Genomic DNA, 249,391 nt, shown 5'->3' with positions numbered 1-249,391 from the left:
GATTGGACACTGCATGCTAGAATGTGCAGTTGAGATGTGGCTACTTGCATGCTTGTATTGAGCCTCAGAATCTAATTGAATCTTAATAGAATGTGACTATGGTCAGACGAATCAGAGTTGGCCTTGTAATTGATCCTTTCTCGTAAACATTTTTGCAATGCCATTTGTAAATGTGAGTAGTTAAAGGACGTAGTACATATGCTTCATAGCATATTGAGAAGTGTAGGATTATGTACCGTATGCTACCTGTAGGCTCAGCTTTTATGTTGAATTGAATCGGTTCAAGTGACATGAATCCCTGATATGGCTAAAGCTTCCAATGTCAACACAATGATAAGCAGGTAGATGCTTATTGTCGGGAATCTTGACCTGGAGGCAGAACTGAGCAATTTCCACTAGATGGTACCTACACACTGAAGAAGGCTGCGATGCCAAAACCTCTGCGTTCGCTATCCCTGATGCAGTGAAAACATTAAAAATAAATAAAAAATGAAGTCTGCTTTATGCAACATCTTTTTGAGTGAAGACAGATTACACCTTTTGTTTGTCTGAATTCACAGGTTTTACGCACCAGCCAAGCTTCTGGGAGAGCACATGGTCCGCTTTTGACCAGCTGCAATGTGAAAATGTCTATATGGTCTTATTTAAGGTTAGGGTTAGGCTTTAAGGTTAGTTTTAAAATCATATTTTATGACTTTGTAGCTGTGTCAGATAGTGACCACTCTGCAAACTGCCACCAGGGCCAGATTCATGACAATAAATGCCAACCTGACCCATTATAATCGAGGCTACAGCCATATCATGGGTAGATTAAGTGGCACGGTAACATTGTCATATTCTCCTCATCCTCCAGGTGTGTAAGGGCCCCCAGCCACGAGGAGGTGTGTCTGGGACTCTTCGCTCTGCTGCTCACCGAGCCTCCACAGGCACAGAGGGTAGGCATTGTTATTACGTTATCCTTATCAGCATTATCATACCTCACATCTTTATTATACACATTATCATTTCATATGATTATTGGGGTTGCCAATTCAGTCTAAGATCTGTACCTTCAGTATTGCATTTTCAAAATACCCTAGAATAGCTTTATTGTTCGCCGGCAGTCAAAAGACAATTCTGGGAGACTCCGGGTCAACCAAGAGGGTCGGAAAGCCCTCATGATCATAGCACCATTGATTGCATTCATTATACAGACACCAAACGTTTGAATTAGCTTACATAGTGATTCTTGTGAGTGCACTAAAAATAGTGTGCGTTATCCACACTTATGCCCAGCATGTAATTCCAACCCTAATACCTCAAATATTTTAGGCTCCCTGATATGAATGGGATTATACACTCTACATACTCCACAACCCAATATGTACATCACATACGCTGCAAACACTTCACAAAGTTCATGCTATACTCTGAAGCTTCACTGTTCTTGTCAATATTGACACATTTTACATTTGTGGCTGTCATGCGAACAGAACACACACACACAGTACAGACACTCATATTTATTACACACACAACACTATACGGCACACACTGCAGCCTCCAAAACCACTGTGTGTGACCACCTGCATCACACACACTTGATACACATTTCATTTCCTAACCCCCTAACACCGGTATTATAAACACACACCTTCAGACTGTATATGATCAGTATACCTTATGATGACACATCAACATTTCCACCATAAGGTACTATAGAATGGGACAGTTTGGGCTTTTATGAATTACGACTTGGGAAAATCGATAAGAATAATTTCACCATTCTTGAAATAATGTGCCCGAGTCTGGTGTAGTGTTTAGCTCTACATACTCCGGAGCACACATACCCCTGGAGCTTGGGTATGAATCCTCTCGCCCCTTCTTGTCTCTCTTCCTCTGTATCCGTCTCCCCTCTGCATTCTGACTTTCACTGTCCATTAAACAATAAAATAAAAGAATGGTAAACTTCTATAGTATTCCTGTGGCCTCTCTAAATCCTTGTCACCTGAACATGCTTGTCTGGGTGCTCAGTTTAATTGAATCCACATTACACTATTTATGCAGTAGGCCCTATTGAGGCACAAACCTGTTAATTATCACACTATGTTGTATGGACACTGTACAGTATGTCCATATGCTGCAAAGCAAATTAGCCTTTGGTATATAAAGACATATTCTCTACTTTACTATATTCTACTTAAGCAATAAGTCCAGAGGAGGTGTAGTATATGGCCATATATCACAAACCCCCAAGGTGCCTTATTGCTATTATAACCTGGTTACCAACATAATTAGAGCTGTAAAAATAAATGTTTTGTCATAACCTTGGTATACGGTCTGATATACCACGGCTGTCAGACAATCAGCATTCAGGGCTCAACCCACCCAGTTTCTAATCTACTGTATTTGACTCTACTCTCCACAGTGCTACAGAGACCTGACCCTGGTGAATAGGGACGGCATGAACGTGATCCTGATCAAGATCAACCAGATCCTCATGGAGAAGTTCCTCAAGCTGCAGGATGTGTGCCGCACACAGGTCAACAGTTTGTCTCCATGTAGAAAAGGCAGAAACCGTTTTCGTGCTCTCAATACAGTTAGCTTTATTGACACAATACACATGTGGATGTTTTCTAATGAGTAAGTGATTGACTAATGATCTCGCCCTTCAGTTGGTGTGGTTGGTGAGGGAGCTGTGAAGAGTGGCGTGATCGGCGCGGACGGCGTCCTCATGACCCTTATGAAGCAGATCGCAGGTCAGTCCATTCACTGTGTACTGTTGGTTTCACTGCTTTGAGTAGCGTCTTGTTTCACCGTTCCTCTCGCGTCTAAATTGTGTCAAGACAAAATGGCTTCCTCACCTTTTGTCTGTAGTCTCTGTGTTGTTTTGCTTGATTGAGCATCTCTGGATTTTTGTTTTCCTGTGTCCAGGAGGAGACATCACCAGTAAGAACCTGTGGCTGGCTGAGAATGTTCTGGACATACTGCTGGATCAAAGGTGTGTTGGAGAGCGATCAACAGGAAACACTCTTTCGCTCCATTATTGTCATGCAATAAAAGTCAAACTGGTTCATAAGGCAAAAAACGTATCACACACTATTATTATATATATTTTTTAAATATGTCATGCTTTGAAGTAGGCTCACAATACATGAGAAGGGCTTAGCAATAAAAACTGCCAGAAGAAGTGATTTCTGTTGAGTGCTCCAACTCCTTTCTGGCTCATATTAGTACTGTGGGAGTTTTACTTTGTGTGCTCTTCTCGGAAATTTGTCATTGTTGTTAAGCACCCCTCCTTTCCTTGGTTCGCTGAAGCGTGAAGGACCGCCTGAACTCTAGGTTTATAACACACTCACACTTTGGACTTGTTTGGTTTAGCGCACAACAGTCTCTCTACAAGAACTACAATCGTCTCTTGTCTCTTCGTCGTCTCTCAGGGAGTGGGTGCTGAAGAGTGGCATGCTGATAGCCATGTCCGTGTACACCTACCTGCGCCTCATCGTGGACCACGGCACCCCGGCACTGCTGGTCCTCAGACAGAAGGAGGTTGACTTGTGTATCGGCCTGCTCCGAGAGAAGGTGAGGGAGGAGAGGAATGAAGGAGGGAATGATGTAATGGCATACGCAAGGTAAGGAGAAGAGCGATATAGTGAGTAAGGGAATGAGGGCGGAGTAGATTTGGAGCGAAGATGCGTATGGAGTCTTGAGGACAGATGAGAAAGAGGATTTGTGTCATATCGTATATGCCCAAGAACACAGACAAACTTATTATACTGTATCTAGGTTTGACAATGGGGAATTTCCACACAGCAATTCAATAATTGAATGTAATGACATATTCCCCTCTTTCTCTCTCCTCCCCTCATCCCTGTCTAGTTTATGGAGTGTTTTATCATTGGGAGAGACCTGGTGCGTCTGCTGCAGATCGTGGCCCGGATCCCAGAGATGGAGCTACTGTGGAAAGACCTGCTCCACAACCCCCAGGCCCTCAGCCCTCAGTTCACTGGTAAGGGTAAGAGAGTGTCGTTAAGCAGGGGTGGGTCTGTGTGTTTCTGTGTGTGAGACCCGTGGCTCAGTTCTAACTCTCTCTCTCTCTCTCTCGTTCTATAGGTTTGCTGCAGCTCTTGACCGCTCGCACATCCCGCAAGTTCCTGGCTTGTCGCCTCACACCAGACATGGAGACCAAACTGCTCTTCATGACCTCCAGGGTAAACACATACACACACACACACACTACAACACATCTCAGGACAGTACACACAAACACACACGCACTACAACACATCTCAGGGCAGTACACACACACTACAACACAGTACACACACTACAACACGGTACACACACACACACACACACTACAACACATCTCAGAACGGTACACACACACACACTACAACACGGTACACACACACTCTACAACACATCTCAGGACGGTACACACACACACACACACACACTACAACACATCTCATGATGGTACACACACACACTACAACACATCTCAGGACGGTACACACACACACACACACACACACACACACACTACAACAACACATCTCATGATGGTACACACACACACTACAACACATCTCATGATGGTACACACACACACTACAACACATCTCATGATGGTACACACACACACTACAACACATCTCAGGACGGTACACACACACACACTACAACACATCTCAGGACGGTACACACACACACACTACAACACATCTCATGATGGTACACACACACACTACAACACATCTCAGGACGGTACACACACACACACTGCAACACATCTCAGGACGGTACACACACACACACTACAACACATCTCAGGACAGTACACACACACTACAACACATCTCAGGACAGTACACTCACACACACTACAACACATCTCAGGACGGTACACACACACACTACAACACATCTCATGATGGTACACACACACACACTACAACACATCTCAGGATGGTACACACACACACACTGCAACACATCTCATGACGGTACACACACAAAGTACATGCACATACACATTCCTTTATGCCTATCCTCTCCCTGTAGGTGCGATTTGGCCAGCAGAAGCGCTACCAGGACTGGTTCCAGAGACAGTACCTGTCCACGGCAGAGAGCCAGTCGCTGCGCTGTGACCTGATTCGCTACATCTGCGGCGTGGTGCACCCATCCAATGAGGTGCTAAGCTCTGACATCCTGCCCCGCTGGGCTATCATTGGCTGGCTGCTCACCACCTGCACGGTAAGGGGCAGGGCAAAGATTGGTTATAACTTTAAGGCACATTAATGCAAAGATGAGTAATGATTTATTTTATAGTATGCCCAAGATTATTTTCTGTCTAATGTTAATCTAGTAAACAATAAAGCTTTTTGAATTTACCTCGTATTTACAACTATTTACCTGGATTTTACCCATACAGATAATTGTAAAATAGTAATTACATTGAAATATTTAAATGTTTTATTACTTGCGTCTTTAGTCTAACGTGGCGGCCTCGAATGCCAAGCTTGCCCTGTTCTACGACTGGCTCTTCTTCAGCCCAGAGAAGGACAGCATCATGAACATAGGTAAGACGGGGGAACAGAAACCACTACCTGTATCTCTTCGTGTGTAGAGTAAGGGGCCAATGTGCTCAGCTAAATGTTTAGAAGTAGGGAAAACATGCGGGTGTTGGGTTAGTGGTATATTAGAATAACGAGTAAACTGGAACAGAGGTTACAGGATGGACGCATTTCTGCTATCACCTTCTCTATCCGCCACAGAATGCACTTTTGTCTCTTTCTCTTTTCATGGTTGACCCATCCGTTCTCTCTTCCCCCTCCCTCTTTCAGAGCCGGCCATCTTAGTGATGCACCACTCCATGAAGCCTCATCCAGCCATCACTGCCACTCTCCTGGACTTCATGTGTCGGGTGAGTGGGTGCACACATTACACAACGGAGCTCATTCAGATCACTTAACTGTGGTGAATGTACCACTTTTTTAGCTATTCAAAGTGGAATAGACTTTATTGACATGTGCTTCATGCTCAGTGTGTTAGCGAAGCATTAGAGAGCGAAGAGATGTTTTGACATTTCCTGCCGTATTCACTAGAGGTCGACCGATTTAATCGGAATGGCCAATTTAATTAGGGCTGATTTCAAGTTTTCATAGAAATCAGTAATGAGCATTTTTGGACACCGATCATGGCCGATTACATTGCACTCCACGAGGAGACTGCGTGGCAGGCTGACTACCTGTTATGCGAGTGCAGCAAGGAGCCAAGGTAAGGTGCTAGCTAGCATTCAACTTATCTTATGAAAAACAATCAATCTTAATAACATAATCACTAATTAACTACACATGGTTGATGATATTACTAGTTTATCTAGCTTGTCCTGCGTTGCATATAATCGACGCGGTGCCTGTTAATTTATCATTGAATCACAGCCTACTTCGCTGTTTTCGAAATGATAGTTTCCGGATTTGACCATATTAATGACCTACGGCTCGTATTTCTGTGTGTTTATTATATTATAATTAAGTATAAGATTTGATAGAGCAGTCTGACTGAGCGGTAGTAGGCAGCAGCAGGCTCGTAAGCATTCATTCAAACAGCACTTTCCTGCGTTTGACAGCAGCTCTTCGCAATGCTTCAAGCATTGTGCTGTTTATGACTTCAAGCCTATCAACTCACGAGATTAGGCTGGCAATACTAAAGTACCTATTAGAACATCCAATAGTCAAAGGTATAGGAATTACAAATGGTATAGAGAGAAATAGTCCTATAATAACTACAACCTAAAAGGAACCACCAGCTTTCATATGTTCTCATGTTCTGAGCAAGGAACTTAAACATTAGCTTTTTTACATGGCACATATTGCACTTTTACTTTCTTCACTTTGTTTTTGCATTATTTATACCATATTGAACATGTTTCATTTTTTATTTGAGACTAAATTGATTTTATTGATGTATTATATTAAGTTAAAATAAAAGTGTTCATTGTTCATTCAGTATTGTTGTAATTGTCATTATTACAAATATATATGTAAAAATCGTCCGTTTAATCGGTATCGTCCTTTTTTGGTCCTCTAATAATCGGTATCGGCGTTGAAAAATCATAATCGGTTGACCTCTAGTATTCACCCGTTTTGTCTGACTTGGGAAGCGAATGGTACATTTACAGCAGTGAGGAAGTTTAATGATACCTTGCATTGGTGTTAGTTGTGCCATGCTTTAGAGAAGTTGTGGTATTTTGGCGTTTGCGCAGATGCTTGACTCATCAAAAAAAAAAAAACTCTCTCTCTTTCCTTCAACTGATCCTACTCTGTTTTGCTCTCTTCCCCCCCTCTTTCTCCCTCACAGATCATCCCTCACTTTTTCCCCCCTCTGGAGGGGCAGGTGCGGCAGGGTGTCTTCAACTCTCTCACCTTCATCATGGAGAAAAGAGTGCTGGCGTGAGTCATTCTCTCTCACTCGCACACATTCATGCACCCACCACCACCAGCCATCATGGGATATATTTGACATTGGACACAGTTGTACATAAAAAAACATATAACATTTAAATTGAACCTCTGCAGATTTTACATTTTTGATCAAGTGATTTTGGTATCATGAGTGATTTGATTTTATTACATTTTATGTCAGTGAATCTTTATCGCCCTTATTTTAACCCCCTAATCGGTCTGTATTTTCCTCCCTCAGTCATCTAGCTCCTCTGTTTGACAACCCCAAACTGGATCGGGAGCTGCGCTCCATGCTGAGGGAACGCTTCGCAGAGTTCTGCAGTTCTCCCTCACCTCCTACTGAGGGAAGGGATGAAGGTGCAAATGAAAGTAATTCAACTTTTATTTGTTAACATGAATGAATGAATGAACACTGTTGGTGGTCCTTGAAGATGAATTTCTTTACAAGGCTCACTACAGTTACTCACATGCAAAAGAAACATCCCTTCTCTTCAACCATCCTTCCCCAGACATGCACAATAACACCCAAAGACATTTGATGGAGGGATTTGGAAAGAAGCAACCTTTTTCAATCATGCTTCATGGTATAATGTGTAGAGTTGAAACTAGCCTATTTCGAGTAACAGTAGGGAAACTAGGGAAGCCCTAGTCCAAGAGCAGAGGCTGTTATGTGTCAACTGGAAGTGGCTTGGGATAAACGTGTCGGCTGAATGTTCTACCTAGAAAAGTTCCATGAATGTTGAATGTTCCACCGTTTTCAATTCAATACGACTTTATTGAATTGCGTTGAGGTGCAACTAACAGTTAACTTAAATTGTCCCCACTAAATATTGGATGATTAAATTTTGATTTTGAATTAGGTTATCCAGGAAAATAATATGCAGGTGTTTTAAATGTGTATGCATTACACTGTTATTCCAGTGTTGCCTTTATTTGAGAACCTCCTGTGTTTGCTTGCCTCTACTTTACAATGTCGTCTGATCACCCTTTGCTCCTCAGTGAAAATGGAGGAGTCTGTTTCCTTGGAGATGGACAATCATGTTCTGCTTGACAAGGAGGATGGTTGCTACGACAACACGGAGGCTGCCTTCAGCGACGATGAGGAGGAGGTTAACAACAAGGGTGAGGGTAAGGAAGGACAGATTTTATTACTCCACTCAACACAGATACCAGATAATATGTTAGAACCATGTTAACGTTGAACTACACCAGACTCAACACTTAAATGGGTACAATATATTCTGCTGCATTTTACACCAAATGAGCATTATCTAGCTTGCTCCCAAATCTGTCTGTCCTTGCCAACTCCTATGGGTGACAATGACCATAGGAGTTGGATAGACGACACAAACAGATCTAGGACCAGGCCTATCACTAGCATCATCTCAACTCAGATTATCACCCCGTTAGATTTGTTTTGCCTTCGATAGATGAAGCCCTCTTTTAACATAGATGAACCATAATGCCTTAACACTGAGTTTTATCTTAGATGAAGCCAAATCAGAAACTTGCATTTGAAAAACAATTTCGAAACTCATAATCGAATTCAAAAGACTGGAAACATATTAGGGCCTCACTCTGCTTCGTATTCATCCACATCAAGTCATTGGCTGACCTCTCATTTGGGTTATTACAGGCAATAAAAAGCGGGAGTTCAGATTCCACCCAATCAAAGAGGCCGTTATTGAGGAGCCCGCTGACATCACTCCCTTCGTGGATCAGTTGGACGACACAATGAAGGAGAAGGTGTTGCAGTTACAGAAAGGAAGGTTAGTAGAGTGGATGTGACTGGACTCTCACATCGGGACGTGTATTTGTCTAACAAACACACTCACTCAGTTAAATTCAATTAGCCTTATTGGCATAAGACATTGCCAAAGCCAACATCAGTGAACGTGACAAGAGTTGGAGAAGGCCCTAAAAATTGTCAAAGACCCCAGCCACCCCAGTCGTAGACTGTTCTCTCTACTACCGCATGGCAAGCGGTACCGGAGTACCAAGTCTAGAACAAAAAGCCTTCTCAACAGTTTTTGCCCCCAAGCCATAAGACTCCTGAACAGGTAATCAAATGGCTACCCACAGTATTTGCATTGTGTGCCCCCCCCCCCCCCCACACCCTTCTTTTTACGCTGCTGCTACTCTGTTTATCATATATGCATAGTCACTTTAACTATACATTCATGTACATACTACCCCAATTGGTCCGACCAACCAGTGCTCCCTCACATTGGCTAACCGGGCTATCTGCATTGTGTCTCACCCACCATTCGCCAACCCCTCTTTTACGTTACTGCTACTCTGTTCATCATATATGCATAGTCACTTTAACCATAACTACATGTACATACTACCTCAATCAGCTCGACTAACCGGTGTCTGTATGTAGCCTCGCTACTGTTATAGTCTTTTTACTGTTGTTTTATTTCTTTACTTACCTATTGTTCACCTAATACCTTTTTTGCACTATTGGTTAGAGCCTGTAAGTAAGCATTTCACTGTAAGGTCTACCTACACCTGTTGTATTCGGCGCACGTGACAAATAAACTTTGATTTGATTTGATCCCTGCTTTACCCTTTTCTCAGTGGTAACGTGTAGATCTGTATGGATTGGAGAGATGTTGACAATAATGCCATTAGCTCCACTCCTCTGCCTAGCTCACGAGTAGGTTGGCTGCTTTCGGCCATTTTGCTTCCTTTGATTTGGAGAGCCACTTTCATACTTCATCTCTCAGCCATTCACTCCCGTTGCTGTCAATTGTTCTCATTGCTGATTGCAACAACATTGCTGATTGCAGCAGTGGAAATCTTAATCGAAATGGGGTCTTCAATCATTATTTCCTTTCCCCATCTCTCCAACAGTGACACAGAGGCACATTGTGAAGTCATGCAGGAGATAGTGGACCTGGTCCTGGAGGTGAGTCAGCAAGAAAATATACAACAGTGGTTAAATACAGATATTTATTTGGGTAATCGTATATCTTGTGGGGGAAATGGGAATTCTCTGTGGTTTATTGATGTCCCCTTTCTGTCTCTCCTCCCTCATCTCGCTTGCTCTCTCTCTCTCTCAGGAGGACTTTGACTCAGAGCAGATGTCCACTCTGGCCTCCTGTCTGGCTGAGCTCTTCAAGGGCCACTTCAGAGGAGACGTACTGCCTGACGACATCACAGAAGAGTAAGTTAATGTGCGCCTTCTGATGGCGTCAACATGGCCTGGTTAGGGGGTAAGACATGCATTTGTGTATACATGCGAAAAAAGACGAAGTCTATAGAATATTAACTTTGTTTTGTGTTCCCAGGTCGCTGGAGGAGTCTGTGTGTAAACCGGTGTGCCTGGTGTTCAGGAACCTGTGTCAGATGCAGGAGGACAACAGTGGCTTCTCAGTGCTGCTGGAGATGCTGGCGGAGCTCTACCAGAAACAGCCCAAGATCGGCTATCACCTGCTTTACTACCTCAGGGCCAGGTGAAGGGACTGGGTCCACCACACTGCTTAGCATTGGCAAGGAATGGGAGCTCTTAGTTTCAGGGAGGCTGATGGAGTAGTGTGTTAGACATTTTGCTGTCCGCTAGAAATGATTGTTAAAACCGTCCACTGTTTTTTGTTTCTCTAATGCTGCTGGTAATGTTCTTTCTACATTGATAAAGCAGTCAATGGAGACATGTGCCTGGACACATTTTTGCCCTCGCACTGCTCTATTGGTTTAACATCACTTGATCTAATGTTGTTGTAACATTGTTGCAGCATAGCTGTAACCTAGTTCTAACGTTGTTGTAACATTGTCTCCCACCACAGTAAAGCAGCGATGGGGAAGATGAGTCTGTACGAGTCGTTTGCCCAGGCCACAGCGCTGGGAGACCTGCACACCTGTCTCATGATGGACATGAAGGCCTGCCAGGAGGACGACATCAGGCTGCTCTGCTATCTCACACCATCCATCTACACCGAGGTACACACAAACTTCTTCTACGCCGAGGTACACACAAACTTCTACCACGCAGAGGTACACACAAACTTCTTCTACACCGAGGTACACACAAACTTCTTCTACGCCGAGGTACACACAAACTTCTTCTACACCGAGGTACACACAAACTTCTTCTACGCCGGGGTACACACACTTCATCTATGCCGAGGTACACACAAACACACCATCTACGCTGAGGTGTGTACACACAAACATACCATCTATGCAGAGGTACACACAAACCTCTTCTACGCCGAGGTACACACAAACTTCTTCTACGCCGAGGTACACACAAACTTCTACCGCGCAGAGGTACACACAAACTTCTTCTACACCGAGGTACACACAAACTTCTTCTACGCAGAGGTACACACAAACTTCTTCTACGCCGAGGTACACACAAACCTCTTCTACGCCGAGGTACACACAAACTCCTTCTACGCCGAGGTACACACAAACTTCTACCACGCAGAGGTACACACAAACTTCTTCTACACCGAGGTACACACAAACTTTTTCTACGCCGAGGTACACACAAACTTCTTCTACGCCGAGGTATACACAAACTTCTTCTACGCCGAGGTACACACAAACTTCTACCACGCAGAGGTACACACAAACTTCTTCTACACCGAGGTACACACAAACTTCTTCTACGCCGAGGTACACACAAACTTCTTCTACGCCGAGGTACACACACTTCATCTATGCCGAGGTACACACAAACACACCATCTATGCAGAGGTACACACAAACCTCTTCTACGCCGAGGTACACACAAACTTCTTCTACGCCGAGGTACACACAAACTTCTACCACGCAGAGGTACACACAAACTTCTTCTACACCGAGGTACACACAAACTTCTTCTACGCCGAGGTACACACAAACCTCTTCTACGCCGAGGTACACACAAACTTATTCTACGCCGAGGTACACACAAACTTCTACCACGCAGAGGTACACACAAACTTCTTCTACACCGAGGTACACACAAACGTCTTCTACGCCGAGGTACACACAAACCTCTTCTACGCCGAGGTACACACAAACTTATTATACGCCGAGGTACACACAAACTTCTACCACGCAGAGGTACACACAAACTTCTTCTACGCCGAGGTACACACAAACTTCTACCGCGCAGAGGTACACACAAACTTCTACCGCGCAGAGGTACACACAAACTTCTTCTACGCCGAGGTACACACAAACTTCTTCTACGCCGAGGTACACACAAACTTCTACCGCGCAGAGGTACACACAAACTTCTTCTACACCGAGGTACACACAAACTTCTTCTACGCAGAGGTACACACAAACTTCTTCTACGCCGAGGTACACACAAACCTCTTCTACGCCGAGGTACACACAAACTCCTTCTACGCCGAGGTACACACAAACTTCTACCACGCAGAGGTACACACAAACTTCTTCTACACCGAGGTACACACAAACTTCTTCTATGCCGAGGTACACACAAACTTCTTCTACGCCGAGGTACACACAAACTTCTTCTACGCCGAGGTACACACAAACTTCTTCTACGCCGAGGTACACACAAACTTCTTCTACGCCGAGGTACACACAAACTTCTACCACGCAGAGGTACACACAAACTTCTTCTACACCGAGGTACACACAAACGTCTTCTACGCCGAGGTACACACAAACTTCTTCTACGCCGAGGTACACACACTTCATCTATGCCGGGGTACACACAAACACACCATCTACGCCGAGGTGCGTACACACACAGAGACAACATCTACAGTGCCTTGAGAAAGTATTCACACCCCTTGACTTTTTCCACATTTTGTTGTTAGATTGAATTTTAAATGGATTAAATTGAGATGTTGTGTCACCTACACACAATACCCCATAATGTCAAAGTGGAATCATGGTTTTAAAAATGTTTACAAATGAAGAGTTGAAATGTCTTGACCCAATAAGTATTCAACCCTTTTGTTATGGCAAGCCTAAATAAGTTCAGGTGTAAAAAATATTGTACAATCCAGGTGTGCAACGCTCTTAGAGACTTGTAATCGCTGCCAAAGGTGATTTTAACATGTATTGACTCTGGGTTGAATACCTATCTAATCACGATATAGTAGTGTTTTTTTTATTTTTTTTTAGGATTTTTTTTCCACTTTATGTAGATTGTTGACAAAAAATGACATTCATTTTAGTCCTACTTTGTAACACAACAAAATGTGGAAAAGGTCAAGGGGTGTAAGTACTGAAGGCACTGTTACACTATATCTCCCTCCTCTCTCTGTAGTTCCCAGATGAGACATTGCGCAGTGGAGAGCTACTCAACATGATTGTAGCAGTCATCGATTCAACACAGGTAATTTAACCACACACACACACAAAAATATACAATACTGCATAGTATTTTTCTCCTTCAACCCTCCCATTCCACCCCCCCAACTCTTTTTGTCTCTTTCAGCTTCAGGAGCTGATGTGTCACGTGATGATTGGCAATCTGGTGATGTTCCGCAAGGACTCTGTCCTCAATATCCTCAGTGAGTCACATATAATGTCAGACACACACACACACACACACCAAAAACACACACAGATAGAGAAAAACAGATTCATAGTGCATGTGTATGAACTGTGTGCTTGTCTCACTGTAAGAAATATTGTCTCTGCCCTACAGTCCAGTCTCTGGAATGGGAGACGTTTGAGCAGTACAGTGCCTGGCAGCTCTTCCTGGCCCACAGCATTCCACTGGAGACTATTATCCCCATCCTGCAGCACCTCAAGTACAAAGGTGAGATACACACAATGGCCTAGATAGACACTGCTCTCCGCTATTAGCTAAATCGCTAAGACCGTTGACCCCTTCAACAGTGCCCTTGTCGTCTTTTGTTTGGTACACATCCCTGCGTCCCCACCATCACACAATTACTGTTTATGCAATCCAAAAATGTTCCATTATTAGTTGCAATCTGTGTCAGGTGGGTGTCATTTGAAAGCCTATTCTATTGCTAACGTGGCTATCAAAGTTATAAAATATGGTCTTACAGTGTTAGGCTTTCAAAAGGCAGAGTGTAATTAAGACAGAGTGTAATTCTGGTGCGCATAGAATTAAGTCGTGACTGCATTCAAGTGCATGTTCCGTGGCTAATTTTCTTCACAAATACAACAAAGGCTCATTCTGTTCAGGACAACCCAGGGTAGAACACATGTCATCCTGTGAATCAAACATAGCGATTGTAAATGTTGATACTGTAAATTACATTCGTTTTCAAATATGGAAATGTGAAGTGCCCATTTGGACTCACAGGTGCATTTCCCTCACTCAGACAACACATAGCGAAAAGTAGCCCATTTAGGGGCTGGAGGGCGCATCTTTTGTACTCAAGTTTACAACGGTTGTCAGTCAAAACACACAGCGCTGGGAAGTGGAGAACCTGTGTTCTGACATCCATGTATAGCATGTTGACTGTACAGCTTCTGCATTATAAATTAGGCTCTCTCAATGACAAAATGTGAATATTTGGGCTGGGTATGCTATTGACCTTCACTAAAATGAGTTAATGGTTCTACACTGTACTTTCCTGGTATTACCACTGGCATAATATTCTTACGTTGTACCTCTTCCTGTCCAGAACACCCAGAAGCACTCTCCTGTTTGCTGTTGCAACTACGCAGGGAAAAGTAAGCTATATTTACAGGTACATACTGTATCTCTGCAAATGAATACAGTGGCATCGGTAATGATCCCTGTGGTGCTCCTTCCCCCTTTAGACCCAGTGGTGAGATGGTGAAGATGGTGCTGAGTCGGCCCTGCCACCCGGAGGACCAGTTCACCACCAGTATCCTGCGCCACTGGGCGGCCAAGCACGACGACGTCCTGGGGGAACATATCAAGGCCCTGCTCATCAAGAACAACAACATGCCACGCAAACGCCAGAGGTGACTACGAGTCCACCACTTTCACTTTTTAAGGAGATGGAGTTTTTACCTTAATCTTAATAGTTTTCTTTACCTCCAGAGAAGGTCTTTGATGACTTGTTACATCAATCCACTGTTTGGATATTGCTAATGTCGGCATCCAATTGGTTCACGCTTCATAAACGCATAGCTCACACACATACTTCAATTCAACTTATAGCACAACAATATCAGTCCAGAAGATCTGTGTTCGACTCAGTTCTGTCTAAAGATTTTTCATTCTGTTTCCAACGAAGTTTTCATACTCGCATTCCATGCATTGTTTACTTCACAGTGCTTTCTGTATCTCTCGGGGGTAAGAAAAACCATTGATTGGTGTGAAAGTCCAGAAATCTGTAACTGAAGAGACACACGTGGGTTTAAAGGCTTCAGTGTTATGTTCTAATGGTCCTGTTCATTGAGCTTTTGTTGGTTTTGACTGCACTGCAGATAGCCTGTCTGGTCTTGGTTATTAGTTGAATCGGTCTTTAAATGCTGGGCTTGAACAAAAGCCTGCACACTGTGTTTGTGACTGATAGGTTAAAGCCTGGTAACAAGAGTAAGAGGAAAGACTGTTATTGTCTGTGTGTGTGTCTCCCAGTCTGCGCAGCTCCAGCAGTAAACTGGCCCAGCTGACCCTGGAACAGATCCTGGAGCACATGGACAACCTGAGGCTGAACCTCAGCAACACCAAGAACAGCTGTGAGACACACACACACTGTTTTACTATTCTAAAACACACACATCTGTCCTGCAATAGCAGCAAACTAACACCACATTATACACCAACCTCAGTGTCCCCCAAACTCGCCTCTAACCCAGTGAACTCTGACCCTACTCTGTCTGTGGGTCCCCAGTCTTCACACAGACTCCCATCCTGCAGGCACTGCAGCATGTCCAGGCCAGCTGTGACGAGGCCCACAAGATGAGGTGAGACCCCAGACTCTCTCACTGTCCTCGGGGGATCATTTCAAGCTACTATGACTGCGCTGAGATACTCTGTATTTTTATTACACACAGTTTCCTATGTGTCTTATAGTGGCTTAACAGTATGACAGGATTCTGAATGTGTCCCTCCTTTCTGTCTCCGCCTCAGATTCAGCGACCTCTTTTCATTGGCCGAGGAGTACGAAGAGCCCTCCTCCAAGCCTCCCAAGTCACGGCGCAAGGCCCCCGCCTCCTCCCCGCGGTCGCGTAAGGGAGCGGTCACCCCTGTGAGCAACGAGGAAGAGAGCGCGTCTAGCAGTGCCTCGGTAGGTCTTCCAAAGGCAACTTCCTTTTTAAATCCTGTTTAGAAGCTGCGTTAAGATGAGCCTTACATAGCCCCATACCCTTGTACACTCCAGAACCAGGATTAGATTTAGGTTTTGTTAATTGCTAATTAACAGAATAACTATTTTGTGCCTCCCTCAGCTGTCACTATAATTTGTTTTATTTTAAGCTTTCCTGGTTTCAGAAGCTATTTCTGTCTCCACTTGTTCCTCCAACCTCCTTTTTATTTCCACCCCTACTCCAGGAGGAAGAGGACTCCAAACCCAAAGCCCCCAAGAGGAAGAGGAAAGGCTCATCTGCGGTGGCCTCGGACAGCGACTGACAGCCCCACAACCAACCCGCTCCCACCTGTCATAGTGACATCCCTGTAGACAGGACCATCAGCCAACCAGCTTCTCCAAACCACTGAGGAAACCCCGCCCCCAGAGACACTCAACAAGAGGGGTCGGAGCTCCTCCGCGTGGACTCTAGTGCTACTGGCCGGAGCCATGGAGACACTCGACCTCACCTCTCACTGGTCATTGGCTGCTTTGTCAGTTGGTCTGGCTGGATTGGTCAGGGGGAGCATTCCGAGGGGAAATGCCAGTCGCTGTGGCACAGACTGACAGAAGTACTGTTACGAGAGGGATATCTATATCCTTGAGGAAAGGATTACATGACTAGACTGGATGTTTGGGGGGTAAATGTGTTGCTCTATTGTCACTTAGTTGTCCGCCTATCACACTGCACTTAGAGACATCAGACAAAGCATTTTATAAGCCATGACCATGATGACCGACCAACCAGCAAGAGCATCCAGTCCAGGCGATTTTAACAGAGGCACGTGTCAAAGATTTAAGTGATTCCTACCGTTTTGGGGGAAGGGGGGGGGGGGGGGGGTGCGAGAGTTGAAGTGGGGAGAAAGTCACCTTTGTCCCAATCCCATAGAGAAAAATGTTCCTACCCACATCTGAAAAACTCAACATGCCTGTTCACCCTTCATTTCTGATTGGCAAGAAGGGAGACCATGGACACGCTCTCATTGGATCATTTTAACCAGATGGTTGGACTGTATGCGAGGTCAGAAATAAAAGACTGTATGAATGGAGGAGCCGGATGTAGTTGCTGAACTTTTTAATGGAAATGTCTTTCTACTGAACTATTTTCATAAAAGATCATAACAATTAAAAAAAAAGGGCTACAAAAAAATAGAACCAAGTGGTGGAAACAGTCTTATGTTATGTGTTTGAATGTTTTCACTACCCAGAACAGAATGACTGTCAGAGTGCTGCAATGAATGAGTAGCCAAGTGTATCGATAGCTATAGCGTTTTATTCTTCTTAGCAGCTCGTCTATTTTAATTTAGTAATATTTCGCTTTCTGGTCATAGTAACATGAATTTGTGCATGTGGGGACTCGACTTTCGCCAGCAGGTGGGGGGGGGGCATCCAACTCGGAAATCTTTCTGGAACTTTGACTTTCCAACCTGAATGACGTCATGATTAGACCGTTCTCTTTCGAATGCACGGTAACAGATGCAGGTACCATCAGTCCAGTCAATTTATGCTCAGCTGTGCCTCGCAAGTGCTGCACCAACGAAGCTATTTCGTTAAAGGTCGAGTTTTGAAATACATTGGCAGACATGGCATTTAGCCAATATGTTTTGACTGCGAAAGTGATGTTGACTCAAGGTTGGTTACCACTGCTTTAACAGATTCAAATCCAAAGATAACTAGGTATACGTGTTTCCACTGATAGACTTAATTTATTAAAAATCATTTTTTTAGTCAAGTAAGAACATTATTATTTACAAGTTTCTATCAAGTTGTTATTCCTTACGTACATCAAAGCACACGTTGAGATGAATGTGAATGTACAAGATTGAAACATTTACTTAAGTGATAATGCCCGAGAAGCCGGTGTTGAGGATATATTGGCACGGGCGTTGTAAGGCCCAGTGAGTCAAAGTCGAGACTGAGAAATGCTGCCTGCCTCATCCCAACTCCTACACATTCATTACTATGGGACAGTTGGAGATAGTTACGCACGCCTCTGAAGAGGGAACGCAACACCCTGCTACAACTCAACTCTCAACTCTCCGTGAAGCGAAAGAGGTATGGACTGTAGGTGTGAGTAAGGATGACAAGGCAGAGAATTTAACATTTACTGGGAATTTATTCCGTCACACGGTAATATGGGGAAAAGGGGCTGGACGGAACCAAAGCAAAGAAAGTAAATATCAAAGCCCCCTCGCCTACTTGCCACTAATGGTCCACCCAGGTCTTACCTAGTGTGCCTAGACAGTGAATATACTATGGGTATATGTATGCCTTCCCCTTACCCCCTGGGAACAAATGAAACAGAATATTATTAACAATGTCACAAACACACTGAGAAACACATCAAATAGGCTCCGACTGAGCAACAAACTCACACAGAACATACCAATGCTGCGCCCATCTACAACTAACCATCTACAACTGCCTTAGGGCGGCAGGGTAGCCTAGTGGTTAGAGCGTTGGACTAGTAACCGAAAGGTTGCAAGTTCAAATCCCCGAGCTGACAAGGTACAAATCTGTCGTTCTGCCCCTGAACAGGCAGTTAACCCACAGTTCCTAGGCCGTCATTGATAATAAGAATGTGTTCTTAACTAGTAAAATAAAGGTTTAAAAAAATTAAATACTGGCTTTTATATAGCTTCAGAAGGAATGGGTAATTGGCGACGAGGGGGCGGGTCAGCTCCAATTAGCCATGGAGTCGACCAATCAGCTGCTTGGGGGATTTCAGGAAGCCATCCTGAAACACACATAAACCACAACCCAGAAACTGGGGAACGTAGCAGAGATCGAATTTGAATATTGAAACAATGTGGCAAATGTCAGAGAGACAGACAGCAATGTTTATACAGATCTCTGCTGTTGAAAACTAAATGTTAGTCTTAAAGAAATATGAGATGCCTAGATGCTTCTTAGAGCGGAGATCAAGATTATATCTTCCCTGCCTGGGCGGATGAGACAGTGGATTGCGCAGTCAGATGGAACAGAGTAAATAGGCACTTTAACATCGTACATTTAGCTGGTGGATACTTGTGAAATATACTGTACACCGGCTGTGATGCGCGTATAACCAATTAGCATTCAGGATTGGACCCACCCGTTATATGATATACTAAAGATCACATCTTAAATCACAAAATGCAATAATTGCACAGGCTTAAAATAACATAATGAAGAATATCTCTAGTAAGGCAACATCAATCACAATTTACACAGAGTAGAGCTATCTTTATATTTCCAAAACCCAGGACAGAGGGCATTAGTGAATGTTGTCTGGCCTCTGGAGGAGAGGCATTGTGTCAGAGATTCAGAGAACAGAGAACCTGCTATGTGATCGGGTCCTAATGTAGAGGACCGAGGGCCATGATACTTTCATCTCAACAGTCTGTCTGAAACAATAACCACCTTGATGACAGTGGAAACTCCAGGACGTGTCATTGCATCCTATTACTGAGTCATTACCACCTGTTTTTCTGATGCCTTCATATGAGACTGCTATATACATTCGGCCCACTCTTCTCTACCTCCCTGTAACAGCTTCCACCTTTCTGTCACCAGAGAGCGGTTTTCATATGCTGTGGAATATGAAGACCTGGGAGAAGAGCCGAGCGCAACGAGGGGAGTTAAAACAATCTGTTCAGTCAGTTACTGTGTCAACCCCGTCTTTAATTATAGCAGAGATCAAATGGGAGACATAGCAGGAGGCAGATAGCAACCCAGTATTTGACTACACCTGCTATTGCACCTGCCAATGCAATATTAGGGTTTGTAAGATACTGCGATACAGTAAAAGATACTGTTAGTTACAGAAGAATAAAGAGACATTTTAATAACTGTGCTATGGTCCTGGGCTCTGTAGGCAGAACATCCACTATATTAACTACAGACACAGAAATACAACAGAGAGAGGAGGAATTTTATCATCCTATTATAATACAGTACACATGTATAAAGTGATGTCTGTAACTGGGACCTGTGGTCTTAAAGCTGATGTTCTTACATGCATTAACCCGCCTGTGCTGAAGATCTTAGTCCATTCTCCTTTAAGGAAGTCCTCTAGTTTCTCAAAGTACTGATGAGGACAGACAACGGTAGCAGGTTTGTGTCACACTTGTTGATATGAGTGGACCAAGGCGCAGCGTGCGTAGAGTTCCACATTATATTTCATCGTGAAACTTACAAAAAAAAAAAATTTGAATATAACAAACGCGCAGTCACGGAGCACACTAAGCACTAACCAAAACAATATCCCACAACCCAGGTGGGAACAATGGAGAACTTAAGTATGATCCCCAATTAGAGACAACGATAATCAGGAACCATACCAAGCACACCAACATAGAAATAGGAAAGCTAGAACACCCCCCCTAGTCACGCCCTGACCTACAACACCATAGAGGGCTCTCTATGATTAGAGAGTGACAATACACCCCCCCCCCCCCCCCCCAAAGGTGCGGACTCCGGCCGCAAAACCTGAAACCAAATGGGGAGGGCAGTGTCTGACTAGTGTCTGTGGCGGCTCCGGTACGGGTCGTAGCCGCCGCCCAGACCCCGGATCCGGCCATGGCGCCGGGCTGAACGCCGTGCCTGGACTGGGCATCGGCGCAGAAGGCCCCGGCCATGGAGCTGGGTTGGAAGCCGCACCCGGACACCGGCGCTGAGGAAGGCTCCAGCCATGGAGCTGGGTTGGTCGCCGTGCCTGGACTGGGCATCGGCGCAGAGGAAGGCTCCGGCCATGGAGCGGGACAGGGGAGGCGCACTGGAGGCCGGGTGCGGGGAGCTGGCACGGGTGGCACGCACTTCAGAGAGGGTGCGGAGATCTGGCACAGGACGTACCGGACTGGGGAGGCACATTGGAGAACTGGTGTGTGGAGCCGGCACAGGTTGTACCAGACTGGTAACACACTCTTCAGGGCCAATGCGGTGCTGAACACACCAAACTCTCTCTCAACTTTTCAATTGCCTCCCTGACGGTCTCTGGCTCTTCAGGGCGAGTGCGGGGAACCGGCACAGGATGTACCGAGCTGGGGAGGCGCACTGGAGATCTGGTGCGTGGAGCCGGCACAGATGGCACCAGACTGATGACCCGCTCTTCAACCCGCCTGCGCTGCAGCCTACTCCTAGCTAACCCCTCTCTCCGGTATCCTTCCTCACATTATTCCATCAACTCCCAGGTGGGCTCTGGCACTCCCCTCGGCCCAACCAACCACCCCTCGTGCCCCCCTCCCAAAATATCTTGGGGTTTCTGTGGCCGTCCCCGGTGTCGTCGCTGTCCCCCTATGCTCCTTGGCGACTCCCGCCAAGGAAGAGTCTCGTGTCCTCCCATTATCTCCTCCCAAGTCCAACTCACTTTATTCTCCACCGCACGCTGCTTGGTCCTTTCTTGGTGGGATATTCTGTCACGCTTGTTGAAATGAGTGGACCAAGGCTCAGCGTGCGTAGAGTTCCACATTATATTTAATAGTTAAACTTACACCAAAACAACAACAACTATAACAAACGTGCAGTCACAGCACACACTAACCAAAACAATATCCCACAACCAAGGTGGGAACAATGGAGAACTTAAGTATGATCCCCAATTAGAGAAAACGATAATCAGCTGCCTCTAATTGGGAACCATACCAAGCACACCAACATAGAAATAGGAAAACTAGAACACCCTCCTAGTAACGCTCTGACCGACAACACCATAGAGAACCAAGGGCTCTGTCAGGGCATGACAGTTAGTCTGAAGAGAGAGAGAGAGAGAGTGTCTAATTGTTTTTTGTTGATATTGTTTTCTGTCTTATCACTTTTATTTATTGTTTATTTAACTTGCTTTGGGAATGTAAACACGTTTCTCATGCCAATAAAGCCTCTTTAAATTGAGAGAGAATTATATTTACTATTATTATTGCGACTGAATTTCATCATGTCCCTGAAGCAATCTGAGAGACAATCAGAGAGACTTGTCTATGCATGTAGCTGCATTTATGACAAATAGGCAAGCCCAGAGGGCCTGTCAGATTTCTCCTGGGCTTGGATCAGCTTCGCTCTGGATGGGAGAGGGCCTTTTCTCAATGGAGCAGATCAGCTCAGTAAAGATCCTCTCACTGTCCGCTACTGCTGCTGGTGATGAGCGCTGTTAGGACACACAGACAGAGAAGAGAAGCCTCTGTGTTAAGCAGTCTATTCCCAACTGGGGACCAAGACAGCATGTTTCCTACGTTGGAGCTCAGCAGGATTGTAGAGGGGCCTTTCTCTCTCTGTCTGACAGATAATCCTGAAGGAATAGTGAATAATGATGAGTGAGAAAGTCACAGAGGGTCAAAGATCATACCCCCGAGACATGCTAACCTCTCTGATTGGTAATGGTGCGAGGTTAGCATGTCTTGGGGGTATGATCTTTGCAGATGTTAATCATTTTGAAGAATCCAATACTTGTATGTAGTACAAATCACGTTATTGTGGGAGCACCTCCTCTAAGAGTATGAAGTAGGCTGTTTGAGAAGGTTTGAATCCTAAGCAACTTGCCTACAGATTGTTTGAAGTACTAGAAGCACAAGCATTTCGCTACACTCACATTAACATCTGCTAACCATGTGTATGTGACAAATAAAATTTGATTTGATTTGATTTGAATAGACCAACATAAGTACTGCTGTAGTTTTTTTTCCCACCTTTATTTAACCAGTTAGGCTAGTTGAGAACAAGTTTTCATTTGCAACTGCGACCTGGCCAAGATAAAGCGTAGCAATTCGACACATACAACAACACAGAGTTACACATGGAATAAACAAAACATAGTCAATAATACAGTAGAACAAAAGAAAACAAAAAGTCTACATACAGTGAGTGCAAATGAGGTAAGTTAAGGAAATAAATAGGCCATGGTGGCGACGTAATTACAATATAGCAATTAAACACTGGAATGATAGATGTGCCGAAGATGAATGTGCAAGTAGAGATACTGGGGTGCAAATGAGCAAGATAAATAAATAAACACAGTATGGGGATGAGGTAGGTAGATAGATGGGCTGTTTACAGATGGGCTATGTACAGGTGCAGTGATCTGTGAGCTGCTCTGACAGCTGGTGCTTAAAGCTAGTGAGGGAGATATGAGTCTCCAGCTTCAGAGATTTTTGCAGTTCTTTCCAGTCATTGGCAGCAGAGAAATGGAAGGAAAGATGACCAAAGGAGGAATTGGCTTTGAGGGTGACCAGTGAGATATACCTGCTGGAGAGCGTGCTACGAGTGGGTGCTGCTATGGTGACCAGTGAGCTGAGATAAGACGGGGCTTTACCTAGCAGGGTCTTGTAGATGACCTGGAGCCAGTGGTTTTGGCGATGAGTATGAAGCGAGGGCCAGCCAACGAGAGCATACAGGTCGCAGTGGTGGGTAGTATATGGGGCTTTGGTGACAAAACGGATGGCACTGGGATAGATTGCATCCAATTTGTTGAGTAGAGTGTTGGAGGCTATTTTGTAAATGACATCACCAAAGTCGAGGATCGGTAGGATGGTTAGTTTTACGAGGGTATGTTTGGCAGCATGAGTGAAGGATGCTTTGTTGCGGAATAGGAAGCCGATTCTAGATTTAATTTTGGATTGGAGATGTTTAATGTGATTCTGGAAGGAGAGTTTACAGTCTAACCAGACACCTAGGTTTTTTTTAGTTGTCCACATATTCTTTGTCAGAACCGTCCAGAGTAGTGATGCTGGACGGGTGGGCAGTTGTGGGCAGTGATTGGTTGAAGAACATGCATTTAGTTTTACTTGCATTTAAGAGCAGTTGGAAGCCACGGAAGAAGAGTTGTATGGCATTGAAGCTCATCTGGAGGTTAGTTAACACAGTGTATTAAGAAGGGTCAGAGGTATACAGAATGGTGTCGTCTGCGTAGAGGTGCATCAAAGAATCACCAGCAGCAAGAGCGACATCATTGATGTATACAGAGAAGAGAGTCGGCCCGAGGATTGAACCCTGTGGTACCCCCATAGAGACTGCCAGAGGTCTGGACAACAGGTCCTCCGATTTTACACACTGAACTCTATCGAAAATAAGGAGTTGGTGAACCAAGCGAGGCAATCATTTGAGAAACCAAGGCTGTTGAGTCTGCCAATAAGAATGTTGTGATTGAAAGAGTCGAAAGCCTTAGCCAGGTCGATGAATACGGCTGCACAGTAATGTCTCTTATCGATGGAGGTTATGATATCGTTTAGGACCTTGAGTGTGGCTGAGGTGCACCCATGACCAGCTCTGAAACCAGATTGCACAGTGGAGAAGGTACGGTGAGATTCGAAATGGTCGGTAATCTGTTTGTTAACTTGGCAAATGTCTTATTTTGGATATATACAGTGTTGTAACGATGTGTAGTTAGTTAAAGTACAAAAGGGAAAATAAATAAACATAAATATGGGTTGTATTTACAATGGTGTTTGTTCTTCACTGTTTGCCCTTTTCTTCTGGCAACAGGTCACAAATCTTGCTGCTGTGATGGCACACTGTGGTATTTCACCCAGTAGATATGGGAGTTTATCCAAATTGGGTTTGTTTTCAAATTCTTTGTGGATCTGTGTAATCTGAGGGAAATATTTGTCTAATATGGTCATACATTTGACAGGAGGTTAGGAAGTGCAGCTCAGTTTCCACCTCATTTTGTGGGCAGTGTGCACATAGGCAGACCTGGCTCTCAATAAAAGACAGGCTATGGCGGCCTTTCTCAATAGCAAGGCTATGCTCACTGAGTCTGTACATAGTCAAAGTTTTCCTTAAGTTTGGGTCAGTCACAGTGGTCAGGTATACTGCCACTGTGTACTCTGTTCAGGGCCAAATAGCGTTCGAATTTGCTCAGTTTTTTGGTTCATTCTTTCCATTGTGTCAAGTAATTATCTTTTTGTTTTCTCATGATTTGGTTGGATCGAATTCTCTCTCTCTCTCTCTCTCGCTCGCTAGTATCTATGAGCAGTGGTTGAGGAGACATGCTCCAGAGCAGACCCAATACCCAGAGTTCAATGCTCCCATCGGCCACAACAGGCAGTACCACATGATGCCCTTCATACCTCTACACAGGAACATAGAATACTTCACCTCCAGCAAAGACCTGGGGTACGAATACTCCTACATGCTCGACTCAGGTACGTACCGTGTGTGTTGTTGGTAATAGGAATGTTTTAATTGTGAATTCCTGAAGGATTGTAAAGGACTCCTCCTCTCCTCTCCCCTCCCCTTCAGACAAGAGGATATCGGAGGTTCTCAGTCCTTACCTGGAACTGATGATGGAGGCGTGGCCCTGGTTGCTAGGGGCATTGGTCCTGGGGGCCCTGGTAGCTATGACTGTGGCTGTGGTAGCTGTGACAATGACCCGGGTGTGTTGGGGTGTGTGGCCATGGCAACGTGGGGAGAAGAGTTCAGCATTTCACCTACCAGAATGGGAACCTCTCATCATCAGCAGTGATAGTGATACCCCCAACTACCACACTGTTTAGCCCCAACAACCACACTGTTTAGCCCCAACTACCCCACTGTTTATCCCCAACTACCCCACTGTTTAGCCCCAACTACCCCACTGTTTAGCCCCAACTACCACACTGTTTAGCCCCAACTACCACACTGTTTAGCCCCAACTACCACACTGTTTAGCCCCAACTACCCCACTGTTTAGCCCCAACTACCACACTGTTTAGCCCCAACAACCACACTGTTTATTCCCAACTACCACACTGTTTATTCCCAACTACCCCACTTTTTAGCCCCAACAACCACACTGTTTAGCCCCAACAACCACACTGTTTATTCCCAACTACCACACTGTTTAGCCCCAACTACCCCACAGTTTAGCCCCAACTACCCCACTCTTTAGCCCCAACTACCCCACTGTTTAGCCCCAACTACCCCACTGTTTAGCCCCAACTACCCCACTGTTTAGCCCCAACTACCCCACTGTTTAGCCCCAACTACCACACTGTTTAGCCCCAACAACCACACAGTTTATCCCCAACTACCACACTGTTTAGCCCCAACTACCCCACTATTTACCCCCAACTACCACACTGTTTAGCCCAAACTACCCCAAATGCCACACTGTTTATCCCCAACTTCCACAATGTTTAGCCCCAACAACCGCTGTTTATCCCCAACTACCACACTGTTTAGCCCCAACAACCACTGTTTATCCCCAACTACCACACTGTTTAGCCCCAACAACCGCTGTTTATCCCCAACTAGCACGCTGTTTAGCCCCAACGACCACGTTGTTTATCCCCAACTAACACACTGTTTAGCCCCAACTACCACACTGTTTAGCCCCAACTCTCACACTGTTTAGCCCCAACTACCACACTGTTTAGCCCCAACTACCACACTGTGTAGCCCCAACAATCACATTGTTTAGCCCCAGCAACTATACAGCCAACTCCTAGCCCTGCAACCCTAGCCTACAGCCAAGCCGTAACCTTTTAATTACCACCCAGACAATTCCTTGCCTATCTGTCACACCTGCCAACATGTAAAGGTGCCCTATGTACAGTTGATGTTGGAAGTTAACATACACTTTAGACAAATACATTTAAACTAAGTTTTTCACAATTTCTGAAATGTAATCCTAGTAAAAAGTCCCTGTCTTAGGTCAGTTAGGATCACCACTTCATTTTAGGAATGTGAAGTGTCAGAATAATATTAGAGAGAGTGATTTATTTCAGCTTTTCTTTCTTTCATCACATTCCCAGTGGGTCAGAAGTTTACATACACTCAATTAGTATTCGGTAGCATTGCCTTTAAATGGTTTAACTTGGGTCAAAGGTTTCGGGCAGCCTTCCACAAGCTTCCCACAATAAGTTGGGTGAATGTTGGCCCATTCCTCCTGACAGAGCTGGTGTAACTGAATCAGGTTTGTAGGCCTCCTTGCTCGCACACGCTTTTCAGTTCTGCCCACAAATGTTTGATAGGATTGAGGTCAGGGCTTTGTGAAGGCCACTCCAATACCTTGAGTTTGTTGTCCTTAATCCATTTTGACACAACTTTTGAAGTATGCTTGGGGTCATTGTCCATTTGGAAGTCCCATTTGTGACCAAGCTTTAGTCAGTATCTGGTGTGGCCACCAGCTGCATTAAGTACTGCAGTGCATCTCCTCCTCATGGACTGCACCAGATTTGCCAGTTCTTGCTGTGAGATGTTACCCCACTCTTCCACCAAGGCACCTGCAAGTTCCCGGACATTTCTGGGGGGAATGGCCCTAGCCCTCACCCTCCGATTCAACAGGTCTCGGATGTGCTCAATGGGATTGAGATCCGGGTTCTTCGCTGGCCATGGCAGAACACTCACATTCTTGTCTTGCAGGAAATCATGCACAGAACGAGCAGTATGGCTGGTGGCATTGTCATGCTGGAGGGTCATGTCAGGATGAGCCTGCAGGAGGGTACCACATGAAGGAGGAGGGTGTCTTCCCTGTAACGCACAGCGTTGAGATTGCCTGCAATGACGACAAGCTCAATCCGATGATGCTGTGACACACCGCCCCAGACCATGACGGACCCTCCACCTCCAAATCGTTGCCGCTCCATTTTACAGGCCTCGGTGTAACGCTCATTCCTTCGACGATAAACGCGTATCCAACAATCACCCCTGGTGAGACAAAACCGCGACTCGTCAGTGAAGAGCACTTTTTGCCAGTTCTGTCTGGTCCAGCGACGGTGGGTTTGTGCCCATAGACAACGTTGTTGCCGGTGATGTCTGATGAGGACCTGCCTTACAACAGGCCTACAAGCCCTCAGTCCAGCCTCTCTCAGCCTATTGCGGACAGTCTGAGCACTGATGGAGGGATTGTGCGTTCCTGGTGTAACTCGGGCAGTTGTTGTTGCCATCCTGTACTTGTCCCGCAGGTGTGATGTTCGGATGTACCGATCCTGTGCAGGTGTTGTTACACGTCTCCTGTCTCCCTGTAGCACTGTCTGAGGCGTCTCACAGTACGGACATTGCAATTTATTGCCCTGGCCACATCTACAGTCCTCATGCCTCCTTGCAGCATGCCTAAGGCACGTTCACGCAGATGAGCAGGGACCCTGGGCATCTTTCTTTTGGTGTTTTTCAGAGTCAGTAGAAAGGCCTCTTTAGTGTCCTAAGTTTTCATAACTGTGACCTTAATGGCCTACCATTTTTGAGCTGTTAGTGTCTTAACGACCATTCCACAGGTGTATGTTCATTCATTGTTCATGGTTCATTGAACAAGCATGGTAAACAGTGTTTAAACCCTTTACAATGAAGATCTATGATGTTATTTGGATTTTTACGAATTATCTTTGAAAGACAGGGTCCTGAAAAAAGGATGTTTCTTTTTTTGCTGAGTTTATAAATGCAACATGTAAAGTTTTGGTCCCATGTGTCATGAACTGAAATAAAAGATACCGAAAATGTTCTATATGCACAAAAAGCTTATTTCTCTCAAATGTGTGCACAAATTTGTATACATCCCTGTTAGTGAGCATTTCTCATCCACCTGACAGGTGTGGCATATCAAGAAGCTGATTAAACAGCATGATCACCTTCTGCTGGGGATAATAAGAGGCCACTCTAAAATGTGTAGTTTTGTCACACAACACAATGCCACAGATGTCTCAAGTGTCTCAAGCAATTGGCATGCTGACTGCAGGAATGTCCACCAGAGCTGTTGCCAGAGAATTGTTATGTTATTTATTCTTCACCTGCGGGATCATCTGAGACCAGCCACCCGGACAGCTGATGAAAATGGGGATTTTCACAACCAAAGAATTTCTGCATAAACTGACAGAAACCGTCTCAGGGAAGCTCATCGGCATGCTTGTCAGTCCTCATAAGGCGTTGTAACTGACTTAAGTGGTCAAATGCTCACCTTCGATGGCCACTGGCACGCTGGAGGAGTGTGCTCTTCACGGATGAATCCTGGTTTCAACTGTACTAGGCAGATGGCAGACCACGTGTATGGTGTTGTGTGGGCAAGCGATTTGCTGACGTCAACGTTGTGAACAGAGTGCCCCATGGTGGCAGTGGGTTATGGTATGGGCAGGCCTAAGCTACGGACAACAAACACAATTGCATTTTATCAATGGAAATTTGAATACACAGATACTGTGACGAGATCATTGTTGCGCCATTCATCAACCGCCATCACCCCATGTTTCAGCATGGTAATGCATGGCTCCATGTCGCAAGGATCTGTCCACAATTCCTGGATGCTGACAGTTTCCAAGTTCTTCCATGGCCTGCATACACACCAGAGATGTCACCCATAGAGCATGTTTAGGATGCTCTGGATCGACGTGTACGACAGTGTGTTCCAGTTCCTGCCAATATCCAGCAACTTTGCACGGACATTGAAGAGGAGTGGGACATCATTCCACAGGCCACAATCAACAGCTTGATCAACTCTTTGCAAAGGAGATATCGTGCTGCATGAGGCAAACGGTGGTCACAGCAGATACAGACAATTTTTCTGATCCACACCTCTACCTTTTTTTAAGGTATCTGTGACCAACAGATGCATATCTGTAGTCCCAGTTATATAAAATCCATAGTTTAGGGCCTAATGTATTTATTTAAATTGACTGATTTACTTATACGTACAGTCAGGTCCATAAATATTTGGACATTGACCAAGTTATTATTAATTTAGCTGTCTACCACAGCATATTGGAGTTGAAACTGAATATGAATATTGAGGGTATTTACATCCAAATTGGGTGACAGGTGTGGGAATTACAGCACTTTTATATGTGGTCCCCCCCCTTTTTAAGGGACCAAAAGTAATTGGACAATTGGCTGCTCAGCTGTTCCATGGCCAGGTGTGTGTTATTCCCTCATTAGTTCATTTGCAAGTAAGCAGATAAAAGGTCTAGAGTTGAAGTCCAAAGAGCTGTCACTGCCATTGAATCAAGCCATCATTAGGCTGAAAAAGAAAGAATACACTGGTGAGCGCAAGAACACCGAAAGGCCCGGAAGACCACAGAACACAACTGTGGGGGATGACAGAAGATTCATGTGTAGATTGATGAGGAAAAACAAAACAATACATTTTAGAATAAGGCTGTAAGGTAACAACATGTGGAAAAATTCCAGGGGCTGAATACTTTCCAAAGGCACTGTATATCACTAACTTGCCTATCCCTCTGTTCTGGCACATATCTACACTGAACAAAAATATAAATGCAACATACAACAATTTCAAAGATTTTACTGAGTTACAGTTCATACAGTCAGATCCATAAGTATTTGGACAGTGATACAATTTGCATAATTTTGTCTCTATACGCCACCACAATGGATTTGAAAGGAAACAATCAAGGTGTGCTTTAAGTGTAGACTTTCATCTTTAATTTCAGGGTTTTGTCAATTATTGTGTGAACCGTGTAGGAATAACAACCAATTTTATACATAGCCCCCCTATTTTAGGGGCTCAAAAATACATTTTTTCCCCCCTCATCAATCTACACACAATACCCTAGAATGACAAAGCAACAACAGGTTTACATTTTTTTGCTAATTTATAAAAAATACAAAACTGAAATCACATTTGCATAAGTATTCAGACCCTTTATTCAGTACTTTGTTGAAGTACCTTTTGGCAGCGATTACAGCATTGAGTCTTCTTGGATATGACGCTACAAGTTTGGCACACCTGTATTTTGGGAGTTTCTTGCATTCTTCTCTGCAGATCCTCTCAAGCTCTGTCAAGTTGAATAGGGAGCATCACTGCACTGCTATTTTCAGGTCTCTCCAGAGATGTTCGATCGGGTTCAAGTCCGGGCTCTGGCTGGGCCACTCAAGGACATTCAGAGACTTGTCTCGAAGCCAATCCTGTGTTGTTTTGGCTGTGCTTAGGGCCGTTGTCCTGTTGGAAGGTAAACCTTCACCCCGGTTGGAGGTCCTGAGTGCTCTGGACATGCACTGTCAACTGTGGGACCTTATATAGACAGGTGTGTGCCTTTCCAAATCATGTCCAATCAATTGAATTTACAATAGGTGGACTCCAATCAAGTTGTAGAAACATCTCAAGGATGATCAATGAATACAGGATGCACCTGAGCTCAATTTTGAGTTATAGCAAAGTGCCTGAATACTTGTGTAAATACGGAATTTCTGTTTTTATATTGTATAAATTTGCTAAAATAAAAAAGAAAACTGTTTTCGCTTTGTCATTATGGTGAATTGTGTGTAGATTACTGAGGATTTATTTATATTTAATCAATTTTAGAAAAATGATGTAACGTAACAAAATGTGGAATAAGTCAAATCAAATCAAATCAAATCAAATTTATTTATATAGCCCTTCGTACATCAGCTGATATCTCAAAGTGCTGTACAGAAACCCAGCCTAAAACCCCAAACAGCAAGCAATGCAGGTGGAGAAGCAAGAAGCAAGTCAAGGGGTCTGAATCATTTCCGAAGGCACTGTATGTTTCAGTAAGGTTGGCTTCTTACCGTTCATAGCAATGGTTATCAACTGTACCACAGAGATGGAATGTAAGTCACAGAAATATATGTTGTTGGTGTCATCTGCAGAGAACTACCTGGGTGTACGAGATTTGACTTCAGAAGTTACAGGGTGTGTGGAGTGGTAGTGTCCCGTCCTCTCAGGACTTTAGCCTGGGGTAGGATCAGATGGGGTTAAAGTAGTGGAATAAGGGGGTAGATTTTAATGAGTGTAGGGTTAGTTGGTAGCGTAATTAAAATTATATTTGTATTTTATATTTCCCGTTTCCCCATTTATACTATAGTACAGTTGGGGGCTTTAATGCAACATATTGAATGCCAACTGCCGTTAAACTCCAATGAAGAAGAAGAAGAAGATGAAGATGAAGAAGAGTTACACGCGCGAGGGTCAAGGATCGGAAGGGTTGGTAGTAGAAAGACAGGAAGAAGAGAGGTCATGATACAGAACGCAGTGGAGCGCCTTCTAAACAAAGCATGAAGAGGTCCAAGGTAGGAAGCAAGAGGTATGATGTGTTGGAGTGGAAAGTGGTGATATTTCTTTACTTTTTTTATTTCACCTTTATTTAACCAGGTAGGCCAGTTGCGAACAAGTTCTCATTTACAACTGTGACCTGGCCAAGATAAAGCAAAGCAGTGCGACACAAACAACACAGAGTTACACATGGGATAAACAAACATACTGTCAATAACACAATAGAAATGATGAGACCACAGGGCCTCATTTACACCCTATCTGAATAACTAATCCCATAGAGAAAGAGGTGAAGTCAAATTAGCTGGGTTCCTTGGAAATGTTATATTGTTAATATGTTGTGGTAGCCAGGCTTAGCAATAGAAGATTGTGAAATTGGAAAAGCTTAATGGGAAGAAAATTAAAAGCCATGTCCCTGGTGTTTACACTAGATTGAGGGGAGTCATCACTGGGGTCCCAATATCTATGTCCACAGATGATATTAAAGAACATGTGAAGGGAGGAAGAGTGATTGAGACCAAAAGGTTGATCAGTAGGAAAGAGGGTCAAAGAAGTGGAAGCCTATTAAGCCTGCTGTTGAGGGTTGAGAAGGTTATGCCTGGGAAAGTACAGATAGGATTCCTTAGTTTCAATGTCAGAGAATTGGTCTCCATCTCCATTGCAGTGTTTTCAATGCCAAAGAATGGGACATGTAGCTGTCCAATGTAAAAGAAGGAAAATATGTGCCAAGTGTGGAAGGGAACATGATTATGGTGAATGTGTGTGTGTGGGGGGGGGGGGGGGGGGGGGGGGGGCATGGTGCAGAATTTGGTGGCTGCCAGGTGCAGAGAGCAGCTAGATAGGCTCAGACATATAGAATTAGTCATGATGTATCGTATGCAGAGGCTGTAAGGCAGATTTGTGTAACTACAATGTGGAATGATGGAGCTTCCATGGCTGCTCCTGTACTATGTGGACCTACTGTCAGACTGATGAAGCTTCCATGACTGCTCCTGTACTAGGTGGACCTACTGTCCGGGTAGGTGCTTCTGATGGTCCTGGCGTGGTTTCGAGGCCTGTTCAGAAATCTTGTTATGAATGTGTGGTGTCAAATGGCACTTTGATAATAAATAAAGTTGACTTCATAGCTTTTATTGGTAAGGTTATCAATACGACTCGGGTTGTGGAAAGCAGAAATGCCAGTTTGAAGGTTATTGTGGAAACAGCAAAAGAGATATTGGGGGTAACAATGTTACTGTTGAAATGGTTGTTGACATGCTGAACAATCCTATGGGTGGAATGTTTCAGTATGATATAGATAAATGTTGGTGAGGGGAAGAAGTTAGTAGGGATTTATTTGTATTTTATTTTCATGGAAGTACAGAATTGGACAGGTCATGATTGATCGTACATTCCAGCACAGTAGGTGGCAGCATGTACTTACACGATGATATCATAGAAGAAGAAGAAGAAGAAGAAGAAGAAGAAAATGATTGTGTTACACCTGGAAACATAATGTTGTGCGCAGAAGGGCATGAGACAAAGGAATGTGTGGCATTGGGGAAAGTAGTGGTATGTGTTAATTGTAAGGATGCCCATTGGCCTGAGAATCAGAAATGTCCTGTGTGAGAGAGGCAGGTTGAGTTGGGTCAAGGGGAGGGATCCTGTGAGGAGTGGTGTGAATAGTAGATCTCTACCAGTACAGAGAGATAGGCCAACAAGTGATATATGTAAGATTGGATTTTTAGCATTCATAGCAATGGTTATCAACTGTACTGCAGGGATGGAACGTAAGTCGCAGAAAATTGAGATTGTGGTGGCAGCTGCAGAGAGGTATTTGAGTGTGCGAGACTTGACATCAGAAGAGTTACAGGTTGTTGATCTGAGATAGGACTAAATAGATTAAAAGTGTTTTTATTAATTAAAGTTATTTTTATGAGTGTAGTGTTAAATGGTAGGGTATTTGGTTAATTATTTATTTTTCAAGCAAAATATAAGGGCAGTCTAGTAGGTGGCGGTAATGCAATATTTTTGGGACGCCAACCACAGTTAAACCTTATCGATGACGAAGAAGAAGAAGAAGAAGAAGAAGAAGGAAGGAAACAGGACGTTTGTTGCAGGTTTCATCGTTTACCGCTGATGGAGCTAGCAGTGTTGTGGCGGGTAAGATAATGTTTTGTAAATTCATATCCACCAATTAATTTCAACATAGTATTCGCTATGTGTAAAATGAGTTTGTTGACGTGTTGTCCTGTTGAGAATAATTGCCAGGCTATTAGCGAGGGTAGTTTGTTAGCTACTTAGCTAGCTAGCTTAGCTTGCTTGCCTTCACACCACAACAACAAGCGTGATGATGATTGATGCCACTGACAGTGCCATGGCCAACACCACTCACTCAGTAACAGCTAACATCTTTCAACTAAAGCTAACGGTATGCAAACGTCTTCATACATACTACCTCTAACTAGCTATGTTTCATAGCGAGGTCTGATAGTTAACGTAAGTGCTTCACAAAAGGAGCTGAGCAGATAAGTATTGACATGTTAGCTTTGAGTGTTAGCTAATATTAGTAGGAGTAGTGTCCATATGTGTATGAAAACAGTGTGCATCTCATTCCTCTCCCTCGTCCAATCTGAGCTGACAACTGAACAGGTAAAATCTAATAATCTTATACTGACTAGCAAGGATATTCTATTTTGCCGTATGGCTTCCCCCACTAATTGTCAGACCAGTGCCAATCAAAGGGTCCATATGACACAAGGATAGGAAGACACTTTAGACTAGTAATACATGCCCAACCATAAACCCTTATCATGCTTGTTCTCAATTAATCTCACAGGTGGTACTACATGATGAATCTGGTCCGCAAACGTAACTCCAGCTCTCTCAAAGGTGGCCCTGACAAATCTATTAGGACAGAGAAACCACAGTCTATAAGACCACCAGCATCCCACAATGCGTCATCATCACCACTCACAACAGAGGCCAGTGGCATTGTTACCACTTCCAAGGAGGAGAGAGGCCTGGAGGTCCATGGGACATCGTCGCCATGGAGACGGTCTCCCAGGTTCAAGAGTCAAAGCCTGCTTGGCCAGGTTCCCAGCGTGGACCTTCTTGTTCCTGAGGGTAAGTAGGGGGCAAAGGAGAGTAGATCTCGCATCACACTTAGCTTTCATGATATGTTTTGTGTGTCCTACCTAAGCAATTGATATATAGGTAAATTAGGGAGTCTCTTGTCTTTGCAGGATCTCCAGGTCAGGTAGCGAATGAAGAGGAGGCTGTCCAGTGCAGCCCTGCACAGTGCATCCCTCAGACAGAAGAGGATACAGACACTAACCTGGTCATCACTATGGGTGAGGAAAACCTATATCTATTAACTGGCCACCCTTAGCAACTGATCCTGAAACGGTACTCACATCTTGTATACAACATGAACAAGGTTAGGAACAGTGTACAAAATTACCCCTCAGCTAACTATTTTCCTTGGATTTTTAAAAAACCTTTATTTAACTAGGCAAGTCAGTAAAGAACAAATTCTTATTTACAATGACAGCCTAGGAACAGTGGGTTAACTGCCTTGTTCAGGGGCAGAACGGCAGCTCGGGGATTCGATCCACCAACCTTTCGGTTACTGGCCCAATGCTCTAACCACTAGGCTGCCTGCCGCCCCAGGTAGGGGGCGTGAGTAAAGCATACTGTTGGAGTTCAAGACTGATTGACTCTCTCTTTCTGTCAGATGAAAGGCATGGCGGGGGACACAAGGGCAGCAGGAAGAAGGGAGCGGTTAAGCGGAAGAAGAGAGCTGCGGACAGAGAGGTGGGAGAAAGACTGCAAGAAGTGGCCGATCCCGAGGTGGAGATTGACAGAGAGCTGGACCGTGAGCTGGAGAACAAGTCCAGACAACATAACCTGACCACCGCCAATGTCCGCAACATCATTCACGTGAGTGCAGAGGGGAGCCAATAGCTGCAACCTAGCCAATGTTTCTTACACAGTTAGTGTGGACTGTGGACGCGTCAATTTCCTACAATAGCAATTTGCCTACAACCTCGCATGTAGTGCACATAGACTGACAGAAACATACAGACAGGCTGATTGTATGCCTGGTTTGAAACCTTTTTTACCTTTTGAACCACAGGAAGTGATCACCAATGAGCATGTGGTGGCCATGATGAAAGCTGCCATCAATGAGACGGAGGCTGTGCCTGTCTTTGTGAGTGTCAACCATTGCATATCCATGTCCTAATGAAGACTTTTCCAGTTGAGAATTGACACGTTCAAGTCTCTGTGTGCACTTTCATTCAACATCTTTCTCATCTACCTCTTAGGAGCCCAAGATGACACGTTCCAAATTCAAGGAGGTGGTAGAAAAAGGAGTGGTGAGTTCACTGCATTTTAGTGTGTGTGTTTTTTAACCTACATTTAGATTTATGTTTTGCTATTGAGTCTCTTGTAATTCAGTCTTTGTTATTTCAGGTCATTCCCACTTGGAACATGTCCCCCATCAAAAAGGTCAATAAAGAGAAGGTACCACCATCGTACTGCTATGAAAGTAGTATTAAACACTCATTACCTGACTGAAAAGTGTGGCTCCCAACTAGAAAGGGCTGAAGTGCTTGTCTGTTTCTTTTTTTTTCTCCGTTTTCAGGCACCACAGTTTGTGGACATTCAATTAGCGGAGGAAGACTCCTCTGATGAAGAGTACTGCCCCGATGAAGAGGAGGAGGATGAGACAGCGGAAGATGTAAGAGATTCATAGGATTGGGCTCTGTGTTAGCTTGTGGACTGAACATGTTTTATTTTATTGTTGCATACATTGGGAGGCGTTCATCATGCGGACAGAATTGTGTGGTTAAAAAAGCAAAGCAAAGTAGATCAGCTTTATCAACTTTAGAATGGCAACAGTAAATGATTGTAAGTGGTCATACATACATTATGATTGGATGTGCCAATACTTTAAATAAATACAAAATCATTCGTGTTTCTCTGTATCTCTATATATTGAAATGACTGTATTGGACTTTGTATGTGTAGACATTTCAGGAAAGTGACATGGAGAGCACGGCCTCGTCTCCAAGGGGAATCAGAGGAGGCTTCAACAGGAAAATACACACAGAGTGGGACGACGACAGGAGCTGCAGCCCCATGCAGGTGACACACTTCAATACAATTTTAAATATTTGTATTTTTGCCTCAAGCAATAACATATGTATAAGCATTTTGTTTTTCATGTAAAAATGAATAATATACAGAATATTGCCTTTTGTAAGTAGCATAATATGCTCTTGTTATTGTTATATTCTTGTGAGATACATTTCAATGTTTATCTCATGAAACTCATTTCCTCCCAGGTCAATCATAGCAGGTCCAGACACCTAAAGGTGGAGGTTGTCCCCATGGGCCCTCCCCCTCCCCCCCAGCCCTCCTCCTCCTCTGGCCCACAGGGATTCTGTACCACCAGGGCCCCTCCAGAATTCAGCTTCCTGGAGAAGCTTCATGCTGTGGAGGAGGAGCTGGCCATCGGCACAGTCTGCCTGGAGCCCTACCAGGTACCAGGGCCATATCTCAGATTGTTCTGGCAATTCTCACATAGAAACTTAATTGGGAGGAATGATGTTTGACATGTTTTTTTTATTTTTTTTAAAACATTTGTATCACAAACTTTTTTGTTGTTGAAAATCATGATTAAAGTGGCTATTTTTAGGCTATTTTTAGGCCTATACTGTACATACTTTCTGTAAGACCTTATAATCCGTGAACCGTACATGATACAGACAACATCGGTATCATTAAACTCATTGTGTGCTCTACAATATGAAGTGTCTAGATTCTGAAATAAACATTTTCACATACATTAAACATTTGAATATTAAGCTCTAAAGTACCCATTTTGATTCTGTAATTTTAAAACATATTCATTGGAACAATATACTGTACAAGTACATCACATTTCCAGAGTGGGCTTGTGCTAGCATAATTTTGAAGTTATGATTTAATTTTATGAGCACCCCCAACAGTGAATGGGAAAATCGATTCAAAGGGAACTCCCTCTACTGGTGATTTGCTGAATGTGCAGTGGGCTGTAATTGGTTAATGACCTGTCAATTTCTATGTATGAAATGTTTCAGCCCTTCGAAAGTACCGGAGAGCCCACTCTGGAAATATGACATGTTAGAGGAGTATATTGTTACAAACAGTATGTCTAAAAATAAGCAAAATCAAAAAGGTACTTTTGAACATTAATTCAACACAAACTATTTTGAACATAAATATTTTTCAGAATATAGACATAATCCATATTTTAGAGCACACTATAAGGAGTATAATGACACCAAGATGTCTGTGTCATGTATGGTTCACGCATCATAGGGTCCATGCATAGATCTAAAAAGTGCATTGATACCAAGGTAAAAAATAATGTCTAAATCAAATGTATTTATATAGCCCTTCGTACATCAGCTGATATCTCAAAGTGCTGTACAGAAACCCAGCCTAAAACCCCAAACAGCAAGCAATGCAGGTGTAGAAGCACGGTGTCTAGGAAAAACTCCCTAGAAAGGCCAAAACCTAGGAAGAAACCTAGAGAGGAACTAGGCTATGTGGGGTGGCCAGTCCTCTTCTGGCTGTGGAGATTATAACGGAACATGGCCAAGATGTTCAAATGTTCATAAATGACCAGCATGGTCAAATAATAATAATCACAGGCAGAACAGTTGAAACTGGAGCAGCAGCACGGCCAGGTGGACTGGGGACAGCAAGGAGTCATCATGTCAGGTAGTCTTGAGGCATGGTCCTAGGGCTCAGGTCCTCCGAAAGAGAGAATTAGAGAGAGCATACTTAAATTCACACAGGACACCGGATAGGACAAGAGAAGTACTCCAGATATAACAAACTGACCCTAGCCCCCCCGACACATAAACTACTGCAGCATAAATACTGGAGGCTGAGACAGGAGGGGTCAGGAGACACTATGGCCCCATCCGAGGACACCCCCGGACAGGGCCAAACAGGAAGGATATAACCCCACCCACTTTGCCAAAGCACAGCCCCCACACCACTAGAGGGATATCTTCAACCACCAACTTACCATCCTGAGACAGGGCCGAGTATAGCCCACAAAGATCTCCGCCACGGCACAACCCAAGGGGGATGAACATCTAACATCTTTCCTCCCAATGACGTTTCTATTTGAGAATTGCCAGAACAATCTGAAATATTTTCGGCCTATCCTGGCGTGGAATCGCCCACCACCCATTCCAGATAATGGCTCCTGCTAGATGCAACCCATCAATGCAGTGCTCATAGATTTAGAATGGAATGCGATAGAGATTTCTGCTTTCCGGGTCCTGTTCAGTAGGCTTGAAACAGGGAAAACATTTTGAAACGTGAAACCGGAGGTGCTACCTGAACTACCTGTCCAAAGACATGCTTGGAGATTTACCTGACTTTGCACTGCTAACCTCAAGCTTTCGCTCTCTGTTCCCCCTCTTCCTTCATCCCCGTTGTCTCCCTACCACTCTCACAGCCACCCCTGGCGGACGGTCTGATGGCGTGTCGTACACGCTCCAAGAGGCCCCTCCGGGACGTCCCCATGGGCCAGCTGGAGGCAGAGCTCTGTGCCCCTGACATCACGCCCGACATGTACGGGTGTGACTCCGCCCCCGAGGACCCCGAGTGGACCCACTGGCTGCAGGGCATCATGACCTCTGACATGTACAACGATGGTGAGGGGGTGGTGCGTGTGTGTGTGCGCGGCTCAAATCCACGCCTAGCAACTACCCTCGGCCGTTAGAGTAATAATCACCTATCCCTGGTCTTTAGTTTGTGTTAGATATACAGTGGGCCAAAAAACGATTTAGTCAGACACCAATTGTGCAAGTTCTCCCACTTAAAAAGATGAGGCCTGTCATTTTCATCATAGGTACACTTCAACTATGAAAGACAAATGAGAGAAAAAAAATCCAGAAAATCACATTGTAGGATTTTTTATGAATTGATTTGCAAATTATGGTGGAAAATTAAGTATTTGGTCAAAAACAAAAGTTTATCTCAATACTTTTTTATATACCCTTTGTTGGCAATGACAGAGGTCAAACGTTTTCTGTAAGTCTTCACAAGGTTTTCACACACTGTTGCTGGTGTTTTGGCCCATTCCTCCATGCAGATCTCCTATAGAGCAGTGATGTTTTGGGGCTGTTGCTGGGCAACACGGACTTTCAACTCCCTCCAAAGATTTTCTATGGGGTTGAGATCTGGAGACTGGCTAGGCCACTCCAGGACCTTGAAATGCTTCTTACGAAGCCACTCCTTCGTTGCCCAGGCGATGTGTTTGGGATCATTGTCATGCTGAAAGACCCAGCCACGTTTCATCTTCAATGCCCTTGCTGATTGATGGAAGGAGGTTTTCACTCAATCTCACGATACATGGCCCCATTCATTCTTTCCTTTACACGGATCAGTCGTCCTGGTCCCTTTGCAGAAAAACAGCCCCAAAGCATGATGTTTCCACCCCCATGCTTCACAGTAGGTATGGTGTTCTTGGATGCAACTCAGCATTCTTTGTCCTCCAAACACGACGAGTTGAGTTTTTACCAAAAAGTTATATTTTGGTTTCATCTGACCATATGACATTCTCCCTCATCTTCTTCTGGATCATCCAAATGCTCTCTAGAAAACTTCAGACGGGCCTGGACATGTACTGGCTTAAGCAGGGGGACACATCTGGCACTGCAGGATTTGAGTCCCTGGCGGCGTAGTGTGTTACCAATGGTAGGCTTTGTTACTTTGGTCCCAGCTCTCTGCAGGACATTCACTAGGTCCCCCCGTGTGGTTCTCGGATTTTTGCTCACCGTTCTTGTGATCATTTTGATCCCACGGGATGAGATCTTGCGTGGAGCCCCAGATCGAGGGAGATTATCAGTGGTCTTGTATGTCTTCCATTTCCTAATAATTGCTCCCACAGTTGATTTCTTCAAACCAAGCTGCTTACCTATTGCAGATTCAGTCTTCCCAGCCTGGTGCAGGTCTACAATTTTTTGTTTCTGGTGTCCTTTGACAGATCTTTGGTCTTGGCCATAGTGGAGTCTGGAGTGTGACTGTTTGAGGTTGTGGACAGGTGTCTTTTATACTGATAACAAGTTCAAACAGGTGCCATTAATACAGGTAACGAGTGGACAGAGGGGCCTCTTAAAGAAGAAGTTACAGGTCTGTGAGAGCCAGAAATCTTGCTTGTTTGTAGGTGACCAAATACTTATTTTCCACCATCATTTGCAAATAAATTCATAAAAAAATCCTACAATGTGATTTTCTGGAAAATGTTTTTCTCATTTTGTCTGTCATAGTTGAAGTGTACCTATGATGAAAATTACAGGCCTCTCTCATATTTTTAAGTGGGAGAACTTGCACAATTGGTGGCTGACTAAATACTTTTTTTGCCCCACTGTAGGGCTGAGGGAAAAGTGATGCCAACCAGACCCCTGAGGGCTGGAGTTGTCCATCCCTGATCTAGACTGAGTGTACAAAACGTTAAGGGCACCTTCCTAATATTGAGTTGCTTCTTCTCACTTACTCTCACTCTTGCACTCTGATCTTCTTTCTCGATGTTCTCTCCTTCTTTTTTACTTGTTTTTTTTAGAGGAAGGCGATGATGATGATGACGATCCTGAGTATAACTTCCTGGCGGAGATCGACGAACCCGACGTGGAGGATTACCGTAATGACCGAGCCGTCCGCATCACCAGTGAGTTACCATGGTGATGAGATGGAGTCAATTTATCTAGGCTGTGACTGTCAGGTATTGACCCTCATCTCCCTTTTTTTTTCCCACAGAAAAGGAAGTGAACCAGTTGATGGAGGAGTTGTTTGAGACCGTAAGAGAGGATCTGTGTTTGTCTGTTTCTTTTGTCTCCCCTCTCTCTTTCCCTCCAAACACCCCTTCTATGTGTCCTTTCTTTACCCCTCTGTGTTTGGTATGTTGTGTGGTTGTCTATGTATCGTTTATCTCTGTGTGTGTGTGCTCCAGTTCCAGGATGAGCTGACTGCTCAGGAGCAAGATGGGGAGGGACACGAGGAAGAGGAGGAGAGGGAGGAAGAGGCACCTGTCCTGGGGACACCCACATTCAACACCCCGCCAGATATCCCGTAGGTGTATCCACTTCCTATACACACTGTTCGGATGTTGTTTGTTACACTGGCATCTTCCCAAGTAAATAATTCCATTTATCAAATACTGTTTTAATTGTAACATGCTTTGTAAACGACAGGTGTGTAGACTAACAGTGAAATGCTTACTTACGGGTCCTTTTTCAACAATGCAGAGATAAAGGTACAAAAATAGAAATGGTGACACGAGGAATACATAGTGAATAACATTCTATCAGTACAGTTGCGAAACTGAATTCTGTATATTGATTTCAACCTCTAATCACAACCTTTATACCGTCTACTCACCCACACAGTGACAACTTTCAACCTCTTCTGATTTGACCTATGTATAGCTGACCCAGTTTGACCTTTGATCCCTAGGTTGGAGGACCCCATGGCGGAGGTGACGGCAGGGCGCTACCGTACGGTGAAGGAGCAGCTGGACGCCATCCGGCGTCGCCGGGCCCTGCTGGAGAGCCAGGGCCTGTTGGTCCCCAGGGCCCTCATCACCAAGCCCCGGGAGTCCCCGCCTCCATTCACCCCCACCCTCTCCCACCACCAGAGACTCCAGCTGCAGCAGCAAGTCCAGCAGGTCTGGGGTCCTTGGCTTTGTGTTAGGGTTAATTCCACAAATTAAATTCCCTCTCCCTGTAAATTCATTCAATTCAAATTCCAGATCAGTCTTTGAATTCAGAGAATTCAATTCCAATGCTGGGTAAATTCTAAGAATTCTATTCCCAATTCAATATTATCCCCAACAATTCCACAAATTCAAATTAAATTCCCTCAGGCTTTCAGGCTGATCATGTGACTGTTCAGACAGCCTAGCTGGAAATATAGGAATGCACGTTTAACTAATTAAAAACAAATACTGCAGTACATTTCATATACTAAGTGCATTAATTCCATTATCTGGGAAATGTACAATTATTCAATTCCAAAGGTTAAACTATTTTACAAATTAAATTCTAACCCAAAATTGAATTCAATGCAAATTCTCCACTCCATGAGTGAATTCAAGAATTAAATTGGAATTTCAAATGAAATTGGAATTAATCCGGACCCTGCTTTATGCTCAATATTTTGTAATTGAGCTTTTATCTTGCTGAGCCAAACCTGGTCAAAACAAACATCTAAATCAAAACCTAGGTAGTGAGATCCTGGTCAAGGATCCACAATGAAGACAACCTTTGTTTGTCTTTCGGTCGGTAGTTACTGTATTTTTCTCCGTCTGCAGCACGTCCAGCTCCTGACCCAGGTCCATATGTTAACCAGCCCGGTGGCTGCACTGCAGAGTGAAGCAGCCACCACCAAGCAGTTCCTGGTGAGAGAGAAACATACTGACACTTTCACTAGTGCCTTTAGCTGCACCAACTTCTAAATATACTTTCGTTCTCTCTCTCTCTGATACTCCCACCATATCTCTGTCTCTCTCGCTAACTCTCCATCACTCTCTACATCAAACTCTCATCACTCACAGATGGAGTTACAGATGTTTGCCCAGCGTGGGGAGTTGACCCAGCGTGGGGAGTTGACCCAGCGTGGGGAGTTGACCCAGCGTGGGGAGTTGACCCAGCGTGGGGAGTTGACCCAGCGTGGGGAGTTGACCCAGCGTGGGGAGTTGACCCAGCGTGGGGAGTTGACCCAGCGTGGGGAGTTGACCCAGCGTGGGGAGTTGACCCAGCGTGGGGAGTTGACCCAGCGTGGGGAGTTGACCCAGGGCCCAGTGGAGACATGCTTTACCAGTGTGTTCAGAGCCTGTAACCTACAGGGGGCACTGTCACTACTGGAGGAGCTCAGACTGTCCCCAATCCCTTACCAGGAAGCCCCTAACGAGCCACGAACATGCAGGAGAGGTAAGCATGAGAGCCATGATGATAGTCAAATCGATGAGGTAAAGATGATTTCTAATTTACTAAATTGAATTACAATGTACCCTTTTCAGTTGAAAATGTTTGAACTCATTCAGGATGTAGGCCTAATTCATGTTTAATTAATCTCTCTCACTCTAACTGGTTTGTTGTGTGTTACCACTTTGCCAGTCCGGAAGCACCCGTCGATGCCACCCCAGCTGGCATGGCTGTTTGCCACACGGCCGGTGTTCCTGTACCCTGAGCTACTGCCCCATGTCAGCCTGGACCCAGCCCTGCACTCCGCCCGCTCAGTCAGCATGTTCACTGCAGGAGAGGACTGGTAAGAAGGACCTTTTTAGAATTCCAATATAATGCCCAAACGTTATAACCTCCTTTTAATGCCCATATTGTATCTGATTCCTCATAGAATACCCATATTATACTGGACAAAAATATGAACACAACATGCAAAAAATTCTAATAATTTACTGAGTTACACTTAATGTAAGTAAATCAGTCAATTGAAATAAATGCATTAGGCCCTAATCTATGGATTTCACATGACTTGGAATACAGATATGCATCTGTTGGTCAAAGATGCCATTAAAAAAAGGTAGCGGTGTGGATCAGAAAACCAGTCAGTATCTGGTGTTGCCTCATGCAGCGTCACACATCTCTTTCACATAGAAGTTGATCAGGTTGTTGATTGTGGCCTGTGGAATGTTGTACCACTCCTCTTCAATGGCTATGCGAAGTTGCTGGATATTGGTCGGGAACTGGAACATGTTGTCGATCCAGAGCATCACAAACATGATCAATGTGTGACATTTCTGGTGAGTATGCAGTCCATGGAAGAACTGGGACATTTTCAGCTTCCAGGAATAGTTTACAGATCCTTGCGACATGGGGCTGTGCATTTTCATCCTGAAACATGAGGTCATGGCAGTGGATGAATGGCACGACAATGCGCATTCAAATTTACATAAAAAAATATGCAGTTTTTGTTAGTAGCTTATGCCTGCCCAAACCATAACCCCATCGCCACCATAGGGCACTCTGTTCATAAGGTTAACATCAGCAAACCGCTGACCCACACAACGCCATACACGTGGTCTGCGGTTGTGAGGCCGTTTGAACATACTTCCAAATTCTCTAAAATGACATTGGAGGCAGCATATGGTAGAGAAATGAACATTACATTCTCTGGCAACGGCTCTGGTAGACATTTCTGCAGTCAGCAAGCCAATTACACACTCCCTCAACTTCTTACATCTTTGACATTGTGTTGTGACAAAAATGCACATTTTAGTGGCCTTTTTATTGTCCCCAGCACAAGGTGCACCTGTGTAATGAACATGCTGTTTAATCAGCTTCTTGATATGCCACACCTGTCAGCTGGATAAATTATCTTGGCAAAGGAGAAATGTTCAATAAAGGGGATGTAAACAAATTTGTGCACACCATTTTTGAGAAATTAGAATTTTCTGGGATAATTTATTTCAGCTCATGAAACATGGGACCAACACTTAAATGTTGCGGTTATATTTTTATTCAGTGTACTGTGTATGCTCTTTTAAATGCGCACCTTGTCCTAAACACTTTTTTTGTTTCCGTAGTACGTAAACTTGAAATCTAAAATTAATTTGATTTCTGCATGCTTTTTATATGTGTTAATAACTCGCTGACAAATGAACTAAGTCCGTATGCTGAGTCCTTTACTCTCTGCCATCTTGTTTTCCCAGCCTGATCGTCCTGGGCCTGAGAAACCTGGGGGAGACCCTCCAGCCCAAGGAACTGCTGTGTCACTACCTGCTCCGCGCCAAGAGGGTCTCTCAGCTCCGTGACCACATTATGGAGAAGTGTAAACACACCCATCCCAACAACGTCATCAAGGTAGGACCCGGATATACAAATTATATACACTATTACTAAAGTAAATGTATTAGGGCGACTGTTTATAGTTTGGGTTAGTTGTAAATTAGTAGTTTCTAGTTAGTTGTTTCCTTAACTGGGACCTGTTCTTTTATCCAGGAGAGGGAGTGATCCACATATCCACTAACATGAACTAATACTCAACTAACATTAGCGTTGACCATAAACAATATGAACGAATGGACCTCAAAAAGCGCCTCTCCCCACGTCTTTTTTAAACAATTATTATAATAATTTTTTACTAAAAGGCCTACCAGCTCCAGAAAGTGGTCCTTCCCATGCCGGTGGCCTGTGACCGAGTGAAGCCGGGTGACCTGCGCCCTTCAGTGGAGAGAGAGGAGAGAGCCATGCCCGGATGGCTGAGGGTACCAACTACATATAGAATACTACTGCCTGATCCCAATCCCAAATCAACACCTATGATAGTTAGTACGTACAGTGGCAAGAAAAAGTATGTGAACCCTTTGGAATTACCTGGATTTCTGCATAAATTGGTCATAAAATGTGTTCTCATCACCTAAGTCACATCAATAGACAAACACAGTCTGCTTAAACTAATAACACACAAACTATACGTGTTCATGTCTTTATTGAACACACCGTGTAAACATTCACAGTGCAGGGTGGGAAAAGTATGTGAACCCTTGGATTTAATAACTGGTTGACCCTGCTTTGGCAGCAATAACCTCAACCAAATCTTTTCTGTAGTTACGGATCAGACCTGCACAACGGTCAGGAGGAATTTTGTACTATTCCTCTATACAAACCTTTTTCAGTTCAGCAATATTCTTGGGATGTCTGGTGTGAACTCTCTTGAGGTCATGCCACAGCATCTCAATCGGGTTGAGGTCAGGACTCTGACTGGGCCACTCCAGAAGGCGTACTTTCTTCTGTTGAAGCCATTCCGTTGTTGATTTTCTTCTGTGTTTTGGGTCCTTGTCCTGTTACATCACCCAACTTCTGTTGAGTTTCAATTCGCAGACAGCCTAACATTCCATTGAAAAATGTCTTGATAAACTTGGGAAATAATTTTCCCGTCAATGATACCAAGCTGTCCAGGCCCTGAGGCAGCAAATTAGCCCCAAACCATGATGCTCCCTCCACCATACTTTACAGTTGGGATGATGTTTTGATGTTGGTGTGCTGTGCCTTTTTTTTTCTCCACACATAGTATTGTGTGTTCCTTCTAAACAACTCAACTGTAGTTTCATCTGTCCAAATAATATTTTGCCAGTAGCGCTGTGGAACATTCAGGTGTCCTTTTGCGAACTTCAGACGTGCAGCAGTGTTTTTTTTTTGGTACAGCAGTGGCTTCTTCCGTGGTGTCCTCCCATGAACACCATTCTTGTTCAGTGTTTTACGTATCGTAGACTCGTCAACAGAGATGTTTGCATGTTTTAGAGATTTCTGTAAGTCATTAGCTGACACTAGGATTCTTCTTAACCTCATTGAGCATTCTGCACTGTGCTCTTGCAGTCATCTTTGCAGGACGGCCACTCCTAGGGAGAGTAGCAACAGTGCTGATGCTGATGAACATCAAGCCTTTTAGAGATACTTTTGTAACCCTTTCCAGCTTTATCAAAGTCAACAATTCTTAATCTTAGGTCTTCTGATATCTCCTTTGTTCAAGGCATGGTTCACATCAGGCAATGCTTTTTGTGCAAACTCAAATTTTGTGAGGTGTTTTAAAAAATAAATAAAAAATGTATGGGGCAGGGCAGTTCTAATCAACATCTCCAATCTTGTCTCTTTGATTGGACTTCAGGTTAGCGGACTCCCGACTCCAATTAGCTTTTGAAGAAGTAATTAGCCAAGGGTTTCACATACTTTTCCCGACCTACACTTAATGTTTAAATTATGTATTCAATATAGGCAAGAAAAATACAATAATTTGTGTGTTATTAGTTTAACCTCTTAAGCAGACTCTGTCTATTGTTGTGACTTAAATGAAGATCAGATCAAATGTTATGACCAATTTATGCAGAAATGCAGGTAATTCCAAAGGGTTCACTTTTTCTTGCCACTGTATATTGTTGGCCACCGAGCCTTCCATTTGTCCTAGGAGAGATTCCACCATATTGCCTATGCTTATTATTGTCAGATATTCTAACAATAAAGGTTGTTTTGGACTGGAAGTTTCTTTATTTCAGTGAAGATGAAAGTACATTTATTTTGGATAAAGGATAACATTTCAGGAACCAGCTAAATAGTTCATATTGATTTAAATAAATGTTCTGTTCCTACAGAGAAGTTTGCCTTATATCTACGAGGCAATCAGGGAACTCAACAGCTCGCTGGATACAGAAGCCATGTCGGCCTGTCAATCAAAGAAAGCCCCACTCGTCACTCTTCTCTTCAGTTCCTCCAGAACTTTGGACTACAGCTTCCCTCCCGGGACTCGCTACCCGCCCCAACTCCCCGACAGCCTTTCATTCCAGCGCTGCGGCTTCAGGCGCTGGCACCGTCCACCACCCTGTGACCTCTCACTGTCCCTGGCTGTATCGCACAACGCCACCCAGAGTCTGGGAAGTGGAACTACATGCTCTGAAAATAATTCCCAGACAGGTGCTGTGATTCAACAGTGCATGGCCCACCACAAACTGCGGCCCATCCAGCCTGCAACATCCAAACCTCCTTCTCTTCAGCATCCCACCAAGCCTCATCTGAAACGTCCCCTCAAGCCTCAACCCAAACCTTCCCAGAAGCCCCTGCACGTCATCCTCAATTTGCCTGCCCCAGTGCCCGCAGCTGTCCTTTGTCCTGCCCCATCCGCCAGGGTGTTGGTCCCCCGGTTGTCACACTTCGCTCCATTGGCCAAAGACCTAGTTGCTCGGAAGTTCAGCACATTCGCCAACCTCCGCAGGCTGCCCAGGCTGCTGCCAGCCCCTCCACCCAACAACAAGATCCCTCCCCAAACAAACCTGAATACCGTGGCCCCCAACAGTGGCGCAAACCTCCTTTTGTTGCCCCACATGAGTAGTAGAACAGCATCCACTGTTACCGAAACCCAAACCTCGGTCTCTACTACGACTCCTATCGAACAATTCAAGAGAAAATCCTCCAGGATGAGCCTGCGGCGGGTGACAAAGAAACCTAAAAGCAGCCTGAAGAGTGAGGGGAAGCCCCAGCCTTCAGCCTCCACGGAACCACCTGCCCTGGACCAGGCTCTGACCCCATACGACTACGTCACAGTTGTAACGGAGGAAGAGGGGGTGGATGAGAGGGATGTGGATGAGAGGGATGAGGATGGAGGTGATTATGATATGCCCCTCCTGGCCCTGTCGGAGTCCTCTGCCAGCCCCTTGGGGAGCGTTGACTCCGTTGACCCCGCTGAGGAGTCCGAGGGGCAGGCGATAACGCTGAACCTATCGCCCGGGCCGTCGGACATGGGGGACGGAGAGTGGGAGGGTAAAGAGGGCAGGGGAGACAGAGATCAGGAGGTAGAGGAAGTGATGTCACCAGCTTCTGAGGAGTCCACGTTGTCCGTGCCAGAGCTGCAGGTGAGTGAGGTCATGCGAGACGTTGATATTACATGAACATATGAATAAATTTTATTTACCAAGTTAACATGTCACATGTTTGTGTGTTATCTTTCCTTGTAGGAGACGATGGAGAAACTGTCATGGCTGGCGTCAGGGGGGAGGTCAGAGGACTTGGAAGAGGGTGAACAATCAGGCACATCCTCAGGTTAGCTTCCCACCAATCTTTAAACGCCACAACATGGATGGACACAGTTCTTTTTTTCCCCCTTGTTTTTTTTTTCAGCAGCAGTGGCAGAGTTAGGAAGGGTGGGGTCTTCCTATGCGGGGTGGCCGATTTTGGGTCTTCCAGGGGCATACATCTATATATCTACATTGTAAATAAAACTTTATTACATTTCTTGCAGCGGCCATGATTTGGCGGTGGTGCTCCGCTGCTAAATGCATAAGGGGGAAACCCTGCACATAGGTTCATGAAATATGTCAATGCTATTAAATCCTTTCAGATTTCTACAAAGTCCTAGGGGTCTATTTGGAATTGGGGAGTCCTCCTCTTTTCCCATCTAACCACACCTGCTGGATTTGATTTGTACTTCCCAGAATGCCATAGTAGTAGCCCCAACCCTCCTAGCTCGAGGCACGAGCAGCATCACACTGGAGTAGTCGGCAGCAAGGGGTTATCCAAAAGCCCACCGATCATCTACGACCATGACAACCTACTCGACAGCGACCCCCTGAGGGAGAAGAAGGAAATAGGCTTCGCTCAGCATTATCTCAACAGGGTAAATAATCATAATGATGATTCATTTTATTTATAAAGCGCATTTCTCGCACCCAAGTTTCTGTCTGATGAACAGCCCTCTAATTGGGTGAAGTTGGCCCAAAAAATGAGTTGAATTGTACTGGGTGGCATTCATTGCGAAACTACATCGGAATAAGGCAGCTTCCGATTGCATGCAGTGCATCAACATGCAATACATTGTGGCGCTATTCACAGTTATAGCCACCCTCTCGTCAACATAATTTATATTTCTGCCTAAATAGACATACCCAAACTTCATTATTTTCATGGGTTGGTCATAAACAATAACTGTTGTGTGGTTTTAGAAAGGTCTGGAACATCTTTCTGGTACATGTTGTTTTATAAATTGCTGAGCTGGAGTCACTTTGAGGACCCATACTCAAATATTATGAAAGAAATCAAGATTTACCCCCCTATTCAACAAAAGTGAGGCAATAGGGCTTGAAATGACTCACATGCTTTCTAAATATAATAGCAAATTAGAAACAACTTGCTATAAGATGTTGCTTTTTTTACAACAGTCAAATAAATATGGCCATACTTAGTGACAGGACAATCTTGCCACAATTTCATATAACTGACGACGGATACATTTCTCCCAAACGTTCACTGAGTGGCGCAGAGACGCCGTTCAAATGTGTGCAGATTCATTACAACTTCGGCTTTAAAACAGTAATTTCGTCCTCCTGTGACCAAGAGAATGCGGTCTTGTTTCAATTCTCTGAAATGAGTTAGTACATGTATGCGAGCTCTAAATCCGGCTGAGAATATCAGTTACTTAGAGGAAGAGCAAATCAGTTCTTTGTCTGGATAGGCCCGAAGATGTGACGTGTCACTCCCTATGCAAATGTGGGGTCTGAAACCTGACACTTCAAGTCCGCTCCGCTGAGAGAGTGGCAACACGGAGCAGACAGATGGGGGGGGTTCTGGCACTGTAAGGAACGGGACCCTACGACATTCACAGAGTGCTTTGTATACCAAAATGTCAGTTGGAACGGGTCCAGAACCGCCCCGCATCCCCTATATAGGGAATTTAACCACCTAAGAGGATTTAAGATGAATTAATCCTACTGCAAATATAACTCTCTGCATATCCTACTATATAACTCTCTCCTGCTCTATGACCAGGTGTGCCATGCCCTGCAGGAGGTGCCGGGGCGCGTGGAGGAGTTTCTGGAGGTACTCTATGAGTTTGAGCAGGACAGAGATGGGCACACCTCCGTGGAACTCTTCATGAGGCTTAAACCTGTTCTGAACGAGTGGCCGGAGCTTCTCCGAGACTTTGCTGCCTTCCTCCATCCCGAACAAGCCCAGGAGTGTGGACTGGTATGTGCTGGCTTGGCCTCCTATACACTTTGAAAATATACACTTTGAAACTCGTCCATTACCTGTGTTTGGCTGTGATTACATCAAAACTAACTCTTATTTGTGTGTGACAGACAGAGGTCAGGGTGTTAATATTCCTTCTCCTCCCCCTGCGGTAGCTGTCAGAGCAGCAGGCGTTTGAGCGTAGCCGGCACTTCCTGCGACAACTGGAGCTGAGCTTTGGGGAAAACTCCTCCCACTACCGCAAGATAGTGAGCGTCCTTCAAGGAGGCCCTACTCTCAGTCCTGCTGGAATCAAGGAGGTGTGCTAGGAAGTGCTACATTGATTTCACACTCACATGAGCAGACTGTTCTAACTGTTGTGGAAAACAGCAGTATAACATAATTATTATCAAATCTAGCCAAGCAGAAAGGAGGGAAATAGCGTAGTTATTTTTCAGATTCGAGAGATGGTAGATTAGAACATTAAATGTCTCTCTTTATCTTTCAGGTGAAGGCCCAGATAGCCAACCTTCTCCGAGGTCACACCCACCTGCAGGGTGAATTCTGGGTGTTTTTCAACGAGCTCCACTTACGGTCCTCGCTGCAGTGTCAGACTGAGAACAGAGGCCGTGGTGATGTGACCAACACAATCTCCACTTCCCAGAAGTCATCAGCAGCAAATAAACCTAGGAGATGCAAAGGCACTAAAACCCCAAAAGCCACACAAGTGAAGGAGAAAGAGGGGGATCACTGCACCCACCCGGAGTCCTCAGTCTGTGCCAAAAACATCTCACTTACACCCAGTGGAGAGAAAGTCATCCTCTGGACCAGGTTAGAGCCACTGTCCTTCTGTTGTATGCTCATTTAAAGGGGCAATCTGCAGTTGCTACATCAACTTTTTTGACTTGTAAATGAATATGTACCCATTTGATTCTTGAAGACTATAACTTAGAAATGCCACATGAGCTGAGTTCAACGGTCATCCATCCTCAGAACCCAAAATAGAAACTTGTTTACGCCAATGTTTGTAAACAAAGTAAATGTAAACAAACACGGTATAGCCTCAAAACATTACAACTACTATGTTCTCATTGATTTTTGGTTCTTGCATCCATAGCTTTGTCAATGAATTTGAGTGGTTACATTCCTCCAGGTCCATCCTGTAGCTTTTTCACAAAACAGTGGCATGGAAAACACTTAGTTATTGTTTTGACTTCTGCTTACCACTTTAAGGAGTGGGATGCAAAGTGTATTGTATCATTCTGGTATATTGCCAAATAGATATTTCACAATTTAAATTTGTTGTGTTCAATCTTGCTTTGTTTTCGTTGTTTGTAACAGGGAGGCGGACCGTGCCATCTTGACTGCCTGTCAGCAGAAGGGAGCAAATAAAATAACTTTTGAAGCTGTCTCCGCCCAACTTGGCAACAAGACAGGCAATGAGGTGAGAGAGAGAAGCGTAGCGTCTTTTTATAGAGCGGCTGCAACAGAGTAATAGTCTGATCTGTCATGGGTCCTTTTCCACTTAGTTATGGCTCCACCTCTGTCTACGAAACATTACCTCGTCATGTTGGAGGAGCTAACTCTTAAAAATATATTTTTTATTTTATTATTCCTTTACCGTAACTCTCCTAAATGTGTTCCCTCTAGGTTTGTGCCCGTTTCCAGGATCTCATGCGCCTTTTCCGCTCCTCCACCGAGCGGGTGTACTCCGACGAGGAGGTCAGTGACACAGAGCCAACCAGCAGCAGAGAGCCAGACCCGGACTGAGCAGGACCCAACACCAGTGGAACAGTACCGTAATAACACTTAGTCAGCAGGATTGACAAACTGCAGTCTAAGCCACAGAAAAGGAGGAGCGCTTGACCAATCTCTAAAAACTTGGTTGGCACTTGACTGTGCTTCCTCTCGGACTCAACACTACTGAAGGTGCAGAAATATGGGTAAGTCTCCCGTTGATGGCGCAGATGCAGGGGCCATTAAGACACGGCCAGGACTCGTTTCTGTGCTAGTATGCATAGACAAAGTACAAGGGTTCCAAATGTGTTAATATGTTCAGGCCATGAGGTTCCTAGTGTTATGAGGTGCTAAAATGTGAAATCCAACCCCTCTTGAATGTATGAAGGAGAAAAGCGCATAAGATGTGCAAGAGGTCTTAGAGCTGTATCCGGCTACAAGTAATATTGGAAGAGCTCCTGATGGCCTTCCAAATCACAATTAAGAGAAACACATTGCACAGTAAGAATCAGTGTAGACTATAGCACAATCATGTTGAAGTAAATTCTGCTGAAATGTAAAAAAGGGATGAAAATGGACAATTGATTGCCAACTGTAGTGTTTTCATTAAGACACGGATTGACTGATACTGGAGAGTTAGATGCTTTGCTGGTTGCTAGTATGACTGTTTGAATAAAGTTGACATAATTGTTTTACATAATGGACAACCAGACTGTTTTGTTTGCATTCAGGGATCTTTTATTGCTGTACTATGACACCAACCATTAAGTAGGCCTTATTATGAATGGTTCAAGAGCAGTGTTTTGACTATTTAAAAAATACATTAAAAGTTGTAGTTTCCAGAACAGACTGAAAAATAACATTCATATACTATGCAGTATTATTATCTGTATTGTTGGGTTCTGAGAATGAAATGTACTTATTAGAGAGGGTAATGTATAACGTTTATATTGTCAGGATCTGTTATTGTTAGCCATCAGGGATCCAATGAGAGGAGAAGCGACACACAGTCTGGTACCAATCACCATGAGAGCCTTGAATTGGGGAGTGAGCACTTTGGGGTAGAGGTCAGATGAAGTGAAGAAGAACCGTTTTCACTAAGGTTCTGTCTAGCAACAGCGATGCGTTGGCTACTCAGATGTGTAGGAGGAGACTCAACCTATGAGAAAGGGTTAAATATCAGTGCTTGTGTGAAATGTCGTTGTCTAATGCAGCTGTATTGACCCTCTGGGAATAATTAACTTGGTTTAAGCTTTCATAGTGTCTGAGTTTACTCTGAGAATTAGAACCTAACAATATCCAAAAGATTGTGAGGTCAGCAGTAACTTAAACTACTATATACACAATTGGTACAATGCAATGCAGCAGATGGACTACAGTAGACACATTTTACTGTCACTTCTCATATGTAATATACTACTCTGTATGCACTGAATATATGCTGATTGACTCTCTAGTCAAACTGGCAAAGTGTCAGCTTGGAGCCCATGTAAACTCCAAACGCGGGATGGAGGGGCTCTGTAAACGTGGTGTGGAATGTATGCAGGTGGGTCACTGGCGACAATGTAGAAGGCTAGAGTGCCAGCCGGCCAGTCCAGACACACCCCAAATCTTTTTGAGGAAGGAAGTGGAGTGGCTATTTTAATGATCCTCCCATTGTGACAGAAGTGATTTCCTTCACGATGACAGACCAAGCTAAAGGACTTGTTTTTCATCCCGATCATGCTTTCCGAGCCCTCGCCTTTCCTGTTGATTCTTTTTACATGTGGCTCCGATGTCAACGTTCGTCCTGCTCCACTCTATTTCCCAGTAACAGCGTGAAGTCAGAAACTCTTTGCCCAGAACTTGGCGACAGTGCTGAATTATTTCTGGGTGATCAAGAGGTTCTGCTGGTTCTCTACGTTTCGCGTCACCTCTCGGTTCCCCTTTGAGCGTGACAGGTGTGGGTGCACTGTGTTTGGGTCCAGACTGAGCAGACAGGCATCTACAGACAAGTTTGAGGGCAATAAGAAAAATGGCTAGTGTCAGGCTTTGTGTTTGGGTAAACGGAACACAACTGAGCCAGTTTAATTACTTTATACAAGAGTGTACAAATTATCTCACGTTAATGTGTAAAATGTTTTGTTTGACTACTTGTAGCCCACATTTTATTGTAATTCCTATCTAGCACAGACTTACAATTTCTCAGCCCTGCTTTGGCCCTGCATTCCCCACCATGTTCCACTCTGTAGAGAAAATCGAAGGCCCGGTCAGTGATTTAGATTCAGTCAATATAGTTGGTTACAGAAGCTCAGAAACCCCGAGATGGTAAAAATATTTTCTTCAGTATGAAGGTTTTGCTCGTTCTTTTGAGTTTACCTGAGTTTCTTCAGCATACTGTGTGGATCTTCTAGTACAGCAGAGAGCTGCTTCACTCCAGAGTCGCCTGGGTGATTGTAACTCGGGTCCAGCTCTTTCAGGTGTGAAGGGTTGGATCTCAGAGCCGAAACCAGATAAATACAGCCTTCCTCTGTGGTTCTACAGCCAGACAACCTGCAATCAATGAATTTTCTTTTTGTAAATCCAGGGAGTTTTTAAATGCACAATTTGCGGGTTAGGGGACTTCTGGGTGAGGGGAGAGTTTGGCCGGCCGGGATGTCTGTGTCCCATCGCGCTCTAGCGACTCCGTGTGGCGGGCTGGGTGCATGCACGCTGACTTTGGTTGCCAGCTGTACGGTGTTTCATCCGACACATTGGTGCGGCTGGCTTCCGGGTTAAGAAGCAGTGCGGCTTGGCAGGGTCGTGTTTCGGAGGGCGCGTGGCTATCGACCCGTACGGGAGTTGCAGCAATGGCACAAGACTGTAACTACCAATTGGCTATCACAAAATTGGGGTACATTTTTTAAAATAATAATGCAGTACAGTTTCACCCTGCCATTTTGCGTAATCAGTATCTATCATTACTAAAATGCTGCACTGCAAAGCTGCTTTTACCCCAATCACTTTACTTCACAATGTATGTCTCTGAGCACAGCAGAGAGAAGTGCAACTCTTAAGTTTTGCAGGTTATTGCCTCGTAGTTCCAATTCTTTCAGCTTTGAGTTGGATGAGCACAAAACTATGGCCAAATCTGAACAGAATACACCTGTCATATTACACTCCCTCAGACTAAGAGAAAGAGACGAGGTAGAATACAGGCTATATCAAACCTGCACAGGCCCAGAAATGCTATAAAGTGAGGCATTGCACGCTGAGGCAACAATTACTTGTTATAAAATTGACACTACAAAAATGTTTCTAAATTGATTTTTTTTTTGCCTTCATTGAACATTTTGCCTTGTCTGTATGGTACACACAACAATACTCACTGCAGTATCTCTATATGACAGAGTGGACTCGTCAGTCCAGCACAGAGCAGTTTCACTCCACAGTCCCCAAGGTTGTTGTAGCTGATGTCCAGCTCTCTCAGGCATGCGTTTTGAGGCATGAATGCTGATACCAGATTTTCACAACATCCTTATGAAAGATAACAGCCAGCCAATCTGTAGTAATTAGTTTATTTAGTATAATGGTACCCTTGCATAAATGTTAGTGAGGTGTTGCATGTTTATTCAAAACATGTATTGGTACTGCTAGTTCACCCATACTATTGATAAACTCCACAAATGGCAATATCACTACTGGAATTGTTGAATAAACTGTAACAGCACTTACCCTAGGTTGGCTAGTTTCCAATGTGGACTTATCAGGCCATTTCCCAGCAATTGAATCTGTCACCCACGTCGTTGTAGCTGAGGTCCAGCTCAATCAGATGGTGACTGGAGAGCTGAGGCCAGAGTTTCTAGGGATTCATGTTTTGTTTTTTTATTATTTTATTTAACCTTTATTTAACCAGGTAGGCTAGTTGAGAACAAGTTCTCATTTGCAACTGCGACCTGGCCAAGATAAAGCATAGCAGTGTGAGCATACAACAAAGAGTTACACATGGAGTAAACAATTAACAAGTCAATAACACAGTAGAAAACGAAGGGGGGGTCTATATACAATGTGTGCAAAAGGCATGAGGAGGTAGGCAAATAATTACAATTTTGCAGATTAACACTGGAGTGATAAAAGATCAGATGGTCATGTACAGGTAGAGATATTGGTGTGCAGAAGAGCAGAAAAGTAAATAAATAAAAACAGTACGGGGATGAGGTAGGTGAAAAGGGTGGGCTATTTACCAATAGACTATGTACAGCTGCAGCGATCGGTTAGCTGCTCAGATAGCTGATGTTTGAAGTTGGTGAGGGAGATAAAAGTCTCCAACTTCAGCGATTTTTGCAATTCGTTCCAGTCACAGGCAGCAGAGTACTGGAACGAAAGGCGGCCAAATGAGGTGTTGGCTTTTGGGATGATCAGTGAGATACACCTGCTGGAGCGCGTGCTACGGATGGGTGTTGCCATCGTGACCAGTGAGCTGAGATAAGGCGGAGCTTTACCTAGCATAGACTTGTAGATGACCTGGAGCCAGTGGGTCTGGCGACGAATATGTAGCGAGGGCCAGCCGACTAGAGCATACAAGTCGCAGTGGTGGGTAGTATAAGGTGCTTTAGTGACAAAACGGATGGCACTGTGATAGACTGCATCCAGTTTGCTGAGTAGAGTGTTGGAAGCCATTTTGTAGATGACATCGCCGAAGTCGAGGATCGGTAGGATAGTCAGTTTTACTAGGGTAAGCTTGGCGGCTTGAGTGAAGGAGGCTTTGTTGCGGAATAGAAAGCCGACTCTTGATTTGATTTTCGATTGGAGATGTTTGATATGAGTCTGGAAGGAGAGTTTGCAGTCTAGCCAGACACCTAGGTACTTATAGACGTCCACATATTCTAGGTCGGAACCATCCAGGGTGGTGATGCTAGTCGGGCATGCAGGTGCAGGCAGCGACCGGTTGAAAAGCATGCATTTGGTTTTACTAGCGTTTAAGAGCAGTTGGAGGCCATGGAAGGAGTGTTGTATGGCATTGAAGCTTGTTTGGAGGTTAAGATTACAGCCAGACGATCTATTAGGAAGAGGGAGGGATGTTAGCGATACTGAGGATCATTTATTTACATGTTTCAAAGCAAACAAAATACATTCCTTTCACCGCTAACAGAAATGTGGTCGCAAAATCTGAAAATATTAAGTCAGGATGATGATGATAAGCAAACATCTCCACTCACGCTAGTTTCTCTAGGCTACATTGTTGGCCCAGACGTCCATTGAGGACCCACGCTCCAGATTCCTCCAAATCATTGAAGTTGAAGTCTAGTTCCCAAAGTGGACAGCTCTGTCCAGCAGCACATCGACTTCTTCATCACTGACCTCCCAACGTTATTGTTGCTGAGGCTCAGCTTTGTTAGCCGTGGATCTGCCAACGGGAGAGCTGAGGCCAGAGTCTCACAAGATTCTCTGGATATATTACAGCCAGCAAGCCTGTTTGGAAGAATAAAGCAATAATTATTCCCAAACTTGATTTAGCTTTTCATGTTCTGTTTTATACCCCACTGAAAATGACTGGTACATATTCAGTCAATCTGGTCCAGACATCGCCACTTACCTTAGTGTTTGCAGTGAGGGCAGACCAGTCCATCACAGATCAGCTGTATTCCTGAATCACCCACATTGTAGCTCAAATCCACCTCAAGTTTGAGTGCCCAGACATTAAAGCAAAGGCCACAACTTCAAATGATTTATCTGTGAGCTTGCAGCCAGCAAGTCAAGAGGTTTATATATCAATATAAACTTTGTTACCGGATGTTAAAACTGTACTTGTCAATTTTCTACAGATTGCTAGAAAAAAAACGATCACACCTTCCACATGGTTAGTCATGATGTCATGAATAGTGTACAATAGATTAAATATTTCATACCACCATAGTGTAGCGGCAGTAGCACCATGTTTAATACTACTGGTTTTATTGGCAACAACTGTAAATGCTTATGGCTGGGAATTATAAATGACTCATGCCAGTTTCTCCAGTTTGCAGTGTGGACTCCTCAGTCCAGCATCAAGACACAGAACACCTGGGTCTCCCATGTCATTGTAGCTGAGGTCTAGCTCTCGCAGGTCTGAGTCGGGTGACTGGAGAGCTGAGGCCAGAGTTTCACAGCATTCCTCATTAAGATGACATTTGTCCAGACTAAACATATGGGTGATAGGAGTACATTAATGACTATGAATTTTGAATAGTTGAAGCACGATTTAAGGCAATACAATGTCTTCATCCCATGCACCAGTACTCGCCTGGCACTCCTGACGTTCTTCAGGACAGGTATCAGCCGCTGTTGACCGGGCTGCTGAGATGTTGTAACTCTTCAGGTCAATCGCATCCATCCTCTCCTCAGACATCAGCAGCACATAGGTTAGGGCTGAGCATTGGTGTGGCTCCAACTCCTTGTCTGAAAGAGTTCCCCATCTCAGGGAATCCTGGATCTCCTCCAATAGAGAGTTGTCACCCAGTTCATTCAGACAATAGGACACTTAACATGTTCCATCTGCAGAACATTCCTCCTTAATCTTGTCTTTGATGTACTCGACGGTCTCATTGGTGGTTTGTGAAGTGTTCTTGGGCTGTGACGGGAGTCTACCGAGGAGATGACGGGAGTCTACCGAGGAGAGCCTGATTGGCCTCCAGTGAGAGGCTAAGACGGAAGTGGAGGAACAGGTCCAGGGCTTCAGAGATGACACTCTGGTGTAGATCAGACATTGCATGTATTGTCAACACTAGTGAACCTAATAGACTTCCGCAATAAACTCCTGGATGCACAAAGAAGAACACCTTATCTCTGCACAACCAAGACTCTTCTTTAAAGATCTCTGTGCACACTTCAGAAAACACTGATTCCTCGCTGATGTCAATGCCACTCTCTCAGGTCCTTTTCATAGAATATCAAATTGCCCTAACCAGCTGTTGAAAAGCCAACTTTCAGGATCATCTCTTTGTCTGACTGAGACAATTCCTTTGTTTGTCTCTGTGGCTTTATTGTACTTCTTGTTACTCATACTGATTTGGATTAGCAGGAAGTGTATATACATCTGAGTCAGAGTCTTTGGAACATCCTCAGTCTGTTTCATCCAATATATACTCAAGGACAGTGGCCAATATCCAACAGAAGACTGGTATGTAACACATGATGTGAAGGCTCCTTGATGTCTATGTGATTGATTGATTGATTCTTCTAACCAGCTTCTGGTCTGTGATTTTCTTCTCTAAATATTGTTATTTCTGCAAATCCGTGAATCCTCGAATCTCTGTCATCTTGTGAACACACTCTGGAGGGATCTGATTGGCTGCTGCAGGTCGGGAAGTTATCCAGAGGAGAGCAGAGGTAAGCAGATTTCCTTGGATGAGGTTTGTCAGTAGGACATCCGCTGAGGTTGGCTCAGTTACATCGTGTAAGATGTTATTGTTCTGGAAATCCAGAAGGAGTCTACATTCGTCTAGGCCATCAAATATGAACCCAATCTTGATTTTGTCACTGTCAATGCTATCAATTGCTTTAATTTCTGGAAAGTAGTGGTGAAGAAGTTGCACTAGACTGCAATTTTCCCCTGCTTTACGATTTAGATCCCGGAATGGAAGAGGACACATGAAATGAACATCTTGAATGTTTTTTCACTCTGCCCAGTCAATGATGAATTTCTGCACAGAAGCCGTTTTCCCGATGCCAGCAATGCCATTTGTCAATACAGTTCTGATAGGTTTGTCTTGTCCAGGTGAAGGCTGGAAGATGTCTTTGCATTTGATGGGTCTCTCTCGTGTGCTTTGTTTCTTGGATGCCGCCTCAATCTGTCTCACTTCACGTTCATTGTTAATACCTCTACTTCCACCCTCCTATTAGGTAAGGCTCTGTGTAAAGTAATTTTAAAGAGGCTTGTTTGTCTTGCTTTTAAAGTCTTTCTGGCATGCGTTGATGCCTCTCTCTTCGTTTTGCTTTCATCTCTTTTTGGGCTGCTAGGAGTACTGGGTCCTCAAGCATTTCTGAGCAGTCTGGCTTCACACTTTCCCTGTTTGCCCAGTGAATATAACATGACAATTATCTCAAACTGAGCTTTACATAACTAAAGAAAAATGTTTAAATACCATGTGTACTGCAAAATACATATTTACATTCACTGTATTCGAGCACGTATGTGCAAAAGTTGACAATCATTTATGTTCTATTTTTTTTAACAGTAATTCTTCAATGCTTTTACAGTGTGTTTGCCCACATTTTCTTTATATGGACTGTACTCAGTCCACTGCAGACCTTGTGTCTGTGCACGGTCCTTGTTTGAACCCGATTTGGTTCAAGCATTGAGCTGTCACTTCACGGACAGACCGTTTGGTGACTTCTTTTCCCTGTGAACTGTTGGATTTGAACTTCTAACTTGAAATATCTTACACTATTAGAGCTGAGTGGATGGAAATCTACTGAGCGAGAAAGGGGATGGCAGAATGGCTATCTGAACATGTTATGGTTAAATCTCATGTATCCTATGGAGTTGAGAAGGGCAACAGTCTGGTTTCAGTCATTGATGAGGTAGGACAGCCAAGAGTTGAGGAGGAGTGAGGAATGTGGGCCGAGGTCAGGTCAGATGAAGGGAGAAAGACCAGTCCTATGACACACACAGGAGACAGGGCCATGACAACACCAATGAGAGGAACCACTTAAGTTCCTGCCTAGCAACAGAGCTTTATTGGTTGTCTAGGTGTGCAAGGTGTTGACTCCGCCCAGTAGAGGCTAGAAATATATGGGGCTGTGTAAACATGTCTTTGTCTTTTCGGCTGTTTGACTCGTGGGTGAGTTTGCGTTAACTCTTTGTCAGAACCTAGCAGAATAAAACATAATGATGCAGAAAATGAGCTGCATCTTCAGCTGGCCATGATCAATAATACATTGTACACTGAACAAAAATATAAATGCAATGTACAACAATTGCAAAGATTTTTCTGATTTACACTTCATATTAGTCAATTGAAATAAATGCATTGGGCCCTAATCTATGGATTTCACATGACTGGGAATACAGGTATGTATCTGTTGGCCACGGATACCTTAAAGGCAGGGTCGTGGATCAGAAAACCAGTCGGTATCTGGTGTGCCCACCATTTGCCTCATGCAGCGCGACACACCTCTTTCACATAGAGTTGATCAGGCTGTTGATTGTGGCCGGTGGAATGTTGTCCCTGTGCGAAGTTGCTGGATATTGGTGGGAACTGGAACACACTGTCGTACACTTCGATCTAGAGCATTCTGTGCATGCTCAATGGGTGACATGTCTGAGTATGCAGGCCGTGGAAGAACTGAGACATTTTCAGTTTCCAGGAATTGTGTACAGATCCTTGCATCATGGGGCAGTGTATTATCATTATGATACATGATGATGGCGGATGAACTGCTTGACAATGGGCCTCAATCTTGTCACGGTATCAAAATGCAATCAAATTGTGCATTCAAATCGATAAAATACAATGTTGTTGTCCGTAGCTGATGCCTGCCCGTACCATAATCCCACCGCCGCCATGGGGCACTCTGTTCACAATGTTGACATCAGCAAGCCGCTCGCCAACACCGCGCTTTTTGCCATCTGCCAGGTACAGTTGAAACCGGGACTCATCTGTGAAGAGCACACTTCTCCAGCATGCCAGTGGCCATCGATGGTTATTTTCCAGCTGAAGTTTGTTACGACCCCGAACTGCAGTCAGGTCAAGACACTGGTGAGGACGACGAGCAGGCAGACGAGCTTCCTTGAGTTCGTTTCTGACAGTTTGTGCGGAAAGTCTTCGGTTGTGCAAACCCACAGTTTCATCAGCTATCCAGATGACTGGTCTCAGACAATCCTGCTGGTGAAACTGGATGTGGAGGTGCTGGGCTGGCGTGGTTACACGTGGTCTGCGTTTGGTTAAGGACCTGTAAGTAAGCATTTCAAGGTCTACACCTGTTGTATTCGGCACGTGACAAATAACATTTATTTTTGTGTGTTGCCGGTTGGACCACCTGCCAAATTCTCTAAAATGACTTTGGAGGCGGCTTATGGTAGATAAACATTAAAATACCTGGCAACATCTCTGGTGGACATTCCTGCAGTCAGCATGCCAATTGCACTCTCCCTCAACTTGAGACATCTGTGGAATTGCACATTTTACAGTAGCCTTTTATTGCCCCAGCACATGGTGCACCTGAGTAATGATCATGCTGTTTAATTAGCTTCTTGGTATGCCATGGCTGTCAGGTGGATGGATTATCTTGGCAATGGAGAAATGCTCACTAACCGGGATGTAAACTAATTTGTGCACAAAAGTTAAGAGAAATATGTTTTTTGAGTATGGAAAACGTCTGATCTTATTTCATGGGACCAACACTTTACATGTTTATATTTTTGTTCAGTATGGATTATTAGTTCTGTATTTGTGTGCAACTTTAAATGGCAGTGTGTTATGTTTCTATAAACAGATGTCATTATTAACTTCTATTTCAAAGGGGCTGAGGAGTATTTCTGTCTGTATTAAGTCCCTTTTGTGTGGAAAAAAGTATTGGCTGGCTAACCTGTGGGTGGGCCTGGCTCCTAAGTGGGTGGGCTTGGGTGGGCTCTGCCCCTGCCCAGTCATGTAACGTCTGTAGATTACGTCATAATGAAGTTATTTAAATTGACTTACTCAGTAAAGTCGTTGAAATTGTTGCTTTTATTTTTGTTCTGTGTGTGTGTGTGTGTGTGTGGCAACTATTTAAGCAACATTAAAGTTGTCATAACTGTTTCTCATAACACATTCATGACCTTGTTTTGTCTGAGCATGGTCCTTGTTTGAAGCGGATTGGTTCGGGCATTGAGCTGTCACTCATAGAAAGACCGCTTATTGTAGGCGATTCTGGTCTTATTTTCTTTGATCTGAACAGCTATGAATTTACACAAATGTCACAGGGATAGCTTAAAATAGTTACATGAAATCATCAAATATGAAATCTCATAATGGCAATTGCTTGTTGATGACATTTTGTCTGTGCACAGTTCTTCTTTGCCTTTGAACCAAATTGGATCAACCATTGAGCTGTCAATCTTCATAGACTGCCAGCTTGGTGTAGGTGACTGCTCTTTTCGTCTCTGCCCTGTGAACAAAACATAATGATGCACAAATGGAGTGGACTTCTGCAGACCATGAGCAATAATGTGTTTGTATAATATTTATGTGTGTGCGTCATTAAGTGGCAGTGTGTTGCGTTTCGATGTTATTCACTTCTATTTCAAGGGTTTTATAGGGTCTAAAGCGTTGAGCACTTTTGTATAGAAACTATTTCAGCGGCATTCTAAAGTTGGCATGAACCATTTTCAGAAATGGTTCTTTCGTCTGTGTGCGATCTTTGTTTGTTTTTGAATCCGATTTGGTTCTCGTCTGCCACTCTTCATAGACAACTTGGCGACTATGTATTTGGTTGCATCTTTCCATTCTAAAATCAACTAATTTAGCAGCTTAATGACTTTGAATAATTTTTACTATTATGATAACATTTTGTCACCAGTAGGAGGAGTAACACCAATGACACATTTTAGTTCATTCAGCATTTTCTTAAATGGAGGCCACATGCTTGGACAAAAAATGTATCATTTTGTGCACAATGTAATTTATTTTCCTTTTTAGACACCACTTAATCTAGGGAATCATCAAATGTATGACATACTGTACTAAAGGGGTGTGATTAGCTAATAATAGTAGTAGTTGCAGGGTGGCTTCTGTCAAATTATTTTTCACACCTAGTTGATTGATTGAGCTGGGTGGGATTTCCTCCTAGGATGGAAATGTCACACCCATTGTTGTGAGGGGCTAGGATTTTAATATCACACCCAGGTGTGCCCAAGGGCACATCAGCTCGGGGGATTGAACCAGCGACTTTTAGGGTTACTGGCCCAATGCACTTGAACGCTAGGCTACCTGCCGCCCCTGTATTGGTGGGGAGGGCTGTTGATGTGGTTCTGGACAATTCAACTGTAAAAATGCTTAGTTGCTTCAAACAAGTGTGTTTATGCGTTGATCAAAGGCTAATGAATGGGGTGTCTGGGGCTGTCAAATTCCTTAACCAGTGAGAATGTAAAACTGATCTTAAGAATTTCAACCCGGTTGGTGTTTTTTTAAACACCCATTTAGTTTTTTTATTAAATGTTCTGATTGCTGAAATCTGACTGAAATGTTGTCTTGGTGGGGAAGAAGGTAAACACAGTTTATTTTAAACGTGTTACTCTTAAATTTTTGTGTCTGATTTTAAAATGTATGTTTGAGTTTGAGTTTATTTTTTATTTTTACAGGGACAGTGCACATTAATCAACGTTTCAGTAAAAGTGCCGGTTTTAGCCAGCCGGCTAATTTTCAACCGCAGTCCCTGGGCAGGTTATTAAAAACAATTACAATATAGACAATAGCAACATAGAACAAGCAAGACATAGCAACATAGGACAAGCAAGACATAGCATACAGACAGAGCAACATAGGACAAGCAAGACGTAGCATACAGACAGAGCAGCATAGAACAAAAAGCAGCAAGTCAAAATTCATAAAAGCAACAAAGTGTTTCCACACCTCACAAGCTACAGACAACAGACAACATGGAGAGCGGCAACACACAGCTAGGGACCATGTTCACAAATCTGATTGACCTTTAGCCATGTCTTCAAGCATTTTGTGAAAGTGTGATATGTGGTGCAGTTATGTGTGTCTGATGGCAGTGTATTCCAGACATGGGAAGCTCTCACAGAGAATGCAGATTTACTAAAGGTGCTTTTCCTTAGGGGAACTATACAGTCACCTCTCATGGCAGACCTTGTGGATCTGCTGCCATATGTCTGGGTTTTCTGTTTAACAAAAATATTGAGTGGAGGGGGAGCCAGGCCATTAAGGATCTTGAATACAAGACATGCGTCGGTGTATTGCACAAGATTTTCCCAACTCAAGAGCTCATGCTTTCTAAGGATGTGACAATGATTATGGCTATTGGGCTTCCTATCAAGCACTTTGAGAGCCTGTTTGTAGACAAACTGAATAGGTTTTAATGTTGTACAGCAAGCTTGGGCCCAACTAGTTAAGCAGTATGTTAAGTGGGGGAGTATCATAGATTTGAAGTACAGCTTTGCTACCTCTGTAGTCAAACAATTTCGTATAAATCGGAAATTAGCTAGGTTGAATTTGGTTATTTGAATTACCTTTTTCACATGCTTTTTAAAAGAGAGGTTGGAATCAAGTATGATGCCAAGGTACTTAAAATCGGATACCACCTGGAGCTTCTCCCCTGACACATAGACATCTGGCTCAGTAGCATCTGTTGCCCTCTTTGTGAAGAACATGCAAACAGTTCTTTTCACATTGAGATGCAAACACGAGTCACTGAGCCACTTTGTAACCTGGACCATTACAGTAGTGAGTTCTTGTGCAGCTTGTTGTTTGCTCTTTGCATGCACATATATCACTGTATCATCTGCATACATTTGAACTTCAGACCCAGTACAGACAGAAGGCAGATCATTAATGTACAGGCTGAACAGGAGGGGCCCCAGTATTGACCCTTGGGGCACGCCCACATCATAGCTACGAGTGGGCGACAGCTCATTGCTCACTCTGACACACTGAGTTCTGCCTTCAAGGTATGATTTCATCCATCTCAAGGCATCAGGGGAAAAGTTGAACTTGGACAATTTTGTGATGAGAATCTCATGGTTAACAGTATCAAAAGCCTTCCTTAGGTCCAGAAACACAGCCCCAACAGCACCCCCTTTGTCCATCTTGGACTTCACATTTTCCAGAAGAAAGCAGTTGGCCGTTTCTGTGGAGTGTTTCGCTCTGAAGCCAAACTGCATGGAGTGTAATGTGAAGGGGCTGTTGTTGAGGTGGGCAATCAGTTGTTCTGCTACACACTTTTCAACAACCTTTGACACCACAGGTAGTATACTAATGGGCCTGTAGTTACTCACGTTAGCAGGGTCGCCTGATTTAAAGATGGCCGTTATTATGGCCGACTTCCATACCCTTGGAAACACACCGAGACCAATAGATGTGTTGGTGACCTTAGTAATGGGGCCAATGAGTGACTCTTTGTAGTTTTTAAGAAAGGTAGAGTCCATCCCAAACACATCTTTGGCTTTATTAGTGAGCTAATCACCTTGTTCACCTTTGACTCAGAAACCTCCCTTATGATGAAGACAGGTTGAGTGTCATTCACTAGCACTGAGCCCAAGAAACCAGTGGAGGGGTTCTGTGTCAGTACCCTGACAGAGTCAATAAAGTAGGAATTGAAGGCTATTGCTATTTCGACTGCATCCTGTGTTAGATTGTTATTCACCATGATTTCTAGTCTTTTTGCGGTGTTACTATGGTCTTTCCCTGTTAACTTTTTTAGATTCTCCCATATCAATTTAGAATTTCCCTTTGCTTCACCAATTATGTTAATAAAAAAGTTTGCCTTGGCCTGTCTGATTTCTTTCATCACCTTATTTCTCAACATGGTAAACCTACATCTGTCATGCTCTAATTTAGATTTTAGGGCTATTTTTAGAGCATAATCTCGTTCTTTCATCAATTTCCAGATTTCTCCATTTAGCCAAGGAAGAGTGCTCTTTTGGCCAGGTTTGGATTTGATTTTCTTTAGGAAGCCATTTATTGTAGTCTGGGTTGTGGACAGAAAAACCTGACTATCAGCTTCCACGTCTGTATAGGACAAGAGATCATTCCAGTTTATTCCCTTAATTGCTTTTTCAAAATAGTTTAATTCACTCTTAGGTATTCTGAGTTGATCTGGCTTTCTAACAGTAGAGAGGTTAAACCTGCTCTTAGACAGCTTTCTGGCTATAATTGTGTTTATCCTGATGTGGATTTTTTTCCACATTTAAAAGATATGGGGGAACACTTGATCTTTTAAATACGTCTCCTGAAGACCTTAATCAAATCTGTGAGCAGTGGTGTAAAAATACTTCAAAGTACTACTTAAGTAGTTTTTTGGGGTATCTGTACTTTACGATTTATATTTTTGACAACTTCTACTTTTTCTACTTTTACTTCACTACATTCCTAAATAAAATGTACTTTTTACTGCATATGTTTTCCCTGACACCCAAAAGTACATTTTGAATGCTCAGCAGGATAGAAATTGTCTAATTGACACACTTAAGAGAACATCCCTGGTCATCCCTACTGCCTCTGATCTGGCGGACTCACTAAACACATGGTTTGTTTGTAAATTATGGCGGTTAACCCTGTTTTATAGAAGAAACTTTAAATTATTCATACTTTTACTTTTGATACTTACATATATTTTAGCAATTACATTTACTTTTGATACTTAAGTATATTTAAATCCAAATATTTTTTTACTTTTCCTCACGTAGTATTTTACTGTGTTACTTTTACTTGAGTCATTTTCTATTAAGGCATCTTTACTTTTACTCAAGTATGACAATTGGGTACTTTTTCCACCACTACCTTGTGACATTTTCACTAATTCATCAAGGGTATAATTTGTGATTTTCATCATGATTTTGTCTTTATAGACTTGTTATCAATAGCTGAGAACCATGGACGAGTGGCGCCAAAGACTTTTAGACTGGTTCATCCTTGGGAGCAATTTCCAAATGCCTGAAGGTACCACGTTCATCTGTACAAACAATAGTACGTATGTATAAACACCATGGGACCACGCAGCCGTCATACTGCTCAGGAAGAAGACTCGTTATGTCTCCTAGAGATGAACGTACTTTGGGACGAGAAGTGCAAATCAATCCCAGAACAACAGCAAAGGACCTTGTGAAGATGCTGGAGGAAACCGGTACAAAAGTATCTATACCCACAGTAAAACTAGTCCTATATTGGCATAACCTGAAAGTCCTCTCAGCAAGGAAGCAGTCACTGCTACAAAACCTCCATTAAAAAAGCCAGACTACAGTTTGCAACTGCACATGGGGACAAATAATGTACTTTTTGAAGAAATGTCCTCTGGTCTGATGAAATAAAAATAGAACTGTTCGGCCATAATGACCATTGTTATGTTTGGAGGAAAAAGGGGGAGGCTTGCAAGCCAAAAAACACCATCCCAACCGTGGCAGCATCATGTTGTGGGGCTGCTTTGCTGCAGAAGGGACTGGTGCACTTCACAAAATAGAGGATGGAAAATGATGTTGCTTCAATATATCCACATCTCAAGACATCAGTCAGGAAGTTAAAGCTTGATCGTAAATGGGTCTTCCAAATGGACAATGACCCCAAGCATACTTCCAAAGTTGTGGCAAAATGGCTTAATTAAGGACAACAAAGTCAAGGTATTGGAGTGGCCGTCACAAAGCCCTGACCTCAATCCCATAGAAAATTTGTGGGCAGAACTGAAAAAGCATATGCGAGCAAGGAGGCCTACAAAAGCATGTGTGAGCAAAGAGCAAGGAGGCCTACAAACCTGACTCAGTTACACCAGCACTGTCATGAGGAATGGGCCAACATTCACCCAACTTATTGTGGGAAGCTTGTGGAAGGCTACCCAAAACGTTTGACCCAAGTTGAACCATTTTAAAGGCAATACTAACAAATACTAATTGAGTGTCTAAACTTCAGGAATTGTGAAACTGAGTTTAAATGTATTTGGCTCAGGTGTATGTAAACTTCCGACTTCAACTGTATATGCACTTCTCTGAAAGATTTTGCTGATGTGATTTATATTTGTGTGACTTAGTACTTAAGGTTTTCCATATCCTGGGAAGAATTTTGACCCACCCTTGGTTTTTAATGGATATAACATGACAATACATTGGATATTTTAGCAGCACAATTACACGTTTGTACTCTAAGAATATGTTTTTACAGGGGAGTGAAATATTGTTTATGTTAAACTGATGAGAAAAATAACCTCTGGTAAAACGGGGAGACACTGATGTTACTATACCTATCCAGGAGGCTCGTTCGCCAACTAACAAGTACTGGAGCTTTTAAAAGATGTTACAATGTACATTTTAGTTGTCAGGACTGTACCACTACACTAATACCACAATGTAACATACTACTACTGTACTACTATCCAAGATGGTAACCCTTTACACTCGTACCCGTATACGTGTTGAAAATGGCAGATTTGGGCTCTGCCATAAACTGGAACGTAGTGCCTGTACAGTAATATGATATAAATGACGTCAGAGCCCAGGCTCTGCGCTTCACAGCGCTGCCATTCTGAACTTGAGCACTGCACTTGAAAAGAAGTTGCCCCCATCACTCTCGCTAATTGGGTGACTTTTGAACATGTTTTGTTGTCTGAGGGAGGGAAATAATGTAAATTTAAGAGGACACAATACATTTTGAAAGATGAGATGTTGAGGATTATAATAAATACCGCTTTGATGTCACACAAGCAAGCCAAACAAAAGTGCACTTCATATTTCCATATCATAAATCTAATTTCATAAACAGTGTCAACGTTTTTGAATACTGTATTTTATCTACAGTTACAGAAGGGCACGTTTGTTTATTGTGAAGAAAATTTGCTGCAGAACAAACACCTGAATGCGCTCATGACTCCTTTCTTTGTGCACCAAAATTAAACGTTTTGGTTAGAATTGCCTTGTGAAAGTCTAACACTGTAAGATCGTATTTTATAACTTACCTAGTCTAGTTATGTTGGCAATAGAACAAGCTTTCAAATGATGCCGAGAATGCAATTTATGTTGACGTTTTTGGATTGTGTAAAAATAACAATAGTTATATGATGGTTGGGGATGCAGTGTTATATTCCAAACAAAATAACAAGTGTGCATGCTCTTGTTCTTCAACGGCACTGCTATGATAGCTGAATTGTGACCATGCTTATGCATTTCCTATTTCTTCTATAAGGAACATTTCAGTTTAGCCCTATCCATATAGGCCAACTCCCACGAGTGTTGCATGTGGAAAATGTAAGCAATACAATACATCACCACAATATATAATGCTACTGACACTAAAATAATACTATATGAAAGTAGCATGAGTAAAGTACATGTCAAAAGTTGATTCTTCCTTTTTTAGAATCACACTCAGGTGAATATTGAGAATTGGTTCAGATACTGTTAATGTGATTGTTAATTAATACGTGTGAGTTGTAGACATGTTTTCTAATGTTATCAGAGTTGTTTAAAAGCATATTAATCTAATACTAAAGTAGAATGGGGGTAAGTCCAAAACAGTTCATATACACACACCACTTCACTTTCACACTACAGCTGTAATAGCAAGCTACATCACCAACATCTTCAGACCACACCACTTCACTTTCACAAACTACAGCTGTAATAGCAAGCTACATCACCAACATCTTCACTCCAGTTTCAACTTCCACCTGACTGTGCTGCTGCTCCAGTTTCAACTGTTCTGCCTTATTATTATTCGACCATGCTGGTCATTTATGAACATTTGAACATCCTGGCCATGTTCTGTTATAATCTCCACCCGGCACAGCCAGAAGAGGACTGGCCACCCCACATAGCCTGGTTCCTCTCTAGGTTTCTTCCTAGGTTTTGGCCTTTCTAGGGAGTTTTTCCTAGCCACCGTGCTTCTACACCTGCATTGCTTGCTGTTTGGGGTTTTAGGCTGGGTTTCTGTACAGCACTATACAGCTATATAAATAAATTTGATTTGATTTGATAATAGCAAGCTACATCACCAACATCTTCAGACCCCACCACTTCACTTTCACAAATTACAGCTGTAATAGCAAGCTACATCACCAACATCTTCAGACCCCACCACTCATGCATCACAAACTACAACACAACGAGTGTATCATTTATAAAATGTAGACATATCCTATTCCTATGAACGAACACCATTCCTAATACCACGGAACAAATGTAAAAGGTCTTCTGTAATCAATATGTATAGATTCATCTATGGTTAGATGGTTTAATGAACTCCTTTTTAAAGGTTTTAATGACGTTGTAACAATGTCTGCAACAAGGCCCGTTACTAGTTTTTTGTCTGTTTAGGTGTCAGATTTTATTGTCAATATGAGCTATGCAGCGGTATACAGTATTTATTCTTATTTATGAACATTCTTATTTTAACATGTTTTATTTTGGTGAGGTACTATAAACATTTTTAATGTAAGAACATTCTACATTATAAGCTACGTCATGTAGAACTAGAGTTTCGGGAAAACAGCATGCATAACATGTACTTGTCGGTTGTTTTGCTCTAGGATGTCCACAGGTCTCGACTCGTCTGAAGGTCCCATGGTATCAGTTGAAAAAAATGTATGGTACATGACCAGTACATGTACTGTAGTTTGGTACGACAGTACATGACCTAAACTATGTTGACACCTGCTCATTGAACATATCATTCCAAAATCATGGGTATTAATATGGAGTTAGTCCCCCCTTTGCTGCTATAACAGCCTCCACTCTTCTGGGAAGGCTTTCCACTAGATGTTGGAACATTTCTGCTGGGATTTGTTTCCATTTAGCCACAACAGCATTAGTGAAGTCGGGCACTTATGTTGGGCGATTAGGCCTGGCTCGCAGTAGGCGTTCCAATTCATCCCAAAGGTGTTTGATCGGGTTGAGGTCAGGGCTCTGTGCAGGACCATCAAGTTCTTCAACACAGACCTCAACAAACCATTTATGTTTGCACCTCGCTTTGTGCATGGCCCAATGTCATGCTGAAACAGGGAAGGGCCTTACTCAAACTGTATGCTGTAGCGTTAAGATTTCCCTTCACTGGAACTAAGGGGTCTAGATAGAAACACGAAAAACAGCCCCAGGCCATTACTTCTCCTCCATCAAACTCTAAAGTTGCCACTGTATTCGGCAGGTAGTGTTCTCCTGGCATCCGCCAAACTCAGATTCGTCAGTCGAACTGCCAGAAGTTGAAGCATGATTCATCACCCAGAGAACGCGTTTCCACTGCTCCAGAGTACAATGGCGGCGAGCTTTACGCCACTTCAGCCGACGCTTGGCTTTGCGCATGGTGATCTTAGCCTTGTGTGCGGCTGCTCGGCCATGGAAACCCATTTCGTGAAGCTCCCGATGAAAAGTTATTGTGCTGATGTTGCTTCCAGAGGCAGTTTGGAACTCAGTAGTGAGTGTTGCAACCAAGGACGGACGTTTTTTTATGCGCTACAGCACTCGGCACATGGTCAAAAATGATGGTGCGGACTTCATTAGGCTTCACTAGACACAACAGTTCCCTGCCGTCTGCCTCCCTTTCTCTGATGCCCACCTCTTTGACTGGGCCCATGCCTACCTCTTTGACGGGGCCTATGCCCATCTCTTTGACCTCTTTGATGGGGCCCATGCCCACCTCTCTGACGGTCCCTTGTCCACGAGCTCTTTGATGTCTTCCTCTCCCTTGCTGTCTATCCTGCTCCATGTTGAAGGAAATTGCAAGTGTTCACACACACCCTTTGTATATGGTGACCAATTGTGATGACCACGATGTGAAATCAATTTGCAATAACTGTGATCGTGTATCATACCTGTAATTTAGATGTTTATACTTTTACAAACACATTTTATTTATGTAGTTCTCTATCCATATAGTAAACAAACTAGTTTAAAATCTATAGGTTTACCAAACGGTTAAGTAATTAACCATTAAAAGCAGTTGGATTAAGTGATGGTCAAATGTATTTAAACAACTGAGAAGATAATCATATGAATACATATTGTGAGCATTGAAAAGCAATTACTTTATATGAAAGGTATTTCTAGATGAAACACTTAGGTTTGGTGGAAAAGTAACTGATTTTGTGTGTAATTAGTCAATTGAAAATGTGCTTAACTTTTGAAAAAAATTGGCTTTTTGATGATCTGTATTGAGTTTGGTACTAAGAGTTGTGAAATTTGACCACATACTTGTGAAAATAGTACCAAAGCGATTAAAAAAACTAAATACAATTTCCTGATATTTCTTACCATATCTCTCAGATATAGCAGATACTTCAGAAAATACTAACCAATCACACAAACCCCCACCATGTCACCATAGGCCCCAATACAATAACCCCTTGATCACCCCACCAAAACCTTTGACAACATGTCTGCTCACAGAAATTAGGACCCCTCCTCACATCCACGATCCTGTAATCAGAACAATGGGTGTGATGTGCACTTCACATGTTTTTTTTCTATAATTTATAGTGAAATAATTATTTGTTTGATATTTGAACGTGATATTTCCATGGCCATGTCATATACCATCTGTTTTGAGATCGGTATCCCTCCTCAAAAGTCACAAGTGTAGCATTGTAGCATTGATCTGGGATTATACCCCGGACACCTCTCTGAAGAAAGCAAACGCCTTGATGATTAGCTACTGTCCTGTATGGTAGGCTAGGGATGTACTATGATTGACGTCGAAGTGGACCAATGTACTACTTACATGGCATCAATTTATGTCCTCCTCGACCAATGACAAGGTCATTTTCCGGCATATTCTGTTTATATCCCACCTCTCAATTGTCTACTCTGTCTACTCTATCGCGTTTTTCCGGAGAGGAGCCGGCAGGTGACAGCGAGGGTCTTCTTTACAGCATAGGTGCCATTTTATGTTTCTGTATTTAATTTGAAGATTTTGTTCACTGTAAGTATTTAGAAATATGGCTTCCTTTTTGTCGGTCATCCCTCCTTTCTTGTTATCGGTTCTCATATTTTCTGGAGCGGTAGTCGCACGGGGTGATGTGCTCGAGTTAGGGGACGCAGATTTCGATTACCTGGCAGCGGAGCACGAGACCATGCTAGTGAAATTCTACGCTCCATGGTGAGAGACAATACAAATGAAACATTATTTTATGTTAATCCATTGTAATTTCTACACATGTAATGTCATTTTAGGCAAATATGTAATGACAGTGATTTATCGGCTAGGCAACTGTCCAAGATATGTTACGTTAGTCAGCCATCAGCTAATGTTAGCTAGCTACAGTAGTTATATTCTCAGTATCGGCCATCATCTGCCAAATTGTTGGCAACTAGCTTGCAGTTGGCCATATTTGCAAACAGTATTTGAGCAGTGGCCGTGGGTAAAATGACTGGGAAGTCGAGCCCCCCCCCCCCCAAATTACAACCTGTTGTGACAATTGCGTTTGTTTGCTCCATAAACCTGGTTAGTTCCGAGACAAGAAGACGCAGTGGCAAAATAAATTCAACCACACCTTTTGTTTTATCACAAAACCGGATAGCAACCTCTGTCCAGTGAAGTCTACAAAGCATATTGCATGTAGAGTATCATACAGTTATATGACCTACAGCATGGCCGAGCAAGTTAATGTTTCCGACATTTTCGGACAACCAAACAACTTACGTTATTGATTTATAACCACACAGAGTTACCGCAAGTCGCAAAGAAAACAGGAGCTGCCCCCACTATTAGAGCGCCGTTTCAACTTCAACATATCATCTCTGCTTAGTCTAATACAGTGACATCTAAAAGATACCAAAAACGATTTATTCTCTATTCAACCTTAGCTAAATATGATGTGGCTGTCTATGGTTCTGATTTCTGTGTGCGTTCGATTTGTAGAGATCTGCTAATGCCATCCTCCTTTTTCATGTTGGCTAAACGTGATCACTTTGTCATACAGTACACACTTATTTTGTTTTCCTACTAGGCTACCTGTCTAAAATGCTTGCTCGCAAGCCTAACTTCCATTCATGGGCAACGTTAGCTAGCCTAGTTAACATGAACCTTCTACATTTAGCTATATTGAACTTTCATCCTCTCAGGCCAGGGGAACAGCAATGTATATGACTTATTGGTTGGATCAGAATCACCATTTATAAGCATTGGCCAGTACAGAATTAAGCAAAACCACAAGTCCAAATCCCTATCTCCATCCATGGCTAATTTAGAAAAATTGCCATTTTTAAATTGAGCTCGCTGAGTTTAGCTCAATGCTGATTGGCATTTTTTTCCTCTTTTTTTGTCAAGGGGAGGCCAGATGCTTGATGGCTTCTGTTGGGGTTCGTTTCCTTGTTCCTTGTCAATCATTGGCTCATTGGTGAAATTAGCATTATGACAATATCTTTAATTAAATCATTCAAAACCTTTATTAATGCAATTGCAGACCAGAAGTTGACAGCAGGAACATAACGCATGTTTCGAAGTAAGTTCTGCATCAAAGAAAAGTTCCCATGTTATTTTATTAAACCCGAAGTCCAGCCATAGTGATGTCACTGCCTATGTCATTATCTTTTACTCATGAGACCAAAACCATGCCTACTCGACACTAAAACTCTTATTTGTGTAACTATGTAAAAGCTGAGCAGTAAATGTTCAAGTTGATTTATAGTGGAATGTCTGACTAATCTCTTATCTCTTACACTCCCCTGCAGAGTTCTGTCTTCACAGTCACACATTTCTCAGAGGGGTCTCTTTTTATAAAAGGCAAAATCCAGAAAACAACTATGGTACAATACTAAACCTCTATAATGAATATATTGTTAATCTGTAGTCTATGACCCTATAAATGTAAGGAGGGCGGGGTCTTATAACCCCTCCCCTTCTATTAATACAACATAAGCATAATCAATTATTATAATACATCACACATTTGGTACAGCCCCTATCATGACTCCTAGGTGAACCTCTAACACTTCCCTTGCCTTTAATGCTACAGGTGGCAACCATGTCATACTTGTTTGGACCAGACATAATCAGATGGCCTACACATAGAGAGACAGAGTGGTGCTGTTTCAATCGCTCGGATGCTTTCTCCTGTGCGATACATTCAGCCTCTTGCAAATTTAAGGAAAATTATGAAACACAGAGAGACGATAGATAAATGATTTTACGTTTTTAAGCATTTTTCTTTTTACGTTTTTTCGAGGGAAGCCTGGCTTCCCTTGGCATCCATGAATACACGTCACTGTATTTGAGGCTGAGCTATTGATATTATTCTTCAAAATTGGCTTACCTTGGTGAGGAAGATTTATTTTAAACCCCAATTTGCTAATGCCTTTTACAGGTATAACACATTTCTACCCACAAATAACTATGTTATCAATTGCATTGCCTGTTTTCTTGATTCTGATTCTGTTCCTTGTGTTATATCTACCTTAATCTGCTGTATGTTTATTTGTTCTTCAGGTGTGGACATTGTAAGAAACTAGCCCCAGATTTTGAGACCGCAGCCACTCGACTGAAGGGGACAGTTCCACTTGCTAAGGTACTTATGAATGCATAATAATGCATAACAAAATGTCCAGGTGTTTGAACTCTTGCCGTCATCCAGGGTTACACAATGTTAATTGGTAGTTGCATGCCCTGCATGGCCCACTCTCACTGCACCGGCATAGTGTAAACTTTGTTTACAGAATGACAGCACAAATCATCATTCTGTCACCAAATTTGCATCTGACCTGTTCGTCAAGTGTTTTTGTAGTGCCTCCCGAGTGGCGCAGTAGTCTAAGGCACTGCATCGTAGTGCTAGCTGTGCCACTGGAGATTCTGGGTTCGAGCCAGGCTCTGTCGCAGCCGGCGGCAACTGAGAGGCCCATGGGGCGGCGCTCAATTGGCCCAGCGTCGTCCGGGTTAGAGAGGGTTTTGCCGGCAGGGATATCCTTGTCTCATCGCGCACTAGCGACTCCTGTGGTGGGCCGGATGCAGTACGCGCTGAAACGGTCGCCAGGTGTACGGTGTCAAGAAGCAGTGCGGCTTGGTTGGGTTGTGTTTCGTTTCGGAGGACCCATGGCTCTCGACCTTCGCCTCTCCTGAGACTGTACAGGAGTTGCAGATGAGGCAAGACTCTAACTACTACCAATTGGATACCACGAAATTGGGGAGATAAAAGGGTAGAAAAATACCACACAAAGTGTTTTTGTAAAATTCTCTGTGGAAGTTAAGTGTACTGTGTGCATAGATTTGTATGGTTTATTTAACTTCGCAAATAATTGTTTTTTTGTTTGGCATACATTTTAAAGTAAAAAATCTGAGTCTCAGCATCACTCTAACTGTGGAATTGCCCATAACCCATGGGATATGTGTCATGTTGTATAAATGATTGGAAACAGGCACAGGAATACGTAAATGGGGGTTTTAATTAGAGGTCGACCGATTATGATTTTCAACGCCGATACCGATTTATTGGAGGACCAAGAAAGACGATACCGATCAATCGGCCGATTTAAAAAAATAAATAAAAATAATAATAAAATAAAAAAACGTTTTTATTTGTAATAATGACAATTAAACAATACTGAATGAACACTTATTTTAACTTAATATAATACATCAATAGAATCAATTTAGCCTCAAGTAAATAATGAAACATATTCAATTTGGTTTAAATAATGCAAAAACAAAGTGTTGGAGAAGAAAGTAAAAGTGCAATATGTGCTATGTAAGAAAGCTAACGTTTCAGTTCCTTGCTCAGAACATGAGAACATATGAAATCTGGTGGTTCCTTTGAACTTGAGTCTTCAATATTTCCAGGTAAGAAGTTTTAGGTTGTAGGAATTATAGGACTATTTCCTTCTATACCATTTCTTAAATGGAAGAAGTTTGGAACCACCAAGACAGGGATGTACAGTGCCTTGCGAAAGTATTCGGCCCCCTTGAACTTTGCGACCTTTTGCCACATTTCAGGCTTCAAACATAAAGATATAAAACTGTATTTTTTTGTGAAGAATCAACAACAAGTGGGACACAATCATGAAGTGGAACGACATTTATTGGATATTTCAAACCTTTTTAACAAATCAAAAACTGAAAAATTGGTCGTGCAAAATTATTCAGCCCCTTTACTTTCAGTGCAGCAAACTCTCTCCAGAAGTTCAGTGAGGATCTCTGAATGATCCAATGTTGACCTAAATGACTAATGATGATAAATACAATCCACCTGTGTGTAATCAAGTCTCCGTATAAATGCACCTGCACTGTGATCGTCTCAGAGGTCCGTTAAAAGCGCAGAGAGCATCATGAAGAACAAGGAACACACCAGGCAGGTCCGAGATACTGTTGTGAAGAAGTTTAAAGCCGGATTTGGATACAAAAATATTTCCCAAGCTTTAAACATCCCAAGGAGCACTGTGCAAGCGATAATATTGAAATTGAAGGAGTATCAGACCACTGCAAATCTACCAAGACCTGGCCGTCCCTCTAAACTTTCAGCTCATACAAGGAGAAGACTGATCAGAGATGCAGCCAAGAGGCCCATGATCACTCTGGATGAACTGCAGAGATCTACAGCTGAGGTGGGAGACTCTGTCCATAGGACAACAATCAGTCGTATATTGCACAAATCTGGCCTTTATGGAAGAGTGGCAAGAAGAAAGCCATTTCTTAAAGATATCCATAAAAAGTGTTGTTTAAAGTTTGCCACAAGCCACCTGGGAGACACACCAAACATGTGGAAGAATGTGCTCTGGTCAGATGAAACCAAAATTGAACTTTTGGCAACAATGCAAAACGTTATGTTTGGCATAAAAGCAACACAGCTCATCACCCTGAACACACCATCCCCACTGTCAAACATGGTGGTGGCAGCATCATGGTTTGGGCCTGCTTTTCTTCAGCAGTGACAGGGAAGATGGTTAAAATTGATGGGAAGATGGATGGAGCCAAATACAGGACCATTCTGGAAGAAAACCTGAAGGAGTCTGTAAAAGACCTGAGACTGGGACGGAGATTTGTCTTCCAACAAGACAATGATCCAAAACATAAAGCAAAATCTACAATGGAATGGTTCAAAAATAAACATATCCAGGTGTTAGAATGGCCAAGTCAAAGTCCAGACCTGAATCCAATCGAGAATCTGTGGAAAGAACTGAAAACTGCTGTTCACAAATGCTCTCCATCCAACCTCACTGAGCTCGAGCTGTTTTGCAAGGAGGAATGGGAAATCATTTCTGTCTCTCGATGTGCAAAACTGATAGAGACATACCCCAAGCGACTTACAGCTGTAATCGCAGCAAAAGGTGGCGCTACAAAGTATTAACTTAAGGGGGCTGAATAATTTTGCACGCCCAATTTCAGTTTTTGATTTGTTAAAAAAGTTTGAAATATCCAATAAATGTAGTTCCACTTCATGATTGTGTCCCACTTGTTGATTCTTCACAAAAAAATACATCTTTATGTTTGAAGCCTGAAATGTGGCAAAAGGTCGCAAAGTTCAAGGGGGCCGAATACTTTCGCAAGGCACTGTAACCCCAAAAAGAGAGCGAGGTTAAACCTCTAATAAATACACGGGACGAGACCCGCAATGACCATACACGGAATAGCGGAGCCTGTGAGTTCAATAAGACTTTATTACAAAGTAATATAAGCCGAGCTTGTTCATGAAGGAACTCCCTTTCCAGCCTTGGCATACACTTTATTTATACAGGTTTCATCCTTACGCCACACACATCGTAACTCCTCTTTATGTTAATGTTTCATCCACCATTGTCTTTCTGCCTTGCACTAATTTGAGTTTGGTTTCATATTAGGGCATAGAAACAGAGCCATAGCAATGGTACAAAAATAAACAGACATGCCCACTCCCCAGACAGGTGCATGTCTAATGGGGCCTAATGACCTAGACACACATTTAGAGTACACTTATCCTGCTGACTACTACGAAATGTGTAATGGGCACATATGTACTGGAAAATGTGTAATTGTACTCACAAGACCAACGGACATGGGAATAATAACTGACCAAGACGATGGTGAACAACGGGCACAATTTATACAATTACTAATCAGGGGAAATGGAGCCAGGTGTTCGTAAGGAGACAGTTCAGTGACGCCTAGAGGCCGATGATGTACAGTAGACCTCCGGAACCGGTGCATGGAATCAGAAACGGTATGGGGGGGATCCGTGACAATTTGAGTTGAAACGGCTAATGTACTTTGTTAGGGTTGGGCGATATGGCCTGAAAATCACAACGCTTATCTTTCAAACGTATGGGCAATTCATGATATACAGTGCCTTCGGAAAGTATTCAGACCTTGATTTTTTTTCTCCACATCTTTGTTCCATTACAGCCTTATTCTAAAATTCAATTGTTTTTTTCCCCCTCATCAATCCACACACAATACCGCATAATGACAAAGCAAAAACATTTTTTTTTTTTTTGAAATGTTAGCTAATTTGTTTAAAAAAATGTAAACTGGAAATATACAATTTGCATAAGTATTCAGACCCTTTACTCAGTACTTTGTTGAAGCACTTTTGGCAGCGATTACAGCATTAAGTCATCTTTGGTATGACGGTACAAACTTGGCACACCGGTATTTGGGGAGTTTCTCCCATTCTTCAGTTTCTCCCATTCTGCAGATCCTCTCAAGCGCTGTCAGGTTGGATGGGAAGCATTGCTGCACAGCTATTTTCAGGTCTCTCCAGAGATGTCCGATAGGGTTCAAGTCTGGGCTCTGGTTGGGCCACTCAAAGACATTCAAAGACATGTCCCGAAGCCACTCCTGCATTGTCTTGGCTGTGTGCTTAGGGTCATTGTCCTGTTGGAAGGTGAACCTTCGCCCCAGTCTGAGGTCCTGAGTGCTCTGGAGTAGGTTTTCATCAAGGATCTCTCTGTACTTTGCTCTGTTAATCATTTCCTTGATCCTGACCAGTTCCCCAGTCCCTACTACTGAAAAACATCCCTACAGTATGATGCTGCCACCACCATTCTTCACCGTAGGGATGGTGCCAGGTTTCCTCTAGGCGTGACACTTGGCATTCAGGCCAAAGAGTTCCGTTTTGGTTTCATCAGACCAGAGAATCTTGTTTCTTATGGTCTGAGAGTTTATGGGCCTTTTGGCAAATTCCAAGCAGGCTGTCATGTGTATTTTACTGAGGAGTGGCTTCCATCTGGCCACTCTACCATAAAGGCCTAATTGGTGGATTGCTGCAGAGATGGTTGTCCTTCTGGAAGGTTCTCCCATCTCCACTGAGGAACTCTAGAGTACTTTCAAAGTGACTATCAGGTTCTTGGTCACCTCCCTGACCAAGGCCATTCTCTCCTGATTGTACAGTTTGGCCGGCGGCCAGCTCTTGGAGGAGTCTTGGTGGTTCCAAACTTCTTCCATTTAAGAATGATGGAGGCCACTGTGTTCTTGGGGACCTTCAATGCTACAAATGTTTTGGTACCCTTCCGCAGATCTGTGCCTCGACACAATCCTGTCTCGGAGGTCTAAGGACAATTCCTTCGACCTCGTGGCTTGGTTTTTGCTCTGAGATGCACTGTCAACTGTGGGAACTCATATAGACAGGTGTGTGCCTTTCCAAATCATGTCCAATCAGTTGAATTTACCACAGGTGGACTCCAATCAATCTCCAATCTCATAGCAAAGGGTCTGAATACTTATGTAAATTAGGTCTTTCTACCAACTTGTTTTTGCTTTGTCATTATGGGGTATTGTGTGTAGATTGAGTTTAAAAAAATCAACTTAGAATAAGGCTGTAACATAACATGCGGAAAAAGTCAAGGGGTCTGAATACTTTCTGAATGCACTCTATCTTGATTTTACGCTGCATTTCAAAAAGTCCAAAATAATTCAATGAATTGTGAAGTTATACCTAGGCTAAATATAAATCTTACACAACCATAATACCCACTAATCTTTTAATTAGTCTGTCAAAATAGTTTAACCTGTTTTTTTCTTATCACTGATCTGGCTTTCAAGTCTGTATGAAAAATGCCCTTTTTTTGTTACAAGTTTAACTAGAACCATGCATAATGCACATTCACTACTGATGGGTTCTGACTTGTGGGTTCTGCCTTCTGACTTATTCATGTCACTGAGGGAGAGAGGGGAATGTATAACGTTTACATTCTGTCAGGATATGTTATTGTTAGCCTGGTACAGGTCAACATGACAGCCGTGAGTTGGGGGAGGAGTGAGGAATTTGGGCAGAGGTCAGGTTAGATGAAGTGAGGAAGAACATATATCACTAATGTTCTATATAGCAACAGAACAACAATTGGCTGTTCAGATGTGTGAGGGGCTCAGCATAGGAGAAAGGGTTCAATACCTGTGCTTGTGTGAATATGTTCTTTGTCTTATGCAGCTGTATGACCCCGTGGGTGAATACACTTGGTTTAAGATTTACTATGCCTCCGTGAGTGTTTTACTCTTTATTTAGAACCTAACACTTTTAATGACAAACTTCTTGTAGCAGGCATTAGGCTTTAGAAAATTCACACGGGTCTCATCAACAATCTCTCAAGCCCATGTGCTAGTGATTAGCCAGCTAATCTTTTTATATTTCAAGTTTAGCCAACTTGGATCTTTTTGCTAGCTAACAAGGTTGAACACCCTTCTGACCGTCTCCAACTGTTTGAACAGAATGTTAGCCTGTCCACTTTGTTCAGATGTTGATCAAGTGGCCTACCTTATTTCTCAGATTGAGAACGAGGAGTCCATTCCTTATATAATTGTGTTTTATGCTATAAAACATATATTAAACAAAGACGAGACAGCTAGTATAACAGTCTTTGGCAAAAATGCTGCTAGAGGTACATGGGTACCCCCATTGTCGCGCACAACAAACTGAGCATTCATTTTCCAGAATCAATGTTCATTGATACTTTCGTTTTAGTAATGTCTGTTCTGTGTGCAATTTGAGTATTTGAGACATAAAAAGGGTATCGTTAGAGAAGTTGACTTCTCCTCTATTACAGTAATGTCTCAATGTGTTTGTGTCCATATGACCCATTCTGTTGGACCAAAACTCAAATGTAAATAGTGAGTTGAAACCGCTTGACATAGAGGAAGATGTGATCTCATCTTGGTTGGAGTGAGGGGCAGGGGGATGGGCTTGGTGTGTGTGTGTGTGTGTGTGTGTGTGTGTGTGTGTGAACCGTAGAGGAAGAGACGAAGCGATAGGTTTCACTCTCGATAAAATCTGTCCAAAATAAGGCCAATGCGTTTCCATGGGCTTATTTTGGACCTAAGCTTGTCGCCTGCCTTCCCGCCTTTGGGACAACTACTCCCATTGTTAGGGCGGAGACGTGCATCTTGTCATTATATACTGATCTCTGGTGTAAATGAAGGTTCACACAGTACAGAGGGGCGAATGAGACGAGACCAAAAATACAACATGAGAACAAGCAGACATAAAATCTTTAACAAAATACAGGCATTTGGGATATCGTGCAAAAACATAAATTTGAATTAATCGATATATTGCTCAGCCCTACTTCATATTGCCTCTATCATCTCCATTTCATTATCTTTCTCACTACTTTTCTCACAAATGTAGCTTTCTATCATATGTTTCTATCCCTTTCTCTCTCCTCTTGCATTCCCTCTTTCTCTCTCTACCTCCCTCCTTCCCTATCATCTCAATCTCTCACCCCTCAGGTGGACTGCACAGCGAGCCCAGACACATGTGGGCGTTTTGGGGTCACAGGGTACCCCACGCTCAAGATCTTCAGAAACGGAGAAGATGCCTCGTCCTATGACGGGCCACGCTCCGCAGGTGTGTGGTTTGAATGTTGTTAGAGTACACTAATCATGTTAGGCCTACTAATGAATTTGTCTGCATACACACAGATGGCATTGTCCACTTCATGAAGAAGCAGGCTGGACCCAACTCTGTTACCCTGCGCAGGGAAGCAGATCTCGAGGCCTTTGTCAACCACTTTGACGCCAGTGTAGTGGGTAAGTCGTCCTCTAGAAGAGGATAGTTACCTGGATTTAGCTGGTCAGTTTTTCATGTTAAGAGCGGGTGTTCTTAATATTTTGTATACTCGCTGTATATGCATTAGAGCTGGGCAATATGGTTTAAAAATCATATCTCGATTTTCTTTCCCCAAACTTATGATCATGTCACGATATAAATCTCCATTAAAAAAAAATCTCCATATAAATCTGATCAAGTGTTATTTGCCACATGCGCCGAATACAGCAGATGTAGTAGACCTTACAGTGAAATGCTTACATACAAGCCCTGAACCAACAATGCAATAAGCTTTGTTGTACACTTTTTTAAAAGATAAAATACACTTCATTTCAAACACTCTGCAATAATGTAATGAATTCAGGGCGTATGAAATTAGTCTAAATATATGCCACAATAATTTGATTATTTTATCAAATAGTTTAACCTGCTTTTTAGCAATAATCACTGATCTGCTTTCAAGTCTGTCTATGAAAATGCCCTTTTTGGAACAAATTGAACTAAAACCATGCATAATTCACATTCACTAATAGTGACTAACTTGTAGCAGGCATTATAAACAATCTGTCAAGCACAAGCCCGCATGCTGGTGAGTAGCCAGCTAATCTTTATTTCAAATTTAGCCAACTTGAATCTATTTGCTTGCTAACAAGGCAGAACAGTTGAATTGTTCTAAACACACCTTTCTCCAATTGTTTGAACAGTATGCTAGCCTGTCCACTTTTTTAAGATGTTGAAATCAAGTGGCCTACCTTATTTCTCAGAATGAGAACAAGTTGCCAATTCCTTATATAATTGCGTTTTATGCTTATTGCACAATTATAAAACACAGACTAGATAGCTATAACAATCTTTGGCAAAAATGCTGCCGTAATATTTGAGCATTCATTTTCCAGAATCAATGTTTCTTGTTACGCCTGTTTTTAGTAATGTCTGCTTTGTGTGCAATTTGAGTAGTTGAGACATTAAAAAGGGTATCGTTCAACAGGTTAACTTCTCCTCTATTACAATAAAATAATGTCTCAATGTGTTTCTCCATATGACCCATTCTGTTGGACCAAACCTCAAATGCAAATACCGAGTTGAAACCGCTTTTCAGAAAGGAAGAAGTGATCTCTCAACTGTGTGTGTGTGTGTAAACAGAGAGGAAGAGATGTAGCGAGAACATCTTGCTAAAATCTGTCCAAAATAAGCCCAAAGCATTTCTCTGGGTTTTTTGTCCCTAAGCTTGTCTCCTGCCTTTCCCGCCTTTGGAACAACGACTCCCATTGTTAGGGAAGAGACGTGAGCATCTTGTCATTATATTCAGAGCTCTGGTGTAAATGGGAAGGTGCACAGAAGGAGTGAAGGAGACGAGACCAAAAAGACATGAAAAGAAGCGGACATAAACTCATAAAAATACAAAAAAGATTATTGCGATAGAGGCATTTGGAATATTGCACAAAACATAAATTCAAATGAATCGAATTCATTCAATATATAGCCCTGACCTAATATGCATATTCATCTCCATTTCAGCACCAACTGGTAGATTTAAAAATACTCTGATCTTGTAGGTAAAAAAATAAATAATAATTTAACAAGGCAAGTCCGATAAGAACAAATTCTTATTTACAATGACGGCCTACTCCGGCCAAACCTGGATGATGCTGGGCCAATGATGGGTCTCCCAATCACGCCCGGGTGCGATACAGCCTGGATTAGGGGTTTACAAAAAAAAATGTCCCACGACCCCATTTTGATATCAGAAAATTCTCTCTACCCAAACGTGTGAAATGATGTAATTAACAGATTTTTACTTTATTTGGGGCGATGGCAATCAATTGCAAATTATTCTGACATAATGTTTCTTATCTCAACACCACTAATGAGATGGGTGTACTTGATGCATGTCGTGTCGGAGCTTCTCAAAGTCAGTGTTCATGGTCGACAGTGCGCACCTCATCTCTGCTGTCACATCCAACCTGGATCAATATTTGGTTTTAAATGCAGACGAGAACACAGAATCCAGCATCGCACAGATATGAGCTGGCAAAGGGTAGCCTACAATGAGTTTTATGGTGCTTTCAAGACAACTGGGAACTCTGAAAAATATGAGGTCCACTTTGGGTTGGATATTGGAGCTCTAGAAAGAGGCCTGAGTTCCCGAGTTGGATGACCGTTCAAAACTATTTTTCCCAGTCAGAGCTCATTTCTTTCCGGAGTTCCCAGTTGTCTTGAACGCACTGAAGTCAAAAGACATTGATTTCAGAGTTCCAAGTTCCCAGTTGATTTTAACGCGGCATTAATGCTCAGAGGGAGACGGCAGGGTATTCCCTTTGAATCAGAAACCAAAACTCCTCTGTAGTGACCCGTGAATCCATTTGGTCACATGAAAAGCTTGATCAGATGTTCGATTTCATTTACTGGCATGTCAACTGAACCAGGATCACAGTCAAACGGATTGTGTGGGACACTCGTGTGGGACACTTACTGATGCTGTCCTGTTATTTTCTTCAGAAAGTCAACCATGTTCATTCTGAATGACAACAGTTCCTCTTTCAATGTGAAAAATCTTTCCAACACTCCCCCCTCGATAACCACCAAGCCTCGGTGTGTGATCGAACATTGTCATGCTCTGATCCCATATCTCCACATAGTTTTGCGAACAGGCGTGCGCACAGTGGATGTGTTTTGATGTAGTTTACATTTGAAGTTACCTGCTGCGGTATACCGTATCGAGTTCTGTGCTAAGCTCTTTTAGTGTATCATAAAATGCCTCCATATGACAGACACATTCATAACTAGAGGGCAGAGGCCTGCCTGCCATCCTGTGATAGATGGAGCCCACCATTTGAATCCCATATGGAATCAGCTTTTTTGTCAATATAGCCAGGCAGCACACTGAACATCGCCTATGTTGTTTTATGCTCGGGAATCGTGAGACAACAATATATCCTCGCGAATAGCATCCCCCGACTTGTATAGTGAACAAAAGTCCATGAATGGGCATCTTGGCCCTCACAGAGAGCACATTGTTTACACCATATCAATTCCTGCCAGTAATATCAAAGTCTCTGCAAGTGTGTGGTTTCATAGCGTAGCCATTTATTGTGAGAACGATTCAAGTTCAACCTGTTCCAATGATGTAAGGTTGCTCAGGTTTAATTTTATCTTTTAGATTTGAATAATTGTCATTTAGAATGTTTGTTTTTTAAATTATTTATAGAACAATAGTTCTATAAATCTACCCTTACTAATGGAACTGTATGACAACGGTCCAGTTCGTTGTGAACCTTGCTCCAGGTTTAACCTGCTGTGTGTGTGGTCGGAGTTCCATAATGATTTAAGTATGCTACATGACCCTCAGGAGCAACTACACAGGCGTGAAAGAAAGGTAAATGGTAAGAAAGAGAAACGGAATGAGATGATGCAAAATGTCAGCTACAAATTGAAGAAAACAAACACGAAAGTGGCAGTTCTAAATGTATGTGTTTAATACTGATGGTGGCTGCCGACAGTGGCTAATATTAAACATGATACAAATTGTCAAATGAAACCAGTCATATGCTTCCGTATGACTGGTTTCATATTTGTCTCTAGGGATCATAAGGAAAAATAATCTAAAACATGTGTATTTACAATCTTCTCCAAATGGATTACTCATTTACCTTGCTCTTATCTGTAGCTCTTATCCATTTAGAAATTACAGTGCATGGAGAAAGAAATAACAGCAATCGGGGGAAAATGAAAGTAGAACCGGTAAATTCGCTCAACCTTATTCATGGTTTCCTCGCATGTAACGGTGGTGGAATTATGAGGGAATAAAGTCCAGGTCAGAATACGATGTATCTGTACACTCCCTCATTACTTAGATCTCCACCCCGAACAAATAGCAGGTGAATAGCATGCTATTCTCATGCTTATATTCAAGTTCATAATACGCATAGAGAGAAAAGTGCATAAAAAGGGAATTCCATTCCATTTACCTCGTTTAACCCTGGTTAGAATTGGCTGCCATGTATATAATAGTGTGGATAATAATCTACCTCATAGTGTGGAAATGTGTTTATAAAACAAAGGAAAATCACGTGTTTTACTGCACCTTTTTCTCCCATGGCTGCAACTCCCCAATGGGCTCGGGAGGCGAAGGTCGAGTCATGTCCACTGCCTGCCACAAGTAGTCGCTTGAGCCAAGTAAAACCCCCCGTGGCCAAACCCTTCCCTAACCCGAATGAAGCTGGGCCAATTGTGCGCCGCGCTATGGGACTCCAGGGTTGTGATACAGCCCTGGATCGAACCAGAGTCTGTAGTGACGCCTCTAGCACTGCGATGCAGTGCCTTAGACCGCTGCGCCACTCAGGAGCCCCCTGCGCTGCCCCTTTAAATGGCTCCCTGAATCTGTACTTTTCACATTGGTTATAAATGATTTCATGTCCACTGCTCTGAAAAGCTTGTGAGAGGTGAATACAACATGGTGGAAGCCAACACACTCGATGTGTTGGAGAGGGCTAATATACTTTCTCTCCATACTTCTCTCTTCCCTCAGGATTTTTTTCTGGGCCTGACAGTGGTCAGCTGGCAGAGTTTCTGAAGGCGGCCAGCGTCATGAGGGAGCACTTCCGCTTCGCCCACACCATCGACATGACCCTGGGCCTCAAACACGGGGTGGACACTGAGTGAGAGCAAGGGAGAGGGAGGATAGGGTAGAGGGAGGGAGGGATAGGGAGAGAATTGGAAGAAGTGAGCGTGATCAAGATAACCCTGTAGAGTTCAATCAGGTTTCTTAGTGCGGGGCTAGAGCAAAATTGTGTACATCCAGGAATGGATTGAGAAACACTGCTATGGTGTGACCAAACGACTACATTATTTTCCCCGTGTCTCTCCAGGCGTGTTCTGCTGTTCAGACCCCCAAGACTGAGCAGTAAGTTTGAGGAGAGCGTACTACGCTTCACTGAGACGATCACCACCCACACACTGCGGCGCTTCATCAGAGACAACATGTAAGACTACTGCTCCCCTCTGTCTACTCTTCATCTACTCCAATGTCTGTGTTACTTTAATGTCTCTTTTTTTCTGCATCTCTTTCTAACACTTTCTCCCTATCATATCCCTATTCATCTTTTGATTTACATTTTTGTTTTTACAGGTTAGTCATTTAGCTGACGCTTTTCTCCAGAGCGACTTACAGGAGCAATTAGGGTTAATTGCCTTGCTCAAAGGCACATTGAGACATTTTTCACCTAGTCGGCTTGAGGATTCGAATCAGCAACCTTTCGGTTACTGGCGGAACGCTCTTAACCTCTAACTCTACTTGACTATCTAACATTGTTGGTCTCCCTTTTTACTGTTTTTGGTCAGTTTTGGAATGTGCCCCCATCTGACCAATGAGAACAGAGATAAGCTGAAGGGGCAGGACTTGTTGACTGCGTACTATGATTTGGACTACCTGCAGAACCCCAAAGGCACCAACTATTGGAGGAACAGGTTGGTACCATAACACTTTAAACCAGTGATTCTCAATTGATGGGTCACGGGTGTCGAAGTAATAAAAATAAAAAGACTCACCCCCCCAAAAAAAAAATCTACGTTTTTTTATATATAGAGCTACTAGCAGTGCTATTTAGCCGATTTGGTTGATTTTGCGGTCGGGCTCAAACCAGTGAGTTTACCGATATTCTTCATCAAGAATATGTTGAATGGAATTGTTTACAATGAAAGGGTGGGAATATTGTCATATAATTACTACATTTATTGTCAATATAGCTACAAAAAAAAAAGTTTTACAGATTGCATTTCGTTAAAAAAAATTGCAATGTGAATATTGGGTCCCGACAACCTGGTTCAATTTTGGTTTTTGAGGCAAAACCTGTTGAGAACCACTGCTTTAAAACACTCAAATTAGATAACCCACAATTAAACTAAACATTGTATTTTATTTCAGTTCTGTTTTTCATTTGTTACTGAAATCCTATTTGGTACATTTTTGCTAATTTATACAAAAACGCAATATACCATTTACATAAGTATTCAGACCCTTTACTCAGTACTTTGTTGAAGCGCCTTTGGCAGTGATTACAGCCTTGAGTCTTCTTGGGTATGACGCTACAAGCTTGGCACACCTGTATTTGGGGAGTTTCTCCCATTCCTCTCAAGCTAAGGGTGGATGGGGAGTGTTTCTGCACAGCTATTTTCAGGTCTCTCCAGAGATGTCCGATCGGATTCAAGTCCGGGCTATGGCTGGGCAAATCAAGGACTTGTCCTGATGCCACTCCTGCGTTGTCTTGGCTGTATGCTTAGGATCGTTGTCCTGTTGGAAGGTGAACCTTCGCCCCAGTCTGAGGTCTTGAGTGCTCTGGAGCAGATCTCTCTGTATTTTGCTCCGTTCATCTTTGCTTCGATCCTGACTAGTCTCCCAGTCCCTGCCACTGAAAAACATCCCCACAGCATGATGCTGTCACCACCATGCTTCACCGTAGGGATGGTGCCTGGTTTCCTCCAGACATGACGCTTGGCAATCAGACCAGAGAGTCTTGTTTGCCTTTTGGCAAAGACCAAGCGGGCTGTCATGTGCCTTTTACTGAGCAGTGGCTTCCGTCTGGCCACTCTACCATAAAGGCCTGATTGGTGGAGTGCTGCAGAGATATTTGTCCTTCTGGAAGATTCTCCCATCTCCACAGAAGAACTCTGGAGCTCTGTCAGTGACCATTGGGTTCTTAGTCACCTCCCTGACCAAGGCCATTCTCCCCCATTTGCTCAGTTTGGCTGGGCAGCCAGTTCTAGGAAAAGTCTTTGTGGTTCCAAACTTCTTCCATTTAAGAATGATGGAGGTCACTGTGTTCTTGGGGACCTTCAATGTTGCAGAAATGTTTTGGAACCCTTCCCCGGATCTGTGCCTCGACACAATCCTGTCTCGGAGCTCTACGGACAATTTTTTCGACCTCATTCCTTGGTTTTTGCTATGTCAACTGTGGGACCTTATATAGACAGGTGTGTGCCTTTCCTAATCATGCCCAATCAATTGAATTTACCACAGGTGGACTCTAATCAAGTTGTAGAAACATCTCAAGGATGATCAATGGAAACAGGATACACCTGCTCTCAATTTTGTGTCTCATAGCAAAGGGTCTGAATACTTATGTAAATAAGGTATTTCTGTTTTGTTTTTTTATACATTTGAAAACATTTCTACCAACCTGTTTTCACTTTGTCATTATGGGGTGTTGTGTGTAAATTGATGATGATAAAAAAAAAAATTTAAATAAGCATTTTTTGAATATGGCTGCAACGTAACAAAATGTGGAAAAAGTGAAGGGGTCTGAATACTTTCCGAAGGCACTGTATTATTTCCTGTGGCCGTCCTCACGAGAGCAATTTTCATCATAGCGCTTGATGGCTTTTGCAAATAAAGAAAAACCCTTGAATGAGTAGGTGTGTCCAAACTTTTGACTGGTACTGTATCTCTTATGTGTTAACTCAAAATGACACAGTGACTAGGTTCCAGTTTAACAACATTTACTTCACTGTATTATCACAGTACATAGTTGCCATCACACTCAGGCCAGGTCCATCTCCAGTGAGACTCCTGCGCAGGTGTATAAATAATAGAAATATAGGGATACTTAAAACATGAACTTAACATTATGTATGTATATTCACTTAGATTATTTATTTTGATTTAGATCTTATCCTTCAAACAATACATGTAATATCTGAGCCCCAAATATTGTATACAAGGTGGTATATTAAGTCACTTGCCATTATTATTGTTTAGTGTCTTTCATTGTCTCTCCTCAGGGTGATGAAGGTGGGTTCTCAGTTTGCGTCCCAGGGCCTGAGTTTTGCCGTGGCCAATCGCAGGGACTTTGTGGATGAGCTGGAGGAGGAGTTTGGTCTGGGGGCGTCGGACGGAGGAGATCTACCCTTCGTAACCATCAGAACACAACAGGGATTCAAGTACACCATGAGGGAGGAGTTCACGTGAGTTACAGGCATGGAACCTCAACTAAGTCATAACTTCTGAGCTCTACCACATATAACCCTACTACCCTAATTTTAACCATGAGAACATGGTTGTGAGTTACAGAAATATCAGACCCCTATCCACAGACAATCTCACATCCTTACCCAAACTCGAACCATCATCTAAAATGAACCCTTATCAAAGAGGGCGATGTGGGTTGGATAATGCCATAGGTTCAACAATAAATAATGATTCTATTTAACAGGCGAGATGGGAAGTCCCTGGAAAGATTCCTGGAGGATTACTTTGCTGGACGACTAAAACGTTACATCAAGTCGGAGCCCATCCCTGAGAAAAACAAAGGCCCCGTCAAGGTGTGTGTGTGTGTGTGTGTGTGTATTTCTATGTTATTATTCAATACTCAATCACAGTACATTTGTGTTTCTGATTTTGTTAATTCTCATGCCAATTCACACATGTACGGCTGAAGTTGCAAGTTTACATGCCTCTTAGTCAAATACATTTAAACTCAGTTTTTCACAATTCCTGACATTTAATCCTAGTAAAAATTCCCTGTCTTAGGTCAGTTAGGATCACCACTTTATTTTAAGAATGTGAAATGTCAGAATAATAGTAGAGTGATTTATTTCAGCTTTTATTTCTTTCATCACATTCCCAGTGGGTCAGAAGTTTACATACACTCAATTAGTATTTGGTAGCATTGCCTTCAAATTGTTTAACTTGGGTCAAACATTTCGGGAAGCCTTCCACAAGCTTTCCACAATAAATTGGGTGAATTTTGGCCCATTTTTCCTGACAGAGCTGGTGTAACTGAGCCAGGTCTGTAGGCCTCCTTGCTCGCACACGCTATTTCAGTTCTGCCCACACATTTTCTATGGGATTGAGGTCAGGGCTTTGTGATGGCCACTGCAATACCTTGACTTTGTTGTCCTTAAGCTATTTTGCCACAACTTTGGAAGTATGCTTGGGGTCATTGTCCATTTGGAAGACCCATTTGCGACCAAATTTTAACTTCCTGGCTGATGTCTTGAGATGTTGCTTCAATTTATCCACATAATTTTCCATCCTCATGAAGCCATCTATTTTGTGAAGTGCACCAAGTCCCTCCTGCAGCAAAGCACCCCCACAACATGATGCTGCCACTCCCGTGCTTCACGGTTGGGAAGGTGTTTTTCAGCAAGCCTCTCCCTTTTTCCTCCAAACATAAGGATGGCCATTATGGCCAAACAGTTTTATTTTTGTTTCATCAGACCAGAGGACATTTCTCCAAAAAGTATGATCTTTGTCCCCATGTGCAATTGCAAACCTTAGTCTGGAGGTTTTGGAGCAGTGGCTTTTTCCTTGCTGAGCGGCCTTTCATTTTATGTCGATATAGGACTCGTTTTACTGTGGATATAGATACTTTTGTACCTGTTTCCTCCAGCATCTTCACAAGGTCCTTTGCTGTTGTTCTATAATTGATTTGCACTTTTTGCACCAAAGTACGTTCATCTCTAGGAGACAGAACACGTCTCCTTCCTGAGCGGTATGACGGCTGTGTGGTCCCATGGTGTTTATACTTTCATACTATTGTTTATACAGATGAACGTGGTACCTTCAGGCGTTTGGAAATTGCTCCCAAGGATGAACCAGACTTGTGGAGGTCTCCAATATTTTTCTGAGGTCTTGGCTGATTTCTTTTGATTTTCCCGTGATGTCAAGTAAAGAGGCACTGAGTTTGAAGGTAGGCCTTGAAATACACATCCACAGGTACACCTCCAATTGACTCAAATTACATCAATTAGCCTATAGCTTCTAAAGCCATGCCATCATTTTCTGGAATTTTCCAAGCTGTTTAAAGGCACAGTCAACTTAGTGTATATAAACTTCTGACCCACTAGAATTGTGATACAGTGAATGATAAGTGAAATAATCTGTCTGTAAACAATTGTTGGAAAAATTACTTGTGTCATGCACAAAGTAGATGTCCAAACCGACTTGCCAAAACTATAGTTTGTTAACCAGAAATTTGTGGTTGAAAAACGAGTTTTAATGACTCCAACCTAAGTGTATGTAAACTTCCGACATCAACTGTAAGTAAGCATTTCACGGAAAAGGTCGCCACCTGTTGTATTCGGCGCATGTGACAAATAGTTTGATTTGAATGATTTTCTCTGGGTTTGTGTGTGCGCCCTCTCACAGGTAGTGGTAGCGGAGTCATTTGAGGAGATTGTGAATGACCCGGAGAAGGACGTGCTGATTGAGTTCTATGCCCCCTGGTGTGGTCACTGTAAGAGCCTGGAGCCCAAGTACAAGGAGTTGGCAGAACAGGTGAGCAAGACTACACACGCACTCATACAGACTCACCAATGCCACATTTAAATATTTTTTATTTATTTACTGCCCCCATTCACGATTATGGCTTTCCTCAGAACATTTGGGGGCCATTGAAAATTGTAATATGTCAAATTAAGGAAGTTAGGCCCTTTGTTCTCACTGAGTACGTTTATATGCACAGTAATAATTCAATATTAAACTGATTCTGGCAGTAGGCAGATCATGCAAAAGTCATGTAAACACCTTACTCTGCTTATTTTCATCGGCGTCAGGTCAAAATCGAAGTAAGCATACGCTGATTAAAACACCTGGTTTTCTGAGTAATCTTTCTAATTATTTGAACATGTAAACACCTTAATCCGCATTCCAGCGGTGTATTTAATCTGCACCGGTAGCGCAAGCCTCCCTCTTTAGCGTGAAAGAAGTAAGTTTGTAACCACCAAATTTCTGTGTCTTAGAAAAAGTTTTCACATGCAAACTTTATATATCCGAACTCAGAATCAAATATACTTCCCAAAAATAACACTGTGGTAGAACATTTATTTTGATTGCAGATTTTGTGCGTTTATCAAAATCCGATCAGGGGGCCTGATTTCAGATGTGTCCATGTAAAAAGGATTATTAGGGAAATCGTTCTTCTTGTGAAGCATATAAAGGTTTCAATCAAACTATTATATTAGTCGAACTAGCCACATTATTGTGTGCATGCAACCCTAGTCGTTGGTTGATTCTCCTGTTTTCTTCTCAGCTCTACTCTGATCCTAATATTGTAATTGCCAAGATGGACGCCACAGCCAATGATGTTCCACAAGCCTTTGATGTGCAAGGGTGAGACGTCACATTTCATCACCTGGTTGTTCTTTCCCTTCTATCAGGACTCACTTATCTTTCCATTTATTTTTCCCATGTTTCTAGTCATTCATTCATTGTGTTTCTCTCTCTCTCGCTTTTATTGTTCTGTAGGTTTCCCACCATCTACTTTGCTCAGGCAGGCAAGAAGGACCAGCCCAAGCGATATGAGGTGAAGTGCACTTACACTGTTAATACCATTTTACACAAGCAGACACAAACTAGTCATATACCAGTGTTTCCTCTATATTCAGTTAGCAGCAACCTGCCACTCCCAAAAAATTATATATAGAGATTATATACAAAAGTATGTGGACAACCCTTCAAATGAGTGAATTTGGCTATTTCAGCCACAGACATGCTATCTCCATAGACAAACATTGGCAGTAGAATTTCCTTACTCAGTGATTTTCAACGTGCACCGTCATATGATGCCACCTTTCCAACAAGTCAGTTCGTTAAATTTCTGCCCTGCTAGAGCTGCCCCGATCAACTGTAAGTGATTTTGTTGTGAAGTGGAAACGTCTAGGAGCAACAACAGCTCAGCCGCAAAGTGATAGGCCACACAAGCTCACAGAACGGGACAGCCGAGTGCTGAAGCGCATAGTGTGTAAAAATCATCTGTTCTTGTTTTCAGCACACACTACCCCATCTAACACCTTTGGGATGAATTGGAACACCGACTGTGAGCCAGGCCTTAATTGCCTAAAATTAGTGCCCGACCTCACGAATGCTCTTGTAACTGAATAGAAGCAAGTCCCCGCAGCAATGTTCCAACATGTAGTGGAAAGACTTCCAATAATAGTGGAGGCTGTTATAGCAACAAAGGGGGACCAATTCCATATTAATGCTGATCATTTTGGAATGAGATGTTCAACAAGCAGAGGTCCACATACTTTTGGTCATGTAGTGTATATATTTCTGCCAAGATGTGCTTATAAAGACATAGTGTCAGATTTACATTTTCTACTTACCCAGAGGGAAATTAACTCATGGGTACAATTTTTATGTCTATGCGTGCAGTTTGAAGGAAGTTGCTAACTAGTGTTAGCGCAATGACTAGAAGCAATGGCTTGCGAAACTACTTCTCCTGCTACCTTTGCCACCACTGCTGAAAAAAATCCTAGGGGAAACTGCATGTATTGATGTATGAAAGATTTTATGTTTGGTTACAAAGGGGGCTTACAATGTTTTCCTCTAATTCCAGGGAGCCCATGAAGTGAAGGACTTCATCAAGTACTTGAAGAGAGAATCCTCGCACGTTCCTGTTGTCAGCAGAGTGAGAGAAGACCTGTGAACAGAAGTAAGGTGATGGCAGGGGTGTATTATGAAAAATGTAGCTTGAGACCCCTGGAATTACGGTTGTGGATATTCACAACTTCTGCTAAGATTCTTTATTTCTGATGAAATGACACTCCAAAAACCTAAATCTACCCACAATAATTTTGTTCCTTGAAACAATAGTTTTGAAAGTCACACAATTGACTCTCTAGGAAAAGAGCCCCTTGTAATTGTTCAGGAGGAGAAATAACATTTCTACAGAGGAAGAGAGAACAAAGATTGAGGACTGCGAATCTCTAATGTCAAGTGACTTGGAAGGGAGATGAGGCTGATTGTCTTGGCATGAGACTGAACCAAACCTTCCCAATTTACTTTCATTAAAGGACAAAATCAAAATTAATATCAACGGCATCAACTCACCAAGGAGCAGTTTGGTGCAGGTTTGTCATGCATCAAATACCATGAAATGAATGGATGTTGTATAATGACACTGTAATAACACCTATTTGTTTCTAGGTCTTGACTTACCACCTGTATGTCAGAACTATAGGTCTTCTTCACCACTATAAGAAGACCTATAGATGTTTTAACTTTATGTTTTTGAATATTCTGTTTTTTATTTATGTTTATGTAGAATGTTTCTATCATTATATGCCATTTTCCCCAGATTTTTTTGGGAGCAAGTAACTTCTGAAAGGCATGTACAATGTTTGGATTTGACTATGAAGGCCAGATGTGTGTTATTTATCATATTTATTATATAGTATAGGCAATACAGTAATTCACTTTCTGTGTACTGTACATAATGTGTGAACATATTTGCAATCTTAATTGTCTCTATTTTGACAGAGCCTTTTGATTTATTGATGTACATTTTATTTGTTGCAACTCAGAGGACCCATTATCCTTACTTTATTTTTGATCCGCTAAGAAATGTTTGTCTTTGGAGTTTTCTCACTTAAAAGATGCTGAAACCATTTAATAAAATGACTGACTTCGATGTGTCTTTGACTTTCTTCTCGCTAATAGTCCTTCTCGCTAATAGTCCGACTGTTCGAGTCTTATCGGGCCTTGTCGGGTATCTTGCATTTCAGAAAGTGTCTAGCCAATGTTGGATTACTGTATATGGACTTGCTTGGTTTTGTACAGGTCAATGAATGTACAGGGTGTGTCTCACAATGATGCCCTGTACACACTCACCTCCCATTTAATCCTTTTACGTTTATCCCGTCTCCCTAATTGGTGGAATCCACTGTACATCATTTTTTCCTCGAAGTTTATTGGTTAAGATACTGGGAGTAATCAGCCCCCCGATGTCGAGAGTTTTACTCTCCGGCAGCCCAGAAGGTTCCAGACGGTTGTCCTACACGCTGTCAAAAATGATGGGCCAACAGGTTCTCGTGCTGAGTAAGTAAATAGAAAACCCATAAGCAACGAGAAAGGTTACATCTTAACGTAGATTTATTTGGAAATGTTACTCATTTTGATGTTTCTGTCGTTTTGTAATATCCCGACAAGGGGCCAATACAGGCTACATAGTTATCGTCTGTTTCTAGCCAGCAACAAAGCATGTGCTTCTGCTTCCTTGTCGACAGCTGACACTAGTGTTAACTTGCTACCGTTAGCGAACTGGCTCTTTGTATGACTTTATTGGCTGTAACTTAAGATAATGTTACAACAAACCTCTGGCTGGCTATAGTGCAATTTACACAACCGTTAACTAGTTAGATAACTAAGTACTCAACTCAAATGTAGATTCTCAAGAATACATTTTGCAGTAACGTTACATATTACAATAGCTAACTAGTTACAACATACAGGAACCTTAGCTAGTTAGCGTTTGACCAAATGAGGGTAAAAAATATGGGAGGGGAGCCCATCTGTTCGGCAACATATTAGTGAAGCGCAAAGAAAGAGACTCAAATCAATGGCATTTTAACCTAGTCGTTGAAGCTTCCAGGCATGTCCGTAGCTAACATGTCAGATGAATGAAGCTGGCTTGGTTGATGTAGTTTATGTATGTATGTAACGTTAACTGTACAGTATAAAAGATCAGCCTTCCAAAATATGACACATCCCTAATCCACACATGATACGCCTAGCTAGCTACTGTATGGCGTACTGTAGGCAGGTAGCTAGTTATCTACAGATGTGGGATCTTAATTTGTACATAGAAATCAAAAGGTGCAGAACAGACGTAGACTGGTTGGATCCCACAGTTAACTAGACTAATTGCGGAAATTATGTTTTGGTCTGCTGTGTTTTTGCAGTACAATTTTACACAACATACAGACTTTTAACTTGGTTTCCATGTTCCACTACAGGCCAGAATATGAAGAGGGAGTCTGGACGGAAGGTTCAGACAGGAAATATCAGTGCAGCCAAGGTGAGTTATCATTCTTTGGTGTCTTCCACTTAGGGCTGTAATGGTGACTATTACCGCCACACTGGCGGTCACGAGTCATGACCGCAGTCAAATTCCACATGACCATTTAGTCAGGCTTCTCCAAGCTCTGATGCTGCTGATGGTCATTAGTAGCCTACCAAACTTGCTAACTGCCTGGTACTCCCTCTAATCACTCTGACATCAATGCAAATGTTTTAGAAAATCAAATCACACTTCATGAGAGCTCATGTTGCGTAAAATTTCAAATAGGCTATGCAATTATGTGAGAAAATAGTTATAACGTTCTCTATTAGAAAGCGCATCCAATCAGCTTTCTATACGCTAGGTCTACTATATTTATTTATCAACTTTCCTAATAATAAGTACATTGCTTTGCTTTACAACAGGTGTATAGCCTACCTGCTGTCATGAAAATGAACCACTGGAAAAGCATCCTCCATTCACTATTTAAGTGCATAGAATACTTTTTATTTATTTTAATTTAACATGCCCCTGTTCTGAGACAGGTGCACGATAATGGTCCATTATATCAAAACTAATTTCACAATTTTTTTTTGTATATGTAAAAAAAACACATTAAATTAAGGATAGGCTAATATTGTCACCCATCAGACTATCACTTGTTAATGATGTACTGTACCTTGTGAAAACATATAGGCCATACTGCACACGCTGGGCATCATTCACAAGTGATATTTAATATTACGATAAGGTACAGTATGTATCACAACTTAAGTGTCCAAATAACTTCTTAAAATGAAGCACATTAATCCAGTGTAGAGCCTAACTGGCATAAATACATGGGCGGTGAGAGTTTCACATTTGGGAAGATGATGTTCACCATAAAAATGCACCTTTTATAATAAAGCGTTACATGCATAATTGCATTTCCGGTCACTTTTTCCCACTAATTGATTGCATTTTGGAACATTCGCACTTATAGCCTACTGCCGTGTGCGTATTGCTGCGCCTATAATGTGAAGAAATAGCCTGATAGTTAGAATGTTAAGCTAAATGTTCTGATCTGTTGCACCAGCCTCATTGCTTTAAAATATTTTTTTTATGGGAGTGGTTGTATTAGCTTGGGATCTATCGCATCCCCAACAGTCCCAGCGTGTGTTTGGAATATTTACAGTACCAGTCAAAAGTTGAAGTAAACACAACTACTCATTCCAGGGTTTTTCTTAATTTGTACTATTTTTCTATATTGTAGAATAATAGTGAAGAAATCAAAACAAGGAAATAACACACATGAAATCATGTAGTAATCAAAAAAGTGTTAAACAACACAATTTTATATTTGAGTTTCTTCCAATTAGCCACCCTTTGCCTTGACAGCTTTGCACACTCTTGGCATTCTCTCAACCAGCATTTTTTAAATTTAAACTGTATTTAACTAGGCAAGTCAGTTAAGAACAAATTCTTATTTACAATGATGGCCTACCAAATGGCAAAAGGCCTCCTGCGGGGACGGGGGCCTGGGATTAAAAATCAATAAATACAATATAAATATAGGACAAAACAAACATCAGAACAAGAGAGACAACACTACATAAAGAGAGACCTAAGATGACAACATAGCATGGTAGCAACAAAACATGGTAGCAGCACAAAACATGGTACAGACATTATTGGGCACAGTCAACAGCATGAAGCACAAAGCAGCCATAACTGTCAGTAAGAGTGTCATTGATTGAGTCTTTGAATGAAGAGATTGAGATAAAACTGTCCAGTTTGAGTGTTTGTTGCAACTCGTTCTAGTCGCTAGCTGCAGCGAATTGAAAATAGGAGCAACCCAGGGATGTGTGTGCTTTGCGACAGGTATACAGAGATGACCCGTTTGCAGTGATGACTCAGAGTGACGTGATGTGCTCTGCTCTATAAGGAGCATTGGTGGTAAATCTGATGGCCAAATGGTAAAGAACGTCTAGCCGCTCGAGATCACCCTTACCTGTCGATCTATAAATTATGTCTCCGTAACCTAGCATGGGTAGAATAGTCATCTGAATCAGCGGTTACGATAGGGGAAACCAAGTCTAGATTTCATTTTAGGCTGCAGCTTTGTAATGTGCTGAGAGAAGAACAGTGCACCGTCTAGCCATACTCCCAAGTACTTGTATGAGGTGACTACTTCAAGCTCTAAACCCTCAGAGGCAGTAATAACACCTGTGGGAAGAGGGCCATTATTCTTACCAAACCACATGACCTTTGTTTTGGAGGTGTTCAGAACAGGGTTAAGGGTTGGACACTAAGAAAGCTTTTAGCACAATATCCGGGGAGGGGCCAGCTGAGTAAAAGACTATCATCTGCATATAAATGGATGAGAGAGCTTCCTACTGCCTGAGCTATGTTGTTGATGTAAATTAAGAAGCGCATGGGGCCTAGGATTGAGCCTTGGGGTACTCCCTTGGTGACAGGCAGTGGCTGAGACAGCAGATTTTCTGACTTTATACACTGCACTCTTTGAGAGAGGTAGTTAGCAAACCAGGCCAAAGACCCCTCAGAGACACCAATACTCCTTAGCCGGCCCACAAGAATGGAATGGTCTACCGTATCAAAAGCGTTGGCCAAGTCAATAAAAATTGCAGCACAATATTGCTTAGAATCAAGGGCAATGGTGACATCATTGAGGACCTTTAAGGTTGCAGTGACACATCCGCAACCTGAGCGGAAACCAGATTGCATACACGAGAGAATACTATAGACATCAAGAAAGCCAGTCAGTTGATTATTGACAAGTCTTTCTAACACTTTTGATAAACAGGGCAAAATAGAAATAGGCCTATAACAGTTAGGATCAGCTTGATCTTCCCCTTTAAATAAAGGACCAACTGTGGCTGCCTTCCAAGCAATGGGAACCTCCCCAGAAAGGAGAGACAGGCTTGGCGACGATAGGGGCAGCAACCTTAAAGAAGGGTCTAAACCATCTGACCCAGAAGGTTTTTTGGAGTCAAGTTTAGGGAGATCCTTTAGTACCTCGGACTCAGTAACTGCCTGCATGGAGAAACTTTGTAGCGGGGCAGGGGAAAAAGAGGGAGGAGCATCTGGGATAGTCACATTAGAAGGGGTGGGAGATGAGGAAATGTTGGATGGGCAAGGAGGCATGACTGAGTCAAATAGGAATCCTGACTTAATGAAGTGGTGATTTTTAAAGAGCTCAACCTGTGCTTCTTGTCAGTAACAACCACATCAACATTAAGGGACATGGGCAGCTGTGAGGAGGAGGGTTTATTCTCCAGATCTTTAACCGTTTTCCAGAACTTTTTGGGGTTGGACCCACCGAGAGAGAACTCCTCCTTAAAGTAACTAACTTTGGCCTTCCGGATAGCCTGCGTGCACTTATTTCTCATTTGCCTGAACGATAGCCAGTCAGCTTCAGTATGCGTGTGCTGAGCCTTTCGCCAAATGCAATTCTTGAGGTGGAGTAACGGTCTTTCATGGTCGAACCAGGGGCTGAACCTGTTTTTCATTCTAATTTTCTTTATGGGGGCGTGTTTGTTAACAATACCACTGAAAATGTCAAAAAAGAAGATCCAAGCGACTTCGACAGAGGGGATCAAGCTGATTCTATACCATTTTACAGAGGCCAGTTCATGAAGGAAGGCTTGCTCATTGAAGTTTTTTGGCAAGTGTCTATGACAAATCAGGACAGGTCGTTTCACTGAGCAGCTATTATGAACACAGGCTGGTAAACAGTGATCACTAAGGTCATTACAGAAAACACCAGACTGATACATATCACGATTATTTGTGAAGATAACATTGAGGAGAGTAGCCTTTTCTGGGTGTTTGGAGTCATACCTTGTGGGATTGGTGATAATCTGAGAAAGATGTAGGGAGTCCCATTGCTTTAGGACTTGGTCAGGTGGTTTAAGCATGTCCCAGTTTAGGTCACCTAACAGGACAAATTCAGACTTAGTGTAAGGGGCCAGAAGAGCGCTTAGGGCAGGTAGGGTACAGGCTAGAGGTCGAACTATTATCATTTTTCAACGCCGATACCAATACCGATTTATTGGAGGACAAAAAAAAGCCAATGCAGATTTATTAGATTTTTTTTTTTATATATCATACACACACACACACATTTTTGTAATAATGACAATTGCAACAATACTGAATGAACAATGAACACTTTTATTTTAACTTAATATAATACATAAATACACACACACACACACACACACAGCTCTGAAGTGACAATGATACTGAAGAGTCTGCTTAGGAGACAAATACTCTCAACTGTTTGAATAAAAATAGAGTTTAAGTTACCTGTGATGAATGTTGAAAACAAAAACTTTAATTTCTATATGCAGGAAATCCTATTTTAATAATGGGCATGGTAAGAATTGACAACCAAAGTGCGAGTCATAATTCCCATGACACCTAGCAAAATCTGAAAAGCGGTTCCTTCATTTATTCCATAGGATATTTTTAGATTCACTTAAAATAAGGTCTGTGTTTCGTGTAGGCTTACACGACCGTGCCAATTTTATAACTGTGTAGATATCCAGGTCGCAATTGTAAATGAGAACTTGTTCTCAACTTGCCTACCTGGTTAAATAAAGGTAAAATAAAAAAAATAAAAAATATCCATAGGACAAGGTAACTCTGATCAATATTGGCTAAATATAAGCGAAGATCTTTTTTTTTGTAGAAGGATTTATGAAAATATGTTGACAAACGTTACCTTATCCTAGTGAGATTTACACGGGTATCAAAACACCGAGGCGGTTTAAGCCTGCACGAAACACAGACCTTATTTGAAGTAGATCAAGACATTCTCTATGGAAGACATGAACGGTAAAATAACGAAGGAACCCCTTTCAAGTTCAGCCGCAAGTTATTACAGGAATTATAACGCGTCGACTATTTCTCTCTAAACCATATACCTTTGACTAATCCAGAAACGATCACCTCGAAAACAAAATGTTTATTCCGTTCCGTATTTTATCTAACGGGTGGCATCCATTAGTCTAAATATTCCTTTTACATTGCACAACCTTCAATGTTGTCATAATTACGTAAAATTCTGTCAAATTAGTTCGCAAAGAGCCAGGCGGCCCAAACTGTTGCATATACCCTGACTCTGCGTGCAATGAACGCAAGAGAAATGACACAATTTCACCTGGTTAATATTGCATGCTAACCTGGATTTATTTTAGCTAAATATGCATGTTTAAAAATATATACTTGTGTATTGATTTTAAGAAAGGCATTGATGTTTATGGTTAAGTACACATTGGAGCAATGACAGTCATTGATTGATTGTTCTTTATAAGATAAGTTTAATGCTAGCTAGCAACTTACCTTAGCTTACTGCATTCGCTAACAGGCAGGCTCTTCATGGAGTGCAATGTAATCAGGTGTTAGAGTATTGGACTAGTTAACTGTAAGGTTGCAAGATTGGATCCCCTGAGCTGACAAGGTTAAATAAAGGTGTAAAAAAAAAAATGGTATGAAAACTTGAAATCGGCCCCGACCTCTAGTACAGGCTGGTGCTGATGGAGGATGATAGCACCCAACAACAGTCAACAAAGAGCTATTTGAAAGTTTAATGCTTAATATCAGCAAATCATATTGTTTGGGGACAGACTTGGTGGAGACAACCGAGCACTGAAGGGGATCCTTGGTGAAGATTGCCACTCCCCCACCTTTGGAAGCTTCATGAGGTAGTCACCTGGAATGCATTTCAATTAACAGATGTGCCTTGTTAAAAGTTCATTTGTGAAATGTATTTCCTTCTTAATGCGTTTGAGCCAGTCAGTTGTGTTGTGACAAGGTAGGGGTGGTAATGCAGAAGATAGTCCCATTTGGTAAAATACCAATTTCATGTTATGGCTAGAACAGCTCAAATAAACAAAGAGAAATGACAGTCAATCATTACTTTAAGACATGAAGGTCAGTCAATCTGGAAAATGTCAAACTTTGTTTTTATATATATATTTTTTAACCTTTATTTAACTAGGCAAGTCAGTTAAGAACAAATTCTTATTTTCAATGACTGCCTAGAAACAGTGCCTGTTCAGGGGGCAGAATGACAGATTTGTACCTTGTCAGCTCGGGGATTTGAACTTTCAACCTTTCGGTTACTAGTCCAATGCTCTAACCACTAGGCTACACTGCTGCCCCGAACTTTGAACGTTTCTTCAAGTGCAGTCACAAAAACCATCCAGCACTATGATGAAACTGGCTGTTGTGAGGACCACCACAGGAAAGGAAGACCCAGAGTTACCTCTGCTGCAGAGGATAAGTTCATTAGAGTTACCAGCCCCAGAAATGGTCAATTAACTGCAACTCAGATTGCAGCCTAAATAAATGCTTCAGAGTTCAAGTAACAGACACATCTCAACATGAACTGTTCAGAGGAGGCTGTGTGAATCAAGCCTTCATGGTTGAATTTCTGCAAAGAAACCACTACTAAAGGACACCAACAAGAAGAAGAGACTTGCTTGGGCCAAGAAACACGAGCAATGGACATTAGACCGGTGTAAATCTGTCCTTTGGTCTGATGAGTCCAAATTTGAGAATTTTGGTCCCAACTGCCGTCTCTGTGAGATGCAGAGTAGGTGAACGGATGATCTCTGCATGTGTGCCCACCGTAAAGCATGGAGGTGTGATGGTGTGGGGGTGCTTGTTGATGACACTGTCAGTGATTTATATAGAATTCAAGGCACACTTCTTACGGGCAGGTGGGACGGTAGCGTCCCACCTGGCCAACATCCGGTGAAATTGCAGAGCGCAAAATTCAAATTACAGAAATATAAATATTTAACATTCATGAAAATACAAGTGTCATCTATCAAAATAAAGCTGAACTTCTTGTTAATCCAGCCGCTGTGTCAGATTTCAAAGGGGCTTTACGGCGAAAGCACACCATGCAATTATCTGAGGACAGCGCCCCGCATACAAAAGCATGAAAAACGTATTTCAACCAGGCAGGTGTGCCATGAAATTCAGGAATAGCGATATAATAAATACCTTACCTTTGAAGATCTTCTTCTGTTGGCACTCCACAAGGTCCCAGCTACATCACAAATGTTCCTTTTTGTGCAATAATGTCCTCCTTTATATCTCCAAAAACTCAGTTTAGCTGGCGCGCTTCAGTCAATAATCCACCGGTTTCCCGCCTTCAAATGCATACAAAATTAATCCCAAAAGTTACCAATAAACTTCTCCAAACAAGTAAAACAACGTTTATAATCAAACCTCAGGTACCCTAATATGTAAATAAACGATAAAATGTAAGACGGAGAATAGTTATTGTCTTTACCAGAGATAAACAACAAAGAACACGCTCTCATCCACGTTCATGGAAACCCTACAGCCAAAATGGGAGCCACTTAGAAAAACTAAAAATTCTAGCTAATTTTTCCAAAAACTAGCCTGAAACTCTCTCTAAAGACTGTTGACATCTAGTGGAAGCCCTAGGAACTTCAGGCTGGGAGGATTTCGCCTCATAATAAACATGACAGGCATTGGAAACAGTGGTAGGCTGAACATTTGTTCATGGTTTGTCCTCAGGGTTTCGACTGCCATATCAGTTCTGTTATACTCACAGACATTATTTTAACAGTTTTTGAAACTTTAGAGTGTTTTCTATCCAAATCTACCAATTATATGCATATCCTAGGTTCTGGGTATGAGTAACAGGCAGTTTACTTTGGGCACGCTTTTCATCCGGACGTCAAAATACTGCCCCCTAGCCCAAAGATATTAACCAGCATGGCTACCACAGCATTCTGCAGTGATACTTCATCCCATCTGGTTTTCGCTTAGTGGGACTATCATTTGTTTTTCAACAGGACAATGACCCAACACACCTCCAGGCTGTGTAAGGGCTATTTGATCAAGAAGGAGAGTGATGGAGTGCTGCATCAGATGATCTGGCCTCCACAATCCCTCAACCCAATTGAGATGGTTTGGGATGAGTTGGACCGCAGAGTGAAGCAAAAGCAACAACAAGTGCTCAGCATATGTGGGAACTCCTTCAAGACTGTTGGAAAAGCATTGCAGGCAAGAAGCTGGTTGAGAGTGCCACTAGTGTGCAAAGCTGCAATCATGGCAAAGGGTGGCTACTTTGAAGAATCTGAAATATAAAATATATTTTGATTTAACACTTTTTTTGGTTACTACATGATTCCATATGTGTTGTTTCTTAGATTTGATGTCTTCACTATTATTCTACAATGTAGATAATAGTACAAATAAAGAGAACCCCTTGAATGAGTAGGTGTGTCCCAACTTTTGACTGGTACTGTATATATATATTTTATTTATTTCCTGAGCTTTCTTATATCTCCTAGATATAGGATAAATACTTCAATGCCTTGTTTCTTATTTATTTTTTGACTGTCTTTTTTTGTTGTTGCCATTTATGAATGTTATTCAATGTGTTTCTCTGGCCTATAGTAGTAAAGGCCAAATTCAATATTTTATCAAATCATTTTTTGATACCTAAATGGGTCTTAAAGTTCCAAATCAAATAACTAAATGTTCCATTGTATGACCATCTTAAAACAATTGCACATGTCATCTTAGAAACCCCCCAATGGCTTAAACTTTTTAAGAATGAACTTGGTTTCTAGCTATGTTATTTCAACATAATTGTATGTTTAATCTATGTCTATGGGGCCCAGTACTAGGGCAGAGACAATGCCAATATCACGATACTCTTTAGTATCGTAACAAGGAAACAAAACACAAAGTGGCCCTAATGTTGGAAACAATTATCATTATGTTGACATCGAGTCACCTTGATTTATTTTCCAAGTTATAGCACACAATATTTTACATACAGCAAGTTTTTAAAGGACCAAGGAGTTAGGTCTGCTTTGTTGAAATATTTCCTTATGTAATAAATATTGTGATACTGTTATTGTCATAGCTACTACTGTAGCTCTATGAGGAATGTAGGATCACCATCATTGCCCGTTGTCGCTGTATAGAACTTTTTTTTCGTGTGTTATAGACGATCGCAGACGTCATCAGAACATGCCTGGGACCAAGGGCCATGATGAAGGTGAGCTATAGGTCTTCTATTATGTCACTTTTGTCTGGAATTTACTTTTATGGTAGCACTTGAATCCGGAACCATAAGATACTTTGTCTTGGTAGATGCTGTTGGACCCCATGGGTGGGATCGTGATGACCAACGATGGTAACGCTATCCTGAGAGAGGTGAGAAGGGCACACTTTCTATGATTCCCATACATCTACTTCCATGCAGAAAATATCAATGTTCAGTGCCCCGGTGCAAAGCCTATGTCACTCCTTCCATCTCTGCTTCCACATACTCAGATCCAGGTCCAGCACCCGGCTGCCAAGTCCATGATTGAGATAAGTCGCACTCAGGACGAGGAGGTGGGAGACGGCACCACCTCTGTCATCATCCTGGGTGAGTCACCACATTCCAATACTGTGAATACACTGCACCATCAGGTCTATTCTCATTGTAGTAGTCCAATCCAGCCTATTCCTTATGTTTTACTCTTATTACTGCTGTGTCTCAACATGGGAAACATCATACATTTTATGCATCTCTAGCGGGTGAGATGCTGTCTGTGTCAGAGCAGTTCCTGGAGCAGCAAATGCACCCAACAGTTGTCATCAGCGCCTACAGACAAGCTCTGGATGATATGCTCAACCTTCTCAAAGAAATCAGGTACTCTTCCAGCTTCTACCACCCAACCACACACGCAACCTTTTAATTGTTATAGAGCTACTGCCTTTAAAAAGCAACAAATCCCTTTGAAAACGGCCTACGTGGCATCGATATGAGTCAAACGGTTATTCTAGTGTCAAAATTGACTACGAAGTGTAAATAGGATAACTTTAGTCAAAGTTTGTCGTTTAAAATAGAGTTTGGAACAGCCGTGTGTGCGTGGTGCGTCACAACAGGTAAATGAAGGTTGGGTTTGGATTTGATGATGTCCATTTGCCCACTAACATGGGGTGAACAGCTGCAGTGATTGCTCTGTATCCAGTAGCATAGACAGTGAGACAGACCTGCCCAGCAGCCCGACTTCATTTACACAAGACAACACATTGCACATTTTTTTTATTTGAGAAATACTGCACCAAACACCTTATCTAGATGTAAAATTGCGAAACTATAACCTCTTCAGGAAAAACTCAATAAATCTGTAATAAATTGTGTTGTTGTAAATTCATCCTGGGGATTTTGAGGAAGTGAAATGGGCTTCTTCGTCTAAAGTGTATCATGGGGGACAAACATCATTAACCAAATGTCTCCCAGACTGAAAACTTGTTTATCTAATGAGCAACAGAAAAACAATCAGCGTGTTCAGTGGCTCTTTAAGAGCTGAATTCTAACTTGACATCTGTGCATAATTTCACTTGTTATGAAAATCTGGGATTGGCATTGGTACTTGATTTACAGAAGTCTAGAATATTGGTCCAAGTACTTTTTCTGGTAACTGCATGTTTTCGATGACAACTGCTTTCATACTCATCAGTTGTTTAACAACACACTCTCCTCCATCCCCTCCTCCCCCCAGCACCCCAGTGGACGTTAGCGACAGGAAGATGATGCTGAAGATCATCCACTCTGCCATCAACACCAAGGCCCTGAGCCGCTGGTCTGACATGGCCTGCAGCATCTCACTGGACGCCGTCAAAACCGTGGAGATGGAGGAGAACGGACGCAAGGAGATCGACATCAAGAAGTACGCCAAAGTAGAAAAGGTAAGGGTCAAAGTGTCTGTTAACTTCTTACGGGCAGGTGGGACGGTAGCGTCCCACCTGGCCAACGTCCGGTGAAATTGCAGAACGCGAAATTCAAACTACAGAATTATAAATATTTAACTTTCATAAAATCATACATCAAAATAATACATAATAATAATGTAATACATCAAAATAAAGCTTAACTTCTTGTTAATGTCATACAGTCCAAGTTTCTGCATCAGATCAGCATCAGCTTCAACACCTGCTTTATTATCTGTTTGTTCAGGTTCCCGGTGGGATCATCGAGGACTCGTGCGTGCTGAGAGGTGTGATGGTTAACAAGGACGTGACTCACCCGCGCATGCGCAGAATGATCAAGGATCCCCGCATTATCCTGTTGGACTGCTCCCTGGAGTACAAGAAGGGAGAAAGCCAGGTATGGGAAAGGAATGGAAGTCTATATGGAGACTGTTTAATGCCAAAGATATGGGGTTAAATACTTGTCCAAAAAACGAACAAATGTTTCCTGTTAGTTTTTTTTCTCTTTTTTCCCGTGCATTTGGAAAGTATTCAGACCCCTTGACTTTTTCCACATTTTGTTACGTTACAGCCTTATTCTAAAACTGATTACATTTTTCCCCCCTCATCGATCTACACAATACCCCATAATGACAAAGCAAAAACAGTTTTGTAGAAATTTTTGCAAATGAAAACTGATATGATATTTACATAAGTATTCAGACCTTTTACTCAGTACTTTGTTGAAGCACCTTTGCAGCGGTTACAGCCTCCAGTCTTCTTGGGAATGACGCTACAAGCTTTAGCGCACCTGTATTTGGGGAGTTTCTCCTATTCTTCTCAGCAGATCCTCTCAAGCTCTGTCAGGTTGAATAGGGAGCGTCGCTGCACAGCTATTTTCAGGTCTCCAGAGATGTTAGATTGGGTTCAAGTCCGGGCTCTAGCTGGGCCACACAAGGACGATCAGAGACTTGTCCCCAAGCCACTCAGATTTAGTCAAGGATTTCTCTGTACTTTGCTCCGTTCATCTTTTCTTCGATCCTGACTAGTCTCCCAGGCCCTGCCTCTGAAAAACATCCCCATGCTGCCACAACCTGCCACCACCATGCTTCAATGTAGGGATGGTGCCAGGTTTCCTTCAGACGTGATGCTTGGCATTCAGGCCAAAGATTTCCATCTTCGTTTCATCAGACCAGAGAATTTTTGGGAAACTCCTAGCGGGCTGTCATTTGCCTTTTACTGAAGAGTGGCTTCCATCTGGCCACTCTACCATAAAGACCTGAATGGTGGTGTGCTGCAGAGATGGGAGAACCTTCCAGAAGGACAACCATCTCCACAGAGGAACTCTCAGCTAACTAGCTAAATTGCCATACATGTTTAATGCTTTTTGACTTGTCCCCAAATTAATGAAATTGGTTCAGAGTTTGTTTTGATATTTTAAACTGCGTGTCGTGATCCAGTTTGGTGTAGGGGGACAAAATGAATTTATGCACAATGGCGCTAGTTTGCACAAACTGCAAACTAGCCACCTTTCGGCGAAATTTGCCATTTTGAATCTAAAATAGGTGACCTATGTGAATTGTGTAGATCCGATGAGAAGAATTTGGGAGGGGGGGGCTGGATGACTACTGACCGTAAGTGAACGAGTGATGCGCGTTTGGAGCAATACTGGCTGTATCCAAGGCTCCGCCAATCATTCACATAGCAGAATGCAGCACGCTACTGAAGAGAGAAGAGACAACCAATTTGCTTGTTACAGAATCAGTGTGCGCTCAGGAAAGACTGTTTCAGCATAATGCACGGCCCCAGTTTGCAAGGATCTGTACACAATTCCTGGAAGCTGAAAATGTCCCAGTTCTTCCATGGCTTGCATACTCACTAGACATGTCACCCGTTGAGCAAGTTTGGGATGCTCTGGATCTACGTGTACGACAGCGTGTTCCAGCAACTTCACACAGCCATTATCAACAGCCTGATTAACACTGTGAAGGAGAAGTTGCACTGCATAAGGCTGGTCAAACCAGCTTCTGACTGGTTTTCTGAGCCGCACTTTTTTTTTAGGTGTATGTGACAAATAGATGCGTATCTGTATTCCCAGTCTTGTGAAATCCATAGATTAGAACCTAATTTATTTCAATTGACTGATTTACTTAAGTGAACTGTAACTTTGAAATTGTTGCATGTTGCGTTTTGTTCTGTGTGTGTGTATAAAAAAAAAATTCAACCATGTGTATTGTTCTACAGACTGATATTGAGATCACTCGTGAGGAGGACTTTGCCCGCATCCTGCAGATGGAGGAGGAGTACATCCAGCAGATCTGTGAAGACATCATCCGCCTCAAGCCTGACCTCATCTTCACAGAGAAGGGCATCTCAGGTACTACACACACTGCTTCAAAATGCAATGCTCTTGGTAAGGCACATGTCTGATGCAACTAACATTTTTACCGTGACTATATTTTGCCTCTATCTTCAGACTTGGCTCAGCACTACCTGATGAAGGCTAACATCACGGCTATTCGCCGTGTCAGAAAGACAGACAACAACAGGATCGCCAGGTAAGTCCAATACACTATGAAAGCAAAAATATTATTTGACTCTTCATCGTTATTGGAGACGCTTATCTCTGTTCTGTTTTGCTTGTCTTCACTGCGTTTTGTTACTATGTACAGTACATAGCTAGCAAATGGCCGGTCACTTTAATTGCGTATTAGGGTGTATGCTCTTTACGACCACTGCTCTAACTAAACCAACCATCGTCTTTCCCTGTTACCCCTCAGAGCGTGTGGCGCACGTATTGCCAGCCGTACGGATGAGCTGCGCGAGGAGGACCTGGGCCTGGGGGCAGGTCTGTTTGAGATCAAGAAGATTGGAGACGAGTACTTCACTTTCGTCACAGAGTGCAAAGACCCCAAAGCCTGCACCATCCTGCTGAGAGGAGCCAGCAAGGAAATCCTGGCGGTGAGAAACTGAGAAAATAAAACATTTAAAATAATATGCGCTTTTTATTGTACAACAATCACTAAAAGAGATGGATAATGGGGAAAAATAATGTTCATGAGATGAGTCTCTACTCCCCTCCAAGAACATGTCTTTTTTTATTGTACGTTATCAGAGTAAAGATGACTGACTGAGGTTTTACTTTTGTTCTGAAATCTCTCTCTCTCCACCATTTTCCCTGCTCTCCCAGGAGGTGGAGCGTAATCTGCAGGATGCCATGCAGGTGACCCGCAACGTTCTGCTGGAGCCCAGCCTGCTGCCTGGCGGCGGCGCCACCGAGATGGCAGTGTCCCAGCGGCTGATGGAGCGATCCAAGGCCATCACTGGTGTGGAGCAATGGCCCTATCGCGCCCTTGCCCAGGCCCTGGAAGTCATCCCCCGCACCCTCATCCAGAACTGTGGCGCCTCCACCATCCGTGTGCTCACCTCCCTCAGGGTAAGAGAGCGACTCAAAGGTAGAACCTCATACCATCTTGGAGTAAGACCCGATGGGAGAGTGGGTGTGTGTTGTGTGAGAGAACACTCACACAAGTGTAGCCTAGTGGTTAGAGCGTTGGATTAGTAACCGGAAGGTTGCGAGTTCAAACCCCCAAGCTGACAAGGTACAAATCTGTCGTTCTGCCCCTGAACAGGCAGTTAACCCACTGTTCCCAGGCCGTCATTGAAAATAAGAATGTGTTCTTAACTGACTTGCCTGGTTAAATAAAGGTTAAAATAAAAAAAATAAAAAAAAGAGAGAGCGTTGGTAAAAGGGAGATGGAGGATCTACTGTACATTTTAGTGGCCTTTTCACTGAGCTCCATACCTCTACAGGCCAAGCACACCCAGGAGGACAGTGTATCGTGGGGGGTGAACGGAGAGACTGGCACCCTGGCTGACATGACCGTCCTGGGCATCTGGGAACCGCTGGCCGTCAAGGCTCAGACTTACAAGACCGCAGTAGAGGTGAGACTTGCGACCGCCTGCTTAATACAATGTTAAGAGTCGCTACATAAGTGTTCATTAGGTACATGTTTGGATGTGCAGCATTCCTCCATTGAACTCTTTCTCCAGACGGCCATCTTGTTGCTGCGCATTGACGACATTGTCTCCGGACACAAGAAGAAGGGAGACGAGCAGACAGGAGGAGGACAGGGTGCTGAGTAGAGGAGAAGACAAGGATCAGGAAGAGGGTAATGGAGGAATAGGCAATCTGAGCTGTGACAACACTGTTCTATAAACCACTAACTCAGATATGACATTTTGTATGGACACTATAAGCAGACTGGGATAGTGTTGTTGCATGCATTACATATGAATGCACAAGATTGGGTATTAAGGCACCCCAGTTGGCTTTGGTCAGTGTGTGTACGGTGTGTGTGTGTGTACGGTATGTGTTTGCGCAGTATTTATGGCAGTAAGTAAGATGACTGAATATGTTCTCCTGGGACCAAAGTTTACCTCAGCTAGTCACTGTAGGTATTTCTCTGTATGGTAAAACTCCTTTGTGTGACTTTAGTTGAAGAACAGTTGCCAATGGATGGTGACCAAATCAAGTTACCTATAAGTCATTTGAATGAACTACTAAAAAAAAGAGACATTGTAAATGATTTAGAGCCTGCAATGTCCACTTCTGAAGATCCTTTTTAAATTATATGGATTGGATCGTAACACATTACTGCATTTCAATGAATGAGAATGCTTTCTCTCTCCAAAATAATTGTTGGGGTTATTAAATTGGACTGGTGACTATGGTTCTGAATCCTGTTACTCCACCATAACTTTTTTCCTCCATTACCCCTTTGCCTGGTGCTGTTGCCTGTGATTGTATCAACCTCAATAAAATTGGAAACAGATGACCATAGTCCTATATTTGTTTTATTCACTTTGATGACGCCCATGATGTGTGTAGATGTGATTGATTCTCTCATCTCAGATTCTCTCACAATTTGTGTTAATGATGTAGCCTATGATGAAATATATTGTTTCATTAATTGCTAAGGTGGCATTACATTTGCTGCATCCTGAAATCGATACTGGCGAGTCAGCTGAAGACCAATCAGCTGATCAAATAAGGAACTAGGCACGTGATTCCTCCCCGGAAAAAGAAAGATGGCGGCGGATATTATGTACACAATCCACTTTTATGTCTTATTTGTGCTTTTAACGCTTCGATGTTCTTCTAGTTTTATCGGCAATGGTGAGAACTACCGACGGAATGTGAGTTTGATAGTAAATTGTTTATATTTATGTTGTACAGTAATAAAGTTCTATAAAGGTAGCTAACTAACCTCTCAGGGATAGCATCAGCTGTAGCTAACTAACTTCTGTTTGGATCCAGTTTTCTGTATTTTGACCCGATATACTGCTAGATAGCACGTTAACATATTTTAGCTAGTTGGTGATTTCGAGCATTTTGGATATACACTTTGTGTTTGTATTTTGTAGCGCGAGCCATATTGGAATGATGATCAAATATCATAATCATAATTTATCAATTGTTTCACCCCAGCCATTCATGCATAACGTAGCGACAAATTACACAATCCCTTGTGGGTGTGATTTTTAAACCAGGGAAATAGTTAATTCTAAGTATGTGGGTGTTTTGTTGGTGTGATTGATAGCGGTGGGTAATTAAAACACAATCTGTTATGGTAGTCTAGGTCCAAATGGCTTAACAGCTTCTACCCCCAGCCATAAATCTGCTGAACGCTCATCAAATGACTACCTGGACTATTTTTATTTGGTTTTTTTACCATGCTGCTTCTCGCTGTTTATTATTCGTCACTTTACCCCTACCTACATGTACAGTACATATTACCTCGACTAACCTGTACCCCCTGTTTATAACCTCGTTTCATTATTTTATCGTTATTCTTTTTTTACATTATTTTATTTAGTAAATAAAACAGCATTTTTGGTTAAGGGCTTATAAGCATTTAATTTAAGGTTTGTATTTGGTGCATAACATTTGATTTAACGAGCCATAACGGTACCCAAGAGCCCTCTACTGAAGATGCTGAGGTCAAATAGTGCTGAAACATATCTAAACCCTACTCTGTGCTGGCAATTTTTAATTTATTTTACCTTTATTTAACTAGGCAAGTCGGTTAAGAACAAATTCTTATTTTCAATGACGGCCTAGGAACAATGGGTTAACTGCCTGTTCAGGGGCAGAACGACAGATTTGTACCTTGTCAGCTCAGGGTTACTAGTCCAACGCTCTAACCACTAGGCTACCCTGCTGCAATCCCTCCATATCAAGTATGAATAAAATATTATTGATTCCACAAATGTATGGATTAGGTGTTGATTATGTACGGTCTCATTAGACTTCCTTGCATAGGTCAGTACTCAGTAGGACTCTGACCATGTCAGGACCAGTCACCAGACAATATTTTTGAGGGTTGTTGGCCTGAAGAGGATGCTGTGCAAATCTGTTAATGATGTATGAATCACCTCTGCTTACAATTTCAGTTTGCTTGTAAGAATCTCATTCTGTGTCACTATGGGAAAATTATAAAATTTACCGTCTCTGTGACTTACCTCTTCCCAGTTATCCCTAGAGCTTAACCCTGGTCTAAACTCCTCGCTGACGCCGTTACCCCCTGGTGTTGGCTTGCTCCATGTGCGGGCGCTGGGCAAGAACAACACACTGCACTACCTCCTCTGCAGCCAGGGGGCGCCAGCATTACTACTGGTGCACACAAACTCCACTTCATCCAAGGTGAAGGTAGACTGGCCTGCCTTCTTGGTACAAAATACCACAGGCAGCCTGAAATTGACTCCGGAGAGCAGTGTTCTGTACAGCAACGCACTCGTCTTTACCAGGGTGAGTCATAAATTGATTGTCATCCTGTTCATAAGTGTCTGTTGAGGTGATATTCTATGTGGCTGATACAGGTATCTCATCCAAATGCATAAGCCATAAAGATGAGCGAGATGCTAGGTTTTGATCCATAATCCAGGTTATTGAATATTCCAGGTCCAAAATTCATGCTCTAGACATTTCTTGTAGATCTTAAATGTTTGGATGGTTGTTATCAATATGGTAATAGCTCTAACAAACACCTGGCTATTAACAAGGAGTTGATTTCAGACTGGGCAAAGCCATAGGTAACTCACTCACTAAACCAACTCATCATTTGTCTCTCGTCAGCTGTGGGAGTACGACGATGTCAACGACACAGCCGTCCCCGAGCACCTACCCCCCTCCAGCTTCTTCCAGCCCTATGAGCTGCAGAACTTCACCTGGGATGACCTGAACAAGACACTTGACCCCATGGCCCACACCGCCCTGCTCTGTGGAAGAGGCGCCAGCGAGAGCTTTAGCAACGGTTCGCTCTGTCTGAAGGTAGGTGGAACTGCATCATCTAAAGCCTGTGTGATGAAATTAGACATAGGTCTGAATCTAGTGAAGATAGGCTATGCCTGGATCCACTCAACAGATACAGTGGGACATGGACTCATCTCTACATTAGACCACTTTTAAAGGTCTGAAAATGTCGGGCAAACTTTGATTTTATCACTTAAACTTGGTTACTGAAGTGAGTATTAATGATCAGTGCGATATGATTTATTTTATTACATGTTAGTAGTTGAATACAGGCTAGCTATCTTCCTATCCTAGTTCTCAGCCTTTGATGTTGAGGGGCGGGACCAAGGCTGGCCCAGCCTCCTCCACAACGCAAACTCCTCCCAGCTGAGGGTGGTGCTGGACGGTGTGGTCCCGAGGTCCAATCGCTCCCGCTTCTCTCTAGAGCTACAGGTTGTGGGCGGCACCCAGGTCATGAGCAGAGTGGACGTGCTCCAGTCAATAGATGATGAATACACACCCTCCATATTCAAGGTGATGTCTCTGTGTGTTATAGACATGTAGTTGTACCAAAGATTTGTATAACGACCACAGCCTGTCGTTTCCAACTGGGAACAAATGTGGGTAAAACAAGAAATGAGATGGGCAGTGCCAAGCACGAGCTAGCGAGATTGTATTGGCCCGTTCAAGTATACATCTGCATATTTCCGTTAGGGAACACCTACTCTGTGAAGTGCGCATGTGCAATAACTCAATTTACCTTTGTACTCCTTCTAAACAAAGCGATTTTTAAAGACTTTAGCAAAGGGTAAAGTCTACAAAACTTAGTCCATTCTGTTCATAACAGATTATAGTTTTGGGAACAGAAAACTGTATTGAGAGCAAATGTTTCATCGTTGAGAAAATGTGCATAATGTCAGCCAAAATCCATCCTCTCCCCCTGCCGTCCACTGGGCATGCTCTCACTGGCATATTTGGTAGTGAGTGGAAATGCCAAGCGGATGCTTCATATTTACACATCCGGTGAAATATCTGTCTCGTTGTTCCATCTGCGGTTATACTAGAGTAAATGTTACTGAATAACAGTATTTAGATGTTTATATTTCAACAATTTTTTTGTGGTTGATTTACTGTTCTTTACCTTCGTCTCTCTGTAGACTGTCACTGAAGCTTTCAGATGCTACAGTGTCCTCGTCTTTCCTCTCTTTTAGGTATCTCAGTGGGTGTCCTCTCCAGTCAACTCCACCTCTCCTGTTCTTGGCTACGCCCAATGGAAGCCCGTGGCCTACCGCAGGCCATCGCCTGTCTTTGAGGACGCCACTCCCTGCCGCCACTCAACCCCTGTCCCCGTAGCCCAGCTTCCCCCCTCCGGCCTAGTGCGGGCGTATTTTGGAGGGGAGCGCCAGACCACCGGGCTCAACATGACCTTCAGTATCACTGGAGACCCATTCTACAACACCACCAACTACCTCAGCTGGTAGGTAGCAGTTTACATCCTGTTGGTTTATCCTAGCTATAATAGGTTGCATTTTAGCAACTTTAACTGAATTATACACTAAATTGCAGTTTATAGCCCCTCCATTAACCAACTATCAAGCAGCTGAGGTTGATATCTCACACCATCACCAACTACCTAAAATGATAATGAAATTGTCCGCAATGATAATATTCTTCCTCCTCTTGCTTTTGGTACTTCAGGACTGTGTTGGTGGGGCTGGGCTCTCCTCCTGTGGACTCGTTCTCTCCCCTGGTTCTGGTCATCATGGCGGTGGGGCTGGGCACTCCCATGCTGATCATCCTGCTTGGCGGGGTATGTGTGTGTGTCCGCAAGAACAGGCCCCAACCACAGGTCTATGAGCCAATCAACTGAGGCCAAGCCAGGATATGTGTACTTTTAAGTCCTGCTTTGACCAGTTTCTTGCCAATGAGCAGACACCTCTGGGCCCATTTTTTTTCCAAAAGTTATCTGGATTTAGCCTATCGGATAGGATTGAATGCATAGAAATAGAATGGATTAATCATTTACTTGAATGGGGACAACTGTTCTATTACTTATATTTCTATGCATTTAATCCTATCTGATAGGTGAAAAACTGGGCCCTGGTGTCCGGCAGGTGTCACTCATTTATAAAAAATGAGGTACATGACTGTCTAATATGGCCAACCATTGTTGGCACAACGGGCCACTAAGGCTTTGACAGAAACACATTTTTAACCACTTGCATAATTTAGGAATGGGCTGAATCATCTTGTGGAAGAGAGAGCCCATGAATGAGTTGATTTAGTTGTGCTTGGAAATGCCAAAGGCTCCCATCTCAAACCTAACATTCCATGTGAGAACATATTTATCCAGAAAATTGTGAAAAGGCAAGTTACTGTAGTTCAGGATGTTTTTTCATTGTAAAACTCAAACGGCGTACACTGTCCCTCCAGTTCTGTGTAAAACAGTATATTATCTTATTGTTGCTCAACAAACATTGGTACATGATGACATGTTACACTGAAGTGGTCCATGTTTGGCACTGCCTATCTAGATATACTGACCTGACATGGGTCCTAACTAATAATGGACTCAAGCATATATCTGATGACAGAAGAAGAGCTACAAAGGAGTAGGGGCTTTTTTTCTCTTCGATAACACTGATCTGAGGTCAGTTTGTACTGTAATGGTTTAGGAATTGGTCAAACTAAAATAATCCAAGATCTGCACCTGAAGGAGACTCATACCTGGAGCAGTGAAAGGAAAATAAATCTCAAGAGAAGAAGCTTAAAGGAACAAGATTTGTTGCTTTCTTTCCCAACCCCTTGGATGTTATTGGTTGGGGTAAGGGGAAGCCTAGTTAGGGTCCATGTGCTACACCCAAAGTGAACTGAAATGCGATGTTTGATTTAATGTCAATGAAGTTAGAAATCGGTATGGGATTACAAAATATTTGATAATATTGTAATTAATGTTACTACTTTTAAGGCCGTGTTGATTATAGTTCTCCTTTGGAATTAATTTAAAACAAGCTTCAAAGTCTTATTCAGGTTGTAATCACAGTACAAGAGAATAAATGGCCTTGATTATTTACCTGTATTTGTCTATTAGGCAACAATGTGTTACCTTCATTTTAGGACTAAATGCTAAATTTAATGCAAAAACACCAGTACCTGAAATATTATTATGCAAGCATCTAATACACAGGTCACATTCATTTGTATTTTGAGGAAATGCTCCCTTTCAATAGTAATGTAATGGTCTGTCCATAATTGTCTTTTTCTTAAAGAAATGTACTGGCAAGTTATTTCCTGCTCTCATTTATTTTTCTTTTAAAACAATGGTACACAATGTCATAAGATGTTTAAAAAAGGACATGTAAATAACTGGTTTCTTGGCCACATTAAATACACAAAGTTTAAGATGTGTTTTTTTTAAACTTTTCATCACTACTAGAGGGTGAAAAGACACCATTCATATTAGAATGTACATCATTGTATTACAAAAATCCATATCAATACAAATATATATTTTTTACATATCTATTCTCATTATTCAACTACATTTAAACTAAGGTGCAGGGGATGCCAGCTCTTGGGGTGCATTTTTCCATTGCAGGCAAGCATTAAATGACAACTAAGAAAAAGTGCAGTCAGCTAACGAGTCTCATGTGAGGCAGTCGATGTATAGTTACATGCTTGTTAAATCCCATGACCTGGCCAATCACATGAGGATGCTGTAAGATAACATTAATGTGCAATCAAATTATGTCCAGCAGTGAAAGATCCCGGGGCAGAAACTACAACTGACATTGTTGCCATCAGACCATACCAAGACAGCCATCTTAGTTGAAAGTAGTGTTCCTGGATACATTCAACTACCCCGGTCACCTAAGTAGGTTAGAGCAGTGTCCTTTCACAGTGTCCTCGACCATGTCTCCATCTGCCAGTATGTTAAGCTCCTCCAGGTCTAGCGGATCGATCTGAAGGGGGTTATGTAGGGTGAAGTCGTCTGCATCAAATCCCAGCATGGGCAGAACACCAGATAAATCCTCATAGGCTGCTTTGTCTGCTAAGTGGGAAACAAAGACAAAGTGGATAAGAGCGAAAGAGTGAGGCTGGGATTCAATCCGATTGCGGGTTATAGGCATTGTGACTTAAAGTCAACGCTCCCGTTCACAGATATCCCATTCACAGTAAACGCTGCATATGACAGCTCAATCAGAAATAGCTTTTAAAAGCCGCTATCGGATTGAATCCTTGCCCTTTTTAAAAATATATAGAGACAAGATAAGCTTTAAAAAGGTTACAATTGCGGTGCAACTTGTGTTTTTTTCAATTACCAGGTCTAACATTTCAGGGATTATTTACTTAGGGTGTAGTTTCATCCAGACAGTAAGTCCATTAGTTGGTATTGAATAACCAACAAATGGACATACAATTGTCTGGATGAAACGACAGCGACCTGTGTAAGTCGAAAATAAGGTAATACTTCCCCAAAAACAATCTCTAACTGCTGCAAGCAATAAAAAAAGTGCAAGAGGGGGGAGAGAGTGGGCCCTACCTGTCATAAAGTCTGCACTGGTTTGGTTCTGGCAGTGGAGGGACATCGGAGGACCCTGGTTCCTACAGTAAACCCCTCCATCTTTCCCCTCCACAGCCTGAGGCCCAGAATCTCCCCAGAGAGGCTCCTTACTGAGCTGTCCCAGCTGGGCAGAGGTGTGGACAACCAGACAAGATTAGAGAATTAGATTGAAACTATGCACAGTGAGTGAATCAACAGGTCAAATGGAGTTGTCCTTTTCAATACTGTTAGATTATTTACAGTTTTAGGTCTTAGACTACCTGCTGGGAGAGTGCCTGAGTCTGGCGTGGTGTGAGATGTAGGCCCATGTAGGACTCCTGCTGTAAATGGTTCAGTATGAAAGTGTCCTGAGAGAGCAGAAAATAAGTAAGTACCATTAATAGGGCTGCACAATTGATCGAATTCCCATCGAAATATGGACATGTGCAACATCCATATCGCATTACAATATTTTGAAACGCATCTCAGTCGCCTGTAATGTCCTTTTAATAGTTTACTCGGTTTTTCTTTCTCCTCTTACGGCTGCTTCCCACACACAAGAAAACCACCCCGTCACTCAAGCAGCACAGTGCCTCTTCTCTCTTAGATTCCTTATACAGATGTAGGATCTTCATTTGAGACCGTTTGCTACAGCAGGAAAATAATCCAGTTCACCCAAGTGTTGATCTATATCGCATGTCAAATCGCAGTATTTGATTTATTTATTTTTTAATCGTTATTCTTTTTTTTTTGGGCCCATATCGTGCAGCCCTACATTACCATATCTTTCTGACAGACCAAACATAAAATGGCCTCTTATTGATCCTAAACGTAGCCTAAACTGTACACACTGACACTATCCAAACTAAACTCAAACTAGTGAAAATAGACATACACAATATGCAACAGATGGGGATATTCTCACATTGTAGAGGCCTGGATTGTTGTCCATTAAGGAGTTAATCTGTGAGAAGATTTTGGTCGACTCAATCTGGTCCTTCTGACTTGGCACCTTCTGATGTGCCCAGCTCCTTCCCTGGGCTTGGGTCTGATGCTTACGAGTCATCGTTGGTACTTTTTGTGGGTTTGACATGTTCTGCCCATTCAAGTCAAGGCTCTGAGCTGGCGGGTATGCACACTGGAGATTCCACTGATGTTGCTCATGCTGCTGTTGCTGGTAGCCATTTGCCTGCTGCTGTTGGTAGAGTTGAACCTGCTGGAGCTGATGTTGCTGCAGTAGCAGCTCATCTTGTCGACGTGCTCGGTTTTGCTGAGGTTGTCTTTGGTACGCTTGTTGTTGATCATGTTGCTGATGTGGGTACTGCTGGTGTGGGTGTTGCTGGTATTGTTGCCTTTGCTTCTCTAGCTGGTGCTGTGGAAGGTTTTGGTACACTTGTTTCTGTTGTTTTTGCTGTTGTCTTTGATGCTGTTCCTCTTGTGATTGATGTAGGTGTTGTTGCTGTGGGTTCTCACAATGGTTTGACCCTCTTTGATATTGCTGTTTTATGTCCAGGTCCTGACTTTCTGTCTGGACATGCTGGATCCGGCATTGATATAGTTGATTTGGGTGCTGGTACTGTTGTCGATGGTGATATTGCAGTTGTTGGAGGTTGTGTGTCTGTGGGAGCTGTAGCTGTGGGTGTTGTTGGTCTTGTTGTTGTTGATGCCTGGATTTCTCTTGGTGTGGTGGTTCCTGGCTGGGTTGCTGCTGCCCCTCTGTCAGAGAATGCTGCTGAGCTGCTGAGGTACCTTCGTGTTGAGGTTGGCAGTGAGGATACCCTGGTGGCCTTGACTCCTGTGGTAATTGGTTGGTGTTCAGGAGAACTCCCTTGGAATTGAAATAAGAGCAATACATCAAACAATGTCTTAATATGGAGTTCTATGAAACCATCTTATTAACAAAAACATCACTTCAATTCCAGTTTGTTTGATATACCTGAGTTATAGAAGATAACTTTGGAGACCCAACAGGTGAAAACTGTTTAGATTGGAGCCAGCGAGACTCTCCACCAGTGGGAACGACCAGTGGGCTGAGGGGAGTCCGCCTTCTTAACGAAGGCACCTGCGTCTGGCTAATTGGACGTGGGGAGCAGGATAGGGAAGAGGAGGAGCAACAGCGAGATCCGCCAATCCCACTGCTGTAGCTACAGTGGCTAGTTGCGGATTGCAGGGATAGGCCGCTTAGGGAAGAGCTGCTGAGGAAGGACTGGAGGGATTGGTTGCTAGGGGATGACTGCAGAGAAGAGTTGCTGAGTGACAAGTTCAAGGAGGTGGAGTTTAGAGAGCTGGAAAGGGAGTGGCTGCGCAGAGAGGCTTGAATATTGGGGTTGCTGTGGGAGGACTGAAGCAATGGGTTACTGTACGAGCCTTGGAGAGACAACGACAAACCTGAGAAAACAAGGAAAGAAATGGACACCATCACCATATGAACCTACCTAAACCGACACCAACATACACTAAGAACTTAGCACACAGACAAACACACCTGGCATGGGAAATTCATCATCTCTGGCTTCAAGGTGAGCGGGAGTTCCAGGTAGGTGGCCAGTGCTGCAGGCAGCGGGTTTGTGTGAGTCCCCACCTACTGGCTGTGGGGAGGGGAGGTGCAGGCTGGAGAGATCGGGCAAGGAGCCACTTGCATTGAGAGCAGAATGGACATTGAGAGCCCTGAACTGCTGATCTGGCGAGGACAGGATGCTGGAGAAACCGCAAGAGAGAAGGATAGGAGAAAGGGAGGTGGTTCAGTCAGGGCACAGGGTTTGCCTTTCTTTTAGACAATATTCATTTGGAAAAGCAGAACATACTTTATACCAGGGACTTTATGTGATTTGACTCCAGTGGGAAGTGCAGGAAGCTAAGATGAGACAAACAATTAGCAAGGATACATCAATGAGAAAAATTGTCATCCATCCGCTAGAGCACATTGTGCAATACTGAACCCATTCGTATAGGAAATATGAAGCATTGTGGATGGTTACGTTGGCAAGAAATAATACCTTTTTGGTATTCCTTAATGGTTTTTCCTCTTCAAGGACATTCTCCTCAATTGGAGGCACTGGATATGGAAAACCTGAGGTGATGGAGAGGAAACCATCAGGTGCAAAAATCTAATAGATTAATACATGATATAGGAAATAACTCACTTTCGAGGGGCATTTGCAAGAATTACCTAAGGAATAATACTGAAACACTGAACACAATACAATGACTAAATCAATACAACTGGCATTGTGGACTTACCATTGTGCCTGTTCTGTGAGATTAAAGGCTGCTGGTCCCCTGCGTGGGTGTTCCTCACACTGGTGTGCAGGGCCGAGTCTGAGTTAGTTCTGGGGAGGAGAGCACACATTTCAGAGGGGAAAGCAAGAGTGTAGAAGAACAGTAGAGAAACACGATGGGTACGTTGCTCACCTATTAAGTGCTGTTAAGGGAGGGTGCATCAAGTGGCTTTTGTCCACTGGAGAGCTGATAGACCAGTTCCTTTTTGGGTGACAGAATCAGTCGAAATATGTATTAGAATGTTTATTATTAAGTTTACAAAATGTATAATTTTTGATTGCGCCGACCCTTACCTTCTCAAGCTGGGTTCAAGTTGTGGAGACGGGTGAACTGAGCGGTAGGGAGAGTTGTCAATCTGTGAGGGAGTGTTAAGGCTATACAGATTGCCCTTGGAAAACCTAGGCATAGGCCGACTGTTGGCAAACAATGGTACACAAAGTTGACGGGACATTTCTTCTACAGTGTGTACATGATTAATCCCCTCTATCTGCTACTTAAGTGGATCAACAGTTAAAGGGCTCCCGAGAGGTGCAGCGGTCTAAGGCACTGCATCACTACAGTCCCTGGGTCGAATCCAGGCTGAATCCCATCCGGCCGTGATTGTAAGTCCCATAGGGCGGCGCACAATTGGCCCAGCGTCGCAGGGGTAAGCAGTCATTGTAAATAAGAATTTGTTCTTAACTGACTTGCCTAGTTAAATAAAAGGTTTAATTTTAAAAAGTGAACATTTAAAAAAAAGGTCCAATGCATCTATTTTTACCTCTATCAAATCATTTCTGGGTAACATACCTTACTAAGATTGTTTTCAATTAAAATGGTCAGAAAGTAACACAAATAGCTTCTTGGCAAACAGACATTCCTCAAGCAAGAATTCTAATAGGACTGTCTAGGAATGGTTTGAGTGGTGAGGGGAAACCTGAAAACTAGCTGTTATTGGCAGAGGTTTGGAACACTCTTTCTTATTGGTTAATTAAGTCATTTACTGCTTGGTGATGTCACCAGGCAGCCAAAACTCCATCCCACTAAAACTGCCTGAAATATCAGCATGTCTTTTCAAACTCTTACACTAACGCCATTATTTATTTATTTCACTGTATAATTTCAATTTATAAATTCAGCAAAAAAAGAAACGTCCCTTTTTCAGGACCCTGTCTTTCAAAGATAATTCGTCAAAATCCAAATAACTTAACAGATCTACATTGTAAAGGGTTTAAACACAGTTTCCCATGCTTATTCAATGAACCATAAACAATTAATGAACATGCACCTGTGGAACGGTCATTAAGATACTAACAGCTTGCAGATGGTAGGCAATTAAGGTCACAGTTATGAAACCTAAGGACACTAAAGAAGCCTTTCTACTGACTCTGAAAAACATCAAAAGAAAGATGCCCAGGGACCCAGCTCATGTGCGTGAACGTACCTTAAGCATGCTGGAAGGAGGCATGAGGACTGCAGATGTGGCCAGGGCAATAAATTGCAATGTCCGTACTGTGAGACGCCAAAGACAGCACTACAGGGAGACAGGACGGACAGCTGATCGTCCTCGCAGTGCAGACCACGTGTAACAACACCTGCACAGGATCGGTACATCCAAACATCAAACCTGCGGGACAGGTACAGGTTGGCAACAACAACAACTGCCTGAGTTACACCAGGAATGCACAATCCCTCCATCAGTGCTCAGACTGTCCGCAATAGGCTGAGAGAGGCTGGACTGAGGGCTTGTAGGCCTGTTGTAAGGCAGGTCCTCAACAGACATCACCGGCAACAACATTGCCTATGGGCACAAACCCACCGTCGCTGGACCAGACAGGACTGGCAAAAAATGCTCTTCACTGACAAGTCTCGGTTTTGTCTCACCAGGGGCGATGGTTGGATTTGCGTTTATCATCGAAGGAATGAGGGTTACACCGTCTGTACTCTGGAGCGGGATCGATTTGGAGGTGGAGGGTCCGTCATGGTCTGGGGCGGTGTGTCACAGCATCATCGGACTGAGCTTGTCGTCATTGCAGGCAATCTCAACGCTGTGCGTTACAGGGAAGACATCCTCCTCCATGTGGTACCCTTCCTGCTGGCTCATCTTGACATGACCCTCCAGCATGACAATGCCACCAGCCATACTGCTCGTTCTGTGTGTGATTTCTTGCAAGACAGGAATGACAGTGTTCTGCCATGGCCAGCGAAGAGCCCGGATCTCAATCCCATTGAGCACATCTGGGACCTGTTGGATCGGAGGGTGAGGGCTAGGGCCATTCCCCCCAGAGATGTCCGGGAACTTGCAGGTGCCTTGGTGGAAGAGTGGGGTAACATCTCACAGCGAGAACTGGCAAATCTGGTGCAGTCCATGAGGAGGAGATGCACTGCAGTACTTAATGCAGCTGCTGGCCACACCAGATACTGACCGTTACTTTAGATTTTGACACCCACTTTGTTCAGGGACACATTATTCAATTTCTGTTAGTCACGTCTGTGGAACTTGTTCAGTTTATGTCTCAGTTGTTACATCTTGTTATGTTCATACAAATATTTACACATGTTAAATTAGCTGAAAATAAACACAATTGACAGTGAGAGGACGTGTATATAAACTCAGCAAAAAAAGAAACGTCCTCTCACTGTCAACTGTGTTTATTAAAAATAAAAAGATTTAATACATTTTAGAATAAGGCTGTATTTGTATTTATTATGGATCCCCATTAGCTGCTGCCAAAGCAACAGCTACTCTTCCTGGGATCCAGCTAAATTAAGGCAGTTTATACAAAAACATTACAACACATTCACAGATTTCACAACACACTGTGATCCTTCAGGCCCCTACTCCACCACTACCACATATCTACAGTACTACAACCATGTGTATGTTATTGTGTGTGTGTGTGTGTGTGTGTGTGTGTGTGTGTGTGTGTGCGCCAATGTTTGTGTTGCTTCACAGTCCCCGCTGTTGCATAAGGTGTGTTTTTTTAATCTAATTTTACTGCTTGCGTCAGTTACTTGATGTGGAATAGAGTCCCATGTTGTCATGGCTCTATGTAGTACTGTGTGCCTCCCATAGTCTGTTCTGGACTGTGAGGACTGTGAAGAGACCTCTTGTGGCATGTGGGGTATGCATGGGTGTCCGAGCTGTGTACCAGTAGTTTAGACAGACAGCTCGGTGCATTCAACATGCACCTCTCATAAATAAAAGTAGTGATGAAGTCAATCTCTCCTCCACTTTCAGCCAGGAGAGATTGACATGCATATTATTAATAATTGCTTTCGGTGTCCATCCAAGGGCCAGCCGTGCTGCCCTGTTCTGAGCCAATTGCAATTTTCCAAAGTCCTTCTTTGTGGCTCCTGACCACACGACTGAACAGTAGTCCAGGTGCGACAAAACTAGGGCCTGTAGGACCTGCCTTGCTGATAGTGTTGTTAAGAAGGCAGAGCATCGCTTTATTATAGACAGACTTCTCCCCATCTTAGCTACTACTGCATCAATATGTTTTGACCATGACAGTTTACAATCTGTTACTCCAAGCATATTAGTCATCAAAACTTGTTCAATTTCTATAATTTATTACAAGGATTAGTTAAGGTTTAGAGAGTTTTGTTCCAAATACAATGCTTTTAGTTTAAAAAATATTTAGGGCTAACTTATTCCTTGCCACCCACTCTGAAACTAACTGCAGCTCTATGTTGAGTGTTGCAGTCATTTCAGTCGCTGTAGTAGCTGGCGTGTGTAGTGTTGAGTCATCTGCATACATAGAAACTCTGGCTTTACTCAAAGTCAGTGGCATGTCGTTAGTACAATTGATTCTAACTGGATTATATTTGATAGGCTTCCATTAAAGAACACCCTCTGTTCTGTTAGACAAGTAACTCTTTATCCACATTATAGCAGGAGGTGTAAAGCCATAACACATACATTTTTCCAGCAGCAGACTATGATCATCTACAAGTCCATGCTAGGTAAAGCTCTGCCTTATCTCAGTTCACTGGTCACGATGGCAACACCCACCTGCAGCACGTGCCCCAGCAGGTGTATCTCACTGATCATCCCTAAAGCAAACACATCATTTGGCCGCCTTTTGTTCCAGTTCTCTGCTGCCTGTGACTGGAACGAATTGCAAAAATCGCTGAAGTTGGAGACTTTTATCTCCCTCACCAACTTCAAACATCTGCTATCTGAGCAGCTAACCGATCGCTGCAGCTGTACATAGTCTATCGGTAAATAGCCCACCCATTTTTACCTACCTCATCCCCATACTGTTTTTATTTATTTACTTTTCTGCTCTTTTGCACACCAATATCTCTACCTGTACATGACCATCTGATCATTTATCACTCCAGTGTTAATCTGCAAAATTGTAATTATTTGCCTACCTCCTCATGCCTTTTGCACACAATGTATATAGACTCTTTTTTTTCTACTGTGTTATTGACTTGTTAATTGTTTACTCCATGTGTAACTCTGTGTTGTCTGTTCACACTGCTATGCTTTATCTTGGCCAGGTCGCAGTTGCAAATGAGAACTTGTTCTCAACTAGCCTACCTGGTTAAATAAAGGTGAAATAAAAATAAAAATAAAATCAATAATGTCAAAAGCTATATTGAATTCTAACAAGACAGCCCCCACAATGTTATCATCAATTTCTCTCAGCCAATCATCAGTCAGTGTAAGTGATGTGCTTGTTGAGTGTCCTTCCCTATAAGCATGCTGAAATTCTGTTGTCAATTTGTTTACTGTAAAATAGCATTGTATCTGATCAAACACCATTTTTTCCAGAAGTGTACTAAGGGTTGGTAACAGGCTGATTGGTCATCTATGAGTCAGTAAAGGGGGCTTTACTATTCTATTCTTGGGTAGTGGAATTGCTTTATCTTCCCTCCAGGCCTGGGGGCACATGGTCTCTAGTAGGCTTAAATTGAAGATCTGGCAAATATGTGTGTCAATAACGTAACAAAATGTGGAAAAAGGGAAGGGGTCTGAATACTTACCTAATGCAGTATACGGGGAAATCACATTTTTGACTGCACTGGGCCTTTAACCTTAGACAGTAGTATGGCATTTGACCCTGCACGCTTTTACCAACAATAGTTGTTTGGTCATCTTGCCATACAGACAATAGGAAGTAGGCTACTGTAGATGTAAAGCAATAGTTCAACACATTATTGCAATATTGTGGTGAACTATTGCTTTACATCCACTGTTATGGTCATCCTCCATGCACGTCAGATATCTGGGGAGCATGGAGGAAAACCGTCATTTTTGTGTGCTTACTATACTACAGTTGCAAATGGCTAACTTTAGCATTTACCATTAGAAACCCTTTCCCTAAAAGCATATGTTTCTGCTTTAGCCCCCCCCATGTATTAACTTTAAGGCATGGGAGCCACGAAGCAATAAAGACGTTACACTAGCAGTGACCTCACTTCACTTTAAGGGACCCACCACTGGCTGCCCTTTGACTGACCATAAAGGATACATGTTTCCTGTTTGGCCTGACCGGAAAACTGAGCCGCCCCTCGCCTTGTGCCCACTCTGCCATTGGGTGAAGTTTTGTGGGGCAGCCATTGTCTGGACTACAGGGGAGCTGACCCTAACAGAGTCAGACAGATCAACAGTTGACTTTCAGTAGCCTGCATCATATAACCATTGCTATAGCCTGTATGTAATTAGGCTTATAAATATAAATATAGTTTTAAGTAGTAGGTCATGTAGTTATAAGTAGTATGTAATGTAGTTATAAGTAAAATGTAAGTAATAAATCTAACCTGTACATCTGAAATGCTTCTCACAATCTGGTTGACATTGGGAAGGGAGCCTCCATAATAGGTGCCCAGGCTTCTGGCCTGCCGCGCTCTCTGGACCTGAATCTGAGACCCGGAAAGAGTGGGGGGATAAAGAAGGAGTGAATAAAGACGACAACTACTTTAATTTAGTTGATTATCAGAAGAAGAAAAAAATTCATTTACAGTCAGTTCTATAATAGTCTCACTTGTATAATGGAATTACTGGTGAATGTAAAACTCAGACTAAGTATATTCCGTATATAGTGACACTATAAGAGTGAATCAAGGCGACTGTTGGCTCGATCTTGGAAAGAATACCCTCTGACTGCCAACCCTTGGCCTGAACATGGGAATCAGATACTGCATGAGAAAGACCCTTGCATACTTTAAAAGCCCATGTGCAATAAACCATGAGTATAGCTGGGTACCATCTCCTACAGCCACTGTATTTTAAGGAAAGTGTTGCATGGTGGTTCGGTAACTTGAGAGCCTTTGAATTCGGGTATTAATGATATGAAAAGTGTGGGCTATGTAAGAGGTCAAAGAGCTACCGTAGTGCCATGAGGTCTTGGCTCCTCAGTTTCATGCCAGAGCATGGGGCTGCACCTCATTTCACGTGACACCAGAGACTTAATCAATTAGGATACTGCATTGTGTTCACAACATTGAAGATTGAGATGCAATGTAGCCGAGCTATAAGAAGGACGGTGCACTCTATAATGCAGAATAGGGAAACTCGAACTTGTGCACTTTACACATACTGTATATCTATCATGTTTCAAACATATTTATTACACCCCTGTAGGGTTGACCCCATTTAGTCGACTGGTCGATTGTTTGGTCGATAGGCTGTTGGTCGATTGAGACTTCTTTAGTCGAGGAGTAACAACAACAATAATTATTATTGATTTGCGCCTGTCTGAGTGGACTAATCCATTGTGGAGGCCATGGGGATGGCACAGTCCATCAATCAGACATGCTACTGTAATTCTATATGGTTATACAAGAACAATGGTGCAACACTAATACAAATATTAGTTTAGAACAAATGCACTTTCTCCCACGTTGCATAGTGGTCACTGTCTGCAGTTCTGAAACATCAGTGCGCTGTTTTCCTCAACCATGTTGCCATGTGCATAATAGCAATGTTAACCAGCATATTGGTGTTGAGAACACCATCGAGCTGTAGGCCAAAGAGCACATCCTGTTAAGTCTTAATACCATAACTTACTTAGGCCAAATACAATAACTCTTATTGTATTTTATAACTCTTCCCCCCAGCCCTACACCCCTGGCAAAAAGCTGGAGTCAAATACACAGATGGCAATTAGATTCCAAAACGCTAAAGTATCATATTTGTCACTACTTAATACACTCACTACACTGTGAGGTTGTTGTACTCCAACTGTGTAGTGGGACACGACACTCGCATAAAAATAGAATAGTATTTATATTTCCTATGGGCACAATAACAAATCAGGGCAACCCCTAGCCTAATAGACACCCCCATAAATAGCAACGTGGGGGCATATCCCATAAGTGTTAACATTCACATTACCAGTGGTGGAAAAACTACCCAATTGTCATACTTGAGTAAAAGTAAAGATACCTTAATAGAAAATGACTCAAGTAAAAGTGAAATTCTCCCAGTAAAATACTACTTGAGTAAAAATCTAAAAGTATTTGGTTTTAAATATACTTAAGTATCAAAAGTAAAAGTACAAGTAGAAATAGAAATAATTTAAAATTCCTTATATTAAGCAAACCATACCTCATCGTGTTCTTGCATTTTTTTGTTTGTTTACAGATAGCCAAGGGCACTCTCCTATACTTACACATCATTTACACACGAAGCATGTATTTAGTGAGTCCGTCAGATCAGAGGCAGCAGGGATGACCAGGATGTTCTCTTTTTAAGTGTGGGAATTAGAAAATTTTTCTGCCCTGCTAAGCATTCAAAATGTAACAACTACTTTTGGGTGTCATGGAAAATGTATGGAGTAAAAAGTACATCATTTTCTTTAGGAATGTAGTGAAGTAAAAGCTGTAAAAAATATATAAATAATAAAGTAAAGTACAGATACCCCAAAAAACTACTTAAGTAGTACTTGCAAGTATGTCTACTTAAGTACTTTACACCACTGCACATTACGCAGGCTACCCAAAGAGTGCAATTTGTAATTCTAGCCTTGCAGATTGTGGGCAGCCTGCACTCCATGCATCTGTATGGCAAATCAACAGGTGTGTTAAGCATAAATGGTGTATAAATCAATATAACGCACATATGTTTAAAGGTTATATTACAGTAAGAGTGTTTTGAAGTTAAATTATATCGACACTTTGGATTAAACAGATTTGTCAACCGGCGTATTTGCAGTGAAAGTCTCTATAGTGCAAAATTAAACGCGATGCTTGATATGGCCTGGAATTGATTGCGCCTCTGAAAAGTGAAAACAAAGTGCTCTGACTGTCGGGTGGTCAACATCACTGACGTTTGAATATTTTTGACAGCTTTATGGCGTCTCCTGTTTTATCAACACGAAGTTCGTAGGCCTGTCCTCTTGACTCACCCTGGTGGAAGTGATGTCCATCATAACCTCCTGGAAGGCTGCGGTGTCCTCAGCTTGTCGCTGGGTGAGGAGTGCTATCTTCTCGCTAAACTTTCGCGGATTGCAGGACCCATTACTAGATCCTGACCTCTGGCCAGCCCCGCAGCACCCATTTCCTGTGCCTGCAAGAAACATAACTGACCACAACTAGTGTACAGTTAACTAGACACAAGCCCCCGGAGAGAACAAGTTGCAACCCGTGACGGACCACTTTATGCACGTCGTTTCGAAAGGCATTATGGGATATGTTGTTCTTTAATCGAATAGGGACAAGTGTAAATAACCAAATTAAACTACAAGCCCATGCTTCATTTTTTTCATCACAGACAAAAACAACTTGGTGAATGTGGGATATGTAGTTTTGAGTCCCATTACATTGGAACGAATTTGTAATTACATTTTTTTGTTTTTTAAGTAACCTTTATTTAACTAGGCAAGTCAGTTAAGAACAAATTGTTCTTTACAATGACGGCCTACACCTGCCAAATCTGGACGACAGCCAATTGTGCGCCACCCTATGAAACTCCCAATCACGGCCGGTTGTGATTCAGCCTGGAATCGAACCAGGGTCTGTAGCGATGTCTCTAGCACTGAGATGCATTGCCTTTGACCCCTGTGCCACTTGGGAGCCCATTTTTATAGTGCATGTTTGCAGTTTCTCACAGATTGACATTTCTAAAACAAATTAACTATGGCTAATGTATTAAAGGTTTATATACCAGTTAAAAGTTTGAACACACCTACTCATTCAAGGGTTTTTCTTTATTTGTACTATTTTTTACATTGTAGAATAATAGTGAATACATCAAAACTATGAAATAACACATTCGGAATCATGTAGTAACCAAAAAAGTATTAAATCAAAAATACACTGCTCAAAAAAATAAAGGGAACACTAAAATAACATATCTTAGATCTGAATGAATGAAATATTCTTATTAAATACTTTTTTCTTTACATAGTTGAATGTGCTGACAACAAAATCACACAAATTATCAATGGAAATCATATTGATCAACCCATGGAGGTCTGGATTTGGAGTCACACTCAAAATTAAAGTGGAAAACCACACTACAGGCTGATCCAACGTTGATGTAATGTCCTTAAAACAAGTCAAAATGAGGCTCAGTAGTGTGTGTGGCCTCCATGTGCCTGTATGACCTCCCTACAACGCCTGGGCATGCTCCTGATGAGGTGGCGGATGGTCTCCTGAGGAGGAACCCAGGGCCAACCGCACCAGCATATGGTCTCACAAGGGGTCTGAGGATCTCATCTCGGTACCTAATGGCAGTCAGGCTACCTCTGGCGAGCACATGGAGGGCTGTGCGGCCCCCCAAAGAAATGCCACCCCACACCATGACTGACCCACCGTCAAACCGGTCATGCTGGAGGATGTTGCAGGCAGCAGAACGTTCTCCACGGCGTCTCCAGACTCTGTCACGTCTGTCACGTCTGTCACGTGCTCAGTGTGAACCTGCTTTCATCTGTGAAGAGCACAGGGTGCCAGTGGCGAATTTGCCAATCTTGGTGTTCTCTGGCAAATGCCAAACATCCTGCACGGTGTTGGGCTGTAAGCACAACCCCCACCTGTGGACGTCGGGCCCTCATACCAACCTCATGGAGTCTGTTTCTGACCGTTTGAGCAGATACATGCACATTTGTGGCCTGCTGGAGGTCATTTTGCAGGGCTCTGGCAGTGCTCCTCCTGCTCCTCCTTGCACAAAGGCGGAGGTAGCGGTCCTGCTGCTGGGTTGTTGCCCTCGTACGGCCTCCTCCACGTCTCCTGATGTACTGGCCTGTCTCCTGGTAGCGCCTCCATGCTCTGGACACTACGCTGACAGACACAGCAAACCTTCTTGCCACAGCTTGCATTGATGTGCCATCCTGGATGAGCTACCTGAGCCACTTGTGTGGGTTGTAGACTCCTTCTAATGCTACCACTAGAGTGAAAGCACCACCAGCATTCAAAAGTGACCAAAACATCAGCCAGGAAGCATAGGAACTGAGAAGTGGTCTGTGGTCACCACCTGCAGAACCACTCCTTTATTGGGGGTGTCTTGCTAATTGCCTATAATTTCCACCTGTTGTCTATTCCATTTGCACAACAGCATGTGAAATTTATTGTCAATCAGTGTTGCTTCCTAAGTGGACAGTTTGATTTCACAGAAGTGTGATTGACTTGGAGTTACATTGTGTTGTTTAAGTGTTCCCTTTATTTTTTTGAGCAGTGTATATTTTAGATTTAGATTCTTCAAAGTAGCCACCCTTTGCCTTGATGACAGCTTTGCACACTCTTGCCATTATCTCAACCAGCTTCATGAGGTAATCACCTGGAATGCATTTCAATTAACAGGTGTGCCTTGTTAAGTTAATTTGTGGAATTTCTTTCCTTCTTTTATACATTTGAGACAATCAGTTGTGTTGTAAAAAAGTAGGGGTGGTATACAGAAGATAGCCCTATTTGGTAAAAGACCAAGTTCATATTATGGCAAGAACAGCTCAAATAAGCAATGAGAAATGACAGTCCATCATTACTTTAAGATATGAAGGTCAGTCAATCTGGAAAATGTCAAGAACTTGAAAGTTTCTTCGAGTGCAGTTGCAAAAACCATCAAGTGCTATGATGAAACTGGCTCTCATGAAGACTGCCACAGAAAAGTAATACCCAGTTAGCTCTGCTGCAGAGGATAAATTCATTAGAGTTACCAGCCTCAGATTGCAGACCAAATAAATGCTTCACAGAGTTCAAGTAACAGACACATCTCAACATCAACTGTTCAGAGGAAACTATGTGAATCAGGCCTTCATGGTCAAATTGCTGTAAAGAAATCAATACTGAAGGACACCAAAAATACAAAGAGACAAGCTTGGGTCAAGAAACACGAGCAATGGGCATTAGACTGGTTGAAATCTGTCCTTTGGTCTGGATTCCAAATTTCAGATTTTTGGTTCCAACCACTGTGTCTTTGTGAGAAGCAAAGTAGTTGAACGGATGATCTCTGTATGTGTGGTTCCCACCATGAAGCATGGAGGAGGAGGTGTGATGGTGCTTTGCTGGTTACACTGTTGGTGATAGAGCAGTTCACACCAGACATCTCAAGAATATTGCTGAACTGAAACAGGTTTGTAAAGAGGAATGGTCCAAAAATGGTCCAAAATTCCTCCTGACTGTTGTGCAGGTCTGATCCGCAACTACAGAAAACGTTTGGTTGAGGTTATTGCTACCAAAGCAGAGTCAACCATTTATTAAATACAAGGGTTCACATACTTTTCCCACCCTGCACTGTGAATGTTTACACAGTGTGTTCAATAAAGACATGAACACGTGTAATTGTTTGTGTGTTATTAGTTTAAGCAGACTGTGTTTATCTATAGTTGTGACCTAGATGTAGATCAGATATAATTGTATGACCAATTTATGCAGAAATACAGGTAATTCCAAAGGGTTCACATACTTTTTATTGCCACTGTAGGTGTTATTTTTGTCCAGTTGGAAAGGGTAGTGTGGGGTGCGATTGAGATTGCGTCATCTTTGGATCTGTTGGGGCGGTATGCGAATTGGAGTGGGTCTAGTGTTGCCGGGATGATGGTGTTGATCATAATGTATGATAGAAGTGTGTATCTACCATTGTTTATGAATAGACACAGCAATGGTCTACCAGTATCTATACTGTAATAACAGTATTGGGGACAAAGTGTACCTGTATCCCCAATACCCTCCTGTACCCACCTATATATCAGGTATTGGGGACATGCATTGGCTACAGTCAACTGGAAATTAAGTAGGCATAGATTTGATCTGACATGAACAAATATCAGGTTATATACTATAGAACCATATTACACATAAGCCCAAAATATACATTTGAACAAAAGTGAAATAAAGTAGTAGGTCAACATGATAATGAGACAACAAATGTGGCAATAGGGAGGACCTGGGACCAGTGAGCTAGGATTTTGTTGAATTATAAGGATTTTCATTGGAGGGGGTGGAGTGCTGCAGTGTTCTCTGTATATTGTGAGCAGTTCAATGCACTATTCTCAGAGCCAGGTAGAATATAGACAAAATAGGGCATGGTGGACCTGGGCGGACCGGCCCCTTGTCATTTCAGTTATCCAGACTCTGGCATTTAAATAGGTTTTCAGTTCTTTCACTATCAGCAGACCTAAGACACGTTATTTTCCCTGAACAGATAGGTTTAACACATAGGATTGTGTACAAGTTCGCCAGTTTGCGTTCTAGACAAGCGCTAGAGGGAGCTATCGCTAATGACACCGGGTCAACCAGGATGCAACGCATTTGAAGACGTACCGTTACGTATTCATTAGCGTTTTCAACATGACTCAAAATGGCGGTGCACTTCTCCACTAAACGGCTATTCAGGGACTGAACGAAAACAACAAAATCACACTAAGTCTTTGTGAGACTTCTGTTAAGGTTTGCTTTTCAACGAATAATATCTAACATTACATTTGTATGGTCAATTCTTTCAGCATGCTAATCAGAAGGGGTTCCGGTGACTAAGTTATGCTACTAACGTTAGCCGTCTTCTCGCTATGTTAGCTAGTAAACCTAAACCCCCGCCAGGCTAACGAGACTAGCGACTCTACTGGGAACAAAATAGCCGGCTGTTAATCATGTTGCTTTCTATGTCATGTAGCTAGCTAACTTGCTTGCTAGTTATTGCCTAAACCAAGTTATGATAGTACTACGCTACTAGCTATAATCAAATGATTAGTGGCACGATATCAAACTAACCTATTATTTAAGTTACCTTTTAACTAGGTAACAGTTAGCTAGTTAAGTTCCATAACTTGATTTAGAACTGTTGCCAGCTGTTCGCTAGCTAGTTATCAACAACACTCCCTAAAAGCGACCCGCATTGTCTGCTTTGTTAATATGTTTATGCAGCAATTACCTACTATTACTAATGGAAAGATGAGATAAAGGTTGAAGTCCAGTTGACTGGCGGAAGGTTTGCTGCATTGTCTCATTCACTGCTGAGTGAACAGAGAGAAATGGCTGGATACGTTTTTTAATCATGAAGTCAGTTACAGATGTTTAGCTAGTTAACGTAATGCCTTGTTCAGCAGACCCTGCCCGCATAGGTAGGTGTCCACAGTCAACCTACGGCGTATCTGTTGGGGGGAGTAGTTTAAATGACTGGAAGACAGCGTATGAGGTCCAGCGCTAGGCTAGGGAGGAAAACACATTTGAACTTGAACCATCATGCTTCCATTGAACATGTAACGTTAATGCGATTAACAGTGGCATCTAGATAAGCTTCTTTGACCTCTGTTAAAGTGTCTTAGTGGTTGCTAATTATAAATGGGCTAAATGGATGTTTGGTTGTTGAACATGGGCATTCCCCGTTGCCCAATGTTTCAGTCTCTTATTATGGTAGTGGTTTGATTGTGTAACAGGTTTCAGCCATTTTGGACCATAGAGAATAATTCCACGATGACAAGCTTCAGGCCTTGGTTGTAATTGTGGCACACACCACACGCACCTGCATGGGGAGGATGGAGAGCGATTGCAGGATCCCCATGTCGTGCTTGAGGCCCAGAATCCTGGCCTTGCATGCACTCTTCTGGGTTTTGGTGTCTCTCAGGTGAGTGTGCTGGTGTCATCCTTCTTGCTGATAAGCCTTTATGCTCGACATTGCTTCAGAGCTTAACCCTCATTACTGTCTCTTTCAGAGTGTTTGGTGCAGCTCTGCTGAGTGAGGAGAAGACCACAGGTGCTATACTTTTTTATCAGTATTTGATAAGAATGAGTTGGAGAACATGAGTACAGGATTGATGTGGTGCTGCAAACATAAATGCCAGTGACTGCTCATACATCGTTTGTATAGCAAGTTAGCAACACAGTTCACAGAGAAGCACATGTTTGTGTGTGGGGCTGATAGAAGCTCCAGTTTACTTCACTCGTGTTAGGGGTATAAACAAAAGTGTGTCACTGGTCATGTCATTCAGCATAATTTCTGTCAAAACTATTCCCAGTCCTTTTCAGACACTGATTCAAGACATTGTGTTTCGCCTGTGTTTTAGTGGCCAGGCCGGTAACCACCCCCTGTTGGCAGATGGAGGAGTTTGTGGTTGCAGTGGAATGCTCCCGGTGCAACACTTTCCAGTCGGTGAGATCTCTCTCTTTGTCATCTCCCTCCCCACACTTCTCCTTACATTTCCTTTCTTCCGCCAATAGTTATCTGGTTAATAGGCAGTTTATTATTGGGAGATGTGAATATCTCTCTAAACATGAATGCAGTATATTCAATGTATGCTATTAATGTAGTCGTGTTTTATGCTACCTCACAGTCCGTGGTTGCTTATGACAGTGGACTTCAAGCTGCAACAAGCCCTTTTAACTGTAAGCTATAGAGAATACTGGGATACTCTTATCTGATTTTAAAGTAGGCAGGTTTAAGCTAGCCCAGTGAAAGAGAAAAACAGTCTGTTATTATAACCTGGTTTAGGACACTTCCAAGCTAAACACAAACCCTCTCTCCAACTTTTCTGTTGGGCTTGTATATCCAGTGCAAACCCATCGAATTCCCTTGCACCTTCCACCAACATGTTACTGTCATGAAAACATTGTTTTCTGTGTCTGATACATCATTTTCGACAGTTTGTAGACTAGACGCCCTTAACCATCCTGTCCTCCCTCTAGAAGTCGTGGGCAGCATGTATTCAGACGGGATACTTGGAGAGGATCAACTGCACCAAGTCTAATAAAGATGAGTACAAGAGGTGAGTCCCCACCCTTACAACTTCTATTGCCATTTCGTTGTGATCTTGTGATGTCTCTTGATTTCATAGGTTGAACCTAGATCTTGTGTGAATTGGATGTCATTAACCAGACTTTAGAGAACTTATCTTAAGAAAACACTGAAGCACTTTTTCATAACAGATTACAGGAGACAAACTCAAATGTTAGACTACTGCACAGACTGATTTTTAAGGTTGAATAAAGATTTGTGGTTTGCTTTTACACATGATAATAACGATTCTGTCAAGCTTTCCATCATGTATACGCTTGTTTCCCTTCTGCTCGTAGCTGCCGCTCTACCCTGATGGAGGAACACCTTTTCTGGAAGTTTGAAGGAGCCACGTTGGGCCTCACCATACTGTTTGCGCTCATAGTGGTCGCTAGGCAACGTTCGCTGGACCGGCTTGCCTCTGAGAAAGTCCGCAGGCAGATCGAGTCCATCTAGCGCAGTACACCAGAGTGAAGAGACTAGTAAAACTCACCATGGTGGCTCATCTCAACATTTCAAACTGTTAAGAATTACCACAGCTGCTTCATTTCAACAGCATGGGGGTCTGGAGAACGTAATGTTCAATGGGCCAGACTTACTAGAAAACGGTTTCACTTTTTTTTTGGGGGGGGGGGGGGGGGGGGGGTTGTTGTTGAAATTAGGCCTGACAGTAACAAGCTTATAAAATCAAGATTGACAGTGAAACTCCAGCTCTAATTTTAACCCGCCAAAGCACAAAGATTGACAGTGAACAGTGTCTGGCGTTTTGTCGATGGAATGAATGGCTCTTCTGAGCAGGCAACTTGCAGTACTTTGATCTGGACAAAGTGATGAACGGGAACTGACTGCATTCTAAGTAGCAGACAACTGATGGATTAGTTCAAGCCACATACATTTCTTTGATGTCTTTTTGGGTGGGGGGGGGGGGGTTATAAAGTGGACTGAAACCTGTGTTGAATATACAGAATTGTCTGACAAATGCCAGAGATGTTTCTGGCACATGTTTCTGTTCTCTGAGAGAACCAATAATCTCATCTAGTGTCAAATGCCCTGTCTGACTTGGAAACATGGCCTAATAACGAGGTCTGTGACTCAAGTGGATCTAGAATCTGTCTTATAGGGGGATGAGTGTTACTGTGTACTGTTGTATGAGTTTCATGCTGCAGTGCTGTTTTTCAACTCCATGGGATTCATGTTTCCAAGATTCAGTATTGGTGTTCTGCCAAAAGTCTATAATCACTAGGTTGTGAAAGGTGAAATCTTGTGTGTTTGGAGATTCCAGGCATGGTTCTAAACACAAACACTGACCTTTGACTACTTTTTCATAAGAGTATAGCATTATCCAATACACACAAACACACTGCACATATTTCTTTCTGTTTTCATTCATTTAAAAACTTAGTTGCATTTCCGCTGATGGAGATTCACTTTTTTCGACTCCCCTAGTAGGCTCCTAGTAACATTGGTCTCTGAGCTCAGTGATTGCCAGTATTTTCATGATTTTATCCAGGTTTTACATTTCAACTGTAAATAATGTATTTTTAGGAATTATGTGACATGTGTTTTCCAGCCTCAGCAGCTCTCAAAGAGTTGAGAATTCTGCAAGAATAAATGGAAAATCGGACAACAGTTAATCTGTGTTTTTGTTGTAATTAAATAGGGTAACACTTCACACCCAGGGCCATGACATGGTCATAACAGTTGATATCTGTTATATGGTCATAACACTGTCCTGACGCATACATTTACGCCTGACATATTGCATGGCTGGTTATGACACGTGTCAACCCACATTTATTCAAATGTTTTTCTTTCCCCGCCAAGAATTTATTTCGTTTGTTTCTTAAGTCCTTTGTTTTCGTTGTAATGAATTCTTTAGTCGTGTTTTTTTTCTTCCATATGACATAACTTGCAGATAATACACTTTATGACACTGTCTTGAAGCATTATGACCATCCTGTGTGACTTTACTTGGACTAAGAAAATATATAAAGTAAAAGCTATACATCAGATTCCTCATATTACGCTAATGGCACAATCCCTCCCTTTTTATGTGACAGACCGTCACATTTCAACACCCATTTACGAATGTAGTATTTGTGTTTCGTGAGTCCGCCAGATCAGAGGCTGCAGGTATGTGTTATATTGATAGGTGTGTGTGTGTGAATTGGATCATAAGTCTCTCCTGCCTGAGCATTCAAAATGTAATGACTACTTTTTGGTGTCCGGTCAAATGTATGGGAGTAAAAAGTACATACTTTCTTTAGGAATGTAGTGGAGTGAAAGTAGAACTAGTAATTTACAGACCCCCCCCCCAAAAAAGAAAAACAGCTTACGTGGTACTTAAGTAAAAATACTTTAAAGTTCTTACCACCGCTGTAAGCCAGATTGGCCTCTCACGTACATGCCCTTATGTCAATCATCAGTCCAAAAAAAAGTGTCTTGTCCTGCTCCTGATATCTGCTCCTGCATTCATCCCAGCATCAGCAACAGAGCATTGGGGTAGGTGCATGTCTGACATCAATGTGTGTGCAATTACAATGATTATTTAATATGGTAAATTTCAGAAAATGTTCTAAACATACTGTTGACAAGTAGGCTATGGTGTAATGGTATGTTTTGTGGGTTTTGAAACTTATGTAGGTGTCATAACCAGCCATAAAGTAACTACCGTGGTAGGTTTTTTTTGTGGGATTTGACACTTATGTTGGTGTCATAACCAGTCAAAGTAATGCAATATGTCACAACAGGACCAAAAAGGTCTCATGACAGTTTTATGACCCTATTATGACAGGCTGTTATGGCATGGTTATGATGTGTAATGATGCGTGGTAAGTGTTACCTTAAATAAGCAAACTTTTCAGGGATGTGAGATACAAGTTGAACATAAAATATGAAAAAGAAGATTCCCAGAGTCAACTTGGACTTGTATTTGCGTCAAAAGACACCATTTGTGATGTACTGGGAAAGTGTTCCTTATTTTTCTCTTGAAAATGTGCATTTATTTAGTTGTCAAAACAGTTTGACGGGAGACAAACAGCACAACAGACAAAGACAATCTAGATTGAACTCTACAGACTCCTCAGAAAGAAGTATTTACACTTTGATGCTCTTGGACAGCGGCAAATATGGCCATGTTGAGCTCCATCTTTGACCGAACAGTACTTGCCCACGTTGGAATTGCACTGAAAGAAAAGTACATGACAAAATTGATACCATTGTTGATTTGTGTGTGCTAGATTGCACCGATGCCAAACAAGGGCACTGTAGTTGCTGAGGGTTTCCAATGAACCACTAGATGTCGCACTGGTACCACAATCAAACTGAAGGCTAACAAGAGTATCTCGGGGCCCTACTCAATCAAAGCTGGTAGTCCTAACTGGGTTTTGATTGAGCCCGTGGTTTATAAAATACTAAAATTAGAAAAAGGGCCAACTACTAAAAATAAGTTGTCCAACTGCATTTTTTACAAATTAGCTCAACAGAAAAGCTGATCTAGGAAGCATTAAAAAATGGTGATTAGTTACAGCCAATAATGTACCAGAATTGTGATTCTCCTTCTGCGTAGACGTTGACATACTCCCGGAAGGCGGTTGAACTTGTTTCTCAAAACTGAGGAAGATATTTCCCTCTGAAGCTGTCCCCTATCATGGACAGGGACACCCAACTAGAATAGAAGAGTGAAAATGACTTGGCTATATTGGGGCCGAGAGCAAAGGCCTAATCATCATAGTCCATAGTACCATTAAACAATTATGTTCACTAGACGGAATTGATTCATATAATACAGTTAGCTTTATATTAAATGACTATGCTGTTTAAATCATAGCCAGGATATCTAACCAAACTTACCTGTTTATGCTTGCGTGAGTCTCGTGTTTCCAACGACGGAACGTCCGGTAATCTTGCCTCTACTCCGACAGACAGAAAGTGCACACATAGAACACAACACATCAGCAGAAACAGCACAGTGAAATTCGTCATAGCGTGATTTCCACTAAATTGATTTCCACTAAATTGATTTCCACTAAATTGACAGTGGCACTGCTGATCTGTACGCATCAGAATGAGTGGCCGAGTGATTCACTACGCGCGAGAGCTCTCCAAGGTGCTGAGCGCATTTCAGCTCAACCAATTTGACTCCGATGTCCACAAACAATATTTTGTCTCGACGTCAATAGCAGACGCTTATTGCCGAGCCTCTTTAACAAGCACACTGCCCAGTGTGCGCAAACACTCTCCTAGATGCACGGTAATCTTTCCTTTTCTAAACGGGTTTAATGATCACATGACGTCCGTTGCAAATTACACTTTGACAGGTTGACACAAGCTGTAGACCTTGGCGTTTAGCTCAAATGAACCAACCACGGTGTAGACTATATCCACAAGACAGAGCAAACATGGCCTATTAGCCTATCACACAATTTCCTTTAGTTAATCTACAGCGCCTTCATGTACATGTCTGATAATTTTCTTAAAGGTCCAATACAGCCGTTTTTATCTCAAAACCAAATAATTTCTGGATAACAACCTTATTAGCCAGGTTTCCCTCCAATTGGCAACGATTCAATATTCTTGCGAATGTTTAAAACATCTGCATAAAACAATATGTGCATTTTTTCAAGTGTTTCCATTAAATTGACTTGTTGCGGATTAAAGCTTTATGACATAGTGTACATGAAGATATGTTGCAGTTAAATTCCCATTGCAGTATCAACTCTACTGATGGTTTTGGCACCAAATTTTTTTGGGCATTATATAGTGAATGTGCCCACTCTGGTCTTGGCATGTGCGCTCTAGCCAACAGATTGCAGATACAATGCGGGTATAACCTGTTACATAATGAGATTAAATATCGGGGGTCTTATAATTTGTCAAATGGCAGCCAAGCATCGATCATTATGTGACCAGAAGAATGAGCATCAAGCTCATCACCATGCACTTTCATCAAACTCGGAAGTTCATTATCATTTATTTAATTTGTAGCCTAAAAAACTGCATGCTTTTCTGAGTCATAGTGGGAGGGACCACACACCATATCATCGAGAGACTCCTCCAAGTTTACTTCGATATTTACAGTTAGATGGTGCTGACAGAGATGGTCGCCTCACTTCGGAATATTAGGAAACTATGCAGTATTTTGTTTTTTTATGTATTATTTCTAACATTATTACCCCAGGAAATCTTAAGTCTTATTATATACAACCAGGAAGAACTATTTGATATAAGAACAATGCCAATTTACCAACATTACGACCAGGAATACGACTTTCCCAAAGCGGATCCTCTGTTCGGACCACCACCCAGGACAATGGATCTAATTCCAGTAGTCGACCCAAAACAACGACGCTGCAGAAGGGGCAGACGAAGCGGCCACCTGGCCAGGCTCCGTAGACCTGCACATCGCCCACCGCTCCGAGTATACTACTAGCCAATGTCCAGTCTCTTGATGAGGTAGACGAAATTCGAGCAAGGGTTGCCTTCCAGAGAGACATCAGAGATTTTAACATTCTCTCTTTCACGGAAACATGGCTCTCGGGATATGTTGTCGGAATCGGTCCAGCCACCGGGCTTCTCCATGCATCGCGCCGACAGACATAAACATCTCTCTGGGAAGAGGAAGGGCGGGGGTGTATGCTTTAAGATTAATGACTCATGGTGTAATCATAACAACATACAAGAACTCAAATCCTTCTGCTCACCCGATCTAGAATTCCTTACAATCAAATGCCGGCCATTTTACCTACCAAGAGAATTCTCGTCAGTTATAGTCACAGCTGGGTACATTCCCCCTCAAGCAGACACCAAGATGGCCATCAAGGAACTTCACTAGACTATTTGCAAACTGGAAACCATACTTCCTGAGGCTGCATTTATTGTAACTGGAGATTTTAACAAAGCAAATTTGAGAATAAGGCTACGTAAATTCTACCAGCATATTGATTGCACTATGCGCATGCGCAATACCCTCGACCACTGCTACTCTAACTTCCCTGATGCATGCAAGGACCTCCCCCGCCCTCCTTTCTGCAAATCTGACCACGATGCCATCTTGCTCCTTCCGTCTTATAGAAAGAAATTCAAACAGAATGTACCAGTGACGAGAACCATTCAACTCTGGTCCGACCAATCGGAAGCCACGCTTCAAGATTGTTTTGATCACACGGACTGGAATATGTTCCGGTCAGCCTCTGAGAACAACATCGACCAATGTGCTGACTCGGTGAGTACGTTTATAAATAATTTCATTGGAGATGTTGTACCCACTGTGACTATTAAAACCTACCCTAACCAGACACCGTGGATGGATGGCGGCATTTGCGCAAAACTGAAAGCTCGATCCACCGCATTTAACCATGGAAAGAGGTCTGGGAATATGTCTGAATATAAACAGTGTAGTTATTCCCTCCACAAGGCAATCAAACAAGCAAAATGCCAGTACAGGGACAAGGTGGAGTCGCATTTCAATGGCTCAGACACGAGACGTATGTGGCAGGGTTTACGGGAAATCACGGACTACAAAAATAAATCCAGCCACGTAACGGACACCGACATCACGCTTCCAGACAAACTAAACAACTTCTTTGCCCGCTTTGAGGATAATACAGTGCCACCATCGCGGCCTGCTAACAAGGACTGTGCTCCCCCCCCCTCCTTCTCCGTGGCTGACGTGAGTAAAACATTTAAACATGTTAACCCCCGCAAGGCTGCTGGCCCAGACGGCATCCCTAGCCGCGTCCTCAGCGCATGCTCAGACCAGCTGGCTGGTGTGTTTACAAACATATTCAATCATTCCCTATCTCAGTCTGCTGTACCCACATGCTTCAAGATGGCTACCATTGTTCCTGTACCCATGAAGGCAAAAATAACTGAACTAAATGACTACTGCCCTGTTGCACTCACATCTGTCATCATGAAGTGCTTTGAGAGACTAGTCAAGGATCATATCACCTCCACCTTTATCGGCCACCTTAGACCCACTTCAGATTGCATACCGTCCAAACAGGTTTACAGACGACGCTATCGCCATCACACTGCCCTATCCCATCTGGACAAGAGGAATACCTATGTAAGAATGCTGTTAATTGATGACAGCTCAGCATTCAACACCATAGTACCCTCCAAGCTCATCATCAAGCTGGAGACCCTGGGTCTCAACCCTGCCCTGTTCAACTGGGTCCTGGACTTTCTGACGGGCTGCCCCCAGGTGGTGAAGGTAGGAAACAACATCTCCACCTCGCTGACCCTCAACACTGGGGCCTCACAAGGGTGCGTGCTCAGCCCCCTCCTGCATCCCTGTTCACCCATGACTGTGTGGCCATGCACGCCTCCAACTCAATCATCAAGTTTGGAGACGACACAACAATAGTGGGCTTGATTACCAACAACGACGAGACAACCTACAGGGAGGAGGTGAGGGCACTCGGAGTGTGGTGTCAGGAAAACAACCCCTCACTCAACGTCAACAAAATAAAGGAGATGGACGTGGACTTCAGAAAACAGCAGAGGGAGCAGCCCCCTATCCACATCGAAGGGACAGCAGTGGAGAAGGTGGAAAGTTTTAAGTTCCTCAGCATACACATCAAGGAGAAACTGAAATGGTCCACCCACCTGAGAAGGAGCTGAGAAGGAGCAGCAGTGCCTCTTCAACATCAGGAGGCTGAAGAAATTTGGCTTGTCACCAAAAACCCTGACAGACTTTTACAGATGCACAATCGAGAGCATACTGCCGGGCTGTATCACAGCCTGGTACGGCAACTGCACCGCCCTCAATCGCAAGGCTCTCCAATGGCATCACGCTGTCTGCACAACACATCACCGGGGGCAAACTACCTGCCCCCCATGACACCTACAACACCCATTGTCACAGGAAGGCAAAAAAGATCAAGGACATCAAACACCCGAGCCACTGCCTATTCACACAGCTACCATCCAGAAGAGGAGGTCAGTACAGGTGCATCAAAGCTTGGACCGAGAGACTGAAAAACAGCTTCTATCTCAAGGTCATCAGGCTGCTAAACAGCAATCCCTAACTCAGAGAGGCTGCTGCCTACATTGAGACCCAATCACTGGCCACTTTAATAAATTGATCACTAGTCACTTAATTCAATGACACTTGAAATAATGCCACTTTAATAACGTTTACATATCTTACATTACTCATATCACATGTACAGTATATACTGTATTTTATACCATCTATTGCACCTTGCCTATGCCGCTCGGCCATTGCTCATCCATATACTTACATGTACATATTCTCATTTTAGCCCTTTAGATTTGTGTGTATTAGGTAGTTGTTGGGGAATTGTTAGATTACTTGTTCGAAATTACTGCACTGTCGGAACTAGAAGCACAAGCATTTCGCTACACTTGCGTTAACACCTGCTAACTATGTGTATGTGACTAATGCAATTTGTTTTGATTTATTATATCAATATTTGCGCATAAAGGTGTTTCCACTGCTATTTCTCGCATTATACATTTTACTGACACAAAAAGATCTTACCTTGTCTAGCATATTTTGTTTTGTCTACAGTTTACAGACAAATTAGCTTTTTCTGTCAGAGTTGTCGTAAAAAAAAATATCAGACAAGCCTTCAGAAAGGAGTCATACCCCTTAACTTATTCCACATTTTGTTGTGTTTAAGCCTGAATGAAAAATGTTTTTCTCACCAACCTACACACAATACTCCATAAAGACAAAGTGAAAACATGTTTTTCTCACCAACCTACACACAATACTCCATAAAGACAAAGTGAAAACATGTTTTTCTCACCAACCTACACACAATACTCCATAAAGACAAAGTGAAAACATGTTTTTCTCACCAACCTACACACAATACTCCATAAAGACAAAGTGAAAACATGTTTTTCTCACCAACCTACACACAATACTCCATAAAGACAAAGTGAAAACATGTTTTTAGAAAGTTTTGCAGATTTCTTGAAAATAAAATACCAGAAAATGTGATCATATTACTTTTAAACCCTTCCCCAGATATACAGTATGCCTCATCGCAAACGTAGCTCTATGGACAGTTCCTTGGGACTTCAGGGTATAGTTTCTGCTCTGACATACTATACACTGTCAACTGTGGGACCTTATATAGACCAGTGTGTTTCTTTCTAAAATCATGTCCAAACAATTGAATTGGCCACAGGAGAACTCTAATAAAGTTGTAGTGATGTCTCAAGGATGATTAAAGGAAATTGGATGCACCTGAACTCTAATTTGGAGTGTCATAGCAAAGGGCTGTCGTCAAGACAAAGGGTGGCTACTTTGAAGAATCTCAAATCTCAAATATATTTTGGCTTGTTGAACACTTTTTTTTGTTTACTACTACTACTATGATTCCATGTGTGTTATTTCATAGCTTTGATGTCTTCACTATTATTCTACGATGTAGAAAACAGTCAAAATAAAGAAAAATCCTTGAATGAGTAGGTGTGTGCAAACTTTTTACTTGGTACTTGATGTAAATTAGGTGTTTCTGTATTTCATTTTCAATACATTTGCAACCATGTCTAAAAACATGTTTTAATTTTGTCATTGTGGGGTATTGTGTGTTGATGGTTGAGGAAATAAATCATTTGAATCCATTTTGAAGGCTGTAATGTAACATGTTGAATAAGTCAAAGGGGATGAGTACTTTCTGAAGGCACAGTACTTTACTCGCATAAAAAGGTTGGATGGAAACCTGGTTTCTGTGATTGTTTTCAATTAAAATGGCCGAAAAGAAACAAAAATAGCTTAGCAAAGAGCAAGAATTTCGCTAGGACTGTGTGGGAGTGGTCTGAGTGGGGAGGGGGAAACTAGCTGTCATTGGCAGAGAGGTTTAGGACTCTGTTTCTTATTGATCTGTCCACTGATTTTACCACCTGGTGAACCCAAAACAGGTGGTATTTTCAAACAGCTCTTAGACTAAAAGGGCATTATCATCATCTTAAAAATGTCACAGTATTATTCCAGCCTTGTAGTATGGAAATATATAGAAAATACAGGTCAATCACGCTTTTGACTGCCCTGGTCCTTTAATATCTGAAATCTGTATTTAAAAAAGCCATATCTCATCTTCATATCGCACGCATTATTCGTATGATCTCAGCGAAAAGGTCAGACAGGGTGATCTAAGATGTGATAGAAAAGTGCGTCATAGATTTTGTTTAATGTACACCCGCCTCCTTAACCATTTACGGAGTCAGGCTCCAAATCCGTCTGGTATTAAAGATCACCACTTGTCCATCCAGGTCAACTCAAACCTTGAGAGATTGATTAATATTTGGTTGGAAAGTCTTAATGATGGCAGCACAATTAGTCATATGCATAGTCATTATGGAGCGAAGACATCTGCAGCAAGACAGCAGTGACTGGATCACTCGGCAAGATTAAGGCCTATTGCATTAATGTAAAATTACTTCCAAACGTAAAGTTTATCACCTTGGTCTTTTATCAACGAACTAAAATGTGAGAAATCTTCAGACAACGTGTTTGAATGAAAACGTCTTTTTAGATAGCATTTCTGATGTGTGCAACTTCATCACATTTTTCGACTTTCAATGTCATTATAAGCAACACATTTGGAGATTAACCTAAATAAACGGATTTAATTGCAGCTGTAAGGCTACAAATGCAATAGGAAAATAAGAAGTGAACTTTTGATTTAATGACACATCAAAAAGGGCCCGTCTACAATGCAAGAGGATGCGTAGAGCTTTATGGAGATGTTTTATTAAACGAAAATAAATACATTTGTTTATACTTCCAGAAGACAAAGGAATTCAAGACAGTCATACATGCAGACTGACATTTACATTGGTAACGGTACAGGTGCATGGGCGTATCACAAGCCTGGGTCTCGGAAATGTTGTGCGCCTGAGGGGATAGGTCTGTGACCGGGGTCAGTAACAACGCAGGAAGAATGTGTTGCATGCGGTGCCTCGCAGACAGTCACAAAGCCTTCCGATGCGCGGCCCGTGTTTCATAGCGCACCGCTCTCCAACATCACACTGTAAATATGAGAGGAGAGAGAGTGTTAGCAAAATTCGTTAGGTCCTACTTGCACATTTCTGTTCCCAAATAAAAGCACATTCAATGTAACAGACAACTTCTGACTGCACCGTAGGCTCTGCTGGCACTCCAAATATATGACTCTCAGACGACCTTTTGCGCTCATTCAGTTTTGCGTTAGGTGCGTTTTGGAACTGAGGTAAGGTAGATGTAAAAGAACGTAGGTTATTCTTGACTTACCCGTGGAATGAGACTTGCTTTCTTCTCCACTGATAGACCTATCATGTTGTCTTGCTGCCCGCCTTCTAGAAGCCCCTCGAGCACATCAGCCTGAAAAAAGTCACCAATAAAGATATTTAGAATCATCTTCACTATCAACCCAAATAAATATTGCATCGCATCTATTTCTCGACATTAGCTTGAAGGCGGAACGATATAATCGGCTACTTGACATTGGGCAAGAATGGGCGCAAATGCATAATGTACATTATAGATGTCTTACATAACTAATTTGAACACATAAGGTAAAAGTAGACTGTCCTCAATCTCCATCACAGAATAGTTACACATCATTTGATGGTACAACATAAATAAATGCTTGAACAAGTTCTGGATTGGTTTGAGTCGAAATAAACTGTTTTTTCCTAAAATCCTCAAAAAGGACAGAAAAATAAGTAAATTAGTAAATTTGACACACCAAATTTCTGGTGACATATCCCAGTGGAAATTGTTCCTCTTGTGAAGAGAGTATGTTATCGGGTGACATCTGCTCCTGGCAATCAACACTGAAGACAGACAGACAGACGCCCAGGTAGAAGACTGCGCGGACCCTGATGCTGTCCATGGTGCTGAAAATCTTCCGCTTGAACTGAGTGGATGAGAAACAAGTCGTACTTCAGCAAAGTTCTCTTGGCAACTATCTGTGACTTTGGTGTTATTCTCTCCCTCTCTATTTTGCAGTTCAGGTCCTCACTCTTCTGCTCATGGGTGCTGCACTTGCTTCTGTTGTTGCTTGGAAACTTTCTCTATTTATATAGAACCAGCCCGGTGCTGCTCCCATTTCGCTCGAACGTCATCACCTTGGTCTCCTCAGACAGTGTTTTGCACGGATTGGGTGAGATGGGTATCTCGGTCAATGATATTAAACATTCCCACCACTCCAAGGAATTCAACCACCAGGGTGAAACTTTAGGAGCCGATCCATAGTAGTGGGATGTAGTTTGGGGGTGCTGCGATTTTTCAGGGTGGGGGGTAGGGATGCAGGTAAGAACAGCATGCACAGTGGACTACTTTTTATGATTTTTTAACTTAATGTATTTGAGTGTTTACCAGCATTTACCAGCATACCACCTATACGCTCTCGTTGGCTGGCCCTCGCTTCATACTCGTCGCCAAACCCACTGGCTCCAGGTCATCTACAAGACCCTGCTAGGTAAAGCCCCCCCCTTATCTCAGCTCGCTAGTCACCATAGCAGCACACACCTGTAGCACGTGCTCCAGCAGGTATATCTCTCTGGTCACCCCCAAAACCAATTCTTCCTTTGGCCGCCTCTCCTTCCAGTTCTATGTTGCCAATGACTGGAACGAACTACAAAAATCTCTGAAACTGGTAACACTTATCTCCCTCACTAGCTTTAAGCACCAGCTGCCAGAGCAGCTCACAGATTACTGCATTTGCACATAGCCCATCTATAATTTAGCCCAAACAAATACCTCTACCCCATACTGTATTTATTAATTTAGCTCCTTTGCACCCCATTATTTCTACTTCGCACATTCTTCCACTGCAAATCTATCATTCCAGAGTTTTACTTGCTATATTTTATTTACTTCGCCACCATGGCCTTTTTTTGCCTTTACCTCCCTTATGTCACCTCATTTGCTCACATCATATATATACTTATTTTTCTACTGTATTATTGACTGTATGTTTGTTTTACTCCATGTGTAACTCTGTGTTGTTGTATGTGTCGAACTGCTTTGCTGCTTTGCTTTATCTTGGCCAGGTCGCAGTTGTAAATGAGAACTTGTTCTCCTCCTGTCTCAGCCTCCAGTATTTATGCTGCAGTAGTTTATGTGTCGGGGGGCTAGGGTCAGGTTGTTATATCTGGAGTACTTCTCCTGTCCTATTCGGTGTCCTGTGTGAATTTAAGTGTGCTCTCTCTAATACTCTCTCTCTTTCTCTCTTTCTTTCTCTCTCTCGGAGGACCTGAGCCCTAGGACCATGCCTCAGGACTACCTGACATGATGACTCCTTGATGTCCCCAGTCCACCTGGCCGTGCTGCTGCTCCAGTTTCAACTGTTCTTCCTTATTATTATTTGACCATGCTGGTCATTTATGAACATTTGAACATGTTCTGCCATGTTCTGTTATAATCTCCACCCGGCACAGCCAGAAGAGGACTGGCCACCCCACATAGCCTGGTTCCTCTCTAGGTTTCTTCCTAGGTTTTGGCCTTTCTAGGGAGTTTTTCCTAGCCACTGTGCTTCTACACCTGCATTGCTTGCTGTTTGGGTTTTAGGCTGGGTTTCTGTACAGCACTTTGAGATATCAGCTGATGTACGAAGGGCTATATAAATACATTTGATTTGATTTGATTTGATTCTCAACTTGCGTACCTGGTTAAATAAAGGTTAAATAAATAGAAATGTGTAACTCAAGTCTGATAAGTATATGTACAAAACACTTAATCTGATAATGCTTAAGGAATATAAAAAAACTTGATATACATACAGTACCAGTCAAAAGTTTGAACACATACTCAGTCAAGGGTTTTTCATTATTTTTGCTATTTTCTACATTGTAGAATAATAGTGAAGACATTAAAACTACGGAAAAAAACATATTCAATCATGTAGTGACCAAAAAAGTGTTCAACAAATTAAAATAGATTTTAGATTTTAGATTCTTCAAAGTAGCCAACCTTTGTCTTGATGACAGCTTTGAACACTCTTGGCTTTCTCTCAACCAGCTTCACCTGGAATATTTCAAAGTAGCCACCCTTTGCCTTGAAGACAGCTTTGCACCCTCTTGGCATTCTCTCAACCAGCTTCATGAGGTAGTCACCTGGAATGCATTTCAATTAACAGGTGTGCCTTGTGAAAAGTTCATTTGTGGAATTAGTTTCCTTCTTAAGCCAATCAGTTGTGTCGTGAACAAGTTCAGGGTGGTATACAGAAGATAGCCTTATTTGGTAAAAGACCAAGTCCATATTATGGCAAGAACAGCTCAAGTAAGCAACGAAAAACGACAGTCCATCATTAATTTAAGATATGAAGGCCAGTCAAATTTCAATAACTTTTAAAGTTTCTTCAAGTGCAGTCTCCATACCCATCAAGTGCTATGATGAAACTGTCTCTCATGAGGTCTGCCATAAGGATAGAAAGACCCAGAGTTACCTCTGCTGCAGAGGATAGGTTAATTAGAGTTACCAGCCTCAGAAGTTGCAGCACGAATAAATGCTCCACAGAGTTCAAGTAACAGACACATCTCAACATCAACTGTTCAAAGGAGACTGTGTGAATCATGCCTTCATGGTCAAATTGCTGTGAAGAAACCAATACTGATGGACACCAAAAATACAAAGAGACTTGCTTGGGTCAAGAAACACGAGCAATGGACATTAGACTGTTGGAAAATCTGTCCTTTGGTCTGGAGTCCAAATTTCAGATTTTTGGTTCCAACCGCCGTATCTTTGTGAGACGCAAAGTAGTTGAACGGATGATCTCTGCATGTGTGGTTCCCACCGTGAAGCATGGAGGAGGAGGTGTGATGGTGTGGGGGTGCTTTGCTGGTGACACTGTTGGTGATTTATTTAGTATTCAAGGCACACTTAATCATGATGGCTACCACAAGCATTCTGCAGCGATATGCCATCCCATCTGGTTTGCACTTAGTGTGACTATCATTTGTTTTTCAGCAGGACAATGACCCAACACCTTCAGGCTGTGTAAGGGCTATTTGACCAAGAAGGAGAGTGATGGAGTGATGCATCAGATGACCTGGCTTCCACAATCACCCAACCTCAACCCAATGTAGATGGTTTGGGATGAGTTGGACCGCAGAGTGAAGGAAAAGCAGCCAAAAGGTGCTCAACATATTTGGGAACTCCATCAAGACTGTTGGAAAACTATTCCAGGTGAAGCTGGTTGAGAGAATGCCAAGATTGCGCAAAGCTGTCATCAAGGCAAAGGGTGGCTACTTTGAATAATCTAAAATATAACATATATTTTGATATGTTTAACACTGTTTTCGTTTCTACATGATTCCATATGTGTTATTTCTTAGTTTTGATGTCTTCACTATTATTCTACAATGTAGAAAATAGTAAAAATAAAGAAAAACCGGTACTGACTGGTACTGTATGTTTTCCAGTTTTTAAAAATACTTTGCCAATGCAACTTATTTGTATGTGAAAACTAAAATGGTCTATTATATTATTTTCCATTTTAGTAGACGATCTTATCCACAGCTGGTAGCTTCATTAAATAGTACCCGCAAAACACCAGTCTCAACATCAACAGTGAAGAGGCGACTGCGAGATGCTGACCTTCTAGGCAGAGTTGCAAAGGAAAGCCATATCTCAGACTGGCCAATAAAAAGAAAAGATTAAGATTGGCAAAAGAACACAGACACTGGACAGAGGAACTCTGCCTTGAAGGCAAGCATCCCAGAGTCTTCTCTGTTGATGTTGAGACTGGTGTTTTGCTGGTACTATTTAATGAAGCTGCCAGATGAGGACTTGTGAAGTGTCTGTTTCTCAAACTAGACACTCTAATGTACTTGCCCTCTTGCTCAGTTGTGCACCGGGGCCTCCCACTCCTCTTTCTATTCTGGTTAGAGCCAAATTGCGCTGTACTGTGAAGGGAGTAGTACGAGATCTTCAGTTTCTTGGCAATTTCCCGCATGGATTAGCCTTAATTTCTCAGAACAAGAATAGACTGATGAGTTTCAGAACAAAGGGATTTGTTTCTGGCTATTTTGAGCCTGTAATCAAACCCACAAATGCTGATGCTTCAGATACTCAACTTGTCTAAAGAAGGACAGTTTTTATTACTTCTTTAATCAGAACAACAGCTTTCAGCTGTGCTAACATAACTGCAAAAGGGGTTTCTAAAGGTTAATTAAAATGATTTCAAAATGATCAACTTGAAATAGCTAACACAAGGTGCCATTGGAACAAAGGATTGATGGCTGCTGATAATGAGCCTCTGTTCGCATATGTAGATATTCCATAACAAATCTGGCATTTCCAGCTACAATAGTCGTTTACAACATTAACAATGTCTACACTGTATTTCTGATCAATTTGATGTTATTTTAATGCACAAGAAATGTGCTTTTCTTTAAAAAACAAGGACATTTCTAAGTGACCCCAAACTTTTGAACGGTAGTTTCTATATTTTTTTATTATGATTTTCAGGGGGTGCTGCAGCACTACCCTACTATGACCACCAGGTTTATATTGTGCCTCCAAAGTTGCAGCCTGGCCTCAAAGGCTAGATGTAACATAGTACATGTAAATCTCTGGCACTTAAATTAGTATATGTTACTTCGTTATGGATACATAACAAAGAGGGAGGTTTGTCTGGAAAGATGGACAGGTGTATAAAACGAACATCTAGTAACCCAAAGGTTGCGTGTTCGAATCACATCACAGACAATTTTAGCTCATTAGCATCTTTGAAACTACTTACTACTTTTGAGCTATTTAGCATGTTAGCTAGCCCTTCCCTTTACCCCTAACTCCTAACCTTAACAGTAACCTCAACACCTAACCTTAACCTTAACCTATAAACCCCCTATCCCCTAGCCTAGCTAATTCTAGTCACCTAGCTAACTCTAGCCACAACAAATTGGAATTTGGAATATATTATATGTATTGCAAATTCGTAAAATATTATATGAATCGCAATTCGTAAACATACTGTATCATACGAATTGTAATTCGTAAGATATCATACGAAATGGATGATGTACATCCACAAATGAATTCATACCATACAAAACGTAATACTAAATGTAGGGAGAGCGATTTACATTTACTACGTTGCGCCTACCCCTGAGTCCAGGTTGAAAGTTGTCATATTACCATATTGCTATGGTGCTACATCAGATAAGAGAAGTCAACATTCTGAATAATGCTTTATGATTTATGGTGTTCTCATTTCTTCAATAGGCATCAGCCCGAATGAAGGAAACTGCAATATGGTTAGTATAAACGCATATTAATTTGCAACAGGTTAGAAGAATTATGTTAATTAACTTGTGCACACTTGGAAATAAATTGCCTTCTAATACCATCACGAATAGGACGAGATTGTGTAATATAGTCTAATATGAGATTACTGATCAGCTCATTGTCAGTAAAAAGTGACCTACACCTGTGACCAATAGCAATCTTTAAAATAGGCTTAACTGACATGATTCAATTAAATGCCATATTATTTTTCAATATTTAGGCCTAAATGCACATGAGGGGTTTATGGATGTTTCTCAATGTTGTGTGACTGACTCTGCCTACAGTGCCTAAAGCACAGTAGCAAGTGATAATCTCCCATATGTAATTTGCTGGGATACTTCATGCATGGTTCCCTCGCTAGATGAGGACATGACTCTAGGCTTGAATTATTTCCTCTCTGTGGAATTTTCTCTCTTTCTTTAATGCTATTCTAGTGTGATTGAATCCAATAATTATCTGCTAGTGTTTATGGGCAATCAAGGCTACCTAGAGAATAGGTCCACCATAAATGTCAAATTGCTCAATTTATGGTGTCCAACAGATATATCTTAGGCCTAGACAATATCTGAGCAATTTCTGGTCCGTAAACAACATGCCTACAATCAATTTAAAAAAAAAGTTTCCTCAAAGCAAATCTCGAAGGAAGAGCGCCGGTGTCAGGTGCACAGCTTGTTTCAGAGAATGAGGGCATGCTGTGCGTTTCTCAGATTTAGTAAGGCGCTTTGGGATTAGACCCCCGAGGAGCGTTAAATGGGACCATGCATGCACTGGCCTCTCTTCGCATTATGGCTTTGATGAGTTAGAATGCAGCTTGCGCTTTGTGGAACTCAAAAGTACAAGGAGGCTTCGGGCTTCTCCCGCGCGCATCACGTGGGTCCGTTTTATATTAGACCTATAAATTGAAAACACGTCTACAGACTTGTCCTCACTGTTCGCCTCCGGGTCTGTATCAAAAGTAGGATTGCACAACAGGTGCAAAAATTATATGGTCCCACTGATTGCTAGAGAACGTATCTGAAGCATCACACAAGCACAAGCTTTCTGGAACATTGTGCTAAGAATGAAACAGTTGGGGAAAGTATTTCTGTGTCATGTTGAACTTAGTCAAATACGGAATCAAACGTTTTCGGGAACATCACAGTTGATAGATACATGTTCGACAGCTGTCATCACTGTGGTCTCATTATAATCCACTGCAGAAGGTCTAGCTCAAGGATCCCTCTCCAATACTAGGGCGTAATTACGTGCATACTTTCCTGACACTCCCCAGCCACAGATGTGTGAAGGTGGAAACTGGACTGCAGTGTTGAGCCATGATGGACGTCCATTGGGAAAGTGGCTACAGGTGATATGCAATTATAATAGAAAGGCACACGCTATTGTGCAAGTGACGTGGACTTTCACATTTGGCCACCTTAAGGCTGCAGCTATCCATTGTTGACTAATTGATAGGTCAAGTAAAGGTGTAAGTAATGAAATGATTCAGTGATTCCAGAGTGAACTGATTGGTTTCATCGCAGTGGTTCTTGGATTGATGTGGTAATTCGGGGTTAAATTGGGAATTTGGATGTGGGGGAGCCCTACGAGAGGTTAGGGTAAGGTTTGAGCAAGGGTTCATCAAATGGGTTAGGGTTATGCCAAAATTAGGGTTAGGCTTGAGGCAGGGTGTGGACCAAGGTTCCAGGGTTCCGGTCTAGAAGCATGGTTTCGAATGCTAAGGTTTTGCTTCTGTACTGCAGTTTAACTGACGCCTGGCCCATAGACGGCCACAAAACATCCATTGAATTATTCAAATTATTGTAGCTGAGGCTTATAGCATGACTTTGAAACAATGACATTGATGTCTAATCAAATCTAAAATTCAACAACCCAATTGATTATAGGATTATTTTTTACGTTTCTATGTGGAATTTTCTACACATACAGTGGGGAGAAGAAGTATTTGATAACCTGCTAAATCGTCAGTGTTTCCTACTTACAAAGCATGTAGAGGTCTGTCATTTTTATCATAGGTACACTTCAACTGTGAGAGACGGAATCTAAAACAAAAATCCAGAAAAATCACATTGTATGATTAAGTAATTATTTAGCATTTTATTGCATGACATAAGTATTTGATACATCAGAAAAGCAGAACTTAATATTTGGTACAGAAACCTTTGTTTGCAATTACAGAGATCATATGTTTCCTGTAGTTCTTGACCAGGTTTACACACTGCATTAGGGATTTTGGCCCACTCCTCCATACAGACCTTCTCCAGATCCTTCAGATCACTCCAAAGATTTTCTATTGGGTTCAGGTCTGGAGACTGGCTAGGCCACTCCAGGACCTTGAGATGTTTCTTACAGAGCCACTCTTTAGTTGCCCTGGCTGTGTGTTTTGGGTCGTTGTCATGCTGGAAGACCCAGCCACAACCCATCTTCAATGCTCTTACTGAGGGAAGGAGGTTGTTGGCCAAGATCTCGCGATACATGGCACCATGGATCCTCCCCTCAATACGGTGCAGTCATCCTGTCCCCTTTGCAGAAATGCATCCCCAAAGAATGATGTTTCCACCTCCATGATTCACGGTTGGGATGGTGTTCTTGGGGTTGTACTCATCCTTCTTCCTCCAAACACGGCGAGTGGAGTTTAGACCAAAACGCTCTATTTTTGTCTCATCAGACCACATGACCTTCTCCCATTCCTCCTCTGGATCATCCTGATGGTCATTGGCAAACTTCAGATTGGCCTGGACATGCGCTGGCTTGAGCAGGGGGACCTTGCGTGTGCTGCAGGATTTTAATCCATGACGGCGTAGTGTGTTACTAATTGTTTTCTTTGAGACTGTGGTCCCAGCTCTCTTCAGGTCATTGACCAGGTCCTGCCGTGTTGTTCTGGGCTGATCCCTCACCCTCCTCATGATCATTGATGCCCCACGAGGTGAGATCTTGCATGAAGCCCCGGACCGAGGGTAATTGACCGTCATCTTGAACTTCTTCCATTTTCTAATAATTGTTGTTGCCTTCTCACCAAGCTGCTTGCCTATTGTCCTGTAGCCCAATCCAGCCTTGTGCAGGTCTACAATTTTGTCCCTGATGTCCTTACACAGCTCTCTGGTCTTGGCCATTGTGGAGAGGATGGAGTCTGTTTGATTGAGTGTGGGGACAGGTGTCTTTTATACAGGTAACGAGTTCAAACAGGTGCAGTTAATACAGGTAATGAGTCGAAAACAGGACGGCTTCTTAAAGAAAAACTAACAGGTCTGTGAGAGACAGAATTCTTACTGGTTGGTAGGTGATCAAATACTTATGTCATGCAATAAAATGCTAATTAATTACTTAAAAATCATACAATGTGATTTTCTGGATTTTTGTTTTAAATTCCGTCACTCACAGTTGAAGTGTACCTATGATAAAAATGACAGACCTCTACATGCTAAGTAGGAAAACCTGCAAAATCGGCAGTGTATCAAATACTTGTTCTACACACTCTACATAGTTCTTATGGTTATATGGAAATTAGATTGATGTAACAACCTGTTAGTCAGGCTAAGCCAATTCATTTAAGTTTGTTTTACCTTAATTTCAATGTTTACAACGCTGTTTGAAATGAGATAAAAACAGTACTGGTTGATTACTTTTTTCAAATCCAATGTCTTTTCCACGTTGATTCCACGTCACAATACGTTGACAAATTACGTTGAAACAAGGTTGATTCAACCAGTGTGTTCCCAGTCTCTGATGTAGAGATCTAAATGCTGTGGTTTGCACACGGGAACTGATCCCAACCCAGCCAGGCTAGGCCCCATCCCCAATTTATCTCTTTCATTTCAGCAGACAAGTGGTGTAGAAGTGGGTGGTGAAAGTGTTAATGAGCCATCAATGCAAAGAAAGCAATTAAATCCCTTCTTTTCATCCATTCTCCATGATGGACAACCGCTGTTCTGATTTACAATGGCAATTATGTTGCATAGAATGATTACCTGTGTGTTTGGTTGTGATACAGACAACTCTCACTGTCACTAGGATTAGTCTCTCACTGCAGAAGAATTCAGGGCATCAGTAATACAGAACTGGGGTAAGAAAATGTTCCTTGACATGTCATTTACACCTTGGCGATTATGGAGGAGACAGAGAATGTGAGTTCATCCTGACCTCACTCAATCACAAATACCCTCTCCATCTCTCCCTCCCTTGAATATGGAATGCACAGGGCCTTGCTGGCCAGTTCAGACCAGTTTCTAATACTTCACATCTGATTCCCAGGTAAATGATTTGTCCATTCTTACTAGCGCAATAGGAATGGACAGTTGGTCTTTACCCTGCAGTGCATCCTCTCAAACAGGGAATAGAGAAGGATCACTCCTCCACCCTTTTCTTGATTATTGTATGGCTTGGAATTGTCAATGAGCCAACACACCTAGATGACTCACTCTCTCTCTTTATTGGAGTGACCAAAAACTGTTAAGTGTCCGTGTTACAAATGAACTACTCAGTTTCAGTGTTGCAGTCCTGTCAAAATGCGATACTGGAAAAAACATACCACAAAGCAATTGACTGAAGTATTTGGAAGATATTAGCTAAATGTTTTGCATGCAAAATTTACGCGAAGAGCAGACACTAGATGGGACACCAAGGCCATAATATCAATTCAAACTTGACAACATATATTGGTCGGTTTTGATTGTTTACATGTCTGTGTGTGCAGTTGTGAGTGGGAGCCTTTGACAGACAGCCCTGCATTATTCAGAGGTGTGGGGTCTGCCATGTCCCCCATCTACAAGATGTTAGGTCATTTTTCAACCCTGCACCTGATTATCCCAATAACCTTGTGAAACACACTCCCAGAGGAATAAACACTCTGAAATATGTATAGGTAGTACGTCACCGGCATCGTACGAGGCCTCCCCAAGGACCTCTCATGTAGGAGGGAGTTGCACTCTAGAGCGGGCTTTATGAAGGACTCACTGACTCAACAGGTCTGCAATAGCTCACCAAGGACTATTAATGAGATTCACTACACATGACTTTGGAATTACCCTAGCCAGTTAGTTTGCACATCACCACAATTTAACTTGTAGCCGGTGGGGATTCAAGTTGAAATATTCCCAAACTGCTGAAAGCTGGCACAATCGTGTCTCAATATATGTATCCTTACTTCAGACCTCCATGCATACAGTACTCAAATCTAGCAGTAGCTAATGAAATGTGTATCAAGTGGTATTTGTTATCAAAGAAAATGTGAGATTTCAAAGGAGAACTGTTTGATCTGATAAGGCACATCTACAGTGCCTTGCAAAAGTATTCATCCCCCTTGGTGTTTTTCCTATTTTGCTGCATTACAACCTTTAATTAAAAAAAAATTTTTTATTTGGATTTCATGTAATGGACATACACAAAATAGTCCAAATTGGTGAAGTGAAATGAAAAAAAAAACTTCTGGTGCAACCAATTTCCTTCAGAAGTGACATAATTAGTTAAATAAAGTCCACCTGTGTACAATCTAAGAGTCACATGATCTTAGTATATATACACTTGTTCTGAAAGGCCTCAGAGTCTGCAACACCACTAAGCAAGGTGTACCACCAAACAAGCGGCACCTTGAAGACCAAGGAGCTCTCCAAACAGATCAGAGAAAAAGTTGTGGAGAAGAAAAGACAGGCTTGGGTTATAAAAAATATCAGAAACTTTGAACATCCCACGGAGCACCATTAAAGCCGTTATTAAAAAATTTAAAGAATATGGTACCACAACAAACCTGCCAAGAGAGGTCCGTCCACCAAAACTCACAGACCAGGCAAGGAGGGCATTAATTAGAGAGGCAACAAAGAGACCAATGATAACCCTGAAGGGGCTGCAAAGCTCCACAGTGAAGATTGGAGTATCTGTCCATAGGACCACTTTAAGCCATACACTCCACAGAGCTGGGCTTTATGGAAGAGTGGCTTTGCTTAAAGAAAAAATAAGCAAACACGTTTGGTGTTCACCAAAAGGCATGTGGGAGACTCCCCAAACATATGAAAGAAGGTACTCTGGTCAGATGAGACTAAAATTGAGCTTTTTGGCCATCAAGGAATACTATATTTCTGGCGCAAACCCAACACCTCTCATCACCCCGAGAACACCATCCCCACAGTGAAGAATGTTTGTGGCAGCATCATGCTGTGGGGATGTTTTTCATCAGCAGGGACTGAGAAACTGGTCAGAATTGAAGGAATGATGGATGGCGCTAAATACAGGGAAATTCTTGAGGGATACCTGTTTCATTCTTCCAGAGATTTGAGACTGGGACGGAGGTTCACCTTCCAGCAGGACAATGACCCTAAGCATACTGCTAAAGCAACACCCAAGTGGTTTAAGAGGAAACATTAAAATGTCTTGGAATGGCCTAGTCAAAGCCCAGACCTCAATCCAATTGAGAATCTGTGGTATGACTTAAAGATGGCTGTACACCAGCGGAACACATCCAACTTGAAGGAGCTGGAGCAGTTTTGCATTAAAGAATGGGCAAAAATCCCAGTGGTTAGATGTGCCAAGCTTATAGAGACATACCCCAAGAGACTTGCAGCTGTAATTACTGCAAAAGGTGGCTCTACAAAGTATTGATTTTGAGAGGGTGAATAGTTAAGCACGCTCAAGTTTTCCTTTTTTTTTGTCTTATTTCTTGTTTGTTTCACAATAAAAAAATATTTTGCATCTTCAAAGTGGTAGACATGTTGTGTAAATCAAATTATACAAACGCCCCCAAAATCTATTTTAATTCCAGGTTGTAAGGCAACAAAATAAGAAAAATTCCAGGGGGAGTGAATACTTTCGCAAGACACTGTACATGTCCATTTGGGGTGTGGAATTCAAGGGCATGTGATGGTATCACTCGTCTCAATCTTATGACGGTCTATTGTCAAATCAAATTAAATCAAATTGTATTGGTCACACACGTGTTTAGCAGATGTTATTGCGGGTGTAGCGAAATGCTTGTTCTTCTAGCTCCAACAGTGCAGTAATATCTAACAAGTAATATCTAACCGTTTCACAACATATACCAAAAATACACGTACATCTAAGTAAGGAATGGATTATATATACATACATGTCAGAGCGGCATTGGACTAAGATACAGTGGCATAGTATAGAGTACAGTTTATACATATGAGATGGATGATGCAATATTTACACACAATTAAAGTGACTAAGATACCGAAGAATAGTATAGAGTACAGTTTATACATATGAGATTTGTAATGCTAGATACGGAACATTATTAAAGTGGCTAGTGATCCATTTCTAAAAGTGGCCAGTGATTCCTAATCTATGTCTATAGGCAGCCACCTCTGATGTGCTAGTGATGGCTGTTTAGAAGTCTGATGGCCTTGAGATAGAAGCTGCTTTTCAGTCTCTCGGTCCCATGCTTTGATGCACCTGTACTGACCTCACCTTCTGGATGATAGCGGGGTGAACAGGCAGTGGCTCGGGTGGTTGATGTCCTTGATTGTCTTAAGTAATTGTGTTCTGAGTATAGATGCGTTCTATAAATGTCATGGAAATGTAGGAATATACAGGACATGACATTATCTGGTCCAGTATGGCAGTTTGAATGCCATGGCATTTGTATGCCACAAATGTTAATTTATGCCCTGCCATGCCATGTTACCTTTTCCAATGTTTGTGTGTGAGAAAGCTGAAGATACAGAACATGGTGGAAAAAATGTTTTTGTATCTCTTGGGAGGTGATCTACTGAAATTAGATTGATTATAGCATTTTTGGAATGTGTGAAAATAAAATGGATGGTTCTACACATCTTGTTGTGGTCTAGCCTCTCTATCATACGCGAAAACAGCTAGACCATCTACCATTGATCTCCAAAGAACACCCAGCTCTGTGCCAGTTTATTTTAAATACATTTTTTATTACATGCTCAAATGTTCTAGGGAATACATGAATTAATTTAGGGCAACTAAAAGGACCAAAAGAAGATGTTTCTCAAATAGGAAATTCATGAGAATGCTAGTTTCAAGACTAGCCCCTTGTTACGTTGGTGTCAGAAGTGGGATTGGAGACCGCAGATGAGATAACCAAATATTTAGTATTAGAGACTTGAGATAAAGTGTGGCTCAATGTAATGGGAAACAGTGAAAACCACCACTTCCTTCGGGGTCCAGTGTTCTGCCCAACAATTCAGTTTGGGTTGGCATCCCTGAAATAAATGTATCTGTAAACCCAGAGGTCTTGCTTGGTTTCCTTCTTCACGGGGACTTGCTGTAGCAACCTTATGAATGACCCAATAGAGCTTATATGAGTTATTTATACAATGCACAGAGATGCTTTATCACACTGTTCAGATTTCAGAGAAAAGAGTAGATTAATAACCGGTTCAGACTCGTCTTATCTCTCCTCCTCATCAACGAGCCGGCCAGGTACATCTCTACTGACCTTACCATGTGTTTCTTTTTAAATGCCTTCTGACACCTATTTTCTCTCTCCGTGCAGACCTATTGACACTGACGCCGCTTCTCCAGCCCGTGCTCGCATCATAGTTATCTTACGGACTCACAAATGATTAAAGTGGCAGGCGCAGGATTCCGAAGCAGCGTGACATTTTCAATCCCATTTGTGTTGTTTGTTAATTATGTGATCGTACTGAAGTGGCAGCAACTGGATACATGTACAGGAAGGGAAGCGTTGTTCTGGCAGCATGTTGGTGCGCCATAGTGTTTTGACCAGGGGGTTTTAAGTGGTTGTTTAACATGTTCAACCTACCACCAGGTAAAGAGATGATATCAACAGGTTCTTCAGTTTGACTAATTAGGTCACGTTGACTGGCCAGATTTGTAGACTTCTTGTCGAACATGCCATGAAAACATGAGATGCAATCACATTTAGGTGTTTGTCTTGGAAATACTGCCCCATAAATAGCGTGTTCCTGAATACTGAATTGTCAATGTGTGCCCTTGAGGTGGCTTTTAGTGTATAATATAATTCAGTTAAGGCATAGTTAGATGGCAACTTCATTCCGCAATGAATAATATGGGCAGAACCTTGTGTCAGTGTGAGACTGCTACACATTCATGAGATTAGTCATTTCCTCACAGCACAGTAGCACAGTAGCACAGTGTGTTCCCATGGCTTGAATGCGCAGGTCTGACAACATGCGGCAAGCAAAGTTAAGATTCAAATGCCAAGCTAAGGAAATTATTAGAATTGATCTTTGTTGCCTGAATCGAGGAAATGTTCTAAGCCGCCAATGTCTGTTATTTCAGCTCTTGTCTCTCGACGCTCTAAAAATAGAGGTTCAACAAGAGTTCTTCTAAGATCCTAAAAGTTCTTCAAAGAACCTTATGGTTCTTGGCACTGAAAATTGCCCCCAAAAGGTTTGTCCAAGAACCCCATAGGAGGTGGGGTTCTTCAAGGAACCTCCTTAGTTGGTGGGGGTTCTTGCAGGAACCTAACTGCCCAACTGAAACATTTGGATTTGAATTTAAAAGGGCAGCAGGTGCAGGCACTTAACTGAAAAATGTAAAGATCTCCTTCATTTAAGGTAATGTTTGTCCCTTCTATGATCTAAATTGATATTGTTTTAGGATGATACCATCTATCTTTTCATATTTGTGCAAGTATTTGTAAAGCAGAAAATAGACACAATTCAATGGGTATCAATTGACAATCACCACGCACTGCAAAATGATTCTGGCTATGGATACAGAGACCATCAACACATTAACATCAACACGCCAGATGATATATCCATTGGACTTGGGGCTCTGCTGGGAGTTTGCCTCATATTTCGACATTTTATTTTTTTGTTTGCCACTAAAATCATAATAAACACAGACAACTAAAATATAGTTTTATTGTTATGCGTATTATTAATAATAATAATAGGTGCGGGGGAGGTAGTTCAAAAATGAACCCCACACGCTTATCCGAAAGGTTATCTGAGGATCCATTAAAAGGGGTTCTTTGACTAACCATTTTTAAAGGTTCTTCAAAGAACTTATAGGGGTTCCCTCACAGTTTCAATTTGAAGAACCCCTAAAGGATACTCCAGGAACCTTTTATTTTAAACTGCAGTCTGACTTTTTATTCATGTCAATATTAAAGTACTTTTGGCAGACAATTGCCGATCATCGGCCCTGTGTGCACTTCTTCAGACATCGTTCTCCTCCGCAAAGCCTGTCCAAGTCTCCCTCCCCTCCCTCCCCCCCATCATTTATGGTGCAATAGTTTGGTGGACGAGTAAGTAAGCAATCATTGACCTGAAGGAGCAAAAATGTTCCACGATTGTACAATCTTGCACAACCTGATATTCATAAGAAAAACAATGTTCAAGTTAATTAAGGTAAACAACTATTTGCCACTTTTCTTCACTTAAGTTATGAGTGGAATGCACAAGCATGCCAAGGTGCTGAAGGTACAGAGTGCTGAATGTATCAGTTGAGAAAGTACACAAATGCTTTCCTTGAATACATAAAACCAGGTGGAGTATTCAATGTGCACTCAAAAAATAAAAGGTTCCTGGAGGGGGGGGAAGCCCTATAAGTTATTTCAAAGAACCTTTTAATATGGATCCTCTTTTAATGCATTTTCCAAATACCTTTGTGTAATTTCGTTGAGTTGAATCTTTTCAGGAGACAGAAAAGCATGATATAATGAAAATAAAAAGGTTCATCAGACAAATAATCATTAAAAAGGAGAACAAATGTATTTCAATTATTTATTATGAAACAAACAATATGTATAAATGCATACACTACACTGACAATAACATTCATCAGTTGACATGATTAACCTTCTGTGCATTTGAGTAGTCGGTATGATCCCCTCTAGAGTTCATTTATACACAGTCTATAAAATATTCATAAAACACTTGTAAAATGGTATAAAACACAGCATGGTAAATACTGGTATGCTGCAGAGGGTTACCTGCCCTTATGAGGAGGTGACTGGTGATGCAGAAGTGCCAAAGGAAAGTGCCTGTGTATTTGCTCAATAAACAGCATGGTTTAGATTAGAAGGACGCTGTACCGTGTTTGTGTATGATGTACACAGAGAGGAACCAGGGTAAATGCGACACACCGGAAGTAACGGAGCTGGGAATGAACACGTGTGAAATGGAACATCAGATATATTTGTGCTATTGGCATCGAGAGGTTCACAATATTTTCAAAACTGTTTTTTTTTCTCTGGAGCTTTTCATTGACAGAATGATGAGTTCTCAATAAAAATCCACATGAATCAAAGTAGTTCCAAAACATACGATGAATAAGATTGACCACCCCGATGGACAAAGCATGTAACAGGTCATGTGTTGCTGTGGTATTGTATCTACTTTTTGAGCAACAAATTGAAGTCCTCTCATTAACCTGGCCTACTTTCACATTTAGGACCTTCTGCCCTTTAATAAATCACCATTGGGAATCTCTTTTCAGCAGCCTAATGGTGCCTGAACCAACCTTACAGATCAGCTACCTCCCTGAATGATGCAACACGGAATGACTATGAATATTGTGCGGTGGTGGCGTGTGCTACATAAGCAGGGTTGTGTGTGTTGTAATGCATAAAAACACAATTGTGTGGTGATTTATCCTACAGTGTGCAGTGGTTTTCGTCTCTCCACTGCTATAGAATACTATGGGTGATGTTGTAGTGACATGTCCAATAGGAGCAGTGGTTTGAATCCATGGTTTGGGCTTCAGGTCCTACAGGGGGAGCAGTCAAAGACTGAAGGGGTTCTTTGCATAATAAAGTTTGAGTTCACAGGAGTCCCCCAAGAGTCACTGCCAGTGAGTGTTGAGCCCTGTCCCGCCATTCTTTCTTGCGCTTCCCTTCATGCTCAGACCCATGGATATCTGAAATGTTAGAGAAAAACTTTAGTCATGTTTTCAACCAAATAATATTGAACTCATAACACTACACACAATGTAATACACATACACTGAGTATGCCAAACATTAGGAACATATTCCTAATATTGAGTTGCACACATACACGTCTCAATCGTCTCAAGACTTAAAAATCCTTCTTGAACCCGTCTCCTCCCCTTCATCTACACTGATTGAAGTGGATTTAACAAGTGGCATCTATAAGTGATCCTAGCTTTCACCTGGATTCACCTGGTCAGTCCATGTCAAGGGCAGATGTGTTTTGTATACTCAGGGTATGTAGAGGTATATATTCTTTATACTAATGGTGTGTTCATCTCATAATCTACACATAGGCTGCAAATACCTCTGTAGCAATCAGCCATATTCACCACATAATTTAGTATGCACAAAGCGCCATCTACTGTATATAAATATCACTACATCTACATACCACAAGACATTGTGTTATTATTGGAAGTCTGGTACACAATCATTGGAAGAGTATATTCATCTTCTGCTTAATATATGTTTTAATGTATCCCACTTAAATCTGTAGTATGCATTATTATGAATTAGTGTGTTTCAAGTGTGTATTCAGTACATGTATTTTAACGCGTGTGTGTGACCCACCTCCTGAGTGTGTGTATGTGTGCGTCCTATAACGTCGATGGTACCTCTCATAGGAGTTGGCCCAGCTGGTGCACGGTCAAGGCCAGGGCAAGCAGCAAACATGGAGGAGCTGTCCTGGAGCCCTGTACAAACCAATACACAACAGCAATGTAAGTCCTTCTCAACCGTAATAAAATAAAATAACAACCGTCCTCCACAGGATCAAATAAAAGATCAGAGTTATAAACTGAGGAGTGGCAAGGTGATCAGACGAGAACAGAGTAAGACTCGATCAATGCCACCAATGTCCACCACTGCCATGGACATCCCAAAAATGGTTAAACTGAAAGATTCAATGGAATTTCTTGTGGGAGAGATGTATGGTTCAAGTCTGTCATATAAATACTGTATGCTTTTGTCTGGCTAGAAGGCAATAATTACAGCTGCCTTCTAACATTTTGACAGTTATGTGAATGTGTTAGCATGTACTGTATGTGTGTATGCATAATACATTACTATATCTATTCTGTATATTGTATAGTCTGCATCTTCAGCATCAACTCTATATGAATGTGCAATGTTCAAATAATTGGATACACACCAGCTAAAGACATGGTGTAGCATTGTTACTTAACCTCAGTGTTATATATACACTCCTTGACATTCCCTGGAAAGGATCTGAAGGAATCTTGAGCAAGTGAGTTTGAAGACCCCCCCCCCCTCCCTCCCACCCCCCACTACGATACTCCACATGGCCATCCAGCACTCTATTGTTACACAGACAAGGGAGAGCTTCTATCTAAACATGAATTCCAATGATAAGTGTTTGTTTAACTGGCGAAGACTAAACCCTCCTAGAGTTTAGACTCATGGTTGGGAAGTTTTGGACAAATCCCAAAGTGTTTGTTGATGATTGTTTCCTGGACTTGAGTTTGAGATAAAAAGCAGATGGGGCTTTCAGACAGACCCATATTGATAATAGGATCCACCTGTTGAGATATTGACTAAGCCACTGAAATGTGCTGAATTTGTACTTTTAAAATAAGCACTCTCAAAGCAGTATGTATCAGATGTCATTACTAAATTGAATGGTCTTTTCCAGAGAAAGTATCGTAATAATCAAGTACTGTTACCATTTTGGTAAAGCTATCCACTCATTTTTAAGTACGACTAGGCTAACTTAACCAACGTTTCAGTTTGTTCTTGCTGTCAGTTAAGAATTGAATTTAGATATGCGGCCTATTTTAAAATAACTGAAAACACTTACAACTGTAGTGGAAGTAGCAGCAGGAGAAGTGGCTCCAAAATTGCTCTGATTCCTAGTACATTTATTGTTCCAAATGAACCCATCTGTCTTAAATCTCTCCAGTGTTGGTTTGTCTCTGGGTAATCCACACACCCACGCAAAACCCAAGTAAATTTCCGCAAGCTTGGAACAGAAGGTCAGCGTTACAGTGTTCTCAGGGCAGATGTATGTGGTTTTGGTTTAAGCCTCCATCTTAAAAGATATATTCCTCAAAGGTGAACTTTATACACAATAGACCGCTGGAGAAGAACAGGCACGGTTACAGTGTTTGGGAGATAAAAGGGAGCCTTATCAGACACAAACGACTGCAGCAACATGTTGGGATACTGTAATGGGATTCGTCCTCCTCTGACGAGGAGTATGAGAGATCGGACCAATACACAGCGTGGTAAATGTTCATGATCTATAATAAATACAAAAACAACAAGAGAACGAAAAATGAAACCGAAACCGTTCTGTCTGGTGCAGACACAAAACAGAAAACAATCACCCACAACTAAAATGGGGAATACAGGCTACCTAAGTATGATTCTCAATCAGAGACAACGAACGACACATGCCTCTGATTGAGAACCATACCAGGCCAAACACATAAACACAAAAAAAAATAAAAAAATAAAAAGACAACAAAACACAACAAAAAGACTACCCACCCCAACTCACGCCCTGACTAAACTAAAACAAAGACATAACAAAGGAACTAAGGTCAGAACGTGACAGATACCTTCGCTATGCTGCTGTCTGTGGTCGACATAGTGGTCGAGAAGGTTGTGTCTTCCTCTTCCACCATATCTTCTCCCTCATAAAACTCCTCTTCACTTGCTCTTAGAAACTTGTCCAGGTCCTCAGTACTAGCGTTGCCTAGTGAACAACACATTTGTGAGGTACTTTCCAGTACTTAGTTCAAAGAATTAAACACAAACAATGAAGCAGATTAAATTATTTTGTACAAACAGGGGGATAAAAACATCAGTCAAAACCCCCAAAATTAAGGTGTTTTAACATACTGAAAAATATGTATTCAAAGGTGGCGTTGTAGTCGTAGTCCGGTGTCTGTGTTGTGTCATCGTAGTCATCATATACAGTTTGGCCTGTAGGGATGGAGTAGAAACAGAAAGTTATGTCAACGCAGTGAGACAATAGCAGATTGGGTTTGGGTCCAAAAAAACAACAAATAAAAAGCTTCTGACGAAAATCAAGGTCAAAGATGAGGGAAAGCTGACCTACAATGTTTTATTTCCCAAGTGCTGTTTGGCACACAGCTAGCATCAATATAGCTTAAAGAGATGGTACACTCAAAATGCATCGTTTATCAGATATTTTCAGACCTAAAAAGTGGTATAATGTCAAGAGGAGTCCCAAGCTATCGGCTGTATAGAAACAGCTACATGTCTCAACTCCAAAATAATGGGAAAGATGGGCACCAAATAAAAATCAAGAAATTAGACAGGGCCCATCTTATATTAATTTAGAGTTGAGGCACATAGCTGTATCTACAGTGTACAACCGATAGCTTGGGACTACAGAGGTCTGAGCATGTCTCGCAAAGATGAACTTTATAGTAAATGATCACTTCAGAGGCCATATGGACAGTTCAATCCACCCCACCAAATAAAACAATTGAATAAAAAGGAGAAATAGATCATGGTGCCAAATATCCTAAATCTCAGTAAACCTTTAAAATGGGTTAATCCATCTCGCCTTCTCTTTAAATTCACTGAGCTCTTTCATCGTCAAGCATTATTAAAGTATTTTTTATCAGTATTTACAGACAGCCCATTAACACTCCTTATATTACGTGATGAACTTTTATATTCTGAATAATCTAATGGTCTGTAAATATCCAGCAAAGGCTGTTGAATGTTAATGGCAGTCTTAATAATTTACTATGATTAATGGATGTAGAGTCGAGTGCTAACTCAAGGGAGTTACTCAAGGGAAATCCATGCATAGTTTTGGCACGCGAGTGGGGGGGGCGTCCATGAATTGTGCCTGGCCTACAAAGCAGTTGCATGTATTCATGGAAGCCAAGGGAAGCTAGGCTACCCCCCAAAAAGTATATTTTGTCTCTCTGTTTCTTAAATGTCTTCAATCCTCAAGAGGCTGAATGTATTTTACTGAGCGAGCTTCCAAGCAAACGAAATAGCGCCCCACTGTATGTATAGCCCATCTATGCTGTCTTGTCAAAAGGTGTATGTTATTGTTGCCACCTGTAGCGTTGAATGCAAGGGAGCCAGCGAGCATTTGGCTTGGCCTCCCTTGATATTTTGTTTTTAACAGAAAATCAGCATTGAGCTAAACTGAGTGAGCTCAGCTGTGAATGGTCCTGGCGCACCAAAAAAATAAAAATCACGTGTAGCCAGTTTGTATTTGGCTTCAAACCAATCACATCACATTAAACAGAAAACTAGAATTGTTGCATCATTGTGCTCCGGTAGCTAGCTAGCTTAAATCGTCCCTTTACTAAATTAGCAATGGATGGATAAATGGATTTGGATTTGTGGCTTTACTTAAATCTCCATACTGGCCAATGATTATAACGCGATTCTGATCCAACCATAAATTCATACATCGTGCCCCTGGACTGAGAGGATGGAAGTTCAACATGCAGTTAGATGTAGTTGGCTGGCTAATGTTAACAAGTTGGTCTGGCGCATCATTGCCCATGAAAGGAAGTTAAGCTAGCGAGCAAGCATTTTGACCAGGTAGCCTAGGACAACAAAAACCAAATGTATGTACTGTATGACAAAGTGATAGACCATTCAGGTAACATGAAAGAGGCATTGGAGTTTCTCTACAAGTAGGGTGAGTCAACATGTTTTTTTCTACTTGCACACACACACACACACACAGAAACCAGTACCATAGACAGACACAGCGAATGTAGCTTATGTTGATTGGACTAAATTGTTTTTGGTATCTTTTAGTTGTCACTGTATTAGACTAAGCAGAGTTGAATAGATGTTGAATTGTTGAAGTTAAAATGTGCTGGAATAGTGGAGGCATCGGCTGTTTTCTTTGCGACTTGGGGTAACTGTCCACGGTTCTAAAATAAATAGTTTAGTGGTCTGAATATGTCAGAAACATTAACTTGACCATGCTGTAGGTCATGTAACTGTTTGTTACATGTAATATGCTGTGGACTCCACCAGACAGAGGTTTTGTGATGAAGAAAGATAGTTGGATTTTTTCTGCCGCTGTGTCTTCTTAATGTCTCGGCCTTACGGTAGGTCTGTATATCACAGTGTCAAGGCATATGAACTAACAGGTTATAGAGCAAACAACGCAATTATCACAGCACATAGGATTTAATAATGGCAATTTTCTTGGGTGGGCTTCCCCAGGGATTTTACCCACGCACCGCAACTGCAACAAAGATGTTTCTGTGAGGAAAATATCTCTGTCGCGATAAGGCCAAAATATACTGGGTAGTGAATGCCATATCACGAGTTGTAAGAATTTCTGGATAACAGCATCTGCTAAATTACTAAAATGAAAACGTAACATCTCTGCATCATTTACAGTTAAAAGCAGTGGTTTCCAAATGTTCTACCCTTTTCCCCCAACAAGTGAGAACCCTAAACAAATATGCCTCGTATTGTTCTACAGTGCCCTTTTCATTTCCAACAAATTTTCCTTTCATTATCGAACAGTGAGGAGATTTTGATCAGAGGTAAAGCGGTTTAATGAGACTGATATATCACCCATACACACCTTGTACGTTAGTCAGCAGATGTTTGGCTGACTGTTTGAAATGGGCAGAGTTGCACAGCACTAAACCAGGAAATGAGAGGTAAGCTCCTCCAAACCAATCAATATCAGCGCAGCACTTAGTTCTGACAGCTGTTGCTCAAACTTAATTTAGAACAGCTTATCTGGTAAGGCAATATTTGAGACAAACTCGGGTTATTAAAGTGGGTCAGGAAAATAAATAAAGAAGCGACAACAATAGCTACAGCAAAGCTGGTTCTGTCAGTCAATCATGATGGTGGACACAGGTGGCAAAAGTCAGATTTTATTTGGACAGCACTGATGTCACTCAAGGAAATGATGTACTAACCCCAATATAAATCATTGACAATTGTTTCGTTAGCCTATCCATCAGTTAGTAATTTCAATGAAACTCTAACTTCCTTAAGCATCTAAGTCTAAACTTACTCAAGAGAATCAGTAATCCTCTCTATAACAGCATTCAAGCTGCAGGACTTCCATTCAGTTACCTGAGACCTTACTAATTGGTGGACATCAGGGAGAGACGATGGCAGCCACGGTACATCATCGTCATCAAATAGTTTGGAAAGTCACATCACTTCCTGGAGTCCAGGAAAAGAGGACATGATTTGCTGGTAAAAAAAAAAGAGAGATATGGGAGACCTCAGGACAGGGGTCACCCTGCCTACCCACTACAGGGCTCTGGTGGTTTTTGGTCCATAGAACTCACAGAAGCTCTGGACCCTGCACTTTGGACCGGAAGTTCTGAAGAACAGAGAATGGGAACTAAACTGACCCCAATAGCCCACTTCCTTATCCCAAAAATGCCTATATAAATAGGGATCCATCAGTTGCATGTGATTCATTTATAGTTCCAGGATGTATCACAACCGGGCCGTGATTGGGAGTCCCACAGGGCAGCACACAATTGGCCCAGCGTCGTCCAGGTCAGGGTTTGGCCTGGGTAGGCCGTCATTGTAAATAAAAATGTGTTCTTAACTGACTTGCCTAGTTAAATAAAGGTTGAATAAAAATACATTAAATGAATATATAGATGTATTAGTGTAGAGCATTTCCCACGGACAACATATTGTATGTGTTTGCCTCTTATTTCAACCGGGACCCCCTGCTTTTTTCAAGATGTGTTAAAATGTCCTCAGTCAGTGAGACTCATCATGATCATCTGGGTGGACTAGTTTATAATTGTATTGTGCCCATCTTCCTCCTCATTCTAGTTTCACATGCAACCATTGCCCCAAACTTCCTCCTGCTCCAGTTCGGTCTACTTGAGCGGAGCCCAATAAATCCGGTACCAGTCCCCGCTCCATGATCATCTGTTTCTGGTGGAGTCATAAAGGCTGCCTTGAAGTGGAAGATATGGCCTACACATATTACGATGCCTAATGGGAAGGGTCAGTGCAAAATGATAAGGTACATGGGTGGTCAATGTTACTACCAGATAACTTTCAGATGGGCTTTGATGCTAGCTTCTCATTTAATTTATATTTTTTAACCCAGAGATGAACTGTAGCTTGTGGCAGTCTGCCATCATGCCTTCAGATACACAATCCCATTCTCTGTCAACACGCCACGACTGGCAATGGAGTGCTATGTGGAAGAAAACACCAATTCACTAGTATCCGGCATTGTGTGGGCAGCTGTGGGCAGCTTAGAGAAAAATGAGGCAATGTGTGTGCTGCTGTCCTCTATATCTTCCTGTCCTTGATCACCACATAATGCTTGTGTGTCACAGTCTCCTCTCAGTACCAAGATGAATGCTACCTCTAGGAAAGTATTTAAAAAAAACGCTCTCATACAACAGTAAATGACACAAACCTTTTATAGTGAGCGTAAGTGGATCTGTTCTTCATCTGAGAAGACAGGCTGCTTGTCTTAACACTGCCCACCAGTTTAGGAGGAAAAGGTTCCATTGTAGTCACTGTGACGACCCTCCCACTCTGTCTGCCGTATTCGCTCTTCATTCTTGTTTCCTTATTAGGATGCCGGTGGGCGGAGTTGGGAGGGTCGTCAGCTACATGGGAAACACCTGGGCCCGGTATGTCCCAGGATAAATAGACATCTTCCACATTTTCATGGAGGAGACTCTCTCCATGCAGACACCTTTCTAGATTTTGTTGTGTTTCTTGGTGGCCTTTTGGTTGTTTGCTTTGGCACCTTTCAACACCCTGCATTATCACATTCATGCATGCAAAACACTCACACTACTGATTACACATACCATTGTATATTGTACTTAGTTACTTATTTAATAAATATATATTTTGTTACTCCTTATCTCCACGTTGTCTCCCTTTTGTTACGGGCTTTGAGCCAGCGCGTGACAGTCACAGTATGTGCTTTCCAGGGAAGGAACTATGAGAAGGCAATCCCATTGCTTTGCATCCTGAAGATTCAGCTGATTCCTGTAGTGGGCTCTGAACAAACATGTTCAGAATACCGACCACATCACATGCTAATCCCGTAGGGGGAAAGCTATTAGCAAAAATACAGTAACGCCAGCCATATAAGCAAACTGGGGGTAGGTGTTGAATGACTGTTTTCAAACACCCTATTAAAGGAGCGGTCCTTTGTCTACCTCCAACAGGGAACCATAATGAAGTCGAGCTTGTCCAAACACTGTCAAAACATTGCCTGGCATGAGACACAGAGTCAACAAAAAAATGATTATTTTTTTGGTGCATTTTTTCCATACATCCACAGATGAGCCAGTCAAACTTCAAATGCAATGTAGGCTATGGGACGGTAGCTAGGTAATTGCACAGACACAATCCATACAACACTAAATACTTCCTCCAAGCTTGCTAACCACTGTAGCTAGTATTGAAATTATAATTAAATCACAACGGATTAGTTCATTTCCATGAAACAGCTGCCTGTGTTAGCTGCCGAGTTAGTGCAGTGTCCTTAGCTAGCGTAGTGTCGCTAGCTATGTTGTCCTAGCTAGTGACTATGCTAACGTTAGCTAGCTAGCTAAACATTTGGCTATGGACTGGCACTCAGAGTATGGGATTATGGACAGTGCATTAAATTGTTTCTTCGTCATCTAGGTAGTTATCTAGCGATGGCCATCTGGCTAGTACCAACAAGAGCTTTCTACAAAATAGCAACATTAGCGTAGATAGTTTGGAATCTACACCATACGCAATACACACAGATATCCATTGTCAAACAATGCTACTGCAGCTTCTGGTTTGGAGTATTTTAACAAGGCTGAGTGGCCGACGACTTCCAAGGTCTTTGCTGTGTGAACACGAAAGAGATTGAACAGTGTTGGCAGTCAGAGGTGCTAAGTACTGTCCACAGGCAAACATTTGAGCTAGTGGTGTGTTTGAGCTTTTAATTAAGGCATCAGCTTAAAGATGTTCTCCAGTTATTGTTTTACTTTTCCTGTTAGAAAGTAATATCCCAAGTAAAATACACTCACTATAGGGTAAAAAAAAAAAAAAAAGTTGTGCAAAAGTGCTTTTTAGACAACTGTAAACTTCCCTACTAGTTTGTTTACATACCTACTAGTGAGCATTTCTCCTTTGTCAAGACAATCCATCTACCTGACAAGTGTGGCATATCAAGAAGCTGATTAAATAGTATGATCATTACACAGGTGCACCTTGTGCTGGAGACAAAAGCCCACAAAAAAAATGTGAAGTTTGTCACGCAACACAATGCCAGTGTGCAATTGGCATGCTGAATGCAGGAATGTCTACTAAAGCCGTTGCCAGATAATTCATTAATTCTTAGACCTAGGCCCCTTTTCTCTCCACTTCCTGTCTGAATGACGTGCCCAAAGTAAACTGCCTTTAGCTCAGGCCCTGAAGCCAGGATATGCATATAATTGATACCATTGGAAAGAAAACACTTTGAAATGTGGGAATGTTAAAATAATTTAAGAGAATAACACACAATAGATGTGGTAGGAGAAGATCCAAAGAACAACCAGCCAGAATTTTTTTTGTTGAGAGACCACCTTAGATATGCAAGAGAAAGGTCATATTGAGAATTAGCTCCCTGGATGCAATTCCTATGGCTCCCACAGGGTGTCAGCAGTATATGTTTAAACAAAGTTTAGGGGTAGATTTTCAGATTCCTTTCTCTACACGTTGAATGAGTGGATTACTCAAATCGATGGTGCCAACTTAAAATCCTTCTTTATATCCCAAAAAGTCAGTTATCGATCAAACGACACGACATGTTATAGCTGGGACCCTTTGGATGACATTTCAGGAGGAAGATTTTCAAAAGTAAGTGAGTGAATATTTAATCGGGATTTGTGAATGTATGAAACGTGCCAGTAGAAAAATATTTTGTGGGGCACCGTCCTCAAACAATTGCATGGCATGTTTTCGCTATAATAGCTACTGTAAATAGGACAGTGCAGTTAGATTAACAAGAATTTAAGACGATATAAGACAATGTACGAAATGTTTAAAATCCATATTATTTAAGATTATTTATTTAAATTGCACGCGCTCCAGTTTCCCCGAGAGTTGTCCCGCTAGTGGGACCCCTAGCCCTAAGTTTTTAAACGTTCATTTCTCTACCATAAGCTGCCTCCGTCATTTTAGAGATTTTGGCAGTATATCCAACCTGCCTCACAACCGCAGACCACGTGTAACCACGGATTGTTTAAAACCAGCCACCTGGATAGCTGATAAAACTGGGGGGGTTGCACAACAGAAGTATTTCTGCACAAACTGTCTCAAGGAAGCTTATCTGCATGCTCGTCATCCTCACCAGGGCCTTGACCTGACTGCAGTTCGGATTCGTAACCAACTTCAGTGGGTAAATGCTCACTTTTGAATCCCGATTTCAACCGTACGGGACGTGTATGGTGTTATGTTGAGCGGTTTGCTGATGTCATCGTTGTGAACGGAGTTCCCCATGGTGGCGGCGGGGTTATGGGCAGGCATACGCTACGGACAATGAACACGATTGCATTTTATTGATGGAAATTTGAATGCACAGAGATACCGTGACGAGATCCTGAGGCCCATTGTCGTGCCATTCATCCGCCACCATCATCTCATGTTTCAGCATGATAGTGTACTGCCCCATCGCGTAAGGATCTGTACACAATTCATCCATGGCCTAAATACTCACGTGTCACCAATTCAGCATGTTTGGGACACTCTGGATCAACGTGTATGACAGCGTGTTCCAGTTCCCGCCAATATCCAGCAACTTCACACAGCCATTGAAGAGTGGGACAAGATTCCACAGGCCACAATCAACAGCCTGATCAACTCTATGCCGAAGGAGATGTGCATAAGGCAAATGGTGGTCACACCAGATACTGACAGGTTCTGATCCAGGCCCCTACCTTTTTTTAAGGTACCTGTGACCAACAGATACATATCTGTATTCCCAGTCATGTGAAATCGATAGATCAGGGCCTCATGATTTCTTTTCAATTGACTGATTCCCTTGTATAAACTGTAACTCAGTAAAATCTTTGAAATTGTTGCATTTATATTTTTGTTCAGTGTAAATCACATGTTAAATGAGGTGGAAGGTGAAAATGAGATTAGGTGAAATGAGTAGGACACCCAATACAGCATCACAGCTTTGTTTGTTTTTTAGGTCTATATTTCATCCTCTTATGTGTCATTACCACCAAGGTTTGCAAAATAATGTCATTTCCTCAATCTGGGAGGTGGCCCAAGTCAAGGTACATTTATTTTAAGGAGGCTGAACACAGCCTCAACATTGCAAAGCACGGGCAAAGTATTCTCACCAACAAAATTTGAGACAGGCAAACAGGGTTAGCGTGACATTAAATGTGGCCTCATTTGCTCTAATTATGATTCATCAAATAGAAAGAAATGTAAAGTCCCTATTGATACAATCCCAGATGTGGAAGTTGCCAACCCTTTTGAAAAGCCCATCCCATGTTAAGCCTCCAACCATAATGAAATGGGGAAAAAACTACTTTTGAAATGTCAAACAAAAATCAAGCAACATATATCATGCCATTCATCATTATTAAGAAGAGTAGCATCTGGTAATGCCGGTCATGATCATTCATTTATTCAGATGTTTCCTTATTTAATTAGATTGCCCTCTTTTTGTTAATGTAAATGCGCAAGTTGCACATGTCTTTCATTCCGAATTGGAACGCGTCCACCACTGCTACCTGATGGACTGAGTGTTTTGACAGGCACTTTGCAAACATATACTGAGAACAATCAAGCTTCCCACTCACTGCCTGAAAGTCAATGTGGCCCACAGTGGGACAGGGGGGGGGGGTTAGAGGGAGTGAAGGAGGAAGCTGGCTGGCTGGGACCTGCAGCAGGATTACGTCGCCGGGTGATTGTTCTGCCCCCAGGGCTTGAGAGATGAACATGGTTGCGTACGGTTTGGTTCACTGGCTTGTGTGTTTTCAGACATTCCCACACTTTGGAGCGTTTTAGCTGAGTAGACTTAGATCAAAGATATTTGTATGGAAAGTCAGACCAACTAACTGGATTTGTAAATCTGATAGTTGGAAATGCCTCATCCCACCATTACCCTGTAACTACAATTGTGAAATATTTGTGCAACTCTGGCAAAACGTTCAGGGGAAGAAAAAAAAAACTTTCCACTTTGTGTTAACTTAAAAAAAATGATCTTGCAGAAAGTTCCCAGTCTTAAAATTCACCTAAATACGCAACCCCCTTGGCACAGATGTCAATTCAACGTAATTTAGTTGAAATGATATGGAGACAACGGTGATTCAACCAGTGTGTGCCCAGTGGGAAAGCTCTGACACCTGCCCCCCTCAGTACTCCCTCAATGTTCTAGATCACCCAATAAGACACACACACACACCTGCCTGTCTATCAGAGGTCAATCCAAACAGATACACATGCCACAGGTTCTCAGTTCTTACATTCTGTTTTTTCATGGTACTCAATCTCCCCACAGATAAACACCCTGCCTATTGCAGTACTCACCGCAGCAGAGAGGCAACAGCAGCACTCCAGTCAAGCAGAGAAAGAGAAGGCGGTAGTGGGTTAGCCTGTGCATGTTGCTCCAGAAAGAGATAACGTGAGTGTGTGAGGAAGTGATTAGACTCCAAACTGGGCTCTGAATGAATGTGGTGTGTGTGTGAGAGAGAGGGGTGGGGGGGAAGAGGGAAAAGAGGGAGGTGGCAGAAGAGGGGAACTCTCCTTTGTCTCAATGCGTTTCTCAATCTGCCGAGTATAAACCAAACACACCCCAAAAATGTAAAAATGGCACACAAAGTGGCTGTGATCTGGTTTAAGGTGAGGTAAACTGATTCTGGATCCATCATGGCCTTTTAACACTGATGGGTTGAGGTTGGGATTACAGTAGATTCATCTGATTTTCAGTCAGTGACTACTTTTTACAAACTGTAGATGGGGTTTGGGATTATATTGGGATGATTCTGGGTTATAAAAGTCTGGGTTATAAAGGACATGGAGTGGTGGGTAAATTGTCAAGACAGTGAGTCCACTAAATGAACAGAGGCACTGAAATGGATCCGCAAACTTTGGTATGAGAAAATGCATTTCGCAATTAGTGAAAAGGTTACCGGGTGGTGAGAAATAGCATTGTCTTTCTTATATATATATATTACACAAATTCATATACATTCCAATTGAACATGATGATTAGATAACGTCGGATAACAGTGCATATTATTCATGCATATTTTGCATATGTTCAAATTGTGCCTCTAAAAAGCCATTGTTGTTTGGACAGCTCATCTCGCTGTGACCCGGCCAGTAAAGACAGTCAACTACTCTTTCCCTATTGTATCAGTTGTGGAGAAAATGCTCTTTTCCAAACACCAGATGTTTTTGCATTTTACATAGAAGAGGTGGGGGGTTTCGACCGCCCCCATCCTCCCCAGTCAGCATGGGGTCGTGGAGTAAGATATATTTAAGCCAGTCACCTAAATGGTCCCACGGTCCTGTTCACAGCCGGTGGTGCTTATAGTAACAAGAGAAACCAGGCCAACTCTCACTGAGTCATAGAGCTGTTCCAAAGAACATCTCTTGATCAGAGTTTGGTTTGGTCTCTCAGTTCCTTAAACTCACGCCTTTCTTGCTCCCTCTCTCAACGCTTGCGACCTGTATTCTTCCTGTGAACGAACGGCCAAACCCTGAGTGTCTCGTCTGTTTCCCGCCTAGTTGTCAAGGGCGAGTCCAGCAGCCTGGCAAAGCCTTCCAGAAGTGTCCTGTTTTTTCCCGTCCCATTTGACATTTCTCTACACAGAGAGACACCTTTTAATGGAATGGCCCGCTGCCAGGGGAAAACAGAGCATGCACAAGTGTGCCATTCTCCAAGTCTCCAGTTTCAGGACTGCAGGATGGCTGGGGGAGAGTGAGAGTGACATCCCTGACCTGAGCATTAACCAAGGGGCGCGTATAGGCATGTACACAATTCACACTGCTCGACACCCTGACGGATAGATATGTGACAGGAGTGGGGGAAGGGTGGAGTGGTTTTGAAAACCGCCATGGTCAGGACAGGGGGTTGGCAGGGATGCCCAACAAGCACAGGCAGTGTTCAATGAAGTGGACAAAACTCTGTACAAGGCCTTGTTTTTGGTGTAGTTTTGTGGTTGTCACTGTCAGATTTGCAGGCTGACACACAAATTCCAAGGAATCTCATTTAGTCCATATGGCTGGTCAGCGTCATGCAAGAGGGTGTACTTATTTTGAGCAGATGTAATCTATCCCAGTTTGCAGTGTCACCTAGCCCAGTTTGCAGTGTCACCTAGCCCAGTTTGCAGTGTCACCTAGCCCAGTTTGCAGTGCTATTCACCAATAACGTACACATATGAAAGGCAGATAAGAGGACCCCTGCAGGCCAATGAATGGTCGTTTAATGATGTGTTTGGATAGCAGGTCAGGCATGTGTTAGACAGGTCTGAGATGTTATTTCCTTTCTGGGGATTCCTTGTCGGCACTATCTACTGTATGTGTTGATAGATGGTCCTATGGACACTCTGGAAAACAGGGCATTGCTCTAGGAATGGAATTTGAGAGGGCATTCAACAATATGATCAAAGTTCTTAGAGACTTGGATCATATGCACTCTTAAATGCATTAGACACAACATCCATACATTCATTATCAAAACTGATTACTACGTTAAACTCTAAAAACCCTGTGTAACTATCAATATCAGTGCCCTCCCTGAAGACCAGCGTTTAACGCTGTGTTCTCTCCCACAGAAAAACTTGTGGGTGTGAGGGAATCATACAGGATTTGTCCGTGGGAGCAGCCAGAAGAATTCTCAGGGCTCCAGAGGGCCCCTTAAGGTGGGGGGCTGTGCTGTATCCGTTGTGCTTGCAGAGGGTCCAACCCAGGGGGAGAACACATTTGTGAATGTTTACGATTGGACATTTGAATGGAATCTGGGCACGGTTCCAGCAACTGTTTTCCGTATGTGCACCACTGATCCATCGTGGTTTCTCAATCATCTCCTCGTAGATAATGAGCGTTGGGATGATTTCTACATGAAAGAGCACTGAGCCTATAATACAGTGCATTCGGAAAGTATTCAGACCCCTTGACTTTTCCCACATTTTGTGACGTTAGTCTTATTCTAAAATGGATTAAATTGTTTTTCCCCCTCAGTCTACACACAATACCCCATAATGACAAAGCAAAAACTGGAATATCACATTTACATAAGTATTCAGACCCTTTACTCAGTACTTTGTTGAAGCACCTTTGGCAGCGATTACAGCCTCTAGTCTTTTTGGGTATGACACTAAAAGCTTGGCACACCTGTATATAGTGTCTCCCATTCTTCTCTGCAGATCCTCTCAAGCTCTGCCAGGTTGGATTGGGACCGTCGCTGCACAGCTATTTTCAGGTCTCTCCAGAGATGTTCAAATCGGGTTCAAGTCCAGGCTCTGGCTGGGCCACTCAAGAACATTCAGAGACTTGTCCTGAAGTCACTCTTGTGTTATCTTGGCTGTGTGCTTAGGGTCATTGTCTTGTTGGAAGGTAAACCTTCACCCCAGTCGGAGCGCTCTGGAACAGGTTGTCATCAAGGATCCCTCTGTACCTTGCTCCGTTCATCTTTGCCTCAATCCTGACTAGTCTCCCAGTCCCTGCCACTGAAAAACATCCTCACAGCATGATGTTGCCACCCCCATGCTCCACTGTAGGGATGGTGCCAGGTTTCCTCATGATGTGACGCTTGGCATTCAAGCCAAAGAGTTCAGTCTTGGTTTCCGTCAGACCAGAGAATCTTTTTTCTCATGGTCTGAGAGTCCTTTAGGTGCCTTTTGACAAACTCCAAGCATGCTGTCATGTGCCTTTTACTGAGGAGTGTCTTCCATCTGGCCACTACCATAAAGGCCTGATTGGTGGAGTGCTGCAGAGATGGTTGTCCTTCTGGAAGGTTCTCCCATCTCCACAGAGGACCACTGGAGCTCTGTCAGAGTGATCATTGGGTTCTTGGTCACCTCCCTGACCAAGGCCCTTCAACCCAGATTGCTCAGTTTGGCAGTCAGGCAGCTCTAGGAAGAGTCTTGGCGGTTCCAAACTTCTTCCATTTAAGAATTATGGAGAAACATCTCTTGGATTATCAATGGAAACAGGATGCACCTGAGCTCAATTCCAAAATCTCATAGCAAAGGGTCTGAACACTTATTTAAATAAGGTCTTTCTGTTTTCTAAAAACCAGTTTTCGCTTTGTCATTATGGGGTTGTGTGTAGACATAATGTGTGGGGTAATGTGTGGCCGGGAAGGGGTCTGAATACTTTGAATGCACTGTATACCCACAGTGGCCCAACTAATAGCTAGGGCTCTTTGAAATGAGACAAGGTTTTTTGATACTGAACATAGTAAACACTATTAAACGGTTGAAATCAGAGTGTAAACCTATACTGGGCACTACATTTCTAAGTAAACATATGATTTAGAAAGTCCGTACTGCAGGGTTAAACAGTGCAGATTTGAAAATTCTTTTCACAATTAGAGACAAACTATGGCTACTACCATAAAGAGGAAAGTCACAAATATCTGCCTCTTTTCTTAGAGCCATGAATACAAATGCGCCACAGATAATAGGGCCTGTTTGCCATCCCCAAGACGTCCTCTAAAACTAAAGCTGATGGACGGGGATTTCCACTACCAAATGTTATTGGTCACATACACATGGTTAGCAGATGTTAATGCGAGTGTAGCTAAATGTTTGTGCTTCTAGTTTCAACCGCGCAGTAATATCTAACAAGTAATCTTAACAAATTCACAACAACTACCACACACACACACACACACACACACACTGGAACGAGATGGAATAAGAATATGTCCATATAAATATGGATGCGCGATGGCCGTGCGGCACAGGCAAGATGCAATAGATGGTATAAAATACAGCATATACACTACCGTTCAAAAGTGAGGTCACGTAGAAATGTCCTTGTTCTTGAAAGAAAAGCAACCTTTTTGTCCATTAAATAACATCAAATTCATCATAAATACAGTGTAGACATTGTTAATGTTGTAAATGAAAATTGTAGCTGGAAACGGCAGATAATTTTTTGGGGGAATATCTACATAGGCGTACAGAGGCCCATTATCAACCATCACTCCTGTGTTCCAATGGCACGTTGTGTTAGCTAATCCAAGTTTATCATTTTAAAAGGATAATTCATCATTAGAAAACACTTTTGCAATTATGTTACAGTACAGGAGAGGGCTGAGAATGCACCCTTGTGGGGCCCCAGTGTTGAGGATCAGCGGGGTGGAGATGTTGTTTCCTACCTTCACCACCAGGGGGCGGCTAGCCAGAAAGTCCAGGACCCAGTTGCATAGTCGAGACACAGGGTCTCAAGCTTAATGATGAGTTTGGAGGGTAATATGTTGTTGAATGCTGAGCTGTAGTCAATGAACAGCATTCTTACACAGCTATTCTTCTTGTCCAGATGGGATAGGTCAGTGTGTAGTGTGATGGCGATTGCATCGTCTGTGGACCTATTGGGGTGGTAAGCAAATTGGAGTGGGTCTAGGGTATCAGGTAGGGTGGAGGTGATATGATGCTTGACTAGTCTCTCAAAGCACTTCATAATGACAAAAGTGAGTGCTACGAGGCGATAGTCATTTAGTTCAGTTACCTTAGCATTCTTGGAAACAGGAACAATGGTGGCCATCTTGAAGCATGTCGGAACAGCAGATAGGGATTGATTGAATATGTCCGTAAACACACCAGCCAGCTGGTCTGCACATGCTCTGTGGACGCGGCTAGGGATGCCATCTGGGCCGGCAGCCTTGCGAGGGTTAACACATTTAAATGTTTTACTCACGTCGGCCACTCGGCCACGGAGAAAGAGAGCCCACAGTCTTTGGTAGCGGACTGTCGGTGGCACGATTGTCATCAAAGCGTGCAAAGAAGTTGTTTAAATTTGTCTGGAAGCAAGACGTCGATGTCCGCGACAGGGCTGGTTTTCTTTTTGTAATCTGTGATTGTCTGAAGACCCTGCCACATAGGTCTCGTGTTTGAGCCGTTGAATTGCGACTCTACTTTGTCGCTATACTGACGCTTTGCTTGTTTGATTGCCTTGGAGGGAATAACTACACTGTATTCGATCATGTTTCCAGTCGGCTTGCCATGATTAAATGCGGTGGTTCACTATTTCAGTTTTGCGTGAACGCTGCCATCAATCCACAGTTTCTGGTTAAGGAAGGTTTTAATAGTCACAGTGGATACAATATCTCCAATGCACTTCCTAATAAACTCACTCACCGAGTCAGTGTATACGTCAATGTTATTGTCTGAGGCTACCAGAACATATCCCAGTCCACGTGATCGAAGCAATCTTGAAGCGTGGAATCCGATTGGTCAGACCAGCATTGGATAGACCTAAGCACGGGCGCTTCCCGTTTTAGTTTCTGCCTATAGGAGGGGAGCAACAAGATAGAGTCATGGTCAGATTTGCCGAAGGGAGGGCGGGGGAGGGCCTTGTATGCATCGTGGAAGTTAGAGCAGCAGTGGTCCAGTGTTTTGCTTGAGGGGGTACTACAATCAATGCGCTGGTAGAATTTAGGTAGCCTTGTTCTCAAATTAGCTTTGTTAAAATCCCCAGCTACAATAAATACAGCCTCGGGATATATGGTTTCCAGTTTACATAGAGTCCAGTAAGGGCCATCGAGGTATCTGCTTGGGGGGGGATATACACGGCTGTGAGAATAATCGAAGAATTCTCTTGAGAAATAATGCAGTCGCCATTTGATTGTAAGGAATTCTAGGTCAGGTGATCAAAAGGACTTGAGTTCCTGTATGCTGTTATGATTATACCATGAGTCTTAAATCATGAGGCATACACCCTTCCCTTCTTACCAGAGAGATGTTTGTTTCTGTCGGCGCGACGCATTAAGAAACCCAGTGGCTGTACCGACTCTGACAACATATCCCGAATGTTACAATCTCTGATGTCTCTAGAAGGCAACTCATGCCCTAATTTCATCCATCTTGTTGTCTAGAGACTGGACATTGGTGAGTAATATGCTCGGAAGCGATGGATGGTGTGCGCGCCTTCTAAGTAGGACCAGGAGGCCACTCCATCTGCCTCTCCTGCGGTGACAACTTTGTTTTGGGTCGGCCTGTGGGATTAGTTCCAATGCCCAGGGTGGCGGTCCAAACAAAGGATCCGCTTCGGGAAAGTTGTATTCCTGGTCGTAATGTTGGTAAGTTGACGTCGCTCTTACATCCAATAGTTCTTCCCGGATGTATGTAATAACACTTAAGATTTTCTGGGCTAACAATGTAAGAAATAATACATAAAAAACAAATTACTGCATAGTTTCCTAAGGACTTGAAGCGAGGTGACCATCTGTCAGCACCATCTTGGTAATAGCCATCAGACTCATGATCTAGGAGACCCAGCAAAGCATAAACACAAAGGAGGTAAAACTCCCGAGTGGCGCAGCAGTCTAAGGTCTCAGTGCTAGAGGCATCACTACAGACCCTGGTTTGATCCCGGGCTGTATCACAACCGGCCATGATTGGGAGTCCCATAAGGCGGCGCACAATTGGCCCAGCATCGCCCGGGTTAGGGGAGGGTTTGGCTGGGGTAGGCAGTCATTGTAAAATAAGAATGTGTTCTTAACGGACTTGTCTCGTAAAAAAAAAAAAAAAAAGACGATAAGATTCAATATAGGTAGACTGGAATTTCCCTTCACTTGAACCCTCAGATTATTTTGTGATTTATACAGATGGGTTCATTTTAAACTACATGCATGATTGGAATGCAACTCCTTCCCTTCACTGTAGAACTATTGTTCAGCCATCCCGATCCAAGCCTATCCCCGACATCTGATGTGGGTGGAAGCTAAAACTTGGAAATGATTTCCAAATATTGAGGCAATCTATTTCAAATCATTACCATGGCAGGCTTACATTTACAGGCGGTCTAATTCAACAAATCTCTAATCCTTTTGTAGATAAAGCTCAATTGCTACAGTATTTTTAATAGAAGAGCTAGGTGAGATACAAATCTGATTCAAATGGAATTTGATGGGAGGGTTTTGCCCGTGGGTATGTTAGGCACTGAAATGTCTGTTCCCATTATTAATCAAAGCTGCCCACGGAGACAAAGGGCCGAGGCTATGAAGTGGAAGAAAAGCGGGGGACTGGGAGTTGGATGGGGCCCCAGACTCAGACACCTGCAAGGCCTGTGTCGCATAGTATAAACTCTCAAGCACAAGGAGACACTAAACTTGTGATCGATTCTCTGATATGTAGGCTATATCGTGTTTTTTTAAATTTAAAAGGTAAAACTTTTATAGTAAAGAAAACATTTAGTGAATCATAAATGGGCTTGACTGAAGCGCCCTTGAGTTATAGACCTATTATGCCATTACAGGAGACGAAAGCATATTTTGAGTAGGAGAGTGTGGGGGAAGCAACTCTGAAAATATAGTTCACCAAGCTACCAATCACTTCCTGTTGGAAGAAGTGAAGCTACACTAAAAGCTACCCTTTAAAAAAAATATGGTTAACTGAACTAAAGTTACTTTGAACTACTTTGTGGGAAAAAAACAACTTTGTACCATATGTCAATCTGAAATGTCAAAGACAACAAATTCCAAGAGCAGATCACTTTGGGGTCATATGTTAACAAACTGTGCAATTTAGCCTTTAAAACACAACGACTTTCAAGTGACATTCATTTATTGCCAATTTTACCCATATTTATTTTGGCCAAAAGATTAGTGTGTCATTCCAATAGTTAGCTACCCCACTACATGGCAAAAAAAAATGTAATTACTTACTAGTTGACCTACATGAAGTTCACTACTCCCCAAACACTGAGTAGGACGTCATGAAAATCACTGTTGGAAAATACAGTATAATGGCAGGAGATACAAAAAAATATTATTGATGGCTTCTCTAGGAAGAAAGGAGTATCTTGTGCATTGCATTCTCCAATGTGCAGCATCTGTTACAATAAATGGTCCTTTTCCACACGAGAGGACAAATTTGAATCATGTACAGCTGTATTACAATAAACCAAAGGAAGTGTTAAACTAATTTACCAGATGTTTGTCTTACCAATAGTTCAAGAGTGAGACTTAAGTCCTTGGTCTGACATGTTGAGAATGTTTATGAAATCCCCCAGCTGTGAAAATGACTCAATAGTCCCTCTGGGCTTATTGTGATTTCAAACAAGCTATTTATTGTTATGAATGAATGCATTAGCTGCTCTTATTACACATCAATTCAGAGGGACGGTGAAGAGGGGAATGTGCAAATACTGTGAAGGGTTTCCTGGTGAACCACTGGCAGATGGTTTTACGACAGAGGTGCACTTGACATTGAGCTACCAAAATAGTCGCAGGGTCCCCTGCCCGACATGGTTCAGAACCAACAGGCATACTGATCCCACATCAATGGAATTGGAACTGGGGCTTCAGATGAGACCTCTGTGGCGAGCAGTGCAGCACTCCAATGAGCTGCCGGCTCAGCTGCGTGGTGTATATTCATGTAATTCCATTGACTAGCCAGCCAAGGACAACGGTAAGAATCCACAAACTCCAGTCTATAGCTGCTGCTGAAACAATTGTACACAAATGCATGCCTTAATATTAAAGTCTGTTTCATTTGGTACCCTCACTTTCAGGGCATTTGTTTGTCATTTTCCCATGTTAGACTAGTGAAAGTAAAGCCGTGCAAATATATTGTGCAAAAGGTACCACTGTCCACAAACCTAGTTAGTTTACGTGATAGTTGGATAGGTAACGACATTGTAATCCTTTTTTAAACTGCTTAGACAGTGTTTACAGACAATTGTATGTGTAGTGCAGTTTTAGTACTGATTCGATTGAATGCCAGCCCGAGTCAAGTAGAGTTCAGGAGGTGGTCAGCAACACAGTAGTCACTGGACTACGAACTATGCATTTCCCACCATTGGCACATAGACCTACATGACAGTTGGCTATCCCCCATCATAGCCTATATTTGACCTTATATTAAGAACATTCCCAATTACCCACAAGGCATGTGCCCATACTCACTTATTCATTATTGGTTGCTCCCTCTGGTGACCACTACAAGGCTCATGGGATGAAAACTGCTTACATTCTTGCCCTCCCTATCTGTAGGACTAGTGGATGGGGTGTAATTTAGGGAGATTATACAAGTATTACATAAAAAAAACTGAAGAGGGGGAACGATGAAGAGTGAGAGTCACAACTGTTAAATTTCAGTGTTATGAAGGAATCAAGCAGCAAACCAAATAATTTCAGAAATGGAGAAGGCACATAATCCAAGTTGAGTTTCAAGTACTGCAGCCAGTTTGCTACAGCAGGAAATAATCGTGCAGCTACAGGAAATGTGAATTATTATGTTGATTATAATTCATGGACATTTTTATAGGGGTTGATACATTACTCGGAAGGGAAAAAAAGAATGTCTGACATTTCGAAGTGGAAATTACAAACTTCAGATGCCTTATTAAACCTCAAAGTTCTCCTGCAAAAGGGTGATCACATTAAGATCCTACATCTGTAGTGGTTGCATGGCGTGCAATGTGTTCACAAAAAGCAGCACCACGAACATCATGAAATAAAGTTACCCCATACATTGTGCTGTAGAGTTATATTGTGCTATACATCTTTTTCCATCATCAACTAGTCTAAAGAAGGCCAGTTTTATTGCTTCTGTAAATCAGAACAGTTTTCAGCTGTGCTAACATAACTGCAAAAGGGTTTTCTAATGATCAATTAGCCTTTTAAAATGATACACTTGGATTAGATAACACAACGTGCCATTGGAACGCAGGAGTGATGGTTGCTGATATTGGGCCTCTGTACGCCCCATTTAGATATTCCATTAAAAGAAATCTGCCGTTTCCAGCTATATTAGTCATTTACAACATTAACAATGTCTACACTGTAGTTCAGATCAATTTGATGTCATTTTAATGGACAAAAAAAAAAGACATTTCTAAGTGACCCCAAATTTTTGAATGATAGTGTAGATGTACTGTATATGACAGAGGCTATAAGTCTGTTCAAAGACATGTGAGAAAGATTTTGACGAACGGCCCCTACGGCAGACTGTGTTTATGAATGACATTACTCCCCTTCCTCTATCTATGATATAATGAATGGCAGTGTTCACCCACAGCAAGAGTGCCTGTATAGACAAAGGAATCACTTGGCTGGCAAGATGTTTTCCTCTTTGGGGCATGCCATCTGTGTAATGGTGAATGCATGTCGTTGGCACGTTGCCCTTGGCCCGCGTACACTGGTGGTAAATGGCCATTGCCAGATCATGAACCGTATCCAGACAAATTCAATTAAAGTCATGTTGACTCATTGTTGTGTGTTAGTTCAACATGTAAAAAGTTAGGCCGAACTCTTCATTTAGGCTAGAAAATGCTTATAAGCTTGCAGTAGTCCTGGCCAGTCTAACTGCTGATTGGACTTGGAAGAGCCCAGCAGTCATTTCAGCCCATCTACATCAAATCAATGTTTTGTCACGTGCGCCGAATACAACAGGTTACATTGAAATGCTTACTTACAGGCTCTAACCAATGGTGTGAAAAAAAGGTGTGTGTGTGTAAGTAAAGAAATAAAACAGTAAAAAGAGTAGCAAGGCTATACCTGTATACAGACACCTGTTAGTCAGGCTTATTGAGGTAGTATGTACATGTAGGTATCGTTAAAGTGACTATGGATATATATGATGACCAGACAGTAGCAGAAGCGTAAAAAGAGGGGTTGGCAGGTGGTGGGACAATGCAGATAGAAATGTGCGGGAGCAATGGTTGGTAGGGCCATTTAGGTAGTATGTACATGAATGTAGAGTTAAAGTGACTATGCATATAAGATAAACAGAGTAGCAGCAGCGCAAAAGAGGGGTTGGGGGGCACACAATGCAAATAGTCCAGGTAACCATTTGGTCACCTGTTCAGGAGCCTTATGGCTTGGAGATAAAAACTGTTGAGAAGCCTTTTTGTCCTAGACTTGGCACTCTGGTACCACTTGCCATGCGGTAGTAGAGAGAACAGTCTGTGACTGGGGTGGCTGGGGTCTTTGACAATTTTTAGGGCCTTCCTCTGACACCACTTGGTGTAGAGGTGCTGGATGGCAGGCAGCTCTGCCCCAGTAATGTACTAGGCTGTACGCACTACTCTCTGAAGTGCCTTGCGGTCGGAGGCCGAGCAATTGCCGTACCAGGCAGTGATGCAACCGGTCAGTATGCTCTCGATGTTGCAGCTGTAGAACCTTTTGAGGATCTCAGGACCCATGCCAAATCTTTTTAGTTTCCTGAGGGGGAATAGGCTTTGTCGTGCCCTCTTCACGACTGTCTTGGTGTGTTTGGACCATTCTAGTTTGTTGTTGATGCTCTCAACCTGCTCCACTACAGCCCCGTTGATGAGAATGGGGACGTACTCCTTTTCCTGTAGTTCACAATCATCTCCTTAGTCTTGGTTACGTTGAGGGATAGGTTTTTATTCTGGCACCACCCGGCCAGGTCTCTGACCTCCTCCCTATAGGCCGTCTCGTCGTTGTCGGTGATCAGGCCTACCACTGTTGTGTCGTCAGCAAACTTAATGATGGTGTTGGAGTCATGCCTGGTCATGGGTGAACAGGGAGTACAGGGGGGGACGGAGCACGTACCCCTGCGGATCTCCAGTGTTGAAGATCAGCGTGGCAGATGTGTTGCTACCTACCCTCACCACCTGGGTGCGGCCTGTCAGGAAGTCCAGGATCCAGTTGCAGAGGGAGGTGTTTAGTCCCAGGATCCTTAGCTTGGTGACGAGCTTTGATGGTATTATGGTGTTGAACGCTGAGCTGTAGTCAATGAACAGCATTACCACACAGGTGTTCCTTTTATCTAGGTGGGAAAGGGCAGTGTGGAGTGCAATAGAGATTGCATCATCTGTGGATCTGTTTGGGCGGTATGCAAATTGGAGTGGGTCTAAGGTTTCTGGGATAATGGTGTTGATGTGAGCCATTACCAGCCTTTCAAAGCACTTCATGGCTATGGACGTGAGTGCTACAGGTCTGTAGTCATTTAGGCAGGTTGCCTTTGTGTTCTTGGGCACAGGGACTACGGTGGTTCTGCTTGAAGCATGTTGGTATTACAGACTCAATCAGGGACATGTTGAAAATGTCAGTGAAGACACCTGCCAGTTGGTCAGCACATGCCCGGAGCACACGTCTTGGTAATCTGCAGCCTTGTGTATGTTGACCTGTTTAAAAGGTCTTACTCACGTCGGCTACGGAGAGCGTGATCACACAGTCGTCCGGAACAGCTGATGCTCTCATGCATGCCTCAGTGTTGCTTGCCTCGAAGTGAGCATAGAAGTCATTTAGCTCGTCTGGTAGGCTCGTGTCACTGGGCAGCTCACGGCTGTGCTTCCCTTTGTAGTTTGTAATAGTTTGCAAGCCCTGCCACATCTGACGAGCTTCGGAGCCGGTGTAGTATGATGCAATCTTAGCCCTGTATTGACGGCTTTGCCTGTTTGATGGTTCGTCGCAGGGCATAGTGGGATTTCTTGTAAGCTTCCGGGTTAGAGTCCCGCACCTTGAAAGCAGCAGCTCTACCCTTTAGCTCAGTGCAAATGTTGCCTGTAATCCATGGCTTCTGGTTGGGGTATGTACGTACAGTCACTGTGGGGACAACGTCCTCAATTCACTTATTGATAAAGCCCGTGACGGATGTGGTGTATTCTTCAATGTCATCGGAAGAATACCGGAACATGTTCCAGTCTGTGATAGCAAAGCAGCCCGAGTCACTGGTGCTTCCTGCTTATATTTAATCAGGAGGATAGAGTTTTGGTCGGATTTACCAAATGGAGGGCGAGGGAGAGCTTTGTACGCGTCTCTGTGTGTAGAGTACAGGTGATCTAGAATTGTTTTCCCTCTGGTTGCACATTTAACATGTTGATAGAGATTTGGTAGAACTGATTTAAGTTTCCCTGCATTAAAGTCTCCGGCCACTAGGAGCGCCGCCTCTGGGTGAGTGGATTCCTGTTTGCTTATACAGCTGACTGAGTGCGGTCTTAGTGCCAGCATCTGTCTGTGGTGGTAAATAAACAGCCACGAAAAGTATAGCTGAGAACTCTCTAGGCAAGTAGTGTGGCCTGCAGTTTATCACAATATACTCTACTTCAGGCGAGCAAAATCTAGAGACTTCCTTAGATTTCATGCACCAGCTGTTTACAAATATGCACAGACCGCACCCCCTCGGCTTACCGGAGTGTGCTGTTCTATCCTGCCGGTGCAGCGTGTATCCCGCTCGCTGAATAACCATGTCGTCATTCAGCCATGAAGCATATGATATTACAGTTTTTGATGTCCCGTTGGTAGGATATTCGTGATCGTACCTCATCTAGTTTATTGTCCAATGATTGCACGTTGGCAAGTAATATTGACGGTAACGGCAGCTTTCCTAGTTGTCTTCTGCTGGGTCCGGACGAGGCATCCGGCTCTTCGTCCTCTGAGTCTCTTCCTTTTGCGAATAATTGGGATGTCTGACCTGTGGGGTGTTTGGAGAATATCGTGTGAGTCCTGCTTGTTGTTGTTGTTGAAGAAGTCTTTGTCTAATCTGAGGTGAGTGATCGCTGTCCTGATATCCAGAAGCTCTTTTTTTCCGTAAGATACGGTTGCAGAAACAATAGCACAATTGGTTTGGAGACTGTAAAACGGCGGCCATCTCCTCCGGCGCCATCATCACTGAAAATATGACTGGTAAAAAGTTAAGGTACACACAGATAGCCTGAAAGGACTGAGTCACCATCATTGATATAGAACACCTCTATGCTCACCATACTGTACATCATTAGGCTATACTGATTTTAAGATAGGGATTTCTGTACTGTACAGACTTTCATGAATTATGGTAATAGTAGTACATTTTACAGAATGGCACATCTTGGCCCATGCTGATTACTGACGTGATTTAAAGCACACAGGTCTCTCTTCACATGTGGTTTCACGTCTTGCATCACATCTGGAATCTGTTTAAAACATTTACACTAAGGAGTCATCAAAATGTAACTACTTAGGAGAATTCTTTCAGGTTCTCATGTAGCCCTCTATACAGAAGTTAATCTAATCAGCTGATACCTGGCTCAGTTAAAGGGACCGTGTGGGGACATTTTGGGGGGAGCCGTAGTACCTCTGAGCACTGTCTGACACATTGTAAAGTAGTAAATCAGTGGCCAAGTTGATGCAAATGTATATTTTCTGTTGGGTTTGGATGTTTCTATTCAGGGTGAGTCGTTGACATAAAAACTCAGAGTAAAAGAGCTGTGTACTCACCTGTGATGGCTCGCGCCAACCACAACCTTCCCTTTTGTGTTTGTAAGTACCAGAGCATTTTATGAAGCCATTGTTTAAAAAGTCACACATTACAAAGGGAGGGGTGTGGCATGCAAATTGTATATTACAATTCTCTACCCTTCACCCAGAAGTTTGCACTCGTTCACTCCCCCACATGCATTTAAAGGATTCAATTGGTGCAAGAATGGCTGAATTCATGAAGGGGAGTGTTCAAGTGCTGACTGAAGCCACACACTTTATTTAGGTATTGGATCCTCGAATGGACTTCCATGCCATGTACTAGCGTTAGCTTTAGTCTGTAAACATCTTCAAGTGCAGTAGTACTACAGAGCACTACTGTTTTCAGACAAAGAAATCAGAAAATTTCAGAGTAAAGGAAAAATAGCAACATTAGGCTAAACAAAAAATGTTAACGCAACATACAACAATTTCGAGTTATTAGTTCATAAGGAAATCAGTCAATTGAAATAAATAAGAATTAAACATCATGGTGCACAAAAATCATAGTGCAAGAAAGTACATAAATGAAAGGTGAAAACAAAAACACCTTTTCACCTTTCATTTATGGACTCTTGCGCTAGGATTTTTTGGGCACCATGATGTTTTAATAAACATCTTTATATTGCATTCAAGCCTCAGTTTTGGATGTATTCATTTTTTTCGACAGGGTTTCATCTTTTCCAGTATTCTTATTTAGACTCCTACTCACCTAGAACAGACACTATTCAGTAGTAAGGACCAGAAAAGAGCACATATGGCCTCATCATTTATGTATTTATTCCCCGTCTGCAGCCACCACTTTTGAATAGTGGATATTTTGTCCTTTGCAGAAATCGGAGGCTTAACTGATGCCCAAGCACACACACGGACTTACACTGAGGCGGATATTTAAAACCTATTTTTTTCCCCCTAACACGGGCCCCTTCCAAATGCTGGCTCCCTCAGCTGACCACCTCTCCTGCAAACTGAAATATCTCTACCTCAAGGAAACCAGGCCTCAACTACATGGCATGACACTGTAGTATGTAAGGTCAAAGAGGATCCCAAGAGGCCTCCGTATTCAGAAAGTAGCTACTCTGGGTCGCAAAGATGAGGATTTCTGCATCAAGTGGTGGGAGGTCCTCAATAAAGACTCCTTGGACCTTAAGGTTCTTATCCTTGAACACACTCATTGGGTACTGACCAAAACTAAGACAGATCTATGAAACCAGAACCTTTTAAAGCTCTGGAAGAAGATCTCAAAATATCCATGATAACCTACAAAAGACAAAGATAAGCAAACTGAGGAGAGATACCATGGACAACCGCGATGACAGGGTGTACCCATGGAGGTTGAACGCACCATCACAGGGCTATGGAAAACCTAAGAAGCAAGTGGGTTTAGAAGAAAAAAAAAGACATCCTACACCTTTGGCTCCAGCACCTCCGATTTCCAATCTGACTCTGATGAAGGTTTTCAAAGGGAAGGAGAACGACACAGCCCTGTAGCAGGATCAAGACCACAACAGTACTGCTACAACACCAGACAAAGACAACGAGGAGGGGTCAACACGGAATGGGGAGAAAGATTTCAGCACTGGCCAAACAGCAGGACCAGAATCTAATCTTCAACCTGTCCGACAACAACCTGACACCGGCTGAGCAATGCCTTCTTAAAGGTTTTGTCCTATGTCCCCCCCCTTCTATCAAATCATCTATGTAAGATAAAAGTTGATGTTCAAATTCTAGAGATCCATCAAGTTGAAATATTTCAAAGACAATGTGCAGGTGTACAATCCCACTACTGAATAACTTTTGTCCACCAGTAAACAATGTCAATTGACATTTTTTTGTAATCTGGTGAATGTTGACTTAATCCTGCAGTCGTCTAAACAGAGACATTGGGAAAGTGGAACGCGATACACTGTCGTCCCCGAGCAGCAGCAACAGGAAAGCGGCTTAGTATTGTTAAATAAAGACAATTATGACTTTGAGATCATGTCCCAACTCTAATGGGACTTGTTACACCAAGATGGAAAGCAACCCTACCACCATTTTTAAAGGAGGAAATTGTCTATTTCCTCAAATGCATTGGTAGAGGGCCACATCTCCCAATCTGAACTTAAGTTTCTTACAAAAGACTTCCCTTCAGTCCCTCATGCACTGCCTTCCTAACGTTCACAAATCATTAGAGAACCCCCCCTGGACAGCCTATTGTAGCATGTAATGACAGTTTAACTGAACCTATTTCCCATTATGTTGACCGGATCCACGTCCTATTGTGGTGTAACTGCCCTCATACTTGAGACACTGGCGATTTTCATTAAAACAGCTATCTGAACTTGAAATTGGTGATTACTATTTAGATTTCTCCCTCATTGCCCTAGATGTTGTTTCTTTATATACTAACGTACCACATCACAAAGGACTGGAGACTTTTTGGAACAGAGATGGGACACAACAACCCTATACAGGGAGCGACAATGGGGTCCATTTCCTCTGAGAAAATGTGGGTTATCTGGAATACAAGTTCATTTGGCACAATAACCCTTTCCCCCCCAACATATACTTGTGGAAAATATATTGAGGATGCGTTTCTCGTTTGAAATGGTCCCCTCGAATGTGTTTGATTTTCTAACTTACCTTAATCATATGGTTCAATCTATCAAGTTCACAGCTGAGATTAGTCATAGCTAGATATCCTTCCTTGACACCTCGCCTCAGGGTCCTTGACTACTTTGTATACAAAGCCTACAGACAAGAACAGTATTCTACATGCCTCGTGCGCATCCCACATTTCTAAAGGGATTAGCGTACACACAATTTCTGAGACTCTAGCGCATGTACTGATACAGCAGTTTGAAAATGAGACTTTGAAATGTATAGACAGTCTGACGACCGCTCGTACCCCTGAAGAATGGCTTGATGATGCTCTCAGTAGAGTACATACCCTTGGTGAGACCTCAACCCGGAAGGAATAAAAGTAATAAAAAATTTAAAAATGAATCTCTGCACCACTAAATATTGTCCTCTGAGTGATGACATCACATCAAGGGAGCGATTAAGAAACGTCAGATCCTGCTTGACAAGCTATTTTCTCTGTCCCTCCTCTCTTTTCACACTACAGGGCCAGGAATGTCAGGGACTTCATTGTTCGGGCTGTCCCCCTGAAAATAAGGGACGTAAGACTGGACGAGGTGACTGGGTCCTATCCCTGCCATAGTTGTGCAGCATGTAAGGTTCCTGTAACAAAGTGAATGTATTCAGCAGCTCTGCCATTGGCAAACAAAACACTTACATGCAGCTCTTCTAAGGTGATATTCCTTATCTCCGGTCCATGCAATAAATCCCCTATTGCAAGTCATTTCTCAGAGGCTGGTCACAGCGTCTCCATGTCCTTCTGTGCTATACAATAGATGAAACATTCAAGTAGTGGTGGTAAAAGCTTGTACTTAGTCTTCTCCATACAGAATGCAGGTGGATGTTCTATTAATAAAAAATATATTTAAAAAAATTAAAACTCTTCACCCATCAGGCATGGATGAAGAATTGTTATTGAAGGGTTTTATGTAACTGGTATATTGCCTCATTGGTGTTCAACACCCCCATCTAGTGGTGTCTCTAGCACCCTACAATCCTGCGTTTTTTTATTCTGAGGAATGTTCACATAAAAGCAATAATTGATTATATTTCTCTGTCTGCTTTTGTATCATACATTCTACTATGCACAGATTTATAGATTACCTGATGTGTTTTCTTGCTTGATCATGTGACATGCAATTACCCTTGAAATAGAAGCCAGGTGTGTTTGCCGACATTCACACCAATGATGCCGAAACGTTCGTGTTTTGTTTTCACCTTTCATTTATGCACTGATTTTTTGGGCACAATGATGTTTTAATAAACAGCTTTATTTTGCATTCAGGCTCAGTTTTGGATGGTTTTTTTTTTTTTTTACAGTGTGCGGGTCTCAATCTCTTTCAGTATTCTTATTGACTCCTACGCACACCCACAGTTTCATCAGCTGTCTGGGTGGCTGGTATCAGATGATCCCGCAGGTGAAGAAGCCAACCCAGACTTTGTGTTTTTCCTGGGGCAAAAGTTCAGGATATCACCAGGTTGCTTCCCGAGGCTGTGAGTCAGTCGCAGGGGGCTGATACTGTCATGGTTCATGTGGGGTCGAATGACATTATGAAGGGCAGCTAAGAACAGCCGAAGATGGATTTTAAAGAACTGATTGAGTCTCTACTTGACAGCAACAAACACCCAATAATATCTGGCCCTCTGCCCTCCCTAAATTGTGGCATTGAACGGTTCAGCAGACTTTTATCCCTCCTTAACTGGCTACTAGACTATTGCAGCTTTATGAGAGTAACATTTATTGACAATTTTGATACAAGCTTGGATTCCAGATGGTATTCTAAGGATGGGATTCACCACCCAAATCATTTGGGTTCCTGGATCCTTTCACAGCATTATAAGGACTTAACAATGACCCAAGTCCAGCTAATTTAATCCCTACCATTGTGTCGCTGAGTTGTCATGTTTCAGCAAATGTACATGATCCCAGGGACGTTGGAAGACAATGTAAGTAACCTAATTTATGTCCCTCTTACTGCCCTGAATGCCTCTGCTGATCCTACAGTTATTGTATGCAGTAATCATGTGCCTATGAACCAGAGTTATACTGTTAGCACTGTGGTGGTGTGCACTAGCAGGAAGTCCACTGTGTGCAGCTCACCCTGCACTAACAAATAACCGAGCATGTCTACCTCTGCTAAATTTCCCAGTAAAGCAACAAAAAAGAAAAATCAAGGACCAAGGTTAATGAAATCAATCATTTGCCAGTAACAGATGATATTCATATCTAACAATCTCTGAAACTCACTTAGATAATACCTGTGATGATGCAGTGGTAGCAATACAAGGTTTTAATATCTACAGAAATGCCAAAGGTGGAGGAGGTGTGGCTGTTTATATTCAGAACCACATTCCTCTAAAGCTTAGAGAGGATCTCATGTTAAATACTGTTAAAGTAATATGGCTACAGGTTCATCTGCCTCACCTAAAGCCCATTCTGATGGGAAGCTGCTTTAGACCAAGTGCTAACAGTCAGTATCTGGATAGCATATGTGAAATGCTTGATAATGTGATATCAATAGAGGTATATTTTCTGGATTATTTCAATATTGACTGGCTTTCTTCAAACTGCAACTAGTGCCTGCAACCTGGTTCAGGTTATCAAGCAACCTACCAGGGTAGTGATTCCTATGTTGTAAAGAATATTTGTTGGTCTGTGGTGTGTAATGACAAGCAACCAGACGCTGAACTTGACACATTTATGAAATTGCTTATCTCGGTTACTATTAAGCATGCACCCATTATGAAAACAGTTTTTACAGTAATTAACTCCTGTGGATTGAAGAGGAATTTAAACATTTTATCTTTGAGACAAATTAAATGGCAAATAGGTCTGGCTGTACAACCTATTGGCAAACGTACTTCAAATTGAGAAATCGTGTGACTAAACTGAATGGAAAGAATAAGAAACTACACTATGAAACAAAGAAATTACATAAAGAATGATAGTAAAAAGCTTGGGAGCACTTTAAATGAAATTTTTTCACAAAACCCATTGATATTTCCAACTACTTTAATAATCTTTTTTTCCATTGGCAAGATTAGCAAATTTAGGCCTGACATGCCAGAAACAAACTGACACTACACATCCAAGTATATCTGACCAAATTATGAAAGACAAGCATTGTAATTTTGAATTTTGTAAAGTAAGTGGGAAAAAAAATCTGGATATTATAGGATGATATTGTTACACCTATTTGCCATATGTTCATTTAAGCCTTCTAGAAAGTGTGCCCTCAGGCCTGAAGGGAAGCTAAAGTTATTCCCCTACCTAAGAATAGTAAAGCCCCCTTTACTGGCTCAAATAGCCGATCAATCAGCCTGTTACCAACCCTTAGTAAACTTTTAGAAAAAAATGGTGAGAGAAACTGATAATGCAAAGATTGTGGGGGCGGTTTTGTTGGGCAGCACTGCTGACCCTTGGGATGTACACAAAGAGCTAACATTAATAATATGCATTTCAAAAACTCTTCTGGCTCAAAAGTGGAGGAGAGATTGACTTCATCACTACTTGTATTTGAGAGAGGTATGGACATGTTGAATCCACCAAGCTGTTTGAACTACTGGCACACAGCTCAGACACTCATGAATACCCCACAAGACATGCCACCAGAGGTCTCTTCCCACAAGACATGCCACCAGAGGTCTCTTCCCAGTTCACAAGTCTAGAACAGACTACGGTACTACATAGAGCCATGACTGCAAGGAACTCTATTCAACAGCATACTTAAAAAAATAAATTTTAAAAAACTTAGCTAGCAAATTAGACAAGCAAATCCTTGTCAATCCTTGTCATATGAAGAGAAATTATAGATAAAATGTATCGGTGCTCATCGGCCATAAACATTACACAACAAGTTGCAAATCTCAAATTCAACAATGAATGGTTTGGAAGGAATCAGTGGCTAACTAAGCTTTGCAAAGCAATCACTAGCCTGCTATTCATTGGAGTGGATGTGTGGTCCAAATCTGGGAATAAGGGTCTCTTCCAAGTTTAAAAATTCACTCGCAACACACCATCGGCCAGAAAAGGTTGAATACATTGGCCACGCTGTCCATCCAGCATGACTTCTGCCGCGTTCAAAACAACTGGAAACACGGAACTGGGGAATCTCAAGACTACTGGGGAACTCAAGACTACTAGCTCCAACTGGAAAATACGTTTTGAACTTTCATCCAACTCGGAATTCCAAGTCGGGAACTCTGACCTGAAGATCACTGATGTCATGATTCAACCTTGTTTTTTTTCCAGATTTCCCAGCTGTCTTGAAAGCACCATAAATCCAGAGAATGACAGACATTGATGACAAAGTTTGATGATGAAATTTGCCCACAAGAAGGACCACCGACTCACATTCCCGTTCAAGTGAGCACAACACAAGGTGAGTCCAAAAACATCTTGTATCCTGCTGCATAAATTATGTAAAATGCCAGGGAGATATGTATACGGTAGCTAAGAAAGTAGTACTAAGTATATGTTGTGTAGTAAACTGTTAGTAGCCCATGTGCCTCACCCTAAGAATTTGGTGCCTTTCCCCCTCATAACTTAGCCTACTGTTCTAACTTGGTGGTGCACATGTAGCCTATAGCCTGTTTTAGTGAAATGTAATCTGATATTGTAAGAGTTTTCATTGTCTGCTTATATGCCCCCTTTGTCCTACGTCTGTCCGTGCTCGCTCATTAATGTCTTAATCGAAATTACGTATTGCCTCTTATCCACTCGTCATCCTCTTATGCCATAGTTTGTACATCTCAATTGTCAGTAGAAACCACATTTGTTTAAGCAAGGCATACATTTTTATTTAACCTTTAACTAGGCAAGTCAGTTAAGAACAAATTCTTATTTACAATGACGGCCTACCAAAAGGCAAAAGGCCTCCTGCAGGGACAGGGGCCTGGGATTAAAATAATACATATATAGGATTCACTCCATGGTGCTGAAAAGACAGCTGTATGTAGGCCCTAAGTTTATGGGCACCGTTACTCACCATTATAGTGCAATTAATGTATTGTTTTGTGTTGTTTTGTGGCTTTGCTGGCATGCATCTAAAAACAATCATTTTTTAGTTTGCCCCACCAAGATTACATGCTAAAATCGCCACTGGTCTCAATACATTTTATTCCCATTGAGGACCCAAGAGAGTCCAGACAGGGTCATTGTTGCAGCTGCTCCTTGCCGAGGTATTCCCCCACTGTGTGTCTATTATTGTTCTAGTTTGATCCCACCCCAACCCCCACTGTCTATGAACAGCATTCGGTCACAATGTTGTCGGCAGACAAGGAAACGCTGCAACAATCCACTACCAGGTTCAAAGAGGACAATCACTGGGGTTCCCCCATGAATGGAATTCCCCAGCAATGAGTCCTTCAATTTGACACAAATCAATAGGTCTATGTAATCTTACTATCCTGAACGTTTGAGTACTTGTGAATCTTTTAGGGTCACAAAGCATGTATAGCCTAATCAGTGCTAGAACACTAATCAATCAAGATTGACAAGGACTCAATGAGGTGCAATGGTTGAGAAAAAAAACTGTTTTAGGAGCTACAATAACTGCTAAATTGTGGTAAAAAAAGGTGATTTATAACGCATTAGTAAGCCTCTTTTCAAAGTCAAAGACGACATGGAAGATACTCGTTGGTTGAAGCATTGTTGCACCCTCTAGCGACTTGCCATTGAAAACAAATGTACCAGGATACAAGGCACAGCAACGTATGTGTATGGGTGATTACGCATATCCAGTTTGATCTGGTTTTGGCTTCATCCTTGCGCCGTCTGCCATCTTGTGGACACTGATAGCACAACACTGTTTTGGAGGGGGATAACTTGCTATACAGTCACCAAAGTTATGATTTACAATATAACACGTAATATATGTTTCTTAAATTAACCTGTTGCTTTTCAAACTGTCTTTCTTTGAAAGAATCATGCAATTTTTAAAATTAAGTCTGTCCCGAACCAGCCTTAACTATCCCTCCTAGCTTTTCCCTAAAAATTGTACTGCTCCACAGTTTGTAGTCTGGCATGTTTTAGGCCTCACCAAAACCAATGGAGTTGGTAATTTGCTACACTTGTCTAAATCTCTAAAAGGGAAAAAAGTATTTGCAACTTGTGTAGTAACAGGTGTTATAGAGTTTGTAAATGTAGTAATAATGAGTTAATTTTATTTCTCAAAACTGGGTGTACAATATCTGTGGACCGATCCATAAGTGACACAAAAAAAGTCGCTTGTGGAGACAGACATGCACAGCAATGGTGGATATAAACCTCCATTCTGGTAACTTAACGAACAAATCAGCTTAGTGATTGAGTGTCAGGATATTCACCTCTCTCAGAGGTCATTGTGGGTTGTCCCTCTTGTGGTCACCTTGAGGGATTGCATTAATCGTGTAATCATGTTGTTTTTTTACAATGGGTTAAAGGATATTTTTATCCTAATGTGAAATACTAAAATCAATAAAGATTGGGCCGAATGTGTATGTTTAGTAATACATACGAAAGGAACTCTTTAAAAGTATGCTGCCTGCAATGTTGCATCATAAGACCACACTGCTTATCCAAGACAAATACACAAATAGGCCTATTCAGATTCATAGTAATACCTTCGAACGGAGTCTCCAGCCCCATTGGATCAATAATGAAAGATTAGACTGCAAGAATAGCTTTTAAATACCACACGCTTGATATGATGTAAGACTGAGTGCAAAGGACTTTGGTCTATGAGAGCAAAGCAGCTGAGCGGTCGACAACCCATTACATTGCACAGATGGTGTGGCTTACTGCCTCTCCTCTTTAAGCCACCATGCTTGGTGTGGTACATGGTCAGCCATTTTGTTACAGTTCCAACTGGATATTCTGCCTTGCATATCAAATGGTAGAGCAAGTCTGTTCGCTGCCTAAGCCTTGGACTCTAGATTTAAAAACATATTGTGGGGGTTTATGAAACTCAAACCCTTGTATATAAAATGCCTTAGAATCATTTTTGCATTCTTGAACCTCAAGTTCCTGACTGATACATAAAATGTGAAGGAATTAAAGGGTGGTGGGGGTGACAAGGGCTGTAGCTTTTGGATAAATGTGCCAATGACAACAAAGACCAGGTGGGTTTATGGTTTAAAGCCATGTCTGCAGATCAGACTTTTCAGGTTCTGCGCATGCGTTTCTTCACCTCTACTTTACTCACACATTTGTTGTGGTCTCCTTCCCGTCACATATCCCACTGTCAATCGTGAATTATAATCATCCGCGTTTTACCGGTGAAACGTCCATGCAGCATTTGCATACCAACCATTGGATCCCATCCAGTTTCATGGGGATATGCATTAGATCTTGAGTTATACAGTGTTGTTTCAGAGGAAACTAGTGTTGTTTTGAATGATGTACAGTGAGCGAATTTTAGAGCAGATAGTGTTAATTAAACTGTAGATTAGTTTACCTCTGTATTTTGCCTAGTGGCACATGCTGTTGAGTTTTGGCCATGTGAGAGAAAAACGCAGTGGTGTTTTCTTACAGTAAAATAATACTATGCTATTACATTCGGTTCTGTTATGTACAATACTATAGTTATGTGATCTTGCAGACATTGGGCTTGTTTGAGTGTTAAGGAAAAAGCAACCAACTGTAGATCAAAGTTGTGGAGTGAAGTAGGGGGAGATGCATCTGCAACAGCCGAAACGCAGACACTGTTGTGGTTTTGCAGCAGCATGGCAGTGTTGCCATGGTTTATAAAACATTTCTTTGTAATGTTGAAATAAACTTGTAAATGTGTGTACATTGTACAATCAATTGGAGAGAGAGCGCCTCAAATCACATTCATTAGTACATATAATGTATACATGAATCGCTGCAAAGGTAGTCATGTCTTTGGTCACATTCACTTGGGTCAAACAAAAACACCCTAATGATTGGTTGACAATAGAAGCTCTCACAATGCAGGTAATGCCTGCATTATGTAGTTGGTGAAGAGCAACTACAGAGATTTGCAGTCCAAACTTCATGACCTTTGATCACATGGTTTTTGTAACGTTCATGTAGTTGCAAGTCTGATCATTTTTATCCCTATAATGAAACTATTTGGAAGGCGGTGATTATCGACTTGAAATAAAGTGATCTGCTCGAATGCACCCATTGATTCAGCTTTGATCTAACTTTATTCAACTTTGAACGCCATTGGCCAGAGTAGACTGTAGAGCCAGAGATGAAAAGGCGAAGCGAAGGGTTACTCTTGCTAGAATCTGTCCAAAATAAGACCAATGTGTTTCTATGCACTTATTTTGGACCTAAACTTGTCCTCCCACCTTTGGGACAAGCAGCATACCACCCTGCATCCCACTGCTGGCTTGCAACTGAAGCTAAGAAGGGTTTGTTCCTGGATGGGAGACCAGATGCTGCTGGTGTTGGAGGGCCAGTAGTAGGCACTCTTTCCTCTGATCTAAAAAAAGATCCCAAGGTCAGTGATTGGTGACATTGCCCTGTGCAGGGTGATGTATTTCAGATGGGATGTTAAAACAGGTGTCCTGACTCTGGTCACTAAAGATTCCATGGAACTTATTGTAAGAGTAGGGGTGTTAACACTGGTGTCCTGGCTAAACCCCCCAATCTGGCCCTCATAGAATCATGGCCACCTATTCATCCCCAGCTTCCAATTGGCTCATTCCTCTCCCCTGTAACTATTCCCCAGGTTGTTGCTGTAAATGAGAATGTGTTCTCAGTCAATTTACCTGTTAAAATAAGGGTTCAATTTAAAAATAAATAAACGACTTCCATTGTTATGGCGGAGATATAAGCATCTCTTCGTTATATACAGATCTCTGGTAGAGCAGAGACTATGGGGTTATTCGACAGTGCAGGTGACTGATCTACAAACCTTACATCAGTAGGCTACTAGTTATTTATGATGTATGTGTAGATCAGTCTGTCACAATTTTATTAATGTTTAGATTCTCTCGAACAAGGCCTGTGTTTAAAGTAGAACATGAACACATGTGCAGAAATTTCAGGATCTTTAGTCCGGAGAAAAAAAATGTTCGAGAAAAATCGGATCGGCAGCTTTTTGGGCTTAATTTAAGATTAGGGTTATTCATAAGGTTAGCAGTGTGGTTAAAGTTACGGTTATTTTTTTAAATCAGATTTTAAGACGATACATTTTTTAAATTAGCGGGGTTCAGCCATAATTATGACTATGTGGCTGTGTTTACTAGTGAGGCCCTGACGGTTTAAAAGGAAGACTGGGTGGTTTAAAACGATGATATTGACGTTCGCGTTGACCCATCTAAATCTACTGCGCGCGCAATCACAACCAATCACCTCCGTCGTAAGGGCGGATTATGTTGAACGGCATGATCTGTTTGATTGGCGTTTCAATCATCCGATTAAGATGAAGGAATAGAGAACTGGCCTATCAAGAGCTCCATAGGGCGGGATTTGATAGAGGGGGCTGGGTGCTAAGTATCATGGAGGATCAGTAGGAGAACTGGGGCCATACAAGAAAACCGAGCTGTGGGTCCAAACTCTGGAGTTGAACATTGTATTGCCATATTTTTTTTATTTTTTATTTTACGTTAACCTAGTGTTTTATATTTGACTAATAATGGAGATGAAAAAGAGGATCAGTTTAGAATTGAGGAATAGGACACCAGCGGAGGTAAGTTATCTTGCCATTATTTATCTTAAATTAGAGGTGATAACTATGCGAGCCGATAACCCAGAGAAGAGCAGGATTTCTTACGAGCCTCCGCTCTGCACATTGACAGAGGATGCGAGTCCGATTAGGTTTAAATAGTTTTGGATTCTGATTATTCGTCCGATCACAACACATGTTGGTTGCTGTACAAAAACGAACTGAAAGTACCCACAAAGCAATTTAGATCGCTTTGTGATTCTAATAGCATGTTATAGATCTGCAACACTGTCTTTGCCATCCGCCTTGTCTTGCGCCCGGCCAGAGATCCATTGGATGTTCAAGGTGGCGGAGCGGGCATAATTATGAAGAACACATTCCGCTCCGATTATGCCATTGTTGTGAGAATTATTAAAATTGTGAAAAGCCAATAACATCTTAATTAGGGCTCAGCTGACGTCGTGTTGACTCCTGTAATATAGCAAGCTAATCCAAATAGAGAATTCACAACTGATATGGAAATGTAAAATAACTTTTGATAGCCCTCGGGAAGCGATTAATTGGTTTGTCTTGGAAGTTGCCTGATGTTATTCCATATGAATGCTGATGCAAATAACTATTTCAGTCGAATTTAAAAACAAGCTTTCCATGCGTAACAGATTTTAGCAGGTTAACCAAATGTCAAAACAAGCTGGTTGGTTTCTCTGAGCAGACATTTTACTAATCGAATTGTTTTTTTTTTTTTTTAGCTAAGAGCCATTTATTTTACCGTAGCATTTTTAAAAGTTTACGGGATTTAAAAATCAATACTCGAATGAACAGCGCCTGAAAGAATGTATAAGCAATAAAGCATGCACGCAAGCTGACCGTTGTCGGAGCGAGACGCGCAGTCACTGTCTACGGTGGCGTCAGTGTAGCGGATTTTTTTGTACAGTACAGGCTGTTGAGCCCCGTTTCTGACGGGCGGGGAGTGGAAGTCATTTTGTTACATCTATACACGAGCACATTTAAACGGCGATAACCAGTTTAACTCGATTTAGATAAGCAAATTGATAAATTGTTCGTATTATACGGCTAACGTTACATGTAGGCCTAAATCAAAATGTAGAAAGTCTACTTCCAAGCGAATATACGATTCACTCAGCCGGCCATTTAAACAACCTACTTGTACTCTCATCGGAAAACAAATGGTCTATTTTGCCTCCATGATGTAGTGATTATGTAACGACAGGCTTTTCCTCGGGACATTAACGACGACGATGTCTCTGTAAAACGTATATGTATACATTCAAGTGTAGCAGCGTTTACGGTCCTGTTCTGCATTTTATGAATTTAAGTAATATGGCAGATGGCGTGCGGGGCTCAGACCTCCCCCCAATTTAGTAGATTAGGCTACAGTAAATCCCCCAACCCTCAGAGACTGCGCTTGTTTGAGGATTGACAAACCAGGTCCCAAGTCATTCATGCCACTGACTCTAGCCTTCGACAAACCTATTTCTCTTACCATTTCTGTAGTTGCATAACTGCTGTGCATTCAGCAGTGAAGTCCATTAATAGGATGTAGGCTACATCTCCACTGTTTCTCACTCAATGACGATATCAAGATGTGCACAGAACTGGTCCTTTACAATCGAGAGGCATTAGGTGAAGATTAAACCAGACTAAGGCTGTGACAACACCAGCCTCCTTTACCATCTCTTGTTTTGAGGAGCGTATTATTTACCATTTTAAAAAGGTACGATAATACAGTGCATTCGGTGTGTATTCAGACCCCTTGACTTTTTCCACATTGTGACTTTACAGCCTTATTCTAAAATGGATTAAATAGTTTCCCCCTCATTAATCTACACACAATACCCCATACTGACAAAGCAAAAACATGTTTAGATTTTTTTTTGCAAATGTAAAAAATAAAATGGAAATATGACATTTACATAAGTATTCAGACCCTTTACTCTGGACTTTGATGAAGCACCTTTGGAAGCGATTAGACTCTTCTTGGGTATGACGCTACAAGCTTGGCGCACCTGTATTTGGGGAGTTATTCCCCCATTCTTCTCTGCAGATCCTCGCAAGCTCTGTCAGGTTGGGTGGGGAGCATCACTGCACAGCCATTTTCAGGGCTCTCCAGAGATGTTCGTTAGGGTTCAAGTCCAGGCTCTGGCTGGGCAACTCAAGGACATTCAGAAACTTGAGACCAAATGCCATTCCTGCATTGTCTTGGCTGTGTACTTAGGGTTGTTGTCCTGTTGGAAGGTGAACCTTTGCCCCAGTCTGGTGTCCTGAGTGCTCTGGAGCAGGTTATCATCAAGGATCTCTGTACTTTGCTCCGTTCATCTTTACCTTTATCCTGACTAATCTCCCAGTCCCTGGCACTAAAAAACGTCCCCATAGCATGATGATGCCACCACCACCACGCTTGGCATTCAGGTCTGCCAGGTCTCCTCCAGATGTGACGCTTGGCATTCAGGCCAAAGAGTTCAATCTTTGTTTCATCAGACCAGAGAATCTTGATTTCTCATGGTCTGAGTCCTTTTGGTGCCTGTTGGCAATCTTCAAGCAGGCTGTCGTGCCTCTTACTGAGGAGTGGCTTCCGTCTGGCCACTACCATAATTGCCTAATTGGTGGAGTGCTGCAGAGATGGTTGTCCTACTTGCAGGTTCTCCCTCCTCCACAGAGGAACTCTGGATCTCTGTCAGTGACCATCGGGTTCTGGGTCACCTCCCTGACCAAGGCCCTTCTCCTCCGATTGCTCAGTTTGGCCAGGCTGCCAGCTCTAGGAAGAGTCTTGGTGGTTCCAAACTTCTTCCATTTAAGAATGATGGAGGCCAATGTGTTCTTGGGGACCTTCAATGCGGCAGACATTTTTGGTACCCTTCCCCAGATGTGCCTAGACACAATCCTGTCTCAGCTGTACAGACAATTCCTTGGACCTCATGGCTTGTTTTTTTGCTCTGACATGCACTGTCAACTGTAGGACCTTATATAGACAGGTGTGTGCCTTTCCAAATCATGTCCAATCAATTGAATTTGCCACAGGTGGACTCCTCCAATCAAGTTGTAGAAACATCAAGGAAGTTGGAAACAGGATTCACTCAAGCTCAATTTTGAGTCTCATAGCAAAGGGTCTGAATACTTATGTAAATAAAGTATATAAAAACCTGTTTTCCCTGTCATTATGGGGTATTGTGTATAGATTGAGGATTTTTATTTATTTAATCAATTTTAGAATAAAGCTAACATAACAAATTGTGGAAAAAGTCAAGGGGTCTGAATACTTTCTGAATGCACTGTAATCCCTGGATTGCTGATGCTACACTACATCACCAAAAGTATGTGGACACCCTTTCAAATGAGTGGATTCAGCTTTTTTTTTTTTTGCCACACTCATTTGACAGGTGTATACAATTGAGCACACAGCCATGCAATGTCCATAGACAAACATTGCCAGTAGAATGGCCCGTACTGAAGAGCTCAGTGACTTTCAACGTGGCACGGTCATAGGATGCCACCTTTCCAACAAGTTAGTTGGTCAAATTTCTGCCCCGCTAGAGCTTCCCCTGTCAACTGTAAGTGCTGTTATTGTGAAGTGGAAACATCTAGGAGCAAGAACGGCTCAGCCGCGTAGTGGTATGCCACAAGCTCACAGAACTGGACCGCCGAGTGCTGAAGCACGTAAAAAGAGTCTGTCCTCGGCTGCAACAATCCACTACAGAGTTCCAAACTGCCTCTGGAAGCAACGTCAGCACAAGAACTGGAGCTTCATGAAATGGGATTCCATGGCCGAGCAACCACACACACAAGCCTAAGATCACCATGCACAATGACAAGGGTCAGCTGGAGTGGTGTAAAGCTCACCGCGATTGGACTCAGGAGCATTGGAAGCGCCTTCTCTGGAGTGATGAATCACTAAACTATCTGGCAGTCCGATGGACAAATCTGGGATTGTCGGATGCCAGGAGAACGCTGCCTGCCTGAATGCAGTGCCAACTGTAAAGTTTGGTGGATGAATAATAGTCGCAGGCTGTTTTTCATGATTCGGGCTAGGCCCCTTAGTTCTAGTGAAGGGAAATCTTATTGCTACAGCATACAATGACATTTTAGACAATTCTGTGCTTCCAACTTTGTGGCAGTTTGGGGAAGGCCCTTTCCTGTTTCAGCAGGACAATACTCTCGTGCACAAAGGCGAGGTCCATGCAGAAATGGTTTGTCGAGATCGGTGTGGAAGAACTTGACTGGCCTGCACAGAGCCCTGACCTCAAACCTATTGAACACCTCTGGGATGAATTGGAATGCCGACTGCTAGCCAGGCCAAATTGCCCAACATCAGTGCCCGACCTCACTAATGCTCGTGGCTGAAGTCCCTGCAGCAATGTTCCAACATCTAGTGGAAAACCTTCCCAGAAGAGTGGAGGCTGTTATATTAATGCCCATGATTTTGGAATGAATGTTCAACGAGCAGGTGTCCACATACACTACATGACCAAAAGTATGTATTGACCATTGAGGCTTTGAAGCCACCAGTCGGCCATATTGGCACTCCCCAATCCTCCATAGGAATGAATGTAATTCTACAGTATTTCAATTAAATGTTAAGGACAAAGTTACATGTATTTAAGTATTTGTCATTATAGTGGGGACAGTAACATTAGTACAAAAAAAAAATACATTAAGGAAAATGTTTCATGTTTTGTTCAGCGCATATTAATATAAAGTATGCATGAATGTGTCTGTAATAGAATATCAAAGAATGTAGACATTATTGAATGTTTCTATAGCTTCCCCCCAAAAAATGGAGTGCGAAGACGACTGTGCAGTGGCGTCAATACAGTGCCCCCCGTCAGTCATCCAGGGGTTATACACATTGGTTAGCACATTTATATTTTTACCTCTTGAAGCTTTGTAGCTAGTCAGCTACTCCAGCCGTGGCGTTTTTCCAGACAGGGCTTCAGTCTTGTCCACACAAGGCATTCAAGCAGAACATTTTTGAAAAGGCATGTGTTCACAGGAAACAGCTGACTTTAGGTCAAGGGTCAGCTTTTCCAATCAACATGCAATAAGATTACAAAATGGTGAATTAAAACAAACAAATCAAATGTTTGCCTTTGTCAATAAAAATGCAAACTAGCTAAGCATTTTAATTTGGTTTAATGAATTATTATTTTACATTTTGAAGGATGACATCTCTTGAGATGCACCATCTCATTTTCAAGAGTGTCTAATGTATGGTGATGACTATTCCTACAGGTGACAGAGCTGGTGGTGGATAACTGCCGCACCAGTGATGGTGAAGTAGAGGGCCTGACAGATGACTTCAAGGAGCTGGAATTCCTCAGCATGGTCAACGTTGGACTCACCTCCCTGGCAAAGCTACCTTCGCTGCCCAAACTGCGCAAGGTGAGTAGGGAAGCCGGATCTTTGAGCAATCAATTCTCACTGACAATTTACTTAGCGGAATTAAAAGCCACTCTGGCTTCACTCCCAATTACCAATATTTGACATGCAGGATTATATATTTTTTCCCTAAATGATTAATCAAGAAATATATTATTCTTTCCTCACAGTTGGAGCTGAGTGACAACAATATCTCGGGTCATTTGGAGACACTTTCAGAGAAATCCCCCAACCTGACATATCTAAACCTGAGTGGCAACAAGATAAAGGAGCTGAGCAATGTTGAGGCCCTGGTAAGTAGAGTCGTTAATGCTACAGTTGTAGCATTCTGCGGTTCCAGGCAGAAGCAGTTTTTTGGGACTCAGTCATGGTCTTATATCAAATTTTATTTGTCACATGCTTCGTAAACAACCTGTGTAGACTAACAGTGAAGTGCTTTCTCAGCAATGCAGAAAAAGCACAAAAATGATAACAAAGGAATAAATACACTTACTGTTGAGACTTAGTATATAGTAGAATACACAAGGTGCAAGTAAAACATTTGGTTGTGCATCAACAATTTGTCTTATGTCAGTCACTGGCAGTCCCTCAATTAGCCATGTCAGCTAACAATTTTTAGACTGTTAAGTTAGTCTAGCCAGCTATCTAAACCTGCAATAATCATGGCCCAGACCTCCAGGGGCCCCCATTGATTTTGAGCAGGAAAAGGGGCTGAGCTGGACCCAAGGAAAGAAACAATAAGCATCCAAAACACCCCTAAGCTAGACTAGCCTATTTCAACAACAACTAACCAAAAATACAGTGGGTGGTCCTCCCAGTTCTAACTAGCTTTAAAAGTTTACCTACGGGTAGTGTATGCCCATGGGCGACTTGTTTCCCCCTTTTCCCACCAGCAAACAAACACCATAACCAAAAACGATACTCACAGGTGAGGACAAAGTGATATGGAGGTGCTCAATACATAAAGAGCCATAGTAGGAGGTGGTGAAACAGAGTGATCTACAGACATGGGATTTACAGAGAGATTGAGCTCTAGAGCAAACAACTGACAGGGTTTTTAAACCAAGGGAAAGGAACTGTGATTGGGTAGGAAACAGGAGGAGGTGTGTCTTCTGATTGATGATTGATTGGGGAGTGATGATTTTCACCTGTGAGGGGAGAAGGAGAGAAAAGAACACCAAATCTCGTTTAGGGCCCCAAAAGGCTAGAGTTTGTCCCGAGGCTGCTGGTTTTATATTATCTGGGAAAACTACTGTTAGCTTCGGGTATTATATTATAGCACAAACTAATCATCCCATCCACAAGGAGACTAGTACTTGGAGAGAATTTATTAATAAGGATTGTCTGATAGGGTGTGCTCTCACCCCTTCTCTCTAAAACCACAGCAAAATCTGAAGAACCTGAAGAGCCTGGACCTGTTTAACTGTGAAATCACCACACTTGAGGAGTACCGTGAGAGCATCTTTGAGCTGCTGCCTCAGGTCACCTACCTGGACGGCTTCGACCAGGAGGACAACGAGGCCCCTGACTCAGAGGCAGACGCCGACGGTGAGTATGGCTACCACAACACAACAACGTGGTGTCAGTGATATTTAAGCTGAACTTTCTTGAACGAAATGCTTCTTCATCATAGATGATGAGGGGGAGGACGGAGCCGGACCAACAGGGGACTATGACGATGAAGATGACGACGAGGAGGAGGAAGAGGAGGTCTCGGAAGGAAGAGAGGTTGGGCTCTCTTACCTAATGAAGGAAAAGATCCAGGTGAGACAACTGGAATATTTGTCATGTTTTTTTCAGAACATCTTCGTTTTATTTCCCGAAGACTCGAGTCTATGCTTAATTAAAGAATGTGAACTCCTCCCACTCCTAAGGATGAAGAGGATGATGATGACTACGCAGAGGAGGAGGATGGAAAAGGTGAGGACAAGAATTGTTATTGACTAGTAATCAAACCCAAGTACATGGACTCTAGCCTGGAAAGGGTCAGATATGTTTGTCTGACACAGATCTATTGATGTAGTCAACATACACCATGTATACCAAACATTTGGAACACCTTCCTTATGTTCAGTTGCACGGCACTCCCCCATTTTGTGCTCAGAACAGCCTCAATTAGTTGGGACATGGACAAGGTGTCGAAGCGTTCCACAGGGATGCTTCCTACAGTTGACAAGTTGGCTGGATGTCCTTTGGGAGGTGGTACAATGATTTAGGTACAATGATTAAGAAACTACACAAGACAAACAAAACGATCACAGATAACACAAAAAAATACAGCAGCAGATTATTACATTTCCACACAGGTTATTCCCCGAACCGCACAAGATCTTGCATTACCCAAAACTGTTACAAGCAATACAAAAATAAATATCCTCCAATAAATGTTTAAAATGGGCGACAGGGGGGCAAGAGACTCAAGTTTAAGTTTAGTCTGCAGGGTTTTCCATAGGCAAGGAGCGTAACAGGAAAAGGCAGCCATACCCAACTCTGTGGAAATTGCATGGGCCTCAAGCCTTGCTATATAAATTGCCAGCAAGAATACTTAGCTACTATCTTATATGTATGCATTAGATCTGAGGTATTGGGGAGCCTTTGAAAGTGTACTTTGATGCAAGAGAACTACATTAACATGAAACCAAACTGGATTCCTTACACCATGCCCAAACCACACCAAACGCAATACGGAGGTTGAAATATCAAAACAACATCTGAATCAATTATATTAATTTGGGGACAGGTCGAAAAGCATTAGACATTTTTGGCAATTTAGCTAGCTAGCTAATATGTCCTATTTAGCTAGATAGCTTGCTGTTGCTAGCTAATTTGTCCTGGGATAAAAACATTGAGTTGTTATTTTACCTTAAATGCACAAGGTCCTCTACTCTGACAATTAATCCACAGATAAAAGGTCAACCGAATCGTTTCTACTCATCTCGCCTCCTTCCAGGATTATTTTTCTTCTTTGGACTTTATATGGTGATTGGCAACTAACTTTCATAATAAGGTGCAGTACCACAACCGACCTCAGTTCATCTTTCAATCACCCACATAGGTATATGTTCCTAAAACCCAATGAGAAGATGGCACTTGGGTATATGCTTCTAAAAACCATTGAGGAGATGGGAGAGGCAGGACTTGCAGCGTGTTCTGCGTCACAAATAGAATCAACTTCTATTTAAGCGCCTGGCAACGCAGACGCTCGCGAGCAGTGTGGGTGCAATGATTGAAAAATATGTATGTGTACATTTTATTTTGCGACGCTCACACACACACACACACGACACGACCGTTAAAGTCAGCACGTTGGCCTCTCTTGCAGTGTTTCGCTAATGGTAATTCAGTCTACAGGGTGGACTTTGTTACGTGACTGAACAGATGTATACTGGTGGTACTGTGTTTGTTTTCCCTCAGGTGTTTTTGAGATGGGTATGTGGGTGCGGAACATACAGTGGGTTGTGCATCAACTCCCACACAGCCTGTGGATATGATATCATCGAATTCTGAATGAAGGGAAATGCCAATTGGATTTGATTGCCATTGTTAATTTTTAATGGGTCCTGATTAGAAATGATTGTCCCTTCTTTTTATTTTTATCAGACAAATTCTGACATTTTGATTGGCTTTTGTCCTGTGCAGAGGAGAAGGCAGGAGTCAAAGTTGAGAAGAGGAAGAGGGATGCTGAGGATGAAGGGGAGGATGATGATGATGACGATGACGACGATGATGACTAGGCTTGTCTTTCCCCAGCCAACCTCTGGATCCAGATCCAAGCTGTAGAACAATAACCACAAAAAAGTGTGATCTTGCAGATTGTTTCTCTTTGTATACCATAGATATCACTATAGAGGCTGTTTTTTTTCTTCGTTTTTATATATATGAGATGAGATTTTATCGACAATTCATTTGTTAATCATTCCATGTTAAATGACCACCCCAAATCTCTTCAATGTGTAAGGGCTCTAAAATAAATGGATGAGGGGGGGGCTGGTTTTATCTCGAATGGCTTGCCAATGATATGATCAGTTGCAACTAGAGGTGTGTTATGGACTAATTTAAGAAGGGCTGTCGCAACAATGACCAGCAAAACAGAAGTGGCCCACACTGTCCCTCGTTGACGTCAGTGTTCAACAAACATCCAATGGCGTTCCAAGACCCATGACAGGCCATGCAGCCCAGAGTCCAGTCCAGTTCAGCCCATAGAGATAGATAGAGGACTCCTCTTTGTATCTGTGCTATTATAGTGTCTGTGACAGCATGAGCAGCACCTATAAGGCAATCTCCATTTTGAAGTAGTCAATTTTCTTCTTTACGATTGGCTGATTCTGCCTGATGACCCAGTTGAACATTACTCCAACAGGGTCATCAGGAGGGATCAGCCAATGAAGTTGGAAGTTCCACACAGTTGACTAAATTAAAATGTTGGAAGCCCTCAATGGCGCTGCCCATGCTAATATGACCTTTTGGCCACTAGAGGCCTCTTATCGTTCTCTATGGTCCAGCCAAGTCTCATCTACCTCTCTGGGCCACGGTGAGGAAAGAATGCCCCCTACAGGACAGCACTCTACACAGCACCATGCTCACTACTCAGGCAGCCAGGGATACCAGGCTAGAAAAGAGGCAACAGGAAGTTCAGGAACCTCTACCATCATCGTTGTCTGCCACAAACGGTCTCCTCTTTCCCCTCAATGCATTTTGTACCAGATAGTTTCCACCCATCAATGAAAGTCCTGTCTCGCGTAAGATAGCATAGCAAAGACTGTTTAATCCCTCACACAGAAATGACTTGTTTTAGGAATTAAAAAAATAATGGGAGATGGGGAGGTCCAAAACAGTAGTCTAACAGTTTCTATACCAGCGTTAGTCCTGGGGAGGCGCACTGCCAACTGATGTGCAAACTGACCCCAAAACATTTCTGAGGGCCACAGAGCTGTGGCTTTCTAGGACCGGGGCCGGTAATCTCTAGTCTAAATCAAACCTAGCGGTTTGGCCTTAACATCCATCTATAACAGATGGGTCAACAAGGACATATCTGTTTACAGCTTGAAATACTGTAGCCTGACTGTTAACGCTGCTGTTGCGGTAAAAGTGACAGAGTGGCACGGCCGTAATGTTTTTAAAGTTAAGGTCAAACTGCTTCGGATTTAGGATTTAATCGCATCCCTAAGTACATTTTTAACTTTGTCTTGCTCTCGATGCAAGTTAGTTTATAATTGTACTGGTATTTTACATAGCAGGAACTTTAATCTATTATTTGTAAGGCAATATGTAAATAGTTTCAGTTCCAACCGTTTGGTGTTTCATGTTTGTTTTTTAAAATAAACGTCTTTGTCATTTTGTTTTAATATAAAGCACAGGTCAAGGGGCCAAAGTCTGACCCAACACACTCAATATAGATTATTTTCCATCCTTGGCTGTTGTGACAAGTTATGTGTTTGGTGTGCTGTAAACATCTTAAAAGAGGGGTTTTGAATAAAAAAAATGATGAACAGAAAAATAAAATGCTTTGATAGTTGATAGTTTTTTGTCTTCAGAAAATGATTACCTAACTACACAAATGTCATTCACTGCTAGGCACATGTAGCAATGATGTACAATTTACCAACAACTGACCAAAGGAGTGAGAATGTCAGCATATTACATTGGCTGGACCAAACTCACAAAACTCACAAAACTAAATATTTTTACAAGGTATTCAGTGAGATGTGAGGAGTGTGAGTGTAATGGAACCCATAAGGCCTTGGGCCACTGTGGTGTATGAGTTACAGTTCCTCACGAACACAGTCTGCTGGCTTTGTTTTCTAATATCACCCACAGCTGCCATCTGCTGGGCATCACGGGCATTAAGAATTCATGAGAGAGGTCTTGGTAGGTGGAGCACACTGGACATGAAGGGGGTGGGGTTTACGGGTTACGTTAGAGATGGAGGGGCATGGCTACTGTGGAACATGCCATTAACAATGTATTATACTGGTTTTAGGTTGCTTAGTGCTGTGCAAATGGAGTGGGGGATTAGTACTGCTATTATCCCTTCCAAGCCTTATTGTGGCATGGCTAGTGTTGGGGATGACGCCATATTGCTTTCACCTTTCCAGTTAATTCATATAATTTAGGCACACTGCTAAAGACTTGTTAGGGGGATAGCTGTTTTACTGCCAACAGTAAGAAACACCTCAGAAGTTCCTCTATCAATAACAGAAGCCACAGAAATCATCTGACTCACAGAAAATGTAAAGACTGATCCTAAAAAGCAACTTCTGTTTTTGAAAACGGCCTTAGTGACATCAATATGAGTCAGAAACATATGTGTAAAAAGGATCATTTTGGTCATAAAGCCAGTCTTGTCCAAAACCTAGATTTGCCAGATGATAGGATTTTTTTTACACTATTTATACAGAAGTATGTGGACATCCCTTCAAATTAGTGGATTCGGCTATTTCCTTGAGAACACAGCCATGCAATCTCCATAGACAAACATTGGCAGTAGAATGGCCTTACTGAAGAACTCAGTGACTTTCAATGTGGCACTGTCATAGGATTTCACATTTCAGCCATGCTATAGCTGCCCCGGTCAACTGTACATGCTGCTATTGTGAACTGGAAACAGCTCAGCCTTGAAGTGGCAGGCCACACAAGTTCACAGAACGGGACCGAAGAGTGCTGCAGTGCGTAAAAATCGTATGTCCTTGGTTGAAACACTCACTACCGAGTTCCAAACTGCCTCTGGAAGCAACGTCAGCACAATAACTGTTCGTCAGGAGCTTCATGAAATGGGTTTCTATGGCCGAACAGCTGCTCACAAGCCTAAGATCACCATGCGCAATGCCAAGCGTCGGCTGAAGTGGTATAAAGCTCGCCACCATTGGACTCTGGAACATTTGAAACGCCTTCTCTGGAGTGATGGTTTGCGCTTCACCATCTGGGTTTGGCGGATGTAGGAGAACGCTACCGGCCCCAATGCTTAGTGCCGACTGTAAAGTTTGGTGTAGGACGAATAATGTTCTGGGCTGTTTTTCATGATTCAGGCTAGGCCCCTTCAAATCAAAATCAAATCAAATGTATTTATATAGCCCTTCGTACATCAGCTGACATCTCAAAGTGCTGTACAGAAACCCAGCCTACAACTCCAAACAGCAAGCAATGCAGGTGTAGAAGCACGGTGGCTAGGAAAAACTCCCTAGAAAGGCCAAAACCTAGGAATAAACCTAGAGAGGAACCAGGCTATGTGGGGTGGCCAGTCCTCTTCTGGCTGTGCCGGGTGGAGATTATAACAGAACATGGCCAAGATGTTCAAATGTTCATAAATTACCAGCATGGTCGTATAATAATAAGGCAGAACAGTTGAAACTGGAGCAGCAGCACGGTCAGATGGACTGGGGACAGCAAGGAGTCATCATGTCAGGTAGTCCTGGGGCATGGTCCTAGGGCTCAGGTCCTCCGAGAGAGAGAAAAAAAGAGAGAATTAGAGAGAGCATATGTGGGGTGGCCAGTCCTCTTCTGGCTGTGCCGGGTGGAGATTATAACAGAACATGGCCAAGATGTTCAAATGTTCATAAATGACCAGCATGTTCGAATAATAAGAAGGCAGAACAGTTGAAACTGGAGCAGCAGCAGCACGGCCAGGTGGACTGGGGACAGCAAGGAGTCATCATGTCAGGTAGTCCTGGGGCATGGTCCTAGGGCTCAGGTCCTCCGAGAGAGAGAAAGAAAGAGAGAAGAAGAGAATTAGAGAACGCACACTTAGATTCACACAGGACACCGAATAGGACAGGAGAAGTACTCCAGATATAACAAACTGACCCTAGCCCCCCGACACATAAACTACTGCAGCATAAATACTGGAGGCTGAGACAGGAGGGGTCAGGAGACACTGTGGCCCCATCCGAGGACACCCCCGGACAGGGCCAAACAGGAAGGATATAACCCCACCCACTTTGCCAAAGCACAGCCCCCACACCACTAGAGGGATATCTTCAACCACCAACTTACCATCCTGAGACAGGGTTGAGTATAGCCCACAAAGATCTCCGCCATGGCACAACCCAAGGGGGGGCGCCAACCCAGACAGGATGACCACATCAGTGAATCAACCCACTCAGGTGACGCACCCCTTCCAGGGACGGCATGAGAGAGCCCCAGTAAGCCAGTGACTCAGCCCCTGTAATAGGGTTAGAGGCAGAGAATCCCAGTGGAAAGAGGGGAACCGGCCAGGCAGAGACAGCAAGGGCAGTTCGTTGCTCCAGAGCCTTTCCGTTCACCTTCCCACTCCTGGGCCAGACTACACTCAATCATATGACCCACTGAAAAGATGAGTCTTCAGTAAAGACTTAAAGGTTGAGACCGAGTTTGCGTCTCTGACATGGGTAGGCAGACTGTTCCATAAAAATGGAGCTCTATAGGAGAAAGCCCTGCCTCCAGTTGTTTGCTTAGAAATTCTAGGGACAATTAGGAGGCCTGCGTCTTGTGACCGTAGCGTATGTGTAGGTATGTACGGCAGGACCAAATCAGAGAGATAGGTAGGAGCAAGCCCATGTAATGCTTTGTAGGTTAGCAGTAAAACCTTGAAATCAGCCCTTGCTTTGACAGGAAGCCAGTGTCGAGAGGCTAGCACTGGAGTAATATGATCAAATTTTTTGGTTCTAGTCAGGATTCTAGCAGCCGTATTTAGCACCAACTGAAGTTTATTTAGTGTTTTATCCGGGTAGCTGGAAAGTAGAGCATTGCAGTAATCTAACCTAGAAGTGACAAAAGCATGGATATATTTTTCTGCATCGTTTTTGGACAGAAAGTTTCTGATTTTTGCAATGTTACGTAGATGGAAAAAAGCTGTCCTTGAAATGGTCTTGATATGTTCTTCAAAAGAGAGATCAGGGTCCAGAGTAACGCCGAGGTCCTTCACAGTTTTATTTGAGACGACTGTACAACCATTAAGATTAATTGTCAGATTCAACAGAAGATCTCTTTGTTTCTTGGGACCTAGAACAAGCATCTCTGTTTTGTCCGAGTTTAAAAGTAGAACGTTTGCAGCCATCCACTTCCTTATGTCTGAAACACATGCTTCTAGTAAGGGCAATTTTGGGGCTTCACCATGTTTCATTGAAATGTACAGCTGTGTGTCATCCGCATAGCAGTGAAAGTTAACATTATGTTTTCGAATAACATCCCCAAGAGGTAAAATATATAGTGAAAACAATAGTGGTCCTAAAACAGAACCTTGAGGAACACCGAAATTTACAGTTGATTTGTCAGAGGACAAACCATTCACAGAGACAAACTGATATCTTTCCGACAGATAAGATCTAAACCAGGCCAGAACTTGTCCGTGTAGACCAATTTGGGTTTCCAATCTCTCCAAAAGAATGTGGTTATCGATGAAGGGTACTGCCCCTTAGTTCCAATGAAGGGAAGTCTTAACGATACAGCATACAATGACATTCTAGACGATTCTGTGCTTCCAACTTTGTGGCAACAGCTTTGGGAAGGCCCTTTCCTGTTTCAGCAGGACAATACCCCTGTGCACAAAACGAGGTCCATACAGAAATGGTTTGTCGAGATCAGTGTGGAAGAACTTGACTGGCATGCACAGAGCCCTGACCTCAACCCTATCAAACACCTTTGGGTTGAATTGGATCACTGACTGCGAGCCGGCCTAATCGCCCTATATCAATGCCTGACCTCACTAATGCTCTTGTAGCTGAATGGAAGCAAGTCCCCACAGCAATGTTCCAACATCTAGTGGAGAGCATTCCCAGAAGAGTAGAGGCTGTTATAGCAGCAAAGGGAGGACCAACTCCATATTAATGCCCATGATTTTGAAATGAAAGTTTAAAATCCCCGAGCTGACAAGGTACACATTTGTCGTTCTGCCCTGAACAGGCAGTTAAGCCATGGTTCCCAGGTCGTCATTGAAAACAAGAATTTGTTCTTAACTGTCTTGCCTGGTTAAATAAAGGTTAAAAAAAATATATAAAAAAATGAGCAGGTGTCCACATACTTTTGGTCATGTAGTGTATGTCACGGAATGAAGGGTACTGTAACAAGTTTTCCTTCGGTTGGGTTATTTCAATACCCGCAGCTGGCAGCACCCAAGTAATCATCAATTCTGAGCGAAGCTGCAAGATACCTGACTGTAATGCAATGGTCCATTTGGCATGATATTCAATATCCCTATGGGTCTGGTAAGGGACCATCAGTAAATGACACAACGTACATGGGACAATATGTAAAAATGTCAATAGCTCCACATTTCAATTACTTTAAAACCTCAAACCAACTATAAATGGTAGAAATTCATCTACAAATATTGAAAGCATAAAAGATGTGCAACATGAAAATATTGTCCCATTTCCATTGTGTAATTTCTTGATAACTTGCCCCAGAGGCTATTCAATGTCAAACCAATTTTGCCATGATCACCACTAGCCTGCTGAAGCTAATTAGCGAAAGAAGTTGGCTAGCACTAGCTAGGCGACATCAAGACCTGGTTAGACTGTTACAAGTTATCTACAAGGGTGAGTGACTGTAATTGTGAACTGTTTTGGCAGAGTGAATATACAAAGGCTGGCCACGTGTAAACACACACACAAGATACATGACTGGCTTCAGTCATGGCCGCTGCATTTCTTAATGACCAAGTTGAAAAATAAGGCCAAATCAGGACATCCAGCCTCCCTTTAACATTGAGTCTATGTCCTTGGATGGCCACCCAGAATTAGAAAAACAATGTTCCACACTGATAACAATTGCACATGTCTAGACATCTAAACATGAACTAGTTGATAAGATTTGTATGGAATTTGTATTCCTATCAGTCACATTTTCAGTGCCGACTCCTCTTTAGACTTGACACTTTGACTTCATAAACACCAAATCCTTTGAAGTGAGGTTCCGCATCCTCTTCATGGCATTCCGATCATTTCTGTGTTGCAAACATGAGTATGTTGGCAGCCATCGCCATGGTGTCATATAACAGCAATTTTTTTCCTACCTCCATCAGCACTTCCTAGGAACAGTCTGCACTGTATCTGTGAATCGTCAGTCTCAATGAGACATAGCCCAGACTAAAGCTGACTCCTGACAAGTTAATTGATTTAGTTCTACAGTTCTTCTATTCATTTCACACATTTCAGGAAGTGTAACAGTATATTTCATTTAATAAATGCATTTCTCCGAAACGCCATAACAGCAAGTGAAATGCAGTATTGCTAAACCATGTTGAAAACTGTGGAGTGAGTTCCATGTTAAAAACAAACTAAACTGAATCCAGAATGAAGCGCATATAGCACTGTCTTTACTGTCCCACTAGATGGCAATATGGTCAGTGCTGTGACTGATGGCTTCCACTTGTGATATCAAAGCAGCTGGTGATAAGCCTTGCCTTGGTGTTTTGCATAAATTGAACTCAAATAGCATCCGTTCGGTTTTGTCATTTTGTCTGTGTAAAGGGTAGTGAACTTGTGACCATAAACAAGTGCAAAGGTGTTTGGGTTTTGCTGCTCAGGCTTGATAAACAATATTGACATGAAAGGTGATGTGGGTCATCCCAGGTTCTCCTTTATCCAGTCCAAATGAATTTGTTTGATGTATTTTGCTCTGTTGTTGTCCGTGATTCTTTTTTTTTTTTTTTATCCCCTTGGACTGTCTGAGGGGAGTGGGAAAATGTCTGCCTGTCAATGCCCCAATAGCATCTCACCAGTAGAGATGAACAAAATCATGTAAGGGTTTCTGTATTTCACTGAAAATATTCTTCCTATTTAGCAGTTATATTTATTAAAAGTAGATTAATTGATTCATCAATGACCTTACATTTTCTTTTGGCACTACACATGAAAGATATTTTAAGTTTATAGCTACCAATACTCTTTTTAAGTCTATTATATGACATTATCTTCAGCTTAAATCTTTATTTTGGTATGACTGCGTCAGTCAGCACTGGCTCATTGGAACCCGCGCTGGTAAAAGATGATTGCTTTGCTTTCCTGTGTTATCTAAGGCCTGATTTGACCCAGCTAAAGAAGTGAAAAAAATGGGTGCATATTCAGATCAGCCACATCTGGTTGAGTAACAGAGGCTTTAGCTCTCTCTTTCTCTCTCTCACACACACACACACACACACACTCACACACTCACATACTCACACACACACACCAACATTGCCAGAAATATTTGCAGACAGTCTGTATTAGATTCATACATGCACACATACTGTAAATTCCCACATGAATTACTACATAAACCTAAGCACAGTAGGCTGATTGTTGTTTCTAAAACAGGAGAACAACAGCTTTAACCTTTGACCTCTTAGAGGAGACAACCTCTTCAGTGAAGTGGGTCTTAAAGGATCAGGAGTCATCATCCCTTTTTCTGAATACAATCCAGACGTACAAAACGCCTGTCCAGAGGAAGAAAAACATCTACTTAGTTGATGCTTTGACACGCATTCCACTTACACACGCCTGGACACTACTGTGCACTAATGCACACATGCACGTCTCACACACACACACACACACACTCAATCACACCAATGCACTCAAATACACATACACAAAAACTACACCATATTCAGCCAGTTTTGCTACATGATGAAGCTGAAGATGGAATGGGCTTATGTAACAGCCTCCTGCATCGTAGGCACACTGGATAAACCTGGTATTCTCTGTAATGTTATCCGGACAATGTGTCGGCAGCTGCAAGGCCCAGCTGCTGCATCAGACAACCTGAGGCCAGTTGAATACACTGCTGTGCTGACCTGTCAGACCCCTTTACTTTATGTCTTACAACGAACGTAAGCATCCAGTGAAACGATACCCTCTCTGTGTACAGATGTAGGATCTTCATTTGAGACAGTTTGCCACGGTAGGAAAATAATCCTGCCGCAACAAGAAGTGTGAAATATTATGTGGACTATGTTTAATGTCGGGCTTGATACCTTTTTCGAAAAGGTGTAATTTAAAGTGGAAATTACAAACTTCAGAAGCCTTTGTACACTACAAGTTAAACATTTCCTGCATTGTAGGAAAGTTCTCCTGCAACAGGGTGATCAAATTAAGATCGTACATCTGTGTGCATGTACAATTATACAGAAACATCTGTTCATCCAGAGATTGTTTGAGTTTTGATTGTTATAGTGAAGGTTGGTTTTTAGGCTAATTACTTTCAAAAGTTAACTTTTTTTGGTTGTGTTTCTGTACACTTATATAGCCATTGCCTAAATAATTTTGCTTGAAGTTTATATTTATGGATGTGTATTGAGGCCTGAGCTCACTAGCATGCTTGTACTGTCTTAACCCTTGGGGGGCACTGTAACCATACTGTTGCCTCCTGTCTTAATCTGGGGGTTTGTTGGATGAAGGAGAGAGAGGCTCAACACCTGAGGTTCAGGTACTGTATAGATGTTTATTTTAATTTTATTTTTTATTTTGTTGGTATAGATGGTTTATCATGGCATGACATTCTTCCAAACTGTAGCAAATGTGGGGGATAGCAGCTGGGATCAAACCAGATACCTTGTATTTGCCAACTCAATGTCCAGACAATAACTGAACCATATTCTAACAATAAGAATATGAATAGAACTATAAATGTATCAAATATAAATTACGACTCACTTCTCTCTCTCACGCTCTCGCTCTCTCTGAAAAGCAAACTGTTATTTACTCCTGAGGTGTTGAACTGCTGCACACTATAAAACCACTGTGGTTATTATTTGACCCTATAGGTCAATCTCTGAACACTTGAACGTAGGAGCCTGGTTCATCTCTAGGTTTCTTCCTAGGTTCCTGCCTTTCTAGAGAGTTTTTCCTAGACAATGTGCTTCTGCACTTGTAGCTTTTTGGGGTTTTAGGCTGGGTATCTGTAAAGCCCTGTATAACAACTGCTGATGTAAAAAATTACATAAAATAATTTTGACCAATCAGATCAGCGCTGAAAAAGATCTGATGTGATTGGTCAGTATCCCAATTAGTCAAACAAATATCAGAATTTGTCTGCCTGTCTCAATGCAGCCTAAGTAGCCTACTTCAGAATGTAAGTAAATTTAACATTCAATCCAATCCATTTACAATTAACTATTGTATTTTTCTTTCACTTACATAATCCCTATTTCAGTACCAAGAGATACACGCACCATAGACCTACAGTTGAAAATTAGAGATGATTTTGTATCGTGATGTGCACAGCATAGCAAGACTAAGACCAAACTGTTTTCCTGTTTAACAGTGGATAAAACGTAAATTACTAATCCTGAAGACTGCTGTTCATATGGACACACGTACATGTAAGTGTACCCTAATGCACACTGCACTCAAGCTGCACTCAAGCAGATAATGGTTAATTCAATCTAAAGACTTGTAATACATAATGCTTATAGCAATGTAAAAAAACATCAAAAAGTGATTAGAGATACCACTTAGGGGTATGTTAATCACAACCAAAATGTCAACATGATCCAGCGTGACCCCCCCCCCCCCCCCCGCTCCTCCATTACTACCTCCAAGAGTCCCCTGCCACCATTACACCAGGGGGTTCCCAGGGTAATCACTACGCTCTTCTCCCTCCCACACCCAATTACCACACTGGACCCCACCTGGTATCTCCCCAGACCTGCTATCAGCCCCTTCGGAAAGGGATTAACAAAACATTAATCAGAGATTGACGTGTTTACATAGAGAAGTCGGGTGAGGTGAAGACTTCTTATTTAAAAGGGATAGCAACTCTCTAGTCAATGAACAACTACCAATAGTAAGCCATGCTAAATTCTGCCTCTTCAATGGTAAACCTATAGTTACAGACAAGGCAAATTTGTATCTCGTGAATTCTACACGAGGAGACAGGACCTCAGCTGACTGTAGAGGATTGCGTTTAAAGCCTGTACATTTCAGTGACAAAAGCTGTGCTACAAACTTCAAGGCTAGCACCAGAAGTACTATCATTGTTCAACCTATGTATCAAAGAAGCAATATGAAATTCACAACTCAAAGGTTTTTGCCACTGGAGCCATTGCAGGAGGGGGCCTCTTTGTGTGCTATGAAATATGTTTATGTGAATGATAAGAGACGCCATGTGAGAAGAGCTTAAAGAATCTAAGGAACCCTGGGACTAGTTTGTCTATCTTGCAGCCAGTCTCTCATTATCAATCGATCCACCGCCACGCTCCAGAAACACATTTGATTTCTCAGTGACTCAATGTGGACCCTGGAGTGCATGAGGATGTGGACCCCTTCAGTGTGTAGAGGATGTGCTCCATTTCGAGGTTGTGGTGGATGGGAAATCAGCCTATGAGGCATAATAACCTCTATGAAATCCCTGAGAGAATATAATATGATGACTATTTTTGATTTATTATTGGATTTAACCTGTAGTTAACTATTTCATTATGACGATGGGGAGAAGATCGGGGATAACGAAATGACCCATTATACCGTGGTGGGAAACCGATAGTGTGGTGCGTTGCATGTGAGTGCAATGTGGCATAATGTGTGAAGTACAAATTAGAAGGTGCCCGCCTGTTAACGCAAACGGAAGTATCTGATATTTGTTCATGCTCTAAAAGGTGCACCATAAATGCACCGGTGACTAAATGCTCATTCATATACATCAGTCTGTCTGCACAATAGAACTTTGTGGATAGGGAGTTGAGCACTCCAGTTGTGTCAGAAAATGCCTTAAACACACCGTGAATAAAGGATAGTTGAAATCAAAGTGTAAGAATATTTGGAAGATAAATACACAGCGCGGAGACAGAGGACGAGAGGTCAACAGGACGAGAAGTCAACAGGACGAGAGGTCAACAGGACGAGAAGTCAATAGGGTAATAACGATTAAGGGAAATAGTGTTTTTTTCTGTTGTAGGGAATTATTGATCAATGGTTCAGAGGCATGGGAGGAATAAGTCTTCTGAAATAGGATGCTTGTTATTTGGCCATTGGCTAGTTTTATTGCAAGGAATTCTAATTGGTCAACCACAGGCTAAGGCTGGGTTATAAAACTACATGCTGTCCCTTTGTTCTGGGGAGAGAACCATGGGAGGGAATAACTGAGAGAGCATCACTGAGGACAGGGGAGAATGACCATCTACCTCTCAGCATAACATCTGTGATTTATCCTCTTTGAATAAACCTATTTTCCTCCCCCTGATTTGCTTTGGGGTTTGTGTTATTGAAGAGTAACATCAACTGCTAACAAAAGTGTGAAAATGTTTTGGGTTAAATTGATTCTACTGGGAGTTATTTTAACCCTCAAGAGAGTTATACACTCCCTGGAGTCAATGTTGATATCTGCAGTTCATTGGGACAGACTATTTTTAACTCCATTAAGAGTAAGCAGAGCCATGGAGTTAAATCTATGGAGTTATCCACTGATGTGGGAGGGGCCTCATTAGTTGCAGGTTGATTTAAAAAAATAGTTTGTTACAATATCTGTGTTTTCACATGTACATTGATTGTTTTTGATCTTATGCTACACATTGATGAGAACAGTGCCTTCAGAAAGTATTTACACCCCTTGACTTTTCCACGTTTTGTTGTGTTACAGCCTGAATTGAAAATGGATCAAATTGATATTGTGTGCCACTAATCTAAAATATGCTTAACCAGTCACATAAAAAGTTGCATGGACTCACTCTGTGTGCAATAATAGTGTTTAACATGATTTTTAAATTACTACTCCATCTCTGTACCCCCCCCCCCCCCCCCCTCCTAAGTCCCTAAATCGAGCAATGAATTTAAAGCACAGATTAAACCACAGACAGGGAGGTTTTCTACCTGCCGCCCCTGACTCCATAGCAGTTTTACTGCAATTTTACTGTGCTGAAAGAACTTTAACCCTTGTGTGGTGTTCGGGTCTGTGGGACCCATCTTCAATGTGTACTAAAATAAAAAATTCTAATTCAACCTGAGACTCATGAACATGTAAAATAACACATTTTCATTGAGTGCACAATGTTATTACAATACATTATTTCGATACATTATTTCAATACATTGTCAAAAATGCTGTATTTTCCCACACTCTACCCCAGCCAGGTGCACATTGGGGGAGGCACACAACAAATAAATAGCTTTGCGTGTGTGGCTCCTTACCACAATCAATCAGTATGGCAAAAATAATATCTGCTCAGAGGGCCTTAGAAATAATTTTTGCAGAGAGAGAAACTAGTGTGGAAGGTACATCTTCCACTTTGGTAGATTCAGCCAGCCCCAGGGCCAGCCTGCAGGAGGAGAAATATGGATGTCAAAAATTTTTGAAATTGGATGTTGAATACACCTAACAGGCCTATCAATTCCTTTAAGTTTGTGTTCATTGCCGACACGTCCCTAGTGTCCTACGTGCCAAAGAAAGGCATAAATGTGGTACTCATGAGTGCGCTGCATAGAGATGGGATAATCTATGGTCAAGGACATCAAAAAACAGAAATCATAATGAATTACAATGCCACAAGAGGAGTGGCGGACAATGCTGGTGACTGGCTACACCTGCAAAAGAAGAACCCTACGCTGGCCACTCGTGATATTCTTCAACATCTTGCACATCTCGGCGTACAACGCGTTTGTCATCTGGATGGCGTTGAACCCAGATTGAAACAGAGGGAACCTCCAGAGGAGACGGCTCTTTCTCAAGGAGCTGGGCAAGGCATTGGTAAGACCTCAAATCCAGAGGAGGGAACATATCCCAAGGACCCCAGCTTCTGCAGCCATTGTGAGGAGGATTCAGGAGGAGAATGCTGGTGCCCATCCGCCTGACCCACAAAACCAACAACTCCAATACTGGAAGTAAGTGTGAGTTATGTTGTTGCATGTGCAGGTGTCTGACTCTCCTACCTTGGCCTGCTGCAACTATATATGTGAGTGAGTTAGATGTTAGTAAAATTCCTGAACTAAGTGTTTTCATCATTCCAGTTTGCAACCGATAGCAACAAGAAGCACTGCCATGTGTGTGTGACCAAAAAAGGACAGGATGAAACAGTGCACATGCATCAAGTGCAAGAAATACATTTGCCACACACACACAGTAAAACTCTGTCCCTCATGTGGTGTGTAGACCGGCCTTAATTTGTGTTCAATGGGGCTCATTTAACATTTCCATAAAATACTGTATGTAAAATATGTCCATCCAATTTGTTCAGTTCAGTCCTTTTGCCTAGTGTCAGCCACTGCACACTAGCCAATGCACACTAGCCAATGCACACTAGAACATGCTTAGCCCATCTGAAGTGGCTGGACCGGCCAGCTGAGCAGACCCACAGCTGAGCCACATCAAGGGATTTATAACTCCAGAGATACCATGCTATCCTATCGCTGCAGTCCCACTTTACTGCCTCTGAAATATTCAGTCCCTTGTGTCCCTAAAAGCCTTTCGTTGTCATGTTATTTTTATAAGCCACCATGTGCGCGGTGCGTTCATCTGCAAAGGAACGACGCATTAGCTTCAGAGCTTTGGTTCCTCCTATACAGCTTCTGAACGTGCCGTTGGTTAGTCATGTTGTGGTTGTAATAAGCAGGATGTATTTTTAGTGCTGTTGCTAACGTCCCTCGCTGGGCCATGACAAGGAGCAAGTTGTAACCTCCCTGCTCCAAACGAACACGTTCTCCTTCGAGGCAAGCATGGCAACGTGGAGCACTGCGTGAGGAAATTATGTTTCTCTCTCCTGCATACCAATGTTGTTGTTGGGGTCTTTTCTACATGCTGAGGCCTGATGTTGTGCTTCAGTATTCCTGCTCTTGTTGGCTCCAATAGCGTACAGTAACTACCTGTCTGATGTTGTTATGTTTACTCTTACTGTACTCTAGCTGTCATTTTGCATCCATTCACTTAGGTCATATTTATCTATTATTATGAAGTCCTCTCCTATAAAATAAACTGATGAAAACGGGGGCCAGGCAGTAGCACTTTAGCTCCAGGCTCCAATATTACTAATGCCATAACTGGAGCGTCATTATTAATACATTTGATTCAGTGGCCAAGCTATAGCCAGATGCTGCAAGGCTGTTGAGTCACAATGGAGCACGGAGCAGCCCCCCCCCCCCCCCCCCACCCCCCCCCACCCCACCCCCCCCCACCCCCCAAACACACACACATACACACACACAAAGGGATCTGGTGATGTGATTCTTCCACCGTCACATCTGCTCTGCCATACAACCTTTAAACTGTTAATCCCTCTGTTTAAACAGGGCTACTGGCAAGAACATGCAGTATCACTCCTCTAATACAAAATGGATGGGGGGTAAAATGAATTTCCACAGCAGTAAAGATGGAGCCGTGAGTCACATTCGTAATAATGTATTATTAAATTTGAATACTTAATTCAGTCCTAATGGGTAAAATGATACAAATGAAATTCTGCACCGAAGGCACTCAAACCGGTAGTTAAATGTGATGAAAGACAAAGGGAATTCAGTGTAAATAATTTATTTCACTTATACTTACATTAGTCATTTCACAATTACTGTTAATACAATCTATTTATGCAGATTGCTTGAGACATGTTAACGCCTTTTCACTTCTTTCTGGCAGAGTTGCTGTACGCTGGTCTATGGCTTAGCTCAGATTACAAAGCAGTGGTGGATATCTCTTTCGTTATCAACATTAGGCCTACTATATTGCATGTTGTCATGTGCACCAAGGGCATATAATTGCTGCTGAAAGGACACATACATACACATAATTAAATAAACCAATAAACCGCAATCATACGTGACTGATTTTAACTGTATGTAAGGTGAGCCTGGTGTAATGGAGTGATGTTTGTCCTGTCCTAGATACACTGTGCATTTGAATTTCAACTCAGTGACCTATGAATCATGTTTTGGCAGTCAGCCAATGACATGGCGGGAAAGGCTAACCATGTGACCTAACAAGGACATGATACTGAGAACATTGATTTCCACCCTTTTGGTATGAAATAGTGCAGTGTGACCAACCCATCTTCATATCTCCAAGTTTAACATCTTTGTGCCCTGAAAATGTTTCAGAAGCTTTCATTATCCCCTCTCTCATAAAATAATTGATCCTCATGTAATAATTAATGAAAGCCTCTGAAATGTGAGATTACCCTGTGCACCTTTTTGGAAGAGACAGAAGAACTGTTGAAATCATCTGCCCACTTAATTCGAATTGCAGCGAACGCTACAGAGACTCAACATGACGCCTGCAATTATAATCCCATAATAGCATTTCTCCTCAGAAGCTGATCAGAGTTAACGAGCACTTTCTCTTGCTCTCTGCCACCGAATCACTCACATGCAGGCTTTTGTAGATCATAGAACTTCAATTAACCAAAACAATAGAGGCATTCTGAGTACAAGCAGAAGACCATGTTACATGACCAGAATAATAAAAGTACATTTAATAGAGCGAAGTAGTTAGCTACTTTAATATCCTTGCAATCAATCAAAGTGGCCTTGTGGTCCGTGAGTTTCAGCTATACGTTTTGGGAATCCAATTGGTGACATTAATCAGTTTGATTGCATGATGTAAACAGACATCTTGAGTCTGTCCCTGGAATATTATTGCTCAGTTTAGGACAGAGAAGGGATGAGGAAACAGCTCATTATCTGACACGCTCACAGTAAGAGAAAGATCGCCTTTGTATTCGGTCTCTGAGAAGACCAACAACTACAGTACTAGGTTTCTGACACCAAGAGACTGGGGAAATTCTTGATGTTTGAAGGTCATTGGACTTGACTGCAAGTTGTCAACAACTGAAGCTAACCGAAAGAGAGCAATCCCAGGCAGCTTCTCCACATAGGAATTTCGCAAGGAAATAATGCTCCCTAGACACTGTTTCCGCTCAAACACATTCTCATTCCATTCGTCCATTATAAAAAAAGCATTTAATGTTTATGTTTACAGTACAAAGTATTTTCCAATGAAACCTAATCCACCTCTGGCGGATAATACATGTAAATACACGAGCAGCATTACTTTCCCTGGTGGTGTCAGTGTTACAGAGGCACGGAAACTCTGCTCTTAGCCCTGTTAATGCCTCTCAGTCTGTCACCCACTCATCCACGAACCAGGATTGAGCCATGGTCTGCTCCTACAACCCAGAAGACCATCCCTCCATTCACAGTGGACCACAGAGCCATTGACAAAGGGAACAAAAATGAGTGCACAGAAAATATATTATGGGTTTAAGGTCCATCCAACCTATTCAAATCAGAAAGCAAACGGCAGTGATAATGAAATTATTATTTCACTACTTGCTCAACTTGATTTGACTAGTATACAGTACACTGCATTCAGAAACTATTCAGACCCCTCCACTTTTTCCAAATTTTATTACGTTACAACCTTATTCTAAAATTGATTCAATTTTTTTCCTCGTCAAGCTACACACAATACCCCATAATGACAAAGCAAAAACAGGTTTTTATTTTTTAAATAAAAAAAATAAAAAAATAAAAAAATCCCATTTAGTATCCAGACCCTTTATTCAGTACTTTGTTGAAGCACCTTCGGCAGTGATTACAGCCATGAGTCTTCTTTGGTATGACGTGACAAGCTTGGCACACCTGTATTTGGGGAGTTTCTCCCATTCTTCTCAGCAGATCCTCTCAAGCTTTGTCAGGTTGGATAGGGAGCATCGCAGTACAGCAATTTTCAGGTCTCTCCAGATATTTGTTAGATCGGGTTCAAGTCCGGGCTCTGGCCGGGCCACTCAAGGACATTCAGAGTCTTGTCCTGAAGCCACTCCTGCGTTGTCTTGGCTGTGTGCTTAGGGTCATTGTCCTGTTGGAAGGTGAACCTTCGCCCCAGTCTGAGTTCCTGAGCACTCTGGAGCAGGTTTTCATCAAGGATCTCTCTGTACTTAGCTCCATTCATCTTTCCCTCGATCCTGACTAGTCTCCCAATCCCTGCCGCTAAAAAACATCCCCCAGCATGATGCTGCCACCACCATGCTTCACAGTATGGATGGTGTTGGCCAGGTGATGAGCGGTGCCTGATGTGACGCTTGGCATTGGGGCCAAAGTGTTCAATCTTGGTTTCATCCGACCAGAGAATCTTGTTTCTCACGGTCTGAGAGTCCTTTAGGTGCCTGTTGGCAAACTCCAAGCGTGCTGTCATGTGCCTTTTACTGATGAATGGCTTCCGTCTGGACACACCATAAAGGCCTGATTGGTGGAGTGCTACAGATATGGTTATTCTTCTGGAAGGTTCTCCCATCTCCACCGAGAAACTGGAGCTCTGTCAAAGTGACCAGCGGGTTCTTGGTCACCTCCCTGACCAAGGCCCTTCTCCTTCGATTGCTCCGTTTGGCCGGGCGGACAGCTCTAGGAAGAGTCTTGGTGGTTCCAAACTTCTATTTAAGAATGATGGAGGCCACTGTGTTCTTTGGGACATTCAATGCTGCAGACATTTTTTGTTACCCTTCCCCAGATCTGTGCCTCGACACAATCCTGCTCCTTGACCGCATGGCTTGGTTTTTGCTCTGACATGCACTGTCAACTGTGGGACCTCATATAGACAGGTGTGTGCCTATCCAAATCATGTCCAATCAATTGAATTGACCACAGGTGGACACCAATCAAGTTGTAGAAACAAGGATGATCAACGGAAACAGGATGCACCTGAGCTCAATTTCGAGTCTCATAGCAAAAGGTCTAAATACTTATGTAAAGAATACATTTGAACAATTCTCATTATTTTAGAATAAGGCTGTAACGTAACAAAATGTGGAAAAAGTGAAGGGGTCTGAATACTTTCTGAATGCAAGGATCAAGATAGGAAAGTGCAAAGGGAGCAATACAGCCTAAAAGCTTTGTACTTCAACACTGGCATGTTATGACAACAAAATGTGACAAAAAATGTATTTACTCCATACCCCAAGTGCTCTTTTATTTTCTCTACGTTTGGAGACAACCCAGCGTGCTTTTCAGCTGTGGTGGCGACAGAGGCATGCGTCCTCCAGCCTATAGTCCGGTGGTGGTGTTGGGGGACTGTCTATAGTCTTCTTTTCAGAGCGGCGGTTTAGTGACTGCGTCTGCAGCTCCTTCACCTCCTCCAGCACCTCCTTAGCCTGACGCCAGGAGGAGACGGCCTCCTGCAGAAGTCGCTCCGCCTCCGCCCGTCTACTCTCCAAATCACAGTCACTGAGAAGTGAGTGTGCACTCTTACTATGGAGTGAGTCATTACCCTTCAGACAGGGCGAGTCAGCACCTTTCAGGGAAGGTGAGCCGATACTCTTCAGACTTGGGGAGTTCTTACCAATTATATTTGGCGAGTCCTTACCCCTCAGAATAGTATCCTTGATGCGAGGCGAGTCAGAACCCTTCAGACTTGATGAGTCAAAACTTTTTGAAAAGGGTGAACCAATGTTCTTGAGACGTGGGGAGTCAGAACCCTTCAGACTTGGCGAGTCTGTTTCCTTGAAACTGGAAGAATCCGAACCCTTCATACAGGGCGAGTCAGTAACCCTGAGACGGGGAGAGTTGTTACCCCTCAAATTAGGAGAGTCAGCCCTCTTTGAATGGGGCGAGTCTGTACCTTTTGAGCGGGACTTCTTGCCCTTCGTACGAGGTGAGTCTTTCCCCCTCAAACGAGGCGAGTCTTTCACCCTCAAACGAGGGGAGTCACTACTCTTACTGCGAGGTGAACCTGAGGCCCTGGAGTGAGGAGACTCAGAGGCTCTTAAATGGTACAAACGGGGTGAGTCAATGCCCTTTAGATAGGGTGAGTCTAAGCCTTTTGCACGTTGCAGTTCCTCCAATCGCATTTCTTCCAGCAGCTCCTGAGCCCTCTGCATTTTCTGGGCAATAAGACTCTGCAGTGGTCCGACAGGCTGGACAGGTTCACCTATGGGGTGAGGGTGAAGGACACCCCTGACTGGCCGCAAGGAAAGGACCTCATCCATGGAGGCGCAGCGGCTCCTACCTTGGGCACTGAACCTCTTCCCTGGTGGAGGGGTACGGGATTGAGCCTCAAGATGGTGCACCCGGTCCCAGGAGAGCTCGCTCCCGCAAGGCAGGCTGCCCGTCTTGGGTACCTTTAGGTCCTTTGTGGTGACACAGAGTTTGGAGACGTCTGTGCCAGAACGCTGACGACATGTGGTCCATTTGTCTAGGTCAACCCTGAAGTTATTTTCCCAGAAGCCTTCTTCCTCATCTTCTGGGGTGGAGTCATCTTCCTCGTGGACAAGGTCAAGGGTCAACATTCCATCTGATGAGGTGGATGCCTAGGGGGAGCACAAGAGAGTTTAGCATTCAACGGAACAGACCAGGATAATCCTTACAATACAAACAGTATAATTCCTTGTTTCCCTTCCAAAAATATAATATTGACTTGGAACTGAATTGTCAATGTTAGCCAAGGTAGCAACACCCACCACAGCCAAGAGATGTCCCCGGGTGGGCAAGCGCCGTGCATGGGGAATCTTGGCACGATCACGTGTAGGGTGCACCAGGACACTGTCCTCTTCAATTGTAACCTAAGGAGACAATCAGAAAGAGACCGAGTCATTTTTTGACAGTCAGCAAAACAGAAATGTATATTTGTGGAGGGAGAGTTATGGGAATGTAATGTACAGAACATGATGTACATTAGAGTAGAGTACATTGTAGGGCGTTGACAGAGGATTCTTACTATCAGGGCGGCAGACATGATGCAGAGTTCATTCTCACTTCTTGACGAACTCTAGCTACGGAAGATGGATTTTCACCCCATAGTGTGTGATGGGGAGTGAGCCACTGTTTGATCGTGAGGCACTGGGAAAACATGTGGGCGTCGGCAGGGACGGAGCATTAACAAGGACTCTGTTCCCGATGGAGATGGATGAGTCAGCGAGATATAAACACTTTGATCTCTCATCCACGCCTGGGGAGATTGAATTGACGTGTTTCCCGTATTAATAGATGTAGGCTGTGATTTTGTCCAAATTCACCAATTTTACAGTGTGCTTAGTAACTGCAAGGTTAAATTTTTTTAGGGCTGGCTGTGGAGGCATTTGGAGGTTTCATTCATAAATGTTGCACGCGAGACACGCTAATGAGAGAGAAAAATAAGAAAAGCTTTAGAAAGCTGGGGAGAAGTGAGAGCTAGCGAAATAGAGACAGGGAAGGGGAGGAGAAGAGTGACTGACCTACCTCATCGAAAATGCGATTCTTGGCTTTGATGATGGCTGTATTGAGGGCATTGACCCACGACTCCTTCTCCTCGGGGCTAACAGCCAAAAACACAAGATTGGGAACCTGAAGACAAAAAGGAAAGAATCAATTGATTGGTTGAAAGAAGATGAGAAAGTTTAGGCTACTCCACCCCTCCTTCTTAAGAGTGCACTTGCACACTCCCATCATGGATTTGAAAGGAATAAATTGGTGTAAGCATTGTTTAGAGGGATTTGTGAGAGATGGGCACAGAAAGCTTAATTTTTTGCACTAACTCTCTTGCACTGACTCTATGCACACATACTGGACTCTACCCATACACTCACACATACTTACACTGATACCCCAACACACACATACACACATACGTGCACACTTGCATACTCACACTTACCACATACACTCATTGGTCAGTTTATTAGGCACATCCATCTAGTACCGGGTCGGACGGTCCCAGCCAGCCTGAATTCTTCAGGGCATGGAAACGTTGCTCAATTGGTATCAAGTGACCTAACGTGTACCAGGAAAACATTCCCCATACCATTACACCACCGCCGACCGCCTGTACCGTTGACACCAGGCACGATGAGGCCATGGACTCATGCTGCTTACGCCAAATCCTGACTCTGCCATCAGCATGACGCAACAGGAACTGGGATTCGTCAGACCAGGCAATGTTTTTTTACTCCTCAATTGTCCAGTGTTGGTGATCGCGCAGCCAGGTCACCTGTGATACAAGTCAGTATTCAACGTATATTCGTATCTGAGGACGTCAGGAGACAACGTGGAAACCGGCCACTAGGGGAAACAGTGAGGGTTGTCATCTTCAAGTAGGTTTCGGTTTTGCTGGGCATTGTGGATGGGGATGGCAGATGGGTGTAGGCACCTACCTCTGATTTCCAAGGTTGCAAGTTTGAAAGTTGCTTTTGATAATTTTGTTTTAAGCTTATCCCAAACCTTAACCCTTACCGTAACCATTCGGAGTTAATGCCAAACCTTAAGAATTTGGAGGTAATGCCTGAACTTAACCCTAAACTTGCAAATTCAGAGTTAATGCCTAAACTTACCCTTAAACACTTCGAAATTTGACGTTTGGAACAACTTTGAAATTTGATGTTTGAGAAACATGAATGTCCAATTCTGATGTGAGACTGTGAGAGCTGGTAGAATTGCGTGCCCACTGGAGCAGCTTCTTCTTGTTTTTAGCAGATTGGATTATTAAATTAATAAATATTGTAAGACACCAACCATCTGCCTCCTGTGTCTGCATCTGGGTCTCGCCTTGTGCCTTGATAGTACGAACTGGCCATGAGAGACCCAGCAGACTTGGACCAGCTCCGCCATGCTGTCTCCCTGCAGGGAGCCACCATTGGGAGACATGAGGAGTTGGTACAGGGCCTTTTGGAAGGGCTCAGTTCCTTGACGGAATGCCATGAACATGGGTTAAAGGCTATTATGGAGAAAATCAGGGAGTTAGCTCAGACTGTCTGCCACCTCTGAAAAACCTCAATCACCCAGGAATCTTTCCCTATCTGTGAGTTTGTACAGCTTATCCTGACTCCCCATGAACCCCGCTTACCTCCTCCAGGGTGATATTCGGGGAATCCTGGTACCTGCCGGGGTTTCCTTTCTCAGTGCTCGCTTATTTTTGAGCTACGGCCATCTTCGTTTTCTTCAGACCGATCAAAGATAGCGTGTATAATTACGCTAATGTCGGGAAAGGGTGCTCTCCTGGGCTTACAGCAGTTTGGGAACAACAATCTGCCATTTGCGGTCATTTGCAAGAATTCATGGCAGAGGTGAGAAAAGTTTTTGAGTCTCCGGTATCTGGAAGAAAGGCGTCCAGCAAACTGCTTGACTTACATCAAAACTCCCGTAGTTTGGCAGACTACGCGATGGACTTTTGCACGTCTTTTTGATACTTTTCTGCACGGATTATCTGAGGAGGTAAAGGATGAGCTAGCTGCTCGGGAACTGCCAGTGGACCTCGACTCTCTTATCGCCTTAAACACAAAAATGGATGGAAGCCTAAGGGAATGCAATAATGAGAGTGCTGTCTGTACTGTGGAGGGCAGGACATTTTATTGCTACCTGCTCTATTAGGAAACCCTTGTCTCTAGTGGGTACCAGTACTATGGTGAGTCAGACTGGGAGTTCCCTAATACCCATCACCCGCACACCCCTTTTTGCTCTTGTTCTGAGTTCTCATTGACACTGGGGCTGATGAATGTCTTATGGATTGCACGATAGGCTGCGTGGGAAACCCAAGCTCCGAAGCTATCTCTGTGCCTTGGATGCTAGGGCACTGGACGGCCTCTCTATAGGGGAAGTCACCCATAGTACTGTGCCCGTTCAATTATGGGTTTCTGGTAACCACAGTGAGACTATACAGTTCCTCCTCATTGCATCTCCCCATGTTCCAGTTGTTTTGGGATTTTCCTGGCTCCAAAAGCACAATCCTGTGATTGACTGGACCACAAGCTCCATCCTGGGTTGGAGCCCATTTTGCCATTCCCACTGCCTTCAAGCAGCACAGCCTTCCCCTAGTCGTCTTCCTCAGGAGGTTAGCAAGACTGTTATCCCGACGGAATACCATGACCTCCTGGAAGTGTTTAGCAAGGAACGTGCCCCTGCCCAGTCCTTATGATTGTGCCCTTGATCTTCTCCCTGGCACTACAACACCTTAGGGTCGGTTGAACTCTCTGTCCCGACCAGAGACCATTGCTGTGGAGGAGTATATAGAAGAGTCTCTGGCCGTCCCTCCGTCTTCATCTCCTGCCGAAGCAGGGTTTTCCTTTGTGGAGAAGGACAAGACCCTGCGCCCATGCATTGACTACCGAGGACTTTACGATATCACTGTCAAAAATCGTTATCCCCTACCTCTCCTTGGCATTTGAATCTCTCCAGGGGGCTACCATGTTTTTCAAGTTGGACCTTTGGAATGTCTACCACCTGGTTCGGATACGCGAGGGGGATGAATGGAAGACAGCCTTCAACACAGCCAGTGGATAATATGAGAAGCAGGTCATGCCATTTGGACTCACAAACACCCCCGCTGTCTTCCAGGCTTTGGTCAATGATGTGCTTCGGGACATGCTAAACTGGTTTGTGTTAGTCTACCTGGACAACATCCAGTTTTTCCCCCGATCTGCCCAAGAACATGTACTCCACGTCAGACAGGTCCTACAGCGCCTCCTGGAGAACTGTTCGTGAATGCCGAGAAGTGTGAGTTCCACCGCTCTTCTATCACCTTTCTGGGATATGTCATGGCTGAGGGAAATGTTCAGATGGATTCTGGAAAGGTGAAAGCAGTGGTGGATTGGCCTCAACCAACGTCCAGGGTGCAGCTGCAACGGTTTCTTGGTTGTACAAACTTTTATTGCAGTTTCATTCGGGATTACAGCACCCTGGCGGCCCACCTCTCGGCACTCACCTCCCCCAAGGTACCGTTCAAATGGTCGCCAGCTGTCGACAAAGCCTTTGTGGACCTGAAGCATCGGTTCACAACAGCACCCATCCGCATCCATCCGGACCCCTTGTGTCAATTTGTGGTTTGCCTGTTTGGCCCTGTCCGGGGGTATCGTCGGGTGGGGCCACAGTGTCTCCCGACCCCTCCTGTCTCAGCCTCCAGTATTTATGCTGCAGTAGTTTATGTGTCGGGGGACTAGGGTCAGCCTGTTATCTGGAGTATTTCATCTGTCTTATCCGGTGTCCTGTGTGAATTTAAGTATGCTACCTCTAATTCTCTCTTTCTTTCTCACTTTTTCTCTTTCATTCTTTCTCTCTCTCAGAGGACCTGAGCCCTAGGACCATGCCTCAGGACCTCCTGGCCTGATGACTCTTTGCTGTACCCAGTCCACCTGGCCGTGCTGCTGCTCCAGTTTCAACTGTTCTGCTTGCGGCTATGGAACCCTGACCTGTTCACCGGACGTGCTACCTGTCCCAGACCTGCTGTTTTCAACTCTCTAGAGAAAGCAGGAGTGGTAGAGATACTCTGAATGATCGGCTATGAAAAGCCAACTGACATTTACTCCCGAGGTGCTGACTTGTTGCACCCTCGACAACCACTGTGATTATTATTATTTGACCCTGCTGGTCATCTATGAACATTTTAACATCTTGGCCATGTTCTGTTATAATCTCCACCTGGCACAGCTAGAAGAGGACTGGCCACCCCTCATAGCCTGGTTCCTCTCTAGCTTTCTTCCAAGGTTCTGGCCTTTCTAGGGAGTTTTTCCTGGCCACCGTGCTTCTACACCTGCATTGCTTGCTGTTTGGGGTTTTAGGCTGGGTTTCTGTATAGGAATTTGTGACATCAGCTGATGTAAGAAGGGCTTTATAATTATAAATACATTTGATTTGATCCCTGTGCTTTCTTGTCCCATCGTCTCAGTCCTGCTGAGAGGAACTACGATGTTGGCAACCGAGAACTCCTGGCGGTGAAAATGTCGTTGGAGGAGTGGAGGCACTGGCTGGGAGGGTTATGGCACGGAGGAGAGGTGCTGGGTCCCTGCTAAAGACATCTTGGACCCGGCCCTCATCGCCGATTTCCACTACCGACACCCTTGTCAGCCAGTTATGCGCCCAGGTAGGACGCCAGGTGGCGGCACTGTCACGCCCTGATCTGTTTCACCTGTTCCTGTGATTGTCTCTACCCCCTCCAAGTGTCACTTATTTTCCCCAGTGTATTTATCACTGTGTTTCCTGTCTCTCTGTGCCAGTTCGTCTTGTATGTTAGTCAAGTCAACCAGCATGTTTTTCCCATTCTCCTTTTGCTATTCTCTTTTTGATAGTCTTCCCGGTTTTGATCCCTGCCTGACTCTGGACTACTTTCACGCCTGCCTGATCATCCTGCGTCCCCTGGCCTTGATTCTGCATGCCCTTCAGTACCTTTTGGACTCCGAACTGGTTTTGACCCTTTTGCTGGTCCACGACCATTCTCTTGCCCCACCCTTTTGGATTAATAAATATTGTAAGACTCCAACCATCTGCCTCCTGTGTCTGCATGTGGATCTCGCCTTGTATCATGATACTGATAGGAGTGGAACCCGATGTGGTTGTCTGCGGCAATAGCCCATCTGTGACAAGGACAGACGAGTTGTGCGTTCCGAGATGCCGTTCTGCACCCCACTGCCCCATTGTTTGCGACCCTCCTGTTAGCTTGCACAATTCTTGCCATTCTCTTTCGACTTCTCATCAACAAGAGTTTTTGTTTGTTGCACCATTCTCGGTAAACCCTAGACACTGTCGTCCATGACAAGCCTAGGAGGCCAGCCAGTTCTGAGATAGTGGAACCGGTGCATGTGACTCCATTTTTGTTAACGGGGTGATGTACCTAATAAACTGCCAACTGAGTGTACGCTGCTGCTACTGTCTATTATTCTGTTGCCTAGTCACTTTACCCTTACCTACATGTACATAGCTACCTCAATTACATCGTACCCCTGCACCTCGACTTGGTACTGGTACTCCCTGTATATAGCCATGTTATTTTGACTTGCCCTGCCTACACCCGCCCCTCTGGAAACCTCTTTGTTAAGGTTTATGTTTGTGTCGTGCTTATGTTTGCAATACTGACAACAAAGTTTGTATATGTGGATAATGTATTTTGTGTAAAACCTATAAATAGTGGCAGGGTCTATAGGAAATCCCGGACTACAAGAAGAAAACCAGCCACGTCACGGACACCGACGTCACGCTTCCAGACAAACTAAACACCTCTTTGAGGATAATACAGTGCCACCGTCTAACAAGAACTGTGCACCCTCCTACCCCCCGACCCACTCTCCTTCTCCGTGGCCGACGTGAGTAAAACATTTAAACATGTTAACCCTCACAAGGCTGCTGGCCCAGATGGCATCCCTAGCCGCGTCCTCAGAGCATGCGCAGACCAGATGGCTGGTATGTTTACGGACATATTCAATCGCTTCCTATCCCAGTCTGCTGTCCCCACATGCTTCAAGATGGCCACCATTGTTCCTGTACCCAAGAAGGCAAAGATAACTGAACTAAATGACTACCGCCCAGTAGCACTCATTTCTGTCATCATGAAGTGCTTTGGGAGACTAGTCAAGGATCATATCACCTCCACCTTACCGGCCACCCTAGACCCACTTCAGTTTGCATACCGCCCTAACAGGTTTCAGACGACGCAATCGCCATCACACTGCCCTATCCCATCTGGACAAGAGGAATACCTATGCCAGAATGCTGTTCATTGTCTACAGCTCAGCATTCAACACCATAGTACCCTCCAAGCTCATCATCAAGCTGGAGGCCCTGGGTCTCAGCCCCACCCTGTAATTGGGTCCTGGACTTTCTGACGGGGCGCCCCCAGGTGGTGAAGGTAGGAAACAACATCTCCACCTCGCTGACCCTCAAAACTGGGACCCCACTAGGGTGCGGGTTCAGGAGGTTGAAGAAATGTGGCTTGTCACCCAAAACCCTGACAAAGTTTTACAGATCCATATTTGAGAGTATCCTGTCGGGCTGTATCACAGCCTGGTACGGCAACTGCTCCACCCTCAACTGCAAGGCTGTCCAGAGGGTGGTGAGGTCTGCACAACGCATCACCGGGGGCAAACTACCTGCCCTCCATGACACCTATAGCACCAGATGTCACAGGAAGGCAAAAAGGATAATCAAAGACAACAACCACCTGAGCCACTGCCTGTTCACACCGCTATCATCCAGAAGGCAAGGTCAGTACAGGTGCATCAAAGCTGGGACAGAGAGACAGAAGCTTTTCTTCAGTCTCAAGGCCATCATACTGCTAAACAGCAACCACTAACAGAGAGGTTGCTGCCTACATGGAGACCCAATCACTGGGCACTTTAATAAATGGATCACTAGTCACTTTTAAACAGTGCCACTTTAAATAATGCCACTTTAATAATGTTTACATATCTTATATTACTCATTTCATATGTACATACTGTATTTTATACCATTCACTGCACCTTGCCTATGCCGCTCAGCCATTGCTCATCCATATATTTATATGTACATATTCTCATTTACCCTTTAGATTTGTGTGTATTAGGTAGTTGTTGTGGAATTGTTAGATCACGTGTTAGATATTACTGCACTGTCGGAACCAGAAGCACAAGCATTTCACTACACTCGCATTAACATCTGCTAACCATGTGTATGTGACCAATACAATTTGATTTGATGTAGCCAACTACCCCCTGAAAAAGAAGATGAAATCCTGCTTACGCTTACTGATGCATGGAATGCATGGAATGCAATAGTTTGAACAGTTTTGTGTACAACATGAAGTTTGTAGGCTACACCATTGACCAGACAAAGGCGATCAAGGAGGGGGACCAGCAGTGAAGCAGTCAGCACAGCAGCTACGTAGGTACCGGAGTGTGCACAGCAGCTACGTAGGTACCGGAGTGTGCACAGCAGCTACATAGATAACGGAGTGTGCACAGCAGCTACGTAGGTAACGGAGTGTGCACAGCAGCTACGTAGGTAACGGAGTGTGCACAGCAGCTACGTAGGTACCGGAGTGTGCACAGCAGCTACGTAGGTACCGGAGTGTGCACAGCAGCTACGTAGGTACCGGAGTGTGCACAGCAGCTACGTAGGTACCGGAGTGTGCACAGCAGCTACGTAGGTACCGGAGTGTGCACAGCAGCTACGTAGGTACCGGAGTGTGCACAGCAGCTACGTAGGTACCGGAGTGTGCACAGCAGCTACGTAGGTACCGGAGTGTGCACAGCAGAAAACAAGGTCTGAGGTTAACACAGGCTTAGGAGATCTTATACATTTTGTTCTATGAGATAATATCAGTCCGTTAACATGACCTCTATGAATTATGAAGCCTTTATTAAATGCTTCAAGATCTCCTAAGCCTGTGTTTACCACAGACCTTATTTTCGGAGTTTATCCAAAAACGCCATTCATTTTCCCATAGGCTTTGTCCAATGAACCGTGGCGGAATTAGTGCCTAGAAAAAGACTCCATTACTATTTATCTCTATTGGGATACAAAAACTCAGTATCCGTAGCCACTCAATTATCTTTAACTCTGCTTTGTTGGGAAAGGACTTGTAAGTAAGTATTTCACTGTAAGTCTACACCTGTTGTATATGATTTGAGCTTGTACTTTATGTCTCATACTCTCTCTTTATAGAGAACCACAAACTATGTCTGATGATAAGCTTGTACTTTATGTCTCATACTCTCTCTTTATAGAGAACCACAAACTATGTCTGATGATAAGCGTGTACTTTGTCTCATACTCTCTCTTTATAGAAAACCACAAACTATGTCTGACGATAAGCTTGCCTCAAGTTTCAGTTTTTAACAAAAGAAAACTTCAAATGCATTTTCAGCTAAAATCAACACCTGCAGTAAGGACTTCCCACTGAGGCCTACACACCCCAGGCCCTGCTGAGCCTCCCTGCCTGACTCCTTCACTCTCCCTGGGAAGAAGGACTCACTATATTCCCAGGCTGCTTGCAGCGGAGCAGGGTGAACCTGCTGTGGTTCTTCTTACTGCGGCTCTTGGCCTTGCGCAGCTCCTCAGAGCGTTCGTAGTCAGCCAGGTCAAACAACTCCTGGACTTTCCTCTCATCCTTCACCTGGAAACACACAGAGAAAACAGGAGGTAGTTACAACTCAGGTCTGTACATATGTGCAAGATGGCACTGGAAAATGAGCTTTGTCAATTCGTTTTGAACCTTAAACCATCTGTCTACCACAAAAATAGACCTATGCACGTGTGCACACACACACACACACACACACACACACACACACACACACACACACACACACACACACACACACACACACACACACACACACACACACACACACACACACACACACACACACACACACACACACACACACACAGAGAGAGAGAGAACAACCTACTGTGCATTACAGCAGGACATCTTGAGTTTAACCCAAGGGAAAATACTAATTACCACTCTCTGCTATCCAGCAGCTTTCGACAGCACAGAGACACACCA

At 42.7% G+C, this 249,391-nt stretch overlaps 10 protein-coding genes across 17 annotated transcripts in view; 7 read left to right on the top strand and 3 right to left on the bottom strand.

Moving 5' to 3' along the window:
- The first annotated feature begins 2,683 nt into the window (after window positions 1-2,683).
- LOC116353403 (integrator complex subunit 3-like) lies at window positions 2,684-17,821 on the top strand. The gene is made up of 25 exons (XM_031788642.1): window positions 2,684-2,738; window positions 2,914-2,980; window positions 3,420-3,561; window positions 3,859-3,994; window positions 4,093-4,190; window positions 5,047-5,238; window positions 5,477-5,564; window positions 5,829-5,908; window positions 7,345-7,436; window positions 7,687-7,817; window positions 8,448-8,576; window positions 9,085-9,217; window positions 10,308-10,362; window positions 10,517-10,620; window positions 10,745-10,909; window positions 11,240-11,393; window positions 13,693-13,761; window positions 13,864-13,939; window positions 14,077-14,190; window positions 15,032-15,080; window positions 15,171-15,338; window positions 15,958-16,058; window positions 16,214-16,286; window positions 16,453-16,609; window positions 16,873-17,821. Exons 1-25 carry the CDS (start codon window positions 2,714-2,716, stop codon window positions 16,948-16,950), a joined length of 2,676 nt encoding a protein of 891 aa, XP_031644502.1. The 5' UTR covers window positions 2,684-2,713; the 3' UTR covers window positions 16,951-17,821.
- Window positions 17,822-34,099: 16,278 nt separating this feature from the next.
- On the top strand, window positions 34,100-54,511 carry LOC109875807 (GON-4-like protein). 2 transcript variants are annotated; one of them, XM_031788641.1, is made up of 28 exons: window positions 34,100-34,718; window positions 35,395-35,681; window positions 35,801-35,908; window positions 36,292-36,497; window positions 36,694-36,768; window positions 36,884-36,934; window positions 37,032-37,067; window positions 37,204-37,299; window positions 37,590-37,706; window positions 37,907-38,104; window positions 40,081-40,279; window positions 42,190-42,294; window positions 42,384-42,424; window positions 42,577-42,695; window positions 43,080-43,290; window positions 43,936-44,022; window positions 44,179-44,554; window positions 44,741-44,891; window positions 46,294-46,444; window positions 46,732-46,848; window positions 48,730-49,983; window positions 50,086-50,170; window positions 50,563-50,744; window positions 51,893-52,090; window positions 52,249-52,392; window positions 52,581-52,903; window positions 53,414-53,516; window positions 53,723-54,511. In XM_031788641.1, the coding sequence occupies exons 2-28, from the start codon at window positions 35,405-35,407 to the stop codon at window positions 53,840-53,842; spliced, it is 5,130 nt and encodes a 1,709-aa protein (XP_031644501.1). In that variant the 5' UTR covers window positions 34,100-34,718; window positions 35,395-35,404; the 3' UTR covers window positions 53,843-54,511. The 2 variants fall into 2 exon arrangements, with proteins under 2 accessions (XP_031644501.1, XP_031644500.1); XM_031788640.1 differs by having other exon boundaries at window positions 37,032-37,082.
- A 20,520-nt stretch (window positions 54,512-75,031) lies between these two features.
- Window positions 75,032-98,787, top strand: LOC109875812 (protein disulfide-isomerase A3-like). Of its 3 annotated transcripts, none has more exons than XR_004202858.1 (14): window positions 75,239-75,534; window positions 77,863-77,941; window positions 85,060-85,177; window positions 85,252-85,359; window positions 89,907-90,036; window positions 90,247-90,360; window positions 90,719-90,844; window positions 93,155-93,337; window positions 93,586-93,694; window positions 94,923-95,064; window positions 95,523-95,651; window positions 96,406-96,485; window positions 96,621-96,678; window positions 97,714-98,787. XR_004202858.1 is itself a non-coding variant. In XM_020468226.2 (14 exons), exons 1-13 carry the CDS (start codon window positions 75,374-75,376, stop codon window positions 97,801-97,803), a joined length of 1,485 nt encoding a protein of 494 aa, XP_020323815.1. In that variant the 5' UTR covers window positions 75,240-75,373; the 3' UTR covers window positions 97,804-97,809; window positions 98,171-98,787. The 3 variants fall into 3 exon arrangements, 2 of the variants coding, with proteins under 2 accessions (XP_020323814.1, XP_020323815.1); XM_020468226.2 differs by lacking the exon at window positions 94,923-95,064 and having other exon boundaries at window positions 75,240-75,534; window positions 97,714-97,809; window positions 98,171-98,787; XM_020468225.2 differs by lacking the exon at window positions 94,923-95,064 and having other exon boundaries at window positions 75,032-75,534.
- A 297-nt stretch (window positions 98,788-99,084) lies between these two features.
- LOC109875811 (T-complex protein 1 subunit gamma) lies at window positions 99,085-115,741 on the top strand. Its single transcript, XM_020468224.2, has 14 exons — window positions 99,085-99,194; window positions 100,112-100,173; window positions 109,163-109,213; window positions 109,309-109,371; window positions 109,492-109,588; window positions 109,738-109,855; window positions 110,712-110,898; window positions 111,167-111,316; window positions 113,143-113,275; window positions 113,375-113,456; window positions 113,679-113,859; window positions 114,089-114,334; window positions 114,712-114,843; window positions 114,952-115,741. The coding sequence occupies exons 1-14, from the start codon at window positions 99,101-99,103 to the stop codon at window positions 115,042-115,044; spliced, it is 1,689 nt and encodes a 562-aa protein (XP_020323813.1). The 5' UTR covers window positions 99,085-99,100; the 3' UTR covers window positions 115,045-115,741.
- Window positions 115,742-115,952: 211 nt separating this feature from the next.
- On the top strand, window positions 115,953-121,594 carry LOC109875814 (glycosylated lysosomal membrane protein). 3 transcript variants are annotated; one of them, XR_004202859.1, is made up of 7 exons: window positions 115,953-116,097; window positions 117,434-117,709; window positions 118,037-118,231; window positions 118,508-118,726; window positions 119,404-119,669; window positions 119,891-120,155; window positions 120,268-121,594. XR_004202859.1 is itself a non-coding variant. In XM_020468227.2 (6 exons), exons 1-6 carry the CDS (start codon window positions 115,990-115,992, stop codon window positions 120,060-120,062), a joined length of 1,236 nt encoding a protein of 411 aa, XP_020323816.1. In that variant the 5' UTR covers window positions 115,953-115,989; the 3' UTR covers window positions 120,063-121,594. The 3 variants fall into 3 exon arrangements, 2 of the variants coding, with proteins under 2 accessions (XP_020323816.1, XP_020323817.1); XM_020468227.2 differs by having other exon boundaries at window positions 119,891-121,594; XM_020468228.2 differs by having other exon boundaries at window positions 115,978-116,077; window positions 119,891-121,594.
- LOC109875809 (CREB-regulated transcription coactivator 2) lies at window positions 121,477-134,623 on the bottom strand. 2 transcript variants are annotated; one of them, XM_020468221.2, is made up of 14 exons: window positions 134,357-134,623; window positions 131,769-131,870; window positions 131,480-131,593; window positions 126,308-126,369; window positions 126,147-126,215; window positions 125,976-126,064; window positions 125,732-125,805; window positions 125,540-125,589; window positions 125,221-125,432; window positions 124,672-125,123; window positions 123,661-124,563; window positions 123,017-123,103; window positions 122,736-122,880; window positions 121,477-122,240 (listed from the first exon to the last, which is right to left on the bottom strand). In XM_020468221.2, exons 1-14 carry the CDS (start codon window positions 134,528-134,530, stop codon window positions 122,059-122,061), a joined length of 2,715 nt encoding a protein of 904 aa, XP_020323810.1. In that variant the 5' UTR covers window positions 134,531-134,623; the 3' UTR covers window positions 121,477-122,058. The 2 variants fall into 2 exon arrangements, with proteins under 2 accessions (XP_020323810.1, XP_020323809.1); XM_020468220.2 differs by having other exon boundaries at window positions 121,480-122,243; window positions 134,357-134,618.
- Window positions 134,624-138,639: 4,016 nt separating this feature from the next.
- On the top strand, window positions 138,640-142,782 carry LOC109875818 (protein JTB-like). 2 transcript variants are annotated; one of them, XM_020468235.2, is made up of 6 exons: window positions 138,640-138,833; window positions 139,820-140,007; window positions 140,096-140,136; window positions 140,447-140,532; window positions 141,069-141,145; window positions 141,453-142,782. In XM_020468235.2, exons 2-6 carry the CDS (start codon window positions 139,910-139,912, stop codon window positions 141,607-141,609), a joined length of 459 nt encoding a protein of 152 aa, XP_020323824.1. In that variant the 5' UTR covers window positions 138,640-138,833; window positions 139,820-139,909; the 3' UTR covers window positions 141,610-142,782. The 2 variants fall into 2 exon arrangements, with proteins under 2 accessions (XP_020323824.1, XP_020323825.1); XM_020468236.2 differs by having other exon boundaries at window positions 138,641-138,833; window positions 141,066-141,145.
- On the bottom strand, window positions 141,791-145,513 carry LOC109875823 (cocaine- and amphetamine-regulated transcript protein). The gene is made up of 3 exons (XM_020468241.2): window positions 145,006-145,513; window positions 144,695-144,820; window positions 141,791-144,338 (listed from the first exon to the last, which is right to left on the bottom strand). The coding sequence occupies exons 1-3, from the start codon at window positions 145,213-145,215 to the stop codon at window positions 144,225-144,227; spliced, it is 450 nt and encodes a 149-aa protein (XP_020323830.1). The 5' UTR covers window positions 145,216-145,513; the 3' UTR covers window positions 141,791-144,224.
- Window positions 145,514-209,660: 64,147 nt separating this feature from the next.
- On the top strand, window positions 209,661-220,816 carry LOC109875817 (acidic leucine-rich nuclear phosphoprotein 32 family member E-like). The gene is made up of 7 exons (XM_020468234.2): window positions 209,661-209,929; window positions 215,153-215,302; window positions 215,470-215,592; window positions 216,685-216,847; window positions 216,933-217,063; window positions 217,174-217,219; window positions 218,939-220,816. The coding sequence occupies exons 1-7, from the start codon at window positions 209,876-209,878 to the stop codon at window positions 219,031-219,033; spliced, it is 762 nt and encodes a 253-aa protein (XP_020323823.1). The 5' UTR covers window positions 209,661-209,875; the 3' UTR covers window positions 219,034-220,816.
- A 13,877-nt stretch (window positions 220,817-234,693) lies between these two features.
- The window catches only part of LOC109875855 (pleckstrin homology domain-containing family O member 1-A-like), a 31,086-nt gene continuing 16,388 nt past the window's right edge, over window positions 234,694-249,391 (bottom strand). The window contains exons 3-6 of the mRNA XM_020468284.2: window positions 248,855-248,995; window positions 240,382-240,486; window positions 239,625-239,726; window positions 234,694-239,474 (exon numbers count right to left, since the gene is read on the bottom strand). Of these exons, the coding sequence (XP_020323873.1) occupies window positions 238,176-239,474; window positions 239,625-239,726; window positions 240,382-240,486; window positions 248,855-248,995 (1,647 nt within the window). The 3' untranslated portion in view covers window positions 234,694-238,175. The remainder of the gene's footprint in view (window positions 239,475-239,624; window positions 239,727-240,381; window positions 240,487-248,854; window positions 248,996-249,391) is intronic.

This window comes from Oncorhynchus kisutch, linkage group LG14, assembly GCF_002021735.2.
Source record: "Oncorhynchus kisutch isolate 150728-3 linkage group LG14, Okis_V2, whole genome shotgun sequence".
In the NCBI taxonomy this organism is placed as follows: Eukaryota; Metazoa; Chordata; class Actinopteri; order Salmoniformes; family Salmonidae; genus Oncorhynchus; species Oncorhynchus kisutch.
The sequence above is the reverse complement of the archived record's forward strand: the minus strand, read 5'-3'. Positions and strand labels throughout refer to the sequence as shown.

Excerpts from the sequence above, each read along its gene's own strand:
- LOC116353403 (XM_031788642.1), top strand. The coding sequence starts at position 2,714 with ATGACCCTTATGAAGCAGATCGCAG. Across the intron at positions 14,191-15,031 it reads GCAGCACCTCAAGTACAAAG|AACACCCAGAAGCACTCTCC; the intron begins GTGAGATACACA and ends CTTCCTGTCCAG. Across the intron at positions 15,339-15,957 it reads ATGCCACGCAAACGCCAGAG|TCTGCGCAGCTCCAGCAGTA; the intron begins GTGACTACGAGT and ends TGTGTCTCCCAG.
- LOC109875807 (XM_031788640.1), top strand. The coding sequence starts at position 35,405 with ATGATGAATCTGGTCCGCAAACGTAACTCCAGCTCTCTCAAAGGTGGC. Across the intron at positions 46,849-48,729 it reads CCATGCCCGGATGGCTGAGG|AGAAGTTTGCCTTATATCTA; the intron begins GTACCAACTACA and ends CTGTTCCTACAG. Across the intron at positions 53,517-53,722 it reads GCAACAAGACAGGCAATGAG|GTTTGTGCCCGTTTCCAGGA; the intron begins GTGAGAGAGAGA and ends TGTTCCCTCTAG.
- LOC109875812 (XM_020468225.2), top strand. The coding sequence starts at position 75,374 with ATGGCTTCCTTTTTGTCGGTCATCCCTCCTTTCTTGTTATCGGTTCTC. Across the intron at positions 93,695-95,522 it reads AAAACAAAGGCCCCGTCAAG|GTAGTGGTAGCGGAGTCATT; the intron begins GTGTGTGTGTGT and ends GCCCTCTCACAG. Across the intron at positions 96,679-97,713 it reads ACCAGCCCAAGCGATATGAG|GGAGCCCATGAAGTGAAGGA; the intron begins GTGAAGTGCACT and ends CTCTAATTCCAG.
- LOC109875811 (XM_020468224.2), top strand. The coding sequence starts at position 99,101 with ATGTCGAGAGTTTTACTCTCCGGCAGCCCAGAAGGTTCCAGACGGTTG. Across the intron at positions 100,174-109,162 it reads GAAATATCAGTGCAGCCAAG|ACGATCGCAGACGTCATCAG; the intron begins GTGAGTTATCAT and ends CGTGTGTTATAG. Across the intron at positions 109,214-109,308 it reads GACCAAGGGCCATGATGAAG|ATGCTGTTGGACCCCATGGG; the intron begins GTGAGCTATAGG and ends TTGTCTTGGTAG.
- LOC109875814 (XM_020468227.2), top strand. The coding sequence starts at position 115,990 with ATGGCGGCGGATATTATGTACACAATCCACTTTTATGTCTTATTTGTG. Across the intron at positions 116,098-117,433 it reads GTGAGAACTACCGACGGAAT|TTATCCCTAGAGCTTAACCC; the intron begins GTGAGTTTGATA and ends ACCTCTTCCCAG. Across the intron at positions 118,727-119,403 it reads ACACACCCTCCATATTCAAG|GTATCTCAGTGGGTGTCCTC; the intron begins GTGATGTCTCTG and ends CCTCTCTTTTAG.
- LOC109875809 (XM_020468220.2), bottom strand. The coding sequence starts at position 134,530 with ATGTTTCTTGCAGGCACAGGAAATGGGTGCTGCGGGGCTGGCCAGAGG. Across the intron at positions 125,433-125,539 it reads CATAAAGTCCCTGGTATAAA|CATCCTGTCCTCGCCAGATC; the intron begins GTATGTTCTGCT and ends CGGTTTCTCCAG. Across the intron at positions 125,124-125,220 it reads TGATGAATTTCCCATGCCAG|GTTTGTCGTTGTCTCTCCAA; the intron begins GTGTGTTTGTCT and ends TTGTTTTCTCAG.
- LOC109875818 (XM_020468236.2), top strand. The coding sequence starts at position 139,910 with ATGGGGAGGATGGAGAGCGATTGCAGGATCCCCATGTCGTGCTTGAGG. Across the intron at positions 140,008-140,095 it reads TGGGTTTTGGTGTCTCTCAG|AGTGTTTGGTGCAGCTCTGC; the intron begins GTGAGTGTGCTG and ends TGTCTCTTTCAG. Across the intron at positions 140,533-141,065 it reads GGTGCAACACTTTCCAGTCG|AAGTCGTGGGCAGCATGTAT; the intron begins GTGAGATCTCTC and ends TCCTCCCTCTAG.
- LOC109875823 (XM_020468241.2), bottom strand. The coding sequence starts at position 145,215 with ATGCGTACAGATCAGCAGTGCCACTGTCAATTTAGTGGAAATCAATTT. Across the intron at positions 144,821-145,005 it reads ACTCACGCAAGCATAAACAG|TTGGGTGTCCCTGTCCATGA; the intron begins GTAAGTTTGGTT and ends CTTCTATTCTAG. Across the intron at positions 144,339-144,694 it reads GAAGGAGAATCACAATTCTG|TGCAATTCCAACGTGGGCAA; the intron begins GTACATTATTGG and ends CTTTTCTTTCAG.
- LOC109875817 (XM_020468234.2), top strand. The coding sequence starts at position 209,876 with ATGGAGATGAAAAAGAGGATCAGTTTAGAATTGAGGAATAGGACACCA. Across the intron at positions 215,303-215,469 it reads CGCTGCCCAAACTGCGCAAG|TTGGAGCTGAGTGACAACAA; the intron begins GTGAGTAGGGAA and ends CTTTCCTCACAG. Across the intron at positions 217,220-218,938 it reads AGAGGAGGAGGATGGAAAAG|AGGAGAAGGCAGGAGTCAAA; the intron begins GTGAGGACAAGA and ends TGTCCTGTGCAG.